Consider the following 279,358-nt stretch of genomic DNA (forward strand, 5'->3'; position numbering starts at 1 on the left):
GCTCCTTTCCTCCAACACAGGTTCATTTCTTTCTGGTGCACATGACAGGCAGAGGTGATGGGGTGAGGTGGGGGTGTAGTAAACAGACAGGAGGGGACTCCTGGGGGGTAGGGAACCTGTTACAGAGAGGCCTGGAAAACAGTGGGTGGAGCTGGAAACCTGCTGCCCAGGCAGAAGCCACAACCTGGAGTTGAAAAGTCAGAAGAGCAGCCACAAGGCTTGAACAGAGACGCATCCCGGAAGCGAGGTGGGAGCCAGACCTAGGCTAAGGCAGGTGGCAGTTTCCATCTCCAGGTACACATAAAACCCAGAAGGCAGCCTCAAAGCTAAATTGTGGTAAATTGTGTGCCTAAGGGTGCTCCGAAGGCAGGGGCAGAAGGATCTCTGAGTTGGAGGTCAGCCTGGTCTACACAGTGTTTCAGGCCAACCAGGGCTACAAGGTAGACCCTGTTCTCAAACTAACAAAACAAAGCCGAGGCTCCTCTCAGTCAGTTAAGAAGGGCTACTTAAGTCAGCCTCCCTCACTGCTCGCCTCCAGTCCCCTCCCACATGGGCACCCAGCAGATCACAAGGGAGCTGGCTGGACGAGCCTCCCTCCATATCCTGAACAGAATTGAACCGTCAGTGTCCCTGTCCACCAACCAGCAGAGGTCCAGGAAGGAACCTAGACATGGGTAAGTGCACTTCTAGGCCCAGAAAAGGGCAGCCCCTGGAATCTGTACCCACTCACCTCCCAACTGTCAAGTCCTCCTCCTTAGGCCCCAGGGATGGAAGACTTGGGTTCTGTGTCAGAAGTTCTACCTCCTGCATCTCTGCCTTCAGAGGAAAGGCACGAGTGCTCCCACAGCAAGCAGTGCTTCAGCTTCAGAAAGACGAGGAGTGGAGAACCCCTGGCTGCCTCTCCTCTCCAGTGTCCCATCTCCAAGGATCTATCAGCTCCTCTCCCTGAGCAGGCTGAAAATCCTGGGGTCCTCTTTCAGAGTTCAGTTCCCAGCTGCTACTCCAGGCAGCTCACAACTACCGGGAACTTTAGCTCCAGGGGATCTGACCTCTCAGGCTTCCATAGGCTGCATGCATGCGCACGCACACGCACATACATATGCACGCACACACCCTGAAAAGAGCTGGAGAAATGTTCAGTGGTTAAGATCACTGGCTCCTCCTTCAGAGGACCCCACACCCTCACGGTGACTCAGGATATCCAACACCTCTGGCCTGCTTGGACACCAGGAACACATCTGGTCAATGGGCATACGTGTAGGCAGAACATCCATATACATAAAATTTAAGAATTCCCCTCTGTGAACATACAGAATTCTACAAAGCACGTATGAACAGGGCTGGGAGTCAAAGACTCCAAGGCCTTAATTCCTTCTTTGACTGTTAAGGAAAGTGAGGCCCAAGGAACGGAGATTCCTACAGCAACAGCTAGCAAATGAGCCAGCATCTTCTTCAGCCCTAACATGAGGCCACCACATGAAAGACAATCTTTCCCCTTGCCCACCAATAAAAAGTACTTAGCCTTGATGCCCACCTATGCCCTTTCCGGGGCAGTTTTATTGGCGCAATTTGTAAAACATCTTCCACCAGCCCCAAGTCTTTGACGTCCCTTCATGAGAGAGTTGCTAGTTCTGGCCTGAGCTCTGTACACAACACTGACCTCGAACGGCTGTGGCCACAAAACCCACGTGATGCTCTGGGTCAAAGAGTCCAAGGGCAAGGCTGTCTCTAGCTCCAGGGAGCAGGGGAAGGGGATGAGAGGTGGATGATGTCTGTGCGTACACCACACAAAGCCCTGGCTGGTTACATGAGTGAAGGGGCAAGGTGAGCAGGCCCCATGGGCACCCCAGCTCCAGAGCCCACTGCTGTGGCTGAAGTCCTGATGGGGACAATAAAATCTGAGATCCTGAGAGAGAAGCCCTTAGGCTAAAGTGTGTGGAGCCAGCCAGCATCAGCCCAAGCTGAGAGACACGATGTGCAGGGGGCTTTGGTGACTGTGGCTACACCTCCCTGCTTTAGGGCTCAGCAAACCTGGCACCCAAAGTTGAGGGAATCCACTTGGAGTGGGGGAAAACTGGGAAGGAAGCAGCTAGAAGTGGTTTATGCCTCAAAGCCTACATCCTATAGGAGAGGCGGTTAAGGAACTTGCAGACCTGACACAGTCCTCAGAGTTGCTAAAGTGATGGTCATCTGGGGGCAACATAGTCATCTTCCAGGGAAGAAGGTTGCCCCGAGACTTGGAGGTGGGGTCAGTCCTGTCAGCTCCAGGATCAGGAAGCCTCTGTCCCACGTCGTCCCCCGTCCTCCTCCATCAGCAACAGGCGGCGCCGACCAGCCTCGTAGTCAGCCTCGTCCACACTGACCAGCAAGCGGACAGCCTCCCGGCCCACGGCCTCCCGCAAGGCCTCAGTCAGAAAGACACCCCGAAGGGCCTGAAGCAGGGCACCACTCAGATAATCACCCCAGAAGGCATCCAGGTAAGAGAGTTCTGAGAATTTGATGTCACAAACCACAGAGCCCAGGTCCCTTGACCGCAGCACAGCAGTGGCTTGTCCGAACACATCCAGCTGTCGGGCTAATGCCTGAGGTCTCCGGGACGCTACGCCCTGCTCCAAGGCTGGCCCATGCTCACAGTACTCTGCTCGAACCCGGAGCCGGATGTCTGCAGGAGAAGGGGTGGCTCATTAGTGGGCACCACAGTTCTCTTTCCCTCTGCTCTGCCCCCTTCCCAGAGCCACACCACGGACGTCTGGATACCCACTCCTCTCTGGGAGGCCTGGTCTGAGATACTGTACCCGCCTCCAATTTCAACACTTCCTCACTGCTTCCTGAATCACCAAGCAGGTTCCATCCAGTACAACACTGCCTCTCCCTACCAAGGGTTATTCTTTCTCTAGTTCCTAAATTCTTTGCTCTAGTGACCCTCCCAGCGAGGTCCACCCAGATCAGGCCTACTCTAGATCCACCCACCAGCTCACTCTCCTGCAGCACATCCAGTTCCCCAGATCCAGCCTGGTTTTCCCAAAAGTACCTGTCATCTTCTAACCCACTTCAGCAGTGGCATCCCAAGTTCCCCAGACAGCAGCACCCTGAAGGACCTTGTGTTGTTCAGGCACACACCCTGGGGTACTGAGCTGGTGCTCAGTGTTTGCAACTGTTTGTGAATGAATCAGTACATAAGCCAAGGGCTTGGCTCTCGGCTGTCAGCCTCACACCACCTCTCACACAGTGAGAGTCCAAGATAAAACAGCCCATCCTCCCAGCAAGCTGCAGGAAGCAAGGAGCCATGGCAAAGCACAGGAGACCAGGCTCTGCTGAAGGTACAGTGCTCTTTCCACAGAAGGTAAGATGACAGAGTAGTTAGACTAAGGCTGCTAATGGCCACTGGGTCACCCAGGGAGGACAATGAAGCCCACACAGGGCCAAAGACAGAGGGAAAGAAACCCCTGAGTTGATTATGTATCAGGAAGAACCATCAAGATTGGCAGGCACCATCAACAGGAATGGTAGGTATCACCACCAGGAATGGCAGACATTACCATCAGGATCGGTAGGTACCACCATCAGGAGATACCACTATCAGTTCCCACTTTCACTTAGCCTCTACCTACATCTGCCCAAAGGAGGTGGCAGCTCTGCCAGAGGACAAAGAGAGGGCTACTAAAGACAATCCATGCTAGCATTGAGTTTGGGTTAGTAACCTCTCCTCTGGAGCATCCACATCCCTGTGGGAGGCTGTTAACAGTGCTGCCTCTTCATACCCAGCACAGTTGTGCAAGATCCAGCTAGGTTTGGGGACCACAGCAGCCAACACTTCTAAAACACTGATAACTGCCAAACAACCTGCACCCCAAGTGCCTAAGTCACGACTCAACTCACAAACAGCCATCTGAGACAGGCCTTATTAGCACCTATTCACAGATTTTGGAAGTGGAAGCAAAAAGGAGCAGAGACTAGCCCAAGGTCACATGGCCTGGTAGAGTCTCCTAGATCCAAACAGCAGACTTCTCCAAGGATAGAAACCATTAAAGCCAGGAGTTATTAGACCACTGCTGTACCCCTGGGCAAGTCAGAGCCTCTGTAAACACAGGCCTGATCTAGACTAGGGCATCTCTGCCTGGAGAGCTGTTTAAGAGTGGGCAGGAAGCAACAGCCATTGGTGAGGCCAAGGCCACGGCACAGTGGGTACTCCTGAAACCACAGCAGCCAACTGTGAAATGCCAAATGACTGACACACGCCCTAACCTGGGGTCAAGGGCCACCTTCAACCCAAGGGGAAATCAAAGCCCTGGGAAGATGAGTGGTAACACTGTGGGCTCCTATCACCTTTCACAGTAGCTCAGAGACTGGAAAGCAGAAGGCAGGTCCCCAGAACCCCAGAGAACTTCTCACCACACTCGTTTCCTCCCCACCCCAAACCCTTCCTCTTTCTGCCTTGAGGGGAACCCCATCCTCTCCACTGGAGGCCCAGAGAAGTTGGCCCAGCCTAAGCTCCCAGGACTGCTCTTGGACCAGCCCCCATCCCTGACTCCCATTAAAAGCCTCTGACCACTGCTTCCCAACTGAGGGTGGGGACCAGGGAGTGGAGAAACAGAACTTGCCCAAGGCCATGTGGGGCTGGGCAGAGCAGAGGCAGAGGCAGCTGGTAGAGTCCCACAGACCTGAAAATGAGTCCCAGCTCTGCCATACTCTAGCTGTGAGGCCTTGGGCATGTGACCTCACCTCTCTGAGCCTGTTTCCCCATCTGAAAAACACAAACAAACAAGAGGTCCCTGCTGCGTGGTGGTCACACAGATTAGTGAAGCAACTGGAAGAGTGCCTGACTCCGGGGCTTACAGCACACGAAGGCCACAGATTCAGGAACTCTACCCACACAGCTCCTGCCCAGGCCCTCACCTCTCCACGTCAGTCCCCTCCAGCCACTGCTCCATCCTCCCACTCCCTGCCTTCTGGCCACCACGAAATAATCCTCACGCCCTCATAGAACGATCTGCCCACCTCCTCTGTCCTAAACACATGCATTTACCCAGCAATGCACAGCATAGGGGGCTCCCTTCCAGCCCAGCCAGGCCCTTCCCCAGTCCTCCTCCTCCACAGCACAATTACTGAAGTAAGTCATCCAGCTACTCAGAGATGCCGCACACTCCCTCACTCAACAGTACCAGAGGATACTTGTGGAGTTCCAGGCATCCAAGGATGAAAAAGGGTATGCCACAGGTGGGGCAGGCAAACAAGCTGTCCACTGTTGCCCTCCTCCCAGACCAGGCCCGTCTAATCCTCAGGTACTTTCATTACTGCCCTTTACAGAGGAGGAAATGCTCTACCAGCCCACAGTCCACCTCTGACCTGGAAACAGATCACAGCCCAGGAAGGGAAGGACAGGAGGCTCCCAGTAAGCTCTGCCTGCCATGGTTCCACCCTGGCTCACCGCACAGGCTTCCCTGTTGGCCCTGAGCCAGCATACACGGATGACACTCGAGTGACTCTACTGTGCTCTGCCCAACACTGCGTGCATCATGTCCCTGAGCCTTCTGATCATCTCCACGGCTTTACAAGGTGATGCTGTGCCTCCTGTCTGTGGCTGAGGAAACTGAGGCACAGAGGCTGAGTCACCTAGCTAGATCACTCCAAAATTCTACCTGAGGTGCCTGGCTCCATTCAGAGCCCAAGCTCTTAACTACCCAACCCTGTCCGCTGCCTCTCATTCAAGCATATATAAACAAGTAATTAGTAGGCATTCTAAGGCCAGGAGAGAAAATGATAGGCAGGGACTTACAATTTAGAAAGACTGGCCGGGCAGTGGTGGCACCTGCCCTTAATCCCAGTACTCGGGAGGCAGAATCAGGTAGATCTCTGTGAGTTTGAGGCCAACCTGGCCTACAAGAGTTAGTTCTGGAACAGGCCCCAAAGCTACAGCTAAACCCTGTCTTGGAAGAAAAACAAAGAAAGGGAAAGGGAAAGAAAAGGAGTGGAGGGGAAGAGAGGGGAGAGGAGGGGATGGATCTAGAAAACATAATATTGAGATGGTAACCCAGACCCAGAAAGACAAATATCATATGTACTCACTCATAAGTGGCTTTTATACATAAAGCAAAGGAAAACAGCCTATAATTCACAATCCCAGAGAACCTAGACAACAATGAGGACTCTAAGAGAGACATATATAGATCTAATCTATATGGGAAGTAGAAAAAGACATGATCTAAAGTAAACTGGGAGCATGGGGACCATGGGAGAAGGTAGAAGGGAAGGGAAGAGGCAGGGAGGGGAGTGGAGAAAAATATATAGCTCAATAAAAACAGTAAAAAAAAAATTGGGCCAGGCAATGGTGGCACACACCTTTGATCCCAGCACTCAGGAGGCAGAGACAGGTCGATCTTTAAGTTCAAGGCCAGCTTGGTCTACAGAGTGAGTTCCAGGACAGGCTCCAAAGCTACACAGAGAAACCCTGTCTCGAGAAAATAAACAACAAACAAACAAACACAAAAAAAGTTGGAAGCTGGGCATGGCGCTACAACACACTTGGAGCCAGAGGCAGGAGGGTCAGTTCAAGTCAAATCTTGGCTATATAGCAAGTTCCAAACCAACTTGGGACACATGAGACACTGTGTCAAAAAAAGCTCTCCTCCCGGCAACAAAAGAAAAAGAGAAGGAAAAGCAAAGCAAAGCATAGCCAGCTCTGACAGCTCATGTCTGTAACCCCAGTACTCAGGAGGCAGAGGCAGGAGGGTCACCAGAAGTTCAAGATCAGTCTGGGTTACACAGCAAGCTCCAGGCTAGTCATAGTTACACAGCATCACCTGCCTGGCCCTCTCCTCTCTATCTCCACCTCTTCTTCAAACCCTCATGGCTTCTGCACCACCCTGTGACCACCACAGGCATATGCGCATGCAGGCTTCTGATCCAGCTCACCCTCCAAGTGGGATGCTTCCTGTCTGAAACCTCTGATTTGGCTTTTCTTCCAACCAGAAAAACAGCTCAAGAGAACAAGGCCCCCTGCAGGCACTCTGTAGATAAAAGAGGGAACAAGCCAGAGCAGTTCCTGCCCAGCTCTGTTGCTGCTACCTCCTTCCTTCTGACGTTCATTCACACGGGCACAGTGGTGGACATGGGCCCGACTTCAACAATTGTCTTGACAACGAGAGGTCAGGTGAGTATCATGTCCACTGTCCACTGGACGGCCCGGAGAGGTGTCTGTGTCGGGCCTGTGTCGAAACCCTGGGTTCCAACCACCCTCCTGACACGCACAAGTGTTCAGTAGCTTAGTCTAGTTCTGTCTCAATGGGAGCAGCTAGGCGTCAATTGTTTTGGGTATGTTGGGGCAAGAATGGCCCAGCCCTTCCTTAGTCAGACCCAGAAGGGTTCACTGCCATGTTAAAGGTAAGTCATCCCCATTTTTCAGAAGAAAATATTGGGGCCCAAGCAGGGAGAACCTAAGCCAGCCCCACCCTCCTTGGTGACTCAGCATCAGCAAGCATTTCATGGTCCTTCAGATTCCAGCCACACCCTAACAACCTCCTGGCCTCGGGGAAGAGACTTGAAGCCTGGATGGTCCTGCTCCCCAGCCCTCAGGGCAATGGCTCCCTAACCTACTCAGCCAGAAGGGCGGCTGTGGTAATTGCTTGACTTCCTGCACTGGGCAGCCACCCCCTCAAGTCAGCACCCTGTGAGGACACAGGCTGGGCTGGCTATGCTCTGTGCTCCTGGCACAGGTATCTGCCACCTCATCTCTGAAGTGGGGACAACACCCACTGCCTAAGAGGCCACATGGCACTGGGAGGGACAGGTGTGTGCGTGTACTGTGCTCCCTGTTTCGTGGACATAGACGGGGAGAGGCACCCTGGGCCAAGGCCGCCTGTGTATCCTATAGACTCAGAAGAGCACCTCCTCCAGCTTCTATGTCTACCCCAGCCCTGGCCTAAGCATGTCAGCTGCTGCCCATAACCTCCAGCTTCTAGGAATGCCTTCTTAGTGGACTGGATGCTCACCTGACGGCGTCTACTGCGGACTCCTGTCCCTCCACAAGGGTGTCCCTGCAGACCCCTGGGGCACTTGGCCCATTCCTGGCTTTGTGCCAGCTGAGATCACAGACTACCTTGGTGTAGCTGTGGTTATCCACTTAACACACTACCATATAAGCTCCTAGAGGCCAGGGACTTCCCGCCCTGGTCTAACAACTCTGTGTCCTCAATGCCTAGAACAGCACCTGATAAAGAAGAGATACTCAACAAGAAAAATGATATGGAAGAAATGGTAAGTAAACCATTCTGGGGCTCCTGCAACCCCAGAATAAAGTCTAGACCTTCAAGGCCCCACCTGTCTCGACCCAAAAAGTCTTTGCTTCCAACAGCAACCTCACTGAACACTACACAGAGGTCATACAGGGCCACCTTCCTAGCTCCCCCTCCAGCTCCCTCAAGTTCGTCCTGAAAGCAGCAGCTCTACAGAGACTAGAGGGCTCCCCTTACCCCACTGCCTCTGTGTCACACCAGCCCGGCTGCTATTTTCCTCACCATGTTCGCGTAGCCTAGACACTGGAGTCTGAGAGATTGTATCTGAGTCCTTTTGTGTTCCCAGGTCTACCCAGCCCAGGGAAGGAGGGACCAGAGAGGGCTGTCCTCCCCAAGCCTCGCCCCCAGAACACAGTGAAATATCTCAAGGGCAAAGACTGATCCTGAGAGCCTAGGATGGAGGTTACATGCCTACAGTACTATCACTGGGGAGGTTGAAGCAGGAAGATTCCAAGGTAAAGTCCAGATTTGGTACTATATATTTGGTTTTATATATATATATATATGACTACCAGGCAATGGTAGGTTCTAACAAAAGCCTATCTCAACCCAGAGGGGAAAAAAAGAAAGAAAAGAAAAAAAACTAGAAGCATGAACAAAAATCCAAACCCCCACCCATTCTGTAGTTGATCAGCCTTCTGCTAGGGCCTGACTGGCTTCCCCACCAGCCCTTGACAGTATCTCCCATTGCCTCAGCAATCCCAGCTCCAATGGACTGCCACTCAGCTGCAAGGTCAGCTCTACTGGGACAGGGCCTCCCTGCTACAAGCCCCAGACACCAAGCCTCACACGCACATGGCCTGTGCTAGGTACTGTTCCAAGTGGATTATATGGGGAACTGCTATCCTGACAGCAGCTCTAGGCAGACCTTCATCATCTTACTGTTCCATGTGGGATCCTGACTCCCACCCCACTCAGTCTCCTGCCCAAGGTCAGGCAGCTTCTTTAAATGCCTGGGCTAAAGCCAAGCACAGTGGCTCACACCTTTAAGTCCAGCACTTGGGAGGCAAAGGCGAGAAGATCTCTATACGTTTGAGGCCAGTTTGATCTACAGAGTGAATTCAGGTCAGCCAGGAATACATAGTGAGACCCTTTCTCAAAAACCAAAAGTCAAAGCTAAGATGTAACTTGACAGACTGACCTAGAGTCCTGGCTTTTCTATCCCCATCACATCCTTTACTGCTTCAGAAAAGGCTGCATACCTACATAGCATGTGTGTTTTGATCCTTCATCACACAGAGAAGTCAAGAATATCACTCTGCTCAACAGATGTTTACCGACCCACCAGTATCACATCCCAGGTTGATGTAGTGTGGCTCACCCTCCAACTCTGTAGTCCACCATGGGCACAGGACTCTCAAGGCCCACGGATACTTACCACAGGTCACTTTGCCTTCTGATGAGGGCCTGCCCAGCTTCTGGTGCTGCTGCTGCATGGTTGCTGGGCCTGCTCTCTGCCGCCGCCTGGCACCACTGCTAGGGCGTCCCCGACTCCGCCGCTGCCGTTTGGTGGGAGGGGAACCTGGAAGACATAGGAGAGCCAGCTCAGGACCAGGAAGAAAGAATGCCAAAATACAGACAGGGCCTGTGAGAGAATAAATGTGTACAGTTTACAACCCCACAAGAGAGGAATCAGAACAGGCCTTACATCTGTTAGTTTCCTGGGAGCCCTGAAAGGACACATTAGAAATAATTGAAATTGGCTGTAGATAGACTCCTTGAAATGCTTTTAGCTTTGCCTTTTGAGTCATGTAACTGTTTTATACACTTAAAATGAAAAGAAGCAAATGATAAAGTCAAACAGAAACGGATGAACCGAGGTGCACATAAGTGGTGATGCCGAATTCTGATGAAGGAGTTAGGGCAAGTACCTTAGAACACTGTGACTGCACTCAGCTGGATCTGACCAAAGAACAACAAGTACAAAGAAAGAGTGACCAGCATTCGAGGCAGAGGCAGACGGATCACTGTGAGTTCAAGGGCCACCCGGTCTACAGAGTAAAATCCTGTCTCAAAATGCATGCATGCTTACACACACAAACACAAACACACACCCATATTCTCACTCTCTCACTCAGAATAAATACAAATCCATTTTGTGCTCCATCCAATGGATGCTGACAGCGGGGAGTGAGGCTGAGTTAGAAGATCAAGGGATTCCAGGCCAGTCTGGACTACATAATAAAACCCTGCCTTAGAACTAAAATAACACCAAGAAGAGAGAGCTGGAGAGATGGCTTAGTGGGTAAAGGAGCTTGCTGCTCACACCTGCTGACCAGAGTCCAATTCCTGGAGCCACATAAAGGCAGAAAGAGAAGCCATTCCACAGTTATCCTCTGACTTCTGTATCTGTGTGCCATGAACTCCCTCAGCACTCGCTCTCTTTGCCTTTTTCTCTCTGTCTCTCTACCTCTCTTTTTCTCTCTCTCACACACAAACACACACTCTAGCAGCAAGATTTTAAAGGAAAGCTGAGTTGGAAAAATTTACAAAAAGAGGAAGAAAACATGTAACAAAATAAATGTGTTCAGTTTGCAACTCCCTGTAGACAAGAGGGATTCTGAACACTACTGACAGGTTACTCCTGTTGCAAGTCTGAAAGAATACATTAGTAGCAAATCAAACACTACAGATAAAATTTGTTGTCACCTCATTACTGCTGGAAAATAAAGTAAACCCATCTCAGTGCCAACGGCCAAGATTTTCACTATTAAAAAAAAAGTCAGGGGCCCAAGAGAAGGCTCAGCAGTTAGCATGCACATTGTTCTTCTTGATTCCTCCGGGACCAGCACTCAAGTTTGCAAACCCAAACACATACACATAATTCAAGTAAACTTAAAAGCCTCAACGATTATTGGCACAAGTCACCAAACCCAGCTTGGAGAACTTTTTCTGAAAAGCAGGCATCCGCTTTCCCAGACAGCTGAGAAGCAGACTACACACCCGGCTACTGGTCTCTAAACATCCAGGCCTCTAACAGAAACCAGGCTTCTTGACAAGATGACTTTGGGGGTGAGAAGTGCAAGGTAAGCCCAGGACATCAGGAACGTCACTCAGAGAGTGACGCAGACAAGTCAAAAGGACAGAGCAAAGCAATCTGAATGCTGGTAAGAATGACTAATTGGCTAACAAAGTAAACTAAGCCAGGCAGTGGTGGTGCTACCTCTGATTTCAGCACTCAGGTGGTAGAGGCATCTCAGGTGAGTTTCCAGTCAGGACTACTTGGTGATACCCTGCTGTTAAATTGGAAAGAGAAAAGAAGGGCTGGGGAGCAGCTCAACTGTAGAGCTCCTTCCTAAAATCCAACAATGCAGTTCTAGGGGCACAGCCTGGTAAGAGAAGCCTTTGCCTCACATGAACAAAGCCCTCAGTTTAATCTCTAGTACCATAAAAACAAAAAAAATAATTAAAAATGAAAACACATTTTTAAAGCTACTCTTTGTTCCAGCCTCATTGCACAAGACAGTAATCCCAGCTACTAGGTTGCTGAAGTAAGGGAATATGGGCAACTGAGAACCTGCTTCAAGTTTATTTTCACAAACAAGCTGTAAAAAAAAATAAGCAAATAAACAAATGAGTCACCATTTACAAATATTACCATGGTAAATGGTTCAAACAGGGTTCACAGAATGATACTACACCCCCCTGGAGGAATAAGTGAGTACAGAGAATGCTAAAAAGCATCTTCTTTTTTTTTTTTTTTTTTTTTGGTTTTTCAAGACAGGGTTTCTCTGCAGCTTTAGAGCCTGTCCTGGAGCTAGCTCTTGTAGACCAGGCTGGTCTCAAACTCACAGAGATCCGCCTGCCTCTGCCTCCCAAGTGCTGGAATTAAAGGCGTGCGCCACCAACGCCCGGCCTAAAAAGCATCTTCTTACACACTAATAACCATAGCAAGAAAGCGTCATCTCTTCACTGAGCCTCACGGATGGTTCAGCGGATAATGCACCTGCTGCTCAAGCAGCATATGCCTGTGAGGCGAACATGGAGGCTCAGCTGCTGTCCTAGTACCCAGGAGGCAGAGACAGGATTCCCAGGGCAAGCTGGCTTGAGGAGCAGCCAAAGACCTTGTCCCACCCATTAAACAGTGTGAATCAGGAAGACAGCTAGTGCCAACTTATAGCCTCTCCACAGACATGCACACGTGTGAACATGAACCTTCAAAGACACACCTACACACATATAAGCACATCACACATCAACACACACAAATATAGCTTCACACATACAAATCTGGCCAGAACCAGCTGACCACATGTCCGTATTTACAGTGCAAATTTCATGACAGGCATCAACAAAAGGAGAATGCATTGATCAAGGAACATTCCTGCCAAAAATGTGTAACCCAAATCAAACCAACCCTTTGCACCTAATGACCACTCTGCAGGAAGTCAGACGGACAAGTGACAGGACCATCATATAGCAACCAGAAGCAGTCAGAATGCTGTACACATCAATCAGCCCTGTGGGTGGACAAGTCAAAAGCAGAACACTCTGGGCCACGGAGGAGGTGTGCGGGAGTCGTGGTTCAGTGGTATAGAGGGCAGTAAGCATGTAGGAGGCCCAGGTTCCAGGTCTAGCCCCAGAAAGAAGAAAGGAAGGAAGGTAGGTAGTCAGTCAGCCTGTCTGCCTGGTAAGGAAGGAGTTTCTACTCTATAGAGGTTAAAAGATATAAAAAAACTGGGCTGAGAGATGGCTCAGAGGTTAAGAGCGCTGACTGTTCTTCCAGAGGTCCTGAGTTCAATTCCCAGCAACCACATGGTGGCTCACAACCATCTGTAATGAGATCTAGTACCCTTTTCTGGCCTGCAGGAATACATGCAGACAGATGCTGTATACATAATTAATAAATAAATCTTTTTAAAAAAGATATAAAAACTGCATGCCACTTGGGCACAGTGGCTCACACCTCTAATTCCAATACTGGGAAGGACAAGGCCAGAGAATTGCCTCTAGTTCCATGGGTCTCAACTTTCCTAATGCCACGACCCTTTAATACAGTTCCTTATGCTGTGGTGACCCCAACCATACAATCATTTCCATTACTACTTCATAACTATAATTTTGCTACTGTTATAACTCTGAATGGAAACAGTTGTGTTTTCCATTGGTCTTAAGTGACCCCTGTGAAGGGCTGTGTGTCACGACCCACAGGTTGAGAATCACTGCTCTAGTTTGTAGATGAATCTTGGCTACAAATGAGTTAGTTCTAAGCCAGCCTGGGCTGCAGAATGAGACTCCATCTCTAAACAGTAACTAGTAAAGCTTTTCTTTTTTAAGCTGCATACACAACAATATAAACAGGCTCTGAAACTGCGCAGATCTTAGGAAGTTCGAAAGTAGACCACGAAGGTGTCAGAGAACTAATACTCGTTTTCTTAGGTGTGATAAGAGTCTTCAAAGGGCAGAAGAAAACTTATTCTCAAATTATGCCAGCTAATTCCGAGGCAAGGATATTGATGCCTGTAATTTACTACCAAAAAGTTCAACAAAAACCTCAGAATTTTCTATGCACACATTACACACAGAACACAGTGGCAGAATGTCTGTGATCCCTGAATCCAGGTGAAGATATTCTCTGTATTATCTTAACTTCTCTGGACATTTGAAATTTTACATAATTAAAAATTAGGGGGAGGGGGATTGTGTTCACTGACTAGAATACAATAATTAAACTAATTAAAGGCATTCACCATGAAATAAATCTCAGAAATGTGCCCAGCCAAGGCTGCCAGGTCACATGCCTCAACATGATGCCATCTGAGTGAAGCCTGAGTCCATGTGACACAACCCTGTTGCTTCAGGACACACGCGTCTACCTATAGCAATAACAAAAACAAGACAGTGACCCTTCAGGCCATTTCCTTGATGGGCCAGGACGCTGGAGGTCATCACAGTTTAAGAAAGCCACAGGGACCCTGTCACCCTACCTACCCAGTGGACTCACCTGTGTCCCACTGACTCTGCTGGGAATCAGAAGAACTACCTGACTGTTGCCGACGCCGGCAACTGCCCTCTGTCCTTTTGGAAGAAGAGCCAGGACTGCCGTAACTGTATCGCTCGGGAGATACTGGGGAAAGAGAATGGAATCAGTATTCACAGCTTCCTTATCTTCCAGGTCTAGCCTCCTAGGAAGAATGAATGCCTGGACCATAGGATGCCTAACCCCAGATCTCAGAGGTCACGCCCAAACACCCACTCCTTCTCAAGCACTTCCCGCCTACAGGTTGCTCACGGGCCCCTAGGACACAGTGCTCATGGGGCTGCCCAACCCATATCAAAGCTCCAGCTGTCAGGCTTATTCGTCCAATAGACCAGGTCCCTGCAATGGCCCTTGCCCCCATGTGCTCCTGGCTTATGCCGGGGGGCCCCAACCTTTCATCTCTTCTAGACCCTGACACTCAAGACATATTTTTCCAAAATCAGACAGCTATCCCTAGAGGTGCCCTTCTGTTTGTGCAAATCCCACAGGCTTATTACGGGACAGGAAAGCTCATAATCCCTCCTCCCCAGCCGCCATACTCTCTCTCTCAAGAGAAGAGCCTACCTATGTACACAGGCTTCCTGGTACATGACCCCTCCCGGCTCTTCCCTTTCTGTCCAAGGATCAAGGGCCTCAACCCTGGAGACAGGACAGGCAGGTTTGAATCTTTTTCCCTTTACTTGCTACATGTTAGGTATGTGACATATTTTCAAGCCCCTCTCCCCCTTTTTAAACGCCATCTTCTTAGACTTTTCCTTCATCATTACCCAGGTTGGGGCCACCTCCCCTCATTTTGAGGCATTCTATCCATCTCACCCAATATATGACCGTTATCTGAAGCTAAGTTCCTCGTTTATTATTAAGCGGCTCCCTCTACTAATGCCAGCTTCATGTAATAAACAACTTGGCCTTATTCTCTTTGTGGCTACCATGATGGATGTAGTTCTCACATGCAGCCAGATAACTTCTCTAAGCCTGTTGTTTTCCCTGTGTGCTGGGGTTCAGTTCATATGAAAGGTTTACCTCTACCTGGCATAAAAATTCCACACACGGCGGCCACAACCTTTGCTAATATGATCAAATTCCACAAGCTCACTCCTAACCTAAGTTATGCCCTCTCCTCTCCCTTTTTGGGTTCTCATTGGGGGAAAAGGGGGAATTCGTATCAGGGAAGCACAGGGGCCCAGTGGGAGCAAGGTGTTCTGGTCCCATAAGTCCTGCAACCTCCCACTGGAAGCTTACCTGGCCGGCGCCTCTTGCGGGCCAGATGTGGCAGTAGGTCGTGGCGGGCCAGCACGCGCAGGAGTTGGCTCAGCAGCCGCAGGTTGCTCTCGTCGCACTGCCCACGGCGTTCCAGCTCCAGAAGCAGCTCCAGGCCGCTGCGGGCACGGGCCAGGCCTCCGGGGGCGCCGGGAGCCTCATCCAGCAGGAAGGCCAGGAGCTCCAGTTCGCACTCGGTCAGCTGCCCGCCCACCACCTCGAACATACGGTGAAGCGACAGCATGCCGTAGTAATCCAAACACTCATCCTCCTCCCAGCTCGGGGCCGGGGTCGACCCGGACAACGCCATTCCCAGGGGAGGGGTGCGGAACAAGCTCAGAACCAGGGCCTAGAACCCACACGGCGGGGAGGATGTAGTGGTCAGCGACGCGGTGGCCCAGAGAGCCCGCATAGGCCATTCGTGTGACCCCCGCGAGGTGTCTCCGGATAGGGTCGCCCCGTATCCTCAACGGTTTCAGCTACCCCCTCCCTCGGATAGGAATGGTATCACCCCAGGTACCCTCATAACAGGTCCAGACGCCAGACCCCACCGGTCCAGCGAACAGTCGGGCCAGTCAGGCCCCTCCCCAGATGGTTATGTTCCGAACTTGCCACCAACCAACCTGGGAGATCAGCCCGAATGAGCCTCACGGCCCATTGCAGAGCACCTTGTACAAAGCCTGGTGACTTTGGGTGGCAAATGTCGGGCCGTGGTCCTTGGTTCTGTCTACTATACCTTTCGGCTAGCCCCAATGCCCCACCCAAGTGGTACCAATCAAAAGTGACCCTCGGTTCACTGCAAGTGGGATCGACAAAGACAGTCCCGAGCTCCACACAGGTAGTACTGTCTGAACCCGGCCCCTACTCACCCTAGAAGGGCGATCGGTCCTGCCCTCACCCCAGCACCCAAGAGGTCTCATCTACCCGCCATCAGTCACCCTTAGGCCTCTCTGGATCCTCACCAGATTCCGGCGTCCGATGACTCCTGGGCGACGGCCGCAGCCACTTGTTTTGGATCTTTCTGGCACCTTCTCTATTATTACGCCTGCGTCACCTCGCTCCTCCTCCTTCACCCAACTCGCGCAGGTGCGACCGCCACGCCCCTACAGCGCAAGCGCAGAATGAGGCCTCTAAGCCCCACCCCTCCAGGCCGCCTGACGCATCCCCAACCGAAACGTCCCCAGCTCGCCAGTGCTGCGCTTGCGCAGCGGTAGCGCCTAGCTGCGTCTGGCACTTGGTCGTGATTCGAAGTTTAAAGTCTCGGTGTGTGTCCCTTGGATCCCACGACGTGACCTGTTGGGATTATTCATCCCACAGCTACATCCCCCATCTGATCACGACCTAAACGCCCACATGACAAATGCCACCAAGCTGCCGGTGCAAAGTACAACAGTCACGACGGTCAGGGCTCCCAGGAGCTCGCAGAGCTCATAATCCGGACTCGTATTAAAGTATCACCCCCACCATTCCTAGGTGGCATCCAGGAAACCACATCTCAACTCTTCTGTCTCAGAGCCTGTCTGGAAACCCTCATCCAGCTCCCCAGCCCCAATGTAAAAGTCCTCCAGTCGCATGCCCGAGAATACTTCTTCCCCAAATCGCCACAGACCCCCTGACCCCTATGTGCACATCCCGAAGACGTCCATCAGGACCTCTCGTCACAGACCCCACACCCAGGGTTAGAACCGCCCTTCTACACAGTCTCTTTCTTCTCTGCCCTCTGAGTCTCGGAGCCATTCAGAAGCTCCCCTAACCAGCACCTGTCAGAGAAGGGGAGGCTATGGCGTCTTCGCGTCCCCTACGCGGGGCCTTCAGCGTGAGGGCTCCTCCTCCCCCACTTAGGTGACTCAAGGTCAGGGCCCGCACACGCCAGAGCCAGGTCTCTTCTCGGACTGGTTTCCACCCCCGGAATTATCTCCCTGAGAGGCGAGAGACCTGGGCGCGAGGTATTGGCTCAATAGTAGCTGTTGCCTTTCTCTAGGCCTTGGCTTTTCCATCCGTGACAGGGACGGCTGTGGAAACACAGTCCACTGTGCGCTGTCTGTGTGAATCTCACTGAGCCTGAGGGAAAATGAGAGGAAGGGAAAGCCATCTAGAAACGGCAAGGTGGGCTAGAGTGGGTACCCAGTGTTATCAGGCCCTGAGCTGAACGGCTTTTTTCACTTGTATAGCATCCAATGCCTCCAAATAGCCTTCCAGGAGGATGGGATTCAAGCCCACTTTACATATGAGCAAAACTGAGGCGGCCCAGGAAAAGTACCTGAAGTGTGTCTGGCTCTGAAGTTATGCTTCAGGGACGCTCAGCCTCTTCCGCTAAGAGATGCCACCTGTCAAAGTCTCGCGTAGCCTGAAGCTCACTTAGGAGACCACGCTCTAACCGGACGCACACTTCTCTCCGCTGAATTTTCAAACAGCAGGCGAGGAGCGGCCCGGGGGAACTGCGCAGGCGCCTCTCCCGTACCCGGGCACCGCCCACAGGGCACTGCTGTCTGCGTGGAGAAACTCTCGAAGCCCCGCCTGAATACCGACGCGCAGGCGCGAGGGCTCGTGCCCTGCGCTGCCAGCTCTGATTGGCTGCCTCGGGTGAGGGTGCCGCCCAATGGGAGGCGTGGATAGTGAGGGGTCCCACACACCCGCTGCGGAGGGTCCGTGTCAAGAGCGGCAGGGGCTGCTTGGAGGTAAGCGAGCTGGGTGAGGGCGCCGCGGGGCGGGCGGGGAAGAGAGCGCTGGGTGCAGAGAGAGAGTGGAGGAAGAAGGAAGGGCACACTGAGGGTCGGAGAGCCTTGGGGCCTGCGCTGAGGGCTAGAGTAGTGCGGGCTGATCGACAGCTCCTTCCTGTGTGCCCTGGAGGCGTCGGCGGAGCCCCTGATGTGTGCTGGACCCAGCTTGAGCTCGCTTGCACACCCCACCCCTGCAGGGGGCCCTCACGCTGCGGAGCAGAGGAGTCTTGATAAGAGAAAAAAGCAGTGTAGCGGGAAAGTTGAACTTTACGGCCCCTGGTGGAGGTGCTCAGATTTAGTTTGTGAATACACGGAGGTTTAAGCTAAATTCCACCTACCGTGCTCTGACACACTGTAGGATGGGGCGACAGGATTGCAGGCGAGAAAAGTACCAATGTCAAGTTACCTGGGCTACTTTCTAGAAAGACATGTATTCGGATTGTGTCGGTGTTGTTTCAGTGAGCCAGGTAAACTGGCTCCTATGCACCATGCTTTTTCTTGTGTGAGCTCATCCATATTTTGTAAAGTTTGTACATCCACTCCTTTCCTGGGTCAAGCCAAGTAGTGTGTTCTGATCCTAGCCCCAGGCGCGGGGGTGGGAGGTGGGGGGGATGAGTTCTGTCTTACAAGCGGGGATGTTATCAAGGCAGAGTGCAACCCTCTATCTTCTCCTGCCACCACCCCAGCCCCGTTTGACTGTTTCTGGGAAAATCCTTCTTGGCTTTTCAATACAGGGTTTCTCTGTGTAGCTTTGGAGCTTGTCCTGGAACTCGCTCTGTTTGTAGCCCAGGCTGGCCTCGAACTCAACAGAGATCCGCCTGCCTCTGCCTGCCGAGTGCTGGGATTAAAGGCGTGGGCCACCACCGCCCGGCTCATGAGCAGCTTCTATGCCAGAGCTAAAAACTAAAGTCTGCCGACTTCTGACACAGAAGAGGTAAAGAAGGTGGCCATTGGCACTTGGGAGGCAGAGGAAACAAGACTGAGAACCAGACTTTGCTGTGTACATGCCGAGGTCAAGGCCAGCAGCCTAGATATTTATAAGCTCCAGTTTCAAAAACAGAAATCAAAACCAGGCCTGATGGTGATGGTACATGCCTTTAATCCCAGCACTCGGGAGGCAGAGGCAGGTGGATCTCTGAGTTTAAGGCCAGCCTGGTCTACAAACAGAGCGAGTTCTAGGACAAGCTCTAAAGCTACACAGAGAAAGCCTGTATAGAAAAAACGGGGAGGGGGGGGGCACCAAACCAGGAGCCAGTAAGATGGCCCAGCAGGTAAAGGTGAATGTCACACAACCCTGATGATCTAGGTTCAATCCTTGAACCCACATAAATGTGGGAGGAAAGTTTGAACTCCATAAAGTTTTCCCCTGACCTCCACATGTTTGCTACAACACGTACTCATGCATACAGGCACACAGTAACATAAGGAAAATAAAATGGTGGGGGACCTTCAGGATGGCTCAGTGGGTAAAGGCAATTGACACTAAACCTGATGACCTGAGTTTGATTCCAGAACCTGCATGATAGGACAAATCCTTCAGGTTGACCTCTTACCTCCATACATGTACCCTCACCTGATAAGTATAATAAAGTAAAAATAAAATGCCCTTAAAAAGATTGAGATTGGATCAGAAAACTAGTTCCTAGGTTTAGGGAGGGTTTGCAGAATGGACTGTGAGTGCCTGTTATGTGAATGGTGTTGGGTTGAGAGCAGAGAAAGAGCAGAGGACGTAGGACACAGTGGAGGATTTGAGAGGTTTTGGTTGATTGGTTGTTTTTTGTTTTGTTGTTTGTTTGTTTTTTGAGACAGAGTAGCCCTGGCTGTCCTGGAATAAGCTCTGTAGAACAGGCTGGCCTTGAGCTCACGGAGATCCACCCATCTGCCTCTGCCTCCTGAGTTCTGGGATTAAAGGCACTATGCACCCAGCAAGATTTGAGTTTTGTATCTCGGGTGCTAAGTGTGATGGTGCACACCTGTGATCCCAGCACTGGGGAGGCTGAAGCAGAAGGATCACTTCCAAGCCATCCTCAGTTGCATAGCAAGTTTGAGGCCAGCCCTGGTTGCATACAAACCCAAGTACTGACTGACTTTTGTTAACGAAGTACCTTCTTAGTCTTGTGGTCAGTCTGACTTTTAGCTCCATCTTACAGGCGAGAGAAGTAAAAGGGGAGGGCTCATACCCACTCCTCTCTTAAATGAGCATCCCAGAGGAGGAAAGGGTGTGTGCATGTGTGCAAGTGGGTGGGACAGCACCAGAGGCCAGGCTCCAGAGCACCCCTTCTCTCTTGCAGATACCTGACTGTAGTGGCTGTGATAGGCTGAGACATAAAGGTGAAGTGAGACTGATTGACAGACTGGTGACTAATGGGGTGAGCAAGGGAACTCCTCGTGGGGTCCTGACGGACCACTGACTCCTGCTCCTCTTTCTCCAGACACTGCCTTCCCCATAATGGCAGAGATGGTGGCAGAAGCAGCTGAGATGCCAACACAGTCACCAGGAGCAGTGGACATTTCGACACCTGTGTCAGGAGAACTGGCAGAGATGGCAACCGCTGTGACTGAGATGACCCCTGGGGAGGCGCTGGCCTCCTCCCTCTTCTTCCAGCACCACCAGTTCATGTGCTCTGAGTGTGGCAGCCTCTACAACACCCTGGAGGAAGTCCTCTCCCACCAGGAACAGCACCTGCCCACCATGTCAGAGGAGGAGGTGCTAACCGCCCAGGACACGGGCCTGGAGCCTGAGCTAGTGCCTGACACTGGGGACGGACCTTTCCAATGTGGTGAATGCAGCCAGCTCATCCTCTCCCCCAGTGAGCTCCTGGCACACCAGGATGCCCACCTGCAGGAGTCTGCAAGCCAGATCCAGTACCAGTGTGGTGACTGCCAGGAGCTCTTCCCCTCACCTGAGCTGTGGGTGGCTCATCGAAAGACTCAGCACCTTTCCAGTACAGCTGATGAGCCACCAGTGCCACCTCCTTTGCCTCCCCCAACACCACCACCCCTGCCACCAGAAGTCAAGATGGAGCCCTATGAGTGTCCTGAGTGCTCTACCCTCTGTGCCACCCCTGAAGAGTTCTTGGAGCATCAGGGCACCCACTTTGACTCCCTGGAGAAAGAAGAGCGCAATGGGTTAGAAGAGGAGGAGGAAGAGGAGGAGGAGGAGACCGATGAGGAGGAAGCAGTTGCAGAGCTCACTGCTGATGATATGGGAGGTGACAAGGCCATGGCTGATAGAGCTCAGAGTTGTGGAGATTGTTCCCAGCACTGTACCACTTCAGCTGCACGCCGCCGACACCGACGGGCATCTCGTAGTCCAGTGTCTGCCACCCTCCCCTTCCACTGCAGCCAATGTCAGCGCAGCTTCAGCTCTGCTAACCGTCTGATGGCGCATGGACGAGCCCACGTGGGTGGTACCCATGAATGTACCACCTGCTCCAAGGTGTTCAAGAAAGCAGCCTCTCTGGAGCAGCACCAGCGGCTGCACCGTGGGGAAGCCCGCTACCTCTGTGTGGACTGTGGCCGTGGCTTTGGCACTGAGCTCACGCTGGTTGCCCATCGGCGAGCCCATACTGCCAACCCATTACACCGCTGTCGCTGTGGCAAGACCTTCAGCAACATGACCAAGTTCCTCTACCACCGACGAACTCACACTGGGAAAAGTGGAACCCCCACCAAAGTAGCAACTGTCTCCCCAGCTCCAGCTGAGCCCACGCCCCCACCTCCACCCCCATCTGTCCAGCTGCCCTGTCCACAGTGCCCCAAGTCCTTTGCCTCAGCCTCCCGGCTTTCTAGGCACCGACGCGCAGTGCATGGCCCCCCTGAACGCCGACACAGGTGTGGGATTTGTGGCAAGGGCTTCAAGAAGCTGGTCCATGTGCGCAACCACCTGCGGACACACACAGGCGAGAGGCCCTTCCAGTGTCACTCCTGCGGGAAGACCTTCGCCTCTTTAGCCAACCTGAGCCGCCACCAGCTGACCCATACAGGTGTGCGTCCCTACCAATGCCTGGACTGTGGCAAGCGCTTCACACAGAGCTCCAACCTGCAGCAACACCGGCGGCTACACCTACGACCAGTAGCCTTTGCGCGTGCCCCTCGCCTTCCCATAACTGGTCTCTACAACAAGAGCCCCTACTACTGTGGAACCTGCGGCCGCTGGTTCCGTGCCATGGCAGGCCTACGACTGCACCAGCGGGTCCATGCCCGAGCTAGAACATTGACACTACAGCCTCCTAGATCACCCTCTCCGGTCCCACCCCCACCCCCTGAGCCTCAGCAGACTATCATGTGCACAGAGCTTGGGGAGACCATCGCCATCATCGAGACATCCCAGCCACTGGCCCTGGAGGACACACTGCAGCTGTGCCAGGCAGCACTGGGGGCCAGTGAAGCCAGTGGACTGTTGCAGTTGGACACGGCGTTCGTGTGACAGAATGCAGGAGCAATGATAAAAGGGTTCGCTTACAAGACAGAGCAGAGGCAGCTCAGGGGAGACCACCAGATGTCAGGATCCACCCTGCTGGCCTCTTCTAACTCCTGACTCCTCAGACCAAGGACAACCCTGCCAGGTTTCTCCTGTCACCTTTCTCTGCCCAAGGTGAAACTGAAGCTCTGCGAAGTGATGTGATCGACCTCAGCCCCTGCTGCTGCGTTGCAGGATGGGGTTTGCCAAGGCTCTTTGCACGGCATCACCCAGTGCTCAGCAACATCAGGTAACCTTTATGAGCACCAACCATATGCCAGACACTCTCATATACCTCTCAGATCTTCTGCTTGTAAACCCTAACCCCCCCCCACTTCCCTGGACTTTGGGTGCCTGGGACTTAGCTCTGCTGGGTACAGATAGTTTCTCTGGGCTTGCTCCTTCTTATTTGACAGTATAAAAAGAAATCTTTAGGTACCCCCAGTACTCAGCTCAGACTAGGTGATGTTGAAGAGCCAGGAGTGAACCAGCTCTGAACTCAGGCATGCTCAGTCCAGCAGGAGCAACAGACTAATGTACAGACAGACAGCTTGCCTGAGTGCAGCGCATTCAGCCTGTGTGCTCAAGGCACACACGTGCCATGGTGCTATGGGCCAGAGGCAGCGAGTTAGGCCTGAGGATCCCTGGGCTGTGATGGGAAAGTGTAGGGACAGTGGGATCTGAGAATAGGGAGCAAGCCTCCATGGGAGGTGACCAAGAGTGAGGGATTCCTAGTGGCACCAGTTCCCGAAGTAAAGCAGGAATATGTCAGTGGAAAAGGACATTTTAGACAGACTATCCAGTTATAACTGAAGTGAACTGGCTGACAGGCGTAGGCGGGACACTTAGTGTTTGTGCATCATCCCTGTTGTATGAGTAAGGAGACGGGTCAGAGAATCGCCCCAGCTCTCAGGTCTCTGAAGAAGACCTGAAACCCAAACAGCAGCTGATGGCAGGGGATATATTCTATTCTCCTTGGAGAAGGCAGTGTCATGGAGCATTTGAGATTTGAGGGGGCCTTGGAAACAGGAAGGGATTGTATTTTTTCATAGGGTGTCCTTCCTCTCCCTAAGATGAGTATAGGAGACCAGTGGGGCAGGGCTCCCCCAAGCCTCAGCAGACCATGGTGCTCCAACAAGTGGTGCAGGATGCTGCTGGGGCTGGGCATTGTCTGAGAGATAAGCCCAGGCCTTGGAAATTGAGGTGAGTTGTTGTTGAAGGAAGGAATGTCACAGGGAGGGTGTCATGTCTCCCTGGATCAGAGCACGGAGAGTGGGAGGTTGGCAATGGTCCAAGAGAGATGAGCAGAACTGAGTAGGGACATTAGGGTCCGATGGGTAAGACAGCCCCAGTGACCACATAGTCAACCAGTAGGTCCATCCCTTAATCCAAACTAGCCATTCTCACCGTACTTTATAATTGGTTTGAGCAAAAGATCTGTCCTACAGGGTAGACAGGCACCCCTGTGGCTGATGGAAGCATCTAGCAGAGCCCAGAATATTAGAATCCCTCATGGATATGTTTCAAAATTCCTTTTTGTGCGTCGTTAGAATCCTTCAGGAGGACCCAAAGTTGCTCCCTCCCTTTCTGGAGCCTTCTACCCACTCACTGTTTGGCACCATGTGGAGATACCATTTCCTTCTGCTATGGTCCCCACCATCTGGCTCCAGCATATTTTAAAAGTCAAGGGGAAAAGCCAGGCAAGGTGGCACAAGCCTGCAATCTCAGCATTTGGAAGCCTAAGGCAAAATCATCTCCAGTTCCAGGCAGACTTGGACTATAACTGGAAGACCACCTCAAAAAAACAGAAAAGCTAAGCTACCTCCACCTTCCCAAGGTCACCACTTCCCAATATCCCTAAGAGAAGTGAGGCAAGTGTATACCCTGCTTCAGGCAGTTACACCCCAGGAATCTGTCCACACATACCACCCCACTGAGTCCTACAGGCAGTTAGCCTGAGACTCATCATCCAGGATCCCACTGGGCCCTGCTGCAGACATCCCTTTGTTCAGGTCCTGACTCTGCCTCTTAAATTCTGGGGTTTCAACCGCTCTGAATCCTAATCTCACTGATCACCCAGGATGGAGACCTTGCCCCAGCTGAAGCAGATGATTTGTGCCAGGTCATGGACAGGCTCGTAAGCACTGGTGGTTTAGGGGTTTCCAGCCTCAGTGTCCCCCTGCCTGAGGTACAACTCATTCCAAGCCCCGAACCCCCTCACCTCTGTGGAAACAGGCAGCCAGACAGGAAGAAGGGTTTCATGCCAATAATTTATTGAACGGAGGTCTGTACACAGGCAAACCTTACTGTGGAAACTAAGACACCAGGGGCTCTTTCCCTACTCCCTCCTTCCAGGATAGGGAGAGGGTAGAAGCCTTGGGAGCAGAAGACAAGAGGGGGATACAGCTGAGGGGAGGGGCAGGTTGGATGGTGTGAATCGACGTTTTTCTTTAAGAAAAAAATTATAACAATCTATTTACACCCAGGGGGCCAGGGAAGGGAAAAGGTGGGCTGGGCTGGTTCTATTTACAAGGGACATGGGAGGGGGAAAGGAGTGGTAGCCTGGGGGAGGGGAGGGGACCAAGGGGGTAGAAGGTCCTCATAGCCCTAAACCCCCTGTCCTTCCTTCTCTTCCCTCCCCACAACCAGTTAAAATCCTCTTTAAAAAGCCCACCAACAAAGGTAAGGCTGAGGAGGGAGGGCCTAGATGTTAGGGGTAGGAGTTCATTTACCTCTGCCCTCTAGTCTAGGGGCCCAGCCAGGGCAGGAGCTTGATGAGGCTATGCCCCCCCCTTCCCAGCCCCACTTGGGAATTCCCAGATGGATGTGGAGGGGTAGTCGGTGGGGCCCTCAAGAAGAGTTAGCCAGGGTAGGTGCGGCATCAGGTGCCTGCCAGTCTGGGCCGGTCTGAGTCTCAGTTAAAGCTGGAGGAGGGAGGAGGAGACAGTTAGCTTCTGCATCACCCCCACAGCCATGGCCGTGAGAATAGAACTTGATTCAAGACACTGCAAGAAGCTGACAGCTGTCACTTCTGGGATGCCAAAGGCCAGCTTGACACTAAAGTGGCTCACATTAGGGAGCCAGGCTCCATGGAAGAAAGGAGCAGCTGGACAGAGCTCCAATTGCTGTCAGGAGAGAGACAGACCAACAGCTACCAAATCCAGTTTTCTCCCCCAAAGAAACAGGAAATCTTTTTTTTTCCCCCAAAATGGCCCAATGTTTAAATGTGGGCAACTTTCTGTTTATTTGTTCAGACCAAGAAATGTTTGGCATTTAAACACAAATGTAGCCAATACTGTTCTATTAAGCTAAGGTTGATGACATGCTATGCCTTATGTGCCATCAAATGTTGACAAATTAAAACCTGTAGAAGCCAAGGACAGCTCCCGCTTTATCCTCAACACATGTTCCCCAACTTACCTTGTGAGGACGAGGTGAGGGCAGCAGGGCCTGCTGGGGACCTCAAGTGAGGAGGGATGAGAATGGCATTGAGAGACGGTTGGATGGAGAGTTCTAGACACAGGAATTGACATGCCCAGTCAGGGAGAGGCAGGGCATTTGGAAAGCCAGTTAGGGTTAGGATGGGGTACCAAACAGGGACCCAGTTACTGGCAAGGTCAGGTAGTAGAGACATTAGCCACAGGACTCTTGGTGTAAAACTGGAAAAGATACAGCATCTAGCCACAATGTAGTGACATCTGGCTGAGTCCAGGGCTGCCCTGTACCCTCTCAGCTCCTAGTCCTGTCTCTCCATGTCCCCCAACAACTCCACAGGCCCCAAGCTGTGCTCTCACCACCAGGACTGAAGTTGAAGAGGGGGGGAAGCGGGCGGTTGTTGGGTAGCTGGGTTCCGAGACACCGCAGTTCATCAAAGAAGCTGTGGGCACAGGCCTCTAGTGGGGAGAGCCTTGAGGATGGAGTGTACTCCAGCAGGCTTGAGCAGAGTGCAATGGCCTCAGGTGGTGTCCGAGATTTGAATACCTGTGGGTAGTTAAGCGGGTGGGTGCTGTGACACTAGGGTGGTGTGCCTTATAGGGCACACCTGTTGCCTCCCTGACCCCCACCTCCCCAATAAGGAAACAAGCATAAATACTGAACTGGGCAGCTAGCTCAGTTTCCTTGCCACTACATAAATGGGAATCTTGTATTTACCTATGGGTTCTCAACTTTTAAAATTCTATAAACTTCACAATCTGAAAGTGTTGTTGACTGACTCCCTGTTTAACTTCAGACACACACCCCCAGCCATAAATTGTTTTTTCTATCTGTTTATTTTACTTATGAACGTTGTGCCTGAGTGCATGGCTATTGACCACACGCATGCTTCCCTAGAACTGGGCTTACAAGAAATTGTGAGCTACCATGTGGGTGCTGAGAATTGAACCCAGGTCCTCTGTAAGAGTAACAAGTGCTCTTAACCACTGAGCCACGTCTCCAGCCCCACAAGCTATGATTTTTAAGCCAGGTCTACAGATCAGCTGGCCTCCAAGGGGACCCAGCCCTTCAGCCATGCTGTATGAGCCCCTAGTACTGCCCTACCTTTGTCCAGGGGTGAGCTTTGATTTGCGGGAACTTGAACTCTGTGTAGTTGGGGTTCATCTCTCGGATTTGTTCCCTGGTTGGCGTTCCTAGTACCTGGAAAGGAAACGGAGGAGTCTGAAACAAGGGCCCTTTCCTCAGGCCCACCCTACCCTCCCTGGCCCTGCCTTCACCTTGATGATCTCCACAAGCTGGTCCACTCCACTGTCCCCAGGGAAGATGGGCTGGCCAAGAAGCAGCTCAGCCAGTACACAGCCAGCTGACCACACATCTGAAGGGAAGGCAGAAGTTCAGCACTAGGAAGCCAAAGCCGTCAAGTCTACTCCTCTGCACACATGTGGTCTCCAGAGGGACCGGCTCAAGACCACACCCAGAATGGGGAACTGAAGCCTGAACCTCCAGGTCTACCTGGCTCAGTTGCACTTACAGCCCCCATGCCTTCTGTGAGTGACCCCCAATGAACACATCGAACCCTTCTCTAATAGGCCAATACAAGGCCTGACCCAGTCAACTGGCACCTGTATGCTTTGGGACACAAGAAAGCTTTCTGTCCTGCCCATTGGAAGAACTATGGCCTGGCCTGCTCACCCCCTCCCTACTCTGCACCTTGGCCTGTATGGTACAAGTTCACACCTAGGACCATCCCAGCTCCTCTTCAACCCTTTCATATACATGTTCTCATTGCAGCCTTCCTTCAGGTCTGGAAGAGGGTAATGCTCCCTCAGGAATAGAAAAAGATGGGCCCTGGAAGCAGGCCACCACCCCCTTCCCTCCACCAGAACAGACTGACTGGGAGGGTCTAGAGTGGAGGTGGGCTCTAGAGTCATATTAGTCTTGAGATCTCAGTCCTGCCCTGGCCAGCTATTGAGCCCCTGGCAGTAGCTGTATAGCAACCAGCCTTCCCTTGTCTGACTGCTCCAAACAAGACGCACCAGCGCCAGCCTCAGCCTGTGAGAACCAGTGTTGGAACAGACGGTAAGCTTTAATCACCAAGCCTGCAACCGTGCCCAGGAGCTTAAAACCTGCCAAGACTGCCACTCCCCAGTCTCTGTTCCCTAACTGACCGATGGATGAGGTGTAATCTGTGGCTCCGAAGATGAGCTCTGGGGCACGGTAGTACCGAGAACAGATGTAGGAAACATTGGGCTCCCCCCGAACCAACTGCTTTGCACTGTGGGAAGAGACAGGCAGGGTTAAGCATAAACCCAAGGCTGAGGCTCTCACCCTTTTAGGTACCCCACAGGTTCTAGGTCAGACTTACCTGCCAAAGTCACAGAGCTTGAGGACAGCAGTGTCAGGGTCCACAAGCAAATTCTGGGGCTTGATGTCACGGTGACACACACCTTGGGAGTGGATGTAGGCCAAGCTCCGGAAGAGTTGGTACATGTACACCTAAAACAGGCAGGGCACAGCTCAACTCCAGCCCACTGCTTCCCACACGCACATTGCTGGCCCACATCAGACCATTCTCCTTGCTGGCTGTTCATGGCCTCAGTTCCTGAACCCTGTTTGAAGCCCCTGATCCTCATACTGTGCATAGGCCAGAGGGCTCCATTCCCAATTTCTGACTCAAGCTTGAGGATGGCTTGCTGGGACTAGGACTGACCCCAACATAAGGAACTACTGCCCCAGTCACCCCTGGCACAAGCCTGAAGAGTGACACCAGGTCTTGCCATAACAGGTGTGAGCCAGGCACTCTGCTCCCCCTCTCACCAAAACCGCTAGCTCTGGAGGCCAAGGCCTCCCACTGACAGCTCTTCTCCAGCTTCATTCCCTGCCCTCCTTACGCCACTGACTAGAACCTAAGTAAGGTTTCTGGTTTTGATTTTAATTTGTATTACATTTTGATTGAGTATACATGCCCACCTCGGGGAGGAGGGTTATATGTGCGCCATAGACCACAACTGGCAATCAGAGGAAAACTTGCTGGTGTCAGTTCTTTGATCGTGTGGATCCCTGTAATTGGTTCTCAAGCTTGGTAACAAGCACCTTTACCCATGGAACCTTTCTGGGAATTTTTCTTTTGGCACAGAGTCAAACATTAGATTCCAAGATGGCCTTTAACTTGAAATCCTCATGCCTTAGCCTCCCCAGTGCTGAAATTATAAGCATGCACCACAACATGCAGCCAGGACCTTTGAGTTTACTTCCTCCTGCATCCCCTGCCTAGGCCAGTCCCTGATATATATTAACTAGCTGATAACTGCTTGACACACAGGGACCCCCTCTTCCTGTACCTGCATCATCATACTACTCTCCTCCCAGTGTTCCTTGATCTTTCTCACCTCAAGCCAGGCAGGGAAGGGCATTCAGTTCCCAGAACTCACTGTGGCCCTCTACATCGCAGCAGCTCCTCAGCTTTATCATCGTCTGTGATGGTGCCTGCCATCAGTGTCTTAAAGGCAAGGTCTCTCTCTGTAGTCCTGCTTGTCGTGGAGCTTACTATGTAGACCAGGCTGGCCTTTAACTCAGATCTTCCTGTCTCTACCTCCTGAGTGCTGGGACAAAAGGTATATACCACCATGCCCAGACTAACAGCTCTTCAGTCAGCTGTGCCTCTGGAACTGCTCAGCACTGGCTGACCATAAGAGCAGCCACAGCACAACTGCCCTCCCAGGATGGATGGCCCAGCAGAGCCACAGCACAGCCCACATCAGCATCAACTCACCCAGGTACAAGGTGCTGAAGCCATGAACAGGCCCACTGGTGAGACGGCTCTTCTATGTGGGCACACCCTTTCTCTAGGCTTTCCTATCTACCCCAACCCAATGGTCCTATTGTGTGGAGCAGTAAGTTCCTTTTCTACCTCCTTGGCAAGCCCTTGCCTTGGCCCTCCTCTGGACTTAGCCAAACCATCTACAAGCTACAAGGCTGAAGATGGGACATAGGCCTCCACAGACCAACCTAAATTCAGAAGATGCAGGAACCCATAGACACATATGGCCCCAGAGCCCTGGTTTTGTGGGTCTGTGCTGCAGCAGCCTGACTGCCTACCTTGACATAGATGATAGGGATGATCAGTTTGGCCTTGGTAAAGTGACGAGCCACCCGGTACACCGTCTCGGGCACATATTCCAGCACCAGATTTAAATACAGCTCATCTTTCTGGAGGGCAAAGGAGAGATGAGACATTGTCGGGAAGCACAGAAGGTGTACAGAAAACAGAGGACAGATAGGACCTCTTGGGACAGGCAGGAGAAAAAATGAATAGCATCTAAGTATGGCAATACCCCACACACCTTAGATTCCCAATGTCTCACCTTCTCCCCACTGGAGTAGAAAAAGTACCGTAGCCTCACGATATTGCAGTGGTCCAGCTTACGCATAATCTGCAGCTCTCGGTTCTAGAGGGCAAAGGGAGAGTGTCAATACATCCGATCCTCTGCCTCCCCCTGGCCCCAGTACCCTCACCTCCACCCTACACCTATTTCTGCTAATATTTCTGTTCCCTGTGTCCCAAAGTCTCCAAGGCTTGGGGGAGGGAAAAAAGGATTCCTTCTTCACCCCTGGCCCCTTCCCTCACATGCAAGCTGGTGCCTATGGGTCAGTTAGTCCTGGGTCACCAATGTGTTTACTTCAACCTGCTTTTCAGAAGTTTTCTAACTACTGCTAACATGTGAAGGTCAATTATTTCCTTCATAAAGCCAGCCCTCAGCATCTCTTGAGAAATTTACTTGATCTCAGCTACTCAGAAGGCTAAGGCAGAAGGATTTCAAGTTCAAGGACAGTCTGGGCACCTTAGTGCAGCTCTGTGTCAAAATAAAAAGAGACAGAGTACTAGGGATCTAGCTAGCTCCCTGGTGGAGCACTCACACACCATGCACAAGCCTCTGGGTTCAATCCCACATATTACCAAACCACCGAAACATCACCACCAGACACAGGCACAAGCAGCAGTAGACAGCTGTGGTTACCTGGTTCACCCTGACCCCCTATCACTCCCTATCACCTTCCCTGAAAGTACTGCGGACTCACAACTCCAGCTTAGACCCTAGACTCCACACTTCAATCTCATCTTCCACTCCATGCCTGAGTCTCTTTCCTGTAGGGCCTCAGAACACTTCCCAGATCCCTCTCAGCTCTGCAGTTCAACTCCATCAAGGTCTGACTGACACCCCAGAGCTCCTCTTGTCCAAGAGTCCTTACTGTCCAGCCCCAGGTGTTACCCCATATAGTCTGGCACAGTCCTCCACAGAGCACATAACCCTCCATGTCCCTCTCTCTTTCCTGCTAGTTTCCCAGGCCTCAGCTAACTCACAGAACACCCTTTCCTCTGGGTACAGAGCCCTTCCCTGCACCAAGGCAAGTGGCTCAAGTGGGCACCAAAAAGGTTGAATTCCATTGGGCACTGGCAGATGCCTGGGTCAGAGCATGACTTTCAAAGCTACCAGCATCAGCCTTACCAGACCCTTTCTTCTAGCAGAGATGTGGCCAAGTGGTTGAGAAGGACTCGGGTCAACAGGCCAGAGCCTCCCCATGAAAGGGCCCTACTATGCAGCTTCATTTCTGCTGACATAGAGCAGGGATAGCAGCAGTACCTGCTCTCAGAGACTCTTCAGATAAATTAAATTAGAACTTGCCTGTCAAGCCTTTACACTGAGGAAATGCCCAGTAAACATTAGCTCTCAGCTATTTTGGAATTTACATTTCCCAGCTTCCTCCCAGTTCACTCCCTTCCTTCCCCCTCTCCTGAGGCTCATGCTCAGGTCCGGCTGAAATCCCAGCTCAGGCTGTTGAGATGTTTCAGTAGATAAAAGTTCTTGTCATTTTAGCCTGATGACCTGGGTCTGATCCCTGGATTCCACAGTGGTAGGAGAACCAACTGCCAACAGTTGCCTGACCTCCACATACGCACCATGACACACATGCCAGGCACACTTACATACAGACATCATACATATGCACACAATAATAAATAATATTAAGAATATTAAACTTGCTGGGCCATGGTGGCGCACGCCTTTAATTCCAGCACTCAGGAGGCTGAGGCAGGCGGATCTCTGAGTTTGATGCCAGCCTGGTCTACAGAGCGAGTTCCAGGACAGACCCCAAAGCTACAGAGAACCCGACTCAAAATACCAAAATAAATAAATAAATAAAACGAATATTAAATTCTAGATCCCAGCTCTTGCTGGGCACAATCGGCAGTTACTGCCATTCCCCAAACCTCCAGTCCACCCAAGCTACCTTGAACCTTTTGTCCTGAAGAACCTTCTTGATGGCCACCAGTTCCCTCGTCTCTGCCAGCCGTGCCTGGTACACGACTCCAAATGAGCCATTGCCAATCACTTTGATGTCGGTATAGGCCACCTCTTGGGAACGCTCTGGGCCTTGGCCTAGAGTGGCTACCACTGTGGTCACCTTCCCACTGTCACCTAAGGAACAAAGGGAATACAATCCACTCATCTTTTCTCTTTGGCCACCACAGCCCATGGAGGGGAAGCTGTTCAAAAGTTCACTGCGGGGGAAGAGACAGTGCTTACTCTATGTAACTGTCTGTCACACACCGTGGATTCAATACCTAAGCATGGGAAGTATGGAGAGGTGCTTAGGTACTCCAGTGACCTGGCACCTCCCTCCAGAACCCTAAACTCTGTTTCCCATATTGGAGGACACTGACATTAAAACATATTCCCATTAATGGCTAAGCACCTAATTTTTCTTAGCAAACTGCAGCTTGGTGGTGGGGGCCACCAATACCCCAGGTGTAGAATTCAGCTCCCCAGCCTTAGTCCCTTCTGTAGGGAAGGCACAAGGGAGTGTCTTCCACTCAGAGGAGCGGAAACTATGGGGTGTTCTTTCTTCAGGAAAACTTTGGCCATTCTCAGTCAGAGGGCACTGACTTCTAAATCCTGCCCAGCAGAGCAAGGACCATTACCACTGGTACTGAGTGACAGAAATGAACTGTGACAGTACCCTAACCCTCTCTTGGGAGCACAGATGGGGTAGGGCGTGCTGTTACTTTTACCAAATACTTCGCATTGGGATGGGCACTGGCCTGGCTTCTCTGTCTATGTGGTCCTGAGTAGCACCTGACTTGAGAATGGAACAGCTATCTCCAGAACTGCTAGAGGGTAGTCTGACCTGGGGCCTTCAGAGGAGCGCTTGGATTTCCAGCCCCAGTCTCTGAGGAGCAGCCCACCTAGGTGCCATTCCTAGTCACCCACTCCCTTTAGGAAACTTATCAGCAAATTCTAATTGGGAGGGACCAGTGAGTGACATTTTGAAAAATAATCCTACATTGCTATTTTTCTTTCAAGCCAATGACAGCCACTTCAAACTCATATTTTAAAGTAGGTGTAACCCATGCCATCTCTTTCCATTTTTGCTAAATGGCCCCGCCCCCCTTATTTTTTAAAAGAGTGTTACCGATGAGCTTAATTTGAAGCCCATATTTTCCCCAATTTGTTCTTATTTATAAACAGCACCATTGTCACCATTGGGGACCCAAGTCTACACATTTTCAGTGGGTAAGGTGGTAATGTCAGGCCTTATGTTTGAAGCCTGGCCCTGTTCTATAGGAACATTAGTAATCCTAAATCTGTATTTCTAAGAGGGATTCAATCCAAATTCCCATTTTTGGTGGAAAGGAAATGAATAGCCCTCTTTTTGTATAGGATGGTGGCAGTGATCTTATTCTTGTCTCTTAGGGGACAATAATCCTAGATCACCATTGGCAAGTAACTATGACCTCTGATCCTGTTCTCTAGTGGATGGCAACGTCGTCAAGTACCCGAGACCTTGATACTGGCTACTGAAGAATGGGGCCTGTGACCTCTGTTACTCGGATGTTGGTTATTCTGATTCTAAACTCCAAGTGATGATAACCCCCAAACTCCTTTATCTGGAAGACAGAGAGCTCAGACCTCTGTTTGAAGCAGCACGGTAACCTCGAGCTTCTATCTGGGTACATGAAAGAATCTGATCGCCGTTTGATGGGCTTGGGAAACCCAGATCACCACCCCACAGGGCGCCTCTAAGTACTCACGGCCCAGCTTCACTCCAGGCGGCGGGAAGCTAGTGCCCGCGCCGGGGCCACCGCTGCCTCCTCCGCCGCTGCCGCTGGGGCCACCCCCGGAGCTCGAGGCTCCCACGCCCCCACCCATAGCCCCGACTGACGCCTTCCCGCCGCCAGTGCTCCTGGGCCCAGAGGCCGAGCCCCCTGGGCCGCCGCCACCGCCTCCGCCTCCGCCGCCTGGTTCCGCGAACCGAGCTGGTCCGTGCCCGGCCCGAGCCCCCAGGGCCGCCTCCGGAAGGCCCGCCGCCACTCATGGCGCCGAGCGCAGGCCCAGGCCGCGGGGCTCGGGCTGCCTGGGGCTGCCCCCCGCCGCTGCCTCTGCCCGCCGCCCTCCCTGGGCTCCGGCCTCTTCCAGGCCGCGACCGTTCGGGCTCCGGCTCCGGCCCAGCGCCGCCCGCCCAGGGGGCACGCCGGGAGATGAAGTCCCTCTGCGGTCGGCTTCGTTGTCGCCACCCTCGACTCGCACAGCACGCCGGGAAATGGAGTTCTCAAGACCTGGGGGGGGGAGAGAGAGAGGAGAGAGAGAGAGGAGAGAGAGAGAGAGAGAGAGCGAGAGAGAGAGAGAGAGAGAGAGAGAGAGAGAGAGAGAGAGAGAGAGAGAGAGAGACTGACGGTTCGCGCTGCACGTCGGGAAATATAGTCCTGGGTAATATCATCTGACTCTGCCAAAAGACAACCTGAAACACTTCGGTAAACACAGCCAGAGCCACACGCTCACTACACAGATGCGACAGCGACCCTCATAGGGTATCAGAGGTGAAATCTTAGCTACTCCACCCACATGCAACAGCCAAGACAAACCAGAAGCATGCCGGGAAATGGAGTCTAGTCACCCACCAAATCGATGGGCTGTCCGTAACTTCCTGAGCCGGATGCATTCTGGGAAATCGAGTCCACACTCGTGAATACTCGGTTCTTGAGCTGTGAAGCACACTGGGAAATGGAGTCGTCACCACGCCCTCACCGCATTGCAGGTGTAGAGCTGTTTATAAAGCACGCTAGGAAATGAAGTCTCAGGTGATCCTCAGACTCCAAGTAGATACTGTAACTGGAAGAAATAGGATAGGAAATGGAGTAGGCATCGCGCTCTCTCTGCCCAGTTGCTGCGCCGCAGTTCCTTCCGGGAAATGTAGTCGACGTCAAGAGTTAAGCGAGTTGCTTCAGTGAGCCTGGTGTCTTCTGGGAAATGAAGTTCAAGGTAGCCTCATCTTTAAGGAAGAGGATGGGAGCGACCATCAGCCAGGCGCATGCTGGGAATAGTCCACAGTGGAATTGACTCTTTGTGAAGTTAGGCGCAGAGGCTTCTTGGGAACTGTAGTCCAAAGGGAGTACTGTGCCTGAGAGTGTAGGTGAAAGGTTAAGGACAACAGTTCCCAGGGGAAACTGTAATGAGTTACAATGTCTCCTCCCTGGTCCCTAGGCCGAAGGAATGAGCCAAAGCCGATCAGCGACTGCTGGAAAAGGGAGTCCCAAGTGGCCACATATTGGGAAGAGAAAAACCTATCCTCTGCATTCTCAAAGGATATAATAAACAATCCCGACTGTGTCTCAAACACTTGTTTTCGGATATTCTGCCTCTCTTTAGCAATACGGCTAGGATCAAGAGGATGAGCACGATTAAAACACACACACACACACACACACACACACAAAATATCTGTCCTGAACCTCCACTCGATATTCTAAATTACAAGATCCTAGAGGATCCAAATGAAGGAAGCCAGTAGCTACAAGAAGCAGCTTGTGTTTTCCTCCTTATGTTGAGGCGCCCGGTTTCCCGAATTAATAACCGGAAGAAAAGCAGTAGCTACAAAGGATACTGGAAAACTGGTGTGTGTGTGTGGTGGTGGTGGTGGTGGTGGTGGTGGTGGTGGTGGTGGTGTGTGTGTAAAATGGAAGCGCTGTCTGTCTGTGCTTTACTTGCAGACTGTGTTCGCACTAATCGTCCAGGCTTTTCTGAGCCAGTCGGCTCGGTCAGTTTCCGACTGCATTTCTCAGTGGACATGGAACAGAGACAGACCGTAGGGCTAACGCCTCTTCAAACTACTTTATCCAGCAGGCAAAGCACGGGTACTTCCGCCACCTTTGCAAAGCCTGCAAAGACTTCATGCTCTATTGGAGAGGGCGTTTCTGGAGTAGCACAACCGAATGGATGGCTGCCGCCCTCTGATGGCTACTTGGAACTGAAAAGTAAAATTTAAGTCAAACCCCAAGGCATAGGACTAAGAAGTCTCACTAGGGTGTGTGGCAGGATAGAACTGATTATTTAACCGCCAGAACCCGTGGGACCTCAGCAGTGGACCGGTCTTTGTACTGAGCTCCGTGGAACATTGCAGGGCAAATGTCAGAGATCTGTAAAATGTCTCCAAGTGTCTAAGAGGGTCCTAAAGATGTTTGGAGGAACTGATTAAGAAAGCATGAAGAGATAAGTTTTTTTTAAATATTTATTTATTTATTATGTATGCAATATTCTGTCTGTATGTATGTCTGCAGGCCAGAAGAGGGCACCAGACCTTATTAAAGATGGTTGTGAGCCACCATGTGGTTACTGGGAATTGAACTCAGGACCTTTGGAAGAGCAGGCAGTGCTCTTAACCACTGAGCCATCTCTCCAGCCCGAGATAAGTCTTTATAGACTATAGGCAGCAGAAAACAATCGTTTGGGGGCATGATGGAGAAAAATCTCAAGAGATATCTGTAAAAAGGCATATGAGAGAATGAGAAATTATGAGGATCTCCAAGCAGCCTGAATAGGCGAAGGACGGTTAAGAAACAGAGAAGAGGCTGGGAGGAGTTGTGTAGGAACCTTGGGGGGAGGGCTGTTGTTGCAAATGGGATTTTAGTTGTCATTTGTAAAATGCCCTGAAACTTTCTGGTTGGAAGCAAAAATCTCAGGACCAAAGTCAGGTGTCTTCTGTTTTTTTTGTTTTGTTAAGAACAGGGTCTAAGATTACAGATATGTGCCACTAGGACGGACTTATGGTGCTGGGAATTGAACCCAAGGGTCTTGCACTCTGTCAACTGAACCACCAAATAGGGTCTTTGCAGGCATGGTGGTGCACCCCTTTAATCCCAGCACGCAGGAGACAGGTGGATCTCTCAGTTCAAGGCCTGCCTGGTCTACAGAGTGAGCTCCAGGACAGCCAGGGCCACAGAGAGAAACCCTGTCTCAAAAAACCAAAAAGGAGAAGAAAAAATAGGGTATTGTTCTGTAGCAAGGCTAGCCTCAAACTAGCAGCTATCCTACCTGAGCCTTCCCAGTCCTGAGGCATGTGCTCACTGGGCTCAGGGCGTTTTACAGGAAATGGTCCAGGCCTGCAAATGGATTTAGGTGGGCGATTAAAGACCTGTGGGGGTGGGGCCTGCTGTCTTTAAGGCCAAATATCACCTGTGCCATCCCACACAGTCAGAATCTGGGGCAACAAGTTTGATTAGACCATGATCTGACCTCTGAAGGGTTTCTGAAGCTGAACACTTATGGGTCACATGATTAGAGGCACTCTGAAGGGTTCTGCTGCAGCTACTAGCCAGTCCTGCTTATTTCTTGCAGTGACAACATCCGCCTTCCTCTATCACCCCACTAGCAACTCAGCTTCATCTACGTTGCCAGGAGAGACGTCTCATCCCAACTTCCAGAAATAACCCAGTGGTTCCCACCCCCAGGGAATGGCTTACATCACCCAGGAGAGGGAGCAGTTGCCCACAGGCTGCCACAGGAGCCTGTTTTCTGCAAGTATCTCAGTCCTGGATCCTCTCCTCCCTGCCAACTGATGCATCATCTGGGACCACCCACCCAGGGGCTGGCACAAGTCAGGTCTAAGTGCAGGGGGTAGATAGCAGTTGCCAGTTCAACGTTCATTCGTTTCCCCGCAGGGCTGCACAGGGTGGTGTTTTATAGCAAATCCAGTCCAACAGGCCCTGAGTTCCAATTCCCACTCTTATCTCTCAACAAGTAGTGTGTGGCCTTGGGGGAACCCCTTCCCCTTTCTGGGCCTCAGGCAACACACCTGCACTGTCCAGGTGGAGTCTGCATCCACCAGCAATCGCAACCTGAATTCTTCTGTTAATTGTTCCTCCAGGACTCGGTTTTTCCAGCTCTAGGAGCTCATCATTAAGCAAATCATAACCCTGGACACCTTGATCTGGACTCAGCCACCTTGGCTTTCCATTGGAAAAGTCCAGTTGTTGCAAGACCATGGGATTTGGAGCTATTTTCCTGAATAGCTCAGCTCTATGTCTCTGGAAGTTTAACGAAGCCCTTCAATGTTGAATGCTTAAATACATGAAACACAGGATGTCAGTCAAGATCAGCTAGCTATTCTTAACGGAATAAATCCCTCACAAAACCTGCTGGTTGGGGAGATCACCCCGGTGGGACAAAGACTACCAATTATTTTTGAGGGTTTAAGATTTAATTTTATTGAGGCTGGAGACAGCTTGATGGTTACGAGCACTTGCTGCTCCTGCAGATGACCGAGGGTCAGTTACCAGGAGTCACGTGGAAGTTCCTAGCCATCTCTAACTACTTCCAGAATATCTGACACCCTCTCCTCCTGCGGCACAGCACGATACACGAATATGTGTATAGCCCAAAAACATATATACATTTCTTCCAAAATTTTAATGTGTAAATCTGTGTGAATGTATGCCAATTCTATATGGGTATCAGAAGCCAGAAGAGGGCAACAAATTCCCTGGAGCTGGAGTTAGGGATTGTAATGAGTCACCCTACATGGGTGCTCCGAACAGAACTGAGGTTTTCTGGAAGAGCAGAAGCATTCAACCACCCACTCCAGCCCAAGGCACTGCAAGCCTCATCAAAGGACCCCAAGCACAATGATAACAGGACACTCCCCTTTTTATACGGTCCAGGCAAGCCTTAAACTAGAACTTCCCACCTCATCAAGTGCTGGAATTACAGGCGTGGACCACTAAACCCTCTTCCTCGCACATTTCGAGAGAAGCTGGGTGCTAGAGGCAGTTCAAAGCACAGGACCCTCCACCAGGGACCTGATGGGAGTGTGGCTCAGCAGTCAAGAGCTGGAGGGGAAAAGCAATTCAGGTCATAGGAGAACCAGGGACAACAGGCTCATCCCTGTTAAGGGTCAAGAGGCAGATTGAAGATAGGAAACCGGTCAAGGAAATACAAGACTAGAGAAAGCCAGAGCCCTTAATCTACTCTGAGGCGTGTGACACCTGAAAGGCGGTCAGAGCTCCCCAGGCAGATGACCTGTTCAGACGGAGTCAGGCCTTTGGGCCACAGATGGAAGCAGGTGTGTCTGGACCTGCCCGGAACTAAGGGAGGTCTGTGGTGATGCTGTGGCTGGCTGCACCCAGTACCTAGGACAGATTACCACAGGCAAAGGTCCAAAGTTTTATTGTTTTGAATACATTCTCCAGCAGCCCCCTTAAGTCCCACCCCACCCTCCATTCCCAATACAGAATAAGGCTTGACCACAGCCCTCCAGGCCACCCCTGGGAGGCAGAGAGGGGCTTCCAGTTTGGTTTCAAGGGACCCCCCTTCCTGTCCCCTGACCCACCTGCCCATGGGTCAGACCTAGGACCAGCTGGGGGTGGGTGTGAGGGACTGGACCAGTACTGGGGTGGAGTGGGGAACAGGCACTTGTAGAGATTTGTGGCCCATAGATTTGCAGCCCCCCTCACCTTCCTCTGCCTCCCACCCCACCACCCCCACAGAATTTTTGGTTTATAAAATTGTCCCTCCAGCCCCTACTGCAACCTTGTGGGGTCTAAGAAACCCAGGCACTCACAGCCCCTACAGGGGCAAGGAAGGCAGGGTTAGGGCTGGGAGGAGGGGGCTCGGAAGAGAAGGGGTAGGACGAGGTAAGTGGCAGAGAACAGGGAGGGGGTCAAGGCTTTACTTCCTTTTTTTTTGTAATACAAAAAAGTTCCTGGGTGTTAAAAGGCCAAAGCCTCTGTTGAAATAGAAATCCCCAGAATGGAGGTGCCCCCCTAACACTCCCCTCCCGCCCCCCCCCCACCACTTTGCGGAACTTAGAAACCCAGAGATGAGGAGATTAGCCCCCAGTCCTGGGTACCCACCCACCCTACCATTTAAAAAAAAAAGTTTTATACAAAATGTGGGGAGGAGAAAGGGAGGAGGCAGGGAAGAGACTAAGAGAGCTGCCCTCACCTCCAGGGCTTTGTGGGGGTTAAGGCAGCAAAAGCTCAGGGTGTTGAGGGGGCACACGGGGGCCCTTGCCCACGGCTCTCAGGAATCTCGATGCTCCAGAGAGAGCTGGGCTGTGGCGTGCTGGAGATCAGAGCTCACCCGTCGTGGGGTGAGTGGCCCCCCGGCCTCCCCAGGGCCCGTGTCCCCACGCACCTTCTTGTCCTCACCCTCATCCTCAGGGCCCCCAGACAGGGCCCCGCCCCCCTCCAGGCGACAGTCTTCACTCCAGCGCCGCTTGAAGCGCAGTTTAAGGGGCATGCACTGGGCTGCCCCAGGAGCCTCTCCGGGCTCTGGCTTTGGGGGAGCAGGTGGGGCACGGGGAGTCTTGAACACCTCCCCATCTTCCTCATCCTCGTCACTGATGTCAGTCACCTCCACCTCCTCGGACTCGCCTTCTGAGATGGGCTCCACCTTGATCTGGGGTGGTGGCGGCGGGGGGGCCAATGCGCCTGCCCCCTCAGCCAGCCCACCTGAGCCACTGCTACCGCCACTCTTGTCGGTGCCTCCTGGAGCCTTCTCTCCAGCTGCCCGCTGCCGGCGTCCTAGCGGAGGTGGCTGCAGCTTAAACTTGAACGGGGATGAAGAGGAGGAAGAGGAAGACGAGGCTGAGGAGGGGACCGGTGGGGTCTCAGGTGCCATGGGCGGCAGCGGGCACTTGTCAGGGCGCTGTGGCTGGGGCACCACCAGCCCAGGGTAGTGCAGGAAGGCGCGGGGACTGAGGTGGTAGTTGTAGACGCTTTGGGTGTGGGCCTGCAGGTACCGTTTCATGTCCTCGGGGCTGAAGGAGAAGTGGGAGCCTCCCCCTGAGCCACTAGGACCCCCACCACCACCGGGGTACATAGGACTCAACGTGGGCGAGGGTGTGTAGGCCAGGTGGGTGGGAGTCATAGGCAGAGCCGGGGAGAGCTGAGGGGGCAGAAGGGAGCCAGGCCCAGCCAAGGGTGACACAGGGAAGGGGCTTAGGGGTTCAGGACCACCCCGGGGCCGGGGGTAGACACGGAAGACACCAGGGTCATGCGGGAGGCGGGCCAGGGGGGGCCCTCGGAAGGCACCCAGCTCTGGAGGGCCAGGTGGTCGTGCCCGGGGGTCCTCTCCCAGAGGCTCCTCCAACTCTGACGTGCCATCACTACAGTCACTGACTGAGCCCCGGCCCAAACGTCGGGCTACCACAGCAGAGAAGAGAGAGGAGGAAGATGAAGAGCAGGCCGGTGGAGATCGGGGATCCTCCGTGGGGGACAGCACCTCGGAAGGCGTTGAAGGGGGGAAGCGGAAATGGCTGCCACCCGATGGCACTGGAGGAGCACTTTGGGGCACTGCACCCCCTGACAAGAGAAGGGAGAGTTGGCATCAAGATCTCTGGTCCATGCTGGACACAGGCAGACCCACCTCTTCATTCCAGTCCATGCATCCCCGGCACACTCACCGGCCAGCCCCACGTCGATGAAAGGGTAATTAACCAGCACCAGCTTGTTGAAGTTGAACTTGTAGGTGAACCGCTTGCCCTTGGTCTTGTGCAGAATGCGTTTGTTATAGTAATAGCTGTGGGCACAAAACACCACGGGGCCATCAGGAGAACACTCCAGAGGACTCAAGCAACATGACATGTGGCTGTGTGCCACTCATAAAGGGTACCCAATCGCCTAAGGCCACAAAAGAGAAACCAAGTAGCCAGAGAGAGGTGACCACACCACAAGCTCCAATGGTGACAGCATTCTCTACCTGGGATATCCTCTGTGACCTACGAGCTCATAAAAGGCCAGGACTTGCCCAAGGCCCAAGTTCACACAGCTAGAGGATCTGATAGAGCTAGATATCCAACCCAAACCTGTCCTCATGCACCAGGGGTTTCCAACCATGGGGACCAACTTCATGTCCTGCAGGACCCACAGCCCCTTCTCACCGCAGGGCCCGGCTCAGCTTGTCATAGTTCATCTGGGGCTTGCACTTGCGGACACCCCAGAGGCGGGCCACCTCATCAGGGTCCTTGATGACAAATTCCCCGTAGTCCCCCTGCCAGGCGATGACGCCCTGGTACTCCTCCTTCCGTAGCAGCTCCAGAATAAAGTGCCACAGCTGGATCTGCCTTGAACCAGGGGATGACTCCGGTTTGTAGGCCCAGTCTGGGAAGGCAAACCCTAGGGACAGGAGATAGGGAGTGGCCTGGGGTCAAGATGCCAAGTCAGGGGCTCTGGGTCACACCCTAGAGTCCACCTCCTGCCCAGCCCTTCGGCCCCCTCCCCTCACCGAATGAAGACTTCCATCAGAAGGTGACAGTATGTGTATCTGTGAGGGGGTCAGACAGGCGCTAGGAGGAGGGGGAGCAGGAGCCTGCTCCAGCGACACCGGGAGAAACAGGAAACCAACGGCGGCGGGTCCCGGGGCCAGTGCCAGGGGGCCAGGCACCAAGCCAGGATGGCGGGCAGGGCTGCCAGTGGGGGAGGGGGAGGAAAGGGCACACATGGCCAGTAGGATGGGGGTACAGCCCTTTCTATGTACCCCTACTTCTATTCAAAGCCAATAAATAGTGCCCCCCCCCCAGCTTTTGCGATACTCTCCTTAGAAACATATATGATCTTTCCTCTTAGACACATAGAAGCTCTTACTCCCACCAAGGACTAGAGAGGAATTTTTTTTTTCTTAAAAGGACCAGGCCGGGTGGGGTGGCTGGTTGACGATGAGGTCAGCGCTTGCACACACAGAGGCTTCTGTCTTCCCTTGAGAGTGAAACCCAGACTGTCTGAGAAAGAGCCCCCCCACCCCCCACAGCACTGGACCCTCTGAGCCACAATGCCCTCCCCCAGTCCACCCTTAGGACCTGGATGGAGGGGACCTGGTCCAGACAGAGCCCAAGCTGGCCCAGAACTGTCACCTTCCTCCTCCTTCCACCCTCTCCTTTCCATCCTCAGTTTACTCCCACCTGCTGGCCCGCCCCCAGCATTAACCTTGGGTAGAGGTTGGTGGTGGGCTGACTTGGTCCCTAGAGGGGGTGGGCAGCCTGGGGTGGGGGGGCTGCGGCTGTTGTCATTTCCCAAACCCCCGGGTAATCAGGGACCATCAATAATTCAGCACCAGGCAGCCGGTAATGGAGGGGTGGGAGGAGGGAAAGGAGAGGAAGGCAAGGAAGGGGGGAGGCAGATCAGGGGCCCTAGCGCCATTATAGAAGACCAAGGTACATGGCAAAAAAATGGGTGGGGTCCCAAGCCCTAGCCAAACTGGTGTGAGTCAGTACCCCCCCCCCTTTGGGCCCAGCTCAAGCAGAAACCAACCAGGCCTCTGCAAGACTGAGCCTCCCTATAGCCTCAACCCCAGAGTGAAATCCAAAAGAGGCTCCTTCTCCTTGGGACAACACAGGAATCAGGAGCTCCAGTCCAGCAGGGACCACCTTTTCCAAATACATTACACAACGTTCCCCTACACAGACTTCGGAACCCTGGGTAGAAAGGGATGGCCAGTTCAGCACTCCCCTTAGTCCACATGCCCCATTCAGAAATCCCTGCCTCAAACCAGCCAGTCACTGCCAGGTTCCAGGAACATGATTTCCAGCTGTTTGGGACTTTGTGCCCAGAGTCCTGCACCAGCAGCCCTATTCAGTTTAGCAAGGACAGTCCCTGACAACCCCTAAGGACCCATGCGCTCACAGCCCCATCCTTCTCTTGGGAATCCGGGAGTTCACCCCATCATCTCTATTCTGCTATAGAGAACCAAGGTCCAGGGTATCCCAAGTCATCAAGTCCCCCCTCCATATACCCTAAAACCACCTCCAAAATTCTCCTGGTTCCCATCAGGGCACAAAGCTCCATGCTACTCCCACCTCAGTTCCAATCTAGTTCCCAGTCCGGGGGGAGGGGGGGCGGAGGGGAGGCGAAGCCCCTAAGACATCAGTCTGGAGGTGGAGGGGTGTACTGACTTCCACCCTCCCCCCCAAAATTAAAGCCACCCTTCCCAGCCCACCAGCCCCAGCCTCCGTGTCCCGGTAACCAGGCAACGTGTGTGCAGCGACAGTCCTGGGAGCGGGGGAGCAGGAGGCTAAAAATAAACTTTGCAGAAGAGAGGGAGAGAGACTGCATGCAACACAAAGGGAACTCGGAAAGGAGGTGGGGGGCTCTGGAAAGGCCTCAAGCCCACATTCTGGGAGCTGTCCCAGGCCCCCTTGTTAACCCCCTTCCCTAAAAAACATCACCCCCAGGCCTGGACCCTGGCTGCCACTTCTGGCAGAGACCCCTCCTCACCCCACCCCAGCACCACCCTAGTACCGGCTTTCCTCATCAGGACACAGCATACACGAGGGACTGTTCCCAGCTTTGGGGAGGGGACGGACTGGGGGTGACGTCAGGGTGTCTCAATGGGGCTCTGTTCCCCAGGCCTTGGAGCCAGGAGCCAGGCACGGGCAAGGAGACCATGTGTGTGTTGTATACGGGTCCACGTGCTTAAATCACGGAAACACCAGCTCTGCAGCAAGAAAGCTTGAGGGTATAGGACCTCTCTGGCATGTGGGTCCAGTGAGGCTGGGAGAAGGCGGCTGGGGCTGAGGGAAGGGCTCCAGAAACACAGGGTGTAGAGTGGCTGCAGACAGGAAGGGCTGGGATGGCTGGGTCCCAGAAGGCACACCTGGATATCCCAGACTGTGCAAGCCTGGGTGGGGGCATAAGTTCTGGGAAACAACCCCCAACTTAACATGACTACCTAAACTTTTTTTTAGGGAATTATAGGGGTCAGATGTGGGGAGGGGATGAAAATACGTCTGCCTCCTGGGGGGCCTCAACACCTCCCCCACTCCAGGCAGACCTCGATGGCGCCAGAGCCGGGAAGAAAACAGGAAGTGGGAAACAGCCACGGCGGAGTACAGAAGCGCCGGGATGGAGGATGATCAGACGGAGGGGCGCGTAGTGGCCCGCAGTAGAAGAGACAGACCGACCCGGAGGCCGTTCCGGTCTCTCGCTTTCCCCAGAGAACCTACACGCGACCGGGACCCCAGGCAGGGTTGCAGTGGCCCTACAGGTCCCGTCAAGCCAAGGCCCGTAGCACAGAGGGAAGACAAGGCGGGGTTGTCTGGGAGCTTCGGTCCCCTCCCCGGGCGAGGCGAGGTTCCTGCTGCCCCCAGGGCCCGGCAGCCCGGGAGCCTGTGGGAGTCGGGGAGTAAGTGGGACGCACGTGACTGACCCTACGGCACTGCGCACCCCTGCCCCACCCCCGCCCCCCTCCTCGGCCCCAATCCCCTGGCGCCGGAGCCCCACTCCGAGCCCTTTAAGAGCCGCCCCCACCCGCCAAGCAAGGAGGTGGGGTGGGTGGGCCGGTCGGGGCACACACCCGCACATAGGAGCCCAAGCCGTGGCCGCCGCCGGGGGAAGGAAACAAGTTTGAACAGCGGCGCCCGGCCCCCTTTCCCCCCCCCCTCCCTCGTCCCCGCCCCGGGCCGGATTCCGACGGGGCAGACGGGCAGGGGGCGGCGAGGCCCCCTCCCCCCGCGCAAAGTCCAGCCTGTGCAAGCCCGGGGGCGGCGGGGGAGGGGAAGGGGGAAAAGTCCGAGTGGGAGGGGGGTTAATCCTGCTGCCCCCCGCCCGGCGATCGGGGGGGGAGGGGAACCCTGGCCCCTTAAGGAGGAGCAACTTGGCGGGGAAGAGAGGGGAGGAGGGAAAAGACGGCCCGCTGAAAGAGAGGCGCAGGATCGGGGAGGGGGAAGGACGATGAGGGAGCCTCTGCATTCCCCCCCCCCATCTTTCCCACCCTCCAACTCCCGGCCTCCGCCCGCGCCGGAGGAGGGTACCCAAGTCTCCCCTGAGCCACCTTAAAGCCGCGCGTTCTAAGGTCGGAAACAAAAAGTTCCTTTTTCGAACGTTCGGGCTGCGCTTTGGAACTTTGCGACTCAGTGCGGGCGGGGGAGCGAGGAGACGGACGGGGGAGGGGCGGTGCAGCTCGGACCCCGAGTCCCGTGCTCCCCACTTACGCTCTGCTCTGGGCCATCCCGTAACCCGCTCACCCGGTGCGGGGCACGCGCCGCCGTGAAGGTCACCGGCCGGACCGCGTAGCGCAGAACCGAGCATAGCGGGCCCCTGTATCGAACCCTCCCCCCTCGCCCCGCACACGTCCCGGCCCCCGGAGTGCAACGTGACAGAACGACTGGGAGGGACTCTGCCACCCCAGAGATCCCTGGAGAGCCCAGGTTGCCGGGTCCGAGCAGGAAAAGACCAGCACCCGCAGCACCCACACCATTCCAAGAGGATCCACGGAATTGGGGCTCCCAGGCAGCACCTCAGCTTGCGCCGCGAGAAGCAACAGGTTTCGAGTGCTTGGGGGTCCCCCCAGAACTGGGGATCAATCGGGCTCCCCTGAACCCCTTCAGCCCCCACCCAAAGTTTTTCCTCCCGGTTTCCCGGGGCAACAAGTCTCCCCCACACGTGCTGCCCCCGCCCCCACCTGTGTCCGCCGGGGTCTTCATGCTGGGGGGCCCGGGGCAAGGCGCCCCGACTCCGGGCCGCTGCTCCAGGCGCCCGCGTTGCCCCGTCCCGTCCCGCGCCCGTTGGGACGCCCTCGCCGCCGCACCCGGCCTCGCCTCTCAGAGCCTCTCCCCTCCCCGCCGCCTCCCGGGTTAATATCGCACTCCGGGGCCGGGACGCCCACGCCCCCCGGCCGGCGACGTCACCACCGCGTCGCCATGGAGACACTGTGCCCGCCCCCTCCCGCGCACACGCACACACATACACACACACACATACACACACACACACACACACACACACACGCTTGCCGGCGCGCTGCCACTGAGGACCGGCCGGCTCTTGGCTTAAAGGGGCCGCGCGGCGGGGGAGAGAGGAAGAGGAGGGCGGGGAGGGGCTGGGGAGTCCTAGGGGTCACGACCCTTCTTGGAGGCTCTAAGTCAGCAGAACTTAAGTCTTCAGCACTCACTACCTGCTGCCTCACTTCTGCCCTTTCCTGGCTCCAGAGTTTCTTTTGGGACATTTTGGAGGAAATGAATTTTATGAAGGGGGATGATCAGAAATTTTTGTGGGGAAGGGGCAGAATCTTCTCCATAGGGGGGCGGAGTCTGGATCTTGGAGGATGATCAAGAGCATAGCCATTTCCCAGCCTGGGTTTACCCAACCCCCCTCAACCCCGAGCCTGAAAGAGGGCAGCTGTCCAGGGGTGGGGTGGAATGGGTGGGAAACATTTCCCAGCATCGGAAATGGGGAGGTGGCTGTACCCTCGTCTCCTGTGGAGATGGGGTCTTGGCCTTCCTGATAGACCCAGTCCAGCTGGGGAGGAAGTGACCAGAGGATGCATTTGGGAGCCCCCACAATCACCACTGTCCCCAGGCTGCAGCTGTCCTGGGAGCGCAGCCGGAGGTAACCCCCACCTCCACACTGGAGCAGGGGGTTCCGGTGGTAGTGCCCGGATGCAGGGGGCGACCCAAGTCTGAACAAATGTGCTCCGGAGGAGCATTGGGGGTGAGAGGAAGACAGGGCTTAAGACCAAAGGCCTGAGTGTAGGGGAAGTGTTAAGTCTGTATTCTCTGCAGCAGATGGGAGGTATGGATGGAGCCTGAGGCTGGGAAACAGGAAATCGGGGTACCGATCGGATGCAGGTAGGCAGCCTGCAGTGGGATAGAGAGCAAACAGAAGCTATGTTCTCACAAGCTAAGCATTAATACAGTCACGGGGTAAATGAAAAATAAATTGGAGTTACCAAAGGAAGCGATGTAGGGCTAGAAGACTGAAAGATGATGAATCAGAGCGAGATCATCCGGAAAGAGGGAAGAAGGCCCATCGGGTTCAGGCTGTAGGTGCTTAGGGCTTCAATCCCATACTTCTCTATTGCTGGGTTCCTATTTAACCTTTAAACCAGTTCGCCAGTGCTTCAAAGACGTTTCATGCCTCCTCCTTAGGGAGACCATAGTCTCCCGGGAAGTGTCACCCCTTTGGGGAATTATGTAACCTTGCCTACGGACAGTGCAGCTCCCCACGGATATTGTAACCCTCTGGGAGCAGCGTGGTCCAGCAATAATCACCATTGTTACAATAACAGCTCTCAATTCTGAGTGCTCACGATGTGCCAGGCTCTGAGCCAAGCATTGTCTGAGGCATCTTCATACTCCCGATGAGGGGGTTACAACTGTAACCCCTATCACAGACGACAAATAAAAGGCTCTTTCTTACAGTGGAAACCAAGCTGCCAAGATCCTATAGCAAAGAAGTGCTGGGATTAGTACCCAAGTCCAGATCCTTACAATTCCAATTACGACACCAGTTTTGCCATTGCCCTTGTCACTATTTGAAATAGATGAGTGACAGCAGCCCCAGTATCCCCTCTTCCCACCATGAAAACAGACTTGAGTGGCAATCCTACCTCTGCTACCCTCTCTCTGTCCTAAAACAAGTGAACTCACCTCTTTGAGCCTCATCTGTAAAATGGGGCTCCTGGTAGATCCTGAAAGATTAAAAATTATTATTAGAAACCGCATGTGATGTAAACACACAATAAATATTGGGCTGGGGTCTAGCTCAGCATATGTTTGGCAAGCTTAAGACTCTATGTTACACTGCCAGCAGCAATAATTAAATAATGCTAGGAATGCTAGGTAGCTCACTCCTGCAATCTCAGCAGCACTGAGGATGCTCAAGCAAAAGGACTGGTCCATTTCAAGGCCAGCCTGGGCTACGTGGGCATTCAAGACTAGCTTGGGCTACAGCATGAAACACTGTCTTAAGAAAACCTATAAAATAAGGGGCTGGAGCAATGACTCGGTGGTTAAAGAGCACTGACTGCTCTTTCTTTCCTTCTTTCTTTCTTTCTTTCTTTCTTTTTTTTTTTGTTTTTTTTTTTTTTTTTTGTTTTTTTCAAGTCAGGGTTTCTCTATAGCTTTGGAGCCTGTCCTGGAACTAGCTCTTGTGGAACAGGCTGGACTCAAACTCATAAAGACTCACATGCCTCTGCCTTCGGAGTGCTGGGATTAAAGGCGTGCACCACCCCCACCCAGCTCTGACTGCTCTTTCTAAAGGACCCAGGTTCGATTCCCAGCACCCACATGGCCACTCACAACTGTCTGTAACTCCAGCTCCATTGGATACAACACTCTCATGCTGACATACATGCAGACAAAACACAAATGCACAGAAAAATAAATAAATAAAAAAGAAAGAAAGCCAAAATATGGGTGTACAGAGGTAGCTCAGTAGTTAAGAGCACTTACTGCTCTTGCAGAGAACCCTAGTTAAGTTCTTAACATCTATACAAGGCAGCCCACAACTGCCTGTACCTCTAACTCCAGGGAAATCCATTGCCCTCACCCTGGTCTCAGCTGGCACTCACATGCACAGACACACACACACAAACACGCACACAATTTAAAACAATTTTTAAATAGTCTCAATTTGTAGCTCTAGGTGGGCTAGGATTTACTATGTAGACAAGACTGACTTTGAATTCACAGAGATCTGCCTGTCTCAAGTGCTGGGATTAAAAGCATATGTCACCCAGTAAAATATTTTTAAAATAACATAATAAACATACAAATAAAGTTGATACTGTTAAGAATTATAAACAGTGAAAAACATATGTATACATATACATGTAATATATGTGTGTATGTATGTATATATATATGCATAGCAGAGTGACTATATACCTCACTGATGTGATCACCCTATGTCCTATAGACACCCAGCTATGACTAACACACATCATTGGCAGTATGAAATTATGACAGTTATGGTGGTGTATGCCTGTAATCTTGGCATTAGAGAGGCTTGAGATAGAAATATTCTAAGTCCAAAACCACTTTGAAATAATAAAGCAAGATTCTCTATCAAACAAATAAAAAAGTAGGTGTTTTGATTAACTGCTATGCCCAGTGCACTCTTACAATGCACTAAGTTAAATCTCTTTAAAAATAATTTTATTATGATTTTTATGTATATGTTTTGCCTGCATGTATGTCTGTGTACCACATGTGTACCTGATGTGCAAAAAGCCAGCAGAGACGCCGGGCAGTGGTGGTGCATGCCTTTAATCCCAGCACCCATGAGGCAGAGGCAGGCGGATCTCTGTGAGTTTGAGGCCAGCCTGGTCTACAAGAGCTAGTTCCAGGACAGGGCTCCAAAGCCACAGAGAAACCCTGTCTCGAAAAACAAAACAAGGGGCTGGAGAGATGGCTCAGAGGTTAAGAGCATTGCCTGCTCTTCCAAAGGTCCTGAGTTCAATTCCCAGCAACCACATGGTGGCTCACAACCATCTGTAATGGGGTCTGGTGCCCTCTTCTGGCCTGCAGACATAAACACAGACAGAATATTGTATACATAATAAATAAATAAATATTTAAAAAAAAGAAAAACAAAACAAAACAAACAAAAGTCAGCATAGGGAGTCAGATCCCCTAATCCTAGAGTTAAGGATGGTTGAGAGCTGCCCTGTGGGTGCTGGGAATTAAACACAAGTCCTCTGGACGTGCAGACAGTGCTCTTAACCATCGAGGCATCTCTCCAGCTTCAACAGTGTACTGCTCAATTAAAAGGGGGTTGGGCAGTACTGAAGAGGTAGCTCAGCTGCTACTGTGTTTGCCTCTTGTGAACAAAGCCCTGTATTCTGTCCCCAATCCAAGTGAAACAGTACATGCACTCATCTATAGTTCCTGCACTTGGGAAGTGAAGCTTGGAGGATCAGAAGTTCAAGGTCATCCTTCGCCACACAAGTGATCGGAGAGCAACCTGAACCATCTCAGGATCATGTTTACGCGTGTAGGCAGAAGCTAAAGCTGGAGCTCAGACACGGTAATGCGCACCTGTAATTGGAGCCCTCAGCAGGGTGAAAGCTGGAGTTTAAGGCTAGCCTCCTCTGTGTTGCTAGCTTAGTTCAAGACCAGCCCAAGTTGCAGGAGACCTCGTCTCAAAAGTAAATAATCAAGTGACCAGTGAGATGGCTCAGTGGATAAACGTACTTGTCAGTAAACCTGACAACCTGAACATTTTTTTCTTTCTTTTTTTTTTGGGGGGGGGGGGAGAAGGTTGCAGTTTACAGACAGGGTTTCTCTGTGTAACAGTCCTGGCTGTCCTGAAACTCGCTTTGTAGACCAGGCCGGCCTCGAACTCACTGAGATCTGCCTGCCTCTGGCTCCCAATTTTTGGGATAAAGGCATGTGCCACCATTGCCCGACAACAACCTGAATTTTGTCCTGGGACCCACATAATAAAAGGAAAGAGTCCATTCCTAAAGATTATCCTATGGCATTCACATGCCTGCCATGCACTCAGCCACACATATACACAAAAGAAATAAATTGACTTTATTTTCTAATGATTTGTTTATTTTTATTTCATGTGCATTGGTATTTTGCTTGCGTGTATGTCTGTGTGAGGCAGTCGGATTTAGTTGTGAGCTGCCTTGTTGGCAGGTGCTAGGAATTGAACTCGGGTCCTCTGGAAGAGCAGCCAGTACTGTTAACTGCTGAGGAGCCACCTCTCCAGAACTAAATGTACTTTTTTTAAGTGAGAGAGTATGGGAGCCCATGGTGAAAATGTCTCAGAGCTTTATGACTTTTGCAGTAATATATCCATTGACCTTATTGTAACTTCTCTCCAATCCATGTAACTACCATATGGTCCTCAGCCTATGGTGGTACAGTTGTGATCCCAGCCATCACTGGGAAATACTCGAAGAGTCAAATTTATGCATTAATGACAGTTCCTTGCAGGAGGGCATGCAACCAAAGCCGCTGAGTTCTAGTGAGCCAGAGAATCCTTCCCACACCTCCTTAGTGCCTTTTTTGTTTTTTTAGTGCAGGGTTTCTTTGTTTGACCCTGGTGATCCTGGAACTCACTCTGTAGCCCAGGCTACCCTCCAACTGCCTGGCATGATCCATAGTTTGACTCACAGTTCCTTCATTAGTATGATTTATCAAGCAGAACAACTTCCACATTGCCTAGGTTCCTCTGCCTTTGGTGTCAATGCCTATAATTGGGGTAGACCCTATGGGAACAGTGTAGACAGTCATATAAATAGGGGCACTCTTGTAAGCCATGTGTCTCATGAACATCAAAACCTCATAATCGACATGGCTATGTGGACGCAAGCAGGACAATTCAAGGACATGGTCCTCCAACAGAGACAGTACCACCTGCCTCCTGGGTAGAGCACCAGTGGTAGTAATATAGACCCTGAACAGCCATCAGCTGTGCCGCCAATAAATCACACTGAGAATAGAGCAGTTTCATTAGCCTTGATTAACAGATACCTCAGTTGGGCAGTGGTGGCGCATGCCTTTAATCCTAGCAATTAGGAAGCAGAGGCAGGTGGATCTTAGTGAGTTTGAGGCCAGCCTGTGCTACAGAGTGAGTTCCAGGACAGCCAGAACTGTTACACAGAGAAACCCTGTCTCAAAAAAACAAAGAAACAAAAAAAAATAATAAAATAAAAATTCCTTAGGCATTTGTAACCATATAATTATATGATCTGTTCCTCTCCACCAATCATTAAAAGTAACTCATCCCCCTTCTGTACACAAGACACTAGGGTTCACCTTAAAGGTAACATATCCTGTCATTTCCAGTGAGGTGAGGGAAGTGTGGTGGCGATGCATCAATAAACAACACATTTGAGAGGTGCAGGTGGGAGGATCAGGAGTTCGAGGTCATCCTCCTCACACATCCAGTTTGAGGTCAGAAGTATGAATAATGCAGACAGACCTGGAGAGATTGCTCAGTGGCCAAGACACTTGTTTTCTTTCTTCCCTTCCTCCTCCTCTCCTTCCTTCCTTCCTTCCTTCCTTCCTTCCTTCCTTCCTTCCTTTTTTCCTTTTTTCCTTCCTTCCTTCTTTCCTTCTTTCCTTCCCTTCCTTCCTTCTTTCCTTCCTTCCTTCCTTCCTTCCTTCCTTCCTTCCTTCCTTCCTCCCTCTTTCTTCCCTTTCTTCCTTCTGTCCTGTCTTCCTTCCTTCCTTTCTTTATTATTTATTTATTTTTGGTATTTTGAGACAGGGTTTCACTGTGTAGTCCTGACTGGCCTGGAACTCACTTTTTAGACCAGTTTGGCCTTGAACGCACTGAGATCTTCCTGCCTCTGCCTCCCAAGTGCTGGGATTAAAGACGTGCACCACCACTGCCTGATGATTTCGTGTTTTCAAAGAAGACCCAGGCATGGTTCCCAACATGCACATAGTAGCTAATAACTGTGAGTAACTCCAGTTTCAGGGGTTCTGACACCAATCTTCTAACCTCCATGGGCACCAGGCACACACATGGAGCACTCACGTACATGCAAACAAAACACACTAAACGCAAATAAAATATTTTTAAAGAGGGTGTGTGAAAAAGGAAGGTTAAACGTACCATTTTTATCATTGCCTCAACTTGATGACAGGGTCACTTAGTGACCTATGTCCAATACCATTTTCTGGTGAGCGGAAGGAAGCATGCCACGGATTGTCCTGGCCTTAGATTCCTTTCACCAGAGGATTACCAATTAGATGTGACAGCATGAACTGTTTGGTTTTGAGACAACATCTCACTGTAAAGACCAAGCTGACCTCAAATTCAGAGCAATCCACCTATCACAGCCTCCCGAGCATTGAGGTCACAGGTGTGTGATGTCATCCATGCCGTCTGCCTCGTGGCTCATGTACAAACTCGTCAAATAGTGTTAAACTAGCCAAACATGATGGTGCTTGCTTGTAATCCCAGCACTCGGGAGGCAGAAAAAGGAGGATGGGTCATGGGTTCTACACCAACCTAGTCTACATAGTAGCTTTCAGGCCAGTCAGCAGTACATGGCTAGACCCTGTCTCGGAAAACAAAGACACTTTTGGCTTGGGGTTGTTTGGGGGGAGTTGTTTGTTTGTTTGTTTGTTTAGTTGGTTGGTTGGTTAGTTGCTTTTTCAAGACAGGGCTTCTCTGTGTAACAGTCCTGGTTGTCCTGTAACTCACTCTGTAGACCAGGCTGGTTTCGAACTCACAGAGATCTGCCTGTCTCTGCCTCCCAAGTGCTGAGATTAGAGGTATGTGCCACCATGCCTGACTCCCCAAGATTTCTTTTTAAAGTTGTTTTAAGTTACATGTTTGTTTGTGTACCTGTGTGGGTGCGTGTGCATATGAAGGCAGGTGCTCCTGTGCACCTGTGTGTGTGTGTGTGTGTGTGTGTGTGTGTGTGAAGACAGGTGCTCTTGGAGACTAGAGGTGTCAGATGCTCAGTAGCCAGATTGCAGGCAGTGATGAGCCACCTGACATGGGTGCTGGAAACTGAATTTAGGTCTTCTGGAAGAGCAGCAAGTGCTGTTAGCCGCTGGTCCTTATCTCCAGACCCCACCCTTTAAAGATTTGTTTATTTGCATTGTATGTGTAGGAATCTTTTGCCTGTGTTTGGTTTTTTTTTTAATTTATTTTAACTTTATTTTATGTGCATTGGTGTGAAGGTATCAGATCCCCTGGATTTGGAGTTACAGACAGTTGTGAACTGCCATGTGGGTGCTGGGATTTGAACCTGGGTCTTCTGGAAGAACAGCCGGTACTCTTAATTGCTGAGCCATCTCTCCAGCCCCCTTGCCTGTGTTTTTGCAAGTACATTGTGTGTGAACCTAATGCCAGTGGAGACCAAAAGAAAGTGGTGCAGTCCCTGAACTGGAAATACAGATTGTTCTTTTCTGTTTTGTAAGTGATGGGAATGAAACCTGGGTCTCTGCAAGTGCTTTTAAGATCTAGGTCACCGCTTTTCTCTTCTCTTCTCTTCTCTTCTCTTCTCTTCTCTTCTCTTCTCTTCTCTTCTCTCCTTCCTTCCTTCCTTCCTTCCTTCCTTCCTTCCTTCCTTCCTTCTTTCTTTCTTTCTTTCTTTTTTTGCTTGTTTATTTGTTTTTCGAGACAAGTTTTTTTTTCTGTGCAGCCCTGGCTGTCTTGGAACTTGCTGTGTAGACCAGGCTGGCTTCGGACTCAGAGATCCCCCTGACTCTGCCTCCCAAGTGCTTGGATGAAAGGTGTGCACCACCATGCCCAGCTGCTAGGCCACCTCTTTAGCGCTCCAAAACTATTTTGAATTAAAGAGTGGTGGCTCACACCTCCTATAATTCTAGCACTCAGAGGGCTGAAAGTGGAGGATTTCAGGTTTTAGGTGAAGCTAGGCTATCTACTGAGTCCTGGCCAGCCAAGGTGAAAACTCTGTCAGAGAACAACAATAACAGAAAAGGTGGCTAAGATGACTCAGTGGATAAGAACACTTTCTTTGCAGAGGACTCTGGTTCAATTCCCAGCACCTATATCCATTTCCAGGGCATCTAAGGCCCTCTTCTGACCTCTATGGGCTATGTACACAGGTGGTACACCTACATGCATATACATAAAATAAATAGATCTTATAAAATATTTTTTTTTTTGGTTTTTCGAGACAGGGTTTCCCTGTAGTTTCTAGAGCCTGTCCTGGAACTAGCTCTTGTAGACCAGGCTGGCCTCAAACTCAGAGATCCGCCTGCCTCTGCCTCCCGAGTGCTGGGATTAAAGGTGTGCGCCACCACCGCCCGGCGATCTTATAAAAATTTAAAAGTTTTTTTTTTTTTAAAGGCACGCTGATCCTGGTTTCCTGGTGGCTCACACCTTTAACCCCTTGGGAGGCAGAGGCAGGTGGATCTATGAGTTCGAGGCTAAACTGGTCTAAGAGTCCTGGAGTAAGTTCCAGGACAGCCAGGGCTACACAGAGGAACCCTGTCTCAAAAAACAAAACAAAACGAACCCCTCCCCCCCAAAAAAAGTTCCTCAAGGGATGGAGAGACGACTCAGCGGTTAAGAGCACTGACTAACTGTTCTTCTCGAGGACCAAGGTTCAATTCCCAGCACCCATATGGCAGCTCAGAACTGTCTGTAACTCCAGTTCCAAGGGATCCAACACCTTCATACAGGCGTACATGTAGGCAAAACCCCAATGTACATAAAGTACAAATAAATAAATTTAAAAAAATATAGAACAACATCTTGTTTTTTTTTTTTTTTTTAGAAAAAAAAGTCTTCAAAAAGAAAACCAAACCAAAACTCAAAGAGAAATGTATATTTTGGTGTTTTCTTTCATACTTAGAACTTCTGACAGAGTCTCATGTAGTCCCACACGGCACTGAACTCACTCGGTAGCTGAGGAAGGCGTTGACTGACTCCTGGTCCTCCTGCTTCCGCCTCGCCTCTGGAGTCCTGAGTGGGATCTTAGGCGTGAACCTCTGTGGCCTGGTCTTGTTTGTCCAAATTCATTTGCTTTCTTTGAAACTGTCACAGAGGCCAGGCAGGCCTCAATCTCTTGGCAAGTCTGCCTTAGCCTTCCAAGTGTTACGATTTCAAGTATGAGCCCCTACAGGCTGGCTAGTGCTTCCCCATACCCCACACTCCATCATCCCCACCCCAATCCCCAGGAGTGTGTATGTGTTATAATTTTTGAGGACGAACATGCTTAAAGTGTTCTTAAATTATTTTAAAGTGTTAAAAATTATTGAGCACGTGGGCCCATCCCTTTAACCCTAGCACTCAGAGGAAGATGTAGGTGAATCTCTGTGAGTTTGAGGCCAGCCTTGTCTACAGAGTGAGTTCCAGGACAGCCAGAGTTGTAAAGTCTCAAACAAACAAACAAAGTTACCCCAAATTATTTTATTTTCTGTGTATGGGTGTTTGTCTGTATGTATGTTCATGTGCCATGTGTGTACCTGGTGTGTTTGCCTATATGTATGTGTGCCATGTGTATGCCTGTATGTTTACATGTATGTGTGTATGTCCATGTGTCATGTGTGTGCCTTGTGCCTGCAGAGATCAGAATGGGTATCAGAACCCCTGGAACTGGAGTTACAAGTTTGTGAGCTGCCTTGTGAGTGCTGGGAATTGAACTCAGATCCTTTGGAAGAGCAGTCAATGCCCTTCACTGCCAATTTTTTCAGTGCCTGGTTTATTTGTATTTTGGGAGGGCAGCGGAGGGAGGTGTTGAGACAGGTCTCATTTTTAGCCCTGGGTGACCTAGAACTCAGAGAAATCCATGCTGGGGACAGGGCATGTATCACAAACAAGTGAAGATTAGAAGATAACTTTCAGAAGTTGGTTTTCTCATTCCATATGTGGGTCCTGGGGGTTGAACTCAGGGACTTAGTCTTGGCAGCAAGCACCTCCACCTGACAGGACAAGGCCACCTCCATAGCCGTCTTTTCTATTGTTGTAAATCTCTTGGTTGTGGTGTTGAGGATGAAACCCATAGCTTTGTCCATGCTAAACATGAGTTTACATTCCAAACTCATTAAATGAAATAACTTATAACTGTAATAGAGCATAGTACTAGGTGATATTATATATATATATATATAATCAGATTTAATAATCTTTCTTAAACATTTAGCTTTCCCCCCTCCTCTCCTTTTTTTTTTCTTCAGATATGGTCTGTACATGTAACCCAAGTGTCTTGATCCTTCTGCATCAGCCTCCCAAATGCTCCTTTTTTTCGCCCCCAAGACAGGGTTTCTCTGTGTTGCTTTGGAGCCAGTCCTGGAACTAGCTCTTGTAGACCAGGCTGGCCTCGAACTCACAGAGTCCGCCTGCCTCTGCCTCCTGAATGCCTGGCTCTCCTTACAATTTCTTTACAGTTGTTTTTTGTTTTCCTGTTGTTTCCTGAAATAGGGCCTCATTTAGCTCTGGCTGACCTTCAACTCACTCTCAAGTTTGGTTTGCCTTGACCATCCTATTTCCACCTCCCAAGTGCTGGGAAAACAGAGGGCCTTGGTCTCCTTCCTTCTTTTTTAAATACAGGGAACTTCACCCTGCTGTGCAAACAACACTAGTTTGCTGCTCTAACTCTCCACGCCTTCCTCACAAAGCCGTCAAGATCTTTTATTCTTTTCTTTATCTGTTTTTCCCCTCTCTCTACCAGGAAGGAACACAGGACCTCAAGCCCAGCTAGCAAAAGTTCTACCTCTGAGCCGCACCCTCTGCCCTATTTCTATTTTAAAAGGGATGGAAATCAAGGCACGGGTGGGGGGTGGGGGTGGGGGTGAATTATGTGACCTTCCCAATCACGCAGCTGGGAAGAAAAGGTCCAGCTGTGATTTGACCCCAGGCAACCTAAGGGAGTGCTGTCCTATCTCCCTCAGCCACCCCTCACCCACAGGACAGTGCAACTGGGTACGTAAGTTAACTACAGTTTATGTAATTCTCCCAGGGGCAGGGTGCAGCTCCCTGAACCCACACCTTTCCTCCAATAAGGCTTGGCCTGTGTGATCTCCCACTAACAGCCCTCCCTGCGTTCCTGCGTGCTGTAACTTTCCTAAGCAGTACTGGGTGAGTGGTGGGGGAGCCACCTCTGTGGCTGTCATGATCACACTACATCTGGAGAGTCTTTGCACTGCTGCAGAACGTGTCCTTGGCAGGATGTGTTTGTTTAATCCTCACACCTGATGTGTGCTGACTGGGGAACACATCTTAGCCCTAACCCACTCAAGTCTGGGTGGACAGTGGGAACTCGAACTGCCCAGCAGAAGCCTCCCCACAGACAGCTCATTCTCCTTTGTATTGTGCGTTAGTTAACAAGACTGGTTGGCATTTGCAAACTTGAAGAATTCTCGGTAACTGCCCTAAACCCCCTTGGTGACAGCAGGAATCATTCACTAGGGGCCAAATGACTATATAGTCCTGGCTGGCCTAGAACTCATAGATATACCCTTGCCTCCCTCCACCTCTTAAATCGCTGCTTCTCAACCTTCCTAATGCTAGGAGCTTTTATTTATTTATTTATTTATTTATTTATTTTTTGGTTTTTTCGAGACAGGGTTTCTCTGTGGCTTTGGAGCCTGTCCTGGAACTAGCTCTTGTAGACCAGGCTGGTCTCGAACTCACAGAGATCCGCCTGCCTCTGCCTCCCGAGTGCTGGGATTAAAGGCGTGCGCCACCACCGCCCGGCTGCTATAAGCTTTTAATATAGCTCCTCATGGTGTGGTGACCCTAACCGTAAAGCTATTTTCATTTCTACCCCATAACTATAATTTTGCTACTGTTATGAATTGTAATGCAAATATCTGATATGCAGGATTCGACCCCCTAAGGGGTCTTACGGGTTGACAACTGCTGTCTTTTTTCCCCCTAGGTTTTCTTTCTTTTTTTTTTATTTGTTTATTTATTATGTATACAATATTCTGGCAGGCAAGAGGAGGGCACCAGACCTCATTACAGATGGTTGTGAGCCACCATGTAGTTGCTGGGAATTGAACTCAGGACCTTTGGAAGAGCAGGCAATGCTTTTAACCACTGAGCCATCTCTCCAGCCCCTCCCCCTAGTTTTTTAAGGTAGGGTTTCTCTGTGTAGCCCTGGCTGTCCTGGAATTAGCACTGTAGCCCAGGCTGGCCTTGAACTCACAGAGATTGCCTGCCTCTGCCTCCGAGTGCTAGGATTGAAAAGGTGTGCGCCACCACCACCACTAGGTGAGAACCGCTGTTTTAAATGGTGGGCTTAAAGGGGTACGCCACCATGCACTAGCTGTTTTTCTCTTCTTTAAGTTTTTTTTATTTGTGTGTGTATGTGTGTGGGTACAAGGAGGACAAGTGGACATCAGATGACAGTTTGTGGGAGCTGGGCTCCTAGGGCTGGCACTCGGACTGCCAGGCTTAGCACCTCTGCCAGCAGAGCCCATCTCACCATTACTGTCTGGTTTTCCAGAGTGTCACTATACAGCCATGATTGGCTTTCAACTCTAATCCCCCTGCCTCAGCTTCCCAAGTGAGGGCCAATGGTATGTTTCTTTTTTTGTTTTGTTTTGTTTTTTAGAGATGGTTTCTATGTGTGTAGCTCTGTGGACCAGGCTGACCTCAAACTCACAGAGATCCTCCTGCCTCTGCTTTCAGAGTGCTGGGATTAAAGGCACTTGCCATCACCATTTGGCTATTTTGCTGTTTTTTTTTAATGTGCATTTTTATTGTTGGTGGTTATTTTTAAAACAGGGTTTCTCTGTGTAGTCCTTACCATCGTGGAACTCTGTATACCAGGCTGGTCTTGAACTCAAGAGATCTGCCTGCTCTGCTTCCTGAGTGCTTGGATAAAGGTGTGTGGCACCCTGCCTGTCCATATCTGCATTTTAAAAATGTGCATTGGTGTTTTTCCTGTATGCATGTCTATGAACAGTTTGTGTGCCTTATGCCTGCAGAGGCCAGAAGGTGTTGGATCCCTAGAACTGGAATTACCTAATATTTATGAGCCACCACATAGATGCTGAGCATCAAATTTGGGTCCTCTGGAAGAGCAGACAGTGCTCTTAACCACTGAGCCATCTGTCCAGCCCCAGGCATGATCTTTAATGTTTGCAATACTAGCACTTGGGAGACTGAGGAAGGAAGAGTGCTTTGGATATGTGGCCAGTCTGGACTACATTGTAAGAGCAGAGTTTGGTGAGGTAGGGAGGTAGAAGAAAGTGTAAGGTTTTTTAAGTTCTACAATAGCATGGGTAATAGACTAAGTTCTCTGTGAACTTGTAAGGACAGTTAATTTTTCCTGAATCCCTGTGGACAGTGAGACCTTCCTATAGACAGTGTGAAACTGCCTCAGTGTAAGTACTGAGGACAACTGGTGCTTTCTGCATGCCCTGTGTGAAGCAGCCATATACCACAGAATATTCTTAGTTAAGAGTTTCTGCTATGGTAAAGCACTATGACCAAAAGCAACTCAGTGATGAAAGGGTTTATTTCACCTTACTTGTCATTGAGTCCATCTGAAGGGAAGTCACGGCAAGAACTGAGGTAGAAGCCATGGAGGGGCCCTACATAATGGCTTGATCTCCATGGTTTGCTCAGCCTGCTTCCTCATATGCCCCAGGACTACCTTCTCTGGGGTGGCACCCACCCACAATGGATTGGATCCTCCAGCATCAGCCACTAGTTAATTAAGACAGTAACCTACAGATTTGCCTATAGGACAATCTTATGAAGGCAACTGTGGTTCATTCCATCTCACGACTCTAGCCTGTTGTCAACGTGACATAAGAACTAGTCAACAGTGACTAGTCTTGAGTGTCCATCATAGGCAAGAGAAACATTCCTGAGCCAGTGAACATCGTTCCAAGGAAACTATGGAAAAAAAATTCACTCGGCATCTGGGGAACAGCCGTTCTATGGCCCAGAGGGTATGTGGCACATGCTCTCCTCCTCACTTCCAGTGTGACACCCACCCCAAGAACTTTACAAATCTTCCTTCAGGTGTGAACAATCCTAAGGCTGTTCGTTCGCCTACGGAATGGAGTGTGAAACCCCAGGAAGTGCCGCATTTCCCCATCCTATGCCCCAACCCAAGTTTGAGGATGGGAGGGTGCTATCAGAAAAGTGCGCCGTCCTAAAATCAAAGTCTTGGAGTTGACTTGGCCACACCGCCCCAGACCACGCGCGTAGCCTACACTGCAGCACAGGAGACAACCGGAGGTCCTCTCTCTGTCTCTCTTTCTGGTGGCAACAGGGCTTTCCGCGGGGCCGCGCCAGACTTTTTGAGACTGTTGATTGGTTGTAGTCCGGCCACCCGACAACCAATCACACAGGGGAAAGGTGACATCACTAGTTCTTTTCCCATCCCCCCCTACCCCAAACTTCTCTACTCGGGCTACCAGCACCAACAACCTCGTGGGGGAAGGGTAAGAGAGTAGAACCGGTGAGGTCATTGCGCCGCCCCAGCCGTTGCTGATTGGCTGCGGGGCTCGAGGGTGTCGGTTGGCTGCTCCTCGCACCTCCCCCTCGTGCCGCTACCGCCGCCACTGCGAGGAGCCGCTGGCGACGCTAGAGCCGGGAATCCGGGTGAGTCGGGGCCCTGGGTCTAAGATGTTCCCGGTGTTCTGCGAGACTCAGAAGGAACTGCCCTTTCAGACTTTTTCTCCTCGCCCGGTTCTTTGGTGCTCCAGGCACTCTGTCACATGGGAGTTGTAGTCTGCCTTATGCTGTAGACTACGGGCCGGATACAGGAGAAGACTACTCTTCCCAGCAGGAACTGCGATCAGCTGGTCAACAAACGCTTGGGCCACGCCTCCCGGGCTTGCTCATTGGTGGATATATCCTTTAGCCCCTCCTCCCGTTATTTCATTGGCTACTGTCCTTCGCAGGGGCCGGGTTCTTGCCTTAGGTGCATGGTGATTGGGTACTGTATTTGTCATTCGGCACATAAATAGTCTGTTAATTGGTTAAGGCAGATGTCCATCACTTGTGGGGTAGGGTTCTAGGCATATCAGGCAGTCGTAGGCTTAGGTTGGTGTCGGTCCCGGAGGGAGGCCGGTTTTGGAATTTGGCCCCGCCTCTTGGCGCTGCCGGAAGGGCACGATTGGTGGTGGCGAGTGTCGCTCCTGGCCGGTAGGCGGAGCCGATCAGACTGCGAATGTCTATTGGTCTAGGTTGGCGCCGGTCAGCGGGGTTGTGGCCGCCAATTGGCTGGTTGCTCCAGCTGTTGCAGGTCCATTCACCATTTTGTGTGTTGGAGTAAAAAAAAAAGGGAGAATCGAGAGGGAGAGCCGGAGGGGGGGCGGGGAGGGACCGGACCGGACTGAGCCGGGGCCACGGCCCCCCGCCCCGAAACCCCGCGGAGCCCGAGGTGAAGGGCGGGGCCAGGGCTGACACAGCGTGGGGGTGGAGGGGAGCTGGAGGCCGAGAGGGGACAGGTGGCAGGGACGGGAAGGGGGTACAGGGCAAAAGAGGTGGGCGGAATGGTGTGGGAAGGGGAGACAGAGTGAAGGAAGTGTTGGGAAGGGGGGAGTGGCAGGAAAGGAGTGACTGGGGGAAGAGGGTAATGGGCAGAGTATTGATAACAGGAAAGGAAGGGTGACAGGACTACATCAGGGTGACAGGGAGAGGAAGGGGACCGAACTGGAGGGGGTGATGAAGAGAGGCGATGGGCAGAGGTGTCAGCTTTGGAGGTCTAGAGATGGCCGATAGCAGAGTGTGTGGAAGGAATAGGTGATAGAAATAAATGGGGTGACCAGCGGGGTCGCAGGAGGGGGCCTAGTATCTGAGGAGAAAGGTGACAAGATGGGAGAGAGGGGCAGAGAAGATGGTGCCAGGAGGGTGGATGGAAAGAGAGGGTATGAAACCCTAAAGGACATGGGGTGGCCTGGGCTTCAACAGTCTCCTCTCCCTTCTGTGAGGGGGTGAGGGCCCACAGGACCCTGGGTTAGCTATGGTGGACAGGAAGAGAGTAGGCCCTAAGAAGGAGAGGTTTGGCTCTGGGGTAAAGAGACCGGTCCAGGCAACAGGGTTAAGGGATGGCAGATGGTGTGCTTGTAGGCCCTGGGTGGGGTAGAAAGGTTTCTGTTTGGGCAGGGTTGGTACCAGATCTCAGGCACCAGAATAGTGCCCTAGCAGGTCAGTGGGGAGATGGCGGTGGAGTCCGCCTAACTCCAGAGCACTTTGGTGCCAATCTCAGGCCCTGCAGACTGCTGAGTCTATGAGAACCCGGGAATTGTCCCACAGGAAGAGAAAGCCCCAAGTTGGAGAGCATGAGATCTGGGATCCCAGGCAGCATGAAGACTGTCAGAGGGGCCTCTGATTGTGTGTGCCTCTGGGAATATCTAGGACAGTTGAACTCAGTTTTCCAAGTCACATCAGAGTGAAGTTTTGGGGGTTTTGTTTGCTTTTTTTTTTTTTTTCCCTTTTCTCGGGGCAGCTCGAAAGGGGGCGGGCAGAATGACTATTCAGGAAGTGGGTGAGGTTGGCCTGTTGGGCTTGTCCTGCTTTCTTTGACCTCATCCTACTTACCCCCACCTGGAGTTGGAGGGCATATTTGGGTATTTGGGGATGCTGAGTAATTCAGACATGCTGCCCCACAAGCTCAGTTTGGGTGAGGGTGCTTGCATACCAGAAGCAGGGGCTAGGCTTGCAGGCATCACACTGGGTGCTGTTGGGGGAAAGGGAGGACTCCCATGTTGTGGGACAGAGAAACCCTGGGGTGTGCAGTTCTGTGTCCCACTGTGTGATGACGTGTGCCTGTATTTGTGCGCGTGCGTGTGCTCATGTACAGTCCTGTGGCAGTGCTGGTATGAGCTCTTGCCCCAAGCATGCCCCTGCCTGCTCCCTGCCAGGATCTGGGAAGATGGCTGTACCTGGCAGGCCTGGGATGCAGAGCAGAGTGGGCAGCCGTCCCTAGGGACTCTGAGCTGTGTACTCCTGCCCACCACACCTGGCCATGCATGGCTGCCCAGAGGAGTGGAGGGAGGAAAGAGGCTCACATCTCAGTTGTGTCGCCTCCCTTTCTGTGGCTTGGGGCTTGTGTATGTCGGTGCGTGCTTTTGCTGTGTGCCCTCTATGTGGTCAGAGTGAGAGCAAGCATGCTCTGTGGATCATCGACAGACAGGCAGCACACAGAAGTGGTTAGGAGCACAGACTCTGGAGCCCTACAGGGCCTGGGTTCAGACCCCTGAACCTGCTGCTCCATTGGCAGATGATTTTAAATCACTTAGTCTCTGCACTACTGCACTACTTGATAGGAGCACCCATCTTTTAGGGCTGTTGGGAGAGGAAATTAGCAAGTTTAGCCGAGGGCTCAGGACAGTGTGGGTGCTCCATAGTGTGAACTCTCAGTGCTCCTCACACTCCTTGGTGCAGCTGGAGCCTGTGTTTGCACGTTCCGTGTCCCCTGCAGAGGGAGCAGGTGTGTGAATGCTCCCCAAGGAGCCAGGCCGTGTATGCTTAAGAGACCCAGGTGCCAGTCTATGTCTGAATGCTTGCCAGAGCTCCCATGAGTTAGAGATAGCCTCATGGGTCATAGAACTCAGAGCATCAACTCAGCACATAGAAAGTCTCAAGGGACCTTGAGTCTGTGGGTATTCACATTTGCTTCCGATGATCTCTGCTGCTCTCCTTTCTCATAGGTGGACAGATGATGAAGCCAATGAAGAAGGTGTGCCCTGGCCTTGCAGGTTCTGCCAGTGGCAGCAAGTCCCCACCAGCCACCAGGGCCAAGGCTTTGAGACGGCGAGGGGCCGGGGAGGGTGACAAGCCAGAGGAGGAGGATGAGGAAGCTCAGCCACAGGATCAGACAGGGCCAGAAGAGGTGGAAGAGGGTGAGGAAGAGGATACTGAGCGGGACCCTGGAGCCGAGGGGCCACCTCCAGAGCTGCAGCCCAATGACCCTACGCCAGGTCTAGCTGAGGACCCCAAGGGAGATGGGGAGGCAGGCCGCTGGGAGCCTTCACTCAGTCGCAAGACAGCCACATTCAAGTCTCGAGCCCCAAAGAAGAAGTATGTGGAGGAGCATGGTGCTGGAACCGGTGGTGTGATTGGAGCCCCTGAAGAGTGTGAGCGGACCCCTGAGGATACCAGTGCCCTGGGTGTACCTCCACAGCCCCCCACATCCACCCGGTCCTCCTCTACTGACACAGCCAGTGAACACTCAGCTGACCTGGAGGATGAGACTGCTGAGGCTTGTGGTCCAGTCCCCTGGCCGTCTGGCAGCACCACTGGTGGTTATGACCTTCGGCAACTAAGGTCTCAGCGGGTGCTGGCTCGTCGTGGGGATGGCCTCTTCCTGCCTGCTGTTGTGCGCCAGGTGCGCCGCAGCCAGGACCTGGGTGTGCAATTCCCTGGGGACCGGGCCTTGACTTTCTATGATGGGGTATCAGGTGGTGGTGTAGATGTAGTTTTGGATGCCACGCCACCTCCAGGTGCGCTAATGGTGGGCACAGCTGTCTGTACCTGCGTAGAACCTGGTGTGGCTGTGTACCGTGAGGGTGTGGTGGTGGAAGTGGCTGCTAAACCAGCTGCTTATAAGGTCCGCTTCAGCGCTGGCCCCAGCTCCCACCCAGGCCCACCAGGCACTCTGCCACAAGCCCAACAGCCACTGCACCGAGAGCCCGAGGAGGCCGTGTGGGTCACCCGATCTAGCCTGCGCCTGCTTCGGCCCCCCTGGGAACCTGAGGTCTTGTTGAGGAAGCACCCTGCAGGCCCAGAGGAAGAACAGGCTGAGCCTGGGGTCACTTTGCCTCCTTGCCCTTCTTCCTTGGAGTCCAAGCAGCCAGAGGATGCTGAGGTCTCCAACATCAGCTTTGGTAGCAACCTGGGGACTCACTGTGAGGAGGGTGAGGAGAAACACCCACCAGCCTTGGGTACCCCAGTACTGCTCCCACTGCCTCCACCCCAGCTCCTGTCACCACCCCCGAAATCCCCAGCCTTTGCTGGCCCTGGTCGCCCTGGTGAGCAGCCTTCGCCCTGCCAGGAAGGGAGCCAGGCTGGCAGTCGGAGCAGCAGTGTGGCCTCACTGGAGAAGGGAGCCGCACCAGCAGCCCGTGCTCGCACGCCATTGACAGCCGCTCAGCAGAAGTACAAGAAGGGCGACGTGGTCTGCACGCCCAACGGCATCCGGAAGAAGTTCAACGGCAAGCAGTGGCGCCGGCTCTGCTCTCGGGATGGCTGCATGAAGGAGTCCCAACGGCGGGGCTACTGCTCCCGCCACCTTTCCATGAGAACCAAAGAGATGGAGGGCCTGGCAGACAGTGGGCCAGGTGGGACTGGGAGGCCTGCTGGGGTGGCAGCCCGTGAAGGAAGCACTGAGTTTGACTGGGGTGATGAGACTTCGAGGGACAGTGAGGCCAGCAGCGTGGCGGCCCGCGGAGACTCCCGCCCACGCCTGGTTGCGCCTGCCGACCTGTCACGCTTTGAATTTGATGAGTGTGAGGCAGCTGTGATGCTGGTGTCCCTGGGCAGCTCCCGGTCAGGCACACCTTCTTTCTCACCTGTCTCGACACAGTCACCCTTCTCGCCAGCTCCTTCACCCTCGCCCTCACCCCTCTTCGGCTTCCGCCCTGCCAACTTCAGCCCCATCAATGCCTCACCTGTTATCCAGCGCACTGCTGTTCGCAGCCGCCACCTGAGTGCCAGCACCCCTAAGGCAGGTGTGCTGACACCACCAGACCTGGGCCCCCATCCACCGCCACCTGCCCCCCGAGAGCGCCATTCCTCTGGCATCCTACCCACCTTCCAGACCAACCTAACCTTCACTGTGCCCATCAGCCCTGGGCGAAGGAAGACAGAACTGTTGCCCCACCCAGGGACACTAGGGTCCTCTGGGGCAGGAGGTGGAGGAGCGGCCCCAGACTTCCCCAAGAGTGACAGCTTAGACTCTGGAGTGGACTCGGTGTCCCATACGCCTACCCCCTCCACACCGGCTGGCTTCCGGGCCGTGTCACCTGCTGTGCCCTTCTCTCGCTCCCGCCAGCCTTCACCATTGCTGCTGTTGCCCCCACCTGCTGGACTTACCTCGGATCCAGGGCCTTCCGTGCGAAGGGTGCCTGCTGTGCAAAGGGACTCACCTGTCATTGTCCGCAACCCCGATGTGCCGCTGCCCTCCAAATTCCCTGGAGAGGTGGGCACTGCCGGTGAGGCACGGGCCGGGGGACCTGGGCGGGGTTGCCGTGAGACCCCAGTACCCGCTGGGGTGGCCAGTGGGAAACCTGGCCTGCCTCCACCTCTGCCTGCCCCTGTGCCCATCACTGTGCCTCCAGCCGCACCAACTGCTGTGGCCCAGCCGATGCCCACCTTGGGCCTGGCTTCTTCACCCTTCCAGCCCGTGGCCTTTCACCCTTCACCTGCTGCCCTGTTGCCAGTTCTAGTGCCCAGCAGCTATCCCAGTCATCCTGCCCCCAAGAAGGAAGTCATCATGGGCAGGCCTGGAACAGGTAAGAGGGTAGGTGGCTGGGCTACCATGTGAGCTGGGCTTTCAAGAGTGATGAGCCGCCTGTCCCAAGAGGACTCTGGGGGAAGTTAGTCTGCTCCCTGCACAGATTCGGTAGAGGCTTACATGTCAAGCAAAGGACTTTTCAGACTTGATGTGGCTTTATCAGAGGCTGCTTGTTGCTACCATCATCAAGGCTCTACTGAGAATGCACTCCCCAGTCTGGGGCTGATGGAGGGACAGAGTGATAGTCATGATGACATCTCCTGGGGCTTGGAGGACTGGGCCTCCAAGAAGATAAGCACTGTGCACGGTTATCTTGCCACGTTTTACACCCAGCCCATAACACAGCACTCAGCACACACCCTGTGCTAACCCATTTCTAATGTTAGCTCATTTTGTCTTTCCATCACTGATAGGTGGGTGCAAGGAATGTGTTTGCTTAGAAGAAACTGAGGCCAGGTTAGTGACATCATATTAAGGCAGGCTGACTCTGGTGTTTAGAAAAAGGAGGGAAGATAGACCGTCTTTTTAAAAAATATTTATTTATTTATTTATTTATCTATCTATCTATCTATCTATCTATCTATCTATCTATCTATCTTTCTATTTATTTATTATGTATACAATAGTCTGTCTTTGTGTATGCCTTCAGGCCAGAAGAGGGCACCAGACCCCATTACAGATGGTTGTGAGCCACCATGTGGTTGCTGGGAATTGAACTCAGGACCTTTGGAAGAGCGGGCAATGCTCTTAACCTCTGAGCCATCTCTCCAGCCCAAGATAGACCCTCTTTATTTATTTATTGGCTTTTTGAGACGGGGTTTCTCTGTGTAGCCCCAACTATCCTGGAACTTGTTCTGGACTATCCTGAAAGTTGCTCTGTAGACTAGGCTGGCCTCAAACTCAGAGTTTCACCTGCTTCTGCCTCATGAGTTTGGATTAAAGGTGTGTGCCAGCACTGCCCAGCTAATACAGAGACTCTTAACAGGCCCTTTCTAGTGCATAGACTGCCTGGGTAGCAAGGTGGGTACTGGGCATTCCTCCAGCTCTGAATCTAGCCTGGCTATCCTGAGGACAGTTGTCTGTAAACAGTGACAATCTAAGTGGCTGGGGATTGGTGGTCAGTGTTTTTGGAAGCTGTGCAACTCTTGAGAAGACGCTGATCCAGCCAGACAAGTCAGGAAGGGCTTGGAGAAAGAGCCAGAGGCCTGTGAACAGCAACTCGATGATGGGCATATAGATGAGATCAGGGTAAGGCGGGTAGGCAGGGGAGAGTGTGTGCAAGGAATTGAGGTAGAAGCAGATAATTAGAAGGTTCGAGACTGTAAAATCAAGGGCCCTGGAAAGTAGGGTGTTATTGGGATGTGCAGCTGAATTGGTGAGCAAAACTCAGACCTCCGGAGGGTCATTTTTTCATGGGGACAGTGGGGAGTCATGAAAGACTCTGAGGAGATGTGATCAGGGCTGCTCTGTGGAGGGAGAGTTCAAGCCCTGAGGCCAGAGGAGATCATAAAGGAAGGAGTCTGGTTTGTGGATGTGGGTAGGAGCTGCTGTGGCTTAGGCTTGGGGAGGAGCCACTTTACAAAGGAGCCAGGCCTTGCTCTTAACACAGCACCAGCCTAGGCCTGTCTCCAGGGCCAGGCACAGGGACATGGGCTGTGTCTGTCCCTCATGCTCATTTACTGAGGTTGTGAGCTGTGTGCTTCATCCTTCTCTCCAGCACATTTTATATTTTTTATCATATTTGACCCAGTGATCACCATTTCAGAAGTAGGCACAGTAAGAATTTCTGTTTAGGCAGATCTATAAATGCAGGTGAAGGTCTCCAGCAACCCTCTGAGTACCCATTTCTTACATGCCCACACCCCCCATTGCTGAGATATATGTCTCTTGACTCACATACGCACTCCAGTGCTGGGCGGGCAGGGTTGGAACCACTGCAGGTAATGCTCAGGCCAACCAGTACAGGTCTGGGAGGGGCTCTTATTGTACCCAGATGAGGAAAACTGAGACCTTGACTAAAGGAAGGTCTTGATGTCACCTGGCAGGGAAGGCACAACTCTGCCTTAGCCAAGGCTTTCAGCTTCTTTGTCCTTCTTACTGCTGAGAGTTCTGGTAGGAATGGCTAACTGAGCACCAGCATGTACTTGACACTGCATGAGCCTTGCTGAGTACTCACTCAGAGTCCTCCCAGTGCCCTGGGAAGTCAGCATGATGAGTCCCATTAGATCCAGAGGGGCCCGCCGCTCAGAGAGTCTAGGTCCCTTACCTAAGGTCACCCAGCTAAGAAGAGAGAGGGCTAGGAGTTGAACCCAGACTATCTGGTTCCAGATACCAGACATTTAACTACTATCGATACAATGATGATGGTGAGTAAAACAACCCTTTATTGAGCATATACTATGTGCCTAGCCCCAGGCTTGGGGCCATTTCATCAAATCTAACTGATGTTATGAAGCAAGGATTCCTGGCCCTGTTGACCAGATGTAGAACTAAGGTTCAGGAAAAGGGAGGCCCTTTGCTGGAGGCCACCTGGTTGTCAGAACTTGTCCAGTGCCTGTCCTGGCAGTTCTGAACAGTGACTCCCTGACTACACCCACACCGAGGTATCTGGGCCCCTCAGGGTTGCAAGCAACCAGCCTTTCATTCTTTCCCAGAGACCTCCCTGGCCTTTGGGAGACAGCTGCCTGGGGCAAACACTGTCCAGTGGCATAATAGGGTCACAGCCCTGGCCCCCTTTGCCCTTCCATGTCAGGGCCTGACCCTCTCTCAGAGGGCAGCAGGTGTGAGGGGGCGGGCCAAAGCAGCCTGCCTGCTCCTGTCCCCCTCCCCAGGCATTTGCTTCCTCTGGGGGACATGCTGGGGCAGGCTGCTGGCATTCTCTACATTCTGCTCATGGCATGGCCAGCCAGCTGCCATTGCCACCTCCCTTTGACTCTTCCCGCCTGTTCCCCAGGAAAGGAACAACCCCCTCTTTACCAACCTGTGGCCCCCACCCAGGAGGCCAGATGTCTCAGTCCCATTCCTGGCATGGTCTCCTTGCCAGCTCCCAGCTTCCTGCATAGTTCTGCAGTGTTGACACTTATTACAGTATGGTGCTTGGAGCTCTCTTCCAACCACTGTGTATCCATCTTTCCCCTGGGTTCCAGGTGTTTTTATCTTCTCTCTTCCTGGGTGTTTGTATCATTTCTCAGACCTCTGGCCTCTGTCTGTCTGTCTCAGGACTGGGTAGGTACACCTTCACGGTTTTGCCCTTACTTGGGTTTCAGCCCTTGTCAAGCTTCCAGTCTGGCTCCCAGACTAGGGGGTTCTGTGTCTACCCTGGCCTTTCCTGGCCCTCTCTTTCCTATTCTTTCAATTAACTTTGCCTCTTTTGTTTATTTATTTATTGTTGTTGTTGGGTTTTTGAGACAAGATTTTGTATAGCCCTTGCTGGCTCTTGAACTCTTCATTTTTTGTTCCCATTTCCCAAGTGCCGGGATTACAAGCATATACACTTTGCATGGCACTGGTGATTAAACCCAGAGTTTTTTGCATACTTTTTCCTTTTGAGACCAGGTCTCATTTTGTAGGTCAGACTGACCTTCTTGAATTTATGACAGTCGTGTGTTGGACTTCCCAGTGCTGGGATTGCATATGTGAGCTGCCACAGCTTTCACATGGTTTAGATCTTCTTGTGCCTGTGGCCCAGACTCTACCCTGTTCTGTATGTGTCAGAGCTTCAGTTTGTTTTAATGTTAGTTTATTTTGAGAGAGAGAGAGAGAGAGAGAGAGAGAGAGAGAGAGAGAGAGAGAGACAGGCATATGTGTGCCTCCACGTGCCACAGTGAATTGGTGGGAGTCGGACAACTGTGGGAGTGAGTTCACGCCTTTTGTCATGTGGGCCGTGGGACTTGAACTCAGGTAGTGAAGCTTGGCAGCAAGCTGCTTTGTCTGCTGCCTTGTCTCACTGGTCCAGAGTCTTTCATCTTTTTAAATCAGTGGGCAGTTGCCAAATACTAAGCCGCCCAACCCCCACCCTTTTCCTTTAAATTATTGTGTGTGAGGGAGCCAGAAGACAGTGTTGTAGAGTCCGTTCTCTTTACCTAGTTCTGGGAACTTAATTCAGGTTGCTTGTACGGCAAATTCCTTTGTGTGCTGAGCCACCCCCACCCACTTCCCCACACTTGTCTTAGAGAGTGTAGAGAGGTTGTCCAGGTCTGGGAGCTCTTTCTTGATCCTTTACAATCTAATTGTCCATTTTTGCCCCTGAAACCTGCTGAGAAATGTTGGTACCTAGCTTGTACATCCACCCACCATACACCTGTTTCCCACTGGCAGGAAGATGGGGGCTATATGGGCCAAGCTAGGAGATCCGGCTAGAGGAGGTAACAGGAAAGCTGGTTCTTTGCCCACTCACCCACCCACCTGCTAGAGGGCATAACCCCAAACACCCCCACCTTAGTCTCCCAGGGGACACAGTTGGTGCCAGCTCAAGAGACCAGACAGCATTTCACTGTGCCATGTGCAGCGGGGAAAAAATGAGGCCTAGAGAAGGGCTGCAGGGTTGAACCTGGGTCAGCCTGACTCCCAAATTCAGGCTTTCCCCACCAGAATGTCTGCTTCTTTCCAGCACTGAACTGATATCCAGTAGGAGGCAGCTCCTTTGTCATCTTTCTGCAGGTGCAGGGCTGAGCGGTCCTGGGACAAGAGAGTGGAAAAGGCAGATGATGCAGGATGGGACAAGGGAGAGCCAAGAGTTATTTCATCTGAGGAAGTTAGAGGTCAGGGACAGCTCTGGTTCATGTATGCTTGAGAGGGAAGTTCAGGTAGGGTTTTCATTAGAGGTAACATATGAACTGAAGTATGAGGAATAAACAAAGGTTGGGTGTGAAAGAAAGTTTGAAAGTGCATGAACTTTCGAAATTTAGCTGGAGCTGGAGCTGTCACTAGACTCCAGGCTTGGAGGATGGGTGCCATGGAGGAGAAGCCTAGCCAGGTCCTGCTTGAGAACAAGGCTGAGTAGCTGGGACAAGTGAAAAGCCTAGAAACGGTATAGAGCAGAGGGGAATGTTGGCTTTCAGTGTCAGATCTCATTGGATTATCCGAGAGAGGAAGAATCATGGGACGAGCGTTACTTGGGGGGGAGGGATGATAAGAGAAGAAAGAAACTTTCCTGAGCCTGTAGGAGTCTTGCAAAGAGACCCCAACTCTCTCGACTCTTAACAGTCTCTAGCACCAGATGTTGAGAAGAGTCAGGCTGCCTCCTCGCGGCAGCTGGCGGCGGGGCAGTAGACATACGCATGCGCAGTGAGGTGTTGGGGGGGGGGAGGCGTATGTCCCGGAGACCCTGGCGCCCAGGCATTAATGGCTCCATTAGTGGCCGGGAGGGAGGCGCATTAGCGGCGGCGACGGCGTCTGGCTCCCATTACCACCGGCGGCAGCGGCTGCACCGCAGGCGGCTGGACCCTAGCCCGGCGCGCCGCCTCCTCCGCCCGCACTTCGTCCCTGGTTCCCGCTCCGTACGAGGGCGCGGGTGGGAAACCCCGGTCTCTATTTCGGCTGAAAAACTGGAGTCGGGCAGGCTCGGGTTCAGATGTCAGCTGTGTCACCTCCTGAATGCAAGGATGTCCCCCCCGCTAGCCTGTTGCTTTCGAAAAAGGACAGGAAAACTGCACCTGGGGCTTTGTGGACACAGGCCGCGCCCTACCCTGTCCGCACCTATGGGTGCGTGTTCCCGCTCACCCTTGGGGGTAGATTACCACCCCCACAACCAAGGCGGCGGGGCTCGCTCCTTTCTATTGGTTACTGTCGCACCTTCCGACCGCCGATTGGCAGAGCTCCCCCCCCCCCACTTTTTGTGTAGTTAACCCCTGCTTGGCCTGGTCGTCCGGCTGGGTGCTTCTTCCCCTCCATCCCAGACAGACTGGGTGCCAGCTGGCCCGCGCCCCGTCGTGGCCCGCGTGGGTGTCAGGCCGGCCGGGCACCCGCCCGCCTTCCAAGCACAAAGCGGCTTTGTAGGGCCTGCCGGGGACTGGCTGGGGGCCAGGCGGCTAGTGGAAAATCTCGTGAGCGCTAAGAGAGGAGGGGAACGCAGGGCGGCGCCCCCTCCTCCGCCGTGCTGTGGCGCCTCCTTCAGCTCGAGCGGACCAGCCCTCCCAGCCCGGGAGCCTGCACACAACCACTCACTCCCCATCCTCGCACCTTTCCACCCCCAAACCTCCATCCCGCCCTCCACCTGCATCGTGCTCTTCTCCCAATCCCTGGGGATCTTCCCTCGCCCCACTTATCCCCTCCTTCTTTTTCCCTTGCTCCCCCTGCCTACCCTACCCTACCCTGGCTCACACTGACTCACCCTGACGCTATTTTTAGCCCCCCATCCCTGTGGAGCCTTGCCAGCCCAATCCTAGGCTCGTTCCCCAGGCAACCCTGGCCGTCGCCGACGCCTCCCGGGATGGGTGGGTGGGTAGGTGGGTGTGTATGTTGAGAGCGGGTGAGGGGAGCTGGGGACACTGGGGTGGTGAGCCGAGTCTGGACCGGGCTGGAGAGCAGGGTGGGGAGCAACCCAGGGCGGCTGGTGAGGGCGCGGTGCCTCGCGGGCTCAATAAATGGGGCCATGAGTTCCGAGTGAGTTGGCCTGTCCCTAGGTCTGTCAGCATCCCTGGCAGTTTGCCCCAGGCGTCGGGGCAGGCCCTGGCCTGCACCACTCCAGGTGGCTGTTGATGCGTCTGGGCTCTCTGTCCCCAGGCCAGGATGGTGTGTTTTGTTGGGAGCTACGTAGTTTTGGGCTAAAGCTTTTGTGGAGTTGATGAGGGGCGGTGCTGCGGGTGGCTCCCGTCACAGCCCTGCCCAGTCCCTTCCTTGAGTAAAGGATGGCTGCTGTGTACCTCCTCTCAGATAGGGCTGGGGCCCTGGTTTAGGGAAATCCTCAGCCCTCTCCAACTTGGGAGGCCCCCGGTTAGGGTTGGGTATGGTTGGAGAAAGCTGTTGGGGGAATAGGACCTGCTCTTTCCCTTTCACTCGTAATCCACCCCCACCCAGGGTTCTTCCACTCCGAACAATAGAAGTTAAGTATAGGGCTGGCTCAGTGCCCAGGGCAGGGGGGCCCTTCCCACCCGGATTCCAGCCCCTCCCTGCCAGGCAGGGCCCCCACTTGGTTGTACCCTGCCCTGAAAAGGGCCTCTTCCTATCCTTTTTCCATGGGTACTGAGTGTTCTACCAGATGTGCAGTCGTCCCAGATGTGAGGCCCTCTTTCTCTGCTGTGTTGTGCTTGGCTTTCTCTCACCCAACAGAAGTGGGGAAGACAGCCTTCTCCAAGCTCTGTCCCTGGGCCACACTACAGTGGGGAAGGGGTTAACTTGCCAGTAGGTGACTCAGACTCACCCTTGGAAAGAGGTGGGGGCAGCAGTGGGGAGATAGTGGGCCACATTGATTTCAGCCTCACATTGCAGTCCCTAGGGCAGTGAGGTAATGGAGGTCTGAGTCTGGGGCTCTATAAAGAGGAGGGGGCAGTCACCTAATAGTCCCTCTGCTGGTCTCTCCGGGCTGTTAGCCAAGTGTCTAGCCTTCTGGAGGTCAGAGGGTTACAGACCTTCCTGTCCCCTTAGGATCAGGTTACTCTGTCAGTGACTGGGGCAAGCTGAAGAGGGTTGCCTGCTCTTGTTGAAGACCTCTCCTTTCTAGAAGCCCACCCTTGCTTCACCTGACCCCGAGTGACTATTACCTGTCTAGTTGTGAATCCAGGCCTCTGCTTCTGCTGGCTGGGACCCCAGACCCTCTCCTGCTACTGCTTACCTTCCTGTACTTTATTATCACCGTTTGATCTTGTTTTTGGGCTTTTTGAAATTCCCTGTTTGTGTCCACCTTGAGTCCTAAGGAGAGCACTTCAGTTGAACTCCTGAGTTGTTAAAGCCCAGTCTGTGTGACTTGCATAATTTATTCAATCTCTTTGAACTTGGAGTTCTCGCTTAGACTATGGGTGCAAGGCTGATCTCCTCCCTAGGTGGTTGTGAGACTAGTGTAAACCAGGTAACACAAGCTTCCAGCAGCTGGCTGCTCCCGTCTCCGTTCCTTTTCTTTCTCCTGGTCCTTTTTCTGGGGTCAGAATGATCGTTGAAGGTGGGCAGTGGTGTGACCCAGTGCCTCACACTGGAGAAGTTCCAGAGTGGCTGGTAGCTTTAGAGTGGAATGATGGTGATAGGCCATAGGGCTCTGGATACCTTATGAGCCTCCATCCTGAAGGAGTCAGGACCCTGGAGTGTGGGGTTAGTGTCTCCGTGTGAGTTGGTGTGTCCGGGGATGGGGGTACTGAATGGGTGCTTAGAAAGGCTGTGTGAGAATGAGTGTGGGCATAGTGGACAAGCAGTGTCTGCCGAGGTCGGCCTAAATCATGTGGGCTGGTCGAAGCATGATGAGAGTGTCACTCAGGCACGAGGATGGGAAATGTGAAGTGATCGTGGGTATGGAGGTAAGGATCACGTACTTTTGAGATAGTACATCTGTGCCAGCAGGTGAGTGGAGTATGACTTCGTGTGCGACAGTATGGGTGTAAGACCGAGGGCGTGCGGTGCCCATAACGGTGTGTAAACGATAATGGGTGTGGCATGGAAATATATCTATGAGGAGTCTGCGCGCGCCTGTGTACTTGAGTTAGGGCTCAGGGATGATTTGCCCAACCCTTTACCGTTGGTCCTCCTAGCAAGACCCGGCGCAGCTGGTCGGCCACGACGCGAGTGAGCGTGTTCCTAGCGCGCACTGGTCACAGCACGGCTCTCAACTTCGAGCCTCTGCAGCGCGGCACCCTAAACCGCCCCCCTGGCTTGCTGCCTTTGCTGCAGTGCGCCCTCCCTGCCACCCTGCTGCGGGCCCGCCCCCGGCCGGCTTGGAGCCAACCGTAGTCCGCCCCGCCCCGCCTTCATTTGCATATGACTGACGTTCCCCCGGGGCGGCCAATGGGGGTGGGCGCGGCGGGGCCTGACCCGCGCGCGGCGTCAGCAGCCAATGGGCTCAAGCGTAGGGGGCCGGGCTTGCGCGGAAGGCCGCGGGGGAAGCGGGGAAGGGGCGGGGGGAGGCGCGGCGGGGGGAGGGGAGCGCGTAGTAGTGGCGGGGCGGGGAGGCGGCGGTGGTTCGGCGCGGGGCTCGCTTGGAGCGCACGGACGCAACCACGCTAGTCCGTCTATCCGCCTGGGACCCGAGGTCGACCTGGTGCCCAGCCGCCGGCCCAGGGCCCGGAAAGGCGGGGCGGCGGCGCTGTCTGCCGGGCGCGCGGGGCCAGAGCCGTTACCCGCCGGAGCTTGGAGGGAGGGTGGTAGCGAGCCAGCCAGCGGAGAAGGGAGGGGGCCGCCCCCGCGCACGCGCGCCGCGCCCCGCCCCGCCTGCCCCGCCTGCTGGACTCTGCGAGGGAGGAGGGAAAGGGAGGGGGCGGCGCCGATGGCCCCCGAGCTGCGCTCCCCGTGACGGCCCCCGCGCGCGCCGGGGGGCGGGGCGGGGCCGGCTCGCGCTGACCTCCCCCGCCCCCTGGGCGGCGGGAGGCAGGCGGCGCTTTGCGCAGGCGCGTCCGGCGAAGACCCCCGCGTGGGGCGGCCGGAGGGGGCTGCGGGGGGGGGGCATGCGGCGACGGCCTCCCGCTCCCCCCGGGCCGGAGCGGCGACGGCCAAGGAGCGGGCTACGGGCAGAGCGGTGTCAGCCGCTGAGGAGGTGCGAGCCCCTGTCGGGCTCCCGCCGCTCCGGACCATGTACTCGGCCCACAGGCCCCTCATCCCCGCGTCCGGCGCGGCCTCTCGTGGCCTCGGCATGTTCGGTCAGTAGCGTCCCGCGCTGGGACTGCAGGGGTCAAGGTGTCGGGGTGCTAAGTGCGGAATATCGGCTATAGGATGTAGTACCTGCACGGTGGAGGGAGAGTAAAGGGATGGCAGAGAAAGTTTAGAATCTAGCGGGGCCGAGTGGTTAGTGATGGCAGGTGTGCGTGTAGCCGAGCAGTGGGAGTGAGGAGTGGGGCGTACGTGAAGACAGGTGTGGTGCTCAAGTGACGGATGGAACAGATCGGTTGTGATTGGTGTAAGGGCAACAGAGTAACAGGCTTTGAAGTCTGCGTTAGAATAGGAGCAGACTTGAGTCCTGCTGGTGAAAGATGTGGAATGAGGACAGGGAGGGGGCTTAGAGGAGTGGTCTAAGGACAGGTTTGGTGGGAAGCACCACCTCTCAGAACAGTCTGTGGGTAGCCGTGTTTGTGGTGTGATGTGATGAGAGGGCGGGAGAGGCACACCTGGAGGGTGACACACTAGGACAAGCATAGGACCAGAGGACTGCCCCATTGTCTGCTTGGCCTCTCCACTCCCTCCCTATTTCAAGAAAGCTAGGAGGGCTTGATGAGAAAGGTTTTCGTGGAGATAGAAACACACCCAGGGCCTTGCAGGCTGTCTTGGGGTTGGAGTCCCTAGATGGCTTTGGGGCCCCTAGGGGTGGGGGCCAGGGATGTTAGGAATCTTGAGTGTCTTCCAGTTTTGTTTCCCTGCTTCCCTGTTCTTCCCACTTTCCTTTAGGGCTCCTTTGTCAGTCCCTCAGAATCAGGTCTTGAGGTCACTACTTCTTATAGTGCTCCCCCAGACTAGATTTCTGAAGGTATTGGGGTGGGGTCAACTCAGGTCAGGTTGCTCTGGAGCTGGGGGAGGTAGGGAATGATGGATATCAGAGATAGGGCGGTTCCCTCCTTCCCTCTTCCCCCCTGAGCAGGGGCCTCTCTCCTCTGCTGGTTCCACTTCCCCTGGAGCCTGTGGCCTGGCAATGTGGGGAAGCTCACTGATAGCCTTGCTTTTCAGTTCCAGCAGGCGTGGTCCCAGCTCAGGATCATGTACTTTCCCACCCAGCTTTCAGGTGGAGGTGGGCCTTGGTGTTGTAGCTTCCAAAATTCTACTGGTGATGGAATTATCTCCCTGTCTATCACCTTAAGGAAACACCTGGCACTTCAGCCTTCCTTGGGCAGGCCTAACAACAATTCTCTCCTCTGTACCATTGTCCCTGCCTTTTTTTTCTGGGGAGTTTACCACACCCTCCATCTTTCTGGGCAAGGAGACTGGACACTGGGCATGAGATAAGCCCAGGAGTTTCCAGGGAGAGAAGCTTCTTACTGGGTGTCGGAGTCTGTTGAGGAGACAAAAGAAGGGAGCCACCTGGACCCCACCCAGGAAGGGCAGGTCTAGCTCTCTGGGGACTGGTTGTGGGAGGGGGGAAGGGGCAAAGAGGGTGTTATTCACTGTGGGGCTGTTTGAGATTCCAGGCCCTGAAAATGAGTAGAGAAGAAAGGGAAATAGGGCCATTAACCTGAGGAGAAGGGGGATCTTGAGACCAAGGTGAGGGGCTATGTCAGATGGCAGCATAGTTGCTGAGAATGTGATGCCATGGTTATAAGGAGGATTGTCCAGCCTTGCAAAGGTCTTAGGACATCAGAGTGGGGGAATGGCAGCTGAGAGTGACCTGGTTTGTGGCAGGAGCCAGTTCCTCTGGCTTGGTCCCTGGTGGCAGGGCTGGTGGAGGCTGGGAGGAGTGGGACATGAGTACTGTTTCTCTTTGCTGCTTCTGTTTCCTTTTTTATAAATCTAGAGACCTTTTAGGGATTTTTCTTTTTCCCGAGTGATATCTCACTTTACTGACCCCAGAGGCATAGGGTATAAAGATTGGGTGGAGCCACTTCACACATTGGAGGATGAGATTAAGTTGTGGTGGAGGTTAGGGCCAAGCTCTCCTGGCATCCAACTCACATGGCTCCTTCCCACAGTGTGGACAAATGTGGAACCTCGTTCTGTGGCTGTGTTCCCCTGGCACTCTTTAGTCCCCTTCCTGGCACCCAGCCAGCCAGACCCCTCTGTGCAGCCGAGTGAGGCCCAGCAACCTGCCAGCCACCCTGTGGCCTCCAACCAGAGCAAAGGTAAGGGATAGGGACTATGGGAATGCTTGGGGATGGGAGTCCAGGTAGCCCAAGTGCCCTCTGATAGACTGTTCTGCTCCTAGAACCTGCTGAATCAGCTGCTGTTGCTCATGAGCAGCCACCAGGAGGTGCAGGAAGTGCTGACCCTGGGCGGCCCCCTGGAGCCACATGCCCTGAGAGCCCAGGGCCTGGACCTCCACTCACTTTGGGGGGTGTGGACCCTGGAAAAAGTCCTCCTCCCAGCACTGAGGAGGAAGCCCCTGGCCCCCCAGGAGAGCCCCGGTTGGACAGCGAGCCCGAGAGTGATCATGACGATGCGTGAGTTCTCAGGGCCTGGCTAGGCCGGGGTGGGGCGGATGCAGAGTTGAGCACATGCTCTTCACTGGCCCTGATGCTCTCCACAGTTTCCTCTCCATCATGTCTCCCGAGATTCAGCTGCCTCTGCCACCTGGAAAGCGCCGCACCCAGTCCCTGAGTGCCCTACCCAAGGAACGAGACTCATCTTCTGAGAAGGATGGACGAAGTCCTAACAAGGTACCTAAGCAAGCTTTGCAATCCTGTGGACACCAAGCCTGTACCCCAGTCCTAACTGACCTTCTCTGGGCTTTGTTAACTACAGCGGGAGAAGGATCATATCCGTCGGCCCATGAATGCCTTCATGATCTTCAGCAAGCGGCACCGGGCCTTGGTCCACCAGCGGCACCCCAACCAGGATAACCGAACTGTCAGCAAGATTCTGGGAGAGTGGTGGTATGCCCTGGGGCCCAAGGAGAAGCAGAAATACCACGATCTGGCCTTCCAGGTAATTCTTCCTCTCCTTGGCTCTTCCCAGTGTTCTCTGGTGGGGCGCTGAGTGAAGGGTCGCCCTGCCCTTTCCTGCCAGGTGAAAGAGGCCCACTTCAAGGCCCACCCAGATTGGAAGTGGTGCAACAAGGACCGAAAGAAGTCCAGCTCAGAGGCCAAGCCCACGAGCCTGGGGCTGGCAGGAGGGCACAAGGAGACGCGGGAACGGAGCATGTCGGAGACGGGAACTGCTGCTGCCCCTGGGGGTTAGTCAGCTCCTTGGCTCTCCCCCTGCCACCTCTCCCTGAGGGCTGCCAGCCTTCCCCTTGCTTGCTCAACCCCTGCCTGAGCAACTTGTCTTCTTTGTTGCTTTTGAGGACTCATCCACAAAGAAACTGGCAGTTGTTTTATGAATGAGCCAGGGAGATGCAGAAAGGAGACCCAAATACAAATCATTGCTTACTGCTATTTATTGAGCATTTACTACGCGATCAAAAAGAAGTCCTCTTTTCCGAAATAGCCTCAGAGATGCCAAGTCGCTTGATTAAAGCCCTGGGCTAATAACCACCACAACAGGACCATAGTTGGAACCATTGCCACTCACTATGCCCTGGATTGGCTGCTTCAGGAGTTCTGGGGTACTTTGGGGTTTTAATGCTGTTGCCTTCTGTGAGAGTGGGAAATCTTACTGCTCCTCTCACATAGAAACACTAAGGCTCAGACAGACCAGTGGTTAACTAACCAGCCAAGACCTCCTGGACCAGTGTCCAGGCTTGCTCACTCAGAGAATGTCTGCTTCCAGGAACGGGCTTGCTCCCTGCAGGGCCAGAGGACAGAAACTTGCAGGGAAGAGATGTTGAGCTGGAGACTGGTACTTTCTCTCTACCAAGTGGCTCAGGGTCTCCAGTCTGCTTCTGCCCAGGACCTAGACACATCTGTGAGAAGTTGGGCCGGTTCAGGTACTGGTAGTCATGGCGCTGTGACAGCTCTTGACAACTTCTGCTTTACAGTGTCCTCTGAGCTCCTGTCCGTTGCAGCCCAGACACTCCTGAGCTCCGACACCAAGGCTCCAGGCAGTGGCCCCTGTGGAGCAGAACGACTACATGCGGTTGGGGGACCTGGCTCAGCTCGACCCAGAGCCTTCTCCCACAGCGGGGTGCACAGTCTTGATGGTGGGGAAGTGGACAGCCAGGCACTACAAGAACTGACCCAGGTTGGAGGCACAGGTCACCAGGGAGGTGGGGTAGGGAGGGTTGCCTGAGGCAGCAGACCCAACTAAACCCTCCCTGCCACCTGTCCCACAGATGGTTTCTGGCCCCACATCATACTCCGGCCCAAAGCCTTCCCCTCAGTTTGGCGCTCCAGGATCTTTTGCAGCTCCTGGTGAAGGAGGTACCATGGCCACTAGTGGGCGACCCCCACTGTTGCCCTCCAGAGCCTCTCGTTCCCAGCGTGCAGCCAGTGAGGACATGACCAGTGACGAGGAACGCATGGTCATCTGTGAGGAAGAAGGGGATGATGATGTCATCGGTGAGTAGGTCAGGGTTACAGTCCTAGAGGGGCCCTGGATCAAAGGCCAGTGGGTGACCAGATTCCAGGTCCTTAGGCTCCTCCAGTTCTTTTCCATGTTTGTTTTTGGCTGTATAATGTCAGTTCTGCTTTGCCCAAAGAAGCTGCCAGCCATACAGGAAACCCAAGGACATGGGTGTCATTAGCAGAGCATAGATGCTCTTCCCAGTGTACGTTTCAAGGGACTTTGGTCAGATGCACAGAGCCCTGGGCCCAGGACTGTCCTCCAGGGCCCCATCTGTATTGCTCTACTGCTACCATGGTTGCCTTCCACTCACTAGCCTGATTGGCCTAGAGCTGAAGCCAGAGCTCAGATTCTCTTTCAGACTGTTTCCTCCTAGGTAGTTCTGTACTCAGTCTCTTCCCCACACTGTCCCTCTGCTTTCTCAGCTGATGACAGTTTTGGCACCACTGACATTGATCTCAAGTGCAAGGAGCGGGTGACTGACAGTGAGAGTGGAGACAGCTCTGGGGAGGACCCAGAGGGCAGCAAGGTGAGGCGTGTTGGGAGCTGGGGTATGATGCTGTCTCGTCATTCTCAGCACTCCTGGGTGCTTGACCCAGGGGGAGAATTGGGTCTGAAGAAAGCAAGCTTCTTGGCTCATGGGCAATTGGGTCACATCCAGGATGAGTTGGCCTTCAGTTGGCAGGGGTACTTTTGGCTGGCCCGGCTTACAAGCAGGCAGGGGTTCTTGGCATAGGGGTCCAGCTGTCTACACTCCCTGACTTGGGTTTCTCTTTCCTTAACCCAGGGCTTTGGCCGTAAGGTGTTCTCACCTGTCATCCGCTCCTCTTTTACCCATTGCCGTCCAACCCTGGACCCTGAGCCTCCAGGGCCCCCGGATCCACCTGCAGCCTTCAGCAAAGGCTATGGCCCCACCCCATCCTCCTCCTCCTCACCTGCTTCCACCTCAGTTTCAACCTCCTTTTCACTGGGCTCTGGAACCTTTAAGACCCAGGAGTCTGGTCAGGGCAGCACAGCAGTCCCACTGCGGCCCCCACCTCCTGGAGCTGGGGGCCCAACAACACCTTCCAAAGCCACTCGGTTTCTTCCTACGGATCCTGCCACCTTCCGGCGCAAGAGACCCGAAAGTGTTGGTAGTCTGGAGGCCCCAGGCCCCTCGGTCATTGCAGCTCCTCCCATTGGGGGAGGAAACATTCTGCAGACACTGGTTCTGCCTCCAAGCAAGGAGGAACGGGAGGGCAGTGGTGCACGAGTGCCCTCAGCCCCAGCCTCATCACTGGCTTATGGGGCTCCAGCAGCCCCTCTGTCCCGCCCTGCTGCCACCATGGTCACCAATGTGGTACGACCTGTCAGCAGCACTCCTGTGCCCATTGCCTCAAAGCCCTTTCCTACCTCTGGCCGGGCTGAGGCATCATCAAATGACACAGGTGCCAGGACTGAAATGGGCACTGGATCTCGGGTACCTGGAGGCTCCCCATTGGGTGTCAGTTTAGTGTATTCAGATAAGAAGTCAGCAGCAGCCACCTCACCAGCTCCACACTTGGTAGCTGGACCCCTGTTGGGCACTGTGGGGAAGGCACCTGCTACTGTCACCAACCTGCTGGTGGGCACCCCAGGCTATGGGGCTCCTGCATCATCTGCTGTTCAGTTTATTGCCCAGGGAGCCCCAGGCAGTGTGACCCCTGCAGGCTCAGGAGCAAGTGCTGGGAGTGGCCCCAATGGGCCAGTACCCCTGGGCATCCTGCAGCCAGGTGCCCTAGGCAAGGCTGGGGGAATCACCCAGGTGCAGTACATCCTGCCCACACTGCCCCAGCAGCTTCAAGTGGCACCTGCCCCAGCACCAGCCCCTGGGACCAAGGCAGCAGCTCCCAGTGGCCCTGTACCCACCACCAGCATTCGTTTCACCCTCCCTCCGGGCACCTCAACCAACGGCAAGGTCCTGGCTGCCACTGCACCCACTGCTGGCATCCCTATCCTGCAGTCTGTACCTTCCGCCCCGCCCCCTAAAGGTGAGACCTGAGTTGGGGTTTTGTAAGGACTTGGGTCACAAAAGTCTGTTTGATTGTCTTGTAAACTTTTCTTTTGTTGCTTCTTCTAGCCCAGTCAGTTTCTCCTGTCCAGGCCACACCTTCGGGTGGCTCAGCCCAGCTGCTTCCTGGGAAGGTGCTAGTTCCCTTGGCTGCCCCTAGCATGTCAGTTCGAGGTGGAGGGGCTGGCCAGCCACTGCCCCTGGTTAGCTCACCTTTCTCAGTACCTGTCCAAAATGGTGCCCAGCAACCTAGCAAGGTAAGGCACTCTGGTAGTGGCTTCACTTCTCTTCACTGTTGGCTGTCATCCTTGTGTTCACCCATGCTGCTCCTTTTCCTGGTCTCCATTTTTCTCTGGAAATTGGGCTGGTGGTTTGTGTGTGTGTGTGTTTTCATTTATCTGTTTAACTGAAGCTTGGGGATCAACATTTATTAGAGTTTGAGAGAAAAACAACAGGGCAAGCAGGCTGTACATCCTGGCAGTTGCTGGGAAGGAGGAAGGGAGAAAGTCCTGCCTTTCAAGTAAGGGGTTAGCAATGGAGATCTGTGAGCTGATACAGAAAATGAGTTGGGGCTGGGTATGGTGGCACCCATTTACTTCTGGCACTCGGGAGACAGGGGCAAGTGGACATCTGGGTGAGTTTAAGGCCAGTTTTCTACATGAGTCCCAGGCCCACCTGTCTAAGAAAGGGGGCAGAGATGAGGGGGAAATGAGAGAGAGAGACCACTTGTTCTTGCAGAGGACCTGGGTTCCCAGCACCATGCTACTACCTGGAGGTGCACAACAATCTGTAATTCCAGTTCCAGGCGACCAGATGCCCTCTTCTGGCTTCCACAAGCACTGCATGCACACAGTACACATGTAAATGTGCAGGCAAAACACCCATACATTAAAAATAAAATTAAAAAGTCTTCAAAAATAGAAGGAAAAAAAAGTTGGGGATGTTCAGAGAAATCCCAGAGTGTCTGGGAAAACAAGCTTAGGAGTTTGGTCCATATCCTAAGAGGGAGAGGTGAAAAGGAAGCATTAATATTTTAGTTAGAACTCAGGAAAGCAGGCAGGCTTAGCAGTGAGATTTGTGAGCAGCTGCTTGGTTTTTAAATGTTTCTGTGCAGCCCACTGTTTCCTCAGTGCTCAGTGTCTCTACCTGTTCATTATCTGGATCCTCCTCCTCTGTGGTCTCTGTCCTGGCCTGACCTCAGGCTCTGAGTTCTCTGCTTTTGCTGAGCCTGCATTCCAGGCCTCAGTCAGCCCTGTCCTTTGGGGTCACATCTTGCTCTAGTCTATGGGTGCTTTTGCCCACAGATTATCCAGCTGACTCCTGTGCCTGTGAGCACACCTAGCGGTCTGGTGCCACCCCTGAGCCCAGCCACAATACCGGGGCCCACATCACAGCCTCAGAAGGTCCTGTTGCCCTCTTCCACAAGGTGAGACCAGTTAAGCCCTTTCCTTCACTCTAGGCCAGACCAGTGGTGGGTTAGAGCTAGCCCATCTCACTTCACTCCTCCCTTTTCCTCTCCGTGGCAGAATCACTTATGTGCAGTCAGCAGGTGGGCACACTCTGCCACTGGGTACAAGTACTGCATGCAGTCAGGCTGGAACAGTGACCTCATACGGGCCCACAAGCTCTGTAGCCCTGGGCTTCACATCGTTGGGGCCCAGTGGTCCTGCCTTCGTACAGCCCCTGCTCTCAGGTGAGGGCTGGCCTGGGGAATTGGGGAGGGGTTGAGACAGCTCCAGACCCTAACTTGGTTCCCTTCTTCTCTTTTGTCTTCCTCCCAGCAGGCCAAGCTCCATTGTTGGCTCCTGGCCAGGTGGGCGTGTCACCTGTGCCTAGCCCCCAGTTGCCTCCTGCCTGCACAGCCCCTGGAGGTCCTGTCATAACAGCGTTTTACCCTGGCAGCCCTGCACCCACCTCAGCACCCCTGGGCCCACCTTCCCAAGCTCCTCCAAGCCTGGTCTACACTGTGGCCACCAGCACCACCCCACCTGCTGCTACCATTCTGCCCAAGGGCCCGCCAGCCTCTGCCACTGCCACTCCAGCCCCTACTAGTCCTTTCCCTAGTGCCACAGGTGGGTGTCAGGGAAATTCTGGGGCAGGGTTTGTGCAAGTTGGGGGATCCAGGAAATGGGCTTCAGTGAGGCCTGGCTTAGTAGATGTTTTCTTCCTTGCCACCAGGCTCCATGACCTACAGCTTAGTGGCTCCCAAGGCCCAGCGGCCCAGCCCAAAGGCCCCCCAGAAGGTGAAGGCAGCCATCGCCAGCATTCCCGTGGGGTCTTTTGAATCGGGTGCCACTGGGCGGCCTGGACCTACACCCCGACAGTCTCTGGACTCTGGAGCAGTCCGAGAGCCAGCTGCCCCAGAATCAGAGCTTGAGGGGCAGCCCACACCCCCAGTCCCCCCACCTCCTCCAGAGACCTGGCCTCCTAATGCCCGGAACAGCCCCCCACCACCTCTGCCTGCTGAGGAGCGACCTGGCACCAAAGGCCCTGAGACTGTAAGTATCTAGCTGGTCTTGCTACTTTTTTCCGTGTGTCCCCTGCCTGACCACTGTATACCATCCTATTAAGGAGCTGCATTCTGGGCATCCTGGCCTTCAGAGGCCAAGGCTTTGTCTCATCTTTCATCTTGCCTCATCTTGTTTCTGGCTATTGGCTCATGAGCTCACCTACTTCACTCCCTTTTTGTGTCTGGGTCTCTAGCCTAAACTGGCCTAATATTCATAGCAGTACTGAGTGCTGGGATTACAGGCATGAGTCCCCATGACTTTTTTTTTTTTTTTTTTTTAATCCCAGTACATCTAAGTCTAGTGTTCTTGCCTGTCCCCACCCCAGGCCAGCAAATTCCCCAGCTCATCTTCAGACTGGCGAGTTCCTGGGCTGGGCCTGGAGAGTCGTGGGGAGCCTCCCACTCCTCCTAGCCCAGCTCCTGCTCCAGCCACAGCCCCTAGTGGAAGCAGCAGTGGCGGCAGCGAGGGCAGTAGTGGGAGGGCAGCTGGGGACACACCTGAGCGCAAAGAAGTGACTAGTTCTGGCAAGAAGATGAAGGTGCGACCCCCACCCCTGAAGAAGACCTTTGACTCTGTGGACAAGTGAGCAGGGGTTGGGATATTGGCAGACTGCCTAGGGCTGGTGGGAGAAGGGACAGCTGCAGACCAAGACCATAGAGGTGACCCTGCTGGCCTTCCAGCAGGGTCCTGTCAGAAGTGGACTTTGAAGAGCGGTTTGCTGAGCTACCTGAGTTTCGGCCAGAGGAGGTGCTGCCCTCACCTACCCTGCAGTCTCTGGCCACCTCACCTCGGGCCATCCTCGGCTCCTACCGCAAGAAGAGGAAGAATTCTACTGGTAAGCAGCCCTGGCTCTTAAGAAAGTGTATGTGTTGCGGGTGCAGGACAGAGGCCACCTCCACTAAAGCCTAGTCTGCTTATTTGGCTAGACCTGGACTCGGCGCCTGAGGACCCCACCTCGCCCAAGCGCAAGATGAGGAGACGTTCGAGCTGCAGCTCAGAGCCCAACACCCCCAAGAGTGCCAAGTGCGAGGGTGACATCTTCACCTTTGACCGTACAGGTACCAGTGTTTAGGAGACTAAGGGCTTCCAGGGGTGGTGGTGTCATGAGGGTAGCCGGGGAGGCTCAGTCAAGGCTGACCCCTATTAAGACAAGAGTCGGCAAGACTTAGTGGGCACTTCGACGATGGCAAGGAGTGTGGGGGTCTCTGCTGCAGCCTTGACTGAACGCCCTTTCCTGGGCAGGTACTGAAACTGAGGATGTGCTTGGAGAGCTGGAGTATGAGAAAGTGCCCTACTCATCACTGCGGCGCACCCTGGACCAACGCCGGGCCCTGGTCATGCAGCTCTTCCAGGACCATGGCTTCTTCCCATCAGGTGAGCAAGTCTTACACTTGGGAATCTCATGGGAACTTGACCACATTTCTCATCATCTTTCTGTTTCCAGCCCAGGCCACAGCAGCCTTCCAAGCCCGCTATGCAGACATCTTCCCATCCAAAGTGTGTCTGCAATTGAAGATCCGGGAGGTTCGCCAGAAGATCATGCAGGCAGCCACTCCCACAGAGCAGCCCCCTGGGGCTGAGCCCCCCCTCCCTGGACCACCCCCTAGTGGCATGGCTGCTACTCCTGTTCCGACTCCCAGTCCTGCTGGGGGCCCTGACCCCACCTCTCCAGGCTCGGACTCTGGCACTGCCCAAGCTGCCCCGCCACTGCCTCCACCCCCAGAGCCTGGGCCTGGACAGCCTGGCTGGGAGGGGGCTCCCCAACCCTCCCCACCTCCCTCTGGTCCCTCCGCAACTGCCACAGGCAGGTGAGAGGCCCTTGAAAAGATCCCAGGACCCACAGTATAACCCCCTCAGGATATGGACAGTATATGTATAGATGGCAGGAATTGGGGGCCAGACAGTGGGATAGTTACCTCCTCCCCAGTAAGCCATTTTGTCCTTTCCAGTTTGGTATGGAATGTGGCCTGTTCCCCTTGTATATATTCCCTCCCTGTGCTGGGGGAGGGGCAGCAGGGGCACAGACTTCCTCCACTGAGCTCTTGTACATAACCTGAAGTGTGTGACCTTCAGAGCTTTTCACTTGTACTTTATGCAGAATGGCTCCTGTGAGGGCTGCAAGCTGGAGGGTAGTTTGAGCCTTGGGCCACAGGGAGATACCTGTGGAGTAGTGGGGAGTTCATGCATCCCCCTTTTTCCCCAGAGGGGCTGGACTCAGGTTAGTTTGGGGTGGGGGGCTCCTGCACTTTGCAACAGGCATGGGGAGGATTTTTCCCCACCCTCTGCCCTCCCAACTTGGGTTGTACTTTCTAAGAAGGTGATTTTTCCCCCTTCCATTGTCCCCATTCCCAGAACAAAACATGTTGATCATGTGCAATATTTCTTACTGTGCCGAGAAGCCGCAATGACCGAGATTAAAGCTGTTTAACACACCTATGGCTGCTGTCTTGTTTCCTAAGTATTCTCAGACTCCAAGACTACCAATATGCCATCAGTACCCTGACATTTCTGCCTCTATGGGTGAGGCAGCCTGAGCAGTGTGGGAACTTTGTCTATCCACCTATCCAACAGGCAGCAACTTGGGTAGACTGAGCCCCTATGCTGTGAGAAAGGCAGTTCACCACTATTGGTCGTGGAGCTAGTTATATGCAGACATTTTCAGGACAATTTGGGACCATGAGCTAGCTAGCTATCAGTGTCTTCTTGTGCAAAGGGCTTAGTCCTGGTGGGTAGAAGGTCTGAAGGGGCATCTGAACTTGGCCCAGAGCACCAGAAAGTTAGCATGCATCAGCTGGGACAGCTCCCTGAAGGGACAGCATGGGGGTGATGATGGTGGGATCTGATTGTGTTGCGACAGTTTCAGAGATTACTGAATGACCTTGATCCTAATGGTAATGATGACAAACTGGTTATACCCAGCAGAACTCGCCCAAAGCACACTTCAACTGACTACAAAGACCAGAATGCCTTGACGGATTACTGATGTCTGCCTCAGGTACAAATAGAAACACCACACATAACTGCAGGGTGAAGGATCAGGCTTTTGGTGGTACCCAGACAAGTCTAGCCATAAAGCAAGAAACAAGCAGGAGGAGGAGAATTTAATGTCATGGGGAGGGAAGACGCTTAGGGTGTGGTCTCTGGCAGAGGGATGCCTTGACCCTGGTCTTGGGCCAGGAGACGAAGAAGCAAGGAGTGCAGAGCCCGGCAAACAGGTGTGTACCCCAAGCGGCTCAGATGTAGGTAATCATACATGTCATGGTGGCTTATGGTGCCGTCAGAATGTACAAAGCCGGGGTCTGCATCTAAGAAGTGGGCTCGGGGGTGGCCTGCTAATGCTGCTCGCACCAGCTCGTTTACCTGTCGGTTTTTCTCCCGAAGTGGGTTGGGGTGCTGGCCCCTCGGAAGCAGGCCCTGAGAAGGCACACCAATAGTTATCAGATCAGCATCACTGGATTAAACTGTCCACCCCCCACCAGGAACTTTTCAGCTGTAAAATAGTTCAGGGATGTGAAAATAGGGAGGGAAGAGGAATGGTTCTGGATTCCATGTCCCAGCTCCCATTCGGTAAGAACCTTCCTGATAGGCAGCCTGTTTCCAGAGATCACTCATACAAAACATCATGCCAATGGGACAGTGGCCTCTTTCAGAGGTGGAAATGTCTTAGCTAGAAGTGATGAAGCTCAATTTACTCCAGGAATGCCTGACAACTTGAGTTTTCCAACACTCAGAATACCCAGCCTTCCTTTGGGCTACAGGCTAACTGGTCCCTGAATACATCCTCAATCACAGTCACTCTGAAGACAGGGTCTCTATGAAGCCCTGGCTGTCCTCACTGCATAGACCAGGCTGGCTTCTAACTTACAATGGCTGCCTACCTCTGTCTCTGAAGTACTGAGATTTAAGGCGTTAGCGATCACATCCAGTTTATAGCCACTCCTACAGTGTGGAAATCTATCAGACAGTTCACTGGAAAGCCTCTGTGCCAAGTTGCCCAGAACTGTGCCAAGTACTTCTTGAGGGGTCCCACATCATAAGTATACCCCCCTTTTTTTTTCTTTAAGAAAAGGTCTTGCTGGGCAGTGGTGGTGTACGCTTTTAATCCCAGCATTCGGGAGGCAGAGCAGGCAGATTTTTGTGAGTTCGAGGCCAGCCTGGTCTACAAGAGCTAGTTCTGGGATAGGCACAGAAGCAACAGAGAAACCTTGTCTAAAAAAAAAAAAAAAAAAAAAGAGAAAAAAGAAAGAAAGAAAAAAAAAAAAGTCTTGCTGTGTTGCCTAGAATAACCTCAATCTCAGTGATCCTCCTGCCTCAAGCCCTAGAGTGCCACTATGACCGGCAGCCACTTTTCCTCTGCCACCCTTCCAAGCTCTCACCAGCACAACCACCCGTGCCTGGGGCTGCAGCTTGTTCACAAGTTGTACAATGGCTTTGATGCCACCTGTCACCTGCTCTGCTGTGTGGCTGTGGTTGTTAGTGCCCACCCAGACCACCACGATCTGTGAAAAGAATAACACAAAGCAATGGTAAGGAGGCAAGCAGGAGTGTTAACTTGCCACCCAAGCCTTGCTCACCTTGGGCCGGATGTGTTCCAGCTCCCCATTCTCCAGCCGCCAGAGTACATGCTGTGTGCTATCTCCACCAATGCCAAAGTTAAGTGCGTGCAGAGGAGAGAAGAGCTCCCGCCAGATCTGTGGGCAAGAAATGATATAGGCACTGGCCATCAGCACCTGTCCAGGTGGTAACTAAATGCCACTAGGGATAAGCCTTACTTTATGAACAAAGACTGGTTAAATCTCACCTCGAACAAACCCCAGCAGAGAAACTTCATTTCATGGAACCTCTTAGTGTCTTGCTTTAACCAAAATCTTACAGAAGGTACACTCACTTTATAAGAATCCTGTCTGCTTAAACCATACACGGAGCTAGCAACATACAACTGAATCTCATTGTGAATAAAGCCACTGTGGCTAAAGCTGTCTTGGGGAAAGATTTTATGACTGGCAGTCTTTGCCGAATACATTACAATCCACCTTCACTTTCTGTAAATCTGTTACAACTTTGTGTAAACTCAATAGGGGCTGTGCTCTACTTTAAGCAAACAATAAAGAGTCACCTTAGGCAATCTCGAAGGAAAGCCTCAATTTAAGTCTTGACAAACCCATCTGACAAACTCAGGGCACACACTTTTTTTTTTTTCTTTTTTCTTTTTTTGGTTTTTCGAGACAGGGTTTCTCTGCAGCTTTTTTAGAGCCTGTCCTGGAACTAGCTCTTGTAGACCAGGCTGGCCTCGAACTCACAGAGATCCGCCTGCCTCTGCCTCCCGAGTGCTGGGATTAAAGGCATGCGCCACCACCGCCCGGCTCAGGGCACACACTTTATTCTTAAAAGAATACTGCATTTACATGGGAGTCTTAGATTCCTGCTACCAGGGGTATTTCTGCATCCCCTTCATTGCCTGGCTTGGAGTCTGGGCCCAAAGTGCTAGCTAGTGAGGGTACATGCCTGAATGAGGAAGGAGGAAAGGGTTGGAGCCTCACCTCACACTGGTGCATTAGCTGGACCAAGGAGTCCCCAATGAAGACGACTTCTGCTTCCTTGTCTTTGCTGTCTGCCACGAAACGTTGGTGCTGCAGGGAAACCAAGAAAGAGTCAATGGCACGCATGCTCCAGGCCCCGCCCCACCCTGCTTGCACAGGCTGGACAAACAAAACTTGGCTTCCCACCCAGATGAACATGAGGACTCCACGAAGCAGGGGTTCTCTAGAAGCCCCCACCTCCCGAACCCCTGAGGATCGTGTGGAGTCACTCACCAGAGACATCCAGCGCCCGTCGCCCTGCACGTCCTGCACTGGCGTGGGCTTGCTGGCCGGATTCTTGTCCCCGCTCATTCTCAAAACCTCAGCCCCTGCGGAGGAGAGTGGAGACGGCTCGGGAAAGCTCCGGGAGGACGTTGATCCGCCACGCCCACCCCCACCTCCCGGGCCAACACAATAGACCATCCCGCTGCTCTCACTCGCGAGCAAGGCGAAGGCCAAGCCCGGGCGCGCCTCTTCTTGCAGAATAGGGAAGCCGTCACGTAAGAAGGACTTCTCGCTCGCCTCCCCCGACAGAGGCCGCGCAATGGGCTCGTCTGTCGCTTCCCGCCGGGACCCCTCGTGGCCACAGCGGCCCAGTGTAGGGGGGAGGGGCAGGCGAGACCACGCACCCTGCGTGGCAGGGAGGGGGGGAGATGAGGGAGAGACAACCCCAGAATTGACTGGAAGGGACAGCGTACCTGCAAAGGCGACAAGGAGCAGGGACAATCTAGCGCACTTCCTCGGGGGAGGAGATCATTTGCTGCAGGGCCAGGAAACTCCGGAAGAGACCACCTACAGGGGTGTGTACAACCCATTCACGTGGGAGAGGGAGTGGACGGGCTCATTCTTGGATCCCTGGAGGGGGTGACTCGTAGGTGCCCGGGAAGGGACGCTCCCATTTCCTTCTGGTGTGGGGGAGCTTGAAAGGAAACTGGTCAAACTGGACAGTGGTGACTCGCATTTTTAATCCCAACACTCGGGAGGCAGAAGCAGACTGATCTCTGAGTTTGAGGTCGGCCTGGTCTATAGAAAGAGTTTCAGGATAACCAAGGCTACACAAAGAAATTCTGCCTCAAAAATCAAAAACAAAAAAGAAAAGGGAAGAAGCTGGAGATTAGAGGTTTCTAAGGAAGCACCAGAGTGACTTTGAGGTGTTTTGTTTTCAGATGAGGTCTCACTGTTTAGCTTTATCTGTCCTGGAACTTGTATGAAGACCAGGCTGGCATTGAATTCACAAAGATCCACCCACCTCTGCCTTCCTAACGCTGGGATTAGGCTTAGCTTCAACATTAGGTTTCTAATGGTATAAAATCTCAAATGCATAATACTTTTATGCCTTTGAGGCACCACAGGATCTACATGGAAGACCGAAGGCGCAGAAAGAACAGAAACTGGAGATGGCTGTAGGACCTGGCTCAGGGCCAACCTGGCACCCCTCCTGCAGATCGTCTTGCAGTCTGTGGTCTCTGCTCCACTCTCTAGATAGATAAAAAGTGCCACTACCAGCTTCAGATGGGTGGGTCTGGACTCCAACACCCACATCGTAGCCGAGCCCCCTTTCAGCCATGTTCCTTGTGTTCCTGGCTCTAATGCCAAACCCTGGTATTTCTTAGATTCCCAGGGTCTCACTTTCCCCTAAGTGGCCTAGTTGTTTTCTTGGAGCCCTGCCTCCAGGTTGGACTTTCAAATCCATCCATTTCTTCCAGTTAGGTTGATACTGAAATAGTGAAGAGTTTTATTTATCATGTGGACCCGGCACAAAGTCACTACAGAACAAGAACAGTGCTTGCAGAATGAATATTAGCTACATTAATTGTCAGATGCCAATGTCAGATATGTTGAGGAGACAGATTCAGAGACATGCCTGCTAAAGGCCCAGGATTCTGAGGGTTTGGGTTTTTCTAGACTAGGGCTTCTTTTCTCTTTGTTTGGAGGTATGGTCTCATGGAGCTGAGGACAACTTTAAACTCTCCATCCTACTGCCTCTACCAGGTGAACAGGGCTTCCAAAACTTTTTCTGTTTGAATAGCCCGGTTTTTGCTGGAGAAAGGTGTTTTGGTTTGTTTTGATTTTTTTTAAGATGGGAGGTCTTCCTACATAGCTTAGACTGACCTGCCACTGACTATGTAGACCAGGCTGGCCTCAAACTTACAGATAACCTGCCTCTGCCTCCCAAGTGCATGGGTCAGCGTTGCCCGACTGTTTTGTTGTTGTTGTTGTTGGTTTGTTTGTGTGTTTAATTCCCAGCACTGTGTTTCTGTTAGGGGAGGAAACTCTGTGTATAGCTAAAACATTGCAGCTCATAGCAGATAGTCTCAGAATAGACTCCGAGGCAGTGCTCATTTGGCACTATATGTTCCCAGTCAATGCTGCCATGAAGTACTTTGTTTTGTTTTTGTTTTTTTTTTTTTTTTGTTTGTTTTTTTTTTTTTTTTTTTTGGTTTTTCGAGACAGGGTTTCCCTGTAGTTTCTAGAACCTGTCCTGGAACTAGCTCTTGTAGACCAGGCTGGCCTCGAACTCAGAGATCCGCCTGCCTCTGCCTCCCGAGTGCTGGGATTAAAGGCGTGCGCCACCACCACCCGGCTTGTTTTTTTTTTTGAGACAAGGTCCTGCCTTTCCTGAAACTTGCTGTTGTTGACCAGGCTGGCCTTGGACTCACAGAGTTCCTCCTCCAGAATGCTGTGATTAAAGGCTCTCGCCACAAGTTTTGAGATGTAAAATGGATAAGCACTGTTAGAAACACCCTAGATTTATTATGTTTGATTTTATTTATTGTACTTTCAGAAACCTTTTATTATTGCCATTTTTTCATGACCCCTGCCATTGTTATGTAACCCCAGATGAGCCTGTGACCCAGAGCTTGGTGTCAGAAGCAGTGTGTGAAGAAGGTCTGAGAGCTACAAAAGATTAGGGAAACAGCGGGATGATGGTGGCACAAACCTTTAACCCCAGCACTCAGGAGGCAGAGACAGGCAGATCTCTGTGTGAGGCCAGCCTGGTCTACAGAGTAAGTTCCAGGACAGCCAAAGCTACATAGAGAAACTTTGTCTCAAAAACCAAAACAAAACAATTAGAGAAGCAGAAAGAAAAGACATATTGTATAATTAATTAACGTTTCGACAGCAATATACACTGACAGTTTAGTTTGATTTGAGAGACATAGGACTGGCTGTGGTGGCACACACCTGTAACCCCAGTGGGTGGTGGTGGCCCACGCCTTTAATCCCAGCATTCAGGAGGCAGAGGCAGGAGGATCTCTGTGAGTTCCAAACCAGCCTGGTCTACAGAGTGAGTTCCAGGACAGCTAGGGCTACACAGAGAAACCCTGTCTTGAAAAACAATTAACAACAACAAAACCAAAACAAACAAACAAAAATCCCAAAAACGAGAGAGAGAGAGAGAGAGAGAGAGAGAGAGAGAGAGAGAGAATAAAGGCAGGAGAATAGAATTCCAGGCTATTACAAACTACCTAAAGAGACTATCTCAAAACACTAAAAACTAGCTGAGCTGGGAGACAAGCGGTCAGCATGGGCAATTGGGCCAGCTAGACAAAACAACCCTAAAAACTAAAACTGTGTGAGGGGATATGTGTAGACAAATACAATGGAAGTAGAGAGAATTCCTGAAATGAGCGGAGAATCAAAACTCTCAAGCATTGATTCATAAACATTTTGGTTCATTCCATCCTTCTATAAACTGTATGGGGGAGGTACTATTACCAATCGGTTTTACAGATTAGGAAATAGGTGGGCGGTGGTGGCATAAACCTTTAATCCCAGCACTAAGAGGAGACAGGCAGTTGGATCTTTATGAATTCGAGGCCAGTCTGGTTTATAGAGCGTGTTTCAGGGCAGCTAAGGCTACTCAGAGAAGCCCTGTCTCGAAAAAGAAAGCAAACAAAAAGGAAATAGGCTCAGAGCAGTTACAGTTTTCTAAAGTCACACAGCCCAAAAGCGCGGTACGGTCCCGGAGAGCCCCAGGGAGCACGAGGCCTAGCGCCTTCCATTTGGACAGGTCATGCAGTCCGCCAGCAGCCTAGGCCAATCAGCATTGAGTAAGGGGGCGGGCCTAGAGGACCTCGCCGGCAATCCATAGACGGGGGGCGGGGACAAGAGGTAAGGCTGGGCGGGGCTATAACTGTCACTCTCGGTGCCTCGTGCCTCTCTTGGGAACCTGAGGCGAGAGGCGTGGCATGTGGGTTGCGCATGCGTGCGTCCTGCCTGTTGGCTTAACACGCGCTCAAGGGCCGGAAGAGCGCGAACAGCTTCGACGCCTGGGTCTCTCTACAGCAAAGAAGCCATTGCTCTCCACAGCCACGTGGAGGCCAGGGCGGGGTTCGTTAGGAGAGAAGAGGGTGAGGCACCCCTCCCCCACTGTGCCCCCACCAACCGTACCCACCTCTTCAGCCTCCTGGGCCCACCTCAGCTGAGTTGACCCCCCTGCCTTAGGCCTCCCCTCGGGAGTAGCCCCCCGACTCTGAAGGCTCTTGTGAATTAAGTCCCGCCCGAAGCTGGCCCTTCCACTTCTCTGGGTGCCCCCTCTCCTGCCTTATGTTTTATTTTGAATTCTTTGAGACGAGGTCTCATGCAGCCGGCAAACTTATTATGAAGTTGAGGATGACCATGAGCGCCTGGTTTTCCCGTCTCCACTTTGTAAAATTTGCAATTACAGACCTTTCTTCACCACCATGCAGGCTCCTCTTTCCTGCCCTCATTTACTATTTCTGTTTCCTGTGTTTTGGTGTATCTTCCCGAATCGTGGATTTCCTCTCTGTCCTGAATCTCATTCACGATCTTGCTCCCAACTTCCATTTTTTTGTGTGTGTTATTGGTTTTGAGACACTTATCAGGCTGTGTAGTCTTAGCTGGCTTCAAACACATGATCCTTCTGCCTCAGTATACCAAAGGGGAATGAATATAGGCAGGTAGCTCCTTGCCTGGCTCATCTTCCATATTTTATTTATTTATTTTGCTTTTTTCATTTATTGGCTTGTTTTTTGAGACAGGGTTTTTTTGTGTAGTCCTCCCTGGCTTTCCTGGAACTTGCTCTGTAGACCAGTCTAGTCTCGAACTCAAAGGGATCTGCGAATATACAGAAAGACGGTTACAGCCATTGAGCATAGGAACTTAGGTCCTTGCAATTGTTAAGCAACTACTCTATCACTGAACTATATTCCCAGCTTTTGTTTTTTTCAGTGCTCAGAGCTTTATGTGTGCATACCCAGATTTTTTTCTTTGAAGATTTAAGTTTTGTGCATGCATGCGTGCGCACGTGTGTGTGTGTGTGTGTGTGTGTGTGTGTTGTCTGTGTGAGAGTATGGGGAATGTGAGTGTAGATGCCTGCAAAAGCCAGAAGACATCAGATTCCCTGGAGCTAAAGTTAGGCTGTAGGGCTCACCTGAGATGGATGCTGGGAGATGAGCTAGGAACTGAGCTCAGTCCTTTGAAAGAGCACTGAGTGCTCTTATCTACTGAGCCAGCTCTTTAACCCCTAAGATACGGGCCTTTTAAATTTTTTTCTTTTTGTTTTTTTGAGACAGGGTTTCTCTGTAGCTTTGTAGTTCTGTCCTGGAACTAGCTCTTGTAGACCAGGCTGGTCTCGAACTCACAAAGATAGGCCTGCCTCTGCCTCCCGAGTGCTGGAATTAAAAGTGCACACCATCACTGCCCGGCTCAAAATTTTTATTTTTACTTAGGTTGGTTTTGAATTCACTCTGTAGCCCAGGCAGGCAGGCCTTAACATTTTTTATTTTTTTAAAAATATTAGTTTTTATTTTTCAAATGCTGGTATTTTGCCTACATGTATGTCCAGATCTTGGAGTTACAGATAGTTGTGAGCTGTCATGTGGGTGCTGGGAATTGAACACGAATCCACTGGAAGAACAGTCAGCACTCCTAATCACTGAGCCATCTTTTCAGTCTGGCCTTAAACTTTTGATTATTCTGCTTTAGCCTTCTTGAACAGATGGGATTAGAGGCCTGCACAACCGGGCCTGGCCATCATCTTTTAAATATTTCTCATGTTCTTATTCCCTGTTCCCTATCCCCATTTTCTAATCTCTTTTCCTATTAGCTATTCCTACCTGTACTTGATTTTGGACTCCCTTCTGTGCCAGGCCTTTTCCAATGGATCTCTGTCCACTTCTTTTTCTCATCTCTCTAAATAGTATTCTTTCTTTGTCCTGACCATCTTTTCCCACTTAGCTACTGTTCCTGATTTATCTGCATCTGATGACCACCTTGCCTTCTAGGGCATCATGGACTCTCGGGGACCAGTCCCTCAGCCTTTCCAGCAGCTTGAGAAACCTGGTCGTATCCGCCGTCGCAAAACTAGGAGGGAACGAAACAAGGCCCTCGTGAGCAGCCATCGGCCACTGGCCCGTCAGGATCCTCAGATGTCTAGTCGGGAGCCATCTGCAATCCTCCAGGATCCTGTGGCGTCTGGAGCCCCCAAGCTTGTTGTCATAACTCAAGGCAGGTTGAGCCGGGAGCACCGGGGTCTCTTCAATCATGAAGTGAAATCCCTGGATGTGGCCCGGTTGCTTAACAGTGGCTCCTTGGAACCATGTACCCCCCCGCCATCCACCAAGTCTTCCTGTAGCCCTGTCAGAGTCCAAGAACCAGCCTTACAGTCAAGAGGCAAGGAGAACCAGGTACCCGGAGGCTCAGGCTCAGGCCCACCAAGTTCCCCAGAACTCCCTGTGTTGGGAAAACTGCTGGAGGAACTTCAGTGCCAGCTGATTCTGCCCCAAGCCTTTCCCAGGAGGAACCTAGTGCAGGAGTCCAGAGATGCCATAATAAGAACCTTGCAAGGCTGCCATGGCTGTGTGCCTGATTTTGCCCTGGTGCTCCGAGGTTGCCAGTCACCCTTGCCTGGTGAGTCCGCTTCCTGTCCCCTCGCCTCCCCTTTCACTTCTCTATAATTCAACTGATCTCCATGCTTCTTTCTTCTGTGCCAGAGATGAAGCCCAGGGCACCTGAGAGACAAAGGACAACATCTTCTGGTGTCCACGTTCCTGAGCATGCTCCAAGGGAGGGGAGGCAAAGGACTCAACAGGGGGCAAAGAGGCTTAACTTCGCCGTGCCTCATCTGTGCGGCAGCTCTGCTTCACACAGGGCCAGCCTAGTGCCCCCTACAGATCACCAACTGCCATTCTTGCCCTCCGTGTCTTCACCATCTGGGGCAGCTTGGGGTCCCCCAACAGCTTTTGATATGCTGAAAAGCATCTGGCTCATAGCCACACCACCCCATCCTCAGTCCTGGGATGCCTGCCCACCTCAGCCCCTGCCTCAGCCACCATCACCCTTGTTGCCCCGAACATCTGCCTTGGACTGGAGCCCTGACCCTCCTGCCCCACTACTCAGCCTTTCCTGGGTGGTGACTCAGAGAAGTCCAGAGGCTTGGTCCTTCCCCCCAATGAAACTCTACTGAGGGAGTCTCTGGGTTAGGCTGGGAAGGCAGGGATTCCATTCTCCCATTCACCTCAATAAAACACCTTCTTGCTCCACTTGATTTTAAGTGAGTGGCTGTCTCAGAAAAGCAGATTTTGTTTTGTTTGGTTTGGCTTGGTTTTGTTTTGTTTTCTGAGACATGGTTTCTCTGTATAGCCCAGGCTGTTCTGGAACTCGCTCTGTAGACCAGGCTAACCTGAACTCTGAGATCCTCCCCCTGCCTCTGCCTCTGGAGTGAGAGCAGTTTTCTTTAGCTCTGAATTCTAAGGCCAAGATGGAGAGCATGCCACTTGTTACCTTGCTGGAGTCTAAGGAACCAGCAGGAGGCGTACATGCCTCTCAGAGCGTGGGGTGGTGAAGATGGGAGGACTAAGAGTTCACAACTACCCTTCGTTTCAACTGACCTGGACTCTGAGTCCAATAAATCCCGACAAAACAAATGATAGCAACTCTCTCCTCTAATACATACACAGTAAATTAATAATCATCCCAAGTGGTTACAGGGTAAAGATCTCACACAAAGTTTTCCCCTCTGCCCATGTGTGTGAGTGTGTGTATGGTTTGTTTGTTGTGGGTTTGTTTGTTTGTTTGTTTGAGACAATCTCCCTAAGGTAGCCCCGGCTGACCTGAAATTTGCTATGTAGACCACTGGTTTAGAATTTGGGGCAATCCACCTCCATCTCCCAAGTGCTGGCATTAATTGCTTGTGCCACATCTCACCCCAGGGATTGTATTTATTTTCCATTTGGGGAATATAATTTAGGACCTAGCACATGCTAGGCAAGCATGCCACCACTGAGCTCCATCCCTAGCCAGAAAACTTTTTTGTGGCTCTGTGTTTTAAAACATATTCTCACTCTGGCCCAGGCTAGCCTAGAGTTCAATGCATAGACAAGTCTGGCTTTGAACTCACTGAGAGTTGCCTGTCTCTGCTTCCCAAGTACAGGGTTAAAGGTGTGTGCCACCATGTCTGGCCAGAAAGCTTTTTAAATGGCATTTTGAGCATCCCTGAATTTTCTAGAGTGGAGGGTGAAGGATGCAGCTAGGAATGTTGGAGTCTGATACGAACAATCAAATTGGGGTCTGATGCTGGAAGGCCTTCCCAGGGCTTTTAATTGCCCTATGGAAAACGATAAGATTAATAGCAGCTTGGGAGGGACTAGGATACTGGGAGATAAGGGGCCCACTGTCTTGACCTAGGTCTTCTGGTGGGGAAATGACAAAGTCAAGATTTTCACCCCAGCAGCGGGGAGTACTAGCTCCTTGCTGTCTCACACTGCTGTCTCAAGGTGGCAGCTGGGGTTCACACCCTAGGGGTGGGGCAGGCAGCCAGGAATGGTTGATCTGGTAGAGGGCTTTACCGTGTGTGTGTGTGTGTGTGTGTGTGTGTGTGTGTGTGTGTGTGTGTGTGTGTGAGAGAGAGAGAGAGAGAGAGAGAGAGAGAGAGAGAGAGACCCAGAACAATGTCTGAGTCTCTGTGGGTCTAATGGGCACTTGACAGGGTTTGTGGAATCTAGGGAATGGGTAATAATAGAATAATTTGGGGTCTAATTTGGGCGGAAGTAGGACAAAGTTCAGTTTTCTGGGTTGTGGGCATCCTGGAGTCTGCAGTCAGGAGGAGGCCCTGTTTGTAGGAATGAGTTCTGTTTAGGACGCACGCATCTAGAGGTAACTTAGAGACGCCTGTAGAAGAGGACCAGAGCTGGGGCAAGTTGAATGGGAATGAAGCGAGAGAATGGGAAAGGTGGTTCTCTCTCAGGTGGGAAAGGTAGGAGCCGGTTTGGGCTCACCCCGGAGGTGGGCCGAGACCGCGGAGTCCGGCGGCCCCTTTAATCGGGGGCGCGCGCTGGCTAGCCCGCGCGCTCTCGCCGCCGTCACCGGGCTGGAGCGGGAGCCTGAGCCGAGCCGAAACCAGAGCGGGAGGAATGGAGTCTTCGCGCGCGCCCGCGCTGCGCCGCCTGCTGCCGCCGCTGCTGCTCCTGCTGCTGCCACTGTCCCCCCGTGCCCGGGCCAAGTACGTGCGGGGCAATCTTAGCTCCAAGGAGGTAAGCACATTGAACCATTCATTCCCTAGCGTTCCCGGGCCCGCGGGACCTAAGAGGGGAGGATACTGCCCCGCCCCTTGCGCCCCTCCCGGGTCGGGGCCTGGGTGATGGGAGTACTGGGCTAGGGCGGGGGCTGCGGGCTGGGGGCTGCATTGTGGTTGTCGAGGTCAGGCTGGGTGGGGAGGGGTCAGTTGCGAGAGTCGGAGTTACAGGGAGCATAGCTGCACTGTGGTGGTGCTGAAGGGACAGCACCCCTCACTCCACCAAGTGGAGGTCGCCGGGCCTGCTCAGGACCAGCAGGGAAGGTTTGGAAGATTCCCCAGGATGGCATGGTCTGTGGGACCACCTTGGTGTGTGTGTGTCGTGTGTGGTGTGTGTGTGTGTGTGTGTATGTGTGTGTGTGTGTGTGTGACTGAGGGAATGCAGCTGAGATGAGAAAAGAGTGCAGGACAGATGGTGGCAGAGATGTGCACCTGGCCGTCCACGGTCTTCTTCAGTGTCTGGAAGATGGGGAGGAGGAGGGAAGGAAACTTGAGGGACATCTGAGAGGAAAAACCAAGGGAGCAGGAATCTGGACACACAGCAAATGAATCTGGAAAGAATTCTGGGGGTGACTTAGCCACCTTGTGGTATTTGGGAAGCCAAATGGCCTCAGGTAGGAAAGAAAAGTTGAGGGTCTGTGGGTGGGGTCAAGCTGAGTACTTGAAGAACTTGGCTCTCTATGGGTCCTTTTGCCAGGACTGGGTGTTCCTGACAAGATTTTGTTTCCTCTCCGATTATGGCCGACTGGACTTCCGATTCCGATACCCTGAGGTGAGTCTCCCTAGCCACACTCCAAGCTGAGGCTGGACACTACCTTGGCCCTCCAAGGCAAAAGCTGTCTAGCTTCCTGTAAAGACCCCCCAACTGCCAAATCTCTGGGTCTTCAGGCCAAGTGCTGCCAGAACATCCTCCTCTATTTCGATGATCCATCCCAGTGGCCAGCCGTGTACAAGGCAAGGGACAAGGTGAGGGCTGTGAGGAGTGTGTGTGTGTGGGGGGACAGAAGGCCATGGCCATTCAGAGGGTGACCATGTCCCTGCCTTGCCCCAGGACTGCTTGGCTAAGGAGTCTGTGATCAGGCCCGAGAACAACCAGGTCATCAATCTCACCACCCAGTATGCCTGGTCAGGCTGTCAGGTGCGGTGCTAAAGGCTGGGGTGGGGAGTGCCTGGTGGCACCAAGGACAAGGCTTCAGCCTTCTGGCTTCTCCCCAGGTGGTGTTAGAGGAGGGAACTCGCTACCTGAGCTGCTCCAGTGGCCGCAGCTTCCGTTCTGTGCGTGAAAGATGGTGGTATATCGCACTCAGCAAGTGTGGGGTAAGGGGCTGGGGCAGCCGTCTGTCTTTCTCCTCTCCCCTCGCTACCTGCCCAGAGCCCTTCTCAGGCCTCTCCACTGCTCACAGGGAGACGGGCTGCAGCTGGAGTATGAGATGGTCCTTACCAATGGCAAGTCCTTCTGGACACGGCACTTTTCAGCAGATGAATTCGGTGAGCAGCTATTGGAGGAACGGGACAGATGAAAGCCAGGAGCAGGTAGAGATGTCTACTCAAAAAGCCTTCTTCTGCCCCTTCCACTGAATCCTAGGGATCCTGGAGACAGATGTGACCTTTCTCCTCATCTTCACCCTCATCTTCATCCTCTCTTGTTACTTTGGATGTGAGTACAACGTATGTGGTGGGAGGGTTAAGAGGAGCGGGAGAAACTGGGAAGTGGTGGCACATACCCTTAATCCCAGCATTCGAGAGGCAGAAGCAGGCAGATCTCTGTGAGTTCAAGACCAGCCTGGCCTACGGAGCGAGTTCCAGGATAGCCAGAGCTATACAGAGGAACCCTGGTTCAAAACAAAACAAAACAAAAAAACAAGCAAGGAGAAAGAGAGAGGGGCGGGGGAGGAGGGGAGGCAGAATAGCAGAGATAGGGAAACGCCCCTCCTCCACCTGTGTACAACTCCCCCCCCCCTTTCCTTCTTAGATTTGCTGAAAGGCCGACAGTTACTCCACACGACTTATAAAATGTTCATGGCTGCAGCAGGAGTGGAGGGTGAGGTTTGGAAGTACCCCAGATGTTGGGTTCTCTGAGAAGACAGCCTTGGGAGGAGGACATGGCCTCCTGGGTCTGAGGGAGGAGAGGCTGCGGCCACGGCCTCCATAGTTTCCTAGCAGGGTGCAATAACAGATATTCCGGAATTCCGGTGGGAGTGGCAGAGGGTCAGACATTTGGATCATAGTGCTTGATGATAATGATATCCCAAAGCTGTTTCGCCCCCCACCCCCCGCCTCTCATCTCTCCCAGTTCTGAGCCTCCTGTTCTTTTGCATCTACTGGGGCCAGTATGCCACGGATGGCATTGGCAATGGGAGCCTGAAGATTTTGGGTAAGAATAGACTGGAGCCAAGGGAGGGCAGAAACCTCCTCGGGGTCTGCGGACCTCGCCGAGCCCATACCGAGCCATCTTCTCTTCCCTTCCCAGCAAAGCTGCTCTTCTCCTCCAGTTTCCTCATCTTCCTGCTCACACTCATCCTTCTGGGGAAGGGATTCACAGTGACACGGTGCCCGGGCAGGGATTGCTCAATGGGTGGCTGGGCTGGGGAGCAGGGCCGGCCGGGAGGTGGAGGTGGGGGTGTGGCTGCTCCCTCTTCCCTGACAGCATCCGTCCTGCTGTCTCCCCTCACGGCCTGCTTGCCAGAGGCCGCATCAGCCACTCGGGCTCCGTGAAGCTGTCCGTGTACATGACCCTGTACACTCTCACCCATGTGGTGCTGCTCACCTATGAGGCAGAAGTGAGTGTCCAAGGTTCCTGCCAGCCCCTCTCCTTGTTGCCCTGTCCTGCCCCTCCCCACAGAGCATCCTCTTCTCTCCCACTCTGAGTTTCCGCCTTTCCATCTGTCTTTCAGTGATTCCTCCCTCTGGTTAGCTTTCCTCCTCCTCGTCTCTGTCTATCACAGTCAAGCTCCATGTTGAATAGTCAGGGACCTAGCTCTATTTAAGCTCCCCTACTTAATAGCTGGCCATTTCCACCCCTACTTAGGGGCCTGTTTCCTCCTATGAAAAGTTAGGGGGATCTTAACCACATTCAGGGCTCTTTAGAGGTTTTAAGTCACCTGTGTGGGGGTGACAATGGGGCCTCCTTCATGGTGTCAGTGGAGTTATAGTATTTAGCCCCATGGTGAGCATGTGTGGTTGCTGTAGGTTCCTTACTTACCTATGTAGAATTCTAACCACATCCCTAGTTGCCCTTGTCTCTATCCCTGGTGCCCAGGGGTAGGATTCAGGGTCAGAGGCCAGGGCTATGACAAACCCTGTCTATGGGTTCAGTTCTTTGATCCAGGCCAGGTACTGTACACATACGAATCTCCAGCTGGTTACGGGCTCATCGGGCTGCAGGTGGCAGCCTACGTGTGGTTCTGCTATGCTGTGCTGGTGTCCCTTCGTCACTTTCCTGAGAAGCAGCCCTTTTATGTGCCCTTCTTTGCTGCCTACACTCTCTGGTGAGACATGGTGGGGGGGGTCCCCAACCTGCCTCTCCCCACATCCGAAAGCATTCTCAGGAAAGGAAAGGGGCTTTCAAGAGAAGTGGTTGGAGCAGGACAGTGGTGGTGCATGCCTTTACTCTTAGAACCGGGGAGGCAGAGGCAGGAGAATCTCTGAGTGAGTTCCAGGACAGTCAGAGCTACACAGAGAAACCCTGTTTCCGGGGGTGGGTGAAGTTTCCTTAAAGATCTAGAAAAAAAGTTACTCTTCCAAAGTAAAATGGTGAGGAAGTGTTTTTAAAAGTCAAGCTGGGTGGATTCGCAGCACACACCTTACTCCCAGCACTGGGGGGCCGGAGGAGGGCAAGGCAGACAGATCTCTGTGAGTTCAAGGCCAGAGTTAGTACTAGGACAGCCAAGGCTACACAAAGAAACCCTGTCTCAACCTTCCAACCCCCAGAAAAGAAAAAGAAAAAGCAAACAAACAAACTAAGCAATAAAGTCTTTCACTGAGCTGGGCATGGTGGCTCATGCCTTTAATCATAGTATTGGAGAGGCAAAGGCTGGAGAATCAGGAGTTCAAGTCCAGCCTGAGCTACATCAGACTCTTTTTGGTTTCCGAGACAGGGTTTTTTGGTGTAACCCGGCTATCTTGGAACTCACTTTGTAGACCAGGCTAGTCTCAAACTCACAGAGATCTGCTGCCTCTGCCTCTCGAGTGCTAGGATTAAAGGCATGAGCCACCATCGTCTGACAAACCATAAATATTTCACAAATAATTTTTCGCTGGACGGTGGTGGCGCAGGCCTTTAATCCCAGCACTTGGGAGGCAGAGGCAGGTGGATCTCTGTGAGTTTGAGGACAATCGGGGTCTACAAGAGCTAGTTCCAGGACAGCTAGGGTGTTTGCACAGAAAAATCCTGTCTCAACAAAAAACAAACAAACAAGCAACAACAAGAACAAAAAGAATTTGTCATATTGCTTCATAAGACAAGGTTGTCACCAGGATCCCCTTCAGAAGGTTATCTTGAGCATTTGAAAATACATGAAGATTTAGTGTCTTTCACACAGTAAGTGTTCAATAAAAATTCATTTAATAGCTATACATGCCAGAACTTGGAAGGTGAAGGCAGGAAGATCAGGAGTTCAAAGCTAAACTCACCTATATAGCAGTTCAAGGCTAGGCCAGGCTATATAAGACCCTATGTCAAAAACCTCAGCACTTTTGGGCGGTGGTGGTGCGCAACTTTTGATCCCAGAGGCAGAAAGATCTCTGAATTCGAGTCCAGCTTGGTCTACAGAGTGAGTTCCAAGACATCCAGGGCTACACAGAGAAACAAAACAAAAAGGTGGAAAAAGCTCAGCAGTTTAGAGTGTTTGTTGCTTTTCCAGAGGGTCAGGTTGGTTCCCAGTAACCACACAAGGCTGCTCACAATGACTTATAACTCCAGGTTCAGATCCTATGCTCTCTGAAGGCCTCTGAAGGCCCCTGCACACACACGAAATAAGAAATCTTTAAAATAAAACTTCAAACAAAAAACAAAAACCCAAAAACAAACAAAAACTTCAGTTACTATTGTTCAACAATGTTAATGTAAAGTGGGCAGATTCCAAGCCAGACTGGGTGCAGATCGCAGCTCTGAAATGTCCAAGCTGCTTGATCTCAGACAAGGCCTTTGCTTTCTCATCTGCTATTGGAAACGGAAACCTTACTTGTTTCCTGGACCTAGTGTAAGAGTTAAATGAGCTCATATATATAAAATGTTTGGAAACATACAAAAGTCCTTAATTGCTACTGTTATTAATTCAACCCCAGGATATCTATGGATGTCCATCAGATGCCGGGGTTGGGCTGGTGTGGGACTGAGAGAAATTCAGCCTAGACTTTGTCCACTGGAATTTCAACATCTGGCTTTCAAAGGCTATTCTGGCCATTCTCCAGTTTGGGATCTCTTGGGGCCTGTGAACGATGGCAGGGGAGGTGGGGACATGGGTGGGGGGCACTGGTAGCTATCCACTCTAACCCTCCCTACAGGTTCTTTGCTGTCCCTGTCATGGCCCTGATCGCCAATTTTGGGATCCCGAAGTGGGCCCGAGAGAAGATCGTCAACGGCATCCAGCTGGGGATCCACTTGTATGCCCACGGCGTGTTTCTGGTGAGAGTGGCTATCGGAGTGGGGTGGGAACTTAACACCGAATGATGTGTGAGACCTGGGAGGCCTGTCCTGTTTAGTGCTCTTGACCCATCAGTCCTTTGTTTTTATTTTTTGAGATGGGCTTGCTATGAAATCCAGTCTGTCTTGCAACTAGGGGTTACAGGCCTGTGACGCCACTGTTGGTCTATCTCCCTTGCATTGATTCCGTAGTCACTGGAAGGCACTCTCTGCCTGCTGGGTATACTACCATGTCCCCTCGAGCCCTCCTTCTCTGTCCTTTCTCCTGATTTCTTTTGCCTCTTTCTATTCCTGACTCTTTGTCCCCAGGCTTTAACATTTCTGTTTGTGCCATCACTACCCACCCAAAGTCCTTGGTGTCTTCCCTGCTTTCTTCATTCTTCCAGCTAGACAGGACAGGTTGAAACTTTTTTTTTTTTTTTTTGGTTTTTTGAGACAGGGTTTCCCTGTAGTTTCTAGAGCCTGCCCTGGAACTAGCTCTTGTAGACCAGGCTGGCCCCGAACTCAGAGATCCGCCTGCCTCTGCCTCCCGAGTGCTGGGATTAAAGGCGTGCGCCACCACCGCCGGGCTCCAGGCTGGGACTCTTGGGAGCCTAGCTCTAACCAGTGTTTGCACCAGACCTAGGCATGAAGAGCTTAGCCTTATCTGTTAGTTAGGTTTTTGTTTTGTTTTTGCTGTTTTTTTGAGTCAGGGTTCCTGGAACTAGCTCTTGTAGACCCCGACTGTCCTCAAACTCAGAGATCCACCTGCCTCTGCCTCCCGAGCGCTGGGATTAAAGCCGTGTGCCACCACCGCTGGGCTTGTTTTTAGCTGTTAGTTGTCCTAGTTCACATCCTATCTCCTTTTCTTGATGACAGTTCTCATATTCACTTACTTAGTAGTTTGTGTGTGCATAAAAGGTTTTTTTGAGGCAGGTGTTCACTAGGTTGTCCTGGCTGACTGGGAACTTGCTGTATAGACCAGGCTAGCCTAGAACTCAGAGATTTGCCTGCCTTTTCCTACTGACTGTGGGTATCAAAGGTGTGTGCACCCACACCTAGCTGGAGGTTTATTTATTTTTTTTTTGAGACAGGGTTTCTCTGTGTAGCCCTGTCTGTCCTGGAACTCGCTCTATAGGCCAGGCTGGCCTCCAACTCACAGAGATCCTCCTGCCTCTGCCTTCTTAGTGCTAGGATTAAAGGCATGCACCACCATTGCCTGGCTGGAGATTTATTTTTTTAAGATAGTCTCACTGTGTAGCTCAGGCTGGTCCCAAGTTTGGGCTAATTCTCCTCCCTTGGTCTTTTGAGTGCTGAAGTTGGGGTTACACATATGTATCACTGCACCTGGCTCACAGTATTAATACATGCACCCATCAATTATGCCTGGGCACGTGTCTCCAACCAGCCTGCTTCTCTTTCTTTTCTGTTTTCTTTCCTTCCTTTCTTTCCCCATTCCTCCTCCCAAGCCCCACCCCCTTTTTGTAACAGAATCTTGCTGTGTAGCCCTGACTGCCCTTAGCATCACAACAATCCTCTTGTCCTGGCCTTCCGAGTTCAAGATTACAGGCCTTCGCCAGTGCGTCAGGCTCTAGCCTGATTCTTGCTAGAAATATCCACATGGATTTCTTTTCTGGCTTTCTTGTTCAGTTGCCGGACAGCCCAGGTGTCATTGTGTGTACTATACAGAGGGTAGAAGTTGAGCTCTGTAAAAGGAGATGGTTTGCTGGGGTTTCATGGCCTTTGGTAGCAGAGTGTGCACTTTGAATCCTGCTCTTCTCTGGCAGATAGGTCTCATGTGGGGGATAGCACCCAAGCAGAAATAGGTATTGTTAAGTTTGGTGTGATAGCACATGCTTGTAATATCAGAACTTTGAGAACCAGAGGCAGGAGGATCAGTAATTCAAGGTCACCCTTCTACAGAAATAACAACCAAAAAATTATATAGAAAAATATAATTTTTAAGGTTAGCCTGGGCTATATGAGACCTTGTCTCAAAAGAAAACAAAACAAAATAAACAAACATGTACCCTTGAGGGTTCTAGCTTTAACCCTGGGACCTACCGTTTACAACACACTCAACTCCAGGGAAGGGATCAGGTCCACCATCCTCCACCTCAGGATATAGCATAAATGCAGACCCACTTACCTTCCCTGGGGAGTGTACCTTGACATTCAGCAGGACGTCAGAAAGGGCTAGAAAGAAACACTGGGAACCCACCATGCAGGCGGCTCCGCACCAGTGGTTTGCATTTCTGCCCTCTCATCTTTCCAGATAGGCACTGTAATCTTGGTGGCTGGTGAGGCTCAGTTTAATCAACGTGCCCCAGATCCACACTTAGCAAGGGATGGAGCCAAGAGCAGCGACACCGGCTCGGAACACGAGACCAGTGCTCTTGCTGTCATTTCACCACAGTCAGCTAGCTGCCTTCTGAAACGTGTCCAGCTGAGCTCAGCACCGCTGCAGCTCTGGCTCCCCGCAGCTCATGCCATCCAGCACAGCCTCAGTGAGGCTGAGTATGGCAGCAGAGACAGATCTAGAAGCATCACCAGTATTCTGGAAAAACTCAGCCAGTATTTATTGAGAGCTAGGCATTGCTCTAGATTCAGTTTTGGATTTAACAGCGAATAGAAAAGTCAAGGTCTGAGCTAACTGTGGTGGTAAATGTTTATAATGGAAGCACTTGGCCAAGGCAGGAGGATGGTATCGTAATTGTCTCCGAAGAGGAAGGAAAAAGTCAATTCCTGCCTTTAAGGAGCTGACATTCTGAAGAGTCTATGAACTGATGTTTAATTGAACTTTCTGTGTTTATGGACATATTCTAAGGCTGGGCATGGTGCCGAACAACCATAATCCAATTCTAGAAGGGTGTGTGTGTGTGAGGGGGAGATTAGGAGTTTGGGAGGGGGTCAGGAGTTCAAGATCATCATTAGCTACACAGCAAGTCTCATGCCAGCCTGGACTACATAAGACCCTCTCAAAAACAAAACACCCGAAAGAATGGTAGTTTTTTCTATGCTCTCCAATAAGGTGCCTAAGGAGCACTTGTACTTGGGTAAAATAGCATTAACAGAGAAACAATTTTACATCTACTTTGATTCCATTTAAGCCGTATGTAGCTAGTGGCTATTGTACTGGACAGCACAGGATACTGTCCTTAACCCATGACCTAGTCAGACCTAGTAGTCAGGATTGTGATGGAGGGCACACCCAGCAAAGTAATTAGAGGTGTGTTGAGGGGAAAGGTCAAAATGTAGATAGACACCCCACTGGTGTCTAAGGCAGTCTGAGGTTCAGGAGTCACACAATGAGGTCAAGTGGCGGGCAATCATCTAGTTCTCTAAACTTTATGGGGCCTGGACACCGCTTCTCAAACCCGTTTTCTTTCTCTCAGATCATGACTCGCCCATCCGCGGCCAACAAGAACTTCCCATACCATGTGCGAACTTCGCAGATCGCCTCGGCTGGGGTCCCTGGACCCGGAGGGAGTCAATCCGCAGATAAGGCGTTCCCGCAGCACGTCTATGGAAACGTGACGTTCATCAGCGACTCGGTGCCCAACTTCACGGAGCTCTTCTCCATCCCCCCGCCCACCTCCTCTGTAAGCCCCGCAGCCCCGGTGCCCGAGGAGCTGCTGGCGCCGCCCCTGGAGTACCTGACCCCGCTCCCCGCCCCACCGCCGCCTCCTGCACCCTGGCGCCTGAGCCCACCCCTGGCCTTCCGTACTCCCCGTGCCCCGACACCCCGACTCGACCGTCCCCCGGCGCCCGCGCCCACCCTACCCGACTGGGTTCTGGCGCTGTTGCGCACGCCCCCGAGGACGCCCCGCGCCGTGCCCCCGCCGCCCGCCTTCCGAGGCTGGTCCCCATCTCCCCCACCGCCGCCAGAGTTTGCCCGGCGCACCCCGACGCCACCCCTTGAGTATCTGGCCCCGCTGCCCAGGCGCCCAACCACCCACTCCTTCCCTGACTGACACGTGCGTCCATACTTGGGGTGGTGGGAGTCCTCTAGGGGGAGGGGGACGGGCCTTCGGGGCCGCATTTGCTCCCCCGAGGGTCCCAGGCGACCTCTGACCCTGACCCCCCATCCCAGGCCGGGAAGCAGGTGGAGGAGACAGCGGTGGCGGCGGCGGCGGCAGCTGCCCCGAGGGGCCGCGTGGTGACCATGGCCGAGCCGGGCGCAGCCTCCCCGCCCCCTCCCGCTCGGTACTCCAAGGCGGTCGACTCGGGCTGGGATGGCCCGACGCCGTCCTACCAGCCGCTCGTACCCCAGACGGCTGCGCCGCACACCGGCTTCACCGAATACTTCAGCATGCACACGGCCGGGGGCCCTGCACCCCCGGTCTGAGCATCCCTACCCTGCCCCTCCTCTGCCCCACGGGCGGCGTACCGGGCCCCGGCTGGGCTCCGGAACCCCTTCTCTTTCCCGGCCCAAGGGCTCGGCCATGCCAGGCGCCCCACCCCCCACCCTTCCCACACCTCGCACCCAGGTAGGGTGCGCTGCGTCCTGCCCCTTACCCTCTTGTGCCAAACGGTCCCGCGGGAGCCGCTCTCCGCGTCCCCTCCCTCAGCCCCTGCCCCGAACGGCTCCGGAATCTGGACTCCCGCTGTTCCGTGATCTCCGCCCCCCTGACCCCCTCCGAGACCTCTGACCCTGCTGGACTACGGAACACCCGTGACGACCGCCTGGACCCTGTCCGTGACTCTCCAGGACCCTGCGACCCTCGAGCCACTGTTCGGGGACGGATATTGTGAAGCTGGTCTCTACTTTGAAACCCTCTTTGGGTTTTGTGACCTCGGACCAGTGCTTTGTCCGTCCCTATGCCAGGGACCTTCCCATGGCCCCTGGCAGAAAGACGTTTTCTCTTCTTGCCAAATAAAGAGGATTCGTTGAGTTTTTTTTTTTTAATTTATAACATGGATTCTTTTACATCTTATTTTTTTTTTTTTATAAAAGGCTTATTTATGAGTGTTTTCCCTGAATGTATGTCAGTTTACTATGTGCGTAACTCGTGCAGGAAAAGGCCAGAAGAGGTCGTTGGATGCCCTAGTAGATAGTTGTGAGCCACTATGAAGGTGCTGGGAATGGAACCTAGATCCTCTGCAAGAACAACAAGTGCTGTAAACTGCTAAGTCGTCTCTCCAGCTTCTTTTCTGTCTTGATGGTGCTTAGAAACATTTTAAGCCCCAGGGGTCTCTGTGTATTTATTAAATAGCATTTTGAGTCTGGAGGCCCGAGCCTGCATAACCTGATATTTATGTTGATCCTGAATCTGGAGCACAGAAAATAACCATCTAGCACAGCTTTCTACCGCTCCTTTATTTTTTAGCCTTCACTTTTACATCAGAGATAGAAGCGCCCTCCAGTGGCACAAGCTTTGCTCAACCGCTGACTGGCAGTGTACTTTCTTTTAACGCGATTTGGGGTTACACTCTCTGCACTACGCATGCGTAATTTTCTCTGCTCTGGATTCCCGTTCCCTGCTGCGCAAGCGGCAGGGACCAGATGGGAGGGAAAGTTTCCGGAAGTCTTCCTCAGAGAAGGGGTGGGGCTAGGCGCTCCGTGGTCCTCCCAGGGCCGCTCTGACCCGCCACTCTGCATCCTCTCGCCTCCTCCTAGCCTGGCGTTCTCGCAGAGGCTGCGCGGCTCCCGCCCCCTCGTCCTCTCCTCCGGTCCCCCCCCCCTCCAAGGCCGCTCTGGCCCTGGAGTCCCCAGGTCTCTCTGATCTAGCCCATCCGGCTCGGCAGGGAGGCGCGGGTGGGTAAGCAGAAAAGTAAACCCAAGGGATCCGGGCCGGGACCCTGAAGGCAGGCTCCGCCCCTGGCACCGGCTCGCGCCCCGCCCCCGCATGGAGGGGTCGCCCCAGGAGTCCTGGCCCGCACCCGCTAAGGAGGACCCTGCTGCGCTGTAGAGCACGTCGCTCCTGGGGACTGCCTTTACGGTCTGTTTTGGCCTTGCAGTAGCCTGAGTCTAATTGTTGGGCACCGTTTATGGGGCCGACCCCCCTATGGGGGCTCGTGTCTATAGGGGACCCCTACGGTCCCTAGGGGTTGGCCCTAACCACAACGACTCGGTGTCCAGGGCCTTCCATGGGTCTATAGGGCCCGCCCCTCGGCTTCAAGAGCCCATCAACAGTGGCTCTTTCGTTGGCCCGGACTGCGTCGCTGGTACACCACTGGACTACAAGGCCATGCTACACATGCTATAAAGGTGGCATCCTCAGGGCCTCACTCCGGTAGAGAGTCCTCTCCAGGTCTTCACGGCCCTCCCGTCTCTTAGGGTCCGGGCGGGAGGCGGCGATGGCCTTCGGCCGAGCTCTGGCCGTGGCCCTGTCACTGGCCTTGGCAGTGCTGGAGCCGCTGTCCCTCAGGGTTCTGGCGGGTGATTGCAAGGGTCAGCGACAGGTGCTACGGGAGGCGCCAGGCTTCGTGACGGATGGTGCGGGCAACTACAGCGTAAATGGCAACTGCGAGTGGCTTATCGAGGGTGAGTGGGGCCGCGTGGGTCACTCACTTGTTCTCTGGTACATTCATTTATGCGTTCATTCACTCAGAACATTCCTAGAGCCCAGCTTCGTTCCGGGACTTTTGCTGTAAAATGTTGAACACACAGGGTTGCAGCCAGTCTGGGCCCTAACTCTGATAAGACGGAATATGTGAAGTCAGATTGACAATACAACCAGAAGTATTAGAGAAGGGTATTTTTCTTCACTTGAAAAACTTGGACTCTAAGGCCTTCGGATCTAGTCTCTATTTGATACGAGTTTTGTGACTTTGGACAGATTAGTTTCGAAGGCTCAGTTTCCTTTACTCCAAATGGGCATAATGTTAGTACTTACCTCTAAGTTAAAATGAAGAGTCAGATATTTAACATGCTGGATGTCTGGTTTAGTGGTATAGTCAGGGTTCTCTAGAGAAGAACTTACAAAGTGAATGTATATAGAAAGGAGATTTACTAGAGTGGCTTACAGGCTGTGGTCCAGGTACTCCAACCATGGCTGTGTACAAGGGAAGGTCCAAGAATCCAGTAGTTTCTCCGTCCACAAGGCTGGATGTCTTAGCTGGTCTTCAGTAGACACCAGAATCCTGAAGAAGTCGGCTCTAATGCAGTGAAGAACTTGGTAGTGAGAGCGAGAGCAAGCAGGCAGAGGGCAAGCTTCCTCCTCCACGTCCTCTGTGTAGGCTCACAGAACGTGCAGCCCAGATCAAACATGGATCTTCCTAAATGCTGGGATTAAAAGCATGTGCCACCACCACCTGGCTAGAATTTCTTTCTTTCCTTCCTTCCTTCCTTCCTTCCTTCCTTCCTTCCTTCCTTCCTTCCTTCCTTCCTTCTTTCTTTTTGCTTTTTGAGACAGGGTTTCTCTGTGTAGCTTTGGAGCCTGTCTTGGAACTCGCTCTGTAAGCTAGCCTCGAACTCACAGAGATCTGCCTGCCTCTGCTTCTCAAGTGCTGGGATTAAAGGTGTGCACCACTAATGCCTGGCTGAGGCAGGATTTCTTGTCCACGATTGCCTGGCCCTTCTGGGCATTCTCTCATTTCTGCTCGCCCTCTTAATGTAAGTATGCCAGCACTGCAGCCATGCACCATTGCATCAGGCTTTATGTAGATTCTAAGGAGCTGAACTTTGGTCTTTATCCTCTGATACATCTCCTCAGCTTTGAGGGTTTCGTTTTGTTTTTGACAGGCTCTCTCACTTTATAGCTCAGACCTGTCTGGAGTTTTGCATGGTGGGATTGGCATTGCTATGAGGATCTAGTGTGCACAATGAGACAGTGTTCAGGTCTGAGGTGAAGGGGGAAATGGGAGTTAGTGACTAGGCCTAGGGGAAGGACAGGACTCTGCTGGAAGGTACACAGGAACAGCACTGGAGCACATATAGGCGTGTGTGCTGGGGTATGAAAGTGATCAGCCTCTATCAGGACACGAGGGAAGTATGTCTTAGGATCTCTGCCTATGTCTGTCTAGAACAGTAGACTGGCAGGTGAGAAGAAGCCAGAGCAGGTCCTTGAAGGATACATTAGCAGTGGTATTGGGGGTACCAGAGGGCTGTCTACTAAATGGTTTAGAGCAGGCATTTTTGTCAGCCAGAGCCTGGGTGGAGGGTGACAAACTAGACACTTGGTGTGTGGAAACAGTGAGTTCCGAAGTGGGGCAGAGGCTAAAGGGGTCGAGGTGTGAATCCTGCTGGGAGAGATGTCTGTGGGTTTTCCCCAATGAGATGGGAGCCAACTGGTTGAATGTGGGTGTGGGAGGCATCTCTCACCACTGAGAACCAGTATCTTAGGTAAAAATGTTGGTGCAGGCTTGTCATCTGAGTACTTGAGAGACTGAGGCCAGGAGATCCCAGGCTAGAGGCTAGCCTGGGCTATATAGTAGACCCTGTTTCAAAAATAACCTCAAAAGTCTAACTGGGCTGGTTGCTTATTGTTTGTAGCCCAGCTTGGCCTTGAACTAAAAATTCTCCTACGTCAGCCTCCCTAGTGTTGGGATTGTAGGAGTGTGCCATGCCTGGCATACTCACTTCTTATACCATGCTAGCATTTTGTCTGGTCCTAGATTTCCCAGCATCCTCTGGAGTAAGAGCATTGGGCTTCCACCAAGGGCAGGGCAGGAGGTGGGGCTTGGGGTCAGATTTCTTTCTGGGATGGAGTTGGGTTGAAACCAGAGACCTTGAGCTTTGGTAGGGAGGCAGATGGTGAGCCAGCCTCCAACTAACTGGCTCTTGACAAAGATGCACTTGTTTTGGGTCCCAGATAGAATGGATTGTTTGGTGAAGGCTGGTGAGATTCTGGAAGATCTAGATTCTTGGTTCTGCTGAATAGTCCTTATGCCATCTCCAGACGGTGGTGGGGATGTGTATGTTATATCCCCAGGCTCTGGTCAGGAATCTGTATGTGGTATCAAAGCCAGAGAGAATGGTTCTCTGTCTGTCTGTCTGTCTTTCCTCCTTGTCTTCCTCCTCTTCTTTGGTTTTAGTCTTTTCTTTTCTTTTTTTTTCTTTCTTTCTTTTTTTTTTTTTTTTTTTTTTTTTTTTTTTTTTTTTTTTTTTTTTTTGAGACAGGGCTTCTCTGTGTAGCCCTGGCTGTCCTGAAACTAGCTCTGTAGACCAGGCTGGCCTTGAACTCACAGAGACATGCTTGCTTCCTGAGTGCTGGGATTAAAGGTGTGCACCACTACTGCCTGACTTGGTTTTTTGTTTTTTGAAACAGGGTCTCACATAGCTCAGGATGCTCTGGCACATGCCAGTGATGATCCTAATTCTGTTTTCCAAATGTTGGGTTTATAGGGACCCCTCATTACACCTGGCTTTGTAGTAGTGTTTGTTGTTGTTTGTTTTTTAGTTTATTTTATTCTCATTTGAGTGTTTCACCTGGGTGTATGTATGTATGGTGTGTGTGTGCCTGGTGCCTAAGGTCAAAAGAGGGTGTCAGATCTCTGAAGCTGATAGTTGTGAGCCCCCATGTTGGTGCCAGGAATCAAACTTGTTGCATTCTAAGCTGATGAGACATCTCTCTAGTCCAGACTTTTATTTTTTGATATTACAATTACATTTCCCTGTTACCTTTTTTCCCCGCCAAACTCCCTTATACCCTTCCTTGTTCTCTTTCAAATTCATGGCCCTTGGGGCTGGAGAGATGGCTCAGAAGTTAAGGGCACTGACTGTTCTTCCAGAGGTCCTGAGTTCAATTTCCAGCAACCACATGGTGGCTCAACTATCTGTAATGAGATCTGGTGCCCTCTTCTGGCATACAGGCATACATGCAGACCGAACACTATGTACACAATAAATAAATATATGTTTAAAAAATTCACGGCTCTATTGTAAATATTAATTATTGTTATACATATATATGTATATAAATGTATATTGCTCAATACATATATACAGCCTGTTTAGTCAGTATGATTTGTGGGGTTTTGTTGTTGTTGTTTTTTTCTATTTCTGCTTCTGAGGCAAGCTCTTGCTGTGTTGCCCTGGATGGCCTTGAGCATAGTCCTGCCGCTCCTGCCTAACCAGTGATGTAATCATGTGTGTCACCATGTGTCTCTTCAGTCTCTTATCCAGCGACTGCTTAGTTGCTCAGTGCCAGGCCTTGTGCCAAGGCAGTCTTTGGGAAGAAATTAGGCCCAGGTCGTGGTCCTGTCCTACGGTCCTCCTAGACTGCAGGGGAATAGCCCTAGACACAGATAGTCCCGACACTTGACAGTTACCCTGGTGTGTGAGAATCCCAAAGAGAGGCTCCTAACCTAGCCCTGGACCATCAGGGCTGGCTTCCTGGAGGAGGCCTCCAAACATAAAGCAGCAGATTGTGCAGAGGCCCGGTTCCCATGGAGCTGGGATTCCAGACCTGGTTCACCACACCTGACCGCTCTGGTGGCAGTCTGAGAGATGAGGTCAAGTTGCAAATGCCAGGTCAAGGAGCTGGCTTTTCTCCTGGCTCAGCAGCTGTGAAAGCCTTTCGAGAAGAGGAGGGCCAGGGCCAGGTGTCAGGTTGGGAAGAACTATTAGAGATGATGTTAGGGCAAGACCTCAGGCCACATGTGGAAGGAGTGACAGGGCAGTGGCCAGTGGCCAGGTGAGGCTCAGCTGGATATCCCAGCTCTGGGCTGGCAGACTGTAGTCATCTTGTTGAGAATTCCCACCAGCTTTAGTCTGTTTGGAGAATTATTCCCATTTCATAGACGAGGAAGCTAAGGCTCATAAGAGCCCAAAAACTGAGGTGGGCTAGGTAGTTAAGAGGTAGAGCAGGCCTGAGAAGAGAGAGCACCCCCGTCCCCCAGGGGTCTGTGTTGATTTTCAGATGGTCATGTAGCTCTACAGGCCTGGAACCCACGATCCTCTTACCTCAGACTCCAGAGTGTCGGAATATAGCCAAGGATGACCTTAGACTTGAGATCCCTCCCCCCAGTGCTGGGGCTGCAGGTGTGGGCAGCCAGGCCGGGGTGCGCATGGTTGGGAGCCCCGGGCTTTGAGCACACTAGGCAAGCGCTCTACTGCTGTGGCACATCCGCTTCCCAACTTTAGCTATTCTGAGGAGCCCGATGCTTTCTGGCTGCCTTTACTCACACTGTTCTAGAAAGTCTCCTGCCCTGGAACCTCCTGTGCGTGACAGGCACACTCATTTTACAACTGAACCACGCCCCCAGCCCCTCCCTGGGGGCTGTTAGGCAAGTTCCACAGCGGAACTGCTCCTTGGCTCACCTGTGGCCATTAGTATTCCCACTTTGTCGGACTTCCAAAGAGGCCCCTTTCAGAATTGCCCTTTGATGTTGGCTGTCAGCTGGAACACACGGTGACTTTTCCTCGTTGCTCTGGCTTTTCATGAATAACAGCTGTGTTCTGAGGGAGCCAGCTGTCTAGGATGCCAAGGTGAACTGTGAATTGTGGAAGGCTTCTCGGTTTCAGAAGCCCTAGATGATCTCTTCTGCTTTCTATTGGTCAGGCAAGTCACTGAGGCCCTTCCCAGGTGCAAGGGCAGGGAATTAAGGGCTCACTTAAGAGAGTGTGTGTGTGTGTGTGTGTGTGTGTGTGTATCCCCAAAGCAGGGTTTATCTGTGTAGCCTTGGCTATTCAGGAACTTGCTCTGTAGACCAGGCTGGCCTTAAACTCAGAGATCTGCCTGCCTCTGCTTCTGAGTGCTGGGATTAGAGTCATGAGCCACGACTGCCCAGCTTTATATAGTCACATATATGCATATACATACATAAGATATATATCTGTATCTATATCTATCTTAACAAGACCTGTACAAGCACAAGCCAGCATTCACCTTTACATTCAGAAAGAGAGAGAGAGAGAGAGAGAGAGAGAGAGAGTGAGAAAAAGAGACAGTGGGAGAGAGAGAGAGAGTTGGTGTGATGGTACACGTCTGTAATCCCAGCATCCTGGAGACTGAGGCAGAGTTTGAAGTCAGCCTAGGATACAGGAAATGTTTCTAGGAGGGGAAAAAGTTTCCTTGTTTTTCAGTACAGGGGATGAAACCTGGGACCTCTGATATGCTGGACAGTACTCTACCCCTGAGCTACATCCCCAAAGCAGGCCTAAAGATCTTACCAGGTGGTGGTGGTGCACACCTTTAAACCCAGCACTCAGGAGGCAGAGGCAGGTGGATCTCTGAGTTCCAGGGCTGCACAGTGAGACCCTGTTTCAAAAACAAACATGGAAGGCAGTGATGGCACATGCCTTTAATCCCAGCATTCGGGAGGCAGAGGCAGGTGGATCTCTGAGTTCAAGGCCAGCCTGGTCTATAGAGCGAGTTCCAGGACAGCCAGGGCTACACAGAGGAAAACAGACAAACAAAAAAACACTACTGGAGAGATGGCTCAGAGGTTAAGAGCACTGGTTGTTCTTCTGGAGGTCCTGAGTTCAATTCCTGCAACCACATGGTGGCTCGAAACTACAATGAGATCTGGTGTGGAGGCAGAACACTGTATACACAGTAAATAAATAAATCTTTTTTAAAATTATTTTTAGAAAAGAGAGAGACCTTGACTCTACCACAGTCTTAGCAGCTCTGTATGTTACTTGTGAGAAAACCGTCCTCGAGGGCACAACTTGCCCAAGGGCACACAGCTAGTAGCTGTTGAGGAGCAAAGCCCAGATTTGATGACTGGCTGTCTAGTTTTCTTGAGTGCATGTAGCATCAAAGTAAGAAGAGGCAGAGTCTGTGCAGGTGGGGCAGGGGCCCTGGGGTACTCTGAGGTGAGTTCTTTGTGCAGGGCGGGGACAGGATTCTCCTGACACGGTCTGCCTAGGGCCTCGACTGGTGTCAGGGACTCTGTGCTGTGGATGAGAAGGGCTTTGTGAGTTTCTTCAAGTTAATTGATGGTGGCCGTTCATCCCAAAAGCAGAGCCGAGGCTGCCCTTCCTCCAAGCTCCTGGCTTCTGTCTGTCTCAGCTGTGTGAGACAGGAGCTCTCTGGAACCCTCACATCGCTGCCCAGAATAAAGTGTGCTGGGGTCAGTGGGTGGGTGCACGGGTCCTCTTAGAGCGTGTTGGAACTTGTCTCCCTGTGCTTACTTCTCAGCCCCAAGCCCTCAGCACCGAATCCTGTTGGACTTCCTTTTCCTGGACACAGAGTGTACTTATGACTACCTGTTTGTGTATGATGGTGACTCACCCCAAGGCCCACTGCTTGCTAGTCTGAGTGGGAGCACCCGGCCCCCACCCATTGAGGCTTCCTCAGGCAAGGTTAGTGGTGGGAATACAAGATCTCTTGGGAGTGTGAGGGAGAGGAGGAGCACACACCTAGGAAGACTTGGAAAAGATCAGAAGGGAGAATAAAAACCAGTCAGAGGATATCAGAGAAGACACAGTGGAAGTGGAAAAAGACAGAATGCTAGGGTTGGTGGTGCATTCCTGTGATCTATGTGCTTACGAGGCTGAGGCAGAAGGATTGCTTAGAGTTTGCGACCAGCCTGGGCTCCATCGTGAAACCCTGTCCCAAAGCAACTACAACAACCAAACAAAGGCCTCCACGTACACACAGAACATAGTGCTGAGCTGGGGATGCGGCTCAGTTGGTGGAGTGTTTGCTTAGCATTCACAAAGCCCTGGGTTTGATCCCCAGAACCCCATAAAATGAGTGTGATTGTGCATACTTGTAATGCCAGTACTGGGGAAGCAGAGACAGGAGGATTAGAAATAGGAGGTCATTTTCATCTACATAATGGGCACAAAGCCTGCCTGGGCTAGATGAGACTGTTTTTCAAAAACAAAAGGAGACAGACAAAGAAAGGTAGTGGGTTCCTGAGGGGGTCCACTGTCTGGGTGCAGCCTACCCGTTGTACCCAGTCCTCTTGTCTTGTAGATGTTGCTCCACCTTTTCAGCGATGCCAACTACAACCTGCTGGGTTTCAACGCCTCCTTCCGTTTCTCTCTGTGTCCTGGGGGCTGCCGGAACCATGGGCAGTGCAAGTCACCAGGAGTGTGTGTCTGTGAGCCGGGCTGGGGAGGTCCGGACTGTAGCCTGCAGGAATGCTCAGCCTACTGTGGCAGCCATGGCACCTGTGCCTCAGTGAGTTGTCCCCACTGAATCTCCCTGGGATCCTGATCTGTGACCATTTGTGTTCCACCATGACACGTCCCTCCCCACTGCTCTGGGAGCCAGTCCCCTCTCCTTCCAGGTCTTTCCCTGACTTGTGACTTCAACCCCACCCCACCTCCACCTGCTCCTCTCCCTTCAAGATCCCAGTTCTGGCTCTGCACTCATTTCCAGCCTCCTTCCCTAGGAGTAATAATGCCTCCATCCTCTCCATCCTTCCCTAGGAGTAATAATGCCTCCATCCTCTCCATCCTTCACCTAGGAGTAATAATGCCTCCATCCTCTCCATCCTTCACCTAGGAGTAATAATGCCTCCATCCTCTCCATCCTTCCCTAGGAGTAATAATGCCTCCATCCTCTCCATCCTTCCCTAGGAGTAATAATGCCTCCATCCTCTCCATCCTTCACCTAGGAGTAATAATGCCTCCATCCTCTCCATCCTTCACCTAGGAGTAATAATGCCTCCATCCTCTCCATCTTTCCCTAGGAGTAATAATGCCTCCATCCTCTCCATCCTTCACCTAGGAGTAATAATGCCTCCATCCTCTCCATCCTTCACCTAGGAGTAATAATGCCTCCATCCTCTCCATCCTTCACCTAGGAGTAATAATGCCTCCATCCTCTCCATCCTTCACCTAGGAGTAATAATGCCTCCATCCTCTCCATCCTTCCCTAGGAGTAATAATGCCTCCATCCTCTGTTTGGCTTTGGGTCCCTGTCATGATTTTTGTTTGATTGTTTTTGAGACAGCATCTCATTTGGTAACCAGGCTGCCTTCAAACTTGAGATCCTCCTCCCTCAGCCTCCTGAGTACTGGGGTTACTAGCATGTGTCATCACACATGGCTCCCTGTCAGAACTCCTTTCATTTCACCCCTAACCTTATGCCTCAGCTCTACACCCCCAACTTGCGATCTGTACTGTGTTTAGAACCCTCCTTTCCTCAACCTCTGAGATCTGACTCAGCCGGCCTCACTAGCATGTCCTCTTCTGTCTGTCCTTGCATTTTCTGTGGGTCTGTCTGCTCTGCCCCACCTTGACTTCCTTGAGATGTACCTTTGTGTTGCCTGTTCCTTTCCTTTGTCCCCTTGCTTTTCCCCTTCTTTCTGAATGTTTCTTTGAACATTCTTTCCTTTTCTGTCTCTCTTTCTACCTTACTTTCTTGAATCTGTTTCTTTCTGTATGTCCCCTGGCCCATATCTCGGTCTCTTTCTCTTTACCTTTTTGTCCTCTTCATCCCAGACCCTGGGACCATGCCGCTGTGAGCCTGGATTCCTTGGACGAGCCTGTGACCTGCACTTGTGGGAGAACCAGGGGGCTGGCTGGTGGCACAATGTGAGTGCTGGGGACCCTGCCTTCTCCGCACGAATTGGGGCAGCCGGTGCCTTCCTGTCCCCACCTGGGCTGCTGGCTGTCTTTGGAGGTGAGCGGCTGGGGAGTGGGTGTGTTTGAAGGGTCTGGAGGCTGTCAGCCTGTGCCTGGGATTGACTGTACTCATTCATTTACAGGCCAGGACCTTAACAAGGCCCTGGGCGACCTTGTCCTGTACAATTTCTCCACAAACACCTGGGAGTCCTGGGACCTTAGTCCTGCTCCGGTACGAACCTTCCTCTGCCCCGACTGGGGACCTGCCCACCCATGACCCCTTCACCCTGCTACCAGCCGTGCATCATCTAGTGACCTGCTCCTCCTTGTTTCTGTTTTTGCTCACTCGGAGATTCCTTTTCTTGCCCCTTCCCCCTTCTTTCTATATGTTATTATTCCCCCTTCCCTCTCCACATTTGCCCCCTCTTCTCTTTCCCCTTCCCTCAGCCAGCCAGCCTACTTCCCTTCCTTCTGTGTTTTTGAGACAGGGTTTTAGACAGCCCAGGGTGGCCTTGAACCCCCGATTTTCCTTCTCCTCATACTGGGATTGGAGACATGTACTACCAAACCCAGTGTGTGTGTCTCTATCAATCTGCCTTTTTTCCTCTGGCTGATTTCCTGGTATCCTATTCTGTCTTGGTCTCCATTCCTATGGGGTTGTTTCTCACTGTTGCTCACTTCTATTTCTGTCTTCCTGCCTCCTCTTTCTCTCACAGTGCTTCTCTGTCACCATCTCTGTTTTTATTCTCGTGTCTCATGTCTGTGTGCCTGCCTCCCTCCTTCCCTCCCTCACTCCTTCCCTCCCTCCCTCCCTCCCTCCCTCCCTCCCTCCCTCCCTTCTTCCCTCCCTCCTTCCCTCCTTCCCTCCTCTCCCTCCTTCCTCCTTCTTTCTTTCTTCCTTTTTTTCTTTATCCATTCTTTCTTTTTTTCTTTTTTGAGATAGGGTTTCTCTGTGTAATAGCCCTGGCTGTCCCAGAATTTGCTCTATAGACCAACCAGGCTGGCTTCGAACTCAGAGATCCACCTATCTCTGCCTCTTGAGTGCTGGGATTAAAGGCGTGTGCCACCGCCTCCTGACTCCTTCTTTCTTTTATTTTGAGTTAAGGATTTAGGCTGATGTGGCTCCCAGTCTGTAGCCCAGGCTGGCCTTGAATTCATGGCAGTCTTCCTGCCTCAGCCTCAGAAGTATTGAGATTAGAAGTGCATGCCACCAGGCCTGACTTTCTGTTTGCTTATTCTTTATTTCCTTCTTCTTTTTTTGTTTGGCTTATTTGTCTGCTTGAAGCAGAGTCTCATGTAGCCTAGTCTGCTCTCATATTCACTATGTGGCCCAGGCTGGCCTTGAACTCCTGATCCTCTTGCCTCTGTCACTGCCGTACTTGGCTTGTCTCCTAGTCCCTCTCTGCATGTCTGTTTTTCTGTCTTTATGTCTCTCTGCTCTGGCTCTTTCTACATGTCACCATCTCTGTCTCCTTGTCTCTTCCCAACAGGCTGCCCGGCACTCCCATGTAGCCGTGGCCTGGGCTGGCTTCCTGGTGCTGATGGGTGGTGAACTGGCCAATGGCTTGCTCACCAATGATGTGTGGGCCTTCAGCCCCTTGGGTGGAGGCCACTGGGAGCTTCTGGCTCCACCTGCTTCTAGTCCCTCTGGGCCCCCAGGCCTGGCCGGCCATGCAGCTGCTCTGGTGGACGACATCTGGCTGTATGTGTCCGGTGGCCGCACTCAGCATGACCTCTTCTCTTCTGGCCTCTTCCGTTTCCGCCTGGACCATACCAGCCGGGGCTACTGGGAGCAGGTGATCCCGGCAGGTGGGCGGCCTCCTGCTGCTACTGGCCACTCTATGGTATTCCATGCCTCATCCCGTACCCTGCTGGTTCATGGTGGACACCGGCCTTCCACTGCCCGGTGAGTAACTGTCCTGTACTCCTGTCCTTCAGGGTCATACCAGCCAAACACTCTGGTGACCTTAATCCTGAGAGGTCTTTGCTCAGTGATAGACTCCTGTGTTCATGCTGTTACTTCCTCCTCCTCCTCTTCCTCCTCCTCCTCCTCCTCCTCTTTCTTCCTCTTCCTCCTCTTTTTTTTTTTTTTTTTTTTTTTTTGGTTTTTCAAGACAGGGTTTCTCTGTAACTTTGGAGCCTGTCCTGGAACTCGCTCTGTAGACCAGGCTGGCCTCAAACTCAGAGATCCTCCTGCCTCCGCCTCCTGAGCGCTGGGATTAAAGGGGTGCGCCACTGCCCGGCTTCGACAGTTCTTTCTTTCACCATTCATTTGTTCGCTTGCCTTCCTTTACACGCTCTGATCGTTTACACGCTCTGACCCCTTACTCAGGCTCTGACCGTCGCTTCCCACACACTCCCACTCATTCATTCAGCTCTTGCCAGATTATGAAGGTACCAGACCTTGCTCAGACCTGGGTCCTGCCCATAGTGAATATCTGCTTAGGATGGGATAGGGTCGTGGTCGTCTCTGTCCAGGGTGAGTGAAGCCAGAGGAGGGAAGGAAGCCCTTCCTCCCCTGAGCCCTGGCCTGTCTCTTCCCTGTAGGTTTTCTGTGCGGGTGAACTCCACTGAGCTCTTCCATGTGGATCGGCGTGTGTGGACCACGCTGAAGGGCCGGGATGGGCTTCAGGGTCCACGGGAGAGAGCCTTCCACACAGCCAGTGTTCTGGGAAACTACATGGTAGTGTACGGTGAGGCGATTTCCCTGATTATGTCTGCCTACCTGTCACCCTGATCCGAGACTCAACCTGAATCTCCCTCTCACAAGACTTGCCTGAGCCCACCCTGAGCTGAGACTCAGCCTGTGTATCCTCCCTCCCCCAAGGCTTGCAAACCGTATCCTTTCCTCCTTTCCCAGGGGGCAATGTGCACACCCATTACCAGGAGGAAAAGTGCTATGAAGATGGCATCTTCTTTTACCACCTTGGTTGCCACCAGTGGGTGTCAGGGGCCGAGCTTGCCCCACCAGGCACCCCTGAGGGTAAGTCATTCCTCTACCTGAAGGCTTTTGAAGGTCTCTGAGTTTTAGCAGGAGCTGCCTCAGTCATTACCTTGGTTGGTGAGGAATCGTATTGGAATGGCCTCTGGAGAAAAGCAGGGTCTAAGACTGGTGTGTGTGTGTGTGTGTGTGTGTATGTGTGTGTGTGTGTGTCTAGGAAGCAGATGCAGGGGCACTTAACTTTGATTCTGTTTTTATTTTAAAATGTGTGAATATGTGTGTATGTGCAGTGTGCACATGTGGAGGCCAGAGGACAACCTCAGGTATCGTCCTCAGGAATAGTCCACCTGAGTCAGGGTCTCTCCTTGGCCTGGAGCTCACCAGCTAGGCTAGTCTGGCCGGCCACAGTGCTGGCTCCTCCTGGCTCCACGTCCACAGTGCTGGCATTATAGGTGTTCAGCCGTGCCTGGTATTTTTGTGACAGTTCTGGGTATTGAATTCCAGTCCTAATGCTTCTGAGGCAAGCACTTTACCAGCTGAGCCATCTTTCCAGCTCCAGAACCTAGGATCTAGTTGGGAGTTTGCCATTTTGTAGCACCCTAAGTTGCTTCCTAAGGGGAGTGACTTCATGGTCGTAGAGCCGCAATGGCTGACTTCAAACACTTCAAACAGGCAAAAGCATGCCTTGATGCCTGCGCCTTATTGTCCTCAACGAAGAAACGGGGTTCTAGTATGATGTGTGAAGCACGACTCACACAGTGGGGGGTCAGCACGTTGTCTCCAGGATTCCTTGTTTGTGGTTTGTTTGTTTGTTTGTTTGTTTGGAGACAATTTCTTTGTGTAGCCTGTCCTGTCCTGGAACTCGCTCTGTAGACCAGACTGGTCTTGAACTCACAGAGATCCGCTTGTGTCTGCTTCCCAAGTGCTGGGACTAAAGGTGTGTACCACCTCGGCTCACTTTTTATAAGCAGAAAAGGAGGATTTCTTGGTTCATTTTGGTGAAAGCGTCAGGCTGGGCTGGACCTGGGTGCTGGGTGATAGACGGCCTTGGCCATGTCTCTCTCTGGCTCTCAGCTGGGGTCCCTTCTCTTCCTACTTGTTTTGTCTTTTTGTTTGTCTGTGCTTGTGTGTGGTGCTCAAGCCAGAGTACATGTGTGGAGGTCCTGACAGCCTGCAGGACTCTGTTCTCTCCTTCTACCATGTGGGTCGCAGACACTGAACTTAGGTTGCCTGACTTGGTGACAGGCTCTTTTATGAGATGAACAATCTCAGTGGCCTCTTGCTTGCCTTTTGTAGGTGTCACCAATAATTGTTTAATTGTATCTACTTGCTTCCCATTCTCAGAGGGCTCTGTAATCCCATTATTCAGGAGGCTGGATTTGAGACTAGCCAGGGGCTACAGATGGAGATCCTGTCTCAAAAAGGGGGAGGGGCTAGAGAGATGGCTCAGAGGTTACTCTTGGCTACTCTTCAGAGGACTGCAGTTCAATTCCCAGTACCCACATGACAACTCAAAACTGTCTGTAACTGCAGTTCCTGGGGACCTGACATTCTCAAACAGACATACATTCAGGCAAAACACCAATGATCATACAATTAAATAATTCTCTAAAAAAAAAAAGTCCAGTGTAGTGGCACATGCCTTTAATACCTTTAATCCCAGCACTTAGGAGGCAGAGACAGGTGGATCTCTGAGTTCAAGGCCTGTCTGGTCTACAGAGCAAGTTCCAGGACAGCCAGGACTGCTCAGAGAGACCCTATCTCAGATAGACAGACAGACAGATAAATAGAAAAATGAAAAGAACCCAGAAACCAAAGCAAAATAAAACAAAAATGCCCAGAGGGAGGAGACTTCTCTTTCCTAGGAATTGCAGGAATTGGGTTCCTGATTTTGAGTTCTGACTGGCAGATTTAAACTAAGGCCCACAACCGGGAGAGGCAGAACAGCTCTGTACAGGTCTCTTGGACTGGGGATGGGAAAGGGTGTTTTTCCCCAGAACGTCGGGGAAGTCACCAGAGGGGAGCCTGATGCTGCTGGGTTGCATGAGCGGATGAGACCTCAGTTTCTGGGGCTCCCCATTCTGTCCTCTGAGTTCCACAAGGGTAGGGGTGGTTCTTTTCATGAGGAAAGAAACCAGGACTTGGCAAGGTTGGGTCTCCTGCTTAAAAACTCATGTGTGATTTGAGTCCTTTTCTGTCGCAAAGACCATGCTTTATTTGAGACAATTCGCGCAGGGGCATTGGGCTTCTGAGAGAAGGGAGATTATAAGCCAGTGCTGAGCCAGGCAAGCCAGGAGGGTTTCCTTGCTAGGTAGGAGCTAAAACAGCAATAGTCTGGCTAGGCTGTTGGAGGAGCGAGAATCTGGAAGGCAGAAGCTGGGGAAGGGCTTATCTTGTGATTGTATTCTAGGCCGAGCAGCACCTCCTAGTGGCCGTTACTCACATGTGGCAGCTGTGCTTGGCGGCAGTGTCCTGCTGGTGGCTGGGGGATATAGTGGCCGGCCTCGTGGGGACTTGATGGCCTACAAGGTGCCCCCCTTCGTGTTTCAGGCACCTGCTCTGGATGTGAGCGCTGGGGTGACAGGGAGAGGGTGGCTGTGGGAGGAGGTGGCATGGTCTCTACAGATGAGGGGTGAAGTGGAGAGCAGTGGGAAGAGCAAGGTGTCCTGTAGTATAGGTATTCTTTCCCAGGGCTCAGGGAGAATGGGCTGGGGTCCTTAAGGCGCTGAATGATAGGGATTACCTGGGGCAGTCACAGGAGTAAAGTTGGCAGACAGCTCCAGGTCTTTGAGAGCAGTGTTGCTTCCTGTGTCCCATGTCTCTGCAGTACCACTTGGACTATTGTTCCATGTACACAGACCACAGTGTCTGCTCCCGAGACCCGGAATGTAGCTGGTGTCAGGGGGCCTGCCAAGCAGCCCCTCCTCCCGGGACCTCCTCAGGAGCGGTGAGTGACTGCGCCGGGCCTCTGTCCATTATCGTGGAGGGCTGCCTTTAACTCCCTGCCTAAATGGTCAGCCGTCTAAGGTCCTCATTCCTGCCTCCTGCCTCACCCATCCAGAGCCTTTCCCTCTCCTAAAGCCTGAGCCCCTTTGACCTTAGGAACCTGGTCCTGGATACCTGAGCCCTTGTTCTGGGTTTCTTGTTGAGCTGTGGTTCTCAGCCGCCCTAATGCTGTGGCCCTTGAATACAGTTCCTCATGCTGTAGTGACCCCCGCTATAAAGTATATTAGTTGCTTCTTCATAACTGTAGTGTTGCTACTGTTAGGAATTGTAATATAAATACCTAGTATGCAGGGATGGTCTAGGTGACCCCTATAAAAGGGTCATTCAGCCCCCAAAGTGGTTGTGACCACAGGCTGAGAACCGCTGCTGTAGGCCATCCCTGCTCCATTTTCCTGTTTGCCACGTGGCTGGCCTCCAGCCCAGCCCATGTACCCACAGTTCTCAGCTCTCCTGAGTTCCAAAGGACAGTATGCATTGACTCTACTCTTTCTTACAGTGTCCAGCGGCCAGCTGCCTGGGCCTAGGCCGCCTCCTAAGTGACTGCCAAGCATGCCTAGCCTTCAGTAGCCCCACAGCTCCTCCCCGGGGACCTGGGGCCCTAGGTTGGTGTGTGCACAATGAGAGCTGCCTTCCTAGGCCTGGTGAGTGTCAATAGTAGTGGGGGAGGGGCTCAGAGTCCCTCACACTGACCCTCCAGCCTCCCACACTTCTGTTCTCTCAGAGCAGGCCCGCTGCAGAGGGGAGCAGATCTCAGGCACCGTGGGCTGGTGGGGGCCAGCGCCTGTCTTCGTTACTTCTCTGGAGGCCTGTGTCACCCAGAGCTTCCTGCCTGGCCTGCACCTGCTCACCTTCCAGCAGCCCCCCAACGCCTCTCAGCCTGACAAGGTGGGGGCCAGGGGATGGAGTTGACAGTTATGAACCTAGAGTTGCTTCTTTTCAAATAAGTCTTTGGGGGACAGTACTGGGGATGGAACCCAGGGCTTTGTGCATGTTAAATATGCATACCACCACCAAGCCAGCTGTTAACCCTTCCTGTAACCCTTCCCGTTTCACTGTGACCAAGTGAAGTGCTGTAACTTCACTTGGATTTCAAGCTGTGATCCCAGCACTTGGGAATCTAAGGCAAGAGAGAAGAGTCTTGAATTCTAAGTCAGCCTGTACTATATAGTGACACTCTGTCTCAAAAACAAAACAAAAATCCAAAGCACTTCATTCCACATTGGTGGAGAAGGCATGCATGGTGATCAGGATGCGAGGCAGCCGGGAAGTGATGAGGTGAATTCTGCAACTCAGTTCACTTTCCGGTTTTGTTTCTGCTGGCATCACTCACGTTTTGAGTGTGTCTTTCCACCTCCGTTTCCCCACACACATGCTCGGAGATTTGTCTCCTAGATGGTGAATCCTCTGTCGTTGACAGTCATTAACCACCACAGCAAACAAGGTCGTGGTGATGCTCTTGCCTCTGCCTCCTGAATGCTGGCATCAAAGACACGCGCCACCAGACTCAGCCTGCTTTGTCTTAATATATCCAAGTACACTTTCCCATATCAGAACTTAGGAAATACTTCCGCTCTTTTTTGTTAGTTAGTATTCCTTTTGAGACAGAGTCTTGATATATTGCCCTGGCTGGCCCTGGTAGCCTAGGCTCACGTGATCCTCCCTTAGCTGCCTTCTGAATAACTGGCACTGTAAGGCACACGTTCCTGTGTGCCCCCTCTTCCCTTCCTGAGGAGCCTAGGCAGGCCTTGGGTTTTCTGTGTGCCTGAGACTGATCTGCCTTCCTCCACCTCCTGAGGAAAGGAGTCACAAGCCTCTGCCACAGTGCCAGCTCACTCTTCTTATTTTGGATGGTTATATAATATTCTGTTTACATTTAAATGCTATACTTGTATGGGTTTATTTAATTATTGCTTTTGGGAGAAGGTCTAGCTGTGTAGTCCTGGCTGGCCTCTGTCCTTCTGCCTAAGTCTCCCAAGTACTGGGTTTATAGGTGTGGTCCAACAAGTCCAGGTCCTGTGAGTTACATAAATTGTCTCGTGATGAGTACTTGGGTTGTTCTGTTCTGCTGTTACGGATTCACACCCTGTGTGCTGTGTCATTACAAGGAATGCTGGGCCTAGCCTTGGAAGGGCTGGTGAGAGAGCAGGGAACTGAGGACAAAGATGCCAAAGGGTCCAGCCTTCAGGTTTAAAGGACATGTTTTTTTTTTGTGTTGTTTTTATTTGGGATAGGTTCTTACTATGTAGCCCTGGATAGCCTGGAACTCCCTAGGTAGGCAAGGTTGGCTTTGGACTCACAACTAGCTGCCTGCTTCTGTCTCCCAAGAGGACAGCTTTGTGGAGGTGACTGTTTTCTTCTACCTTATGTAGGTTCTGGGGACCAAACTCAGGTCTCCGGGCTTACATGGCAGCCACCTTTACCCCACAGGAATCTTGCTGGCCCCTTAGTCTTTTGAGTTTTGCTATGACCTGAAGAAGAGGTTGGCTTGGGGGCCCAGGTAGAACCTGTTTATGCTGTCTGAATTTGGTCTTGACACTTTTTCTAGAGGGATGATGGGCAAGCTGCCTAAATTCAGTGCCCTGTCTCAGTTTCTCGTTGATGAGGGTGATTTGGCCTGTCTTCTCTGGGACTGGTCTGGCCTGAGAGGTGTGGGTACTTAGTGATGGTCCAGAGAGGTACTTACATACACACTCCATCTCCGATGGTACAGGTCTCCATTGTCCGAAGTACAACTATCACCTTGACACCCAGCCCGGAGACAGATGTGTCCCTGGTCTACCGAGGCTTCATCCACCCTCTGCTGCCAGGAGGGCCGGGAGGCCCTGGGGCTGAGGATGTGGCTGTGTGGGCTCGGGCTCAACGCCTCCATGTCCTGGCCCGGATGGCCAAAGGCCCGGACACTGAGAACATGGTGAGGGATTCTAGAATATCCTGAGGTGATTTTTGGTAAATATGGTCTTGAGTGTGATTTGAGGCATCTGCGATGATGTCAGGGTTCTAGGGGACAGTGGGGAGCATTCAGACATGGAGTGTATCCTTAGAGGAAGAAGGGGGCTATGGGGTTTTTATTTGTGAGCAGAATTTGGGAAGATTCTTGGAAGGATGAGGAAGGTTTGAGTGACAAATGAGATTCCCCTGAGGAGGAGGTGGGTTGTTGGGAGGATGGCAGCTTCTCGAAGTTGAAGAAGGAAGAGCTGGTGTCCTCAGAAGGGAGGATTGGGGGTTTGAAGGAAAGTGGAGAGGTGTGAGGTCCTGTCTGTTGCTCACCCCACTGCAGGAGGAGGTGGGGCGCTGGGTGGCTCAACAAGAGAAGGAAACACGGCGTCTGCAGCGCCCGGGCTCTGCTCGCCTCTTCCCACTGCCTGGGCGAGGCCACAAGTATGCCGTGGAGATCCGAGGCCAGCTCAATGGCTCGGCAGGCCCTGGGCACAGCGAGCTCACTCTCCTGTGGGATCGGACTGGAGTGCCAGGAGGCAGCGTGAGTATCTAGGATCCTTCTCTATTTCCAGGCTCTGGCTTCAGATCCTCTGGGCTTTCTAAGTTTTAAGTGACAAAATCTTAAGTCACTTGATCCTGACCTTAACTTTGGCTTTAACTTTGGACATCACCTTGAACCTACCAGACTCTAATATTTGGTCCCAGGCCCTGATATTATTTCTATAGTCTTCTTTTGGAAGATACTAGGAGGGAAGCCAGGGCCTTGTGCATTGTAGCAAGTGTTCTACCACTGAGTCCCACCCCTATCCCCTCACTAAGGGATTCTAGGCAGGGGCTCTACCACTGAGTCCTACCCCTATCCCCTCACTGGGGGATTCTAGGCAGGGGCTCTACTACTGACCCACACCCCAGCCCCTCACTGAGGGATTCTAGGCAGGGGCTCTACCCTCGTGACCCCCAACCTCTCATTTGTGGATTCTAGACAAGTGCTTTCCTCTTGAGGTACACCTAATCCCCACTCATTCTATCCTCTGTCCAGATCTGACTCCTCCCTGACCCCTGTCCTCTACTCTTTGACCTCTAGTCTCTAGAGTCCTTCAGACCCTGCCCCTTTCCTGTGCCAATTTCCTGAATTGTCATTTTAGTTCTCATGCGGTCACCACTTCCCGTTGACCTCGAACCTGACTCCTTCCTGTGTGCCCTGCCCCAGGAGATCTCCTTCTTCTTCCTGGAGCCCTACCGCTCTTCGGCCTGCACCTCCTACTCCTCCTGCCTAGGCTGCCTGGCTGATCAGGGCTGTGGCTGGTGCCTCAACAGTGCCACCTGTCACCTGCGCCAGGGAGGGGCCCACTGTGAGGATGACGGGACTGGCGAGTCCCTGCTGGTGCTGGTACCTGCCCTCTGTCCACTCTGTGAGGAGCATCGAGACTGCCATGCTTGCACCCAGGTGTCTGCTTGGATAGGTTCCCTTAGAGGTGGCACAGACAGTAAAGGGGCTCTGGTGAGGGCAGATGGTGGGGAGTAGAGGAGGTGGGACTGGAAGAGATGGGCACCTGGGAGTCGGAGTGTTCCCCATGTCAGAGGTCAGAAAAATCATTGAGCGTTCTTTACCAGGGGAGGTGGATGTTTGTCTGCTTGATTGTCATCAGCCTGGAGAAAGTGGTCAGGCCTGCTAGCTCCAACTGGGGACATCCAGCTTCCTCTGCTCTGCTGTCCGTTTCTAGGGACAGTTTGTTCCAGTGACCTGCAGGGAGGCCATGGGTCCCAGACTCTCCTGGTCATTCAGTCCCGTGCAGAGCTGTGTTTCGTTGGCTAGAAATTGATCCTTTTTCTTTTTGATACTCAGTCTTGCTATTTAGCCTGGGTTGGCCTCCAACTCACGATCCTTTTGCCTCTACCTCCCAAGTGTTGGGGTTACTGGCATGTGGCACCATGTTGGACTGCCAGTTGGGTTTTGTGTTGGCTCCTGGTATACTGACTGAGGTTGGGAAAGTATATGCCCCTTCGCCTTTCTCCTCCCTTAAATCTACCTGCCCCCCACTCCTGCCAGAAGTGCTGTTATCCAGAGAGGTGAAGTGAAGGCTAAGTAGACAGACACATGGCTGTGGCTGAAGATGGTTGCAGGTGGACCAGGGGCAGGAGGGAGTGGCCGCTGTATTCTGGGTAGATGACGGCTGAGTTCTGACCTTGTTCCCCCACCCCAGGACCCCTTCTGTGAGTGGCATCAGAGCACCAGCCGCAAAGGGGATGCAGCTTGCAGCCGGCGAGGCCGCGGTCGAGGTGCTCTGAAGAACCCAGAGGAATGCCCCCCACTCTGTAGCCAGTGAGTCCAGCTAGGGCTGGGAGGGGGCAGGCGTGCATGGGGGTGTGGGCTGGGGTGACCTGGGCCTGCTTTCACCCGCAGACGCCTGACCTGTGAGGACTGCCTGGCCAACTCTAGCCAGTGTGCCTGGTGCCAGTCCACGCACACCTGCTTCCTGTTTGCTGCCTACCTGGCCCGGTACCCACATGGGGGCTGCCGTGGTTGGGATGACAGGTACGCTCAAGGGTTGGGCTGATGAGGTGGAGCTCCCAGCTGGGGAATGTCCTGGGCTCTGACCCTTAGCCCTTGTCACTCCACAGTGTGCATTCAGAGCCACGGTGCAGGAGCTGTGGTGGCTTCCTGACTTGTCACGAGTGTCTGCAGAGCCACGAGTGTGGTTGGTGTGGCAACGAAGACAACCCCACTCTGGGACGGTGAGGGACTTGGCTGGTTGGGTGGGACTCCTGGCTCTCCCAGCTAAATGATTTTAATGACTGGTTTCTCTGCCCTGTTCCTGTCCTCTGTCCTGTAACTGCCCTCCTGGTTCCCTATTGCCATCCGTGTCTTCTCCTTTGCTTTCCTGCTCTCTTTCCTGTCTCTTCCCGTCTGTCACTGTTCCCTGTTGTCTCGTATTTCTATATTGTACCCCCTCTGATCTCTCACCCCACAGGTGCCTACAAGGGGACTTCTCTGGACCACTGGGTGGGGGGAACTGCTCCTTGTGGGTGGGAGAAGGCCTGGGACTGCCTGTGGCTCTCCCTGCCCGCTGGGCTTATGCCCGCTGTCCAGATGTGGATGAATGCCGCCTGGGCCTGGCGAGGTGTCACCCACGGGCGACCTGCCTGAACACGCCTCTCAGCTATGAGTGTCACTGCCAGCGTGGATACCAGGGCGATGGCATCACACACTGTAACCGCACGTGAGTGAGATGTGGGTTGCCATAAAAATGTTGCCTCAGGGCTGGAGCTCAAGATAGAGGGAAGAAGCCGTCATGGTACTGGGCTCTCAGTAGAACTGGTATCCCTAGTTAGCATGGAGTTTTCACCTTGCAGAAGGACCTCAGTGGAATGGCAGGATGCCTGAGGTAACCTTTTATCATAGGAACAGGATGTGCCTGGGTTATAGGCTATAACCTTCAGAATTGCCGTGGAGATGGAAGAGGACCTAGTTGGAAGGGAGTTTTCATAGTGGTGCCGTGTGGTTTCTATGGAGACAGGTATCACCACATGTGATAGGGTTGTCTTGGAAACAGGTTTACTTGCACAGCACAGGACCATGGGAAGAAGCAGCCACTAGTGAGAGTGTTGCAGTGGGTGGAGATGGTGGGGTGCTTTGAGGACTCTGTACCCACCAGTTCTCCTCCACCTTCGCCATGATTCTTCAGGTGCCTGGAAGACTGTGGCCATGGTGTGTGTAGTGGTCCCCCGGACTTCACTTGCATGTGTGACCTCGGTTGGACCTCTGATCTGCCCCCACCCACACCTGCCCCAGGACCCCCTGCCCCACGTTGCTCTCGAGACTGTGGCTGCAACTTCCACAGCCACTGCCGCAGGCGGGGACCTGGCTTCTGTGATGAGTGCCAGGGTAAGCCACCATGGTCTGAGTCTCATGGTCAGCCTTGCAGGGACATCCCTGCAAGGACTCCAGCTTCTTCCTTTCCGAGTCTCTCTGAAGGTTGTGCTGTAATCCCTGCCGTAGTCCCTGCTCCTGTCCCATCTTTCTGATCTAGCCTCACTCCCCTCTTTTGGGGCTTGCTGTTTCTCCCTGACCTAGGCCTTGTTTGACTCTTTGAAGCAGCTTGGGAGGGGGTCTGGGCCCCTTCATGTCCTTGCTCTTGACTTTGTGTCCTACCTCCTGGGACCTCCACAGATTGGACATGGGGGGAGCACTGTGAGCGGTGCCGGCCTGGCAGTTTTGGCAATGCATCGGGCTCTGGTGGCTGCCGACCCTGCCAGTGTAACGGGCATGGAGACCCACGCCGTGGCCACTGTGATAACCTCACTGGTCTCTGCTTCTGCCAGGACCATACTGAGGGGGTCCATTGTCAGATCTGCTCTCCAGGATACTATGGGGACCCCCGGTAAGTCAAGAACCCATGGGGCTGGGCAGAGAGGAGTTAGGGACCCTATGGGGTGAGACTGGACTGCGGTGACACTGTCTCTCCTCTGTTCTGCAGAGCTGGCGGATCCTGCTTCCGGGAGTGTGGGGGTCGTGCCCTCCTCACCAATGTGTCCTCAGTGGCTCTGGGCTCCCGCCGCTTTGGGGGACTGCTGCCTTCAGGTGGTGGGGCAGCAAGAGCTGGACCTGGCCTCTCCTACTGTGTGTGGGTTGTCTCGGCCACGGAAGTGCTACAGCCCTGTGCTCCTGGGACCCTCTGTCCCCCGCTCACTCTAACCTTCTCTCCAGACAGCAGCACCCCCTGCACTGTGAGCACTGAGGAGACTACGGTTCAGTTTATAAGCCAGAACCATGTCCCCTTCCTAATTTTGACCCGCTAAATAGGTCCTGACCCCCATCATTGGTTTATTTGTTTGATCCTACATGTCTAAAACTGTTTGTCGGGTCATCCGGCCCTTGGTTCTCAGCTCTAAGATCCTCCCATTTCCCAGTTCTTTTCTGTTTCCTGAGCTCCTGCCTCTCATTCTTCAGATCCTCCAGCACCTCCTCCCAGACCAGCCAGGGTCAGTTCTTATACCTTGTGTGCCCTCCCTGGTTCATTAGAAGTGACTTCCACTACTGTGTATTGAGGGAGAGGTTTGGTGCCAGGGTGTCTGGTTTGTTAGCTGTGTCTGCTTTGGACACAGGATGGGAGGGGCAGCCTCCGTGCTCCAGACATAATGGTCGACCCTTTGTGTTCAGATAGTCCGTTCCCTAGACTCACATGGCTTTCTCCCATTCTCATTTTCTCGTGTTCTCTCTGGTGTAGACTCTTAACGTGGAGCCTAGACTCACAGTGAACTCACAGTCTGCTGAGATTAGAAGCACATTTACTGCACTCCCCCAGCCTCCATGCAGATCCATAACTCTTGTTTCTCGGCCTTTTCAGCTGAGCTATGTCCTGGCCTTTGATGGGTTCCCACGCTTCCTGGACACTGGTGTTGTGCAGTCAGACCGGAGCCTCATCGCTGCCTTCTGTGGCCAGCGGCGGGATAGACCCCTCACGGTGCAGGCTTTTTCTGGTATGGGAGCTTGATGGAGTGGGACCGGTTTGTCTTGGGCATCTCCTCATCCTTCAGTGTTGTCACAGAATCCAGCCCAGGGTCCCTTGGGTGCTAGGCACATTCTCTCCCGCTGGGCCCCATTTCTAGCTCTCACTGGTGGATTCTAGTCAGGTGTTCTCTCTCCAGCTCCATCTCGACCCTTGTTCTGAGCTTTTACATTTTTTTTTCTTTTTAAACTGGGCTTTGTGTCCCATGCTTCTGCACCTATCAGTGATTGGGCATAGGACCTGGGTGTGTTGCAGGTGACAGCAGTCCTTTCTCTCCTGGACTGTGCTTGAGAGAAACAGAACTTTGCTGGCCTGGCTGGTTCTGGAGAAAGGGACAAGTAGGGTCTGTCTGTGAGGCACTTCCACTGTCGCTGGTGACCCTTGCACTTCTCAACCAGAGTTGTGTCTCTTGGGGGACATTTGACAATGTCTGGACACATTTTGAGTGACAGTGAGGGATACTTCTGTCATCTGGTAGGTAGACACAGAGATGCCACTGTTCAGAGTGTAATACGCAAGAGTGTTCACACCAAAGAATTGCCCAACCCTCAGCAGCCACCTGACTGAGAGGAGGAGAAACTTAGGAGATGGAGACGTGGGAGAGGGAGGACCAAGGAAGTCATGGCCTCCTGTGCTGCTCTCAGCAGGCTATTGGACCTGGAGAAAAGGGGTGGATTGGAGCCAGTTTACTGTAGCATGTGAGAAACCCAGGCCATGAGGGACTCTCGGACTGAGCTGGCCTGAGTCAGACATGGGTACATGTGATGATGCCCTGATGCCCTCATGGACTGGGGAGGGGGACAAACTGCCTCTTTCACTGAGGCAGTGGGCAGGAATGGGCTCACCTTGGGAGCTGGAGCCAGGCAAAACTTTTCTTTTCTTTTTTTTATTTTTTGAGACAGGGTTTCTCTGTAGCTTTGGAGCCTGTCCTGGAACTAGCTCTTGTAGACCAGGCTGGCCTCGAACTCACAGAGATCTGCCTGCCTCTGCCTCCCGAGTGCTGGGATTAAAGGCGTGTGCCACCACCACCTGGCTCTTTTCTTTTCTTTTCTTTTTTTTTTTTTTTTTTTTTTTGAGACAGAATTTCTCTGTGTAACTATCCTCACGTCTTCACTGTCCTGGGACTAGCTTTTGTAGACCAGGCTGGCCTTGAACTCACTGAGATCCACTTGCCTCTGCCCTCTCCCCTCCCCCAGTGCTGGGATTAAAGGAGTATGCCACCACTTTCTGGCCCAGGCAAAGCATCTTTAAAGAGGGGAATTGGGCTAGAAGCGAGGTCAGAGGCATGGGAGAGCAGCATTTCCAGGCCGATGAGTAGCAGGAGCCAGGCTCTGAGAGCAGGCTGGAGGGGCCAGTGCTAGGGTGTACAGGATGGCAACAGTGGGAGATCCTGAGTTCAGAGGAGTCTCTAGGGCCCTATTTGTACCAGAAAGGAAGTGTTTTATTTGAAATAAGGTCTCACTGTGAAGCCTAAGGTCGCTCAAACTCATTGCAGTCCTGTTTTTTCAGTTCCCTAGTAATGGAATTGTTACAGGGGTAAGCCTCTGTGTCTTCTCTCACTTCCTCCATTCCTTCCTTTGTTGAGCCAGGTTTGGTCTCATAGCCTAGGTCAGCCTCGAACTGACAGTGTAGTTGAGGATGACCTTGAACTCCTGATCCTCCTGCCTGCATCTCCCCAGTGTTGGGATAATAGGTGTGCACCTCCCTGCCAGGTTTTATGTAGTGCTGAGAACTGAACCCAGGCCTGTGTCCATGCTAGGCAAGCATTCCACAACCTGAGTCAGCTACATCCTAGCGACTGGCTTTCTCTTTTCGTTGCCCAGAATGGCCTTGAACTCCCGACGCTCCTGAGTGCTGGGGTTGCCGGTGTGCACCACCGCAGTTCTCTGTCTCAAGAAAGCTGCTCTTGCTGAAGAGCACTGGGAGCTGTGGGAGGTTTGCAGATTCACAGCTGTAAAGATCTCAAGGGCTGCTGGAGGGTGGAACGTCGGGCAGCCAGGAGACAGTGGGGGATGCTACAGGGAGACGAGACACCAGTTCGATGGCAGCCTGAAACATAGCAAGCAGTGGCTAAATAGAAATCTAGGCTTTATTTTTTTATTTTGTGTGTGTGTGTGTGTGTGTGGGTGGTGGCAGGGACAGTCCATGGGCCTGTTTATGGTAGGTACATGTTCTATGATAGAGCTAGGTCCTTAGCCTAAGATTTAGTTTGAAAATGGCTGGAATTTAGAGCCAGGTGTGGTGGTGCACTCCTGTAATCCCATTCCTTGGGAGGTAGAGGCAGGAGGAGCAGGAGCTCAAGGTCCTCAGCCACAGAGTGAGTTCAGGGCTAGCCTCAGCTACACAAGACCTTTCTAAAGGACAACCTCCCCTCTCAAAGTGTCTTGCTGGGCAGTGGTGGTGTGCGCCTTTAATCCCAGCAGTCCGACGGCACAGGCAGGTGGTTCTCTTGAGTTTGAGACCAGCCTGGTCTACAGAGTGAGTTCCAGGACAGCCAGGACTACATAGAGAAATCCTGTCTTAAAAAAACCCAAAATCCTAAAGTGTGTGGAACTTGATAGACTGGGTAGGGGGCTATGTGTAAATGCGGGTTTCCACAGTGGTTCTTGTTTGCCAGCATGGCAACAGTGCCCAGACTGGGACTCCAGCCAGCCTCCCACCTCTTCCCCCATAGGGCTACTTGTGTTGCACTGGGAGGCCAATGGCTCCTCGTCCTGGGGCTTCAACGCTTCTGTGGGCTCTGCCCGATGTGGATCAGGGGGTCCTGGCAGCTGCCCCGTTCCTCAGGAATGTGTGCCCCAGGATGGGGCTGCAGGTGCTGGGCTCTGCCGCTGTCCTCAGGGCTGGGCTGGCCCTCACTGCCGCATGGCTCTGTGTCCTGAGAACTGCAATGCCCACACTGGGGCAGGAATCTGTAACCAGGTACAGGTGGGACAGGTGGGACAGGTGGGAATGGGAACTGCCAGGTGGGGTGGAGTGATGTTCAGGGCTCCTCTGAGCTTCTTTCTGCTGTCCCCAGAGCCTAGGTGTGTGCATCTGTGCTGAGGGCTTTGGGGGCCCAGACTGTGCCACGAAGCTGGATGGTGGGCAGTTGGTCTGGGAGACGCTCATGGACAGCCGCCTCTCAGCTGTGAGTTAGAGCAACACTTTGTCCTGTGGGTCAGTCTTCCACTTCTATTCTTGGGAGTGCCCGTAAACCCTCCACCTACGGCTGGCACTTTGTCATGACCCTGACCTGACCTCCAGCATCCTCATTCCCACTCCAGGACACTGCTAGCCGCTTCCTCCACCGCCTGGGACACACTATGGTAGAGGGACCTGATGCCACCTTGTGGATGTTTGGGGGCCTGGGTTTGCCCCAGGGCCTGCTGGGAAACCTGTACAGGTAAGGACAGCTGAGATGTCTGTTAACTGGCTCACCCTAGTGATTGCAGGAAAACCTCCTGGGTGAGGGACACCTCAAATGTGGTGGGGACACTTGTTATAGGAAACTCACCTGACTGTGGGCACCAGGGGATCAGCCCAAAGGGGTGCCAGGACATCTTTAAGGATGTGGGGAGCGTGACTGCTTAGAAAGACATGTTTTGATCTTGGCTTCAGGTATTCAGTCAGTGAGCGCAGGTGGACACAGATGCTGGCAGGAGCTGAGGACGGGGGCCCAGGCCCGTCACCCCGCTCCTTCCATGCAGCTGCCTACGTGCCTGCTGGCCGTGGTGCCATGTATCTGCTGGGGGGCCTCACAGCTGGGGGTGTTACCCGTGACTTCTGGGTCCTTAACCTCACTACCCTGCAGTGGAGACAGGAGAAGGTAAGCCTCTGTCTCTATCCTGTCCTCACAGTGGGTCCAACAGTTCCTTTGAGTTTCATTACCAGAGGGATCTGTCCTCAGGGTTTCAACAGAAGTGTGGGAATAGTGCCTGGAAGTGTATCTTAGTGGTAGAGCCCCTGCCTAGAATCCCCCAGTGAGGGGTTGGAGGTGTGGCTCAGTGGTAGAGCCCCTGCCTAGAATCCCCTAGTGAGGGGCTGGAGGTGTGGCTCAGTGGTAGTTCCTTTGTTTAGCTTACACCAAGTCCTGGAATCAATCCCCAGCACCACGGTAGGGTAAGGAGTTGTGAAATTGAATTTACTGGTCAACCTAGGTTAAATATTTGTAGTTACAAGCTGATCCCTGGAAAAGGGCTTGGGACATTCCGGTTGGCCTATGGGAAGTAGTTCCACCCAACTACAGAGAGAACAGAGGAGTAATTATGGACTTTTGGTTGTGCCTGGAGAAGTGGGTGTGGAGCGGGCAGAAGCTACCTGGGCCCTGGCAGGCCAGGGTCTGCACAGTCCTGTGGAGCTCTTCTCCTTAGCTGGGGCTGATCTTACTTCTCCATAAAGCGAGTCTTCCTCCACCCCTTTGGGTGACACTAGTTTTCTATCTTACAGGCCCCTCAGAACATGGAGTTGCCGGCTGTTGCTGGTCACACCCTTACCGCCCGTCGAGGCCTGTCTCTGCTCTTGGTGGGTGGCTACTCTCCCGAAAATGGTTTCAACCAGCAGTTGTTGGAGTACCAGCTGGCAACTGGCACCTGGGTATCTGGAGCCCAGAGTGGGACACCCCCAACAGGTGGGGCTGCCATGGAAACGGTTGGGACGGTACTTAAGCTTCCAGTCTCCTCCCACATTCTGGTCACAGCTCATTGTATTTAAAAATCAAAAAAGCCAAAACCCAAAAACTTCTCGTTGTCTTCTGGCTCTCGGTAGCTTTCCAGGGACACATCCTTGGTGTTTTCTCTGCTTGCCTCCCTTAGTGTGGCTGCCATCTCCTTTCCAGGTCCTAAGATCTGCAACTCTCAGGGGCTCTTTCTCTTCCTTTCTGTCCTCTTCCCTGTGTCTCCTGCAGCCTTGACCACCACCTGTCAGATATTCTGCCACCTTGCCTCCCTCCTCCTACCATGTGACATCTTCCCAACCATTGGCTATCCTTCCTAGGGCTGTCTCCTAGACCCTAAGGAGAGGGAAAGAATGAAGATCTCCCCAAGTCTCTGGCCACAGGGCTGTTCAGGAAGGGATCAGCGGACACTCCTGGCTGCTAGCCATTCCTTCCCTGCCATCTCTGTGGTCCTTCCGCCCCTCCAGGTCTCTATGGTCATTCTGCAGTCTACCACGAGGCCACCGACTCCCTCTATGTGTTTGGAGGTTTCCGCTTCCATGTGGAGCTGGCAGCGCCTTCCCCAGAGCTCTACTCTCTGCATTGCCCTGACCGCACCTGGAGCTTGCTCGCACCTTCTCAGGGGGCAAAGGTTAGGACAGCTGGCTATAGCCACAGAAGGGAGTTTCCCCAAGCACTGGTTTTCCCCACCCAGATTCCTGTGTCCTGCCCCTTCCTTTCAGTCCCCTGTGCTGAACTATGATAATGCCAATTGCTTTATTTTCCATTCCTGGTTTGGAGGAAAGAATCCTTGGCCAGGAAATCAGAGGATGGTTTCTGCCCCAGCACCACCCTGACAGATCCCCTCCCCTTCTTCAGCCCCCCACCCCCATCTATGGTATCCTGTAACCTCTGCCTTATAAGTCTAAGGAGCCGGGTATGGGGGAGCAGGAACCTGTCAGTGCTGGTAGGGACAGTTACATGTGATGTACACACTTCCCTAAGCCCCTCTGGGGCAGAGGGAATAGAGACCAAGTTTATGGGGAACAGAGTAGGTTGTGGGGCCCAGAGGATGGTTCTGTGGGCTGCTCTGCAGTACTCCAGAGTTTTCCTTTAGAAGAAAGTGAAGACAGACTAAGTTGGTTGAGGCAGGAGGGACATTTATGGGTGGCAGGTGGGTTGGGAAGGAGCATGTGGAGCCAAGGGTGGGGCTCTGACAGGCCCGCCCTATCTATGTCTCCCAACAGCCCCATCCCCGGCTTTTCCATGCTTCAGCTCTGTTAGGAGACACCATGGTGGTCCTTGGGGGGCGCTCAGACCCTGATGAATTCAGCAGTGATGTTCTGCTCTACCAGGTCAACTGCAACACCTGGCTCCTGCCCGACCTCACACGTGAGTCCCTGTTGCTATCCCCAGGAGGCTGGGAGACATCCATGTGGAGCCCTGTTCATGGTCTGGGGACCCTGACCCTCTTTAGAAGTCTCTTGGGCCTCTTAGCATCCATCAGCAAAGTCTCTTTCCCTCCATATATCTAGAGATCACAGAGTTACTCTCTTATGTATGTATGTATGTATGTATGTATGTTTGTATGTGTGTATGTATGTTTGTATGTGTGTTTGTATGTATGTGTGTATATCACATGTGGCACACATGTGGTGGTTAGAGGTCAACTTGAAGGAGTTGGTTCTGTCCTTTCATATGTGGGACCTGGGAATTGAACTCAGGTCATCAGGCTTGGTGGCGAATGCCTTTCACTACTGAGCCATCTCATGGATCCTTTCTTTTTTTTTTTAGAATGCTTTGTTTTTGTTTATTTAATGTTTTGTTATTTTGAGACCTAGTCCTACTATGTCAGTTTGGCTGACCTGGACTCGCTCTGTAGGCCAGCATGGCCTTGAACTCACAGAGATCCACCTGTCTCAATCCTGAGTGCTGGGGTTAAAGGCGTGAGCCACCACAGAAATATTTTTTTTATCCTGGTTGGAAAAGTAATAGTAATCATTGTACATAATTTATAAAATAGGAAGAAAAACAAAAGCTCTTAGCAACAACCGCTGTTTTCAGTGAAAAATATCTGTTGACAGAGGTTTCTGTCCTGCCTGGTCCTGCAGTCATTCAGTCCCAAAGAAACACACAGAGGCCTGCATTAATTATAAACTGGTTGGCCTATTAGCTCAGGCTTTCTTATTAATTAACTCTTATGCCGGGCGGTGGTGGTGCACACCTTTAATCCCAGCCCTCAGGAGACAGAGGCAGGCGGATCTCTGTGAGTTCAAGACCAGCCTGGGCTATAAGAGCTAGTTCCAGGACAGGCTCCAAAGCTACAGAGAAATCCTGTCTCAAAAACAAACAAACAAAACAAAAACTCTTACATCTTACATTAGCCCATAATTCTTGTCTGTGTTAGCTATGTGGCTTGGTACCTTTTATCAGTAATGTATTCTCCTCTTGCTTCCTCTTGGTCTGGGTGACGGTTGCAGACTGAGGCTTTCTTCTTCCCAGAGTTCTCCTGTTCTGGTTGCCCCGCCTATACTTCTTGCCTGGCTACTGGCATTTTGTTACACCAATACAAGTGACAAGTCTTTACAGGGTATAAGACCATTGTCCCACAGCCAAGTATCCTTCTAGGTTTTCTGTTCACAGCTTAGAAATGGGCTTAAATAATTGGATATTCTAGGGACTGGAGAGATGGCTTAGCAGCTACGAGTGCTTTCTGTGTATCCATAAAGACTAGAGTTCAGATCTCAGCACCCACATAACAAGTTGAGTGTCACACACATGCTTGTTACCTCAGCTCCAAAGCAAGCAGGAGGGTCACTGGAGTGTGTTAGCTTCTGGCCTACCTAAGAAAACTCAGGTTCAAAGTTCAGGGAGAGACCCTGCCTCAAAAGAATAGGTAGAGAGTGATAGAGGACACCTGAGAGAATGGACACACTTATATACATACACACATACACACTCACACACTCACACTCACACATACACATACACACTCACATTCACGCACTCACACACACACACATACACATCACAATTTATACACTCATACACACTCTCATATATTCATACACACATTCACATTCACACACATACACACACACTCACATTCATACACAATAATATTTTAAAAATTGGAAGTTTAAATATGTTGAAATGCAGAATGTACTATAGAATAAATTTTACTTTTTTGAAGCTCAAAAAAACTTCCCAAACAAACAAACAAAAACCTCAGTGCTGTTTATTTACTTACTATTATATTCTTAATACCTAGAATGCAGTAATTATGTGTTAGTGGAAGAATACAAGGTGAGGGAAGTCTAGATAGCTTAGAACTGGAAAGGAATTTGTTTTTTGTAATAAGCAAAATATTGAAAGAGAGAAAGAGAATGGGCATATGACTTTCCCCCAATGCTTCTGAGACACTCAGACCTTGCAGGTACAAGACAATAGCGTTAACACTGGTAGATTTTAGGCAAGTGCTCTAGGACTGAGCCATGTCCCGACCCCTCATTGGTAGATTCTAGGCAAGCACTCTATCCCTGAGCCACACGCCCCCCAGCTCCTAGCCCTAGAAACTCCACAACCCATACTGCTCCTTGTAAACCTGGTGTAGAAGGGAGCAGCTGGCCTGCTTTTCATCCCTCCCAGCTCTCGCACAGCTAGCTTAGCCCTGGAATAATTACACAGAAACTGTATTCATTTAAACACTGCCCAGCCCATTAGTTTCAGCCTCTTATTGGCTAATTCTCACATCTTGCTTTAACCCATATTTAGTAGTAATCTGTGTAGCACCACGAGGTGGTGGCTTACCAGGAAAGATCTTAACTTGCGTCTGTCTTGGGTAGGAGAAGCATGGCGATTGCCTGAGGCGTCTGCCTCACTGCCTTCTTCCTTCCAGCATTCTGTCCTGTCTACTCCGCCTACCTAATTTTCTGTCCTATCAAAGGGTCAAGGCAGTTTCTTTATTAATCAATGAAAGTAACACATAGACAGATGACCCTCCTCCATCAACCTGGCTTCATTCTCTCCACCTGCTTCCCTCTCCCCAAGGAGCATAGGAATGTGCTGTGCATCACATCCAACTCTATTTTTACCAACATTGACGGGCCCGCTCCCCCACATCCAACTCTGTTCTCACCAACATTGATGGGTCCTGTCCTCCCACATCCAACTCTGTTCTCACCAACATCAGCAGGTCCTATTCTCCGACATCCAACTCTGTTCTCACCAACATTGACAGGGCCCTGTCCTCCCACATCTTGTCTCCTTGGCCGTATAGGCAGGATTTTGGATAAATGCCCCACCACTGAGCCACACCCCCAGCCCCTCAGTGGTATTTTTGAGATAGGGGTTCTACTGCTGAGCCACACCTCCGGCCCTCACTGATGAATGCCCAGTGTGAGCTCTGTTGCTAAATTGTGACCTATCTAACGTTTTCATTTCTTTGTGTACTGTGTGGCAGCTTATGTTTCTAGAACCTATGTTCTCTGTGTTTTCACCTTCCCTTTTTCCATTCTCTCTTGCCCTCTCTAATTTCCTTTTACTCTGAATCAACCTAAGATTCATTCTATCTTGGATTAAAAAAACCCAGATATTCATTTATGTAATATGAAATTTAAACCATTTAAAAATGGTCAATAGAGCTTTGTGTATAGTCAAGTGGCAGAACGCTTGCTTGGTATGCACAGTGCCCTTGGCTTCAGTTCCTAGCAATGTACAAGCACATGCATGCACAAATACATGCATGCATGCACACACACATACACACACACTCACATACAAATAAATTATTATTCTGGTGGCATTTTGAGCTTTTACTGTCACATAGCTTTTAGTGCTGTGTGACCACCACCTCCATCTGGTTCCAAAATTTTTCTTTGCTCTTTCTCTTTTGCTTGTTTGTTTTTTACAGTGCTATAGGTTGAACCCATGCCTTGTGCCTGTTTGGCCAGGACTGTGTCACTCAGCCACATACTCAACCCACCACTATTCTTTTGTTTTGTTTCTTAAGCTCTTTAGATATTTTATTTTACATGTATGTGTATTTGTCTGTATGTATGTATATGCACCACATGTGTGCCAGTGCCTTCAGAGGTTGCAAAGATGCATCAGATCCCCTGGGATCAGACGTACAGATGGTTTTGAGCCACCATGTGGGTGCTGGGAACCAGACCTAGGTCCCCTCCAGGCGCAACAAATGTTCTTAACTGCTGAGTTCTCTTTCCAGCCCCCACCTCCGTCCTTGTTCCTCTCCTCATGTTCTCTTTTCTGTTTACTGTCTTTCCGTCTCTTTGCTGTCTGATTCTGCAGTCCTCCTGTGTGTCTGCTCGCTGTCACCATCCTCTTTGGATGTCCCTTCTGACCAGTCTTTCGATGGGTCTCTTCTTTGTGTCTCTTGTTCTCTGCCTGTCTCTGAACACCCCGTCTTTCTTCAGGTCCAGCCTTTGTGGGATCCCCGATGGAGGAGTCGGTGGCCCATGCAGTAGCTGCAGTGGGTAGCCGCCTGTATGTCTCTGGAGGATTTGGGGGCGTGGCCTTGGGTCGCCTGCTGGCATTGACCTTGCCCCCTGACCCCTGCCGTCTACTGCCTTCACCTGAAGCTTGTAACCAGTCTGGGGCCTGTAGCTGGTGCCATGGCGCTTGCCTCTCTGGGGACCAGGCACACAGGTAACCATAGTGACTGCTGGTGCCCTCCGAGAGCTTTAGGAGGTGCAATGGGCTCGAGGGAGGCCTCGAAGTTCGACCGACTGGCTCTGGCTCACACCTGGGGAAGTGAGTGACCATGCGGGGTAGAGGTGGTTGGGAATTGCTCCAGTATGAGCCCTGCTTGTACCCTATAGTCTCCCCTTCTGGAGGAGCTGGGTCGGAACTTGGTTGTAAATGACCAGTATAATTTAGACTAGCAAGGATTGAAGGCAGTGCTGTGCCCAAGGTGTTTGCAGTATCATCTTTACTGGCAGGCATTGAGACTGGAAGCTCAGAAGAGGCTTCCAGTACCTGCTGAGACCCAGCTCTGACCAGCTGGACAGTCTCCTCAGCTGCAGTTCAGGGATCCAGACTGGAGGCCAAGCAGTTCCTTGGTTAACTCATTTGTCTGCTCTGTGGCTAGGATAGAAGCCTGCTGAGCATGTCACCGTGCATCCTACAGTACGGTTGATGAATCCAATTATGGATGCTGACCTCCTCCCCCCGCCCCAACAAGCCTTCGTCATAGCAGGAGTTCCAGTTGTTTTTAAAAACCATGGACTTCTGAGGAATTATGGACCTGTGATGTGGGTGGGAGTGAGGGGTGGGTGGAAAGCTTAAGTTGGGGGCCTGAACAGGGAGGGCTGAGAGGCACGGGGAGGTGGCACAGGAAGACCTGATCTGACTGTGTGAGAGGAAGCACACTGTTTTGGGTCGGGATAGGGAACAGGGGACAGTTGGTAATGTCTCAGGTTCCAGTGTCAGGTGGACATGGGCTCATGTATGACCAGGACCCTGAGGTGCAGCTTAGGACATGGTGTCAGGAGGAGTTCTGCAGGACTGTGTTCCACAGACAAAGCATGAGTCCCAGATGCATGTGAGTGAGTCAGCCTCATGCCCTTTAGGTTGGGCTGTGGGGTGCCTCCTTGTTCCCCAATGCCTCGCTCGCCTGAGGAATGTCGGAGGCTGCGGACCTGCAGTGAGTGCCTGGCCCGCCATCCTCGGACCCTGCAGCCTGGAGATGGAGAGGTGCGTGGTGGGTAGAGGGACAGGGGAACTGGTCTCCACTGTGGGTTTTGGGTAGGAAGAACTATGTCAGAAGGGATGCTGAGCCCCACAGAGCTCACCACACCCATTTCCCCACCAGGCATCCACTCCTCGCTGTAAGTGGTGCACCAACTGCCCAGAGGGTGCCTGCATTGGACGTAATGGGTCCTGCACCTCAGAGAATGACTGCCGAATCAACCAGCGAGAGGTCTTCTGGGCAGGGAACTGCTCGGAGGCTGCGTGCGGGGCCGCTGACTGTGAGCAGTGCACACGGGAAGGCAAGTGCATGTGGACACGGCAGTTCAAGAGGACAGGTGCGTCTGTGGTCCTGGTCTCCAGAGGGGTCTCAGAGGAAAACTGGGGTCCGAGGGAGGAAGGCTGGGGACTGGACTTCCAAGTCTGAGAGAGCAGGGCTTACACCCCTGGGGCTGGGAAAGAAGGGTGGTGTCAAGACTCCTTGAAGGAGTAGGCTCTGGGATCCAGGCTGGTTACTATCCTGTGCCCCCCGTCCCCCACCAGGGGAGACTCGCCGTATCCTGTCGGTGCAGCCCACTTATGACTGGACTTGCTTCAGCCATTCTCTGCTGAATGTGTCTCCTATGCCAGTGGAGTCCTCGCCCCCACTGCCCTGCCCCACCTCCTGTCACCTCCTCCCCAACTGCACGTCCTGCCTGGCCTCCAAGGGTGCAGATGGGGGCTGGCAGCACTGTGTGTGGAGCAGCAGCCTCCAGCAGGTAATGCCCGTGTCCTGCTATCAACCCTGGTGTCCCCCAGCTCCAGCCCTGCTGTCCTTTCTCCTTCCTCTTGCTATCTCTTCGTTCCCTCCTGCTGTTGTGATCACTCTCTGTCCCTCCCTGCTGGACGTCAGCCCCTGTGTTCTTCTAGCTCTTATTCAGAGCCCAGTGCGACACTGCCAGAGAGGGCTGGGAGGACCCAGTTCAAAAAGGGCAAACGAGGGTTGGAGATGTGGCTGGTGGAGGTGGGTGTGCTTGACAGACACAGGTGGCTAGGACTCAACTACCTACCGCATTGTCCGCTTCTGGACGGTCCAGACTGTACCCACCTAGCACAGTTTAGCTGTCCCAGTGGCAGACAAAAACATTTGCCTTGGCCTGCCCCAGTGAGAGATAAGTCAGATCTGCCCTCCATCATCACATCTAGCAAGAAGTGTCTGATCCCCACTGACGCCTGCTCTTCGTGCTTTCCCTGATGGCACAGGACCCAGTGGTAGGGTGCCAGCTCACCAGGTCACTGGGAACTGGGATTCGCTCAGCCATCCTCTCACCCTTCACCCAGTAGACTACAGTGCGGGGATGGGGGACAGGGGACAGCCATTAGAACTTCCATTCTAAGAGGTGATATTAGAAAGAACCCAACAGTGCTCCCTGCGTGTCCCAGCCCGGGAGGGCCCAGCACAGAGGACTGCCAGCTCCCAGAGCTAGTAGCCTCCCCTGGGGGTGGCTTATCTACCTTGTAATCAAGTCTTAGGCTGTGGGCCTGGGAAGGTGGCTCACTCAGTAGAGTGGTCGCCCTTCAAACATGAAGACCTGAATTCAATGCCCACTACTCATGATCAAGAGTCTAGCTGTAGGCCGGGCGGTGGTGGCGCACGCCTTTAATCCCAGCACTCGGGAGGCAGAGGCAGGTGGATCTCTGTGAGTTCGAGACCAGCCTGGTCTACAAGAGCTAGTTCCAGGACAGGCTCCAAAGCCACAGAGAAACCCTGTCTCGAAAAACCAAAAAAAAAAAAAAAAAAAAAGAGTCTAGCTGTATGGGACTTGCTTGTGATCCCAGTACTCAGGAGACAGACAGGCAGGACCCTGGACCTCCATGGCTACTCCAGTCTACTTAGTGAATTCCAGGCCGGTGAGAGACTGACTGAGAAACAAGGTGGTCAGTACCCGAGGTTGTTCACTGACCTCCACATGTGTGCACACACAGAAGCTCAGCTGGGCCTGGGTTTGGATCTAGCATGGGTGCTGGTGTCCACACTCGAGACCTTCGCAAGAGCAGGATGTTTAACTTCTAAACCATCTCTTAGACCCCAGTTTTTCTGAAGCAAGAGAGTGAAGCTGCAGTGTGGTAATCTAGTGCTCAAGTGGCTCAGGCAGGAGGATTGCAAGTTCCAGGTCAGCCTGGGATATGTAGAGACCGCATCTGAGGTGTTGGGATTAGAACAGAATTTATGAGAATGTATCGGATGGCCAAGGCACAAAAGTGTGTTTGGCTCCTCGGCTGAGTTCTGCTTGCTGCACTCTGCTCACAGGCGGCCGAGCTCTCAGCAGGCTCCGAGCTCTGGCCACAGCCATGGGGTTTCTATTTCAGGACTGCACAATTGCTTTGTTTCTTTCTAAGTGCCCTTGGGCAGCCAGCCCAGATTAATCTCACCCATCTTATATTTCAGGTAAGGTCAAGCACTAAATAAAATGCTCTTATACCCCGTGGTATATTCCCACAACCAGGCAGCGATGGCTTGTGAACTGCAGACTGACTTCTCACCCAGGACTCCTCCACGTCCTGGCTGAGTTGGAAGTAGCCTGTTTTCCCCGAAGCCAAGCCCAAGTTGGTTGTAAGAAGTTGTGGCTTAGGTGCTGGAGAGATGACTTAGTGGTTAAGAGTCCTACTGCTCTGGATAGTGCTGGCCTACCTTTAATCCCAGCACTCAGGGCACAGAGGCAGATGGATCTATGAGTTCAAGGCCAGCCTGGTCTACAGAGGGAGTTCAGGACAACCAAGCTACACAGAGAAACCTGTCTTGAAAAACAAAATAAAACAAAAAAATCAAAAAGCATTGACTGCTCTTCCAGAGGACCCAGGTTCAATTCCCAACACCCACAAGGCAGGTCACAGTTGTCTGTAACTCCAGGATCCAGCACCCTCAGACAGACATACATGGAGGCTAAACATCAATTCACATAAAATAAAAATAAACAAATTTTTAAAAAATAAGAAGCAGGGCCGGGCGGTGGTGGCACACGCCTTTAATCCCAGCACTCGGGAGGCAGAGGCAGGCGGATCTCTGTGAGTTCGAGACCAGCCTGGTCTACAAGAGCTAGCTCCAGGACAGGCTCTAAAGCTGCAGAGAAACCCTGTCTCGAAAAAAAAAAAAAAAAAAAAAAAAAAGAAGAAGCAGGGGACTGGAGAGATGGCTCAGTGGTTAAGAGCATTTCCTGTTCTTCCAAAGGCCCTGAGTTCAATTCCCAGCAACCATATGGTGGCTCACCACCATCTGTAATAAGATCTGGTGCCCGCTTCTGGCCTGCAGGCATACATACAGACAGAATAATGTATAGATAACAAATAAATAAATAAATAAGAAGCAGCTGTGTTTGTAACCCTGCTGCTTGTGATACTCATTCTGTCCCTGCCCACTGTCTTTTTTCAGGTGTAGGGGACAAATGTCTAAGTGTAATGGGACTTTTGGGGCACAGGAGTCTCTTTTAATCTTTAAAAATTATTTTGTTTTTTCAAGGCAGAGTTTTTCTGTGTAGCCCTGGCTGTTGTAGAACTTGCTCTATAGACCGGGTTGGACTTGAACTCACAGAGATCCACCTGCTTTTGCCTCCTGAGTGCTGGGATTAAAGATGTGCGCACTACCACTCAGCTCATTTATTTTTGTTTTATTATATAGTTTTTTATATTACTATTATGTGAGAAATTTTTTAATGCACTAGGCTGGCTTTGAACTACTACTCTTCATGACATTTATTCATTTTGGAAGGGGATGCATGCATGTAGCGGTCAGAGGACAACTTGTAGGAATCAATTCAATTCTTCTACCATATAGGTCTCTGGAATCAAATTTAGGTCATCAAGTTTGGCAACAGATACATTTATCCTCTGAGTCTTCTTGCCTGCCCTGACTTTGATATCTTGATTTTCCTGCTTCAGCTTCCCAAGTGCTAGGCTTGCCCAGCTCCTTTTGGGGCACGGGTAGAGAGTTCAACAGGACTTCACAGGGGCTGATGGCCACCTCTGTGTGTGTGCTGGTCTCTTCCTGCCATTCCTCTCTTCTTCACTTACTCCTCATCTCCGCATTCTGGTGTCCTCCCAGCCCAGGGCTCCGTGGTCTTTCCAGTTCCAGAACCCTGACCCCATCTGGTTAAAGGGTCTGAGTGAGCTTGTAATGGCCCAGCTTGTGTTCTGAGCTAGCTAAAGGCAGGGAGGGTGGGGCCTGGGAGAAAACGGTACAGTCTGGGAAGTGTATTTGACTCTCTCTCCTGATCTCCTCTCTCTCTCTCTCTGCCTCACTTCCCTGGACAGTGTCTGAGTCCCTCCTACCTGCCCTTGCGATGTATGGCTGGAGGCTGTGGGCGACTGCTTAGGGGGCCAGAGAGCTGCTCACTGGGCTGTGCTCAGGCTACGCAATGTGCCCTGTGCCTGCGACGACCCCACTGTGGCTGGTGTGCCTGGGGTGGCCAGGATGGAGGTGGCCACTGCATGGAAGGTGGCCTCAGTGGTCCCCGAGATGGTGAGATGGGTTTGGGAGTTGGGCAGACTGGTTGGCGAGGGGCACAGAGAACAAACGGGAGTGATCCTGAGGTGGGGAATGGCCCACGTGTCTGGGGCAGGTGGTGCAGTGATGCACTGGGTGAAGCTGTGTCCTCTGGGGTCAGGGCTAACATGCGGACGTCCTGGGGCATCCTGGGCCTTCCTGTCCTGCCCCCCGGAGGATGAATGTGCAAACGGGCACCATGACTGCAATGAGACTCAGAACTGCCACGACCAGCCCCATGGCTACGAGTGCAGCTGCAAGACAGGCTACACCATGGACAAGTGAGGCGGGGTGGGGGGTGGGGAGGAGGGGCAGACAGTTAGGGGAAGGGTGGGGCCAGTGAGGACGGGCGGAGACAGGATGTGTGCAAGGCAGTGGACTCCAGGTTCACAGCCGGTGGAACTGGTCCCCAGCCCAGTGAGCAGGGGACACAATGGCTAGAGAACCCCAGGAAAGAGTGAGTCTCCAGGAGAGGAGAGTGGAGGGCAAGATGGGGAGACTCAGGGTGAAAAACTGTTGAATAAGGGTGTGACAGTGGGTGAGGGCCAGGTCCCCTGCCTGATCTCTACTTGCCCCCACAGTGTGACTGGCTTATGCCGCCCCGTGTGTGCCCAGGGCTGTGTAAACGGCTCCTGTGTAGAACCCGATCACTGCCAGTGTCACTTTGGCTTTGTCGGCCGCAACTGCTCTACAGAGTGTCGCTGCAACCGCCACAGCGAGTGTGCAGGCGTAGGGGCCCAGGACCACTGCCTGCTGTGTCGGAATCACACCAAGGTATGTGACCTGCGCCTAGCAGCACAGGCCCTGATCCAGAGACCGAGCCTCTCAACCTGTGTGTCGAAACGGTTTTTTATTGATTTTTAAAGTATATTTTGATGGTGCTGGGGATGGAACCCCAGGGTGTTTGACATGCTAGGCAGGGGCTCTACCACTGAGCCATACCCCAGTCCCTCACTGGGGATTCTAGGCAGGGGCTCTACCACTGAGCCACACCCCAGCCCCTCACTGGGGATTCTAGGCAGGGGCTCTACCACTGAGCCACACCCCAGCCCCTCACTGGGGATTCTAGGTAGGTGTGCTACCACTAAGCCCTGCCCATCCCTTATGCTGAGGCATCTTGAGGTTTGTTTCCAGTTCTGAGAAGCCATGGGCAGGAAAGGGGTGGGAGAGCCCTATTCTGGGGAGATGTGAAAAGATTTGGGGGACAGTGTGATAGTGGACAGAATAGGCCAGGGAAGGTGGGTGTATGGAAGACTTTGTAACTCAGGACCGAAAGGCTGGGGTAAGCAAGTGAAGTGGGGGCCAAATTGGAGCCCAGCTGGGGTGTGCCAGACCAGGTACCTGGCCCTTGTGTTCCCCAGCCCTTCTGATGGCATTGTCCTGTGTTACCAGGGTAGCCACTGTGAGCAGTGTCTCCCACTGTTTGTGGGTTCAGCTTTGGGGGGCGGGACCTGCCGGCCCTGCCATGCCTTCTGTCGAGGGAACAGCCACGTATGCGTCTCCAGGAAAGAGCTAGAAATGGCCAGAAGGGAGCCAGAGAAGTATTCCCTGGATCCAGAGGAGGTGAGGGAAAAAGTCTCCACCCCTGGGTCTGAGGGAGGAGGCTGGGCCTGGACCCCTGGGTCTGAGGGAGGAGGCTGGGCCTGGACCCCTGGGTCTGAGGGAGGAGGCTGGGCCTGGACCCCTGGGTCTGAGGGAGGAGGCTGGGCCTGGAGTCCTGGGTCTGAGGGAGGAGGCTGGGCCTGGACCCCTGGGTCTGAGGGAGGAGGCTGGGCCTGGAGTCCTGGGTCTGAGGGAGGAGGCTGGGCCTGGACCCCTGGGTCTGAGGGAGGAGGCTGGGCCTGGAGTCCTGGGTCTGAGGGAGGAGGCTGGGCCTAGAGTCCTGGGTCTGAGGGAGGAGGCTGGGCCTGGACCCCTGGGTCTGAGGGAGGAGGCTGGGCCATGCCTTTCTGTGTCCTTGCTTGGTCAGATTGAAAACTGGGTGACAGAAGGTCCGAGTGAAGACGACGCCGTGTGTGTGAACTGCCAGAATAACAGCTATGGGGACAAATGTGAGAGCTGCCTTCACGGCTACTTCCTCCTGGACGGGAAATGCACCAAGTAAGTGGAAGGAGCCTGACCCTTGTCCTCACTGGGAGGAATGCTGGGAACTAGACCTCCCCTGCCTAGCTGTTTGCCAGTCAGAAATGAATGAATAAGAGAGCTGGAGACCAAACAAGGGACAAGGAAAAGGAAAGGAACCCAGCTGAGAGATTCCTCAAAGAGGTCTGAACCGGGCTACAGAGAGGCCTGGAGGGAGTGAGTGAGTGGGCTCAGAAAGGCTGCTGGGGGAGCGGGAGTCAAGACCACCTCCCTTCTGTGCCTGCCCGCCTGAAGCTTCAGAGAGCTCTGGAGTCAGTCCAAGCTGATTGTCACCTAAGGACCCTGTGGCCTAGGGCAGTGGGCCGCAGAGGTCACAGGCATGGACAGGCTGTGGCACAAAGGATGGCTCCAGCCCTAAGGTCAGGGTGCTGCTTGACAAAGCGCCAGCGAGACTCACCAAGAGATTGGCGGCTGGTCGGCCGCTTCTTTTACTTCTAGGCAGTTGTTGGCATGAAGGGGGTTCCTGTTATGCAGCCCCTGGGGAAGTCTATTCATATTCTTGGGGAAAATCCTGAAGATGGGGCGTGGCCTGATAGAGTCACAGCAGGAAGGGCCTTTCTTGTGTCCTGAGGATTGTCTGGCTTGGCGCTGGATACAAGATGTCAGAAGTGTATCCATTGCCATGTACTGGAGCAAATATAGAGGAAATAAGAACAGTGTGGACTGATGGAAAAAGAAATGAGATATCAGAGCCTTCTTTTCTGGGATCATATGAAAGGAACAGGCCCCTATTATAAAACTAAGAAACAGAAAAATGCTATAATCAACCAATTAAATGCTTGCTATGAGATATTTTGTAAAGCTTGCATTTTAGAAAACATCAAATGATTCTTCTACCTTCTACACGTTAACTTGGTTAAGGTAGAAATAATTTCAGACCCTCTAACGTACTGTAGCCCCATAAGTAGTCAGCCTAGACCCAGACTAAAAACACAAGGTCTGGGCTTTGCAGACCCTGAGAGACTTTCTGATTTGACGGAGCACTGTCTGAAGATGTAGTTTCAGATAAGGCTGTCTTTGCTTTTCTCCCTGGACATTTAGCGAGGAAGTGAGAAGGAGACCTGAGTTCTGATGCTTGCCAAATGACTTCCGTAGTCAAAATGCTGCAGAAAAAGACCCTCTGGATTAAAGAGAAAGCTGCTGAATCCTTAGATGTGCTTTCGTTCCTTTCTTCCCGGCCTGCTGTGGGAGCTCCATCAGTTCCTTCAGCCAATAGCCTTTAAGATACCACGCCCGCACCTCCACTTTGGGACCTGACCCCTGCCGAAGCTGGACTTGGGCAAGCATTCACCCCCCTACTCTCTTCCATCCTCAGATGCCAGTGTAATGGCCATGCCGACACCTGTAATGAGCAGGACGGGACAGGCTGCCCATGTCAGAACAACACAGAGACGGGCACCTGCCAGGGCAGCTCTCCCAGTGACCGCCGAGACTGCTACAAGTACCAGGTGGGTCTGGAATAGCCAGCTACTGGACTAGGTGCCACAGGAGCAAAAGGCCAGGGCTGGGCTAAGGGACTCGGGACCAAGCACATGGCTGTGAGTCTGGTTTGGGATGGAGATCAGCTTGCAGACTTGCTGAATGCTGGGAAGTCATGCAGTGTCCAGATATGGGCCTCGGGTCTCTTACTGTGACTGCAGTCACAGGTTGCAGGCCGCAAGTGCCAGAGACCCGCCTCTGAGTACTCATGGTCTGAAAACAGGTCTGACTGGGCACAGCGGCACACGGCAGCTGTTCAGGAGGCTGAGGCAGGAGTTCTACAGGCGTTCGGGGCAAGCCTGGGCAATAGAGAGATACTCTTTCAAAGGCAATACAGTCTGAGGATGTGGCTTAGCTGGTAGAATTCTCCCCTAACGTGTGAATCCGGGCTTTGAACTCTTGACACTGCACAAACTGAGGTAGAGCTAGAAGGACCGGAGGTTCAAGGTTATCCTCAGCTATACAGAGATTGTGAGGCCAGCCTGTCACAAAACAACAGCAGGAAGAATGACCAGAACCTCTGTGGCCTGGGGCCTTTGTTTAGGAATGGCTGCACCCAGGAGTTCACAGTGATGTCAGGAATGTCCCCATGGCTCTCCTCTGCTCTGCTTTGTGCCAGCTGTGCTTGCTTTCTCCTGTCAGGTGACTCCGGGCTGGTTTAATTCTAAACTTAGATTTAAATCCCCTTTGGGAACCAGGTCTGATGGCTCCAGTTTGTAATTCTAGTTTATAGGAGGCTGAGGCAGGAGGATTACTGTCATTTCTAGGCTTGCATGGTACAAGACTCAGTCTTAAAAAACGTAACACAAAACCAAATTCTGCTTAGGCCCATTTCTCTTTTCTGAAGCAGAGAGGCTGACTGACTGCTGTGTCCCACTGCTCCCACCCCCTCTGCAGGCCCAGAGGGAGAGAACTTTCTGTCTCCAAGTCTTCTCTTGTCCAGGAACATAACTATTTGTCAATAGAGTTGTAGCTCCACCCCAAATTCAGAAGTTTCACAACCTTGCTGATCTCTGCCCTTTGCATCGTAGACCAGAAACTTTGCTTTACTCTTGTATGACTGAAAGGGCCACTAGGGATGCTGGGGAGATAGTTCAGTCAGCAAAGCATTAAGACCTAAGTCTATAGCCAGGCATATAAGTCTATAGCCAGGCATGATGGTACACACCTTTAATCCCAGCACTCAGGAGGCAGAGGCAGGTGGATTTCTGTGAGTTTGAGGCCAGCCTGGTCTACAAAGCAGGTTCTAGGACAGCCAGAGCTGTTATATAGAGAAACCCTGTCTCGAAAAACAAAACAGAGCAAAAAAGACCTAAGTTTGGATCCTCAAAAACACTTGAACATATATATGCACAAACATAAAATTCACTCACACATATACTACACAGACACACACACACACACACAAATGAATTCACACACATACTCTGAAAGCCTAGAAACAATCCTCTATGATAGAGCACCTGCCTAGAATCCCCCAGTGAGGGGCTGGGGTGTGGCTCAGTGGTAGAGCAGTAAGTCCCCCTATACTAGGATTATAGGTGTGTGCCACTGTGCTCAGCAAAAACAAACAAAACCTCATCACAAATATCCACAATACTAGAGTGGGCTGGAGATCAGTGCAGACTTCCTCCAGCCTCTGTTGGCTACTCCAAGTAGTGTTTATTCGGTTCTAATAATTACAGCAGTAATAAGCCAGTGTGTGGAGAGTGCCTGGGTGAGCTGCATGCTGTGCTTTGGAGGTAGTAGCTTAGCCCAGACGTGGAAGACTTGTCAAGGCTTTGCAGGGCCCTTGGCAGAATGTAGGCATGAGAAGAAAAGGCCCAGAGAGACCAAGGGTCCTATTCCAGTCCTGGTGGCTGGCTGGGGGAGCCTGTCTGGATGGGAGTGGTTCCTGGTGAGTTGCAGGAGTTGTGAGAGCTTGTCCCTACCCCCATCTCTCCTTCATTCCACATATGTTCACTAAGCACCCAGTATATGCCCGACGCCATGCAAGAACTGGAGCCCCAGTGGATAACAAAGCAAGCACAATATCTGTTCTCTGGGACTTGTGTTGTTTAGGAGATGGGGTAAGGTAAGCAGAAAAGCTTAAGCTGAGGTGGATATAATCCTTCATGCCTGTACACTCAGCACTTGGGAGGCCGAGGAAGATCAAGAGTTCAAGACTAGCCTGGGCTACACAGCAACACTCTGTCTCAAAAGCAAAACAGACAACACCCCTAGAAGTGGTAGGTATGGTATCAGGACTGAGGGAGGCCTTGGTAAGAAAGTGACACTTCAGGTGGAAATGACTGTGACAGACAAGCGGACCTGTGGAGTCGTCTAGGCAGAGAGGATCAGCTGGTGTAGACGCCCTAAGATGGACATGTGCCCAACAGGTCAGAAGCCAGGTGGGCAGGCGAGGCTGCCAACTCTGAGCCAAGTGCCACAAATGTGATTTCAGTTCCCCGAGCAAGCCTTGGTTTCTGTCTAAATGTGTTCATTGAGCTCAGGTCCCTGGCACAGGGCCATGCAGCTTGTGAGGATGTACAGCCAGGGTCCCACAGAACTCCTCAGGGCTGAGCATCAGAGCCTGAGCTCGGCTGGGTAGGGTGCTGCAGGGGAGCGCAGTGCAGTGGCTGTTTGGAATTGAGGGTCTCATCGGAGCTCAGTCCTGATGGCCCCCTCTACTCCTTCCTGTCCACAGTGTGCCAAGTGCCGGGAGTCGTTCCACGGGAGCCCTCTAGGGGGCCAGCAGTGTTACCGGCTCATCTCCGTGGAACAGGAGTGCTGCCTGGACCCTACTTCCCAGACCAACTGCTTCCACGAGCCCAAACGCCGGGCCCTGGGTCCTGGACGCACTGTGCTGTTTGGCGTGCAGCCCAAGTTCACCAACGTGGACATTCGCCTGACACTAGATGTGACCTTCGGTGCTGTGGACCTCTACGTCTCCACTTCCTATGACACCTTTGTGGTCCGAGTGGCCCCTGATACGGGTGTTCACACTGTGCATATCCAGCCGCCTCCACCTCCCCCACCACCCCCTCCTCCCGCTGATGGTGGACCCCGGGTGGCCGGGGACCTAGGAGGACTAGGGACTGGAAGTGGTCCAGGCACTCCAGTGGAGCCACGAGTCCGGGAGGTGTGGCCCCGGGGCCTGATCACCTATGTGACAGTGACAGAGCCATCGGCAGTGCTGGTGGTCCACAGTGTGCGAGACAGGCTGGTGATCACCTATCCGCACGAGCACCATGCCCTCAAATCAAGCCGCTTCTACCTGCTGCTGCTAGGCGTGGGAGATCCCAGTGGGCCTGGTGCCAATGGCTCGGCGGACTCACAGGGCCTGCTCTTCTTCCGGCAAGATCAGGCCCACATTGACCTGTTCGTCTTCTTCTCCGTCTTCTTCTCTTGCTTCTTCCTCTTCCTCTCGCTCTGTGTTCTCCTCTGGAAGGCCAAGCAGGCCCTGGACCAGCGGCGGGCACAGCGCCGGCACCTGCAGGAGATGACTAAGATGGCCAGCCGCCCCTTCGCCAAGGTCACCGTCTGCTTCCCTGCAGAGCCCGCCGGCCCGGCCCCGCCCTGGAAGCCTGCCGGGCTCCCACCTCCTGCCTTCCGCCGCTCTGAGCCTTTCCTAGCACCTCTGTTGCTGACAGGAGCTGGGGGGCCCTGGGGACCCATGGGAGGGGGGTGCTGCCCACCGGGCCTCCCTGCCACCACAGCTGGCCTACGAGCTGGACCCATCACCCTTGAACCCACAGAAGATGGCATGGCTGGTGTGGCCACTCTGCTGCTTCAGCTGCCTGGGGGGCCTCATGCTCCCAATGGGGCTTGTCTTGGGTCAGCCCTTGTCACGCTGCGGCATAGGCTGCATGAGTACTGTGGGGGCAGCGGGGGTGCTGGAGGCAGTGGGCATGGGGGTGGTGGAGGCCGAAAGGGACTGTTGAGCCAGGACAATCTCACTAGCATGTCCCTTTGACCGGTCAAGAGTCCTCATCCACAGCTGCCAAGTCACCTGATGACTTTGGACAGTCCTCAGAAACCACTGGCTCCCTTTCCCCAGGGTTCCCCCTTTGTTCTGCATTTAGCAACTATTTATTGAGCTGCTACTTTGTGCCTAGTACAGTTGTAGGCACAGAGCAAAGCAAGAGGCGAGAGGAGCGTCCCTGGATTGATGGGACTTGGGTTCTTGGAAGGAGACACACACATGCACACACATACACACGCGCATACACTGGTTCAGAGGAGCGTCTTGACATTAGCAAGGTCTAACACTAAGGGATTGTGGATAAAAAGTAGGTGTTTGGAGAAACTAGGCTGGGAAAGGTAGCAGACAGAGGGAAGTTCTTCGGGAAATGATGCAGAGTTAAGGAAGCTACAAGGCTTCTGAAGGCCCTGAGGCTGGAACCAGTTTGTTTTATTAGAAGAACCAGATACCTGGCCACTGCAGCCCAGATGAAGTGTAAGATGAGGCTGGGCACAGGCAGGACCTTGGGCTGTATTCTTGGGAGGCTGTTGGGCAGTTCTGTGGTGGGGAATGAGGAGTCATGCCTGTTCAAGAAGAGGGGGCTGGAGGGGACTGGAAAGGCTGCAGGTGGGTAGCAGTGGCAGGAGGAGGGTGAGTCAGGATCAGATGCAGGAGGAGTGACAGGATGTGACAGTGTGCAGATGTTAGGGTGAGGAAGGGGACACATCCAGATGGCCACGTCATGGCCTGGGCCAGGGTGGAGCGAGGCCATTACTAAGAAGGGGCAGGCTGGGGCTTGTGGGAAAAATAGCAGAGTCCGGTTTGGGCTTGAGTTAGGTCTGACTGGGGACTCACCCAGAAAGTGCTTTGAGTGTTTCTACAGGAGGGATCCAGGGTAATGAGTTGTGGTGCTGGCGAAAGCCGGCAGCTACTGAGAAGACACAGGACAGTGTCTTGTGTGTAGGAATAGGAACCATGAGCTGCTGTGCCTTCCCTGGGCTGGAGGGACAGAGTTTAGTGGTGACTGATACCAGGGTCACCAGCTGAAGCTGCAAATTCAGGCTTGTTTCAAGGGAGCCTAAGAGGAAAGTCCTTTGCCCGAGATGCCTCACAACCTGCTCTAGCAAGTGTGGGGTGACAGTGGGGGTAGGGGGCCACCCCACCCAGACTTCCTTTTTGGATGGAGATGCTCTTCTAACCCTTGAGGACTCCCTTCCCCCGTCCTAGGCAGCTGCCTGAGCTTGGGACTCTTGCTTTCCCAAGACTTGGACTTCCACATGCCGTTTTGGTCCTGGGGTGGGTCACCCCAGTCTGAGAGGCCCTGCTGCTGTGTGTCAGAGGGCAGGGACCACATCGCATCCACAGGAGAGCAGCTGGCGCAGCAAATAAAGTGTGGGGAAGACGCAGGTGTCTTGGGTGCCTCTTGTGTGCATGGGAGGGAGGGCTGAGTTCCGGGTGAGTGGCGCAGGTGTCCTTGTCCCGGTTCCACCTCAGAGTCATGTGTCCTGAGACTGGCTTTGCATTGGAAGTGTACCACAACGGGATCTCTTGCTCCCCAGAAGAGAGGCGAGGAGACAATGGGCAGGGATGTCTTTGACTCTTTCTTTGTCCCTGCCAGAGTTTGACTCGGAGAAACAGACAGCCTATGTCCAGGCATTGGCTTTAGATAAGACAAGCTGGGGTACAGAACACACAAACCATTCTGTTTTATCTGAGGAGCTGAGATGGAGAACTCGTAGAGCTGGGAGGGCACACATGGGCATTCTCTGAAACACTCAACAGTGTGGTAACTGGGCACACATGGGCACTCTCTGAAACACACTCAACAGTGTGGTAACTGGGCACACATGGGCACTCTCTGAAACACTCAGCAGTGTGGTAACAGGGCACACATGGGCACTCTCTGAAATATACTCAACAGTGTGGTAACTGGGCACACATGGGCACTCTGAAACACTCAACAGCGTGGTAACGGGGTACAGATGGGCACTCTCTGAAACATACTCAACACTGAGGCTGAAAAGCATCATGTTTAACCATCTTAGCCCTTGGCCCCAGGCTGTGCCAAAGCCTCGATGTAAGGGCAGGTGTGGACCTTAATTCTCCGCCCTCAGCATGGATCTTCTGCCGCAAGCGCTTTACAGTACACCTTCCCTGTATGCTCACCCCAACACCAGTCACTTGTTTCAGTGCAGACAAGGACATGGCAGGCTGGACTTGAGAGAGATTGAAGTTTCCCATGTGACTCATGAACAACATGGGATTTCAGGCATCACTGGCTCCATGAGTTTTGCCTTTATAAGTTGATGGTGACTCCTACCCTTTAAGATGTGAACATAAACCTGGCTTTTAAAAAAAGACTTGTGTGTATGTGTATGTGCATGTGAGTTCCGGTGCCCGAGTAGGCCAGAAGAGGGCATCAGATCCCCTGAAAGTAGAGTTATAGGCAGTTGTGAGCTGTCCTATAGGTGCTGTGAATCAAACTCAACTCCTCCCTAACAGCAGCCAGTGCTCTTAACCACTGAGTCATCCCTCCAGCTTCCAGAATAGGTTTTGTTTTTTGTTTTTCGAATTAGGAACTGCTAACCTCAGAGGAGAAAATGGGCTCAGAAAGGTTCACAAACTTAGATAACACAGAAGTGGCAAGGTCAAAACTGGACCCCCAGCCCCCGCACATGTTCAATTCTTTTGCAGTAAATGTCATCATACAAAGTCAATGAGTTGAGTTAAAGAGGTGGTGATGAACTTCAGTATGGGCTACCCTTGACAGGGTTTTCCCAAAGGCCCATCTTGTCTGGAGGCTGATGGGAGAACAGGCTATGGGGACTCCACATCTTCTCTGGCTCTTGGCATCACACATATGGTGTGTGCAGGTACAAAACCCATACACATACACATAAAATTTAAAACTATTTATTTTTTTGAGGCAGTGTTTCTTGGTGTAGTCCTGGCTGTCCTGGAACTAGCTCTGTAAAACAGGCTAGGCTCGAACTCTGCCTGCTTTCTACCTCATGAGTTCTGGGATTAAAAGTGTGCGCCACCACTGTCTGTCCTAAAATTTAAGAGTCTATAGATCCTAAGCAGGGGACAACACTGTTCGAAGAGTTTAAGTCTTTTTTGTTTGTTTTGTTTTTTTGTTTTTGGAGGCAGGTTTTCTCTGTAGTTTTGGAGCCTGTCCTGGAACTTGCTCTGTAGACCAGGCTGGCCTTCAACTCAGAGAGATCTGCCTTCCTCTGCCTCCCCAGTGCTGGGATTAAAGGCATGTGTCACCACCACCTGTTTGAGTTTAAGTTTTACCTTCACTTTAAAAGCTTTTCTATTTAAGGCAGGGTCTCAGTATGTCGTTCAGGCTGGTCTCATACCATGCATCCCAGGCTGCCCAGGTGCCTCTTAAACTTCTGGCCTCAGCATCCTGCTGGGATTACAGCCGGCTTTGACACCAAAACCAACTTGCTTGTTTTGCTTATTTTCAGGATGTGGGCAGAGGTTCAGATAGGCCATCTGCAGCTTGAGGGCTAATGGTTTCACTCTGTGAGACGCCTACAGGGAGCCTCAGCAGCGTTATCTATGCTGCCTGTCCCATCAAACCCGTCTTCTCTGATACACCTAGACATCTTTCATGCATCCCACCTCACTCAACCTCCCACTGCACCCAGATTCCTTCCCCGCGACAATAAAAAGCATGTAGGCGGGGCTGGTTTTCCGGTTTTTATTGTGGGTGTACTTTTTGGCGGTGGCAAAGGGTAGTGGGACAGGCTTTCCAAGGAGTGCCCCCTCCCATCTCCTGAGAGGCCAGGCTTGACCAGGGACTCGGGATAGGGAAGAGGACGTTTTTACTCGCGGATCTTCAGTTCCCGCGCCATCTGACAGAGGGCGCATGGGAGGCAAAAGGTGAGGGTAGCCCAATCGTGCCCGACGGAGCCCTGGAGGGTGGGAAAGAGAAATCGATAGGGGTCAGAAACCTTGCTCTGGGGTCCCTGGTGGTGGATCCCCAGTCCTCACCGGAATTGGTTCGCACCTGGATGTGGTAGCGCTCCCGCATGCCCGTGCGCAGAGAGTGCAAGCCTCCAGGCAGGTACGGTGCACAACAGCACTCCCCGAAGTCGTCAGAGATGCGGCAGGCGAGGCACAGCGGAGCGAAAGTGCCGCACAGACCTAGACAGGGCGGGATAGTCAGGGTCGGGACCTGCTGCGCTTGCTCTCAAGGAGGGCACACACGATGGCAAGGAGGGGGTGAGGGTTCCCGGAGGACAGGTGTAAAGAAGGGAACAACGACCCAAAGCAATCAGGGTCCGGTGGGGAGGACCAGCTACTGAAAAGGGAGGCTGAGGGCCGGATGGTGAGATCTCAGGCAGAGTGAAGATTGCAGAAGGGCCCATTCAGAGCCCCACAAAGGGGTAGGTGAAAGGTGTAGAAAGGGTTGGGAGGAGTTTGGGGTGAGCTTCCGCCCCTTCCCACCTTCCCTGGGCACACTCACAGACGGGCATGTCGTTGCAGCAGTCGGTGAGGCCCGTGTGCCAATCGCTGAGCTGTGTCTGGTAGCAGGTATTGGCACACTGAGGCTGACTGGTCACTGGATAGGACATGGCTGTGGAGGTAGGAAAGAGGATCAATAGGCATCCTGGCAGGCCCCTCTGGGCCACTTGCCACCCTTCCTTCTGCCGGGCAGTCTGGGCAGGCCACTTGGCCGCCCCCTTGAGGAAACATCACTATACCCCTTCCATTTGGTCATCAACACCCCTAGTCTGTCCCTGTTGCTGTTGCCAACTATACATCTGGTTGAACCAAGGTTGGGAGGAAAAGAGGGCACCACATCTGAGCATTGCTTAAATTTGCCACCACCACCTCCTCCTCCGCGACTGGGCTCCAGCATTTCAGGGGTCTCTGGGGTAAAAGCAGGTGCCATTTATCTTCGAAGCCAGGGTGCCCAGGGGAGGAAGGCAGCCAGATTCCTGGCTCCCCAAAGGTTGTTGGTCCATCCTGTGATCCCACCTTTGCCTTTCACGTTGTCGTGCATCTCAAACTGCATGTCGCTGGCCCTGAGGAGGTGGCTGCTGTGTGAACGGCTGCAGGGGAGGGCTACGGCAACAGCTACGGCAACGGGGTCTGTCCCAGGGACGCTGGATACTTGGCAAGGGAGGGCAAGGGGCTAGGGCACTGGGGGAGCTGGACTCTCACGGGGAAGAGAGCTGAAGAGAAAGAGGCTGTGTTAGCCTGTTGGCTAGGATGGAAAGGGTGGGGCGAACAACTCGCCCATCTTAACAGCTGCCCGACAGACCCCAGGGGACTCTTTATGGAGCAGAGGAAGAGTTGGAGAGAGACAAAGAGAGCAAGGGACAAGGACAGGTGTGGCAGAGACAAAGAGCTCTGAGCCAGGTGCCCACAGAGACACTGCTGGTGACACCCACAAGCGCCAAGCACTTTGCCTCTGCAAGCCAATCTCACAAAGGGCCACAGGCTCAGAGATGAAGAGAAATGTACTGTTTCAGAAGGACCAATCCAAACAGACTAGGAGATTGGGTGCTGGGCCCCCGAATTTCTAAATTCAACTCAATACCTCTCAGGTTGGACAGGTGAGACTGGGAAGATGGGGCTTTGGGAGAGAGCAAGGTTCCTAGTTACTGACAATCAGAGATGAGAAAGGAGCCGGAGCTGAGAGCCAGGAGGTAGAGAACAGCCAAGGGGCCCTGCCTGGAAACAAAGGCTGTGGGGAGAGAAGGTGCTCCTACCTGCAGACCCACGTGAGGAGGTGGCGATGGAGGTGACACGGTGACACGCAGCAGACACTAAGTTCTCGGTGTCAGGCTAAGAGCCACTTATATGGGCCAGGCCACACAGCCCTGGGCGGGGCTCTGACAGAGATACCTAGGGAGCCTAGCCGGTCTGCCTGACCCTCTTCCCTTCCGCCTGGATTTTCCATTCCCCACACCCCACTTCCCCTCCTGTCTCATCGCTCAGGACTGAAGTCCTGGGGGCAGAGGTAGAAACCAGAGTAGAGGTGAGATAGAGAGTCAGGGATGGAGAAGACTTGAGGAGCAGAGTGGTCCAAAAGAGAGGGGAAGATGGAGATGAGAAGAGAGTGGGGGATGCAGGAACGGAAGGAAATGGGTGGTGGGAGAGGAAATTGGGAGACAGAGATGAGGAGAGAAAGATATTGAGAGACAGAGTGTAACATCTGGAGAGAAATAGCGAAAATATGAAGCAGGGTTTTGGAGCGGTTAGAGGGACCTGTGGGCTGAGAGCAGGGTTAGGAGACCAATAAGGTGGGGGGGGGGGGGGGGAGGGGGGAGGGGAGAGGGAGGCAAGAGGAGGCCTGGTGTGCTGTTCAGAGTAGAGGGGAGTGAGGATGATGGGTTTTCCTTTGCGGTCCCTTCTCATCTTGCTTAGTGATTTTGTCATGTTGAAGGGGAACGAGGGACACTGTTCTTCCTGTTCAAGACCTGGAAACATGGTGTGGGGGGGGCAGTGTGTTTTAGGCAGTGAGTCATATGGAGACCAAAGTAAATAATCACACCTCATCTCCACTTGGAATGGGAAGAGAGAGGGCTGGCGACTGACAAGAAAAAGTGAGGGTGTAACTGACCCTGGTTCCAACCTGAGGGGTGGTCTGGGATGTGAGTCTGAGGTAGGAGGGCTGGGGTCTAGACCCTTGGATCTGAGGAGGAGGGTTGGGGTTGGGCCCTGTGTGTTTGAGGGAGAAGGGCCGAGCCTGGGTGTGCCAATTTACGTAAAGGAGGGTCGAGCCCCCGGTGTCCCTTGTTGAGACTGGGTGTTCCTAGAGAGCTAGATCCAAGTTTCCAATGTACTGGGCTTCAGGGGTGATGGGAATTGGATATTTGATTCATCAAAGTTTTTCCCCAACAGGCCTGACAGGGTTTTTGGTGACTCAGTGGGGAAGCGGCATTAGAGTTGGGTGGAGTTCCTACCATGGGTGTCACCCCTAAAATATAGGAGGCACCAGAAAATTGGGGTGTCACCTCTAGAGAAGGTTGTGTCACCATGCCACAGTGTATGGATATGAGGTGACAGCAGTGGATCACCCGCTGGCCTGCTATCACAGCTTTCTCCTCCTGTACAACACTCTAGGGCCCGAACCTTTGTCTCCTGGCATCATCCAAATGGCTGGCTTGCTTTGTCCCCAGATCCATGTCAGTGAGCATCATGTCTGTCCCTTGTTGAGGCACCCACATACTTGACTGACATTTCCCACTTCATTTTTGAGTGCCTGTCTTCCCATTTCTGTGTCTTTGTCCAGCTCTAAATTAAGTCTGTCCTTTCTTTCTCTCTCCTTCCTTTCTTCCTTCATTTTCTTGTTTTTTTTTTTCTTTTCTTTTTTTAAAATTTTTTTTGAGACAGGCTTGCATGTAGCCCAGACTGGCCTCCAACTCACTGTGTACCTGAGGATGACTCTGGACATCTTGCCTCCACCTCCGAGTACTGAAATTATGGGCTTGCACTAACAAAATTACCAAGTCTGGTAATCAAACTAGTGCCAGGGATCAAACCAAGCTGTCTGCTAACTGAGCTACATTCCCTTCCTTCTATTATTTCTTTATTTTGAGGCAGGGTTTTACTCTGTATGTAGCTAGGCTAGCCTCAATTTACGGTGATCCTCCTGCCTCAGCCTCCCGGGTTCTCGGATTGAAAGCCTGAGCCATTACATCCCTTCCTTCTTTTCCTCAGCTTTGCAGGTCCGTTTTGACATGTGTGTGTTTGTGTCCTCTTTCTTGGTGTCTCTCCTCTCAGACCCTGTGTTCGTGTCTCCTCATCCTGGGTCTGTGTCTCCTATCACGGGTCTTTCCCCTGTCTCACCCTCCTCTAAGGCAGCCTCATGGCCTCTTCCCATATTACAGAGAAAGAACTGCAAGTGACTGCAAGTTATAACTGAGGACCACAGGCTCTCCAGGTGACAACCCGAGTGTTACGTTTAATGGCATAGCCTTGGGGCCGCCAATTAGATACAGCCACTCATGCAGAGGAGGAAACTGGGGCTGGGGAAATTGTGAGTTGGCTTGAAGTGGGAAGTGGGGTGGGGGATATCCAGATGTGTGAAGACACGAAGTCTGGGGAGCTGGGAAGTACGCATGACCCAACTGGCAGGTGCTTGACCTTGTCCCCCTTAAGTGGGGGACTGGTTACATATACAGTGCTTGAATTCATTTTTAATTTTTGTTTTTGTTTTTCAAGACAGAGTTTCTCTGTGTAGCCCTGGATGTCCTGGAGCTCATTCTGTAGACCAAGCTGGCCTTAAACTTACAGAGATTCACCTGTCTCTGCCTCCCAAGTGCTGGGTTTAAAGGTGTGCTCCACCACCGCCCGGCACTGCTGAGCCATCTCACTGGCTCCCAGAAGTTCAGTTGTGTTTTCAGATATCATCTCAAAATGAAGCCTAGGCTGTCCTTGAACTTAGGATCTCCCTGCCCAAGGATGAGGGCTGGAATTCTGTGTGTGCACCACCACACTGACTCTACTTGGAATTTCAGAGAAACAATGACGGTTCCAAGGTTGTTACGTGGGAATATACCAAGACCAAATCTAATTAGTTATTGGCAATCCAGACTGCCAATTTGTATCTTATTTACAATGACTGGAGCTCTCCCTCCAACAGCAAAACCCAGTGGGGTTGTGGTCCTGCATGCCCAGAACCTGGATGTCTAGCTCCCAGTCCTCTCCTCCTTCCCTGAGAATGTGCCTGGCACCCAGGCCCCCCACCCCTCTGCTCCCTCAGGACACCAGAGTCAGGTGTTCCAGCCCATCTCTCCCCGGAATTCAGGCATCCACATTCGAGCCCAGTTGCCCAACATGGGTTTCACAAGCAAGACAGGTTGTGCCGTCCATGGCCTGGCGGAACCAGTCTGACTGAGAGGACAAGTGGGGCCCCCCCTTCCCAATCTAAGCCTACTGTTTCCTTGAGGGCCAACCCAGCAGAACAGGAGGGACCCGGGGAGCTTTAGGTGTGCCACCCAGTGCCCTCTGTGTGGTTATGTGACTGTGTATGACTTTTAAGAAGAAGTCTTTTATGCAGGGCTTTTTTTTCTTTTTGTTTTTAATACATTCTGCTTGCAGTTTCCCCTCCCTCCACTTCTCCCAGTCCCCACCACCCCCAGCTCCATTTCTCCTCCATTTCCTTTCAGAAAAGAGCAGGCCTCCCAGGGATATCAGCCAAATGCCGCACGACAAGATACCATAAGACTAAGTACAAACCCTCACATCAAGGCTGAACAAGACAACCCAGTAGGAGGAAGACAAAGAGTCAGAGACACTTCCACTCCCTCTGTTGTGAGTCGCACAACCATAGCACACATGCAGGGGAGCCGGTGCAGACCAGGCAGGCTTCAGTCTCTGTGAGCCCCTATGAGCCCTGCTTTATTGAGTCTGTGCACTGCCCCATGTATCCCACCAGGCGTGTCTTGAACATACTAGGTAGCTCGAGCTGGCCTCAGACTCACAATGGCTTTCCTGCCTTGGTCCCTGAGTGCTGGAACCTTTTTTTTTTTTTTTTTTTTGCCTGTTTGGTCTTTGAGACAGAGTGTCACTATTGTTGTGTAAGCTGTTTCTTTGACGCTTTTAAAAAATTATTACTGGACCAGTGAAATGGCTCAGTGCTAAGGGTGCTTGCTGTCAAGCCTGATTCCTAGAATCCACGTGGTAGAAAGAGAATTACGGTGTCCTCTGACTCCCATGTACTTGTTATAGCAAGTGCACGCACACACACACACACACACACACACACACACACACACCCGCACAATAATAATAACAAAATAAATAAATACACGTGCATGCAGAAGCCAGAAGGCAGCATCAGTTTCCAAGGATGGGGCTAGGGTCAACTCAGGTCAACTCAGGTCGCCAGGGTCACCCAGTAAGCCTCTTTACCAGATGAGCAACTTTGCGGATGCTTCTTTGAGTACTGATGAGCCTGGTGCCATCCTGCAGCAGAACAGCTGTGGTGACCTGAGACCTTGACCTGAAGTCATGGCAATCACAGCAGATATCTGGGCCTTTGGGAAGGAGGAGAAGGGCACCTCAAGATGTTCCCGAGACCTCAGTTACTGTTCCCTCCTGCCCAGCTATAAATAACCCTAGAAAATACTAACATGTAAATACAAGCATTGAAGAAGGGTGGGACTTTCATTGGTGCAGCTTCCCAAGTCACCCATGGTCTTTAAATAACCCCAATAAATTTATTTATTTTTGCCAAGTTGTTCCTGATAGAATCTTTCTTTGGTCCGCCTGCGCCCTCCCTATTGGGGAGCAAATAGGTATTTTTCTTGCCTCTCTCCAGGAAAGTCACACAACAAACAATCCTATAGCCTTCGGGGATCTGGAGTTTGCTATGCAGCCATCTTGCCTCAGTGCTGGGATCTCAGCCATGTACCAGTGTGCCCAGTTTTATTTATCTTTATTGATTGACACATAACCTTAGGTGATACATTCTTGAGCCAAGAAACCTGGGTTTTTTATTCCAATTGCTTTATTTTATTACATTTTTTATTTGTTTGCACCTGCCATGGCACACGTGTAGAGGTCAGAGGACAACGTATGGGAGTCACTTCTTTCCTTTTGCCTTGTGGGTCCCAGGGATCAAATTCAGGTCGTCAGGCTGCCCCTCCCCCACCATTGCTGCTGGCTATGAAAACTCGGGGCTCGTTTGTCAAACTTCTCTGACCTCAGTTTTCCCATCTGTGAGAGCGACTGTGTCAAATAGCATTGTTGAGGGGTCCGAGCAACGTGTTCAGCGTGAAAGGCTTGACACTGTCTGTGGAAACACGCAGGAAACACTGTGCTATGATAATGGCCATGATGCTTATGTGTTCAGCCTGTTGCTCTGGATACAACAAGGAACAAAACCAAGTCTCTTGCTCATGCTCCTTCCAGCCAGCAGGCTTATCAGTCGCTGGTCATGTAATTGTACTGCTGGGGCGTCTGTCTTGCCTGCGTTAGGAGGATATTTCCGTCAGTGCAGGTGACTCTGTGGTTGTGGGACTGTTTCTTGTTTGTGCTTGTAGGATGTGATGTGTGTTCTGTGGGTGCCGACATCGTAAGCTCACACCTGACTTCTATGGGAGGGCTCAGATTTGGTATGATCTTGCGTCTCCTACTGAGGTGCTGGGAGTGTGCCTGAAGTGGGAGTCTTGAGAACACTTCTTTCAGTCCCTGGGAACTTTGGGAAGCTGAGAGTTCCCCAACTGGGCTTCAGCTTCTGTTTACTGAGGCTGCTTGACCCAGTGGCTTTTGGAGAGATACAGGAGAAAGGGTAGGGTTAGAGGAGATAGTGTGGGCCAGGGAGACTCTGTGACGGCAACACAGAAGGTAATGGCAGGGTGGGGAAGAGCTTCTTGGAGAGATGTGGATATCATCCATCCATCCATCCATCCATCCATCCATCCATCCATCCATCCATCCATTTATCCATCATTTATGGAGCCTCTGACATGTGTCGAGGTCTCTAAGGTACAAGTGTTCAAGGCCTGGAGGGAAGTCCATTAGGACTTCCTGCCCCCAGGGAGATCCACCTGTGTTCATGAAGTGGTACAGCAGCTGTTCTAAGTGATGGAGAGAGATTGGGAGAGGGCCGGCCTGTCCCCAGTCCTCCCCGAAGCATGATCTATCCAAATTAAAGAGCAGAGGCTGTGACGCAGAGGTTACTCCCAGAGTGGGATACCCCCATGAATCATTTTCTTATCATCTCTTGCTGGTATAATGACATATTTGCTTCTTCTTAATCACTGTTTTTGACCCCAACTTGGCTCAGCACCCATAGCACGAAGGCTTGGATAAGGCTGAAGGCACAGAGTCAGGGAAGGAAAATGCCCGGAAATCCTCATCTTTTGGCCCTACCTCCCTTGAGTCCTAGTCTCTTGCAACGTGTAGCCACCACGCTCTGGAGGCCCAGCTCCTTTTATTTACTGTAGGTCTTTTCCTCTCTTTATTCTTGATTGCTTTATCTGTTAATCTTGTTTTCATCTGTGTGTGTTCTCTTTACATCTGTATCTTTTCCCTCCTTCTATCTCTATCTTGATTGTCCTGTACTGGACTTCAATTTTCTCACTTGTAAAACAGGGATAATAATAATAATGACAATGCTAATGACCTCCAATTGCTAAGGACTATGAGGAAAACATGGAATAATTGTGTGAAAATGCTTTGGTACAGAGCCCAGGCCACAGTAAACTCAGGACAAGAGAACTATTATTATTGTTTTATTATTTTTATCTCACCTTTGGTATCTTTGTTTTCCTTTTTCCTTGTCTCTGTGTTATCCTCAAGTCTCCTCCCATTCCGGGTTCCTTTTGCAGGAAGCTCTGCCCTGGCTTTCTTGGTAGAGACGCAGGTACCAATGACATCCAGGCTAGAGACCGCCTCCCACCTCCCAGGTACCAACCACATCCAGGCTAGAGACCGCCTCCCACCTCCCACCTCCCACCTCCCCTCTAGTCGGCACTCCACCTCAGGCTCAAAAATCTTGCTTGGGGGCGAGGCATGGTCCCAGTCCCACAAATAGCCTCATAAAATCCTGAACCTCAGATCTGTCATCCAGGACAGGTGAACCAGAATGACTCATACGATCCTAGAGTTCAAATTCCTGGACCCCAATCTTTTAGGTTTCTAATTCTTTGGACCCTCAGACACAAGAATCCTGACCACTAATTTTTCTCCTCTGGGGTCCTAAGTGCCCTTGATCCTTTAGGATCAATGACTGTGGCTTCTTTCACCAAAACCCAAGGGCTGCTGGGTATGATGCAGGTCTGTAATCCTAAACGCTCTGGAGGCTGAGGCAAATACCAGAGCCCACTCAGGGTAATATAGGGAGTTCAAGGCCAGTCTGCGCAACTTAACGAGACATTGTCTCAAAATGAAGAAGGATTAAGGCTCAGTGCCCGGTAGTAGAGACCTTGTTTAGCCTACGGAAAGCCCTGGGTTCAATCCCCAGTACTGGGAAAAAGAAGAGGGAGGGGAAGAAGAAAAGAAATAGACCGCCTGGAAACACCCAGGTACCAGAGGCCATAAACCCTATTCTTGGCCATTTCAACCACGCCCTCAGCAGTCTGAGCTCTCTCCAGAGGCGATCTGACACGCCCTATGTTCCTGAATGGGCGTGGCTTCAGCCCTTGTCGGACAGCAATAGGCTCCGAAAGACGTCATTCTCCGCTAGTTTCGGCAAATCTGCCAATAGACAGGGAATCTACCTGGTAGGGGTCGGGTCCGGTCCGTTCGGCTACAGGCACAAGGGGTTCCCAAGCAAACCAGCTCTTCTGGTTGGTTCAGGTAAGTTCTTTCCAGAAGGACCACTACTGGGGTTCTGGACTTGACTTACGGCCCTAGAAGAAACTGAGCTCAGGGATGCGCAACCTCAGAAATGCACCCATCGATTCTATCTTCCTTGCCTGTCCTGCGCATCCCTCCGTTCATCACTTCCTACTGTCATGAATTTACTCACGGTTCTCTTGTATAGCCACCCACTCACTCAGCGCTCACTCACTCACCCACTCATTACTTAAACAAACATTTCCTAGACTTCAGGTGTGCTAGGCCTGATGCCGGAGACTGTGTTGATCAAGATGAATCAGACCTGGGCCCTGCCCTCAAGAAAGCTTGGGTTGGAGGGGAGGACAGACATTGATGGTAAAAGGCGTGAAGGGCTGGGGAGGCACAGGAATCTCTTGTGTGTGGGGGGTTGACATGGTCAGGAAAAAATTCAGAAAAGGGGCTGCTGGTGCTGGTTCTTGGAAGAGCACTAGGTGACAGCAGAGGTTGCGAGAGGGTTTCAGACATAGAGGCAGCGAGGCCTGACCGTGCATGACCATGTTTAGGTACCCAAATCGAAGACTTGTGCTGTACCCGTAACAGCCACAGTGAGGAACTTGAACTTTGTGTGTGTGTGTGTGTGTGTGTGTGAAGAGGGTGAACCATTGACTGTGTTAGTACCAGGCATGGGCTAGGGTAGAGTAGGGATAGAGCTCGAGGTGTGAAATTGGAGTTTCCGCCAGTACACTAGGTGGAGCTCTTCAGTGCCTAGGGAGAAGATGGAGCCTGGATTTGGGTAGGGGCTGCAGGGATAAGATAGGAGGTAGAGGCAGAAGGTGTGGTGGGCGGACTGTGGGGACATAGGGGTCTTTAGGAAGAGATCTCAGGGGACTATACTTAATGAGCTAGGAGAATGGAGTTGTGTTCAGTGTCTGGATATAAATCCTTTTGGGAATTCTAGGTTGAGGGTTTTGTTGTTTTTCAGGGTCTCATTCTGGGACACAATTTGGGACCATCCTGGGTTACATAATGACCTCACTATTCACTGTAGCCCAGGGGGGCCTCAAACGGTTGGTAGCCCTGCTTCAGCCTCCAAGCACCAAGGCTCCAGGTATGAGCCACCATACCTGGCTTTCCACGTCAGGTTTTTGTTCTTTTTCTCTGAGACAGGGTTTCTCTGTATAGCCCTGGCTGTCCTGGAACTTGTTCTTTAGGAAAGGCTGGTCTCGAACTCACAGAGATCTACCTGACTCTACCTTCCAACTGCTGGGATTAAAGGAGTGTTCTGCCACTGCCTGGCCCTACGTCAGGTTTTGATTCAGAAGTTACCTGGTCAAATAGGGCCCCTGAGGCAGGGGGTCCCCTGCTACCCTCACCTTTAAGAAGCCAATTGTGCTTACATCTGTCTCTCCCTTTCTGACATGATTAAAACACATTCCGTCTTCTCTGCTTCCCACCCCGTCAAGATCCTGTCAATCACTAGCCCATCCCTTTAACGTCTGCAATGTGTGGTGCTCGCTGACTCAGTCCCTTATCTTCCTCTCCCTCCTCAACCCACCACATTTGGGTGCCAGCCTCTCATGACTCCAGACAAGGTCTGCGACATCACATACTCGTTCATGGGGGAGGCCCCAGGATAGCATTGCAATCTGTCACGGACCACTCCCTTCTATCGGAAACTTCCTTTATAGCCTCCTCTCTGCTGCCTCACTTCCTCTTCGGCTAATCCTCACACCATTCCAACAGGGCCTCTCATGACCCTTTATTGTGGGCCATGAGCTTCAGGGCTCTGTCTGTCCTGGCCCTCCTTCAATCCCATCTTGCCTATTCTAGAGTGATCCTAGATTTTTTGGTTCCAGCTAGAGTGAGCCCCCATACCCCTCTCCAGTCTCCCGGATGTTCCCCTAAAGTGTCTCATGGGATGATCCTTGAGCATCCCCACCTCAATCTCTTCACAGGCATTTGGGCCTCCTCCCGGGCAGCAGGCTTGCCTCATTGTCCACTTGCTTCATGGCTAAGACCTCATGTCATGCTTGCATCTTTGCTGTTATAATCCAATCCCTACCTTAACAGTTTTGCTTTTTGCAACTTCACTGCTGGCTCTGGGATGCTCCCTAACCTCATGGCTTCTGTGCTAGCCCAGACCCTGCCTTAGTTTATCTTCAAGCCTCTCCTTTGCCTCCAGGGTTCCAGTCCATCCCCAATACCTTAGCATGCTCTTCAGTGCTCTGACCCTCATGAGAATCTAGCTGCCACTACATCTGTAGCTCAGATTACAATCCAGGCCCCTCAGACCAATCCCCCGCTTTACATAAGGTGTTCTGGTATGGAAGAAGCCTTGGTCACTACTTACTGTCACGGTTCTCTGCCTAGCAAGTTTGTGTTCCTTTTTTTTTTTTTAAATTACATGGTTTATTTATTTGTCTGCATGATGTCTGTGTACCATATTCATACCTGTGATTGGATTACATTTATAAACTCCCATATGGGTGCCATGAATTGAACCTGGGTCATCTGGAAGAGCATTTAGTGCTCTTAACCTCTGAGCCAGCTCTCCAACCCTGTGCTCTCTTAAGGTCAAGGCCATCTCTTCTGTGAAACTGCTAACCACCATTGCACAGACTCCCTGAACCTTGGATCAGTAGCCCCAGGGGCAAGCCTTGCGTTTAAATTGTCTCGTTAAACCCAGAGCCTACCAGGGGCTAGGCCTCTGAGACTTTAAAGATGATTCCAGGCATCTTAGGTGGTTTTGGCTGTGAGCAAAGCTAGAGTAGGGTTTATCCTAGTTTCTCCTTTTGCAGCCGCTTGAACCCAGTGCTGCCACCTGTTGGCCAAACACATTTCCTGTTTTAAAAAAAGGCCTAACTAATTAACTTTTATTTACAAAAGACAAAACCGACTAGCCGTGGCCGGTCACAGCAGCAGTAGAAGGCAATGGTGGAGTGATTTGAAGGTCCAGCTGTCTCGGTGACAGGTGTGTGTGCATCCCCCTCCCCCAGGCTCAGCTTTCGATTCCTGCCCCGCCCCACTTACGGTCCCAAATTATAAGGCACAGCCCACCCCTTCCCGCCCAGTCCGACCGAGGGGCCGGATGGACCTAGAGCCGGTCCGGGAGCGCACTCATCACGGAGGCCCGCACAGATGGGAGCAAGAGGTCTTTTAGTGCCGCCCCCCGCCCTGGCTCAGATCAGCGGTGTGGATGGCGGGGTGAGGACGAGCCGTATGCGCTGCACGCACAGCTCCGCGGCCTGCCGGGTCTCGCGGCACAGCGCCGCCAGGCTCAGGAAGCCATGCGGCAGGTCCTCTACCACATTCAGCGTCACGGGCTGGCCCAGGTCGCGCAGTCGTCGCGCGAACATGACAGAGTCGTCCAGCATGGGGTCCAAAGCGCACGCCTGGAGAGAGTGGGGTCAGGGTAGGAGGGAGAGGAAAGCACGTGGACACGGATGTAGAGGTGGACAGAGACGGAGAAAAGAAGTCGGGGAGAGAGTGGGCAGAAGGAACAGGTGGAGGCGTGGGAAAGAAGAGGAATGAGGTTAACTGAATCCGCGATCTTTACCCATACCTGCCCCTATTGTTTCCACCCGCCCAAGCCTCCTGCCCAATAACAGTGCAAGACAACAGACTACCTGGCCTGGCTAACTAGCTATGCGGCACTTGTAGCTCGTTTTCCCAGGGCACCCATGCCCCAACCCGCCGTCCTCCAGCAGCACCCTGTCCCGCCGCGCTCTCACCACCATGTGCACGGGAGGCAGGGTCTTCAGCATGCTGTCAGGGGCCAGCAGAGGAGACATGAAGGGGTTCTTGACGATGGGCGACGAGTAGAGGGGCATGCGGAGGATACCCTGGCTTGAGCGTCTGGGGCGGAAACCCTCGGGGAACGCAGCGCGCACGCGGGGGCCTCTGTCCATGGTGCCCACATCATCTTTGATTTCAGCCTCTTCCGGGGAATTCTCAGGTCGCAGAAAAAAGTTGACATCGGAGGGTGTGGAGGGGCCAAGTGTCTCCATTGAGAGTGACATCTCGGGGGTGTCTGACGTCTCTGATTTGCCCTTAAAGCTCAAGTCCGTTATCGTCAGAGTTTTCAGGGTATCAGTGTTTAGCAAGCCCTCTGGCTGGGCCAGGGCTGCCTCAGACACACTCCTGCGCATTGACTCCGCGGGGCGCACAGCCTCTATAGGAAGGGTAAAAACAGGTTGCCTTAGGCCAGAAGATAAGCCCGGCTGTGAGCAGGGTGTGCAGATGGCAGCAGGGTAGGTCACTATGCAGGGAGGTCCAGGACATAATCCCTTTCCCAGACCCAAGGGGTTGGTTGGGTTGGAATGTTTCTGTGTCCAGGATTGCAATTGAATGGCTGGTAGTCTTGGAGGTGGGGCTATATTGTAGGGCAGGTTGTGCATGAATAAAGATTGGGAAGTACAAATCAGTTGACCGCTGGGAGCGTTCATCTTTCCCTCTGTATCAATGGCTCATAAGTTGTAAGAATCTAAGAACTCAGAGGGATAGACAGGATTAACTGTCATTTCCTCTGGAGGGATCATGATGTATCAGAATTTGTGTTTGTGTTGTTGGGGATAGAGTCCACAGTCTTACACAGGCCAGCTTCCAGCCTCTCACAGGTGGCTTCTAGGCAGCTACTGCACTGCAGAGCTGGTATTTACACGACTGCCAGGCAGCTCCACTGTAGCTACCTCTGGGCTCTCTAGGAGGAGGCTCAGCCAGCCTTTCATGACCACTTGACCAAGGGGTATGCATGAGCTCCCACAGCTGGACAGGGACTTCTGCTTACAGGCAGCTACAGTCTGTGGGGTGTGTTACTCTCCCAGAGAGCTTGCATTTATAGCCATGTGAATCTGCTCTCAAAAATGTCCTTAATTGTCTCCGTTTTATCCCTGTCCACTGAGCGGCCAGGCAAGCGAGTGCCCGATGATGTGTATGTCTAGCCCACAGGGCATGGATATGTTGGAGGCACTTGGCCTCCAGTCTGTCAGTTTAATTGGCTCTTCACTGTTTACTGTTTTAGGGCTACTCTGTAGCTCCAGCTTGACCAAAATGGAATCCTTCTGTCTCAGGGGTGCAGTATTACTCATTCATGGTCCTACCTTTCAGTTTCTACAGCTTGCCTTTATCAACCTATGAGGGCAAAGTGCAGATCAATGTAAGATAATTACTTAGGTTCTGTGTGACCTAGAGTCACTGGGACAACATTGGAGGTATAGGACACAGGACTCCAATGTCTTCTGAGAGTACTTCTGTGCCAGGCACTGTGCTGGCATTTGACACAATGGGTGTAGTAGTCCTCACTATGACCCAACAAGGCAGGCACTCACATCTATTTCACAGAGGACAAACTTAAGGGTTATAGATGCTGATATCTGTACACAAATTCAGCAGTCAGTGAGGATGGAGTATGAAGCTGGGTAGGAGTCATCCAGGATCATCTTTTGGGGACCTTTCTCCTACAGAGAACCTCACCTCCAGGGCTCAATGGTCCCTTGCCTCAAATTCAGTTCCCTTTTAACTTGTGTGTCTGTGTCTGCATTTATCTGAAGATTCTAAAATTAGAACCTTAAAGTAAAACACACGTGAACTGAATAATCTCCTTTGTGTGTGTGCAAGTGTGCCAGAGATCACCCTCAGGTGTTGTTCTTCATGCACCACCCCCCTTGGGTTTGTCTAACTTTTATTACAGTTTTGTTTGTGCATGGGTGTGTGTGTGTGGTAAAAGGACGACTTACAGGAATAGGTCCTTGTTTTCTTTCCATCATGTGAATCCTGGGGACTGACCTCAGGTCAGGCTTTGCAGAAGGCATTTAGCCATGCCATCAGCCCCCACCTTGTTTTTTGAGTCAGGGTCTTTCAGTGACCCCAGAGCTCACTGCTTTTGCCCAGACTTGCATTCCAATAAGTCCCAGGGATTTGCCTGACTCTGTCCACCCAGTACTGAGGTTATGGTGTGCACCACCACACCTGCCTATTATATGGGTTTTGGGGATCCAAACTCAGATTTTCATACTGCACACCCTCCTGAACCATTTCCACAGTGTCCTGAAGACTGATCTTATTGTTGAGTCAGGATCTCCCTCTACGGATTTGTCTAGGCAAGAATGGGAACTTGCTATGTAAACCAGGCTGGTCTCAAACTCACAGAGATCTTGTTTCTGCTTCCCAAGTGCTGGGATTAAAGGTGTGCACCACTAAATCTGGACGTGACAGAGGTTCCCCCCCACCTTTGGAATTGTGAGATCCCAGTAAGTCTTGGAATTTCCAGAATGGCATCTGCTGGGAGAAAATGGAGGGCTTGGCTTGTTGTAGGGCCAAGGATAGATTCAGCCAGGAAAGGTATCTGTAGCCTCATGTGTCCCGGGGCTTATGCTATGTCAAGGTGTCTGTCTAGGCTGTCCTGGTTAAGTGCCTTTGAACAAGCTCCAACTCACCTGCCGTGGGAGCTGAGGTCTTTTGGGGCTTGCGTCCGCTTAGCTCCAGGAAGGAGTTGAGCCACGAGGAGGCACCCAGGCGGAGGTCTCTGAGGAATATGGATGTGTCTCTCTGCACCAGCCCCATCACGCCCAGTGCCTTCTGGTCTGAGTCAGAGTTGTCTTCTGTCTCTGTCCCTGAAGAACGCATGTGGGAGGCTGAGTTGGTCTCTCTTTAGGTGCAGTTCTAACACCCAGAACTTGGGGTTTCTGAGGCATTCAGGCACCCAACTGCCATGATAAGGGCATGGGTCTTACCTGAATAGGCACTGACACACTTAGAGAGTACACTCAATGGTAGAAGTGGGTCCATGAGGCTCAGAAGGCGAGAGGGAGAGACAGAGGGCTGCAGGGTGGTGACAGGGTAGGCTGCCATGATGCCATCTGGCACCCTTACTCCGTAGGCTGCTGCTCGAAGGGACACAGTGATGCAGAGGTTCCCACCTGCACTGTCCCCTGCAAGGCATATCCGCTCTCCTGTTGACCCTAGTTGTGGGGAGAAGGGTCCAGTCATAGCCTGGCATGACCTAGGAGAACTGGGCTCCCAGGTGGGGTAAGCAATTATTAATATCAAGCAGAATGCTGTTCAGTTACTGACAAGAGGAGGCATGGATTTGGACCCCATGTGGTAGGCAGTGGTCATAGGACAGAGACAAAGGGCTGGGGAAGCTGGAGAGTCTTGGGGGCAGCAACAAGGGCAGGTAGTGGGAAAGAGAAGCTCAGAGTAGTTTTCCCAAGACATCAGGAGTTGGGAAACTGAAGGTCAGGTTTCAGGCTGGGTACAGCCCTGCCCTGCTCTGTGCCTTGGTGTCTTCCTGAGATGTTGGCAACCAAAAGGGAGGTGTGAGGACCTATAAATAGGTGGGCAAGCGAGCCAGCAGGCTGCTAGTGCAGGAGATCAAGAGGTGGGCAGCTGGGGAGGAAAGGAGAGATGGGAAAGGACAGACCAGAAATGAAGGCTGGAATAAGGAAGCAGGAGGCAGAGATGACATGGTCAAGATGGAAGATGGGCAGCAATGGGGTTATCCTACAGCAGGAAAGAGGCAGGAGAGAGAAGGTATGCTGGGGAGAGGTGAGGCTGAGGCTTGAGAACCTAGGGACTTAGTGCCTTTGCAGGCCGGGCCAGGGCAAGGACAGTCGTGGTGGCGGTGGATCTGTGAAAGTAGGGACCCGGGCCTCACCGAGCAGGTCACAGTGCTTGACAGCCCAGCAGTAGGCAAAAAAACACTCCTCCAACGCTCTGGGGAAGGGGGCCTCAGGGGCCAGGGAGTAGTCGATGGAGATGATGGGAACTCCTAGTTCCTGGGCCCAGGTCTTGAGGTAGGGCTCATGTGACTTAGAGGTCTGTGCCACAAAGCCGCCACCATGGATGTGGATTACTAGGGCCCGTGAGCGGGGTGCCTGCTGGGGTCGTGGGCGCAGTTCCAGGCGTTGGCCCTCAGATTTCACCAGGCTGTTGAGCGCCTTGCTGTCCTGGTGGTGAGGACAGAGGATGGTCTGTCAGGACCCTGTCCCCTCAGGGGGTAGGCTTGGGGCTTCAGGGTGCTGGGCTGGCGCTGCCATTCTCTGGGGCTGGGGGCTTACCTGTCCTTCACGCAGATCATAGGAGATGAGCCTGGCTAGCACAGGCCCTGGGCCTGTGTGTGCCAAGGGAGGTGAGATGGTAACTGTGAGCTTGGGGTCAGAGATTAGTGGCATCTCAAAGGCCTCGGGTGGCAGGCTGAGCAGGCGGCTTACCCTCACAGTGGTTGATGCCATGTTAGCCAGGGACTGGGGAGGAACCAGAAGGGATGCTAAGGAAGGGTTAAGGGGGTGGTAGGGGCACATACCACATTCTTCTTCCCAGCCCAGTCTTTCCCCATATGCACTATCCTTGGGCAATGGCCCTGTAGTGACTGGCTGTGGCTTTGCTGGATGTCTGGGACTCAGAATCTCCATCTGTAAGCATGCTGGGGAGCTCTCCCTGCCCCTGAGCTCACCGACAACACCTCGATCTCAGTGATGTTCCAGAAGGCTTTCCAGAAGTGCACATCCAGGTTCTGAATGATCCGTTCAAACTCAGCCCCACGCAACTCTGGGTCTATGGCGAATCGGCCACCAGTGAAGAGGGAACTGGCAGTCACACCTGGGGGTCAGGAAGTGTGTCAAGGAGCCCTGGCGGAGATCAGGCAGCTCGGTTGGGTTAGGAAATGGGGACAGGAGAGGATGTGGATAGGGCTCAGCCACCACTCACTGAGGCCTGTCTCGTTGCGTTTGTAGTGTTCCCCGAAGGACACCAGTCCGATGGAGAGGGTCTGCAGGAACGGCCGGATGGCAGGCGTGAACTGTGAAGGGATGCCTCTGTCACCCAACCACCCAGGAGATGGATGAGGATGGGACACAAGATGGGACAGAGAGAGGAGTAGGCACATACATTTAGTCAGCTTTTAATGAGCTCATACGGTGTGCTGTGGGCATCACCCTGGGCCCTTTCATGAACCCGGTGTCCTCAAAGGGAAAGGAGATGATGAAGAAATAAAAACATGTGCAGGGTAATGTCTAAACGAACTAATGATATGGAGAAAGGCGCTAGGTGGATGGGCTGCAGTGATGACCATGGGCCAGGCTACTTGGGCAGGCCTGCGAGTAGGGGTCTGGATGAGGAGAGGGTTGTTCTCAGGAAGCTAAAGATGCAGTGCTGCACATGGGTGGCAAGGGAAAGGAGGCATACTGAAGGGGAGCATGGAAGAGAGAACACAGTGCTGTGCTCGGAGCAGAGCGAGCCAGGAAATAATAGCGAGGGAGCTCCTAGAGGCCAAGAAGGCTCTTTTAGGGCCCAGGCTGAGGGACTGGGTTTCATCCTGAGCATTTGGAGGGCTGTGTACTGGTGAGTAAGAGTGCACAGGAACTTCCTGAAGTCAGAAAGAACAGAGGGGTGAAGCAGACAGCTGGGTCTTGGCATGGGGCAACTGAAATCCAGAAATGGGAAAATGATCTAAGACAGGAAGAGAGAACCTGGGGAGATCAGCTAAGGCCTAGACAAGGGACAGATGGCTATCAGAGAAGACTAGGGGAGACACACAAAAGGTGGCAGAGAGGGGACAATAAGAAGACAGTGAGAGCAGCAGAGCTCACTTAGCCTTAGGAGGCCAAGTCAAAGAGTTAGCTGAGTCCCCGTTCACTTGGGAAAACTATCACACAGCATGCTGGGCTTTTGGGAGGAGCAGGGACTCAGGAGCATCTGACATCTGGGACCTCTGCCTTCCTGGAAGCTGACATTTTAGAGGGTGATGCAGTCTTGTGTCCTAGGTCCTCAGAAGCTGGCAGGTGCCCCAGGCCATGCTCCTGGCCAGGGACCCAGTAGGCCAAAGAGCACAGGAGCTCCTGGCCTTTGTGGCTAGGACACTGATTCAGGCAGCTTGGAATTTCTTTCTTTCCAGTGTGGATGCCAGGGCATGAAGGTAGGGAGATGGCTGCCTCGGCTGGCCAGATTGGTATTTGTGGGTTTGGTTTGGTGAGAGGGGAGAGTCCCAGGAATAATTCTATTGGGTTGCTCAGAACCAGGAAGCCTGGAATAGTAGGCAGGAACAGGGAAGCCAAAAGAATGGTGGACTCATCTCTCAGGGAAGTGAGAGGAGGCCCCAAGAGGACAGGAAGGACTGAAGCATCACACAGCTTCTAGAGTAAAGGCTGAGGTTCCTTGATACAGATGGTTGGGGCTGCCTGGAGCTAGCATGACCCCAGGACAGGGCCAATTTGGGCTTCTGTTCCAATTTTAGTTTTCTATGTTCCCCAGTTTTCTAGTCCCCAAATCATTTATTTATTTGTTTGTTTGTGAGACAGGGTCTTTCTACATAGCTTTGGCTTGCCTGGAACATACAATGTAGCTCAGGCTAGCCTCTATCTCTAAATAATTCTCCTGCCTCAGCCTCTTGAGGGTATTGGACTGCCTCACTTTCCATGTGGTGACAGACTGCATCTCTCTGGGGTGATCTGGGATGGGCAAAAGGCAGAAGAAGGTCCTCAGCTAGGGTCGGGGAAGAGATGAACCACAACCAGGTCCTCCTTGTCACCAAGGTGTGTTGCTCCTGTCCTGAAGGCTGCCTAGAACTCATGTGGCTTTTTTATAGTTGCCAATCTAACATCTGTGGGCTGCCACCTCTTTCCATCAGGTCCAGAATCCCAGTGCACATGGCAGGGGGTGCAGTCACACAGAATGGACCTCTGATATCAATACTGATTACCCTTCTAGGGGGCACAGACTCAAATGAACTTCAGGGGCTACAGGAGAGTGATGGGGCTAGGGATACAGCTCAACGGCATGCTCGCCTAACATGCGAGGCTCTAAGTTCAATCCATAATTCTTGAAGGAAAAAGCAAATGAAACCCTCCCTTTTGTTGGGTTGAAGCTCTGACCTCGTGTGTGTCTGACAAGTGTTTTACTACCAAACTGCAGCCCCAGTCTTCCTGTTACTTCTGAGATAGGGTCTCCCTAAGTTATCAAGGTTGGCTTTCATCTCACTCTGTAAGTTCAGCCAGGCCTTGGGCTTGCAATCCTCCTGCCTCAGCTTCCTGAGTAGCTGGAATGTAACAGGCCTGAGTTTCCAGGTCCAGCTGGTGAAGAGGTTTCTAATACATGGGATATCTAGTCATGGTCCATGAGCTGGTGACCTCCAGAGTCCAGCTACGAGCTCCTGCCAACTCTCCCTGCCAGTCTGTGGTCTGATCCCTGAATCCAGCAATTCTCATCACTGTGACTCTACCTCAAGGACAGGTTTCCAGCCACCACTGCCATCACTATGAATTCGGAATGACATGGGTCAAGGGACTCACCTGGAAGCCCAGGCAGCGGCCATAGAAGCAGCCTTTATGCAGTGTGACATACTCTTGCAGGAAGTCAGCAGTGAGTCCTTCATCACCCTCAAAGAAGAGCACCCCTGGTCGGTTGATAGCCAGCAGGCGCTGGGCATAGTAGGACAGGGCACGGAGCTGAGTAAGAGCAGCCAGGTAGGCCTCCATTTCTGCTAGGTTGTGGCTGGCACGGAAAAAGATACTTCGGCGGTTGGAGGCCACATAGCGGGATTTGTGTAGTAGGTGTGCTAGGCAGCAACGAGCTGTGTGCACCAAACTTCGGTATCCATTGGCTGGTGTCTCTGTGTCCAGGTCAAAATTGTGTGCCACACCCAGCAGCTGGCCTAGGGTTGGCTCCAGTCCCAGTGCCTGTTCTCGAACACCTGCAAAGACATTGGACAGCCGCCGAGCTGTCTCTCCGGGGCCCTGGCTTGAGAAGAAGGCCATGTTGTCTTCCGCAAGTGTCACCAGCGACTGTGTCATTGTGCGCAGATCCATGCTGTGTGAGAACGCTGAGGCTGTGGGAAGATGGGAATGTCTGCTGTTACCCTTGCTCTCTCAGGCCCAGGAGTCTAGGCCCTAACTTTCTTCCCTCAGGCCCAAATATTCAAACCTAGGACCATCCTTGCTTAGATCCAGGAGTGCCAAACAGTAGCCCCTCCTTCCTCAGACTTAGGGGTCTATCCCAAACCTCTTGAAGATCCAGGGGCCTTCCATTATCTTCTCTCCCACACCTAGGATTTTTATCCCCTTGTCTTCTGAAAGCCTGGGGCCTCATCCTCTTCCTGCCTAGCAGCTGGGAGTTGGAGCTCTCAGATTTCCCTTCATATGGAGCAGTTTCTTTTCTATCCCCTCTGTCCACTCTCCTGAGCCCCAAAGGGCCTGGATCACCAGTGCTGCTCTCTAGCCCAGAAGCTGGCCCACCCTCTTCCTTCTTCCTTCCGGGTATTCAAGGGTGAACTCGATCTCTGTTTACTCTCTTTGGACTTGTCCTTGTTCTGGGAGATCTGGATGCTCAACAGCTCCATTCCTTAAGGCCCCTGTGTTCAAGTCCCATCCCAAGTTTCCTTCTCAGTTTCCTGGTGTTGCCCACAACAAGCCTTTCCCTTCTAACAGTGGTTGGAAACATTAACCCCCCGCCAGTCTGGCCATTACCATTTCCTAGGACTTCTGTCCACACCTAGCCCTCCTTCTGAGCCCCATCTGTAATTCCAGCGTTTCTGCTGCACTCCAGCCTGCCTGCAGAATCCCCTCCAAACTCCAGCTCCTTGTTTCTCTGTGGATTCCCAAACTCAGCATCCCTTCTTTTGATGGTTGCCTGGCTTTCAGCTTTGCCCAACTGCCTTAGATTACATTGTTTCACTCTCCTGCCTGAAACAGCAGTTCAAATAGCCAACATTGATCACTAGCCAAGCCCATGCTAAGGTTTGATCCCCAAAGACCCAGAGTGTCTTGGTTCAGATCTCTACTACTGTCAGCCCTCTTTTATAGGAGGAGAAGTTGAGACTCTGTAAGAAGCTGGAGGTTGTACAAATAATGACAGAGCTTATTTAAATTCTGATTTCTAGGTTCAGAGTTTTTACATACGTAGCGCTCCTCCTAGGACTCTCAAACCTCAACTTCTGTCTGTCCCTCAAAGCCAGCTCCATGCTTTGCTCACTTCCCACATTCAGGGTCCTCTGTGATCTTCCTCAGGAACCCATGTTCTCCTTAGGCATCCCTGTTATTTAGCATATCTTGGATAAGTTGCCCTTGACTGTTTAACAGGGGACATTATAACCTCCCCAAGCGATTCTTTCCCTCCCGAAGCCTAGGGCCCTGACTGGCTCTTGGGTTTGCAACCCCTTGTTTCCCTAGAAGACAGTGTCTCCTCTCCCTTTCAGACCTTGGCTTCTGGTGGCAGCAGCCATTTCTGTCTCTCAGCTGGCCCTGCACTCACCCCTCCCTGGCCTCTTCGGACTGGAGCTCCCCAAGCTGGCACAGCAGGTCTATGGCTAGTGCCAGTAGCCGCCTGGGGCAATAAACTGGGGGGAGGGACTAGTTTGGTCAGGGTGTGGTTATTTGATTCACCTCCCATCCAGAATGGATAGTGAGAACCACATGTTGTAAACAGAGTCCAGAATCCAACTCCTAACCCCTCCTATCTGCTTGCTACGCCAGCTCAAGGAGAGTCCTCGTACCAGGCTCGTCTCCTTAGAACCTTGAAGTCCTGCCCCCACCTAGCCCCTCATTGCTTAGACCCAGGAGCTCATGCCCTAGCCCCTCCTTGCTGAGACAGGCCTAGCCCCCTAGCCTCTCCTTTCTCAGATTCCCTCATCCAGCCTTTGTCCTGGTCCTGAACACACTGTCCCCTCTCACCCAGCCAAGCTGTCCTCCCTCTTCCCCAAGTGGATTCAGAGAGCCAAAGGCTCAGTGATGTCAGTTCCCACCCCCTAGACTGGCCCTGGCACAGATGTCCCCAGCTGTTAGGGAAAAAATGGTGGCCAGTCCTGGGAGGACAAAAGCAGATTAAGGGCAATATCAAACTCAGCCAGGGGCCAGGGGCACAGGCCCTACTGTGTGGTATTCCTTCCTGGAATCCTCCGTTTACCTTCTAACTTCCACAGCCCATGGTGCTGTGACAGTCAGATCCCTGTTACTTATGGGGAAACCAAGGCTCAGGTACTTTCCCAGGGTTTTCCACATGTTCCTTGCCCAGCCACCTTTCTCACCCTCAGGCCTCAAATGGAGGTGGTACCTACCTTGTTTCTCCCCATCTCTAAAGCCCACCCTCACTTACCCCCTAAGGCTCGTTTCTGCTCTAGCATGTACATCACTCCTTCACTTGTTCTCATGTCTGTCTCCTCTGGGATAGACACAGATTTTTATGGGGGCGCAAAGCTCATAAAAATGGACTGTGACTATTTAGAAAGAACACAAAATTACAAATAAAAACCAGTGTGGGGCTTCTGAAAGAGCCTGTGGCAAATGAGAGACCCTGGGGCTTCAGCAACATTTGTCTGGCTGTGGGTGAGTCTTCAGTCTCTGTCCCTGGACTGTCATCTTGATGAAGAGAGAGGGTGGCCCCAAGGCCTAGCACACACAAGCAAATACGTGAAGAGTGAGGGCCAAAGACAATAGCTGGGAACTTGGGAGAGAGCTGTACCTTCCAAGGACCAGCAAACAGACAGACAAATGGACCAGAGCCACGGGGGCCAGATAAACTAAGCAGCAGTTATGGTCAGATACTGGTCCAGGTCAGTTGCTGGGTAAGTGTGACTTCCCCATCTGGAAGCTGTGCTGGGCCAGTCTGCCCAGCAGGGTGGGTGGACTGCTTCATGAACAGTACCTCATTGGGCTTCCCGCCCCACTTCCTCCTGGGATTGGAACCCAGATACTGCCATGTGTTAAGCACGTGCTCCCAGCCCATGAGGCATTGCATGTGCACGCACAGGTTGTTCTGCAGGCTTACTCCTCAGCCTCACTGCGATGGTGTGTTGGCTCTTTCTCATTGCAGCCCTTGTTACTATCCTAATATAGTGCATGACTTCTTAATCATATTCTTTGCTTTGTCACCCGGAGTTCAGGGCCTTGTCTGTTGTGCTCAGCTCTTAGCTGGGGCAATTTCCCACTGTCTAAGCCTAGCTTCATCTGTTCCCACACTGGGTACCTTGTATCTGCCACAACTCCCCCTGCTATGACTCCCTCCCACCCCGACACATAGGGGCCGTGGGGTTGGAATACTTTTGGAAGAACACTTTTGGAAGAACAAGAGACTTGGATGAAGCAGTAGGGAAGGGCCAGATTCCTAAGCCCTTGTGACTTCAGGGCCATGCTCTTTGCCTTACTCAGGGTAGCTCCCTGAAGACTGAGCTGACTAGGGCCAGGAAGAAGGGATATTGAGATTGCCAGAATCCCAGGCAGAGGGCACTGGGGTAAGGGCATACCCAATGGGGCCATGGGTGAGCATGACAGGAATGGGGCAAAAGGTAGGGCTGAGGGGGGCATGGTAGTAGGGGAAGGGGTACCTAGACAACTAGGCCCCAGCCCTTTGCCCTGGGAGATGTTTTTCCCCTTTGGTTCTGGGAATCAAACTTGTACATGCTAGACCAATGTTCTGCCACTTGAAGCATGCTCCCAGCTCCTCTAGCCCTTTGCCCTGAGAAGCCACTTGTCAGTTGTATCAGGCTTGGACTTTGGTTCCTGGGGATGTACCAGGGCAATATACTTTCATGTTTTTTGATATGTCTAAGGGTATGTGTGTTTGTATGCAAGTGTCATGACCTATGTGTGTTTATTAGCCTGTGGGTGTATGCTTTTGTCTTGGATTCTCAGTTTGTATGGAGATGTGTTCATGTTTTTATGAATCCATATATTGGGGATGTAGCTCAGTTGGTGGAATGCTTGCCTACCTTGTACAAAACCTGGATTTGGTCCCCAGTATCATACAGCGTGAGTGTGGGTGTGCAAACTTGTAATCCCAGCTCTATGGAGGTGGAGGTAAGAGGATCTGATGTTCAAGGTTATCTTGGACTATGTAGTGAGTTCAAAGCTAGCCTGGGATGTATATGACACCCTGCCTCCCAAACGAAAAAAGGTAAAAAATAAAAACAACAAAAGGAATCTATATTCATGTTTGGGTGAGTCATGGTGTCTATATGTGTTGAGAACAGAACTCACTATTTGCTCAAACAGAGACTTAAGGAGTTATCTTGCCAGTCTCCCTCACCCTATCCCCATCTAAGCTATCACCCAGTCCTGTCCACCTATGTCCTAGGAACCTTGGAACTTGGCATGTGCCCGCCTCCCCTGCTGCACTGTAACACGCTCACCTGGCATGTGCCCACCTCCCGTCTTCCCCAACCCCCAGCATTGTAACACGCTCACTTGGATGACTATGATGCTCTCTGTGTGCCTCCGATTTAAATCTGTTTCCTGCAAAGCATCCAGACAGTCTTTTGAAAACATAAATCTGATCACTTCCTTCCAGTCCATCAATGCTTCCCTGCCTTGATAAAGTCTCAATCTTGGACATGGCTTCCCAACCCAACTGCCTGCCCAGGTTCCTGTGGCCTGTCTCCTTCAACCAGGAGCTGTCTCAGCATTGTCATGTGCTGCTCCTTCCAACATTAAGGTTTTTGTGTGTGCTTGTTTTGTTTTTTGAGGCAGGGTTTCTCTGTGTAATCCTACTGTCCTGGAACTAGCTCTGTAGGCCAGGCTGGGCTTGAACTCACAGAGATCCTCCTGCTTCTGCCTCCCTTGCCACCACTGCCAGGCTAGAGTCAAGGTTTTTTGCTTATGCTGCTCTTTGCTTTCCCTGCCTCCCGTGTTCAGCAGTTAATGACTGCCCATCCACGAGTCTGAAGTCACCTCCTTGTAAAAGCTTCCTGTGGTCATTTTCTCAGGGTTTTTTTCCTTTTTGAAGACAGGATACATTTTCTCATGTATTCCTGGCTGGCCTCAGACTGACTATGTAGTCAAGGATGACCTTAAACTTCTTTCTGATCCTCCCGCCTCCACCAATCTACTTCTGAATCATGGGCACATGCCACCAGGCCTAATTGATATGGTCCTGGTCTCCTACAGACCCTGCGGCTTTGGGTATGCTGGACAAGCACTCTAGTAACTCAGCTATGTCCTAGCTCCAGGATTTCTCTTTTACTGGATTCATCACACTGACTTGTTTACAACAGACTTTTAAAATGGGTTGGTGGGAGAGGGGTTGAGTCTCACTCTGAAGTCCTGACTGGCCTGCAACTCACTACATAGTCTAGGCTTGCCTTGAACTAATGGTGATCCTCCTGACTCAGAGTCCCAAGTACTGGGATCAGAGGTATGGGCCACAGCAATAGTCTTAATATCTGTGTCCCGAGATCTACCGAGTCTATTCTACTAGTCACAGGAAGCCTAGTTGTTGAGCAAATGTCTGGAGACTAAATCTTTGTGACCAGAGCCTCTTAGATCCAGAATTAAGGTTGGGGCATACAGCAGCTGTCAGCACCCACACTCCCTGCCCTGAGAAGGTGGACGGTATCTCTCTGCCTTCACTGGCCAGGCAAGGAAGCCGAGCTGGCTGAGTGCCCCTTGTGTCGTCATTTGGGAAATGGGCTGATCATAATGACAGCAGTCTCATCCAGTTACTGGCAAGATCACATGGATAACAAAGACTGCTCTAGCCAGTTAGGATACCTTGGGGCAGGGGTGAGATCTGATTCACAGATCTGAGGCCTGGCACCAGGAAGGGCCTCAGGAAGTGACAGGCAGTTCTCAGAGCTGCGCGCCTTTGTGAGTAGGCTTGACTGGGCCCTGTGCAAGGAGCCTTACTCAAGCAGATTCTTTCTGACTCCACAGGACACTAAGGGCAGCTTGGCTATTAATAGCCTCATGTCACGCTTCTCACATTCCTTCACTTACCAATCTAATAAATATTTGAATGCCCATGTGTCTGGCATTCTAGGTAAACAAGGCAGACACAACCCTACTGTTAGGGAGTTCAATGTCTAGTAGAGTCGGACAGTATATCCACATCCACCTCTCTCAACTTCTTGTGTGCATGCACTGGAATCTTCCAACAGCCCTGAAAGTCAGGTACTGCTGTCATCATGCCTGCTTGGAGCTCCGAAAAGAAGCAGGGAAAGGAACCTGTTTATTACTTCACAGATCATAGCAATTTGGTGAAAAGGGCTCTAAGACACAGGTTCCAAATTGTATCTTTGTCGTCGGACAGGAAACTGTCTTCTGGCTCCAGCTTGAGCTCCAACCTGTCTGGACCAGTATATGTACTTTAGAGCTGATTGTAATGCTACCCTTGTCTACCAAGGGAGGTAGGGGAAATGACGAATTTGGGGTTACTGGGGCTGGGTAGCCATGTCGGTTTTGTTTTGTTTGTTTTTGCCTGCATAGGAACTGCTCGCTTGGACTGATAAAGATGCATGGACTGCAGGTGGAGCTGCATGGTCAAGCACTTGCTTGGCATTCATCAGGCACTAGGTTTGGCTATAAGCAGCGCCACAGAATAGACAAGACTCTTACCGAACCAGGACTTACTGCCTGCTCTGACTGAGCCTTGCAACATCTTTGGTTGGTCTGCCAGTGTTTCTCTACCCTTCTAGGTATAGGGAAGCTAGACAATAGTTCTTCCCTCTCCCTGAGGAAGGGATAAAGGTGCAAAGCCAACGGTAAAAGCTCTCTTTTTGGAAGTCGTGAGGGTCAGGAGCTTCGCCCCAGTGTTGCTGGGAGTGGAAGAAGGGCTGTGAGGATATTCTCCAGCTACCGGTACCCCTTCCACCTACCTTTCACACGCCTATACTTGTTTCTCTTTTCGTAAAAGCGGCTACAATTCTTCCCCATTATCCTCTTAAGAGTGCAGAAGACATGAAAAATCGACGTTCGAACCATTTCCCAGGCCGAAAACACCAAGAGCGCAACTGTTGCTCTTGGTCCCACAGAGACTAAATAACCCGAGCGGAAACCTTATCTATTCCGACAGACTCGCATTGCGGACACTTCTCCTAAGACCGCACTGGGACAGCCGGTAGTCCTGACGTCTGGGTGGGACGTTCTACTCTCACATCACCCGTTCGAAAAATGGATGGCCTCTGTCCCCCGCGCAGGACGGCAGTGGGTCAGTCCACGGGCCGCCCTCCCCCTCCCGTTGTGGAAGTGGGTCCGTCCACCCAGTCGTTCCCCCGCCCCCCCCCCCCCCCCCCCCCTTGTCCCCCGCAGAACCTGCGGACTTTCTTCCGAGTGGCTACCGGCTCACCTTTAACCTTGCCTTTTCGCCACCTCCTGCGGCTGCGGTTCTTCGACCCTTCTTTGACCTGCTTGGAGGCCCGGGTCCCCACGCTCCCCGATTCCACCACTGTCTCCATCAGTTCTTTCCCAGTCCCGGCGCGGGGCCCAATTCCAGCAGTCGAATCCCTCCTCTAAAGTCAATCCTCGTTACACACCACCGCCCGGCCCCCAAACTATCCAATCCTGGGCTTGCTTCTCGATAGGACCCGCCTCCAAGGGGTGGGCCCGAGGGCCTTGGCCCGCCCATCCGCTCAGGTTAAAGGAACCACAGCCAACCACAGCAAAGCCAACAAAATGCAACCCCGGAGGCGGCGAAAAGTGTCCACAGAGCAGGAGTAGTGAGGAGTGGCGCTAGAGTCACCCTCACAGTCACCCCGGTCGTCTCCTGTGCAGGAGCCGCGCCTCGCCATCCCATTCACCTGTCCATGAACTCGGCCCGCCCACCTGCCCCCAGAGAGGCAAGAAGCAGCGGGCAGGGGGCGTGCCAGGCCCTTGGGCCGCCCACGGCGTGGGTGGGGCCCGACTGGAGGCGGGGCCGAGCTGGGTCGCCGTTAGGAAAGCCCCGCCTTTGCCCCGCCCCCTAACTGGGGTCCGTACAGTATAGCTGAGGTTAGCCTGGCACCCACGGTGGAGCCTAGGCTGGCCTTGGCCACTCGGCAAAACGCCTGGTTCCGGTCAGACTTTCTCCCCCCTCTCTCACACATTCTCTGTCCCTACGAGTTCGTATTGCTCTGTTTCTCGAAGTTTCTCTCCCCTTCCCTCAAAGGGATGGAGGGGGCTTGCGGCCACAGGGTCGACCAACTGAAAGCAGCCCAAGTTGACGGAGCCCACGTGCCCGGGAAAAGGCGGGAAACCGAGGAAGCCAAGGCTCGCACGTGCGCTCGTGGCTCCCTGCGCTCTCCGCAGCCACTTCTGGGTTAGCGCTGGCCAGAGGCGTCCAGAACGGAGGAGTAAGTGTTTCCCGGGCCCTGGGACGCAGAGCGCGGAGCGCAGAGCGCAGGGCGAGCGCTGCTCAGCCCTCAGAAACAGCTCGGGCCTTTGTGGAGGCGGCCGGCTCCCTGAGGGGAAAGCCCGCCACTGCCGGCTCGCAGGCCCGGGGCTCTGTGGCCTTCCCTGTCATCGCTCCAGAGGAGCCGCGGGCAGTCACCTGCCATGCTGTTTCCATTCAGCCTTGACTTTGGCCCAGACTTCGGCAGCCCTATCCAGCCCCTTCTCCCAAGCTTCTGTACGCCATCAAACAGTCGTTCCGTGGCACTGAGCGCTGTGGAGGCACCTGGCCGGGGAGCGAGTGTTCCTGGCGGCAGAGGCTGTGAGGGCCCCGGATGTTGAGCTTGTCTACACCACTCGTCAGGCCCACCCTGCGCGTTGTGCTGCTGTTGCTTAGCTTGATGTCTGCCCCACAGGTCGTACGCCACCATTTTATTTATTTATTTTTTTTGGGTCATATGAATGAATGCTGGTAACTAACACTTGAGTTAGTGCTCTTTCCTACCTCAGTTTGGTTTCACCTAAATCTTTTTTGGGGAGGGGGGAAAGCCTATTTTTGGTCCCGTGTTTGCTGTTTCCAAACTGCAGGCCCTTGTGCTAAATTCCTCATTTTTATGCCTCAGCATCCTTCTCTATAGACTGGGGGTTGCTGCTGTTTATTCAACAGGATTGTTGAATCCTGAGTGCTATAACCTCAGATTGGAAAAAAAAAATTCTTAGCACGAATAAGTGGCCCTGGAAAGCTCCAGTCTTCCAGGTTCAGACTCACCTGTGTCCCAGAAGTGTTTGTGAGGCTGGAGGCTGGCTTTCATCCTATGTGGTGATTTCCCGCCATATCCGGGCACCTTCTCACAGTCAGGTTTCTCTTTGAAGGATAGTGGCATTCCTGGGATGGCACTCTTTGGCTCTGGAAGATTTGACTGTGAAGATGAACTCAGATGTCCCTCTGTGTCAGACTCCGTAATCCAGTCAAAAAATGTCTTCCATTCTTGGGCCGTCCGCTGTATGGATAGTTCATGGAGTCTTGTTAAAAAACCGGATTCCCTCACAGATCCCTGTTTGGATTTGGTTTCTTGGACCTCAGGTGTTTGCTGGGTTGTAGGATCTGATTGTTCAAGTCTCTCTTGGGATGGAGAGTAAATTTGGGCAAGGGATTTCTTTGGGGGTCCAGGTCCAGCCTGGGTTGTAGATGTAGCCTCCACTTCATGTGGCGCTAGAGGTGGTTCTGTTGGTCCAGATCCTGTCATCCCCACATGCTCTTTTCTGGGTTGTGATTCCTGTGGAGTTGTAGACATTTTTCCTGCCTCTGGTCCCCAGTGGGAGGTGGCTTCCTGTTGATCCAAGAGCACTTTCTGGCTGGGAGGTGATTGCTGTGGTGCAGGGGAGGCTAGTGGGCTGAGGATCTTCTGGAGCAGAGCAGATTTTTGTGGAACTCTTGATTTTTGCTGGAATTCAGCTTCATGCTGGGCAGTGGGCTCATGCGGGAGACTTGGTTTCTGTGGGGTACCAAATTCCTGCAGCATCTTTGATCCTAGATGGTCTGTGAGGGTTGTTTCTGACCCAGGATCTGGCTGGATTATAGGTCTCTGCTGTATTTCAGGTTCCCATTCTGGCCTAGATCCCAAGGTAGAATCTGGTTCCACAGTTGGTATTTCCCTCATGAAAGAAGTTGGTCTCCTAGGCTTCATCCTTCTGCCCCTGCCCCTACCCCTACCCCTCAAGCTTCCCTCTTCAAAGATCTTTCATGATGGTACCTCCCTTTGGGCTCCAATCCTTTGTCCTGGCATTCCTGGTCTTCCTTTATAGCTAGCCTGTGGGTTTATCACCGCCTACCCCCACCCCCTTGCTCACTCCTTGCCAAGTGGTCACTCTTACTTTGGGAGAGGGATTAGGACTAAGGAGTAGGCTCATGTGCCCAGTACTGTCTTTCAAGAAGGGAGGGGCTTGCCCTCTTGTGTCATAAATAGGGCCCCACCCCACTCACCACTCAGTTAAAATGACCAATTACCCTTCTCATAAGACAACTTAATCTTCTGTTTCATCTGGGGTGATTCTAGATGAGCTGATGAGTGTTCTCTGCCCACAGAGATGGGAATCTCGTAGCCCAGGCTGGCCTCAAGCTCCTGAGCTTCTTGTCTCCATTTCCCAAGTTCTGTGACCACAAGTGGGTACCACCATACATAGTTCAGTATTTATCCTACTCCTGATGCCAGAATAATACTTGAGGAGTCTGTATACTTATAATTATAGTTTCCTCTTCATTAATTCTTATAACTAGTTGCCAGTTCAGTTGTCTTAGATTGTTGCTTTGATCACTTTATACCCATGCTAAAAAGTAAAAAGACTGATGTCATTCTATTTTTATAGGCTCAAAACCCCTTTGAATTGCAGCTGAGATCCTTCATGCCATCTTTATAGCTTTGAGCTGTGTTTCTACATTTATATCTCTTGTATTGCATCAGAAACTCACAGAATGAAGTAATGGGGATGATGATGATAGGAATCAAACACTGATGTCTGTCTAGATGCTAAGAAAGCACAATTTCTAAATCTTTATTATTGTTAATCAGGCAGTATCTGATTCAGTGCTTTACCTGCTTTCTATGCCCCACTCAGACATTGCACCTTAGAACAGTGAAAGAATAAAGAATCAGGCAATGGAGAGAGAAAGAGGGTCAAGGAGGGAGAAATGCGTGTAGAATCTGGGTTGGGGTTTTGAATGAACAGGGCAAAGGGTGACATCTGGATTGAATGTGAGTGGTCAGACCCCATTAGATTGAAATAACTGATATTCATATACCATATATTCATATATATATGCATTATGTATGTATTTAATTATTTTTTTGCTAATTTTCCTATGGTCAAGTGAGACCAATAGGAATCTGAGGTTTCCTTGATTCTTTTAGGGTGAACAGAGGCATAAGTGTTATAGTGTCAAAAACCAGGAGCTAAACACCAAGATATTGCAGGATAAAATTTATTCATGGCTGGGCCTAACTTAAAGCCCCCTCCTTAGGAGTAGGAGAATGTAAGTGGTCCTCAGCTGCAGCAGAGAGAATTTTCTATAGGCACTTCATTACCTCTGCAAGCAAGCAAAGCTTAAACAAAAGCAGAACTTTTTGCTATTAGCATTTAGCACTAACATATTGTCAAAGTTTTTGACATTTTGATTGGCTAGTTTCAGAAAGCCTGTCAAATATACCAGGTTTTTCAGAAGGTCTTTGTGGTGTGTTGGTTTGAAAAAAAAAAAACAGTCTACACAATAGGAACATGAAACTTATTTCACCTAAGAAATAAAAGTACCAACATAAGATTCTGGGAACAGGTCTGGGAGCTGAATAACAAGAGGAATGGAGGCTCTGTCATTTTAAATTATTTAACCCATACTGAAATCAATAGTGATGAGAGAAGATGACAGTAGAGGGCACAGTAACCAATATGCTGGGCAACGCCTTCTGAGAGCACTGGGATGCTGTTGGTGAGGATGGGGTGTGGAGAGAAAGAACGCGCTCTAGGGTTGATCACCTTTTTTCCACCGAGAGTGTTCACTTGAGAGAGTAGAGTATCAGAACTATAAGGGCAGAGTGAAACTTGCTAGTTGACATCGTTTGAGAAATTGCTGGCAGGTTCTGGAGGGCCTCTTTGGCTTCCGGTGGTGCTTTTGGTGTCCTAGGGCACAAACAAAAGGATACTGTCATAAAAAACTTAAAAATACTTTGTTTTATTTTTATTTTTATTTGTGTGTGTGTGTGTGTGTGTGTGCCACTTATGTGTGTGTGCTGTGGGGGTTGGAATAGAATTTCAGAACCCCTGGAGCTGGAGTTACAGGTAGTTGGGAGCCACTTGACATTTGTGCTGGGAACCAAACTCTGTGCCTCTGATTTATTTCAAGACAGGGTTTCTCTGTGTAGCTCTGGCTGTCTTGGAACTTGCTCTGTAGACCAGGCTGGCCTTGAACGCACAGTCTGCCCCTGCCTCTTGAGTGCTGGGATTAAAGGTGTTTGCCATCATTGCCTGGCTACTCTGGTCCTCTGAAAGAGCAGTGAGTGCTCTAAATGGCTGCTCTTTCTCTCCAGCTCTTTAAAATCATTTCAAAGTTTATATGTAAACTTTTGAAATTATGAGATGCAGCTGGCTGTGGCAGTGTGTGTCTGCAATCGCAGCACTCAGGAGGCAGAAGCAGTATGATCTTTGTAAGTCTGAGGTTACCTAGGCTATAAAGTGAGTTCCAAGTCATCTTAGGCTAGAATGGAAATCTATCTCAAAAAGCCAAACAAACTGAGCGGTGATGGCACACACTCGGAAGGCAGAGACAGGTGGATCTATGTGAGCTCAAGGCCAGCCTGGTCTACAAAGTAAGTTCCAGAACAGCCAGGGCTACACAGGGAAACCCTGTCTCAAAAACCAAATCAAAGTTGGGGTGGGGGGCAGAGAATGGACAAATCAGAATAAAAAATATCAATCGGGTGGAAGAAATGGCTCACCAGGTAAGGCATTTGCCAAATTTTATGACCTGAGTTCAGTCTCAGAGACTAATATGGTGGAAGGAGAGAACTGAATCCCAACTCTCTTCTCTGACCTCTACACACGCAGTAAAATAAAATATAATAATTTAAAAAACATGTTTTATTTTGTGTGTGTGTGTGTGTGTGTGTGCACATATATGTAGAGTTGCATTCATGCCATAGTGGAAATTTGGAAGTCAGAGGGCAGCTTGCAGTAGTCTGTTCTCTCCTTTTATCATGTGGGTGTCAGGGATTGAACTCAGGCCGTCAGATTTGACTGCAAGCACCTTCTAAGCCATCTTTCTGGCCCTTTATTTACTTTTTTTTGTATAATAACATTTTAAAAAAGACTGTGGGGATGGAAAGATGGCTCAGTAATTAAGAGCGTGAGTTTCCTCTATAGAGGCCTCATGTTCAGTTCCCAGAACCCACATGGTGGCTCAAAGCCACCTGTAATTCCTATCTCAGGAAATCTAATTCTCTCTTCTGGTCTTCGAGGGCACTGCATTGAGATTAAATACATGCAGACAAAGTACCCACACACATAAAATGAAAACAAACAAACAAACAAACAAACAAAGAAACAGAAAAACCAACTGCCAAATGAAAGAAAAGCCAAAATCCTGTTCCACACTGACACTGGTGTCATCTTCAGAAATCAATGGGCAGGTCACAGCCTCTCTATCTCCCTGTACTTTGATAAATGACACGTTCTAGAATCTAAGAATTTGGTTAAATCTCTTTAGTTTCAGAACAAGTCTATCCTAATGCTTTTGTTCTTTCTGTTTTCCTACAAGTTGGCATTGAATAGAAAGGGACTGGTTGATGCATGTGTTTATTTTGGTCTTCTCGGCCTTGCCTTCATCCGTAGTGAGTTCATAGAACTGAGTGTGGTATAAGGAAGGCCATCTTCTTGAAACTTACTGTCCTTGACATGATCACAGGGACACTGCTTCTTTGGTGACTCCAGCACTGGTGTGGATTTTCTCTTCGGGGCTCTCAGGAACCAATCTGTAAACAACAGGCTACTGCTTAGATGGGAAGGTTGATATGTTTAGAGTAGGACTTGACTGGGGAAAAGGGTCAACAGAGAACAATGGAGACCTCAAGCTGTGTGAACCCCTGGGTTTCTAAGTTGTTTTTATGTGACCTCTGTGGGCAGGGATTTGCCGACATGTTTAGAGGAGGCATTGGAATATCCCTGTGGAGAGTGAAGAATGAAAAAATGGGCCCAGGTGTCTTTTTAGGCTGACATTTCTTCTGCTTTCAATCCTTTCTATAAGGAACATCAACTAAAGATGCTTTTGGGGAGCCAGGAGAAAGTAAAACCCTTTGGGAAGGTACAGGAAATTTGGGGGAAAGCATTGGTGAGGGGCACAAAGATCCTGGTAGGAATCTAGTTCCTGAGTCCTGCTCACGGAGAAAGCAGATGTTAGTGCCACTTCTGGTGGGATGCTGAGGCTAGCTCAGACATCTGTCCTGCCTTCAGAGGGGCTTAAGGGAGATAAAGGTTTTGGGTCACTATAATGCCAACTCTGTGGTCAAGGCTGAATTACTGACCTCTGCATTCACATTCTTGGCCGCCTTCCTGGAGCCACCTCCCAGAAACCTGGCGTTGGTCCCCATGGCTTTTGGCGACCCCTGTTGGAGGCATATGCGGTTACTTCAGATACTAGAAAAGGACAGCTCTCTGTGACCCTATCCTCCAGAGTTGTCCTACTTGGGTACTTAGATCAGCACAAGCTCTGTGTCTCTGTCTGTCTGTCCCACCTTCCATTCATGGGCTCTAGGGTACTCCAAAAGAGGAATACTGTAAATGGATAAGGAACTGAGACTTAAAAATCTAGCCTAAAGGCTGGAGAGATAGCCCAGTGGTTAAAAGCAAATTCTGCTCTTGCAGAGAGAACCCAAATTTGATTCCTCGCACCTACATGGTGGCTTGCAGTCGTCTATAACTCTAGTTCCAGGGCATCCAGTGTCCTCTTCCTATCTACGTAGGCACTCATGTACAAAGCAAAAATAAATAAATCTTAAAAGAAAAATGATTCTCCTCTGTATGTTATGAATATGTTTTATTACCATTGGTTAATAAAGAATCTGCTTTGGCTTATGGCAGGGCAGAATATAGCTAGGCTGGAAGAAATATATAAAGAGAGTAGCAGAGTCAGGGAGATGCCACATAACTGCCAAAGGAGAAAGACGCCATGTAGCTGCCCAAGAAGCAAGAGGTAACAAACCATGAGCCTCATGGTAAAATATAAAATAATAGAAATGATTTAATTTAAGATGTAAGAGTTAGTTAATAAGGAGCCTGAGCTAATAGGCCCAACAGTGTTGTAATTGATATAGTTTCTGTGTGATTATTTGGGTCTGGGCAGCTGGCAAATAAACAAGCAGTCTCTGCCAACAGAAAAAATCAGGCCTACTAAAAATTTTAGCTGAGAAAGTGAAGAAAATGGCTTCTGAATCTAAGGGAAGACATGATAGGGTTATTGAGACTGCAACCCCCACATCGTTCATTAAAATACTGACAACTTAGATGAGAGCAAGGAGCAGCAGATAACTGTAAACCAAAATTTCCACCTGACCTCCAAGTTGCTGTGTTTGAATACATGATTCTAGTTAACTATTAAGAGGACAGTATTTGTGTTTGTTCCTCTGGTACAGAAACATTGCATCCAAGCCTATGTCATTTGATTCTACAACTTCCATATATTTGAGATAAGGTCTTTCTATGCCGCTCAGTGTACATCTAACTCCTGCCCTTAAGTGATCCATCTGAATCTGCTTCTTGGTAGCTGGGATTATTGGTGCTTACCACCAAGCCCACCCCTAAAATATATTTATGACAACAGAAGATGAAGGTTTAAGTCTGGTGATATGGCTTAGCAGGGAAAGGCACCTGCTGCCAATCTTGACAAACTGAGTTCCATCCTTGGAACTCATATGGTAGAAGCAGATTGTTGACTCCTGTGGGCTATCCTCTCAGACTTTCATACATTCCCTGTGTGTGGCATGTGTACCCACCCAAAGAAAAATAAATTAATTAGATATAATACAAAATTTGTCATAGGGTTTCTATTGCTGTGATAAGAGACCATGACCAAAAGCAACTTTGGAAAGAAAGGGTTTATTTCACCTTACAACTCACACTCCATTAATTCTTGAGGGAAGGCAAGGTAGGAACTCACGTTTGGAACCTGTTTGCAGGAACTGATGCAGAGGTCATGGAGGAAGGCTGCTTACTAACTTGTTCCTCCTGGCTTGCTTAGTTTGCTTTCTTATACATCCCAAGATTACTTGCCTAGGGGATTCACCACTTTTAGTGAACTAGGCCTTCCCACAACAATTATTAATCAAGAAAATACCCTACATATTTCCTACAGGCTGATCTTAAGGAGGTTCTTTCTTAAGAACAGAGGTTCCTTCTTTTCAGATGACCATAGTTTGTGTCAAATTGACAACAACCAACCAACCAGGTTAAAATTATAAAAAGATAAGGGCTTATAGATTTTAGAATCTCCAGCTGGAACTGGGCCCACAGACACTTCTCTAATTTTAGTTAGTGATATTTCCTGTTAAAATCAATGACAGATTGGGAATCTAAGTGCTTGTCTGGCATGTGCGATAGCCTGGATTTGATCCATAGTACCATGAAAACAATCAAATACGTCTTCATATGTTTCTTATTTTGTTTAAATTATTCTTTCTCTGAAACAGGGTCCTCATATTATAGCTGGAGTTGGACCTGGACTCCAAATCCCCCAGCTTCCACTCCTGCCAATGCCCAGCTCACTTTTTTTATTTTTGGTTGGGAAAGGGTCTTGCTATATAGTCCAAGCTGTCCTTGAACTTTCAGCATTCTCTCTAACACTTATTCCAGATTACAGGTGAGTTACTATGCTTGAATTATTCTTGTGTAATTTGTGACTTGAAATCTGTTATGGACTGAATGAACTCCATCCTCCTAAATTCACACATTGAAGATCTAACCTCTACTTCTTCAAAATGAGTATATTTGGAGATAGGGTTTTGAAAATGACAATTAAGCTAAAATAAGGCTTTTGTGGTGTTCTTTAATCCAGTATTATAAGAAAATGATCCAGGTGTGGTGGCACATGCCTTTAATCCCAGCACCAGAGAGGCAGAGGCAGAGACAGGAAAATCTCTGTGGGTTCAAGCCCAGTCTGGTCTACACAATGAGTTCCAGAACAGCCAGGGCTACACAGAAGAAACCCTGTTCCCTGTCTCAATGCCCCCCCCACCAAAAAGAAAAAAGACCTTAAGGATGTGTACACACAGCAAAAAACCATGTGACCGATGATACAGCAAGATGCTAGCAGAATATGTCCTCTTAAAACCTCTGTGTTGGGGCTGAGGAGGCAGGGCAGCAGGTAAGAGCACTTACTGCTGTTGCAGAGGATCTGGGTTCAGGGCAGTTTATAACCTACTGTAACTCTGGTTCCAGGGGACCCGACTTCTATTCTGGCCTCTGGGGCACTGCAGGCATGTGGTACACAAACATACACATGGGCAAAGCATTCATATACATCAAATACAATAAATGAATCTTTAAAAAAGCTTCTATGTTGGAATCCTAGTCCCTAATGTGATTGTATTAGGAAGTGGGAGCATTGGGGGCTAATTAGATCATGAAAGTAGAGCTCTCAGGAATGAGATTAATATCTTTTTGTGGAAAGGGACCCCTGGGAACCTTTAATTTCCAGTGTATGAGAATTGATTGTCTGCACACTGGGAGATGACTCTTACCTGAATCAATCATACCAAAACCCTAATCTCAGAAGCTCTACTTTTGGAACTATGAAAAACAAGTTTCTGCTGGTTCTAAGAGATTCAGACTTTCTGGTACCTCAGTTTTAGATTTCCAGTCTCCAGAAATGTGAGATAAATCAAATTTGTCCTTAAAGCCACCTCAACTGTGGTAACTTGTTATGACACTCCTAATGAATATAAACAAACCTTTCTCCTCCACTAGCCTCAGAATCAGTAGTTCAACTCTGACAGAGCTCACTGTTCCAGGCACATGGTAGGCATTTAGTAAGTGCTTGTTCAGTAGGTGAGCAGACAAGCGTTTGTAGAGGGCTCCGTTAGAGATCATCAGGTTCAGTTTGGGCCCTTTTTGTCACACAGATGGGTGGTATTGCATCATTTTCCAGAGCCTTTTTTCAATGTTCTCATGTGATATTTTGAGCACTATTAAAATAATTTAGATGGGCACAGCCCTTGCTTCTATTTTTTTCTAGCATTTTCTCCTTGTATGGCTGCTATTCCTCATTTCAGCAAGAAGCCATAAAATATTAAAGCCAGAAGAAATCTTGTAGATGACTTAGTTGAATCCCTAAATATAGAACTTTAAAAATTCTTAGTGATTACATTTAGATATTTAGAAATTGTAAGTCTATTGGAAAAAATTTTGAAAGTATAACAAGCTCCATTATCATCATTTTATTCTGAGGTAAGGTCTCGTAGTTCAGGATAGTCTTGAGCTCACTATAGAAGTGAGGATGACCTTGAACTACAGATCCTTCTGTTTCAATCTCCCAAGTGCTAGAATTACAGGTGAGTGGTGTGATGCCATGCTCAAGATTACACATTTATTTAAGGTTTTTTTTTTTTCCTGTTTTTTGAGACAGGGTTTCTCTGTGTAACAGCTCTAGGTGTCGTGGAACTAGCTCTTGTAGACTGGGTTGGCCTTGAACTCACAGAGATCCACCTTTAATCTGCTGGGATTAAAGGCGTGTGCCACCCCTGTCCAGCTAATTTTATTTTTTTAATATTTATTATTTTTTGTGTATGAGTGTTTAGCCTGAATGTATGTGTGTGCACCACATGCATGTCTGATGTCTTTGGAGTCTAGAGGAGGGTGTTGATTCCTGTAGTTGTGGATGGTTGTGAGCTGCCATATGGGTGCTGGGAATCAGTCCTGGGTTGTATACAGGAACAGACAGTGATTTTAGCCACTGAGACATCTGTTCAACACCAACTTGTACCAATATTGTGTTTGTTTACCTCTTTTCCTCTAGATTTATTTTATCTTGTGTGGAATTATGAATGTAATGTAGTCTTAGTATTATGTGCATCTTTCCTCCCTCTCCTCCTCTCTCTGTCTTGGTCTCTGTTGAGTAGCCAAGATTAGCCCAGCAGACTAGACTGGGATACTTTTTTTCTAATGTGTTAAAATAAGCATGTTATTATTAAGGCCATAAAAAGCAAATTTATGTTTCATCAAAAATTAGTCTTGGTAAACACTTGCCAGTGAACTTTCTATCCAGATAGATCTGGGACTTCCTATGGGCTCTGTCACTTAACTGTATGATGTATACTTCTTGGATCTGTGAGTGTCTGACTTGTAGAACAAGGATAAGTAATGCCCACCTTGCTGAGGAATAAATGATCTGTGAATGTTCCATATCCAGACATCTGTTCAGGATATGAGTATATTGTTGTTGTCACTGAGGACTGGTAGTTGTTTTCTTCCTTTCTTCCCATCCCCCTCTTCTACAGCTCCTTTCCCCTTTGCCCCATGTAGTTCAGGTTGACCTCAAACTTGATAAATAACTGGGGATAAACTTGAACTCTTGATCCTTCTACCCCAGCCTTTGGGTGCCGGGATTTCAGGCATGTGCCAACACACTTGGCTTCTAGTTATTTTCTGAAGACAGTGATCATACCACCTGCAGCTCCAGCAAAGGGCATGTTTCAGAACCCATGAGAAGAAACGGGGATCCCTGGAAATGGCTTATTCCATGGAGTAGGAAAATATAAGATAAACCTGAAACCTCTTGTGTCAGAAAGTAAGGAACTGCCAAAAAATAAAAATGATGGAAACAGTAAAACCCTGTGGAAACCAACCTGAAGGACAACGTGATAACATAATAAATGATGGTAGTAGTTGGATTAAAACCCATGAGTGTCTGACTCTGAGTCCATACAGCTATAAACAAGTAGGTGGATAACCAAAAGGAAGAGGGCCTGGAGAGATGGCTCAGTGGTTATGAGCACTTACTGTTTTCACAGAGGATCTGAGCTCAGTTCCCAGCACCCACATCGGGTGGCTCACAACTGCCTTTAATTTTTAAATTAATTATTGTTTGTGTATGTGGTGTGGGTGGGGGTAAGTGTGAAACCAAAGCACATGTGTGGAGCTTAGAGGACAATTTGTGGAGTCTGTTCTCCCCTTCCACTTTTATGTAGGGCTCTGGGTATCGAACTCAGGTCTCCAGACTTTGACGGCAAGTCCATTTACCCACTGAGGCCTCTTCTCTTGCTAGCCCTTCTGTGATATTGTTGCACAAAGTGAATAAGCAGAACTTTATCATGAGAAAACACTGGTACTCTTCAAAAATATACCAAGAACTCCCAGGAAAGAGGAGAAAAGACAGGAGCTGCCCTAGCTTGGAGGACACCAAGGTGACATAACAGTTTTACTCACTGTGAGTTCTAAATTGGCTTCTGGACTAGAAAATGATGTTAGAAGAATAATTAAGAATATTTAATATTTAAGATATTAGCCAATGTTACTGTGTTAATGACAGTTTCCTGGTTTTTTAAATTTTAATTTTATGTGTATGGGTGTAGAGTCTTTCTCTGTCCTACCTGCTAGCTTCCAAATAATGGAAACTTTTTATTAATTATGAAAACTTGACCAATAGCTTAGGCTTTTTTCTAGCTTACTCTTATAATTTAAATTAATCCATATCTTTTAATCTATGTTCTGTTACGTGGCTCAGTTTCCTTTATTTTGTAAGGCCCATGCTGTTTGCTCTGTGTCCCTGGTGTCTCCTCACGACTCTGCCCTTTTTCTTCCCAGCATCCTGTGTGCCTGGAAATCCTGCCTAGCTATTGGTCATTCAGCTTTTTTTATTAAACCAATCAGAGTGACACATCTTCACAGTGTACAAAAAGATTATTCCTTAACATATGGGTATTTTGTCCGCATGTAAATCTGTGTACCACTGGTGTGTCTGGTGACTTAAGAGGCCAGAAGAGGGCATCAGATCCCCTGAGACTGGTGTTACAGACATTTGTAAGACACCATTGGGATGCTAGGATCTAGACTCAGGCCATCTGAAAGAGTGGTCTGATTTTAAACTCTGAGCCATCTCTTCAGCCCCCCCTGCCCCGTTTTTAAAGATTTTTTTTTATGTGTATGAGTATTTCATGTTTGTTCATGCATGGTATGCATGCTATGTCCACAGAGGCCAGAAGAGGGCATTGGATCCCCTGGGACTGGAGATCATAGGATTGTGAGCAGCCACTTGGGTGCAGGAATCAAACAAAACCTGGGTTCTCTGGAAGAAAAGCCAGTACTCTTAACTCCTGAGTCATCTCTCCAGCCCCCATTACATTTTGTAAATACAAAATGAGATCATAGTGTATTTATTGTAACACTTAAAACAGTGCCTGCAGTACAGGATTTCTTAACACATGTCAGCTATTACCATAAGTAATATAATCAAGTAATATTACAAATAGGGAGTAATCTATTATAAGTAATTTGTTCATTTTTTTAAATACATTCTTATGTATTCTTTTTGTCCTTCTCCCTTTTCAAACCAGCTCAACTTTACTTACACATCCAGGATGCATGGGTTTCTGTGTTTAATCCCCATTGATACACACACATACTAACAGCAACAAGAAAAAAATATTGCCATCACAGCCTGGCATAGAGTATAGAAATGAATCATTTTGATCTTAGAAACCAGAGCACTTAGCTAATATTTGCTGAGTGCTATGCTGCATAGTGTGAGGGTTATGGAAATGATATATCAGTTTGTGTCACCAAGGTGATTAAGGACGGAGAAGGTGTACCCTTAAAGTGTGAGGCAGACTATGATACGTGCAAAAGAGTCTTATTTGAACTGAGCGTAGTCAGCAAAGGGAGAGCTGTGTGTAGTGGAGGGAGGAATCAGTGGAGGAGTGGGAAGGTGTGAGCTTTTGAGCTGGATATGTGAGTAAAGCTGAGCTGGTTTGACAACATAGGATGTGTTGGGAATCAGCAGTCTAGTCTGAACAGAGCAGAGAGTGTATCTTTGTGAGTGGAGGAGAGTGGACTGGAAAAGTAGGTAGGGACTAGAACTTTGAGTACATGGGGAGGACTCTAGCCCTGTGTCCATCATAGTGATAGGGATGCCTTCCCTTCCAGGACTGTAGAACCCAGCAATTTCCAAAGAACTTTCTCTAGAAAGGAGAGAAGTTGGACATTGTAGAAGGCAGGTGATCCTAAATTTAGGATTGCTGCTGAGTTTGCCACAAGTTATTTCACCCTCAAATAGCTGAGGGGCCGAGAGGGATAGTATTCTCAAGTAGAAAGATACATGGATGGAGATGATCTTGCTTTTGTGTGGTGGTTCTGTGAAGGGCTGGGTCACATTGGCTCTGATGAAAACCGGAGCAGATTCAGAACCACTACTAAGGTCTGCTTCCCCCAAGGCAGACCATTTTAACAGAGTGCCGCATGATCAAAGTGTCTGCATGGCCCCTACCTGGTGATAGGACTGGCAAGCTCTAGAAAAATATAAAACTCTTAATTTCTTTAATTTCTATCACAACCTCTCTAATTGAGACATGAGGAAATGTGTGACTTTTCTAGGAGAGGCTAGGGAAGGAAAGGTAAGTGGGTTTGGTCTGGGCTGTGTGTATGCATGTGTGTATGTTGCCAGCTTCAGTTGCACACATTTTGGCAATGTTTCTTAAAGTTCACAGACTCTTTGGGATAAGTAGGGTCCTTCCTTTTTGTTAATGAGGATACTGACACTGAGAAAGACTAACTTAATTGCTCCAACTTGTAGCTAAAAGAACACTTTAATGGGTATGTTGTTGGGTTTGCCACATTTCCTACTCCATTTCCTCCATTAATATCAAATTAATTTTTGGTATGTGCACATTACAGGTGAGGTACAAAGTACTCTTGAGCAGGGCATGGTGGCACATGCCTATATAACGCTGGTACTCAGGATGCTGAGGTAGGAAGAGTGCAAGTTTCAGGTCAGCCTGGGCTATATATCAACACCCTGTCTCAAGGGGGAAGAAAATTAGTTGGGGGGAAGGAGGGAAGAGGAGGTAAAGAGGAAGGGAGGGAGAGAAAGAAAAGAGAGAATATGATTTCATCTCATTTACCTGGATTTGGTCTGCTGGAGACTGTGAGCATCGCTGGCAGCAACAGAAGGAAGGCAAAGACTAGAACCTTCATTGTGGCTGTTTGCTGGTGCTGCTGTTGCTTAAAGATGGTGTGGATCGTTACCACTTAGAGGCTTCTGATTCCTTGGAATGGCTTGGGTGGGGTGGTGTCTACAGTTTAATCCCATGCCAGAGTACCCATTAGAAGGCAAGAACAAGAAGGCGGTGCTGGTGATACTGGTAACAGATTGGACCAGGTGCTTTATAGGAATGTGGGAGGCAAAACCGGTCAAACAAAAGAAACACAACACTCTGGAGAACCAAGGAGTGATTGAAAGCTTGGCAGCTGTCCTTAACTCCTCACCCCCTACAGTGTTATGATTTTGTTGTCTTAGCTTTTTTCCAACACTTGAATTTCCTTGTACTTTTTGGCTGTTTATAGCAAGAAATGGGGCACTGCAAGCTGGCGGAAGAGAGGCTGGCTGGTGTGTCTCTTTGTTTTTCCACTCGCAAATACCAGCAATGGAAGTACTTCTGTCTGGGTAGTTGCCGTCTTCACACTGTTGGCAGTTCCCTCCAGTTCCCTAATCACACAAAGGGGAAGCAGAGCTGGAGTAAGAGGAGGCAGTTCAAATTGTGGTGGTGTATGTCTGCAATTTCAGCACTGGGGAGGGTGAGGAGGACTTGAGTGTGATGGCAAAACCTATTTTTAAAAAAGAAGAAAGAAAAACAAAAATGAAGGGCTGGTGGCTGATGAGCTAATTGTTCTGAGCTCAATTCCCAGGACTCAAAGAGGAAGTAGAGAACCAATAAATTATCCTCTGACCTCCATACTCACTTGGTGGCATGCACACTCCCTTCACCCCTAAATAAATGTATTGAAAATGAAGAGATGTGATGTAGCTTAGTGATAGAATGCTTGTCTAGCATGCACATGGCTCCAGGTTTGGTTCTCAGCACCACTAAAATAAAACAACAATAAACAGACAAAATCAAAGGCAATTATCTTTGCTCCAAAAACCCTTCCCTGGAGCAGTGGGAGAAAACTAGGCCTCCTCTTGCTCAACAGGAAGTTGCTATGGTTTGGTTGCTTCAGTCTACAGGACAGGGGATTTTATTTGTGGGGGATCACCAGAGCTTCAGATCCAAGAAGGCTTGAGGAGTATAGGAACTCTTGAACCGTGTTTGCCCACATTGGTGGGGATCTTGGTTCCAGTCTCTGGAACTGGCCCAAGGCAAAAGGAGAAAGTTGATAATGCTCACAGTCAACATTGAGGTGATTGTGCCAGCCTCAATCTGGCACATCCTGGCAAACATGCACCTCACAAAAGAGAGGAATTTTATTTCTGGCTTGCAGTGTTAGAGGCTTTATTCTATGGCCAGCCTGTCCTGAGCCTGTGTTGAGATACACATTATGGAATGAGTGCACAGTGGAGAAAACCGCTCATGTCCTAGCAGCCAGGAAGCAAAGCAGACAGTGAGAAACAGGATTCTAATATTTTCTTTAAGCCTGTATACCTCACCACGACCTCATTATTTTCTACGAAACTCTGTCTCCTAAATGTTCTTCTGACCTCCCAATAAGCTAGCCACCAGGTCTTTAACTCACAGGCTTTTGGGAAGCATGGAAGATCCAAACTATAACAATCTCGAACACATCAGCACTAAATTTGGTGTCTATACCAGAGACTTTAGGAATGTGTCAAAGAAAAAGGGATTGCTCAACTGGAATGCTGGGTGACATTTGTCAGGGTTGAACAGACAGTGAACAAGGAAGTCTTTCCTAGAGCTTCTGGGAGTGAGGGAGTGTATGAAGTTGGTCCTGCAAAAGAAGTGAATTGATAAAATGATTTTAAAAATAGAATCTTAGTCTAGAGCTAAGGGTGACTTTGAATTTATAACAGTTCTGCTTCTGCCTCCTGCATTTATTTTTTTTTCTCATTTCTCTTCTCCAGTTTGTCCTAGCTCAATACCATGCTGGAGGGTTGTGTTAGGTAGTGAGCACTCTCCTTGGACTGATAATTTTTCTTTTCTTTTTTTTTCTCAATTTTTTATTAAAGATTTCCATCTCCTCCCCTCCGCCTCTCCCTTCCCTCCCCTCCCTTCCACCCATACCCCCACTTCACCCCTCTCCAAGACAAAGAGCCATCAGGGTTCCCTTCACTATGTTAAGTCCAAGGTCCTCCCAGCTCCCCCTAAGTCCAGGAAGGTGAGCAGCCAAACTGACATGGCTCACAGTGAGCCCATCCATGCTGTAGAATTCATGTTCATTGCCGTTGTCCTTGGTTTCTCAGTCCTCCTCCACCATCAGCCACATTCAGAGAGTCTGGTTTGGTCCCCTGTTCCATCAGTCCCATTACAACTGGACTTGGTGGTCTCCCTTTAGATCTGTCCCACCGTCTCAATGGGTAAACGCACTCCTCACGGTCCTGACTTCCTTGCTCATGATCTCCCTCCTTTTGCTTCTCATCAGGACCTTGGGAGGTCAGTCCAGTGCTCCTATGTGGGGCTCTGTCATTTTCTCCATCCAATGCCAGGTGAAGGTTCTATGGTGATATGCAAGATATTCATGAGTATGGCAATAGGATCTGGACATTTCTGGCACCCTCTCCTCAGCTGCCCAAAGACCTAGCTGGGGGCGTCTTCCTGGACACCTGGGAACCCCTCTAGAGTCAAGTCGGACTGATAATTTGGTCTTAGTCTGATACCACTGATGCGGTTTCTTTCTATAGACAGCCTCTATTTTCAGGAGGCTGATGTTTAGTCAGGGGACGGCATGTACTTCATAACCCTGAGATACAAATGGAGTCACCTTCACTAAGGACTGAGATGGTAATTAGGTAAGATTTGGTTTTCTAAAAAATTATTTATTTATTACTTTTGTTTTTTGAGACAGGGTTTCATTGCAGCTTTGGAACCTGTCCTGGAACTAGCTCTTGTAGACCAGGCTGGCCTTGAACTCACAGAGATCCACCTGCCTCTGCCTCCTGATTGCTGGGATTAAAGGTGTGTGCCACTACTGCCCAGCTGAGATTTCTTTTTACTTTATGTGATAGGTGTTTCACCTGTATGTATGTTTGTGTACCATATCATGTAGTGCCTGAGGAGACCAGAAGAGGGCAGTGGATCTTTTGGGACAGAAGTTACAGACAGTTGTGAGTCACCATGTGGGTGCTGAGAATCAGTCCAGGCCCTCTGGAAAATCAGCCAGGACTCTTAACTATTGTTTCTCTAGACCCCTTTTAGTTTAAAATATTTAATTTGTGTTTTATACAGAACTTGGAAGAGGTCAGAAGAGAGCATCAGACTTTTCTGGAGTTGGAGTTACAGTGTGAGCCACCCAATATGGGTGCTGGGAACTGAATTTGGTCTTTTGGAATGGCAGCAAGCACGTTTAACCATTGACCATATCTCAAGCCCTGGAAGCTTTAAATAAAATTATAAATAACAACTTGTTTTTGTGCAACTTTGTCACAAATAAATTTGAATTGATGGATATATAAATGAATGTGAGGATAACACAAGAACATACCTTTTTATATTTTAGCTAATAAAATCATTTAAAAATTTTAAATTTTAACTAAAATAGAATTACATCCTTTACCCCTATTCTCTTTTCTTTCTTTGTTTTGTTTTGTTTCCTTTCCTTTCTTTCTTTCTCTCTCTTTTTTTTTTTTTTTTTTTTGGTTTTTCGAGACAGGGTTTCTCTGCAGCTTTTTTTAGAGCCTGGCCTGGAACTAGCTCTTGTAGACCAGGCTGGCCTCGAACTCACAGAGATCCACCTGCCTCTGCCTCCCGAGTGCTGGGATTAAAGGCGTGCGCCACCATCGCCCGGCCCTTTCTTTCTTTATTTTATTGTTTGTGTTTTGAGACAAGGTATCACTCTGTAGTTCAAGCTAGCCTTGAACTTGGGACACTGCCTCAGCCTCCTGAGTGTTGCATTTGTAGAATCATATACCACTTCATTAGGCAGGACTTGAGCTGGGTCTCACAGAGGAGGTAGAAATTGGGCTGGTGGAGGGCAGAGAGCAAGTCAGTGCAAAGGGTGTGTGGGCATACAGAGTGGATTGGGTGGGGTTTTTGGGGACAGGGGCTGTTGACTTCCTTTTTATTTGAGTTTTCTGAACTCAACAGGGCCTGGCACCAAGGAAGTACTCTGCAAATGTTTAATGAACAAAGCAATAGCTTTCCAACCCCTTAATTTGGTCTGATAAGATAGGAAGTTTGTGAAAATTCAACCTATTGAAAGTAAGAAAATCTTACTGATAGTCATATGTTCACACAGAGCTTCATTCAGTTGTCCACCACTCTAACCTGTGTTGAGGCCACTGCAAGATCAGGGAGCTCTCCCTCAGTTCTCCTCAGTCTGTTAACCCCTACCGCCCTAGGTCCTGACTGCCGGTCAGTTTCATCTGCTTTCTTGATATGGAACACTCTTTTTTTTTTCTCATTTTTTTATTCAAGATTTCCATCTCCTCCCCTTCTCCTCCCCCTTCCCTCCCCTCCCTTCCACCCATACCCCCACTCCACCTCTCTCCAAAGACCAAGAACCATCAGGGTTACCTTCACTATGTTTAGTCCAAGGTCCTCCCAGCTCCCCCTAAGTCCAGGAAGGTGAGCAACCAAACTGACAAGGCTTGGAACACTCTTAAGACAAATGGAATTTTGAATTGGGTTCCTTCAGTAGCCTAAAGCTTTGAGGGCAGGAAAGCATCTGTTTTTTTTGCTCCAATGCCCAGTGGATTGTGAGTTCAAGGCCAGCCTGTGATATAAAGAGTGAGTTCTATAATTTTGAACAGTTTGGTGGCGGTGGAGCATCCAGGTTCCAAGCTGTGCTTTAACAACGTTGCCCTTGAAATCATCATTACAGGCGTTTCCAGACATCTAGCCATGCCTGAACTGCCAAGAAAGAGAAGTAGGAATCCCAGGCGCTGGATCTCTGTGGCACAGTCTCATCTTGTGTTCTCTCTTCAGTCCTGGTGCTGTTCTCGGCAGGCACTGATGCCAGCCGGTACCGGAGAACACCCTACAAGTGCCACTTCCCAAGTGATGTAATCTGAAGCCCCTGTGCTCTCCTGTCAGTTTAAGATAGTGGTTCTCAACCTGTAGGTTGGGACCCTCTTGGCGGCGGAGGGCAAACGACCCATTTACAGGAGTCGCTTAAGACCATCCTGCCTATCAGATATTTATATTACAATTCATAACAGTAACAAAATTGCAGTTATGGAGTAAAATAATTTTATGGTTGGGGGTCACAACAACATGAGAAACTGTACTAAAGGGTTGCAGCATCAGAAAGTTGAGAATCATTGGTTTAAGCTATGATGTGAGATTTGTCTCACAAAATAAAAAAGATGCACGCAAAGAGGCCTGGGGTTGCCCACAGCACAGGTGGGAAGAGGCAGCAGATGTGGGATTGGGCTCTAACTAGGAACATGGTCCATGATGGGGAAGCCGGCACTCCTGCCGCACTGCGACTCTGGATAGACATTCCGAGAATTCAGTTTCTGCTCTGGTTTCTGCGCTTCACCTGGGCACGGGGAAGTGACAGGAGAGCTTCAGATTGTATCATTTGGAAAGGTTATAAAACCTTCACTTTCCGGGCCAGCAAAATGGCTCCTCAGTTAAGGCTACCATCACTGAGCCCCTGGGACTTGCATTGTGAAAGAAGAGCGGCCCTGCAAGTTGTCCTCTGGCCTCCGCCCGTGCACACGTGCACCCGAAACGAATAAAAATGTAACGAAGAAAAATGTCAAACGTGACAGTGCCCTGTGATGTGGGCTGAGCTGTTTTTGACGTCATTTGCAGTTGATATGAGTGGTTGTGATTTTTTTTTTACCACCTCTGTGATTTGGACTTCGCCCTTCTACTAGCCCCCTTTCTCCTAATGAGAATGGTTAAGAATGTTTTTTACCAGTTACGGTCACAAGGTGGCAGCACGGGATCATTGATTTAAAGAGTAGACAGTGTGACTAGGTCAGCTGAGTCCCTGTGGAGTGATGGACTTTGGTGCCTGTAAATCAATCAACATTTAGAGTTGGAAGACACTTTAGAGAAGGGCTCTTCAGACTTTAATGTGCTCACAACCACACAATAACCACATCGTTACTATTCAAATACAGATTCTGATTCTTGTAATGGGACCTGAAAGCTACACTCCCTCTTTCCCTCCGTCCCTCCTTCCCTCCCTCCCTCCTTCTCTCCCTCCCTGCCTCCCTCCCTGCCTCCCTCCCTACCTCCCTCCCTACCTCCCTCTCTCCCTCCCTCCCTCTTTTTCTGCTTCCCTCTCTCTCTGCCTCCCTCTCTCTTTGCCTCCCTTCCAACATATCTGGTCTCTTTGCTTCTCTGGTCTTGCTGTGTTGCCTAGCTGGCCCTGGACACCTCCACCCCTACTACTGCTAAGATAGGAAATGCATCATTGTTGGTTGGCGGGTTGCATGTTAAGCACCAAGGGTTTAGTTATCACTTTAGACATGAATTTTCATTGTCCTGCTTTGATGTATGGATGAAGCGAGAATGAAGTCTGGAGGGAGAATCTGACTTGTCTGGTGTAGTTATGACTTTGACATACAAAGTTTTCTTTGTTTTTTAAGGCAGGGCCTCAGTGTGTAGCTCTGGCTGCCTTGGAACTCTCTGTAGATCACAGGGATCCCCTGCCTCTGCTTCCCCAGTGCTGGTTAAAGGTGTGCACCACCATGCCCTGCCTGGCACTTTTTATTTTAAATCCAGAGTCTCCCTCTAAGTGCTCTTCTCACTGTCCTCTGTCCCTGTCCCCTCTGTCATGGTCAGCAGCTTCTCTGGTTTAGAACTCAGAATCTCTCTTTTCCCCTGTGATCTTCGCTCAGGTGTCATTTGATGGCTCCTCTACCCCAAACCTTCAGTGGCTCTTTGGCAATCACAGGCCTCGTTCAAATGTCTCTGACTAGTTTTCATAGCTCTGTGACATATAGCTCCACTTTAGCAAGCTTGTCTAACTTCTGGTTTCTCAATCACATCTTTCTGTCACAGTGATCCTTGCTCCTTCCCCTTTCCTAAACTGTGTTTGGTCTTCTTAAGCCATGAGTTGTGCAGTCAGAATCAGTTTCTGATTGCAAGTGCACCATCAGCCTTGGCAATCACCTTCCTCTCTGAAGTAACCCCGTGTGCTGATTGAGATGAATAAATGGGAAAAACTTCAGGTTCCTTCCCTGAGAACTTCTAAGTCAGCGTCTACAACAGTAACCAGTCCCTGACTCCCTTTGCTTGTGTCTGTTTCCCTAACTCTACTGTTCAAATGCCCAATCCTAAACCCTCCTTCTCTGGAAATGTTTCCCAGCCATTCCTGAACCAACTCTTTGTTGTTGTTGTTGTTGTTGTTGTTGTTTGCTTTTTGAGATGGTGTCTCTGTAGCTTTGGAGCCTGTCCTGGAGACCAGGTTGGCCTAAAACTCACAGAGATCTGCCTGTCTTTGCCTCCTGCGTGCTGGGATTAAAGGCCTGTGCCACGACTGCCCAGCCTGACCCCACTCTTTTGTGAATTATTTCACCCAAGTATTAGCATCGAGTGTGCCAACTCTCTCAAGAGACAGTTGAAGGATCTTAGCTATTTGAAGGGCAGTTTTTAAAAATATATTTATTTATTTTTACATCCTGACCACAGATTCCCCTCCCTCCTCCTTCCCAGTCCCTCCCCACCACTTCCCCTCTGCTCCACCCCCCAATCCACTCCTCTGTTTCTGTTCAGAAGAGGGCAGGCCTCCCATGGATATTGACAAAATATAGCATATGAAATTATAGTTAAAATAAGTACCTCACCTTGTCTTAAGGCTGTGTAAGGCAACCCAGTATGAGGAATAGGGTCCCAAGAGCCAGCAAAAGAATCAGAGACAGCTCCTGCTCCCTACTGTTAGGAGTCCTACAAGAAGACCAAGCTACACAGCTGTCACATATAAGCAGAGGGTCTAGGTCAGTCCCATGCTGGTTCCCTGGTTGTCGGTTCAGTCTCTGTGAGCTCCTATGAGCTCAGGGTAGTTGAATCTGTAGGTGTGTTCTTGTGGTGTCCTTGACCCTTCTGGCTCCTACAATCTTCCCCCTTTTCTGAACGATTCCCTGAACTCAGCCTGATGTTTGGCTGTGGGTCTGCATCTGTTTTCACCAGTTTCTGTATGAAGCCTCTCTGATGAATACTGGGCTAGGCACCAATCTACGTGTATAGCAGAATATCACCAGGCACCATTACCTTGACATTTCCCCCCTTTTTCCTGCAGTTGTGTTTGGTTCTATCCCGTTCTGTGGGCCATCCAGCCTCTGGGTCCTGGCCCTCCAGGCAGTGTCAGGGGTGGGCTCCCTATTGAACTAATCTTCTTTTAGTTTTTTTTTTTTTGTGAGAGAGAGAGGGGGGGACGGAGGGAGGGAGGGAGGGAGGAAGGGAGGGAGGGAGAGGGAGAGAGAGAGGGGGGGTTGGGAGTTATTTTAATGTTGCATCAGCTCCTTCTGCGATCCAGTGTCAGACCCTGGTAGATTGTGAGTTCTTTAGGGCCGGCTGTCATCAGAGTCTTTCTTGATTTTGGTGTTCTCTTTTGCATGTAATGAGATATTCCCTCTCTGGGAGGGATTGATGAAAACATGTAAGTTATTATCACTTAAAAAATTTTAGCTGGACATGGTGGTGCAAGACTTTAATTTCAGCACTTTGGTAGGCAGAGGCCAATGAATCTCTGAGTTCATAGCCAGCCAGGGCTACTTAATGAGTGAGACCCTGTCTCAAAAAAGGTTAAAAATGAGGTTGTGTGTGTTTGTCTGTGACTACAGATGCCTGAAGAGGCCAGAGGCATCAGATTTACCGGAGCAGGAATTTCGGGCAATTGTGAGCAATCTGATGAGATGTGGACACTGGCAACTGAACCAGGTCCTCTGCAAGAGCAGCAGGTGCACTTAACTGCTGAACTATCCCTACATCCTGATGAAATTTTTAATGAAAACCCAGAAATGCCATAAGGAACCCGAGCACAGTGAGAACTGAGCACAGTGAGAACTGAGCACAGTGAGAGTTGCTTCAGCAGTCAGGTGGTGGAGATGGGCGTACTTTCCTATTTTGTGAACTTAGAGCAGAGTCTTTACCCTCTCTCTTCAGAAGACACTGAGGGCAGAACAGCAGCTGGTGCTGCTCAAGGGAGGCCCTGTGCCTCTGACGTGGGCTCTGTGGGTTGTGCTTTCAACCGTAGTCAGATGCAGTACCTTGGTATGGAGGCTGTGTAGAAGGAAGCAAGCGGCGGGGCTGCGTCCTGCCACCTGGCCGCCGGCTAGCTTTACACCCGAAATAATTACATGGAAACTGTATTCTTTTAAACGCTGTCTGGCCCATTATCTGTAGCCTCTTATTGGTTAATTCTCACATCTTCCTTTAACCCATATTTAGTAATCCATGTAGCACCACGAGATGTGGCTTACCAGGAGAGATCTTAACCTGCGTCCATTTCAGAGAGGAGAATCATGGCGACTGCCTGAAGCATCTCCCCTCTCTTTCCCAGAATTCTGTTCTGTCTACTCCACCTACCTAATTTTCTGTCTCTTAAAGGGCCAAGGCAGTTTTCTTTATCAATTAACCAATGAAAGTAACATAGACAGACAACTATCCTCCATCAGAGGCTGGGTCTTTATAACAGAATTGAGTTCTTTCCTGTCGGTGGCAATCATAGCAATTATGTGCTGTGCACTTTCAGTGCAGCAAAGATTTCTCTGAGGCCTGGTGTGGAAAAAGAGCAGGAAGACGGGGTCAGGCATGACCTTCCCTTTTTCCTGGACTGCTGTTTGCCCAATCATACCTTTCCCAACCAAGGGAACTTTGTCCTTTTCTTCTACCATGGGTCCCCACCAAAGTCCGTGTCACCAAAGTCTCTGCTTAGCTGGTTATGCTTTGAGAAGAGAGGCACACAGAATGGCTTCTCTGCTCTTTCCAGGACTAATTTTCACTGTTGGTTTTCAGTTCTGGATGTTTGTTAGAATCTGAGGCATTGATTCATCTTTCAGGGCCTGTGCCTGTCGGGCTCCAGTGTCAGCACGGATCATAAATTATTTCTCTGGTCCAGAAGGGAGGCATGGGAAGGAAGACATAACTCATATGGCTTTATCAGGAGGAGGATTTCGAGGGATTCCTCTTGAAATCCTGACTTCATATCCTGAAAATTCACCTGCGTTTATTCTTCACACAGCTTTATACCAAAACGTAAACTGAGGGAAAAATTCATTAGCATTCTGTTTCCTAGGTAACCAGGAGAATGATTGTGGTCATGTCCACCTTTCTATCCATGCCCATTCTGTCATGTCTTCCTGTCTTCCTGCTCTGTATGCCAGCTCTGTCAAGTAGGCTAAATTAACATTTCTTGTCAGGGGTCCTACCATGTTACAAAGAAGGAGCAGAATGACATTAGCATATCCTGACCCTTTGTTTAGGATGGCCTCAGTGTGGAAGGCTAGGTGACCACCCCCTATGTGGCAGGTGGAAACTGTGGCCTAGATTCTGGTCGTCATACCATGTAGAAATATGAGCCTATGTGTGCCAGACTCCAAAGTTGTCTCATTTGATTAACCTGTCAGGCACTGATAGTTTAAGAGTGCTCCCAAGATGGGTTAATGGGTGAAGACATTTGTCACCAAGCTTGATGATCTGTGTTGAATCCCTAAGACCCATATGATGTACAGAAAGAACCTACTCCTCTAAGCTGTCTTCTGACCACCATAGGTTTGTTGGAGTTTGCTCGCCCCTCCCAATAAATAAGATAAAATAAATAAGAAACAAATAAAATAAAACAATGTTTCCAAGTGATGTTGTCATTTTATAGGGAAGAAGTGTTAGCCAAGTGCTCCAAGTTCCCCTGAGCAGCAGTGAAAGGCCTTGTCACTCTGAGCTCCTCCCATGCTGATCTGGAGGCACAGTGCTGTTCCTGTGCTACCTGGATGAAGAGCACAGCTTGGTTTAACCATGAAGAGATATTAGATGAGCCCAAATTGAGAGTTATTAAAAAACAAACAAACCAACAGCTGGTTAATACTCCTCAAAATGTACTTTCAGCTAAGTATGGGGGTAGCACTGGGGAACCAGAGGTAGGAGGCTTGCAAATCCCAGGCCTGCTTGAACTATTCAGTGAGACTTTGTCTCAAGCAAAAGCAAAACCAAAAGGTTAAGCAGGGCATAGTAGCTCAGGTCTATGATCCTAGCACTTGGGAAGTGGAGGTGGGAAGATCAGAAGTTCCAGGCCCACCTGGGCAATTTGAGAGGAGCCTGGGCTAAATGAGACCTGGTCTAAACAACTCCCCCGACTCCCTGCAACAGCAACAATAAAAACCTAGTCCAACAAAAATACCAACTAGATTAGCCAAAAACCTCATAAATTCCCAAAGGTTAGCTAGACAACTTCCAAGTCCAGCCTTAGCTTCAGAGTGATTTGTAGGCCAGCTTGGGTTACACAAAGAGACCTTGTTTCAAAAACAAATCAGACAACAATAGAACCAAAAATCCAAATGCTATGGTCATGAAGACAAAAATTCTGAAGAACTCTTCCAGATTAGAGAAGACTAAGGGGATTGAGGATATAAGTCAGAGGTAGAACACTTCCCTAGAATGTGCCAGACCTTGGGTTCAATCACCAGGACTGTGAAGACAAAAACCAAATCAAAACAAAAATACCCATTACCAAAAATAACCTCAAAAGAGACAAAATGTTAAAAACAATATATAATCTTAGGTTGGAACTTATTTCAGAAAAAGGGTTATTGGGTAAGGTTTGTAGATATGTGTAGTTCTTTGTATGACACCAGTGACATGTATAGATTTTGAGAACTACAATGTAGACACCAAAAATGTTAATATTTTGGATAATTGAGTACAGAGCATATGAGAGCTACTTTTGGAATATTTTTAAGAGTCGGAAATTATTTCAAAATGTAACATTTAAAAAAGCAAGCCAGGGGCTGGGAGAGATTGCTCAGTGGTTAAGAGCACTGGTTGTTATTGCAGAGGACCAGGTTCAATTCCCAGCACTTACTTGGGGCTCACAACCATCTGTAACTGCAGTTCTAGGTGATCCAACACCCTATCTGGTATCCTCTTCTCACCTCTGTGGGCACTGTAATGTATGTGGGGTGTGACGGGTCCATGGGGGTCGCACAAGGATGGGGGTCAGACCACCAAAGCCTATTACACCAGAAGCAAACTTTATTCCAGGAAAATTTAAAATTAAAAAATAAATCTCCATGGGGCACAAAAAGCTTATCAGCTAGCTGAGACCACAGCCAGAGATGGACTTGTAAGGCTGTGGCAAAGGGCGGTTTCCAAACTCCTCCTTTTTATATCAAGAAGCAACAAGCATTAGGCATGAGAAAAAGAATTTTTACAATCCAGGTAAAACTGAGATACAAATTGCTTTTTACTTCATTACAATTTCCATGAACAGGGCTTTTAGTTAAACTAGTGTTTGTATTTACTTTGTTGTTTTTCTCTGGCTATTTCTGATGGTGTTTACCAAAGCTCTATATTTCCTGGATACTGCCAGTTTTGTGTTGCAGGGAAGGGTATGGGAAAATGCACAACTTAAAAATCATGTTCATCCCATCATTTAAAATTTCACTCAGCTCACATTAATTGCTGGTCATGAGTGACTAGGAGGTTATCTAAAAGCTGACCCTCAGTTTGCAAAGGGTTGTTTCAGTCTTGCAGATAGAGCTATTGATTATAAAGCAAAGTGACCCACTGTAAACAGTTAATCATTAAGCTGCTGAGAAAGCTGCTGACAGCCTGCTCTCATTCTTATTTCCTTATTTCTACCTTCTTATTTCTGGAACCTACATTTCTATATTTTTTTCATTTCTATATTCTTATTCTTGGACTCTTGGACTCTTCATTCTCCCCTTGGATTTGTAACTAGAATCAAATCTTTGATTCATTTTGATTATCTTACAATTTCTTATTTGGCTTTTTCTCAGCATGTTTTGGGACAGGGATGATGTCTGAGTCACACAATTTTTCACCAATTGATTTCTGTTTGAAAATCTTAAACCTTGCATGTCTCAGGAGTTTCTTTAATTTTTGTTTGCCTAAATGTGTCCCTTTGTGGGTTTGGTAGATTTGGGACTTAGCCAGTTCAGCTGGTAAGATGAGTCTTTATCTGGTGTATACCTCCATCCATTTATAACCCAGGTGTTTAATAAGGAAGCAAAGTCTTTATCATCCTGGGCAGAATAGTCCGACATTTTAGGCAACACAGGATCTGGCATTTTCAGTGAATCAGTGACATTTAAGACTGCTTTCTTGGATGCCTGATATGTACTATGAATGGCCCGGGGCCCATAAGAGTTTTCTTTTTGATGTCCTGGCTAATGTATAATGGCCAGTCTTTTTAGGAAGCCAGAAGCAGCCAATAAGTCCAGGATTTTTTGTTTATTTTTAATAGTGTTTTCCTCAGCAGTCAGTAATCCCACCTTTCCCTGGTGTACGGCTCCGTGGACATGCATCACAGCCAAAGTGTAGTAAGTGTCTGTGTAAACATTGATAGTCAGTCTTATCCTTCCCTAGTTGTAGAGCTTTGGTTAGAATAATCAGCTCAGCCTTTTGTGCTGAGGTACTGGGAGGCAAGTTGGTGGCCCAGATCGTCTCTGAAGGTGTTGTTATTTCCAACCCTGCGTACCTGGTTCCTTCTCAGATAAAATTGCTGCTGCCCTTGAAGCATGTGACATCTGGATTTGGTCACATGATCTGGTTTCATATACTTGCTGAAAGTATCTCTGTGACGTCATGGATGACATCAGAGTCTGGGTTAGGCAGCGATGTGAGGGGCAGAGTGGGGGGGGCCTTTAGCAGAGCTTTCTTTACAGATCTGCAAGCTCCTTCTTGAATGTCAGTCCAGAGGAAGGATTCCTCTGCCTCACTGGTAGCCTTATATAAGGGTTTTGCCAATTTAGCAAATCCTGGTATCCAGAGCAGGCAGAATCTGACTGAGCCTAAAAACTCCCAGAGCTTTCTCCGGGTTTAGAGGGTCGGAATGTCCAGAACAGTTTGTTTTTGAGCAGACAACAGACATCCCTTGCCTTCTTTCAGTATATATCCTAGGTATGTGAGTTCAGAGACAAAGATCTGGGCCTTTTTTTTATATGAAACTTCTTTTTTTATTATTATTAAAAATTTCCTTCTCCTCTCCTTCTCCTCCCCCTTCCCTCCCCTCTCCTCCACCTATACTCCCACTCCCTCCCTCTCCAGGCCAAAGAGCCATCAGGGTTCCCTACACTATGTTAAGTTCAAGGTCCTCCCAACTGCCCCCCAGGTCCAGGAAGGTGAGCAACCAAACTGACAAGGCTCACACAGAGCCTGTCCTTGTCATAGAGTCTGAGCCTATCGCCATTGTCCTTGGCTTCTCATTCGGCCTCCACCATCATGGGCCTTTTTATCCAACACCTTCTACCCTACTTGGCATAAAGTCTGCAGCAAGTCTCTAGTTGCCTGTAAGCAAGAATCCTGGTCCTTAGAAGCAATCAGAGGATCCTTGTCATATTGGATGAGGCTTAAATCAGGGTGAGAGGTCTGATAATCCCTCAAGTCCTAACGTAAAGCTTCATCAAAGATGTTTAGGAAATTTTTGAATTCTTATGGCAGGCGGGTCCAATTGAACTGTCCACTGAATCCCCAGTCTGGGTCTTGCCATTTGAAGACAAAGATTGGTTGACTCTTGACTTCCAGGGTTAGGCTGAAGAAGGCATCCTTAAGGACTAGAATTGAACACACTTGGAGCTCTGGAGAGATGGAGTTAGGAGATTATAGGGGTTGGGAACTGTAGTGTAAATGTCTTCAACCCATTTGTTAATTTCCCTAAGATCTTGTACTGGTGAATAGTAATTGGTCCCTGACTTCCTAACTGGCAGAAGCAGGGCATTCCAAGGAGACTGGCAAGGCACTAGTATTCCATGTTCCAGGAGCCATTAATATGTTTAGTAATGCCCAGCTTAGCCTCCGGGGCCATGGGCTACAGCCTCACTCTGACCATTTGGGTGGTGTAAGAGGTTCTTCTGTTCATGTGGTGCTTTCATTGGTTAATGAATAAAGAACTGCTTTGGGCTTGATAGGGCAGAACTTAAGTAGGTGGAGAAGACAGAACTGAATGCTTGGAGAAAGAAAGCAGAGTCAAGGAGAAGCCATGGATCCTCTGCCTCAGACAGACGCCAGTTAGAATCTTGCCAGTAAGCCACAGCCACATGGCAATACACAGATTAATGGAGATGGGTTAAACTAATATGTAAGAGTTAGCCAATAAGAAGTTGGAGCTAATACCCAAACAGTGTTGTAATTAATACAGTTTCTATGTGGTTACTTCAGGTGTAAGCTAGCCAGGTAGCTGGGACAAACAAGCGGCCCTTTCCTTACAACAGTTGGGCACTGGATTTTAAGGCGACTACTGGGAGCTGTTTCCCTAGTGGGTTAGTCTCTGCCCACAGTCCTGGGATGGAGCACTGGAGTTCAGCCATTAGAGGAGATGCCTCTAAAGTCAGAGTCTGTGAAAAGAGCCTGTATTATTCTTCTAGGTACAGGCATACGACATAGACATAGGCCGTGGGGAGATTGTCACCCCCTTCTCAGTGAAATGAATTTGGGCTTTCATCTTGGCCAGTAAGTCTCTTCCCAGGAGTGGGTAGGAGCATTTAGGGATAACTATGAAGAAATGCATAATTTCTTTCCAAATCCATGGTCCATTTTGTGGTCCATGGTTGTAGGACAATCCCTGTCTGTCTGACAGAGGTCCCAGTGGAGTCTTTAACACTGGATGGTGAACACTAGTGTCCACTAAGAAATCAACAGGTTGTCCCTCTACTTTTCGGGTTATCCAAGTATTGAGGAGAAGCTTCAAACCCCGTCTTCTTCAGTCATCTGGACCTGCCATTCCAGGCCCTTTTGTCCTTTCTTTCTTTGTGGACATTTCTTATTCCAATGGCGTCTTTCATTGTGATAATCACATTGATTCAATCTGAGGAGGGGTGCTCATGGCCTTTATCATGTCCTTGCCCATTGGCTATGTGGGACAGCCTACATTCCCTCTGTCTGTCAGGCCTCCATCTCTTATCTGCCATTAAGACTTTAGCCAGCCCCACGTTTGCTTATCTTCAGGTTCTTCTCTGTTGTTATAAACCATAGTGGTAATAGCAATCAATTCAGTCAGATTTTTACCTTTAAATCCTTTGGGCTGCTGAAGCTTCTTCTTGATACTGGGGCTGCTTGGCTGATGAAAGCAAGGTTGACTGCCATCTGATTCTCAGGGCCTCTGGATTCAATGGAGGGTAGGTGGGATAAGCTTCCATCAATCACTCAAGAAATGCTCCTGGTGACTCATGCTTTCCCTGCACTACATGACTACCTTAGACAAATCTGTGGATTGCATAGCAGCTGCTCGGAGACCACCTATGAGAATCTGACAATAGCAGTGCTGTAATCCCATCTGTCTTCAGGGGGTCCAACAGTGGGAAGGGAGGGGGGAGAGGAACACTCAGAGAGGGAATGGCAGGAGGGAGATGCTGAGGAGGAAGTGCTCCACAGACGAGCAGAAGGCTCAGGTGAGGCAGAGGTGCTGTGTAGAGAATCAGGAGGCTTAGGGGAATGTGAGGCAGAATTAGAGTCAGCAACTGTGCTGTCTCTTAGAAGGGGGTCCCTAGTCTACCTGCAAAGTAGAGGGCTATAGAGGGGTAAGGGGGGTGAAAGTCCATCCAGGATTGGATGTCACAGGCAAGACTGCAGGAGTATTAGATCTGTTGGCTTTCTCTTTTGATTTCTTGGGTGGGACGGGAAGAAATGGCAGTTTCATTTTCTGAGGAAGGAAGAAGGGGTTTTAGCCATGAAGGGGAGTGGATCAGGAGGTAACACCACGCCACAATATAGGGCACTTTGTCCTGGTGACCTGGATGGCTGAAAACAACATCCTGAACTTTAAGGATAAGTTTAACATTAAAGGAGTCAGTCTCCACAGGAGCAGGCCCCAGGAAGTGACCTCTGCAGGAACAGGTACAAGAGAGCGACCACCAAAGGAACAAGCCTGAGCCAGAGACCTCTGTGGGAGCAGACCGCAGCCAGAGACCTCTGAGGAAGCAGATTCATGGGAGTGATTGCCAAGGGAGCAGGCCTGAGTTACAGACTTCTGTGGGACCAGGCCCAAGCCAGGGTTCTCCACGGGAGCAGGCCTGAGCCAAAGACATACATGAATCTAATCTACTTGGGAAGTAGAAAAAAAAGACAAGGTCTCCTGAGTAATTGGGAGCATGGGGATTATGGGAGAATGTAGAAGGGGAAGGGGAATGAGGGATGGGAGCAGAGAAAAATATATAGTTCAATGAAAGCATTTAAAAAATATTTAAAAAAAAATTCAAAGGAGCCTGCAGGAGTCAGTCACTAAAAGGCTGGCCACTCTATGGAGTAGCAGGTCTTGAGCTGCCCCACTTACACATGGTGGCAGGGACTGCAGCAGTATCCTTGATGTCCTGGAACTGAGAGGACAAGATCCAGGGGAGTCTTAGGTTTAGAAAAGCTATCCCATAGTGGAAATTATTTCATTCATAACCACAACAAGCAAACAAAAACGAGGAGACATGAAGTCGGGAGACACAGATGGGGAGATGCTGTGCATTGGATCACATGACCTCGTACCAGTCCCAAAGGGTTATGACCCTTTGGCCAGAGGAGGAATTGAAACTTCCCCTGTTTCCCTCTGACTCAGAGATTAGAAGCGTGTCACCAGATCTCCAGATTGTCTAGACACTAGATACCAGATGAAACTCAGAAACTTACCAATTGCTAAAAATAGTACAGTAAAGTCTGCCAGAGACTGGGGTGTCTCCCCAGAATCAGGTTTGCTTGAGGTCCCGGGTTTGGCAACAAAAATGTTAGGTCCACGGGGGGGGGGGGGGGGTCAGACAAAGATGGGGGATAGACCACCAAAGGCTATTATATCATAAGCAAACTTTATTCCAGGAAAAAAAAATTAAAAAGATAAATCTCCATGGGGCACAAAAAAACTTATCAGCTAGCTGAGACCACAGCCAGAGAGGAACTTGTAAGGCTGTGGCAAAGGATGGTTTCCAAACTCCCCCTTTTTATATTAAGAAACAATAAGCATTAGCTATGAACAAAATAATTTCAGGTGCACAGACACACATGCAGGCAAAACATCCATATACATAAACATTGATAATAATAATAGTAATTAAAACATCCATATCATAAACATTGATAATAATAATAGTAATCAAAACATCCATATACATAAACACTGATAATAATAGTAATCAAGAGGGTGTGGTGTGTAGCATATGTGCAGCTCTGGACTTGATCCCCACACTCACGGCTCCACATAAACTGGGTTCAGTGGCGCATTCCTGTAATCCCGCCACCTAAGGTGAGGGTCAGCAGGATTCAAAGTCATTCTTGGCTGTATAGCAAGTTCCAGGCCAGTCTGGGCTAGAGACCCCTGGATTAAAAAAAAAGTGGTGGTGGCGCACGCCTTTAATCCAGCACTCGGGAGGCAGAGGTGGGCGGATCTCTGTGAGTTCGAGGCCAACCTAGTCTACAAGAGCACGTTCCAGGATAGCTAGGGCTGTTATGCAGAAAAATTCTTTATTGAAAAACAAAACAAAACAAGGTAAAAATGTTGCCAGAACATTCTAATGCATTGTCAAAGTTAAGAACCCCTTCTCTAAAATCAAGCTTTCTTAATAATACTTAAAAACAGGTAACCTTTTGTTTTCTGAAATGCTGTTTATCCACATTTCCAGCTATCCCTGTATTCTACAGATTGAGTTCAGGTTCCTGAGGGTACCATTCATAGGCCCTCTAGCCTGGACCTTTGCTCCTTGATCTGCAGTCAGTCCTGACCCACATTTGATGTCCTGAAGGGCCCCTGTCTTCCTATTCAGTCTCCTGAATTCTTCTCTGTGAGTTCAAAGCCAGCCAGCTCTATATAGTGAATTCCAGTCTAGTCAGGGCTACATAATGTGACTGTTTCAAAGGAAGGAAGGAAGGAAGGAAGGAAAGAAGGAAGGAAGGAAGGAGCGAGCTCATGAATATGTATGTATGTATCTGAATACTGGTAACCTACAGGTTCTGAGATAAGGGCCAACGCTGTGATGATGAGAGCCATGGTGACCTTTAGATGAGGCACAATCAGAAAGGTCCCATTGCTAGGCTCCTTCATTTTCATTATTATAGTTCAGGGGTCCCTAGAGGCAATTTGTAGGTTGTTACTCATGGTTGCTTGGTTAAAGTTTCTTGCTATCAAAATCGTGCATGGCCTTTAATTTTTTTTTTTTTTTTTTTTTTTTTTTTTTTTTTTTTTTTTTTTTTTTTTTTTTTTTTTTTTTTTTTTGCCTTGCTCATCACTAAAATGACAGACTCTTTTGAATGGAATGGAATGCTTGGGACTTTAAGGAATCCAACTGAGATTTTTCTCTTTCCTTGAATATAACTCAGTAAACAAGTGATCTACTGGAAGGGGAATGTAACCCAACCCAGGGAGAAGGGAGAGGAGTAAGTTCCTAATGGTGAAGGCCCACCTCTGGTCTCAGATAATGTCATAGTTTCTAGGAAGTTATAAGAAGCTATAGCTCTTTAATTGTTCTTAAACTAGGCATCCTGAATGACAACCTTTTTACTAATCTAGTTCTGGCACAGGGATGTGTGCATAAGTGAGTCAATTCTCTCATGAATTCCTTTCTGCTTCCTCCACTCCTTAGGTCTATGAAAGTGAGGCCAGAGGGACAGCTGAGAAGGAAGTCAGGTGCCAAGAGGCAGGGACAGGTGGAGTTGCCATTGTTCAAGGCCATAAACACTGGCTTTCGAGTCTCTTCTTTGTGATTGTTCCAGGAACTCTCCCTCTTTCTGCATTTCTTCTTGGTGCATCTGTTTTATGGACTGAGAATGGCTGTGCAAATAATAATTCAGTAAAAATGACTTCTTATAAGGGCAGGGAACCTGGTCCTACATTTTCCTAAAAAAGACTAACCAATCCTGAACACAGGTTAAAGAAGGGCCTGAAATTGTGCAGGTGGTGTTAGGAGGCAGGTGTTTGTCAAATCTGAAAGTGGGGGGGGGGGGAATCATTCTGGAAGATGGATTTTCTTTAGGAGACTACAGAAAATTTTAGGATTCCCTCTGCCCAGATTGAGTGAAGATGAAGTTAAATTACAGAATTTGTCCACATTGGGCACATTGCTTAACTCCCCCATGTTGACTTTTTCAGGCTGTAAAAATGGGCATGACAACAGATCCTCTTTAGAAACCTGCAGTTCCGAGCAGAGCCTTAGGCAGTAACTGCACACAGTGGCGCTGGCTGTGAGCCGTTGTGATTATGGGAACAGCAAAGCTGCCAGCCCTGGTGTCTAGGCTGGGATGGTTGCTTGTAGCTGGACATTGGCAGGCAAGCTGGGATTGAAATGGTTCAGGGAGGTGGACGTTCCAGATCTCACTAGGCAGTTCTAGGAAAATACCTTTGCCAAAGGGAGGTTGTGAGGGATGTGGAAACAGTTGTAATCTCCTGGAGGCCTTGGTGTGTACCCTGAAATCATATAGGCTTGTCAGGCCAAGACACAGGTTTCAAGAAATGCCTTGCAAAGACCATTCATCTGGCTAAGAGAATTCCTTATTGTGGTCAGAGTCATTATTTTTATCTTTGTACTGTCCTTATTTATAAGGTGTAAGAGAGGACTGAAAAAGGCTCCAATAAGGAAATGGATGTGTGCACCAGAACAGGTTTGGGGCTGGTGTATGTAAGCAGAGGGAGCATGTGTTTGATTTGAACATAAAAAGGACTTCTTAAAGCTGGATTCCCTCATATAAACACACTGGGAACCTGAGATTACAGCAGACTCCCTGGAGAAACCTGAAGCGGAGGTCGCAGCAGAAAGGCAGCAGGCAGGACTATAGCTACACGGCAGGGTAGACCAGGATGTCGTTTAAGGCAAAGAGGAGAAAAGGCCAGGGGAGAGAGAACTGAAATGGCGAGAGGAGAGGGCTACAGAGGATGCTCATGGGGGACGATCACAGCCCAGGCACCTGCGTGGCTTATTTGCTCTCTTCCTGTCATTCTCTTATGCAGTAAGAATGACCCTTGTGGCTACAGATGAGATGAGGAGGTGAAGGTGCTGCCAGGGTCGTTCCGGCCACACTACAGAGCGTTGCCTCCCAGTCTGTTCTCTTTCTCTACCAGTCAGGTCAAGTGAAGGTAGAGGAGGAAGAGAGCAGGTGAGTTTCTGTCTCTGGTGAGATTAGAAAGGGCACCGTGGGGTCGGCAGTGGTGGCGCAGGTCTTTAAGCCCAGCACTCGGGAGGCAGAGGTAGGCAGATCTCTGTGAGTTCTAGGCCAGCCTGGACTACAGGTGAATTCCAGGACAGCCAGGGCTACACAATAGAACCCTGTCTTGAACAACAACAAAAACAAAAAAGAAAAAAAAAGAAAGACAGGATATTTGTGTTAGGTACAATAATGGCTGCCTAATATACACAAGCATTGGAACCTGGAACACTGTGTGTCTGGTGAGTAGGACATTTCAAATTCAATGAAGTCCGTAGCTTGGGATAGAAATCTCTCTGGATATATAAGTGGTTCAATTGAAGTTAAGAGGGTCTCTGAAAGTAAGTCAGGGACAGACGAGAAAGCATAAGGAATTGTCTGCCGCCTGTCCCTGACTCTGAAAATTGAAGGAGCTATGGGTCAGGGTACGCAGAAAGCTCCAGGAGCTGTAGCAGGCAAAGTCAGATTCACCCCTCAACCTGCAAAATTTTCTTTAAATTCTTCTTGAAGCCTTGATTTTGCCCTAGAGACTCACTTGAAACTGTAAGAACTAGGGAATGAACTCCTGTAGTCTTTGTGTTCCAGGGGTTAGCATATAGGAATAGTTGTTTCCTCTTCTGATTTATATTTGGTTTCCATCATGTTGTAAGTAGAGACGTGTTCAGTGCACCTCAGGAACATCTCCTGGGTCTCTGAAAGTCATCGTTTGATGACAGGAATGAGTTCAAAGAGCCAGAGGAAGACTGTGGCAGGTGGAGGAGGGGAGGTCTTTGTCCTTACCTAAGTACATCTTGCTGGTCTGAATGGTTCATCATATGAATGTCATTAAAGAAAGTGGTCTGTAGCTTTTTGTTGGATGAATTGACATGCTATAGCAACATGGAATCAATGTCCAGTGACTTTGGACTTGCTGGCATGGGAGGAAGTTCTGAAATCCTTGTTTGGGCTTAGCCTTTTGTGCTCCCCCAGACTGTCTCCTGCATTGCTGAGGTGGGGAGGCACCCAGTCTCCAGACAGGTTCCTCCTTGTTTGCTGAGGTTTGCAGCTCAGGGCTTATTGTTGTTGTCTTTCCCTGGCAAGTGGGGCAGTGATAAAACAGCTCTCTCTAAAAGCCTGCTAATGGAGCCATCCAGTTCCTTGATCCTCCATTGACTCCTTTGTCCTCCAGGAAGCTACACCTTTCCCAGTCCTCCCAGATCCTGAGAGACTCACAAAGCCATGTGGGTCACTATGTGAGGGAAAATAAACCCAAATCCAGCAAAACCAGGGTAGTGGGTAGGGATGGTGCAGGTGAGTAGAGCCTGTTGTGGTTGCTCTATTCTTAAAGGACCCAGCCTTTTCTCCCCTCCTAGTTCCTGTTTTACAGTTCATGGCTCTGGGCACAAAGAAACTGTTTTTCTAGCTCCTGCTATGGTTTGGTCCCGCCCACGGAGACAATGGGCTATTTTTTTCAGTGTTAAAAGCCCTTGTGTCTGGCCCTGAAGCAGTGCCAAAGCTCACTTCTTCCTGTTCTGCTCCTTTGTGCCAGCTCCCTCTTCAGGTGTGGGGGTGGGGTGAAGTGTCCAGTCAAATGGAAAGCTGTTTGGATCCCTGACCTTTGTGCAGAGGGGAGTCATTCAGGCTGTTAGCAGATGAAACAAGAGCTGGGGGTCAGGAGCTGGCCAACTGAGTTCTGACCTTGAATTGAGTAGATTTCCCTCTCCAGGCCTTAGCTGTGACTTCTTTAAGATGAGACTGAAGATGAACTCTGGACTCAGAGTGTGAATGCGGGACTGTCAGTGATGTTCGCTCTTCCTCAGTGAGATGTGTCTATCCTCCTGAGCCCGAGGCGCCACCGCAGTCAGTGTGCTGCCGTGTAGGTGGATGGAATGATGACGGGTCTTATTCTGGACCTCTTAGGTGGGGTCCTGCCAAATTATGGAAATCCCGACTCCCATTTCTGATGCTTTAGAGGAGTTTGGACTCTTATTAGTGGGGAGTCATCAGGGGCTTTAAGTGGGAAGTGACCTCTTGATCTGTTTCTTGAAACATTTCTGGGAGCTGTGATCTACAGACAGTCTGCCTGAGAGACAGCTCCCAGCCAGGAGGACCAGAAGCCATGAAGCAGAGGGGATGGTGAAGGCCATTTGGGAATTGGCAGGTCTTTGTGTCTAAGATAGAAAGAAGAGACAGTCACAGGGAAAGGGCTAAAGATGGCTTTGCGCTCAGGGGTGGATCAGATAAGGACAAGGGTTCAGATGGCTGGGACTGAGATGTGAACTGAGTTTGGCTTATATTGGATGGGGAACCTATGGGCTCTCTAGCCACAGAGCTCCCAGGCATCCAGGAGAGACTGATGCTCTAGGAGGCTGAGGGAGAAGAGGGTGAGTGCAAAGGGTCTGTGGTTTTATGGGAATTGCAGGCTTGTCCACAGTCATAAGGCACATGGCTGTGTGCCTCTCCCAGCTATTTCTTTAGTGATTTAGGGTGATTTGTTTTAGGAATATGACCAGATATTCTTAGCCCAACATCACACATAAATTACCAGGGAGAAGCAGGGAGAGGATGAGAGAAGGGTTGAAAAACAAACAAACAAACAAACCAACCAGGTGTTCTAGAACAAAAATAACAAGGAAGAGAAGATGAAAATACACACTATAAAAATTTTAATGTTCTTCATAAATCATAAAAAGTCCAGTGTAAATGTGAAAGTCCTGTTGAGAACACAGTGTCCTTGAGTCAGATCCAGGTGAGGTGTGGCTACGAGGACAATGGGAAGTCCCTTAGAAGGATGATGCTGAGGTCTGCAAAGGCTCCTTGCCCTCATCACTCGGTTCCTTTGACCTCCTGTGTAGTGAGCTTCATAGATTCACATTACTGCATCAAACAGTCAACAGATGTGTGCACAGCACATGCCTACTGGACACTGTGCTACACTCCATGATCTCATGTGGTCCTCCCAGTGGCAAAAGGACATTTGATGAGCCTCAGTGTACAGATGAGGGGACTAAGACAATCATTGGCCGAGGCCTCACAGTTGGTGTGCTCTAGTCAGAGCCTGAAGTCAGACTGTCTCTCAATAGTTGTACGTCGTTTGGCAGTTCTACATTTAATTGCTTTTTTAAGATGGGACAGGTGGTGTGCAATATTGGTGCAACAAGTGTGTAAGTGTGTGTGTATGTGTGTGTATGAGAGAGAGAGAGAGAGAGAGAGAGAGAGAGAGAGAGAGAGAGAGAGAGAGAGAGAGAGAGAGAAAACCCCTACTAATGATAGGAAGGACTTCTCTAAGAATGGGGCTCACGTTTGTAAAAACTGAGATCTGAGATCTGTGGGTGTTGCCTTGCACCAGCTGAAGCTAGGGCTCCTCAAACACTGATGTTTGAGACCCACTGAGCTGGCTGACTGGGCTGGAGAAGGCAGTGGGATCTGTGCTTCTTTGAAGTGCTTTAATGACTGCGCTCTCGCAGGAGTTCAGGGACTTAGTGGGAGGACCCTGCAGGCCTTTCCAGATGTCATCTCTCATTCTTACTTCCATTTCCCCCTTTCCCCTTCCACTCTTTCCTGCCTCTGTGCTTTGTGGGCAGTCTCACTCCTCTGCTTGTCCGAGATAGGAACAAATGTGGGGGAGGGAGAGAAACCATCTCGCACAGGGCTTGGTGTCCAGTGCTGGGTTTCAGGGACACGCCTTTCAGTGGGTTTCGCTGGGCTCCTCTGCACTGGTGTGGAGTTGCACATGAAGCTTAGCTGCTTCTCAGCATAGGCACTGCAGAAGGTCGATGGGAAACTGTGACATTGCAGCCAGAGATGTGAAGCAGAGAGGCTGTCGGGGTAGCCACAGGCTGTGTCCCCAAGGTCCCTGGCCAGGCAGTGCAGAAGAGCAGGAGGAATGAAGCATCTCTTTCCTGCAGCCTTGTCCAGTAGCAGTTTGGAGGACAAAGGAGTTCTGTTCCCCCCTTGGATGAGGACACTATCTTATGCAGTTTATTTTCTGGGGTTTTTACCCTCTTGCTTCAGGTGATCCAGAAGGAAAGGGATGCCTGCTTTCGTGTCAGATGAGCTTCCAATTTCCTTTGCCACTGTACCAATCCCTCCTCCTCTGTAAATGGTTGGATCTGGGGATCTACTGGAGTGAAGGTTTGTGTTCATCTGAGTTCTCCAGTTCACATGCTGTGCTTAGCTGTAAGTAGTCAGGGGCAAGGCGTGTGCTGTCTGAAAGTTGTTTTTGTGCTGCCTCGCTCTGATGAGAAGATTGAGTTCTGTTAATGTTTGTGACTCTTTGAACAGCACTGTCTCTGTGAACTGAAAATGACCTTTCTGGTGTGCTGAGGTGTCCCCAGAGATGGGTGGGGCCACTGACCCTGAGAAAGGAGGCACCATTGAAGGTTCCCCACCAATGTACAGACTCCTGATGTTTGGTATACACATGACCTGCCTTCCTGTCCTTGGGTTGAAGCACTCGGTTTCCAGAATGGGTTGTGATCGCTTTTTTAAATTTTTTGGCCTGTGGTTTCCCAAAAGAAGCATCAGGAAGTTCTTCTCACTACCACCACGGCCTCTGATTCATATTTTTCCTTCCATTTGAGTCAAGTAAGATACCAGGTTCTCAACACTCATGCACATTGAAATCGGCAGTTATACTTTTTTGAGTTAGCTAATATTTTCCGGGGAGCTCTCATAACATATATGTGAACCCACATAGTATCCTAATGTCTTTCACATCACAGTCACTTAAGGGTTTAAGGTGGTGTCCGGGTGTTTGCGGGATAGTCAGGGTGTGGGGTCGGTGGCAGTTGAGGTGGAGAGGAAATGATTCAGGAGCTATTTCTGCATTTTTGTGCAACTTCCTGATAGCTTGCAGGTGGTAGAGGTTGATGTTCAAAATTTCCTTAATCCAAACTGCAATCTACCTTGTTTCTTCTTGGATGTGTATTGTGGGAGGCACCAGGAAGGTAGAGTTGAAATACCCAGACCTTCCTGAACATTCTGAAGTCTCAGAACCTGGGTGTTACCTGTTCTTATCTCACTACCTCTAGGTCTGGGAAGTAGAGGATTTGACAGTTTCTGTGGCAGAAGGAAGATTGGATAAACAGAAAAGGAGTTGGATTTGTGCTTTGTTTCCATGTGCTTAATATTTAGGCATACCAATCTTTAAAAAATAGTTTTCCTAGGGACGGGAGAGATGACTCAGTCATTCAGAGCACTTGCTGCTCTTGTAGAGACCCCAGTTAGAGTCTCAGTACCACCTGGTGACCCACAACTATCCACAGCCCTTGTTTCAGGGGTCTGATGGCAAAACTCTCATAAACATAAGCTAAACTAAATAAATATAATTTTAAAAAGTTTAAGTTGTTTTGGGAGTATTATCAGTGATTAGAGTACTTTTCTAACATGCATAGGTTCTTTTTAAAAAATTTTTATTGATTTTTATTGAGCTCTACAGTTTTCTCTGCTGCCCTCCCTGCATCCTCTCCCCTTCCACCCTCTGCCAAGGTCCCCATGCTCTCAATATTACTCAGGAGATCTTGTCTTTTCTACTTCCCATGTAGTTTAGATCCATGTATGTCTCTCTTAGGGTCCTCATTGTTGTCTATGTTCTCTGGATTGTGAATTGTAGGTTTATTTTCGTTGCTTTATGTCTAAAAACCACTTATGAATGAGTACAATATATATTTGTCTCTCTGGATCTGGGGTTACTTTGCTCGAATATGAAGGTTCTAGATCCATTCATTTGCCTGCAAATCTCAAGGATGTCGTTATTATTATTATTATTATTATTTTATTATTAATTATTTGCTGTGTAGTACTCCCTTGTGTAAACGTACCACATTTTCTTTATCCCATTCTTCATCGAGGGGCATTAGATTGTTTCCAGGTTCTGGCTATGACAAACAAAGCTGCTATGAACATAGGTTGAGCACATGTCCTGTGGTACAATGAGCATCCTTTGGTATAGACCCAAAAGTGGTATTACTAGGTCTTGAGGAAAGTTGTTTCCTATTTTCTGAGAAGTTGCCATACTAATATCCAAAGGGGTTGTACCAGTTTGCACTCCACCAGCAATGCAGAAGTGTTCCTTTTATCCTACATCTTCTCCACATAGAATTGTCATCAGTGTTTTTGATCTTGGCCATTCTTACAGGTGTAAATTGGAATCTCAGAGTTGTTTTGATTTGCATTCTCTGATGACTAAGAAGGTCGAGCAGTTTTCCTAAGTGTCTTTCAGCTATTTAGATTCCTCTGTTGAGAGTTCTCTGTTTAGGTCTGTACCCCATTTCTTTTATTGGATTATTTGTTCTTTTGATGACCAATTTTCTGGAGTTCTTTGTATATTTTGGAGATCAGACCTCTGTCTGATGTGGGGTTAGTGAAGATCTTGTGCCCATTCTGTAGCTTGTCGTTTTGCCTGTTGACCGTGTCCTTTGCTTTACAGAAGCCTTTCAGTTTCAGGAGGTCTCAATTATTAATTGTTTCTCTCAGTGTCTGTGCTACTGGGGTTCTATTTAGGATGTGGTCTCCTATGCCAATGCGTTCAAATGTACTTCCCACTTTCTCTTCTATGAGGTTCAGTGTGGGTGGCTTTATGTTGAGGTCTTTGACTTGGACTGAGTTTTGTGCATGGTGATAGATATGGATCCATTTTCATTCTTCTACATGTTGATATCCAGTTAAGCCAGGATCATCTGTTGAATATGCTTTCTTTTTTTCCATTTGATTTTTCCTTCTTTGTTAAAATCGGTATTCAAAAAGTGTATGGATTAATATCCAGGTCTTTGATTTGGTTCCATTGGACCTCCTGTCTCTTTATTAATACCAATACCAGGCTGTTTTAATTACTGTAGCTCTGTAGTAGAGGTTGAAGTCAGAGATTGGTGATGCCTCCAGAAGTTCTTCTATTGTACAGGATGGTTTTGACTAGCATGTTAATTTTTTTCTTCCTTTCCCATATGAAGTTGAGTACCATTCTTTCAAGGTCTGTGAAGAATTTTGCTGGGATTTGCTGGGGCATTGCAATAATCTGTAGATTGCTTTTGGTAAGTTTGCCATTTTTACTATGTTAATTCTACCTACCAAAGAGCAGGGGAGATCTTTCCATTTTCTGGGTGTCTTCTTCATTTCTTTCTTCAAAGATTTAAAGTTCTTATCAGACAAGTCTTTCCAATTGGTTGGTTAGAGTTACTCTGAGATATTTATACTGTTTGTGGCTATTGTGAATGGGTGATGTTTCTCTGATTTCTTTCTCTCAGCTCATTTATCATCTGTGTATAGGAGGGCTACTGATTTTTTTTGAGTTAATCTTGTATCCTGCTACATTACTGAAAGTGTTTATGAGTTTTAGAAATTCCTTGGTAGAATTTTTGGGGTCACTTATAGAAGCTATCATATTATCAGCAAATAGCGAGAGTTTGACATCTTCTTTTCTGATTTATATCTTTTTCCCTCTTTTTGGTGTCTTATTGCTCTAGCTAGGACCTCAAGAACTATATTGAATAGATATGGAGAGAGTGGACAACCTTGTCTTGTTCCTGATTTCAGGAGGATCGCTGTTTCTCTCTATTTAGTTTAATATTGGCTGTTGGCTTGCTGTATATTGCCTTTATTATGTTTAGGTATGTTCCTTGTTTCCCTGCTCTTTCTAAGACCTTTCTCATAAAGGGATGTTGTATTCTGTCAAAAGCTTTTTCAGCATCTATTGAGATGATCATGTGGTTTTATTTTTCAGTTTGTTTATATGGTGGATTATGTTGACAGATTTTCACATGTTGAACCATGTCTGCATCTCTGGGATGTAGCCGACTTGATCATGGTGGATGATGGTTCTGATGTGTTCTTGGATTCGATTTGCCAATATTTTATTGAGTATTTTTCCATCAATGTTCATGAGTGAGAATGGTCTGTAATTCTCTTCCTTATAATGTCTTTATGTGGTTTGAATATCAGAGAAATTGTAGCTTCCTAAAAAGAGTTTGGTAATGTTTCTTATGTTTCTATTCTGTGGAACACTTTGATGAGTATTGGTAATAGTTCTTCTTTGAAAAATCTTTTACAATACTGAGCTGAAACCATTAGTCCTGACCTGTTTTGATTGGGAGACTTTTTGATAACTGTTCCTATTTTTTCACCAGTTATAGGTTTGTTTAATTTGCTTATCTGGTCTTGATTTAATTTGGTAAGTTATATTTTTCCAGAAAGTTGTTCATTTCCTTTAGGTTTTCCAGTTTTTTGGAGTACAGGTTTTTGAAATATGACCTGATGATTCTCTGTATTTTCTCCCCATTTGTCGTTATGTTCTCCTTTTAATTTCTTATTTTTTAATTTATATATTCTCTCTCTGCCTTTTGTTTAGTTTGGATAAAGGTTTGTCCATTTTGTTGATTTTCTCGAAGAACCAACTCTTTGTCTCATTGATGCTTTGTAATTGTTTTTCTTTGTTTCTATTTTGTTGATTTCAGCTCTCAATTTGATTATTTTCTGCCATCTAGTTCTCTTGGGTGAATTTGCTTCTTTTTGTTCTAAAAATTTCAAATGTTCTGTTAATTCACTAGTGTGGGGACTTTCCCACTTCTTTATGTAGGCATTAGTGCTATGAACTTTCCTTCTTTAACACTGCTTTCATTGTGTCCCTTAAATTTAGGGTATTTTGTGTGGTCATTTTCATTGAATTTTAGGAGTCTTTAATTTCTCCTGTTGGTCTTCCTTAACCCATTCATGATTCAGGTAAGCATTGTTTAATTTCCATGTGTTTGTCGGCTTTCTGGAATTAGTACTTCTGTTGAATTCTAGTTTTAAGCCACGGTGATTTGATAAGATATATGGGGTTATTCCATTTTTTTCATATCTGTTGAGGTTGTTTTGTTACTGAGTATGTGGTCAATTTTTGAGAAGGTTTCCGTGAGGTGCTGAGGAAGAAGGTACATTTCTTTATGTTTGATAGAATATTCTATGAGATGTCTGTTAATCCATTTGTGAGCCATAATATCTGTTAGTTCCCTTATTTCTCTGCTCATTTTTTGTCTCACTGACCTGTCCAGTGGTGAGAGTGGAGGTGCTGAAGTCTCTCACTATTAGTATGTGGGGTTTAATGCATGAATTTAGATTTTAGAAGCGTTTCTTTACATATGAAGGTGCCCTTGTATTTGGGGTACAGATACTCAGTAATTGAGATTTCCTCTTGATGAATTTTCCTGTGACTAATATGCAATATCCTTCTTTGTCCTCTTTGATTGATTTTAGCTTGAAGTCTATTTTGTTAGATATTAGGATAGCTACAACCAGCTATTTCTTACGTCCATTTGATTGGAAAAATTTTTCCCACCCCTTTACTCTGAGGCGATGTCTGTCTTTGAGGTTGAGGTGTGTTTTTTATATGTAGAAGAAGGTATGTATTCTGTTTTTGTATTCAATCTGTTATCCTGTGTCTTTTTATAGGTGAGTTGAGTCCATTTATATTAAGTGATATTAATGACCAGTGATTGCTATCTCCTGTTAATTTAGTTTTCATTTTTGACTATGTTAATTTGTGCGTTTTCCCTTCTTTGGGATTTGCTGCTATGAGACCATCAATTGTCTATGTTTTTGTTTATGTAGCCAACATCTTTGTGTTGGAGTTTTCCTTCTAGTATTTTGTGTAGAGCTGGGTTTGTGGGTTGGTATTGGTTAAATCTGGTTTTATCATGGAATATCTTGTTTTGTCCTTCTATGGTGAATGAAAGTTTTGCTGGGTATAATAGTCTGGAGTGACAACCGTGGCCTCTTAATGTCTGCATAACAGTTGACCACCACCTTCTGACTTCATTGCCTCCAGTGGGAAATCAGATATAATTCTTATAGGTCTGTCTTTATATGTTACTTGGCCTTTTTCCTTTACAGGTCTTAATATTCTTTCTTTATCTGTATACTTATTGTTTTGATTGTTATGTGGAGAGGGGACTTTTTTTGATTCAGTCTGTTTAGTGTTCTGTAAGCTTCTTGTATCTTCATGGGCATATCTTTCTTTAGGTTAGGGAAGTTTTCTTCTATGATTTTGGTAAATATATTTTCTGTTCTTTTGAGTTGAACTTCTCCTTCTTCTATACCTATTATTCTTAGGTTTGGTGTTTTCATGGTGTCCCATATTTCCTGGATATTTTGGTTTAAGTTTTTGTTAGATTTCATATTTTCTTTGACTGATGAGTCTATTTCCTCTATTGTATCTTCAGTGCTTGAGATTCTCTCTTCCATCTCTTGCATTCTGCTCTTTATGCTTGTGTTTGTGGTTCCTGATTGCTTTCTCATTATTTCTTTTTCTATAATTTCCTTTGTTTGATATAGATATGAATAATTTGCATTGGTATAGATTTTAAGGTCAATTTTGTTATATGTATATGTATTTCTGATTTTGATTAAGGTATTGTGATTGAGTAGCTCATTTAAAAATGTATAATTAAAAATATAGGTTGTTAATGGATAATCATCAATAATAGTCAAGCTTATAGTCATGTTAGATTTTCTAGATATGTAGAGATATATTTCAATTAAATAGGCATTCTTCATATCTTTCAAAGACTACAGAATATGACATTTTAAATGTTTTAATAATTTAGGGCTTTTCATGACAATGAGGCACGTCTGCTCCTGGCAGTACCAATCTACTTCAAAAGGAAGATGGACATCAAAGAGGCTCCTTATGGAGTTTGATAGCCATTTGGGCAAGAAACTGCTCTTGCCTGGACTGTTGCATAAACTGGACACAAAGAACCCACAGAGAAGGACTACTGAACTTGCCTAAAGGTGAGATGGTCTTTTGAGGTTCCTGATTCATGAAAGAGTCTGTGAGACATTCTGCAGGACACAGCAGAAAGTGACTGAACTGTCTTTGAATTTTCCTGCTTCATGGAAATGTCTGCTGGAAACTATGGGCCTGTAGGCCAAAGATGGATGCCCCAATGGTACAGAGGAACTTTGGGTGACTGTCTAGGCAGCGAGATGTCTCTGTGATTTCTAGAGTTTAAAAGTTGCATATTTCTTGTTTACTTAGGTAGTATTATATCCTTCTGGAGTCTTTGATGGAGTTGAAGAATAAATAGATAGTCATAGCTTTCCTTAGTTATGATAAAAGATAAGATAGATCTAAATATTATAACTGTAATTCTTTTTTTTCTCATTTTTTTTATTAAAAATTTCCATCTCCTTCTCTTCTCCTCCCCCTTCCCTCCCCTCCCTTCCACCCATACCCCCACTCCGCCCCTCTCCAAGCCAAAGAGCCATCAGGGTTCCCTTCCTCCATCATTTTTCTTTTTTTTGTTTAAACAAAAAGAAAGGCTTTAACTTTAACATAGTAAAATTATATATAACAAAACAGTTATCAAGCAAGAATTACAGTTATATCTGTACCCATTGAGACGGTGGGACAGATATAACTGTAATTCTTGCTTGATAACTGTTTTGTTATATATAATTTTACTATGTTAAAGTTAAAGCCTTTCTTTTTGCTTAAACAAAAAAAGGAAAAATGATTGAGGAGAGTCATCTGTCTATGTGTTACTCTCATTGGTTAATAAAGAAACTGCCTTGGCCCTTTTTTTTTTTTTTTTTTTCGAGACAGGGTTTCTCTGCAGCTTTAGAGCCTGTCCTGGAGCTAGCTCTTGTAGAGCAGGCTGGTCTTGAACTCACAGAGATCTGCCTGCCTCTGCCTCCCAAGTGCTGGGATTAAAGGCGTGCGCCACCACCGACCGGCTTGTCTTGGCCCTTTAATAGTAAACAAAAGTTAGGTAGGCGGAGTAGACAGAACAGAATTCTGGGAGAGAGAAGGCAGATGCTTCAGGCAGTTGCCATAGTCAGACGCCATAGCTCTCCTCTCCAAGATGGACACAGGTTAAGAATCTTCCTGGTAAGCCACCCCTCATGGTGCTACACAGATTACTAAATATGGGTTAAAATAAGATATGAAAATTAGCCAATAAGAGGGTAAAACTAATGGGCCAGACAATGTTTAAAAATATAGTTTTTATGTAATTATTTCGGGTAAAGCTAGCTGGGTGGCGGGATGCAGCCCCGCCGCTCCTTCTACATTTGTTTGTGTTTTCTTTATTGTCTCTATTTCAGTTTTAAAGTCTTGAATAGTTTCTTTCATATGTTTGATTGCTTTTTCTTGGTTTTCTCTAAAGGATTTGCTGATGTCTTCCATTTTTTTTGTTTCTTCTTTTCCTCCATTTCTTTGGAGGGAATTTCTTATTTCCTCTTTAAGAGTTTCAAACATTCTCCTGATGTATTTTTCACCCCATTTTCTTCTGCCTCATCTATATTGGTATTCAAGACTGGCTGCTGTAGGGTCTCTGGTTTTCACTGTTGTCACTCTATTCTTTGTGGTGTTGTGTGTGTTCTTACATTGTCTACTCATCTTTTCCTCTGATTGGTGTGGTTGGGGTTGTCTGTGATTCTGTTGATTAACCTTCTAGGTACCAGTGAATCCAAGGCTCAGATGGTTTGTTGTCCATGGTACAGTCAGTGCCACCAGTTCTAGTTACCCATTGATCACTCCGTGTTCCTGGAGGTCACTCAGTGCTCCTGGGCTTTGCTCTGCTCCCGTGGGTGTTGGCTGTGTCGTCAGTGCCTGCTCTAGCCTAGGTTTGTCCGCTCAGACCTTTTTTCTGTAAACGTCCCTGGTCTGGATCTGTTCATGGAGAAGTCCCTAGCTTGGGGTTTGGTCCTGTAAAGGTCTCTGGCCTCTTATTCTACTCCCTTGGATGTCTGAGACTCAGGTGCTCTCAGACCCGCAGGAAACCTGGCTGAGGCCTACTCCCTCAGAGATCCCAGACTCACGCTAGGACCCACAGAGGTTTCTGGTTCCTGCTACTTCCTTAGACATCCAGAATGAGGCCTGGACCCACAGAGGCCCTGGCTCAGGCCTACTTCCTCAGAGGTCCCAGACTTATGCCTAGACCTGCAGAGATCTCTGGTTCCTGCCTACTTCCTCAGAGGTTTTAGACTGGTGCCCAGACCCACAGGGGTCCTGTCTCAGGTCTACTCTCTTGAAGGTCTCAGATTCATGCCTGGACCCACAGTGGTCTTCTAGCTCTGGCTCCACTCACTCAGTGTTGCTCCCTGTACCTGCTCCTTTGAAGTTTGGCAGTCTCAGATCTGCTCTGGCCCAGGTTTGCTGACTCAGTTCAGCCTCCTCAAATATCCCTGGTCCTGGATCTGCTCCTGCTTCACGTGGAGCTTGCTCTTTCAGGGCGGCTCTGGTCTAGGCATCTGGCTTAGTACCTCTCTGCTCCCATGGAGATCACCGCCTTAGGCCTACTCTTGCCTAGGTCACTGGCCCAGGTCCTGCTTCCGCAAATGACCCTGGCCTGGGATTCACTTCTGTTCTCATGAGTTAAGTGTCCCAGGCCTGCTCAGGCACAGGTCACTGGCTCAATCCAGCTCTTCTGGATTTCGCTTGCCTCAGATCTGCTCTGGCCTAGGTTGCTGGCTCAGTCTTGCTCCTCTGGGAGTTCACTGCCTCAGTAGGTTCTTAGGTTTGATCCCAGCTCTACATAAAGTAAAAATTTTAGCCTTGAACCTTGAAAGATGACCTGGTGGCTGTAGTCCTTTTCTGATATTCTCATGCTGAGTCCTCTCTATCACACTGAGGTGCCATGAAGCTGGGCATTTCTTCCCACCCCCCCATTTTAAAGACTTCATGATGCTATTTAGTGCCTTCACCCTTTTATATCCTTAGATACTCATTTTAGCCTGTTACCACCTAGGTAAAATCACGGAAGGCAAGGTAAGTAAAAACTTCGTGGACCTTATATTTGTTTTTTCATTTTGTTTATCAAGACAGTTTTTTTTTTCCCTCAGTGTAGCCCCTGGCTGTCCCTGGAACTCACTCTATAGACCAGGCTAGCTTTGAACTCAGAGATCTGTCTGCCTCTGCTTCCAGAGTGCTGGGATTAAAGGTGTGACCCACCATGTCCTAGATTTGGCCATCAAATACTTGTGCTGTTTGTAAGTCCTTTTAATTTCTGTGTCTCTAGGTTGATCCTGGGATTGGTTCTAATCTGAGTCTGTTGTAACCCTTTGACCAGTGTAATTGCTCCTTAAATAACGCTCAGCCTTGGGAAGGGTGGGAGTCCACATACTGGGTGTTGAGGGTCTTTGGAATTAGGAAGGCTGCATGTGGATTTAATTCCAATTAGTGTTTATTAATGGTGGGCAGTTGGCATGGACTCTCAGAGCCTCAGTTCCAGGAGTTACAACATGATGAAGAGAACCCCCCAACCGTTCTGACAGCTGACTGGGAGCAAGCACTTGACAGTGAATGAATCATCAGCATCTCTAGAGATGAACTGTGATTGATGTCTGTTTTCATATAGAGAAGTTGTAAGTAGCATGGCCACATGGATGTAACTCTTTTTTTTTTTTTTGGTTTTTTCGAGACAGGGTTTCTCTGCAGCTTTTTTTTTTAGAGCCTGTCCTGGACCTAGCTCTTGTAGACCAGGCTGGCCTCGAACTCACAGAGATCTGCCTGCCTCTGCCTCCCGAGTGCTGGGATTAAAGGCGTGCGCCACCACCGCCCGGCTTGGATGTAACTCTTGATGGTCAGCGTTAGGAATATGAACAGGCCTGGCCACCCAGGCCCTGTGTCTGCAACTGCTCTAAAGGTTAGACTGCATAACCCATGACAGTTAACAAGGATTAGCAGAGAAAAAGGGTTTAAAGTACTGGACATCATGCTTGTGAAGCAGAAGTCATCCATGAAGGGCAGCTGTTACCACCAGAGTACAGGCTTGTCTTCCATGAAGCTCTTGGCTTTGACCTTGTGTGGTGGAGTGCTGCCTCGAGACAGGGTGAGGTGGGAGTGAGATGGCTCTTTCCACTAACCTGGGGTTTGCAAGGTGTTAGGGTTTCTTCTGGTCCTGTTCTGTCAGACTGGCTTTATTGGCAAACATCTTGATTCCAAAGCTGCCTGACAGGCCCTGAAAAGAAAATATGGGCACTGCGACTGAGCGGCTTTAGGGAGGGGCTCCCACTCCAAACCAGTTGCTCAAGAGCCACTTTCTGAGCCTTTCTTCAGAGACTGTGGATTCTTATTTCCCAATATCTTGCCTCTTTGCTTGGGGTAAGATAAGCCATCAGTGCAGCATAGTGGAGCCGCTACTGCAAACAGTACAGGAAAGGAGGAGACCTGCAAGGAGGAGGGGAATCACACATGTTGGCTTCAAAGCAAGCAAGCAAGCACCAGTTGTTTCCCTTGCCATGTGTGCTTTGGCTCTCTGCCCTGCCCAGGGTCAGCTTGGCCAGTGAGCCATCTGACACTGCTGTCCGCTACAAGGCACTGGTCAGGTTACAGAGTATGAGGGCCCTGGGTTCCTGTCACTCACACCCCACTTTTCAGCTGTGTGGCCTTAGCAGTCCGCTCACCTTTTCTGAGCCTCAGTTTTCTCACTTGGGAGAAATTTGCAAGGATCAAATGAAATGCACAAAGCCCCTAGAATGGCAGCTTCCATACTACAGTGCTCAGTGAACACCTAGAGTCTGGTTGGTGCAGATGAACAGAGAAATATAAGATACCATCCCTTTTCTTTTATGGGTTATGATTTAGAAAGGGTGTGAGCTAACACGTCAAGAATTGCATGCCTAGCACAACCCTGGCCAACATAGCACAGGCAGTGAGAGCTTTGGGGTTTGTGCCATGCCAACACGGCAACTGTCGTTCTTCTGAGTGAGGGACATCGGGATTAACATGCAACACAACTTTAGGTTCTGCAGACAAGCCGTTTATTCCACTTTCTCACATGTATATATAGCCCTCAGCAGGGGAGGCCAAACCAGCAAAAGCAGGAAGCTCATTACCATAACTCAATGGCTTAGGGGTAAACATCCTTAGAAACATTGCTGAAAACAACAGATTGTTCCTGTTTTTGTTCCTGTTTTCAACCAACCTAAAGAGTGCAAAACAGATCAAGTGGGGGTGCGAAGGCCTGTCCTCTAGGGACCCAACAATTCCCCCTTTTTATTTTAAAAGCATGAGAGCCCCTGTCTTAGGACTCCCCCAGATAGAGACTCTTACTTGTCTACAGGAGGCCTTAATCCCTGTCTTAGGCGAGCTCTCTATACCAGGACAGTTGCCCGTCATAGGGATCCCTCATGACTTCTGCAGCATCTGCAGCCAGACTTGGGGCATTTCCTGATTGCTGGAAGACAACCTGAGCAACACTCCTCGAGTAACAGTGTGCTGTATGTGAGATTGCCGCATAGATTGGCAGAGAATCCAAAAACAGATAACCCCAATAGAAATATCAGTACAAATGAGAGCATTCCAGACAATCACTGGACCCAGCCTCCGAGCTGGGCCATGGCATTCTACTGACTGGATCCAGACACAGCAGGGACCCATGTGCTATTAATACTAACAATATGATAAACAGTTTACAGGGTGAAATTCAAAAAGGAGGAATTCCAAGGGATATCCAAACATGCATTCAACTGTTTAACCACATCAGAAGCATTTATAACATTAGCAGGTATAACATACAAGACACTTGTTGCAGGAGTCAAAGGGAATCTACCTGTTCTTGCAAAAAACACAGTTTGTTGATTTAAATTTAAAAGTTCAAGTCCAATATGAGAGTCCAGTGCCTGTAGGGACTCGCTAACCCTTCCAGACAGCTGATCCACAGTCTATGTAGTCACAGCTGTCTGCGAAATGGCAACTCCAGCAACCATAGCTGCAGTGGCAGTGACAGCTGTAGTGTGCAGCTGCAGGCTGCGTTCCTGCCACCTAGCTCCCGGCCGCCTGCTAGCTTATGCCCAGAAATAACAACACATAAACTGTATTCATTTAAACACTGCCTGGCCCATTAGTTTCAGCCTCTTACTCACATCTTGATTAACCCATATCTAATAATCTGTGTAGCACCATGAAGTGGTGTCTTACCAGGAAAGATTCAGCATGTCTGACCTGGTAGCTGGCTTCATGGTGACTACTCAGAGAGGAGAGGCATGGCATCTGTCTCACTTAGGAGAGGCATGGCATCTGACTGAGCCATCTACCTCAGTTTCTTCTTCCTGTTCTGTCTACTCCACCCACCTAAGGGCCAGCCCATTAATTGGGCCAAGGCAGATTTCTTTATTAATGAATGAAATCAACACAAACAGAAGACTATCCCACATCATTTCCCCTTTTTCTGTTTAAACAAAAAAAGAAGACTTTAACTTTAACATAGCAAAACTACATATAACAAAACAGTTATCAAGTAAGAATTACAGTTACAGTATTTATATCTACTTTATCTTTTATCATAACTAAGGAAAACTATAACTATCTATCTATTCTTCAACTCCATCAAAGACTCCAGAAGGATATAATATTACCTAAGTAAATGAGAAGTAAGCAACTTACAAAACTCTAGAAATCACAAAGACATCTCGCTGCCTGGACAGTCACCCAAAGTTCCTCTGTACCATTGGGGCATCCATCCTCGGCCTTCAGGCCCATAGTTTCCAGCAGACATTTTCATGAAGCTGGAAATTTCAAAGGCAGTTCAGTCAGCATCTGCTGTGTCCTGCAAAATGTCTCACAGACTCTTTCATGAGTCAGGAACCTCAAAAGACCATCTCACCTTTAGGCAAGTTCTGCAGTCCTCTCTCTGAGGGTTCTCTGTGTCTAGTTTATGCAACAGTCCAGGCAAGAGCAGTTTCTTGCCCAAATGGCTATCAAACTCCATAAGTAGCCTCTTTGATGCCCATCTTCCTCTTGAAGTAGCTGGTGCTACCAGGAGCAGATGTGTCTCATTGTCATGAAAAGCCCTAAGTTATTAAAACATTTAAAATGCCATATTCTATAGTCTTTGAAAGATATTAGGAATTCCTATCTAACTGAAATATATCTCTCTATATATAGAAAATCTAACATGACTACAAGCTTTACTATTATCGATGATTATCCATTAGCAACCTATATTTCCTAATTATACGTTACATTCTTAAAAGAACTACACAATCATAATACCTTAATCAAGATCAGAAATACATATAACAAGATTGACCTTAAATTAATATCAGTAACCGAGATTCACAATAATCCAACTTATTTATAACTATATTATCCCCCCTTTAAATGTAAAAGAATATTTATAAACAATATCTGGGAATATGGACGTAGTTATTTCTTTCCAAACTGCTTCCTGCTTTATGGGGGCGCTGTTAATCAGGTCTTTCATGGTGTAACCTGTGTGCTAGGTTCATCTCAGTCTGCAGTTGAGCAAAGTAATTTTTTGAGGGTGTTCACAGCAACCTTTCAGGAGGGCATGGTCTATCATACCATATTGGGATAGAAGCAATCCACAGGGTCTCATTTTCTGTTAAAACAAAAGAAGAATCTCTTTTCCAAAGTATCATATTCTTAGATCCAAATTCTGAAGTCAATGTATTTTCAAAATATCTATCTTGTCTTAGTTCAGCAGCATGTGTAAACAAATATTTTTTAGCAGCTGTTGCTCCTTCCTCAGCATTCAAACAATTCAAAGAGAGCATAATAGCATACAGTATCAAGATTCTCTGTGTATTTTCCATCTTTGTGCAGCTTTATTTTAACCTCTATTTCGTTTATTTTTACTTTTATTTTTTGAGACAGGTTCTCTATATATCTTTGTCCTGGAATAACTCTTTAGACCAGGCTGTCCTTGAACTCACAGAGATCCACTGTCTCTGCTTCCCAAGTGCTGGGAGTAAAGGTGTGTGCTACAACACCTTGAACTCACAGAGATCTGTCTGTCTCTGCCTCCCAGGCATTGGGATTAAAGGTGTGTCCTGCCACACCTTGAAGTCACAGAGGTCAATCTACCTCTGCCTCCCAAGTGTTGGGATTAAAGGTGTGTACTACCACACCCAACTACTTCCTTTTTTCTTTTTTACTTTTAAGAACTTTAACCTTTAGCCTGCATATATTTTTAACACATAGTAAACCATTTAGACATTTTCTTTGACTTTGAATCTTTCTTTTACTGTATATCTCTCTTTTTGTGACCACATGAGTCTTTAATTTACCAAACAATATCGGTAGGACTAAAGCTGTGGCTTTGACAGCTAGATCCAGCCCATTCCTTAGCTTTCTGCGATTCCAGCCTTGTGGCTGAGATACCGGCCAGAGCCATGTTCATTGCCACAGCTCTACAGTGTTTCAAGGTCCCTGCCAGCAAGCAAGCTGCAACAGTGTTAAACAACAATCAAAAGCTCCATATTCAGGACCGCCTGCTTGAAAGAGTCAGAGTTTGCCCTGGCAGGACGGCCCAGAAAGCTGGCATTTTAAAACAGAACAAGTTTTTTCCTGCTGTGGCTAAAAACTGAAAAGCATGTGTTCAGCTTTTCATCAACACCACTTAAGTGCTTGGTGGCAGGACCTCTTAAAGAGCTGCAGAGTTTTGCAGCTAAAGCTGAGTCAGGAAGCCTCTCTTAGATGAGAGTGCTTGCTTGTCTCTAGCAAGCAGAGCAGACCTGAGAAATTGCTGCCACCACGAAGCCATGCTTTACTCTATTCTTTCCCAAGCATTCTCAAGCTTTCTGTAGATTCAGTTATCCACGTCTGGGCGCCATTCTGTAGTGGGGAGCCGTGGGCCGTGTTCCTGCCGCCCGGCTCCCAGCTGCCTGCTTGCTTATGTCCCGAAATAACAACACACAAACTGTATTCATTTAAATACTGCCTGGCCCATTAGTTTCAGCCTCTTACTCACATCTTGATTAACCCATATCTAATAATCTGTGTAGCACCACGAAGTAGTGTCTTACCGGGAAAGATTCAGCATGTCTGACCTGGTGGCTGGCTTCATGGTGACTGCTCAGAGAGGAGAGGCATGGCATCTGTCTCACTTAGGAGAGGCATGGCATCTGACTGAGCCATCTACCTCAGTTCCTTCTTCCTTCTTCTGTCTACTCCACCCACCTAAGGGCTGGCCCATTAAATGGGCCAAGGCAGTTTTTTTTTTAATTAATGAATGAAATCAACACAAACAGAAGACTCTCCCACATCAGACAGCAATAGCAGTAACAATTGCAGCTGTTTACCCGCTGTCGGTAAAGGATAATCTCCTGATGTTCTTGAGTTACCAGCACTGGCAGAGAAATCACAGCAGGCACTTGAACGATCAAAGCTCCATCAGATCTGTCCCAGCAATTACTCAGCTTGCAGATCCTGGAAGAACAATTAAGAATATCGCCCCCCAAAGTGCCATTCTACAATACAAAGAAAAATGGGCCAGGAACGCAAGCAGAGGATCAAATAGTCATTGCGTCCAGCAGTATAACAAATCAGGCTCTTGAGTGATACATTCTCCCCATATAACTGTAGGGTGGAGATTAAAATCTCTATTAGCATCCCAACACCGAAGAGCAGGTTTGGGACCATAAGTATTATGCAGTACTAACTGGCATTAAAAGTAGGGGGTTTCACACCAGACTCCCCATCACTCATAATTCTGTTGTTGTTACCAGAGTCATCACCTGAAGCAGAAGGAGCATCGCGGTCTTCATCCTGGGTCACTGGCCTTACGCACTGCTCTGGCACTCAAATTGGTTTATCAAGTCCTGGAGGAAAAACACATACAGCCCCCCTCACCTTTGCCAACAAGGGGGTTGGTTCCATCCATCTTCCTGTTTGCAGATCTTTCCAACGAACCCATCCTAGGCTCTGAGCCCTAACTGTGTATGGCGCTTCATAGGTGAACGCCCTTCAGCATGCACAGTCAAAAAATTTAAAATAAAGAGAATGGTGGATAATTGAGTTGCTAGGGAGACTATGAACTCCCCCATTTTTATTTTTTGAAAATATTGCTTGAGGGTCTGATTGGCTCTTTCCATGATTGCTTGACCCATTGGGTTATATGGGATGCCTATTTTATGGGAAATTTCATAGAATGAACAAAAGGATGAAAATTTTTTTGCTGATTTATGCTGGGCCATTATCTGTCTTAATAACCTCAGGTTTGCCCATATAGGCAAAAGCAGAAAGGCAGTGTACAATGGCATCTTTTGCTCGTTCTCCTGAATGCAAGGATGCAAAAATTACTTCTGAAAAGGTGTCTACTGATACATGGACAAACTTAAGTTTCCCTGCGGCAGGCAGGTGTGTAACATCCATCTGCCATAACTGATTTGGTCATAATCCTCGTGGATTAACTCCTAAATTGGGGCTGCTTAGGAAAGGAGTACACTGAGGACAAGACGATGTAATGGCTTGTGCTACTTCTCTCGTGCATCGAGTATGATGGTGAAGGGAGTGTGCATTAAGGTGAAATTTATCATGAATTTCTTGGTCACAATCAGAAGTAAGGCAAACGTGTATTTTTATCAGCTAAATCATTACTTGCTGACAGTGGCCCAGGCAGCCAGGTATGACTGTAGATATGTCCGACAAACAAAGGCTCAGTCCACTGCCAAATCAAATGCTGAACACAGCTGAGCAAATGATGGACCTTAGAGGTAGGTGATATATAGGCAGATGTCTCCAATGGCTTAAAGATGTGGGCCATATACACACTATCAGTATACAAATTTACAGGGTCCCCAGGGAAGAGCTGGGGTGCAATGAGGCAGGCTGTTACCTCTGCAGCTTGGGTTGATACATCCCCCACAGGACATTTCCACACTTTTCCTCCAGTAACCACTACTGCATTACCTTTAGGGGAAGCATCTGTGAAGACAGCACGAGCTGAGGGTATGGGACATCCTCTAATCAATCGGGGGAATGTAATGGGATGATTTTTGAATAGGACCATTAATGGATGCTGAGGATAATGAGAATCAAAACTTCCAGAAAAGGAGGTGAGAAAAAGGGTCCACTCATCATGGCACTGCTGTAAATGTACTAGCTGCTCTTTAGTATAAGGTGTTATAATCTTGTATAATCAGGGTACTTCCAAAACGTCTGGGCAGCAACCTTCTTAGCTTTCCAAAGTAATTGTAATATAGCTTCATAGTATGGGGTGATTGCCCTCGCTGGAGAGGCAGGCATGTGTACCCATAAAATAGGTCTATCTGCCAAAAGACTTCCGTAGGGGCAAAACTGGAAGCAAGAACTACAAAATTTAATGATTGATCATAATTAATCTGCTGGAGATGGACCCTTTCAATGTTGTCCAGAAGAAGCCTTAAGGCCTGCCTGGCCACAGGTGTCAATATTCGGGGAGAAGTTGGGTCAGGATCTCCCAGGAGCATATCATACAATGGTCTTACGTCACATGTTTTGATTGCTAGGGAGGGGTATATCCACTGTACGTTTCCCAGTAACTGCTGCCAATCATGTAAGGTTTTAAGATGAGAGGTGTCAATAGTTAATTTTTTTGGTTTAATTCCATCCATGGCCAATTGGTACCCAAGGTAGGAATATGGGGCTTGCATTTGGACCTTCTTAGGAGCTATGATCAGCCCCACCTTCTCTAAATCCTGTTGCATTTGAGTATAAGCCCTGAGCAGTTGATCTTGATCAGGCCCTGCTATTAATAAATCATCCATATAATGAACAATATATAACTGTGGAAACTGACAGCAGACAGGCTCCAAGGCAGCAGCAACATAAGTTTGATATATGGTAGGACTATTTTTCATGCCTTGTGGGAGTACAATCCAATGGAATCGCAAAGCTGGTTCCTTAAAATTAACTGAAGGGAGGCTAAAAGTAAAACGAGAGCAATCCTGTTTGGGTAGAGGAATAGTAAAAAAGCAATCCTTTAAATCCACTATAATTATATGCCAGCCCCAGGGTATGGCTGAAGGGAAGGGCAATCCCTGCTGAAGAGGACCCATAGGTTGCATCACCTCATTGACAGCCCTGAGGTCCTGTAATAGTCTCCATTTTCCAGATTTCTTTTTAATGATAAATATGGGTGTATTCCAAGGGGAAGTAGAGGGGACAATGTGCCCTTGCAGTTGATCTTGAACCAAGGCATGAGCAGCTTGCAATTTCTCTTGAGTCAAGGGCCACTGCTCCACCCAAACTGAATTGTCAGATTTCTAAGTTATAGGAATTGGGGCAGGCATGGGAACAGTGACCCTAACTAAAAATGGCCAGGACCACTTCGGTCTCCCAGCAGTCTGGTAACTTGTTTATCTGGTGTCACTGGCTGCAACTGGCCCTGCAGATTTTTTCCCAGCCCCTGTCCTGGTCTCCATCCCAGTTGCTGCATAATTTGGGATGCTGCTAGTGGTGGTGTGGGCTGAGTGGTCAAGACAGCTCCCATCTCTCTCAGGACATCTCTTCCCCAGAGATTAACAGGTAGTCCTTGGAGGATATATGGCTGAAAGTAACCCTCATTGCTTTCATTATCCTGCCATTTTAATATTTTTGCACTTTTCTTGGGACTTGCTTGACCTATTCCTTGTAGCGTGGCAGTACTTCTTTCTAATGGCCATTTCTTAGCCCAGAATTCTAAGGACAGGACGGAGACATCAGCTCCAGAATCCAAAATCCCATTAAATGACTTCCCATCAATAGTCAATTCCAATCGTGGCCTTTCTTTCATATGAACTACCCCAAAGCCTGCAATCCCAGATGATCCAAAACCCTTAGCACCCTGACTGGACCTGGCCATGGGGTTGGAGGTGATAACTAAGGGTACCAAGACCAATTGGGCAATGCAATCCCCCTGAGGAATTACTGTAGCTCCTTGAGAAACTGATGTCATAATTTTTATTTTTCCTTGATAATCTGCATCAACAACCCCAGGATGAATTTGAATTCCCCTCAAGATGGTACTGCTTCTTCTTAAGATAAGCCCTAAGGTCCCTCTAGGGAGCAGCCCCAAAACATTAGTGGGTAAAGCTTGAACCCCCATTTGGGCTGTCAAGACTGCTCGGGCGAAGGTACTGAGGTCCAGTCCTGCACTTCCTGGGGTGGCGCGGGCAAGGTCTGCAACGCAAAAGGAACAAACTGGATATGGCCACTGCCGGGATGGGACCCCATGACTCCTGTTGTCATTGTTCCATACACTGAGGTTCTGGGGCCCTGGAGCGGGGCCCTCCACCAGTTTCCCTGCTGTTGGCCTTGGATGGGCAGAAGCCTTCCATCTATATCTGTCTTAGATCTGCAATCATTTGCCCAATGGGCCCCCCCTTTTACATCGTGGACACTTTCCTGGTCTGGCAATAATTCCCTGAGTGAGTTGTGGACATTCCCTTTTAAAATGTCCAAGGGCACCACAGTTAAAGCAGGTTTTATCCCCAGTTGTTCGGGATCCTCGCCCAGGCCTGATGGCAGCAGCAATCACCTGGCCCTGAATGAAGTGCTTGTCAATATCCTGGCAGATCCGGTTGTATTCATTTAAGCTTTTTGCCTTATGTGGCCGCAAGGCTTCTTTATAGTATTTGCTGGAATTCTCAAACGCCAGCTGCCTAACTATGGGCATAGCCGTGGTCACATTACCAAATAATCTCCCTGTCAACTGCAATATCCTATCCACATAGTCCTGAAATGGTTCTGAAGGCCCTTGTAAAACTTTGACAGCTGATCCCCCACGGCCTTGTTTGGCAGGGGTTCCAAGCTTTGGTAGCAGCAGTCGCCATCTGGAGATATACGGCAGGATCGAGCACAATTTGGCCAAGTCAGCATAAGCTTCTGCTCCAGTTAGCATGTCTAGATTGTGCTGTGCCTGTCCCGCTTGCGCATTTAACCTAGCCATTTTTAAGCAACTTTCTTGATATTCTCCCCTCCACAATAAGTAATCTCCTCCCGATAATACGGCATGGCATAGCTGCTGCCAATCGCTAGGTGTAGGATTCAATGCCACAAAAAACTCTACTATGGCAAGAGTAAATGGGGCCTGAGAGCTATATACCGCCACGGCCTCTTTCAATTGCTTCATCTTCTTAAAGCTCAAGTCCACATGTTGTCTCAGCACCTGTCCTGGATTGTTAGGATCAGGTACCTCTATAACTGGAGCAACTGTGTGCCAGGGCTGAAAACAGACACCTCCTCTTCTTCCTGAGCCCTCTTCAGCCTCCCTGACATCTGTCAGTCCCCAACGGGACTCCCTCCTTCCCCAATCCTCATTAAAAGCAGGTGGGGCTGACGGTACATATCCTTCGCCTTACAGCGCTTCAACCTTTTCTGAAGCACCTTAATTTCCTGCGTTAGCTGTGCTTCCTCGTCAGATAAACTTTTCTGCACTAGAGCTGAGGCTGTCTTCCCCATTTTCTGACTCGGAGGTTATTGCTATCTGGTTTTGCGCCTAAAAACGGGCAGACTTTGGTGCTAGCCTTAGTCCTGCACCAGATTCCAAAGTTCCCCCTGGTACCTCTGACATTTCCTTTCGGTCCCTATGCGACTCTGCCGATCCTATGGACCGGTGAGTCTCCTCCTCCTGTATTTCTTCAAGTATCTCTTTAGCTGCGATGACCTCTGTTCTCACTTTCACTTTATCAGTAAGTAGGGCATCGTGAACCAGGCGCCATAGCGAAAAGGTAGATATAGGGACGCTATCGGCACCCTCCTTTTGCAGCCGTTTCTGCAAATCTGTTTTTACCTGTTTCCAATCGGAGATGTTCAAACCTCCACCTGTCAAAAACCATGGGCTTGCTGCGGCTATATTCTTTAAAAAAATCTTCTATAGTTCTCTCTTTGACCACGGTTCCTTGTTTCTCTAACAATTTAGCTATCTGACATATCAGGTCACTCTTACTGCTTGTGGATCCTATTTTAGCCCAATCCGTCCTTAACGGCCTAGGACGACCCCGTCCACTAACCCTTCTTTCTCATATCTCTGTGGGAACCTCCACTTTGCCCCGCCAGCACGGCAACTGTCGTTCTTCTGAGCGAGGGACATCGGGATTAACATGCAACACAACTTCAGGTTCTGCAGACAAGCCGTTTATTCCATTTTCTCACATGTATATATAGCCCTCAGCAGGGGAGGCCAAACCAGCAAAAGCAGGAAGCTCATCACCATAACTCAATGGCTTAGGGGTAAACATCCTTAGAAATATTGCTGAAAACAACAGATTGTTCCTGTTTTTGTTCCTGTTTTCAACCAACCTAAAGAGTGCAAAACAGATCAAGTGGGGGTGCGAAGGCCTGTCCTCTAGGGACCCAACAGGTTTGGAGTAGCAGAGCTCCTCAGGGACGTCCTTCTGACCAAGTGATCTGCCCTTGTGCTGAAAAAAAAGGTAGGCACGCCCTCCAAGGTGTGGAACAAGGTCAATGTGTAGGGTGAGGTCAGCTTGTAAAGGGCTTATGCCATGTTAAGGGGCTTGGGGCTCCTCAGAAGGCTTTTGAGGGCGAGAATCACATTGATTTGGAGACGTATTCTGACACTTGATTATAAAGTAAAAAGTTTGAACTGTGTGTTGATTGTAGAGGGGTTTCCATATTAATAAGTCTGATTGTAAAATATGGAAATTTTTAAATCAAAGTCTTACTATATAGCCCTGGCTGACCTAGAACTTCCTCTGTATACCAGGTTAACCCCCAACTCACAGAGATCCTCCTGCCTCTGCCTCTTGAGTATTGGGACTAAAGACATGTATCACCATGTCCTACTAAAACACAGGGGTTTTATTTTACTCATAAAGAATGTGTTTTTGTGGAAAGTGGAGGTAGAGGTTTCATTTAAGAAGCCACTGAACCTTTTCCTTCCTGTTGTCAGGCTCTGCACGTGGTGTGTGTGTGTGTGTGTGTGTGTGTGTGTGTGTGTGTGTGTGTGTGAGGGAGGGAGACTGTGATCTGATAACTCCTCAGCTGTTTGAGTTATGTAATATATCTCCACAGGGCATATGACCTTGGAGCATCTGGAGCAACAGGAACCTTGGTGAACTTTTCAAAAAAGGAATGTTTATTATTATTATTATTCTTTATGAGTAGAGTGCTTTGCTTGCATGTGTGACTGTGCACCTTGTGATGTCTGGTGCCCTTGGAGGTCAGAAGGACACAATGGATCTTTTGGAACAGGAGTTACAGATGGTTATGATCCACCATGTGGGCCCTGGGAGCTGAACCTGCAACTTCTGTAAGAGCCCCCAGTGCTCTTAATGGCTGAGTCATCTCTCCAGCTCCAGGAAGGAGTGGCAATTGGATGAACTTCAGTTTTATATCATTCTTGCTCTTCAGTCATCCAAAAAGGACAAAAATAACTATGCCCTCTTATTGTTTCTCTGCAAATACAGAGTTTGCCAAAGTAGAAACTCTCAAATAAGAGGTGTTATACAGCCGGCCACCAATCCTAGGCTCAAGGTCTATTCCTGCCTTTTAGTACCAAGTAGCTGTGGACACAGGTGCATGCCACTAGTTACAAATTCTTTTTGTAGTTTTATCATTTGCATAATCATTTAGCAAGAGGTACCTGATTCTTCCCAGAGTTTTGAAGGTGGCTAGGCAGGTGCCTGTCTAGCAAGGAGAGGTTGTCATTGGACTCTTGCACATGGAGCCTCGTTACTCTAAGTTTGCTGTTCCTCAGGGAGGAGATAGGAGCTCACTCCTCCCAGTCAGTCCTCTCTGTGCATATTGACCAAGTGTTCAGGGCACCCTGTAAACCAGATGTCCACAGAAGGCATATGCTCAAGAAAAGTGTGATTTCCCAAGTTGCTTATTATGAAAAATTGTAAAGCAGGAGATATTGGTTCTTCTTTACCCAACACTGGAGACACGACATATTTTGGCTTTGTTGATATTTTTTCTGAATTATAGCTTAATTGTATTATTTCATCCTGAAGGACACAGTCTAAACTGCATCTTAAGGTTTGCCTTTGTTCTCAAGTATGTTTTCTAAGATGGTGGAACTACAGTGTGGAGACTGATGTACATATATAAAGGGATGTTCTCTGGGGTTCTCTAAACTGTGGACTTTTTTGTTTATCTTTTTTTCCTTTTTATTGAAAATGTAAGATATTGTATAGCCAGGTAGTGGTGACACACACCTTTAATCCCAACACATGGGAGGCAGAGACAGGTGGTTCTCTGAGTCTACAGAGACTGGTCTACAAAGTGAGCTCTAGGACAGCCAAGACTACACAGGGAAACTCTTTCTTGGGAAAAAAGAGACATCATACAGAATAATGGGTTTCCTTATGGAATCTTTATGCATTGGTGTCTTTATACTTTGTTCTACTTCGTTCCCATTCTTCAGGACCCTCCCACATGTGGCTGCTTCCTTTCCTTCAGTTCCCCCTTCCACTTTCATGTTACATGTATACCCTCACTTCCTTCCTTTCTCCCTTCTTTAAGATCTCTCCCCCACCTCTTATGATCCACCCTTAGTTTGTTGTTTACACACAGATCATTTTAAATCTAGGTTCTGCATGTGAGAGAAAGCTTGTGACATTTTTCTGAGTCTGGTTTATTTTGCTTAACATGATTTCCAGTTCTAACCATTTTCCTGTGAACATCATAATTTCATTTTTCTTTGTGGCTGAATAAGATTCCATTACGTGTGTGCACCACTGTTTCTCTAACCTTCTGTTGGGAGCATTTATGCTGTTTCCGTTTCCTGGCTACTGCGAACAGTACAGAAATAATCACATACGCACCTGCATCTCAGCTGACTTGAGTCTTTCAGGTAGATTACTAAGAGTGGGCTAGCTCTGTCCTAAGTTTAGTTTTTTTGAGAAACTGTTATATTGATTTATATAATTGGTGCTGTGTAAAATCTGTCAGCCTTCAAGTTACCCGCCCACTGGGGCGTGGCCTCTTATACTATAAATGCCAATATAAAGCATGCTCCCTCTCTCTTCTGGCTGTGGGACTCTTTTGCTGTTTCCCCATTAGAGCAGAAGACTGTGATCTGTGAATCTACCCCTAAATAAATAACCCTTTCTTATACTCAATTATGAGCTAGTGTGGAATTTCTTTTCAGTGTCTGTTTTCAAATGGGTGCACCAGTTTACACTCCCATGAGCAGTGTAAGGTTTCCCTCTTCCACATCCTCAGCAGCATCTGCTGTCTTTAGTCTTGTGGATGATGCCATTCTGTGTGCGTGAGATGAGTTCTCACAGCAGTTTTCTGTGCATTTACCCCGTGACTGATGGCTAGGAATGTTGAACATTTTTTCAGGTATTATTTTTGCATTTATATCTTTTCTTTCTGAGAACTGTCTATTCAGGTCTGTAGCTCATTTATTGATAATACATTTTTGGTGTGTTTAGTCAATCTCTCTCTCTGATGAGGTGATACCATTTATACTCTGCTCCATAATCAATTGTAGCCCAGCCTGGTCTCAGATTCACTATGTCAATCAATGATGAGCTCAGACTTCTGATCCTCTTGCCTCCACCTTTCAAGTGCTGGATTACAGATGTGCACCAACCATGCTCAGCTACCTGGTGTCCTGGGATCTAATTCATGGATTTCTACATGTGAATCCAGAACTGTACGAGGTGAGCTACTTCCCTAAACCCCACAGTTCTTTAATGTGTCAATTCCTTGTGTGAAATTTGCAAACTTTCCCTCTTTCTCTGAATTATTTCTTCACTCAGCTGGTGGTTTCCTTTGCATTGCTGATGCTGTTTTATTTCATGTAGTTCCGTTTGCCAAATTTTGAATTTTAGAAACATGTAATTTAAACTTTTTCCATTATTATTATTCTGGTAACTATATGAATAGGTATTTTGCCTGATTGTGTGTCTGTGCATCATGTGTGTGCAATGTCCTTGGAGGCCGGAAGTGAATGTTGAATTTCCTGGAACTGGAGTCACAGATGGTGGTGAGTGGCCATATAGGTGCTGGGAGAGGAAGAGAAGGCAGTGTTCTTAACTTCTGAACCATCTTCCCAGCTCTGTTTTCTTTCCTGAGGAAGAGTTTCTTTGTGTAGCTTTAGAGCCTGTCCTGGAACTATCTCTTGTAGACTGGCCTTGAACTCTCAGAGATCCGCCTATCTCTGCTGGGATATGAGTGCTGGGATTAAAGGTGTGCATCACCACTGTCCAGCTCCAGCTCCATATTTTGAAAATAATGTTTAGTTTTCAATTTTTATCAGATTTTATTTATTTATTTGTGCATCTATATAGTTACATGGGTACATGAGTGCCATGGCACACTTATGTAGGTCAAAGGACAGTCTGCACCATGAGAGTTTCAGAGAGTGAAACCAGATTGTCAGGGTTGGCAGCAGGCACCTTTCCCACTGAGTCACCTCACAGGCCTAATTTTTGGGAAGTTTATGTTTTTGGAATCCTTTTTAGTAACATCTTTCCCATGCTGTATCTTGAGATATTTTGCCTATGATTTTCTTAGCAATTTCAAAGTTTTTGGCCACCAAGCCCAGTATAAGATATTTCAGGTAATGACAAACTTCCGTTTTCATTTTTAAATTTGTGATATTGAGTACAGTGTGGAAGTTATGTAAATGCAGCATTGAGAAAACAGCGACAAGATAAATGTTTGCATTCAGTGCATATGCTACCCACCTCCTTCTCTACTCCTGCCTCCTTACAAATTTATCCCCCATGTACTTTTCTCCTTATTCCTGCTTTGACTTTCATATCCTTTTTAAAAGATAGGTTCATATTATGTAGACCAGGCTAGGTTCAAACTCACAGAGATTCCCCTGCCTCTTATGCCTCTTCGCTGAGATTAAAGGCAATGCCATCATGCCTTGCTCCTCTTTCATAGCATTTTTTTGGTCCCTCAACCACTTTCTTTAAACCTTTTTTTCCCTATAATTTTCTAGTTTCCTGGCTTCTCCCCACATTTATTCTTCTTTCTATATGCTTAACTTTTAGAAGTTAAGATTTCCTTGTGAGAGATAATGTGTGTTATTTGTCTATCTGAGCCTGTGGGGTACATCACTGAGTATACTATTTTCCAGTTCCATTCATTTCCTGCAAATTTTATAATTTCATTTTTCTTCACGACTGAGTACAATTTTATTATGTAAGTGTACTACATTTTCATTACCCATTTGTCTGTTGTTGAGCATATAGGCACATTTCACTTTCTTGCTAGTGTGAAAAGAGCTGCAGTGAACATGGATATGTGGACAGAAATGTGTCAGGTGGAGGGAGAACACGAATAAAGGAATCCCACACTAGTTGCAAATAGGATATAATAAGGGGTTCTTTATTAAAGGGGTGGTGTGGGAAGTTCTTCTATCTATGTGCTACTTTTATTGGTTAATGAATAAAAGAAGCTGGTTTGGCCATGATAGGGCAGAGTAGAGCAAGGCAGGGAAACCTAAACTGAATGCTTAAGAGAAAGAATGCGGATTCTCAAGATGCTATGTAGGGACAGATGAGCCAGAACCTTGCCAGTAAGCCACAGCCATGTGGTGATATACAGATTAATGGAGATCAGTTTGTTTAGGATATAATAGTTAGACAGAAATACACTTAATCTATTGGCTGAATAGTATTGCAAATAATATAATTTCTAAGTGATTATTTTGTGGTCTAGGAAGCTGGGAATGAACAAGTGGCCTCCCGCTACAAATTGATGCCCAATGGGGGGCTTGAACCCACGATCCTGAAATTAAGAGTCTCATGCTCTACAGACTGAACTTCTTTATTCATTAACCAATAGAAGTGACACATACCAAATGGGAACTCACAGATCATAATGGGGAACAGGAATGGAATCCAACATCTGGGTGGGATGAGTGGGGAGGGACAGTGAGCAGAGGGACTTGTGTGCTTTTTGGTACCCAAGGCCATGTGAAACCTGGTTCAGCCTCCCAAAGGCCATTGGCTGAAGGAGGTTCCCCATCACTTTCCCCTTTTGTCAAAATAAGAGAGTTTCAAACCCAATACAAAACTGTATACAATACGAACAGATATCAAGTATAAAAATTAGAATTACGACCAGCATGAACAATATTAAGCCAGAAACATATGCTAAATGTTTCAATAATTATTCTGTCCTAAAGAATCTAAGTCTTGTATAAGAAAAGGCTTGGCTAAGTCATAAGAGTAAAGTAATGATGACTACCTAGTCTCCAACCCTATCAAAGGCCTGAGAAGGGAGATAATATTAAATAGTCAGAAAGTACAATTAGGCAGCTTCCAAAATGTGCAGTAGATGACAGAGACAACTGACTACCTGGGCAATCACCCTAAGTCTCATTTGCCATATTGGAGCAACCAATTTTGGCTAAGGCCTAGAGTAACTGACAGACCATTTTCAGAGGCAGAAAAAATTTCAAAACCGGCTTACCCTATCTTGGCAAGGTTTGGCAGTCTTTTTTCCATGTCATGCTTGTCCAGTCCGGACACCATGCATTTTTGTCAGTGGTCAGGGCATGGGTAGTTCCTTGACCAAAGGACAGTTTTGCCAAGAAGAAAACCAGCTCCAAGTGGAGCATCTTTTGTGTTCAACATTCTCTTGTGAATAGATCGGTGCTGCCAGGAGCAGTTGTGTCTCACATCAACAGAACCCAAAGTTATTTAATGCCATATTCTATAGTTCTTTGAAGTTGTTGAAGATTATCTATCTATTTGGAATATAATCTCTGTGTATCTAAAGAACCTGATTAGTCTAACTATAAGTATGACAAACTGTTGGGAGAGTCTGCTTGTTCATTCCTGTCTGCTTGACTGGAAATAATCACACAGAAACTCTATTATTTGCAATATTGTTTGGCCAATAGCTTAAGTGTATTTCTAGCTAGCTCTTACAACTTAAATTAACCCATTTCTATTAATCTGTGTATTGCCTCATGTCTGTGGCTTACTGGCAAGGTTTCTGTGCATCTGTCTTCTGCAGACAGCTATATGACTTCTCACTAACTCCACATTCTTTCTCCCAGCATTCACTTTAGTTTTGCTGCTCAGCTCTACTCTGCCTTATCACAGGGCAAAGCAGCTTGTTTATTGATGAACTAATAAAAGAAACACATATACAGTAAGTCTTCCCACACTAACAAACATAAATGACTATTGACCTATACTACTTAATACCTGTATAACTTGAAGACTAAGACTTCATATTCGAATATTAAACAATCTTTAATTAACTATGCAGCAAATGAAGACAATGACCTCAAAATGTAAAAAATGTATAAGAATCTTGATCTGGAGTAGAAATGTATAGCACAATATGATAAATATATCCTAAAATTGTATCAATATACAAAATGTCTTAAACAGAGGTAGAAACATGCATGTATACAATTTGAGAAAATAACTTTGCATAGATTTACAAATATTATAAACAGAAATAGGAGCATATTCAACATAACAAATATAATTTGAATTTTATCAATATACAAGAATCTATACCAATGTAAATTGTCTATAAATTATAGCTCACAAGTATTCATTCTGTTACTCACTACTATTATTAGTGTGAGTAAGCTCACACTAATCTACCTATTAACCCATTCAATTTCCCCCCTATTTTAATGAGATCCCTGAACCTACAAAATATCCATCCAAACCCCCAACCCTATACCAGTCATAATCAACCCCTAATTGATGTCTCTAACCCTGAGGACAAACTTTGTGGGGAGAGGGGATGTTTTCCTCTTGAAATACTTCCAGCTGTCATGTAGGCAATGTTCTTTCTATGGGATCATGTAAAACTAAAATGATGATTAAGTTTCAAGATTATGGCCTGGTATAATTGCAAATAGTCTCTGAGTAGTCGGTAGGGTTTTTCTGAACTTCTGATCTGGAGTTCTGGCCAGAACATCGTAAGAAGATAACCAAGATGGAACTATCTTGAGCAGCTGGTACCCCAAACTGGCCTTAAAGTAGCTCTTTCAACATCACGATGTCATATCAACCAGCTAGAGTCGTTGTTGTGGGGCTCCATCTTCTTCCTGGAAACTTCAAAGATTACTGCAGGAAAATCTATTGTTCATTGTGGAAAACTTAAACATTATTCATATAGACATATATTCAATGAAAGATACAATATAAACAAAAATAGTTATGGAAAAAAGTAAAATTTACCTAAGCTCTTTCTTTTTTCTGTTCTATACCAGATGGCTCCTGACATGAGACAAAAACTCTGAATTTTTCTTTTAATAACATGCATGGATTTAGAGAAGGATAACCATTGTCCAATTCCATAGCCAGCTTTGATTTTTTTACTTTTTTCTTTTTTTTTTTTTTTTTGGTTTTTCGAGACAGGGTTTCTCTGCAGCTTTTTTAGAGCCTGGCCTGGAACTAGCTCTTGTAGACCAGGCTGGCCTCGAACTCACAGAGATCCGCCTGCCTCTGCCTCCCGAGTGCTGGGATTAAAGGCGTGCGCCACCACCGCCCAGCTTTTGATTTTTTTAAAATTTATTTATTTATTAAAAATTTCCTTATCTCCCATTTCCCCCCCTCCCCCACCACTCCTCCTCCAGTCATAAGAGAAGTCAGGTTGCCCTGCCCTGTGGGAAGTCCAGGGCCCTCCCCCCTCCATCCAGGTCTAGGAAGGTGTGCATCTAGTGACTGATCTAATGGGAGCTCACCAAGGCCAGCTGGACTGGGACTGAAAGAACGTGTGATCAGACTGGACTCTCTGAATGTGGCTGACAATGAGGGCTGACTGGAGAAGCCAATGATAATGGCACTGGGTTTTGATTCTACTGCATATACTGGTTTTTTTGGAGCCCAGTCTGTTTGGAGCCAGCTTTGTTTTTTAAGTGAGACTATTATTCTACTGATCAGTAGACATAAATATATATGCACAGAGAATGAAATTTTACCCTGCAGATAACCTGTCCTCATAAGTCATATTCATTTTCATTCAGCAATACTTTCTGGATAGTTATCTTTTCCTCTTTAGACATCCAAACGTTCAGGTCTCTTGACTTTTTGAAGGTGAGTATTTTTTTTTTTTTTTGCTGGCTATATAACTTTATTTTTTTTTCTTTTTCTCATTTTTTTATTCAAGATTTCCATCTCCTCCCCTCCTCCTCCCTCTTCCCTCCCCTCCCTTCCACCCATACTCCTTTGTCTTTGGAGAGGGGTGGAGTGGGAGTATGGGTTGAAGATGAGTATTATCCTGTAAAGACAAGAACTGAACCTTGCTCCACCCATATGAGGTTTTCTTACCAGCTATATGATTGTCACCTCTGTGGATGAGCTATCATTTCTTTCTCAAGAGTTTCTCCTTTTCAAAGTGAATCTTTATTAATTTTGATGGTATCCATAACTTTTCATCTCTTGTGGAATCAAGAGCAAAACCCCTTCCACAGTGTAGCACATCTGGTTTCCATGATGAGGTCAACACATCCTTGAAATACACCAGCTGATTTAATTCTGAAGTTTTTATGTTATCCATTTTCTCTCTGCTGCTGTTGTTCTTTTCTCATTAGAATTAAGAAAATTGAAGGTTAATGAAGTACTATGAAATCTATTTCTGGGGGTATTTTCCATCCCTTTCTGTGTGTTTAGCATATCCTTTATAGTTTGATTTGATATTTGTATAACTGCCTAACCTGTAGGATTATTTGGTATACCTGTAATATGCTTTATATTATAATAAGCAAGAAAACTGTTTCAGTTTCTTAGAGACATATTCTGAACCATTTTCTTGTAACACCCGATTCACCCTCGGTACAGTTCGCGCGCCACTGTACCATACGTGAGTCAGGCAAGGGCCTGGAGATTGAAAAAACACACAGAGACCTGGGTCATTCGAAAGGAGATCAGCCCAATGCCGTTTATCTAACTTTGGGGAAATCCTTATGTACCTTGCTGCTGCACAAGGATTTCTGTCCAGGCAGGTGGGAAATTACCATACCAATGATGGAGTCAACAATGCCCTACAGCTAATCACCAGGCAGGGCAGAGGGAGCACAGGAACAAACAGGATGCTTAGTAGCTTGACCAGAAACTGTCCTCAAGATGAACCCCAGGAACAAGGGTAGACCTGGGCCCTACATTTTCTGTCTTTATTTGTGCAGTAATACCTATGATGGCCATAACTTCTAATAAATGTATTATTACTGAATCTGTCTTTCTGAGTTCAAGGCAGTTGCTCATTGAAAACCTGTATAAGTGTCAATGGTGTGGTGTACATATTTTAATTTTCCAAATTCTGTTAAATGGAATAGCATCCATCTGCCAGATTTTATTCCTTTGAGTATCCTTTGTGTTACTTCCTGGTTATATAAAGAACAAGTAGGACATCTCCTTATTATCTCCATAGCTTGTTGAATGTAATAGAACACTGTTTCTTTAAACTTTAGCTATTGACATGACTTTTTTAAAAATGAAAATCTGAGGCCTTCAGCACATTTCCAATCAATAATCGATGAATTTCAGCATTACCTTGTGCTAGAGGACCTGGCAGATCCGTATGGGTTTGGATGTGTGTTAGCATATGGGACAAAATCTATTCCTCATTATGTCTTGAACATGAATTAAAAATAAAGTCAATTCTGTATCATCTGATATAAATTCAGCAGTTTCAATATGCAAGACAACTCTTTCTGCATATTGCAAATCAGTGACTATATTGAGAGGTTCATTAAAATCCTTTATTAGCATGAGAATAGCATATAACTCTGCCTTTTGGACAGAATTATAAGGACTTTGTTCCACCTTACTTGAATCTTCTGATTTGTAACGTGCCTTTCCTGATTCATTTACATCAGCATAAAATGTACAGGCTCCAGTTATTTGTACATCACATACATTTTGGGGAAAAATCCAAGTAGTTCTGTTTATAAGGTTATTTCTCTCACTTTTGGGATAATTGCTTTTAACAACTCCTAAGGAATCAGCACAATTTCTTTGCCAGGGTTCATTGTCTTCCCATAATATTTTTTTAATTTCATCAGTTTAAAAGCATTATAATTTCTGCTGGGTCTATTCCTGCTAGTTGACGAAGTCTCATTTTTTTTATAATTAATTCAGAGATTTTTACACGTAAGTTTTTATTTTCTACTTGGTTTATGTAGTAAAAAATCCATTCTAAGATAATATCTTCCCTCTGCATTACAATTCCTGTAGGGGAAATTCTGGAAGGCAGTATGACTAGAATGTAACTAAGATTTGGATTCACCCAATCCACATGTGTCTCCTGCAATTCGTCTTCAACCACAGTTAATTCTTTCTCAGCTTCCACTGTTAATTTCCTGGGACTATTCAAGTCTTTGTCCCCATCTAAGGTTTTGTTTAAATGAATTATCAGATCAGGTGTTATCCCAACAGCCAGTCGCATGTCTCCTAACAATCTTTGAAAGTCATCAAGAGTCTGCAATTGGTCTCTCCTAATTTGTGTTTTTTGTGTTTTAATTTTCTGCAAACCTATTTCATAACCTAGGTAATTGACAGACTACCCTCTTTGGACTTTTTCAGAAGCAATTAGTAATCCCCACTTAGGCAAAACTTCCTTTACTTCTTTAAACATTCTTTCTAAGGTATATGCAATTGGAAAGCATAGCAGAAAATGACATAGCAAAATGTCATCCACATAATGGTAAATTATTAGGAAATTGTTTACATATTATTTCCAATGGATGACTTATAAAGTATTGGCACAGGGTGGGGCTACTGAGCATTCCCCATTGGTGGACAGTCCACTGATAATCTCCTAGTAGGTTGAGAATTATTATAAGTAGGCACCGTGAAGGCAATTTTTTCTGTCCTTTTCTTGTAAAGGTATAGTAAAGAAACAATCTTTTAAATCAATAAGAGGCCATCCTTTAGGTAATAGAGAAGGCAATGGAATTCCAGATTGTAGAGGGCCTATAGGTTGAATTACCTTGTTGACAGCTCTTAGATCTGTCACCATTTTCCAGATTTCTTTTTAACAACAAATATAGGAGAATTCCAAGGGCTGGTTGATTCTTCAATATGGTGAGCATCTAGTTGCTCCTGTACCAGCTGTTCTAAAGCCTGCAGTTTCTCTTCTGTTAAAAGCCATTATTTAACCCATATTGGCTCTTCACTTAACCATTTTAAAGGTAGAGCCATTAGTACCTCAAAGGTTTGCTAGTTGCTTTGTGTTCTTATATAGCCTGAATGGCTGATGACCTTTGTTTATAGTACCTTATAATATCCTTCCCAGAAACATGAGATTTGGGAACTACAGGAATGTTAATCTGGGTATTCCATTGCTGCACGAGGTCACAACCCCATAAATTCACTGCAATATTAGCTACATATGACCTCAGCCTTTCTCTCTGTCCTTCTGATCCTATGCATTCAACTCACCCCTTGCTGTGTTTTACTTGAGGTAGGGTTCCATTTTCTAGGAATTGAACATCTGCCTTTTGAGGGGGTTAATTTAGATGCCAAGATTCTGGAGTAATGATAGTCATATCTGATTACTGTGTTCAATAACCCCTCAATTAAAATGTCATTTATACACACTCTTAGCTTTGGTCTTTGATCGTTTATTGAAGTCTGCCAAAATATACATTTTCTATTTCCTACTAGAGTTTTTGATTCATCCTCCATGTTTATTCCATCTTTCAGAACATACAGGGTTTTTTTTTTCTGTAGGCACTGGATTTTTGAAATTTCCTGGTGAGACATGTTCTCCATAGTGACTGAGAATGACTGGAGCATGTTTGACTTGTGGGCCTATGAGAGGCCCCCAAAGAGTTTCCTGATTATATCTAGTTGATTTGTCTGTCTTTTGTTGATCTGTATTCATTGGTCCAATGTTGGCCTTTGCCACATCTCCTACATAATCCAGAAGATTGAAATTTTCTATTTTTGCCATTCCCAGAGGAGGCATTATTCCTAGGAATTCTTTGCCTACAATCCCTCCTCAGCTGTCCTATTCTACCACAATCCAAATACTGGCATTTTGATTTTCCTCATACCATTGGATATTGCATCTCTTACCCAAGCCTCAGTATTATAGTTAAAAGTATCAACATTCATTGTATGTAGGACCCAGTCATCCATTGATGCTGATCTGACCTATAAAGGCCCAAGAATCTTTTTTGACCCTTGTATCCCTAATCTCTCCAAGACCTTTATCATAAAGGGGTGTTGAATTTTGTCAAATGCTTTTCAGCATCTAATGAGATGATCATATGGTTTTTTTCTTCAGTTTATTTATATGATGGATTACATTGATAAATTTTCGTATGTTGAACCAGCCCTGCATCTCTGGGATGAAGCCTACTTGATCATAATGGATAATTTTTCTAATGTGTTCTTGGATTCGGTTTGTCAGCATTTTATTGAGAATTTTTGCGTCAATGTTCACGAGTGAGATTGGCCTGTAATTCTCTTTCTTGGTTGAGTCTTTGTGTGGTTTAGGTATCAGGGTAACTGTAGCTTCATAAAAGGAATTTGGCAATGACTCTTCTGTTTCTATATTATGAAATACATTAAGGAGTATAGGTATTAGGTCTTCTTGGAAGTTCTGGTAGAATTCTGCATTGAAACCATCTGGTCCTGTGGTTTTTTTTGGTAGGGAGGTTTTTGATAACAGCTTCTAATTCTTTGCGACTAACAGGAATATTTAGATTGTTCACCTGGTCCTGGTTTAACTTTGGTATATGGTACTTATCTAAAAAAAGTCCATTTCTTTTACATTTTCCAATTTTGTGGCATACAGGCTTTTGTAGTAAGATCTAATGATTCTCTGAATTTCCTCTGTGTCTGTGGTTATGTCCCCCTTTTCATTTCTGATCTTATTAATTTGCTTGTTCTCTCTCAGCCGTTTGATTAGTTTGGATAGGGGTTTGTCAACCTTGTTGATTTTCTCCAAGAACCAGCTTTTTGTTTCGTTGATTCTTTGGATTGTTTTCTGCGTTTCTATTTTGTTGATTTCAGCCCTCAGTTTGATTATTTCCAGTCTTCTACTCCTCCTAGGTAAGTCTGCTTCTTTTTTTTCTAGAGCTTTCAGGTGTGCTGTTAAGTCTCCAATGTGTGCTTTCTCCATTTTCTTTAAGTGGGCACTTAGTGCTATGAACTTTCCTCTTAGCACTGCTTTCATTGTGTCCCATAGGTTTGAGTATGTTGTGTCTTTATTTTCATTAAATTCAAGAAAGACTTTAATTTCTTTCTTTATTTCTTCCTTGACCTAGGTGTGGTTCAGTAGTTGACTGTTCAGTTTCCATGAGTTTGTAGGCTTTCTGGGGGTAGCCAGAAAGATTCTAATTTTAATCCGTGGTGATCCCATAAGACACAGGTGGTTACTAATATGTTTTTGTATCTGTGAAAGTTTGCTTTGTCACCGAGTATGTGGTCAATTTTCGATGGAAACTTTCCCCACCAGACATGAGACTTCTAAAACTGTAACTAAGAATTTGCTGGAAGACATCATTCCAAGGTATGGTATCCCTGTTTTCCTGAGTTCTGAAGATGGACCAGCTTTCATCTCTCAGATAACACAACTCCTGGTTAGAGCATTGAGGGAGAATTGGAAATTACATTGTGCTTACAGACCTGAGAGTTCATGAACGGAACCCTAAAAGATATCCTTATCAAATTAACCACGGAAAGTGGTGGTGACTGGGTGGTTTTCCTCTTTGTCCTCTATGGGTTCCAAAGCTCATCCTATACTTTGGGGCTAACTCCTTTTGAAATCATGTTCAGCAGACCCATCTTCTTCTTCCCAACTTGAGGTCTGAACTTTCCGAATTTGATGATGTTAACCTGGTTGCTTCCGTTGAGGCTGTGGTCCTCTCCTACAGGGATCTATGGCACTGCCTCAAGGTCATTTATAAAGCATCTCTGTTACTCATCTTGCACAAGTTCCAGTCTGGAGACTGGGTCTTTGTGAAGAGACACGAGAAAGGAATCCTAAAACCTAACTGGAAAGATCCTTACACAGTAATATCGATCATAATCATGGCCCTAAAGGTTGACAGCATCATCACCTGGATCCACCACTCCCACACCACAACAGTAAACCCAGAGATAGAGGATCCCAGCACTGGGAACCCTGGGAAAAAGGTTCTCTAGATTGGAAGTTTGATGTGTGGGACCTACTTCTGCCTACATGGGACCAACATGTCCTTAGAATTAGTCATTTCTATGTATTACCTGGGACACAAAACCAGTAAGTCCTGGCACCACAAGTGTGTGTGTGGGGGGGGCAGTTTCCACTTCTGTGCTTCTTGGAGTTGAGGGAGTACTGGACCTATTTGGTGTACCCCACCAGTTAAGAATGACCTATCTCTCAGAATGTAAACTTAGGATTTTATGAGGAATCCCTAATAACTCCCACCTGATAAAGTGAGTTGTGTCTTCATTTTTACACCACTCTGGATCAAAAAATAATTTTGGTTGGAACTGGACCCTGACATAGTGGTACTCAACATGAGTACCCTAAAATACACTGGAAAGGTAACCAGACATATGGAGGAGAACGTGAGAAACCCACAAGAAATTTGTATCACAGGTGGATACATGAGTAATGAGTGCTCAAAAATGAAAAAATAAAATTTAAGGAAGCATAAAATGAAAAACTTAAAAATCAGGAGTAAAAATTTGTTATGTTATGTATGTTGATAACTGGTGTAGGAGGGTCATCTGTCTATGTGTTACTTTCATTGGTTAATAAAGAAACTGCCTTGGCTTTTTGATAGGCCAGCCCTTAGGTGGGTAGAGTAGACATAACAGAATTCTGGCAGGAAGAAAGCAGAGTCAGGCAGACGCCTTGAATCTCCAGCCTGATATGGACATAGGTTAGGATCTTTCCCGGTAAGCCACAGCCTTGTGGTGCTACACAGATTTAATGGAAATGGGTTAATCAAGATGTGAGAGTTAGCCAATATGAGGCCAGAAATAATGGGCCAGGAAGTGTTTAAATGAATATAATTTGTGTGTTGTTATTTCGTGTGTAAAGCTAACTGTGCGGGAGCTGGGAGAGGATGAAAAGCAGGCCTGCTTGCCTCATCACTACAGATAACTAAAAAAATTAAAGCAAAAACAAAGGCAGATATATTTAGAGTCTGTAAGCATAAGATGTTCAAGGAGATACAGCTTTTATTACTGCTAAATAGGTTAAAAAAATAAAAAAGTACCTTTTTACTAGTGATCACCTAGGTTACCACTGAGATTGCTGCAGTTCCATGCATATGTGCTGTAGCTGAGTTTTGACCCACATAAATCTAATCTACCTACACAGTGGAGCCAAAAAGGCAAGCAGGAGACAAAATAAATTTAGAGAGTAAATTTAACCCCACACAGTCAGCAGCCAGAGTCGGTCAATATAACAGAGGAGAGGGTTCAGAAGTTTGCCTAAATTTATGATTACAAAATAAAATAAAAAATAATAAAATCAGCATGGCTACACCTGCCAGAGCTTGTGAGGGCACACTACTATCTTAGAGCAACCACAATGGCAGACACCAGAGAGCCTTTAAAAGTATCAGCCACTGACCTCTGATGGTACTTTTCAACTTAAAGAGCATGGCCTATGCCCACAATAAATGAAAAATAAAAAATGAACACTGCCTGATCCCTAGTACAGGAAAAAGACTAAGATTAGGAGTGTCTGCTTGACTAATTTGTCAGGATGGACTACAGAGGAGAAGGCAATCTACATATTATATAAATTTATGTTTAGGGAGAGACAAAAAGAGTAAATCTGAGGCCAAATGCTGGGCAAATAGATGTGAGCTGTTCCAGAACCCATAGGATAAGAACATGAAGTGTCTTGAGAGTTTGGAGTAAGAGAGGTTATTGGGTTAGGGTGATGTACCAGGTAGGACTTTGTAATCGGATGATGGGGGATGACGTTTGGCTATAGACAGGTTTTGGGTATCCCAGACCTGGGGGCCTACCTGAGAAACCTGTTTGTGTGACCTGGAGAGGAGGGGGATGACTGGCTCACCTGGGGTCAAACAAATGGGGGAGTGAAGAAAAGAGCAGCTCTCACTTTAGCTAGAAGGTCCCTTTCCAGTAAGACTAGGAAAGAATGAGTAAGAGGGATTCCCTTACAGATGTAACTGAGTGGGGTGGGGTTGGAGAGGTTTATAAGGTGGTCCCCTCCACCCTGACAATAGGGAAATGAGAAAGAGAGGTGGGTCATGAATCTCCATTAGGACTTAGTATGTAGCCCTGTTATCCCAGAGGAAGGAGATGGGTAACCCTGATACCATGATGACTACCCGGGCTCTCTGTCAGAGATGCAGTGATAGTGCCAAGAGAGCCTGTGTCCCTTCAGTCATCCTTGCCCAGACCTAGGAGGTCAGCCTAATGCGTGAAACAATCCCACACCAGTTTGAACTTATTATTAAAAAGGTTATTTATTTGAGGGGAAAAAACTTACAGAACACTGTCCTACATGACCAGGAAAGGAGTCTAGTCGCCAGAACCGGAGTCCAAAGCAAGAGAGCTAGAGAAGGGCTGCTGCTGCTTTTTAAAGAGAAAGAGACCACGCCCCATTGGGCTGTATCTCAACGGCTATTGGCTCAAGGAGTGGAAGGAGCTCCTGCAGCACAGCCAGAGGGCAGTCTGGGCCTGATGTCCCTGTGCTGCAAGGAACACAGGGACAGTCGATAGTCCAGTATTCCTCTTGATGACACTTTGGAAATGGTCAGAGTGTTTGTGAGGGTTAGATCAAGCCCAGTGACCCTCTTGACTGCATTAGAAACAGGGACCAGGCAGTCCTCAGACTTTGGGAGGCAAAGGAGCATAGGCAGTCACTGTGGCAGCCGGAAGGCTTTAACTAGCATGTGGTATTTTGTTTTACAGCTCTCTCATCTCTCCCACGGTGTATTTGGAAGGCCAGTACCAGTATTACTTGCTTGTGGAATTAGGGGTCCCCTCTGTAAACTTCTAAGTTTAACCGTAATGTTGGGGAAACCCTGGGAAAAGAAGTAGCTCATGAGGAGCTGTTTTCCATCTGTGGTGTTGAGGTCCTAACCAGTATATTATAAGAGGGCCTTGGTGAGGCACTCCAGGAATTGAGACCAGTTTCATGTCTGTCTTGGATGACCTCTTGTTTTTTTCATAGTTTAGTGCTTTAAGGCAGCCTTAATGAGACCAGCCAGGAGACAGGTCATGAATTGATCTCTAGCTAGGATACCCCTGGACTGTTATAGCTCTAATTGGGATCCTGCTAGGGGACCACCTCAACCCAGGTTAGGTGGGCAGTGTTAGTTTGGTGGATCTCGTCTGTATGTCCTCTAGCCTATTCCCAGACTCACCAGAAAGTCTCAGGGAGAAGGTTGTTCATAAGAATCATATAGATGTCATGGAAGGTAAGGTTGTAAGACTGGGTGATGTATTGGAACTCTTTGATGAAAGAAGAGCCGTCACTTTCTACTCTCTTACCTTTTCTGAGACAGGATCTCTCTAGTTGGCTGGAACTCACTCCATAGACCATGCTGGGCTTGAACTCATAGAGACCTCTTCTCCTCTCCTCCCCTCCCCTCCCCTCCCCTCCCCTCCCCTCCCCTCCCCTCCTCTCCTCTCCTCTCCTCTCTGTGGGTTGAGGTCTGTAGGAAGGAGGTTTCTCAGCTGGTCTAACAATGTTAGAGGGAGAGTCGGTTGGGGGTTTGGGCTTTTGCTAGAAGCTAGCACAGAGGGAGGGTTCAGAGCAGAGGTAAGAGAAAGTCTGGTCTTACATAATATCTTTCCATTTCCACTATTGATCACAATGGCTGTAAAGATCCTGAATAACATTGGAATCTAAGGCTGTTAGGTGGCTATTTGGACTGTTATCCAGGGGGTGCTGAGGCCAGATTTGGTTGCAAAAGCAAATAAATTTAGGAGCCTCTATGTTGAGGGCTAGGTGGAGAGGCTGGAGGTTTTCGAAGAGACATTCCAAGGGGGGGTCAGAAGGTATTCCCATGGGTAAGAGAGAAGTTTGTAGCTTGTAGCCAAGGGTATCCCGAAGAGTCTGGAGGACTGAAAGAAGGCCAACTTATTAGTGAGTTATAACCACACTTAACAGGAATGAGATGGGTAGAACTTATTAGTGGGTTATAACCACACTTAACAGGAATGAGATGGGTAGAACTTATTAGTGGGTTATAACCACACTTAACAGGAATGAGATGGGTAGAACTTATTAGTGGGTTATAACCACACTTAACAGGAATGAGATGGGTAGAACTTATTAGTGGGTTATAACCACACTTAACAGGAATGAGATGGGTAGAACTTATTAGTGGGTTATAACTACACTTAACAGGAATGAGATGGGTAGAACTTATTAGTGGGTTATAACCACACTTAACAGGAATGAGATGGGTAGAACTTATTAGTGGGTTATAACCACACTTAACAGGAATGAGATGGGTAGAACTTATTAGTGGGTTATAACCACACTTAACAGGAATGAGATGGGTAGCCTGAAGTACAAGGGCTTTTGAGTAAAAGCAGAAGGCAAAAAGACCCAGCCCAGGATCAAGGTCTCACCCCAGGGAGATGTTGGGGACAAGGTTGTTGAAGAGAGCCAGCCATAGCCTTAAAGCTATGGGGTACCTCTACCTCCAAGACTACCATAGGAGTGGCTGGTAATCAAGGGTCACTTTCTTGGACTCAGAGTATGTTTACATCTCCTGAGCAGTTGACTTGCCTAATTGCCAGTGGTGGATGGGGTGTCAAGTGATTGGTAAGTTAGAAGGTGAGCCTGTCTTGGGTGGAATAGAGGTGAAGGACAGGATCCCATTGTGGCTCTGACCCCAAGAGTGAGCAGGGCACTGGAAGAGCCTATATGAGTTCCAGAACCAATGGAAGGGTACCCAGGCTTTTTGGGTGTGCTAGAGTTACCACAGAGTCACCTTATGTGGCAACATCTCATTTAAGAGAATTATTAAGCCAGGACACAAAATGTCTGCTTCTGAGCAGAAACCAGAGACAGCTGCAAGTCGAGCCAGGATGGTGATTTATAGGGTGAGCAGGAGCATGAGCACATAGACCTGGAAATAACAGCAATTGTGGTTGAGTCATGGAAGGTGGGGTTGGGGAAGCACTGTAAAACTTAGCTCTGGAGTTAAGCAAAGGCCTTAGTAACTTTCTATTTTCCCAATAGTACCTTGTCTAGTTGGTCATTGAGTTTTTTAAAAAGATGTCAGTGTGTTACTATTGTGTGTTCATACTTCTTCATTCCTTCCTTTCTTTTTTCCTTCCTACCTTTCTTTCTTTTTTGATATGATCTAACTATGCAGCCTTGACTTGCCTATAACTCACTATGTAGACCAAGTTGATCTCAAACTCTCAGAGATTGGCCTCTTGAGTATTGGTATTAAAGGTGTGTGTCACTATGCCTAGTTATTATTATTGTGCAAATATGTATGTACATGATCTGTGTCAAAACATGTGTGTGGATATCAAAGGACACCTTTGTAAAGTTAGTTCTCTTCTTCTACATGTATGTGTGTTCCAGGATCAAACTCAGGTTGACAGGTTTATGTAGCAAGTGCACCCCCCATTGAACTACCTCACTAGCCCCCAATCATTCAGGTTTTATTTAGTTTAGTTTTGTGATGAAGTCTCTCTATGTAGCCCTGGCTATCCTGGAATTCCTGTGTAGACCAAGCTGAACTTGAACTCATAGAGACCTGCTTGCCCCTGCTTCCTGAGTGCTGGGATCAAAGGCATATGACCTTATGCCTGGCTCCCAGTCATCCAGTTTTAACAATACTACCTCCTTCATAAAGAGAGAATTTTCCAGTCTCTCTTCATCCTCTGATTACCAAACTAGGTTTTTTTTTTTCTGTAGATCACCACACCAGGCTTGCCTCTGAGTCCCTTCCCTCCTCCAGTTTAATGTCATCATCCCTAACTCATTGTCTACAATACAGGTAGTCTGTATGGTATTCTTCGTTATTACAGCATTTTAGTGGTTTTCTGTTACCCCAGAATGCATTTCCATCTAGTCAGTCTGATTCCCCACTTATGAGATCTCACTTTTCAGCCTTTTCTTTGCAAACTCCTCTCCTACCCTACTCCATTATTAGGGCTGTAGCCTCCTCTAAATGACTTTTCCTTAAATGTCCCTGCTCTGTACTGTGTCTGAGCCCTTAGGCGTCTGTGTCTAGAACACTTTAATTTGTCGCTTTCCCATCTTCATTTCAGTTGCTTGTCAGGTGTTGCTTTATGCATCACTTCTGTGGTCCTGTGGAAGTAGCCAGCACTATCCTCCTGTCTAGCGCTTGCTATACCGATGGGGACTGAAAAATGGGTGAGTGATCTGTCAGCATCTTATAGGCAGTGACTCCATTCCCTGTGGAATCCTGTAGTCTAGACCAAGTCTATTGCATAACCTATGCTCACAGAATTAGTATACTTGTAAGGGATTGCGGTTTCCAACAGGTTTCCACTAAACAATTGAGGAAAAGGTGCAGAGTTGGTGGCAAGAGAGAAGAAATGAAGTTTGATGCCTTGATATTTAAAACTTGTTAAAACAAACATTCAGGCATTTGTATTTGCAGTCTTACAAATACACTATTGATCTTAAATGGGTTTTTGGTATATTCCAGCTGTGGTAGTTTGAATATAATTGGCCCCCCATAAACTCATAGGGAGTGGCACCATTAGGAGGTGTGACCTTGTTGGAATAGATGTGGCCTTGTTGGAGGAAACCTGTCACTGTGGGGGTGGGCTTTGAGGTCCCCTTTGCTCAAGCTTTGCTCAGTGTGATACTCAAACCACTTCCTGTTGCCTGTGGATCAAGATGTAGCACTTTCAGCACCATATCTGCCTGCAGGCCACCATGTCACAACCTGGTGATAACTGACTAAACCTCTGAAAATGTAAGCCATTTAATGTTCTTCCTTTGTAAGAGTTGCACTGGTCATGGTGTCTCTTCACAACAATAGAAACCCTAACTAAGACAGAATTTGGTACTAGGGGTTGGAGTATTGCTGTACTAGACCTGACCATGCTTTTCTTTGAAGGGATATGGGCTTTGGGACTGTGGATTAGAAAAACAGTTGAATGCTGTAAGTGCTGCTTAATAGGTCAGACTAGGAGGGGCGTGGAAGACAGTGGTGCTGAGTGTGAGTTGATGAACTGTGGCTCAGGAGGTTTCAGAGGAGAAGAATATAATATGTGACTGGAGATTGTTCTCGTGATATTTTGGTGAAGAATATGCTCTTATCCTAAAATTCTAGCCTGAGGCTAAAGTGAAGAGATTTGGATTAATTCCATTGGCAGAGGAAATTTCAAAACTGTAAGACCCAGTCATGACAAGCTCAATAGAGGCCAGAGTCTTAGTAGTTTACCCTAATTACCTGGTTCCAAGAAAGACCACAAACTGAGATCATCCAGGCACCATCCAGGAACAGATCATCCAAAGGAAATTCCTATTGTTCCCACCATTGTAGACAGGACCACCTGCCAGCACACACCCATCGCTTTTCACTAGGACACCCCAAGACAGGTGTCAGCCAATCAAGGATCCTGAACCTTAGAAATCCCTCACCCCTTCCTTTCCTATTTTAAAAACCAAACCCCAGCCAGGTGGTGGCGGCGCATGCCTTTAATCCCAGCACTCAGGAGGCAGAGGCAGGCGGATCTCTGTGAGTTTGAGGCCAGCCTGGTCTACAAGAGTTAGTTCCAGGACAGGCACCAAAGCTACAGAGAAACTTCATCTTGGAAAAACAAAACAAAACAAAATAAAACAAAAAGAAAAAAGAAAAAAAAACCCAAACCCCAACTGATCTTGAGGCTCTTTGATCAGCCAATATGTTGGACACACAGAGAATTCAAATTTGCAAATTTGTATAAGAATAAAGGCCTTTTGCTTTTATATATAGTACTTCATTTCCTAGTTGGTTTTGGAGGTACTCTGTGATCTGGGTATAACAAAAACAGCCTAGTATAGATTCTATTGTGTGATTATTAATGTTAACTCCAGTGAAGATTTCTAATGAAAAGAAGAAAGTTGAGCAAGTAAAAAAAATGTACAGTTTGAGGAGAAAGGGAAGGGGAATGGAGCTAAAACCTGTATTCCAGGAGATGAACACATTAAGAAATGGAGTAAAGGGAGTGGTGACCTCAGGGCAAAATCCCACCCAGCTAAATTTCCAACTTTTGCAAAGGAATTAAAGAAAAGTTTAGGCAAAGTGGTGGTGGCACAGGTTTTAATCCCAGCATTGGGAAGGGAGAGGCTGTCAGATCTCTGAGTGTGAGACCAGCTGGTCTACAGAGTGAGTTTCAGGACATCCAAGCTTAGGAAGTGAAGGAAACTATCAAAAATAGAAAGATGATGAAGATGTAATTGAACAAAGGGTACATGTTTCAGTCCCAGTAAGCAGCAGAATTTGGCAGCTTCAGCCATGTGGTTCTGGAGTTAAGGACAGAAGAAAGGAAAGCAACTGAGGCCAGGTGTATGTTAGGGGTGTCACTGAATGGAGGCTTAGGGAGGCCATTGTGTGAAGTTGTGAAGGTGAAGCCTGGATTGCTTTGAAGACCCTAAAATGTTAGAAATGCCAGAGCCCTGGGATACCTGCCAAGGAGAACTGTTAACAGCCCAAGAGAGAGAAGTGTGCTGCAGTCAACAAACCTGGAAGGAGCTGGAAATCTGAAAAGCAGATTGACATAAGACATGGAAATGCAGAGTTTGGAGTTTGCTCCACCTGATTTTTGGT

The 279,358-nt window shown here is 49.5% G+C and overlaps 12 protein-coding genes across 29 annotated transcripts; 5 read left to right on the forward strand and 7 right to left on the reverse strand.

Annotated features, from left to right (window-relative positions):
• Positions 1-1,523: 1,523 nt before the first annotated feature.
• Positions 1,524-17,990, reverse strand: Dedd2 (death effector domain containing 2). Of its 4 annotated transcripts, XM_038338967.2 has the most exons (8): positions 17,792-17,990; positions 17,467-17,592; positions 16,494-16,634; positions 15,514-15,880; positions 14,836-14,910; positions 14,236-14,358; positions 9,670-9,813; positions 1,524-2,662 (listed from the first exon to the last, which is right to left on the reverse strand). In XM_038338967.2, the coding sequence occupies exons 4-8, from the start codon at positions 15,839-15,841 to the stop codon at positions 2,271-2,273; spliced, it is 1,062 nt and encodes a 353-aa protein (XP_038194895.1). In that variant the 5' UTR covers positions 15,842-15,880; positions 16,494-16,634; positions 17,467-17,592; positions 17,792-17,990; the 3' UTR covers positions 1,524-2,270. The 4 variants fall into 4 exon arrangements, with proteins under 4 accessions (XP_038194895.1, XP_038194893.1, XP_038194896.1 ...); XM_038338965.2 differs by lacking the exon at positions 17,467-17,592; XM_038338968.2 differs by lacking the exons at positions 17,467-17,592; positions 17,792-17,990 and adding an exon at positions 17,292-17,438.
• Positions 17,991-18,147: 157 nt separating this feature from the next.
• Znf526 (zinc finger protein 526) lies at positions 18,148-25,742 on the forward strand. The gene is made up of 2 exons (XM_038339071.1): positions 18,148-18,209; positions 20,684-25,742. The coding sequence occupies exon 2, from the start codon at positions 20,701-20,703 to the stop codon at positions 22,678-22,680; it is 1,980 nt and encodes a 659-aa protein (XP_038194999.1). The 5' UTR covers positions 18,148-18,209; positions 20,684-20,700; the 3' UTR covers positions 22,681-25,742.
• On the reverse strand, positions 24,965-34,582 carry Gsk3a (glycogen synthase kinase 3 alpha). Its single transcript, XM_038339072.1, is given in 12 exon segments — positions 24,965-25,637; positions 26,134-26,226; positions 26,508-26,694; positions 27,253-27,348; positions 27,426-27,523; positions 28,317-28,423; positions 28,514-28,644; positions 30,247-30,357; positions 30,513-30,596; positions 32,440-32,627; positions 34,241-34,460; positions 34,462-34,582. Coding segments are annotated over 12 exon segments (1,452 nt in total). The 5' UTR covers positions 34,525-34,582; the 3' UTR covers positions 24,965-25,563.
• Positions 34,583-39,631: 5,049 nt separating this feature from the next.
• Positions 39,632-47,030, reverse strand: Erf (ETS2 repressor factor). Of its 3 annotated transcripts, none has more exons than XM_038340384.1 (4): positions 46,878-47,030; positions 42,364-42,598; positions 41,887-42,002; positions 39,632-41,785 (listed from the first exon to the last, which is right to left on the reverse strand). In XM_038340384.1, the coding sequence occupies exons 1-4, from the start codon at positions 46,897-46,899 to the stop codon at positions 40,503-40,505; spliced, it is 1,656 nt and encodes a 551-aa protein (XP_038196312.1). In that variant the 5' UTR covers positions 46,900-47,030; the 3' UTR covers positions 39,632-40,502. The 3 variants fall into 3 exon arrangements, with proteins under 3 accessions (XP_038196312.1, XP_038196311.1, XP_038196313.1); XM_038340383.1 differs by lacking the exon at positions 46,878-47,030 and adding an exon at positions 46,408-46,845; XM_038340385.1 differs by lacking the exon at positions 46,878-47,030 and adding an exon at positions 42,708-45,634.
• Positions 47,031-62,149: 15,119 nt separating this feature from the next.
• On the forward strand, positions 62,150-89,254 carry Cic (capicua transcriptional repressor). 8 transcript variants are annotated; one of them, XM_038338467.2, is made up of 21 exons: positions 62,150-62,206; positions 65,263-68,064; positions 79,817-79,966; positions 80,050-80,284; positions 80,371-80,500; positions 80,586-80,768; positions 80,850-81,015; positions 81,760-81,962; positions 82,054-82,279; positions 82,709-82,812; positions 83,071-84,292; positions 84,382-84,569; positions 85,617-85,738; positions 85,839-86,005; positions 86,094-86,384; positions 86,491-86,810; positions 87,148-87,404; positions 87,503-87,657; positions 87,749-87,880; positions 88,065-88,196; positions 88,267-89,254. In XM_038338467.2, exons 2-21 carry the CDS (start codon positions 65,271-65,273, stop codon positions 88,632-88,634), a joined length of 7,545 nt encoding a protein of 2,514 aa, XP_038194395.1. In that variant the 5' UTR covers positions 62,150-62,206; positions 65,263-65,270; the 3' UTR covers positions 88,635-89,254. The 8 variants fall into 8 exon arrangements, with proteins under 8 accessions (XP_038194395.1, XP_038194397.1, XP_038194398.1 ...); XM_038338469.2 differs by lacking the exon at positions 62,150-62,206 and adding an exon at positions 62,813-62,990 and having other exon boundaries at positions 87,506-87,657; XM_038338470.2 differs by lacking the exon at positions 62,150-62,206 and adding an exon at positions 62,813-62,990 and having other exon boundaries at positions 86,097-86,384; positions 87,506-87,657.
• A 654-nt stretch (positions 89,255-89,908) lies between these two features.
• Pafah1b3 (platelet activating factor acetylhydrolase 1b catalytic subunit 3) lies at positions 89,909-93,238 on the reverse strand. The gene is made up of 6 exons (XM_038338475.2): positions 93,100-93,238; positions 92,636-92,730; positions 92,363-92,452; positions 91,397-91,513; positions 91,199-91,321; positions 89,909-90,236 (listed from the first exon to the last, which is right to left on the reverse strand). Exons 2-6 carry the CDS (start codon positions 92,711-92,713, stop codon positions 89,949-89,951), a joined length of 696 nt encoding a protein of 231 aa, XP_038194403.1. The 5' UTR covers positions 92,714-92,730; positions 93,100-93,238; the 3' UTR covers positions 89,909-89,948.
• Positions 92,570-99,889, forward strand: Prr19 (proline rich 19). The gene is made up of 3 exons (XM_038338474.1): positions 92,570-93,201; positions 98,653-99,277; positions 99,361-99,889. The coding sequence occupies exons 2-3, from the start codon at positions 98,659-98,661 to the stop codon at positions 99,831-99,833; spliced, it is 1,092 nt and encodes a 363-aa protein (XP_038194402.1). The 5' UTR covers positions 92,570-93,201; positions 98,653-98,658; the 3' UTR covers positions 99,834-99,889.
• Positions 99,890-101,778: 1,889 nt separating this feature from the next.
• On the forward strand, positions 101,779-112,214 carry Tmem145 (transmembrane protein 145). Of its 2 annotated transcripts, none has more exons than XM_038340795.1 (15): positions 101,779-101,898; positions 102,637-102,711; positions 102,828-102,905; positions 102,991-103,077; positions 103,155-103,214; positions 103,343-103,427; positions 103,525-103,596; positions 103,912-103,980; positions 104,233-104,313; positions 104,410-104,488; positions 104,626-104,719; positions 105,255-105,427; positions 107,445-107,565; positions 110,958-111,164; positions 112,134-112,214. In XM_038340795.1, the coding sequence occupies exons 1-15, from the start codon at positions 101,779-101,781 to the stop codon at positions 112,212-112,214; spliced, it is 1,482 nt and encodes a 493-aa protein (XP_038196723.1). The 2 variants fall into 2 exon arrangements, with proteins under 2 accessions (XP_038196723.1, XP_038196722.1); XM_038340794.1 differs by lacking the exon at positions 112,134-112,214 and adding an exon at positions 111,656-111,910 and having other exon boundaries at positions 103,155-103,256.
• Positions 112,215-113,247: 1,033 nt separating this feature from the next.
• Positions 113,248-162,198, forward strand: Megf8 (multiple EGF like domains 8). 3 transcript variants are annotated; one of them, XM_038338877.1, is made up of 41 exons: positions 113,248-114,049; positions 120,594-120,757; positions 121,377-121,583; positions 122,852-123,032; positions 123,118-123,206; positions 124,465-124,880; positions 125,522-125,667; positions 125,835-125,957; positions 128,326-128,480; positions 128,743-128,862; positions 129,418-129,562; positions 129,619-129,806; positions 131,632-131,832; positions 132,199-132,399; positions 133,069-133,305; positions 134,063-134,181; positions 134,263-134,394; positions 134,481-134,594; positions 134,831-135,079; positions 135,545-135,744; positions 136,030-136,240; positions 136,337-136,586; positions 137,207-137,339; positions 140,043-140,290; positions 140,388-140,498; positions 140,635-140,753; positions 140,969-141,176; positions 141,797-141,977; positions 142,490-142,653; positions 143,249-143,393; positions 147,437-147,668; positions 148,592-148,715; positions 148,834-149,047; positions 149,253-149,467; positions 152,997-153,204; positions 153,350-153,509; positions 153,810-154,002; positions 154,621-154,791; positions 155,198-155,328; positions 156,686-156,818; positions 159,536-162,198. In XM_038338877.1, the coding sequence occupies exons 1-41, from the start codon at positions 113,863-113,865 to the stop codon at positions 160,802-160,804; spliced, it is 8,394 nt and encodes a 2,797-aa protein (XP_038194805.1). In that variant the 5' UTR covers positions 113,248-113,862; the 3' UTR covers positions 160,805-162,198. The 3 variants fall into 3 exon arrangements, with proteins under 3 accessions (XP_038194805.1, XP_038194806.1, XP_041911436.1); XM_038338878.1 differs by having other exon boundaries at positions 129,643-129,806; XM_042055502.1 differs by lacking the exons at positions 113,248-114,049; positions 120,594-120,757; positions 121,377-121,583; positions 122,852-123,032 and having other exon boundaries at positions 123,167-123,206; positions 124,752-124,880.
• Positions 162,199-164,487: 2,289 nt separating this feature from the next.
• Cnfn (cornifelin) lies at positions 164,488-165,380 on the reverse strand. The gene is made up of 3 exons (XM_038340510.1): positions 165,270-165,380; positions 164,811-164,947; positions 164,488-164,715 (listed from the first exon to the last, which is right to left on the reverse strand). Exons 1-3 carry the CDS (start codon positions 165,376-165,378, stop codon positions 164,626-164,628), a joined length of 336 nt encoding a protein of 111 aa, XP_038196438.1. The 5' UTR covers positions 165,379-165,380; the 3' UTR covers positions 164,488-164,625.
• An 11,805-nt stretch (positions 165,381-177,185) lies between these two features.
• On the reverse strand, positions 177,186-195,797 carry Lipe (lipase E, hormone sensitive type). 3 transcript variants are annotated; one of them, XM_038338476.1, is made up of 10 exons: positions 194,879-195,797; positions 185,332-185,867; positions 182,753-182,843; positions 182,499-182,644; positions 182,104-182,289; positions 181,701-181,992; positions 180,778-181,005; positions 180,481-180,657; positions 177,778-178,217; positions 177,186-177,438 (listed from the first exon to the last, which is right to left on the reverse strand). In XM_038338476.1, exons 1-10 carry the CDS (start codon positions 195,795-195,797, stop codon positions 177,226-177,228), a joined length of 3,228 nt encoding a protein of 1,075 aa, XP_038194404.1. In that variant the 3' UTR covers positions 177,186-177,225. The 3 variants fall into 3 exon arrangements, with proteins under 3 accessions (XP_038194404.1, XP_038194405.1, XP_038194406.1); XM_038338477.1 differs by lacking the exon at positions 194,879-195,797 and adding an exon at positions 193,091-193,577; XM_038338478.1 differs by lacking the exon at positions 194,879-195,797 and adding an exon at positions 192,621-192,893.
• Positions 195,798-197,683: 1,886 nt separating this feature from the next.
• Positions 197,684-208,833, reverse strand: Cxcl17 (C-X-C motif chemokine ligand 17). The gene is made up of 4 exons (XM_038340966.1): positions 208,761-208,833; positions 200,178-200,258; positions 199,542-199,628; positions 197,684-197,781 (listed from the first exon to the last, which is right to left on the reverse strand). Exons 1-4 carry the CDS (start codon positions 208,831-208,833, stop codon positions 197,684-197,686), a joined length of 339 nt encoding a protein of 112 aa, XP_038196894.1.
• Between the last annotated feature and the right edge of the window lie 70,525 nt (positions 208,834-279,358).

This window comes from Arvicola amphibius, chromosome 8 (assembly GCF_903992535.2).
Source record: "Arvicola amphibius chromosome 8, mArvAmp1.2, whole genome shotgun sequence".
Lineage (NCBI taxonomy): Eukaryota > Metazoa > Chordata > Mammalia > Rodentia > Cricetidae > Arvicola > Arvicola amphibius.

Excerpts from the sequence above, each read along its gene's own strand:
- Lipe (XM_038338476.1), bottom strand. The coding sequence starts at position 195,797 with ATGAAGCCTAGGAGACCAACTTCTTTCATGAGGGAAATACCAACTGTG. Across the intron at positions 185,868-194,878 it reads CAAACACTTCTGGGACACAG|CCTCAGCGTTCTCACACAGC; the intron begins GTGAGTCTGAAC and ends ATCTTCCCACAG. Across the intron at positions 181,993-182,103 it reads ATGATCTGCGTGAAGGACAG|GACAGCAAGGCGCTCAACAG; the intron begins GTAAGCCCCCAG and ends CCTCACCACCAG.
- Erf (XM_038340383.1), bottom strand. The coding sequence starts at position 46,504 with ATGCTCGGTTCTGCGCTACGCGGTCCGGCCGGTGACCTTCACGGCGGC. Across the intron at positions 42,599-46,407 it reads GGGATGGCCCAGAGCAGAGC|GGTTTGCCTTCCCAGACTGG; the intron begins GTAAGTGGGGAG and ends TCCTGTCCCTAG. Across the intron at positions 41,786-41,886 it reads CATCGACGTGGGGCTGGCCG|GGGGTGCAGTGCCCCAAAGT; the intron begins GTGAGTGTGCCG and ends TTCTCTTGTCAG.
- Pafah1b3 (XM_038338475.2), bottom strand. The coding sequence starts at position 92,713 with ATGAGCGGGGACAAGAATCCGGCCAGCAAGCCCACGCCAGTGCAGGAC. Across the intron at positions 91,322-91,396 it reads TGGAACACATCCGGCCCAAG|ATCGTGGTGGTCTGGGTGGG; the intron begins GTGAGCAAGGCT and ends TTCTTTTCACAG. Across the intron at positions 90,237-91,198 it reads AGGCACGGGTGGTTGTGCTG|GGCCTGCTTCCGAGGGGCCA; the intron begins GTGAGAGCTTGG and ends GTGCCTTCTCAG.
- Prr19 (XM_038338474.1), top strand. The coding sequence starts at position 98,659 with ATGGACTCTCGGGGACCAGTCCCTCAGCCTTTCCAGCAGCTTGAGAAA. Across the intron at positions 99,278-99,360 it reads TTGCCAGTCACCCTTGCCTG|AGATGAAGCCCAGGGCACCT; the intron begins GTGAGTCCGCTT and ends CTTCTGTGCCAG.
- Cic (XM_038338467.2), top strand. The coding sequence starts at position 65,271 with ATGATGAAGCCAATGAAGAAGGTGTGCCCTGGCCTTGCAGGTTCTGCC. Across the intron at positions 80,285-80,370 it reads GAGAGTGATCATGACGATGC|TTTCCTCTCCATCATGTCTC; the intron begins GTGAGTTCTCAG and ends TGCTCTCCACAG. Across the intron at positions 88,197-88,266 it reads CCATGGCTTCTTCCCATCAG|CCCAGGCCACAGCAGCCTTC; the intron begins GTGAGCAAGTCT and ends TTCTGTTTCCAG.
- Tmem145 (XM_038340794.1), top strand. The coding sequence starts at position 101,779 with ATGGAGTCTTCGCGCGCGCCCGCGCTGCGCCGCCTGCTGCCGCCGCTG. Across the intron at positions 101,899-102,636 it reads GCAATCTTAGCTCCAAGGAG|GACTGGGTGTTCCTGACAAG; the intron begins GTAAGCACATTG and ends TCCTTTTGCCAG. Across the intron at positions 102,906-102,990 it reads TGTACAAGGCAAGGGACAAG|GACTGCTTGGCTAAGGAGTC; the intron begins GTGAGGGCTGTG and ends GCCTTGCCCCAG.
- Cnfn (XM_038340510.1), bottom strand. The coding sequence starts at position 165,378 with ATGTCCTATCCAGTGACCAGTCAGCCTCAGTGTGCCAATACCTGCTAC. Across the intron at positions 164,948-165,269 it reads CTGCAACGACATGCCCGTCT|GTCTGTGCGGCACTTTCGCT; the intron begins GTGAGTGTGCCC and ends CGCCCTGTCTAG. Across the intron at positions 164,716-164,810 it reads GGGAGCGCTACCACATCCAG|GGCTCCGTCGGGCACGATTG; the intron begins GTGCGAACCAAT and ends CCCACCCTCCAG.
- Cxcl17 (XM_038340966.1), bottom strand. The coding sequence starts at position 208,833 with ATGAAGGTTCTAGTCTTTGCCTTCCTTCTGTTGCTGCCAGCGATGCTC. Across the intron at positions 199,629-200,177 it reads CCAAGAATGTGAATGCAGAG|ATTGGTTCCTGAGAGCCCCG; the intron begins GTCAGTAATTCA and ends TGTTGTTTACAG. Across the intron at positions 197,782-199,541 it reads CTGTGATCATGTCAAGGACA|GACACCAAAAGCACCACCGG; the intron begins GTAAGTTTCAAG and ends TTTGTGCCCTAG.
- Megf8 (XM_038338877.1), top strand. The coding sequence starts at position 113,863 with ATGGCCTTCGGCCGAGCTCTGGCCGTGGCCCTGTCACTGGCCTTGGCA. Across the intron at positions 135,745-136,029 it reads CTTCTGTGATGAGTGCCAGG|ATTGGACATGGGGGGAGCAC; the intron begins GTAAGCCACCAT and ends GGACCTCCACAG. Across the intron at positions 149,468-152,996 it reads GGAGCAGCAGCCTCCAGCAG|TGTCTGAGTCCCTCCTACCT; the intron begins GTAATGCCCGTG and ends TTCCCTGGACAG.
- Dedd2 (XM_038338965.2), bottom strand. The coding sequence starts at position 15,841 with ATGGCGTTGTCCGGGTCGACCCCGGCCCCGAGCTGGGAGGAGGATGAG. Across the intron at positions 14,359-14,835 it reads CAGGAAGCCTGTGTACATAG|TATCTCCCGAGCGATACAGT; the intron begins GTAGGCTCTTCT and ends CTCTTTCCCCAG. Across the intron at positions 2,663-9,669 it reads AGAAGGCAAAGTGACCTGTG|ACATCCGGCTCCGGGTTCGA; the intron begins GTAAGTATCCGT and ends CTTCTCCTGCAG.
- Znf526 (XM_038339071.1), top strand. The coding sequence starts at position 20,701 with ATGGCAGAGATGGTGGCAGAAGCAGCTGAGATGCCAACACAGTCACCA.